Genomic DNA, 276,021 nt, shown 5'->3' on the forward strand with positions numbered 1-276,021 from the left:
CTTAACATAAAAAATACAATAAAAACAACGCTCAAATGCAAAACAAAAAAATAATGAAAACGAAAAACAATGTAATATGTGCAAGCGCCACCACTGTATCAAACATATAAAATACCAGGCCAAATAAAATATGTCCTTGAGCGCAAAATTTCGTCAAACCAGCTACAAGTGTGGAAAGAACGGTACTACATTGAGTCATCTACACAGAGAAACGTATCAGGTTTAGGGGAATAAATGTATGCACACAAATACAAGCTTATATCTAGGTACATGTGTATGTATGCGTAGGAAGTGAGCAAGCAAAGTAGGATAAAAATACGTATGTAAATGGCTTTAGGCCATTGGGAAACACGTATAAGTTCATATACTTATATAAGGTTGGCCAAAAAGTCTTGCGGTATTTCCGCAAGCTTGTCTTTGCAAGCGCGTAGTTCTAGTTGTATTCGTCGCATCGGTTCACGCTAGAGGTTTTTGGAAAGCTCTTTTCACGTGCTAACACGTATTTGATTAATTGTTGTTTGCTTTTAGTCGCTCGTGAGTTATAGCGTCGCAAACATGGAGCAAAATAAAGAGAAAATACGGCATATTTTACAGTACTACTACGATAAAGGCAAAAATGCATCTCATGCTGCCAATAAAATTTGTGCAGTTTATGGACCCGATACAGTTTCCATTTCCACCGCACAACGATGGTTTCAACCTTATCGTTCTTGTGCAGAGGTGATCGAAGATGCGCCACGGTCCGGAAGGCCTGTCGTCGAAAATTGCGATAAAATCGCTGAATTGATCGAAAGAGACCGTCATAGTAGCATCCGTAGGATCGGCCAAGAGCTGGGCATGAGTCATCAAACCGTTATAAGCCATTTGAAGAAGCTTGGATTCAAAAAGAAGCTCGATGTATGGGTGCCACACGACTTGACGCAAAAAACATTTTTGCCCGTATGGATGCATGCGAATCGCTTCCGAATCGCAACAAAATCGACCCGTTTTTGAAGCGGATGGTGACTGGCGATGAAAAGTGGGTCACTTACGACAACGTGAAGCGCAAACGGTCATGGTTGAAAAGCGGTGAAGCTGCCCAGACGGTGGCCAAGCCTGGATTGACGGCCAGGAAGGTTCTTCTGTGTGTTTGGTGGGATTGGCAGGAAATCATCCACTATGAGCTGCTCCCCTATGGCCAAACGCTCAATTCGGACCTGTACTGCCAACAACTGGACCGCTTGAATGCAGTACTCATGCAGAAGAGGCCATCTTTGATCAACAAAGGCCGAATTGTCTTCCATCAGGACAACGCCAGGCCACACACATCTTTGGTGACGCGCCAGAAGCTCCGGGAGCTCGGATGAGAGGTTCTTTTGCATCCACCGTATAGTCCGTATCTCGCACCAAGTGATTACCACCAATTTCTGTCCATGGCGAACGAGCTTGGTAGTCGGAAGTTGTCCACAAGAGAGTCCTGTGAAAATTGGCTCTCCGAGTTTTTAGACGATAGGGAAGCGAGCTTCTATAAGAGGGGCATTATGAAGTTGGCATCTCGTTGGGAACTCGTCATCGAACAAAACGGCGCATATTTGACTTAAATCGCATTATTATAACCAATTTAATGAACAATTGAAAATTCAATAAAAATACCGCAAGACTTTTTTGACAACCTTATATTATTATACGTAGATATTATATTCGACTACGCTGCATGAATACATACATACATACATATATATGTATTCGTATATAGCTCCTAAGTGCCTCCAGTACTTTGTGCTTTTCCTGTACTTTGTTGCTGTTAAACTTACTATTTGGCTATATTAATTTCACACAGCACCCAGACCTACATATTTCAGCAATTACTGTGACTTTTGACATGGGTGTATCTAAATTTATAAGTATGTATATTCTTAAAAAATTCTCTCCTCATATTTTCCGCACCAATATATTTATACATAGCGCATATATATTACAAGTAAATGGCTCTGTAGCTTCAATTAAAGTGAAATGCATACGTAGCCTACCCTCCCGTAGATATGAAATTGAGCTCTGACTGCCGCATACGCAGTGGTGAACCGCAGCTATTTGGTAATTTAAAGCACCAGAATTGGGGTCATACTCATTTCATTTATTTAATATTTTTCATCATTAAATTAATATTTGAGCTCTTCTTGCTAATTTGCCATGCCAAAGAAAAATTTACTACGTAATGAACAAAAAATTTAATTATATCTGCAAACTTTGCAGTTATTGGAGGAATACGGGCACATAAATGATTTCGGAGCTATATTTGTGTATTTATTTATTTTGAATAAAGTACATTCTTCTACCTAATTAAATTTACGCATGAAAATGGTGGCATGTAATGAAGGCTGCCCACTATAAAGCTGTGGCGCTCACATTGGCTAGATCTTGTGATCTGGTTGAACTCCAATCATTAAAGTAGTAAGGAGTAGAGTGGTGTAGATGAAAGAAGCCCTTTACTCTGCTGATATTTTTTCCTTTAAGCTAAAGGTTTAATTTTTTCCATTTGCTTTAACCCGATATACATTTTCAAAGAAGAAAAAAAAAATGTCATCCATCTAGTCTGCCGTCAAGAACTGAATGAATGCAATCGCGAAATAGTTCTCTGACAGGGTTGGTGGTCATGTCCCACCTGCAAAGCAACTTCATACTAATTATTATGAAGAAGGATGCAACTCAAACTAACTTTGGCGAAGGCAGTACTAGCTCAGAGGGTGAAATTTTGTTTTCACGGGGTATTAAATTTTTAAAATTTTGGCAGAAAATGCAATTCGTTTATCGAAAATATCAAGTAAAAGAGGATTTCAAATAAAATTTCGACGCAAAGATTTTTGCAGTAGAATTTAGCGACGAGTTTTTAAGGAGGATTTTATCCCTGAACATTTTTGACCTCCCTCAAAACAGCTATAAACAAAACAGCTAAAAAGAAAATTAGGTGGTTCAACTGTTCCATGAAAATTTTAAGGGGTTATATACCTTGTGTAGGACTAAAAATCGAAAGTTTTTTTGTGGTATATGCTAAAAGTACATTAACTTTAAAATATAAATTCAAAAAATCATAAAGATCGGAGCACTAGAACGAAAGTTACAGTGGAAGCGTGAGACATTTCTTGGAACGAGAAGTGCGGGTAAAAATTTAGACGCGACTATCTCGAAGTCGTGTTTTTTGAAAATTACCGTTACCGAAAATTATCATTAGTATTTATCAAAAACTATTTGACCGATGTGCATAAACTTTTTTTTAATTATTCGAAGTTACAACCTCGTGAATCTGAACGGTTCACTTTTCATAAATATTTGCATAGTTCGCTGGAATTATTATAGTTTTTATTTTTAATTTTTCAACCCCTCATAAATCATTTTTTTGGTGCACAGCGGTTTTCATATCGAGAAAAATTTTTTTTGGGTAAATAAACTGTTCAGATTCACTAAAAAATATTTTTCTATTGTACAATAATCATTTAATTTTTTTGATTTCAGTTGAGCTACTCATGCGCTACCGTGATCACCGCAAACCTCTTCTAAAAAACGGTGTTTCTGGCCAGGGGCGATATCAACAATAAATAATAACATTTTTTGAAATAGAAACACCAAAATTTATTCTTCGAGAGTTAAACTTCAGTATGATAGGAACCTCATTTGTTCTAAAACATATTTAAAGAAAATTATGACAATCGTCCATTTCTTCGGGCTCACAAGGTATATAACCCCTTAAGCAGACAATTTTACGGCGAGACCCTCAAAGTAAAATGCTCCTGCGAGTTAGAATAAGTTCATAAAAAAGGGTTGCTCAGGTTACTGTTTACATATTTGGATAGCAGATGACACATCCGCACTTGTTTAACCAAACTTAAAATAGGAAAGAAATAGGAAAATGGTGCTATATTAAATTTGGAAGTGTAAGCAATTAAGTACAAAAATTCAAGAAAATATTAAATGGTTCTGACACTGCAAAAATTGAAGTATTCAAAATGCATCGATTTTCGGAGAAAACATTATTTTCTTTAAAAGAAGACACGAAGGTTAAATAATGTCTTCGATTGGTAGTCTTTTGAATTATGAGACATATTTCTGTGCCAATGCGCATCCGACAGAGTTTTCACTATGAATTAAGTACAGTATTGACTTGCATTTTAGCTTTTACTTTATAAGCAAGATTTAATAAGTAAATAAGAATAAAGTCAAATGCACTTTAAGAGTACTAATAAAAAATGAAAGAGGGTCAGAAGATTTAGTTTGAAAGCTCTTCTTCAGTGACTAAACTTTTTGAGCAACTTTAAAGAAATCTATTTTCATATATAGAAAGTAATGCAAAGCTTTAAGCCGTAAAATATTTGAGACATTTTGTTAAAGCTTAGACGATTCGGGACTAAGCCCCTCTATTTTTCCCTTGAGACATAAACTACACTGACAGCTTCGGGATAAATATTTTTTGTTTTAATTACTTGCCAGACTTTTAGTTCTACTACAGCTCCTCCCATTTACAAAGCGTTACACATGAGGTGGCGAAAACGTTCCCAAATCGAGTTTAGCAGTTAAATTCACTCGCAATAGCACAATTTTTCGTTATTGCCTTTCATCTTTGACTTCTTCTACCTCTTTGCTTTTTCCTCTTTTTTCCGGTAGATCATCTCAAGAAAATAGCAGTCACGAGTGCATTTAGGTTGAATTAAGTGGCCCGCGGAAGTAAAAAATGTATGGTCATGTCCGTCTATTATTGCGACAAACTCAGTTAACCTCGGAGAGAACTGACTACTTCATCCCGTCGATAATTTTCAATAGGAATTTTGCCATTATCTGTCTAGGAAGGATGGAGTAAGAGATTCTCACTAAAAAAGCTTTCATACTACATACTGGAGCAGGCATATTTATACATATATTTTCATCAACTAAGAACTAAAAAATCTGTACGTCTTCCTAATGCCTGCAGTGTTAGGTGGAAGTACTGGCAATTGGAGAAGCTTTTAGGTTACTAATCGCAGATTTCTCTTTTAAAGGCAACATCGCTATTCTTTCGGATATCCAAGCTGCAATTCAGGCACTGCCTACAAGAACGTCTAAAGTAGTAGAACAAAGAGTGAAAACCTTAAAGTAACCTTTATCTGGGTACCGGGACATTGGAACATTGAAGGTAACGAAAAGGCTGATGAACTGGCAAGAGAGAGATCTGTCATGATAACGCTTCTGCAGAGTCAGCGCTCTCACCACTGGGTGCAACCAGGATTTCGATTTTCTGAAAATACCTCCGGCTCGCGAATTGTAGATGGAGAGACCGGGCGACATCCAAATTAGAAGATTTTTCTAAAGTGTGCAGTTAGTAGCCGATCTACAGGGTGCTTTGAATATCATAAACAAAAATCCATATTTCAAAGCTGAGTTGATAAATCAAAGAGGGGGTCAAATTGTTTAACATGGGTTTTCATTTCAATACGAAATGCTAGATCGACCTTTTCAATTAAGGATATCAGAATAGCATGCATTTTCTTTCAACAAAGGTAAAAAAATAATATCACTCACACGTTTACCCACTGCAGTTTCTGCTCTGATATGAAAAGCTCCAATTAAAATCTCAGTCCAACGACATTTTTTCAATAGGCTTCCACCTATGCACTTTTTCCACGATTACGGAGAGTTTGTTTGCTCTCCTCTCATTCTTCATTAAACTATAGCTTGAGTGAATGCCACAAAGAATTCAGTGACTGCCACAAAAAACTAGAAAAAAGATCCCGTGAACAAGAAACTGTGAACACAAACCACAAATTAGCTCACTTTGAACCAATTATAATTATTACCAAACGTTATTGGGTTGAGTACTGAAAAACGATACAAAATATAAACAAACTGCAAATGATTGAAAAGTACATATACACGTGTGAGTGTTGCATTTATATTGCCCTGAATTTTTATAGCCCGCGCGCATTAATACCCCAGTGTATTACAATTTAGTTCACATAATGGTTGTAGGTCCCAGCATGAATCGAGGTAGATAAGCATACATACATAGTTTATACCAAAATGCTTAGAATGATAGGAGAATCGGTTTAGCTATGTCTGTCCGTTCGTGCGCGCAATCACCCAAGCTAAAGTTAATCAAGGAATGGCGCAAATATAAAATTGTATCCTGATGATCTAGACATCATGGTTAGAGGCATATTTGACTCTACTATAACTGATCTCATGCAACTAGCTCTCGACAATACGCAAAACTGGTGCTGGGGGAAAGGACTTTCGTTTAAACTAGGAGACACCGACTTAACTCTATCTGGGGACGTGAAATATTTGGGAGTAATCCTTGATTCCACTATATCTTGTAGCCAAAGGGACGGCAATCAGTGAAGTTCTAAGGCCTCCTAATCTTTTCCATCTCAAAGAAGGCAATCCTACTGGACATGTAAGGATTCTGAGTTCAATCCTGAACTCTCCGTGCCTGACAGTCCACGACAGGATGGAAAGGAAACTAGAATTATCCAAGAAATTCAAAGTGGTTATTAGTGACCGCAAGGCACTTACTTTTGTGCCTTGTATTCCAATAAAACTGGATGCACAAGTAAATGTTTACTCAAGAAAGCTTAATATTCAAATGCATACCTGGCATAACACATGGGCTTAAAAGTCCGGGGTCTGAAAAAGAAAACGCTTTTTTTAGCTTTATTTGTCAATATAATTTTCATCAGCAGTGCCACTCTAACATTTTAATACCACATTTGTGGATTTATCTTTTGCCTCAAAATATTTGTAAGCCTCAGTTTCAGCGATAACCTCTGCATTCGAGCGAAATTTCTTACCGGCGAGCATTTGGTTTAGGTCTGTGAACAGCCAGTAGCCGCTGGTAGCCAAATTTGCTAAAAACGTGGATCTGGGAGCAATTCAAAGTTCAATTTATTTAGTTTTGCCATTGCCAAACCCTGCCCAGAATCATCAACACGCAACTGTGAGAAAATGCGACACCCACTTTGAACAGAGCTTTCTCATAGTCAAATGCTCATGCAATATAAAGCCTATGCGCTCTTCTGATATCTTAACGATGTTAGCTCACTCACGCAACTTCACTTTTCGATCATTCAAAACAATTTTGTGGATTCTTTTGATGTTTTCTTGTGGAGCGGAGTTAGGTCCTCATTTGGACGTCTAATGCGATAGGCATCATTGGTGTCTCTACGACCATGTTTTAAGTCAACCAACCATCATTTTATTGTTGTTTTTGATGGAGCAGGGTCCGTATAACCTTTTTCCTGCCATTGCTTGAATTGAAATTGAAATTTAAAAAGATCGAGACAAGGAGCACCAGGAGATTTGGTGGCTCCTTAAACGCTCAGGCCAAAAAGCACATTGCATTTAAAGCTCTGGAGATAGTCAAGGAGGGAAGGAGAAAAGTCTCAGAGAAAGAGATAGGAAAGAATAGAGACAAAGATAAAGGTAGTTAGTTAGTCGTGTGAAAATTTTCCAGATTCTTTAACAAATCTGTAAATATCCTCCAGTTTTAGAGAACGAATGTTACTCATTTTCACGACATCGGAACCCAAAACTCATAGCGGTGTACTAGCAAAGGCAGAACACTCACAAAGAAAGTGCTCAGTGCTATCCGCCTCCTCCAAGCACGACAGACACATTGGTCCTTAATGATTCCAATAGTGGTCATATTCTGACCCCATGGGTTATGTGCTATAATGATACCGACCATCAGCCGAACGTCTTTCCTTCGAAGTTGTAGTAGAAAGTTTGACAGTTTTCTGTTCGGACTTGTCACAAAACACTTTGCAATTCTGCGGCATTCTAGACCGGAACATCGCTCTTTATATAGATTGCCTACATAATCGCTGATCTAATTCATGATTCCTGCGGAACTAATTCTGGTTATTGGTTCTGGCTAATGTGGGGGAACCGCTGATCCACGCTTGGCCCAAACTAGGTCCACGTAATGGTCCACAGCTCATTTAGACCCAACATATATTAAATATTTTTGAGATCGAATAAAAATCACGCCCAATTTTAATAAGTTAAGGCTAATTTTCCGTCCGTTCATCTGATGCTAAAAGTTATAACTCTCATTGTCTATGAGTTTGTTTGATTCCGAAAATTAAAAGCCAGCCAAAATAAAATTTTAATAAAATGTGCGCAGGTGTACAAAGTTCGGTCGGGACCGAATTTAGCACTGCCTTACTGGGTTTAATTATATTCAACGCGCTATTGTTTTTGTATTTATATTTAAACTTCTGTGGAGGAAAGGTTTAATTTTTTTTGTTGAGATTTTGAAACTGAAAATTTTTTTATATTTTTTTTTACCTTGTTCTACACTTGTTTTATTATTTGTCGACCATCCAAGTGCTGCTGCTTTCTTGTCATGTTGGAATGCCGCGTTATTGAATTACCGCTTCACGAAGGATCAACAGAAATGGTGGGTGATGTGACAGGAATGCGACAGGAATGCTAAAGTGGCGTCGTTGGTGGCGAGTGTTTTATATGCGTATATTTTTTCTACTTTCGCATTCTTTCTTTGCATACACCTGCCACTGTCGGTTATATTATTGCGGATTTTTCTGTTTTGTACCTTTAAAACTTTTTATTTATATCTTTAAAGTACATAATTTTTTACGAGCTTTTGCGCACTCAACAATTTATTTGCTGATTTTAAAGCTTTATTTTTTATTGTTTACCTTTTGTTTATGTACTTTCTATTTATTTTTTATTACACGTTTTTGCGTTTACGCATGTTTGTTGTGTGTGTGTATATATGTATATGTCGCTTTATAGTTCATATGCCAATATTCAATTGCTGACCGATAATAGAATTAAAATAAACAAAGCGTACGCCTCTCAGATGCCTTAAAAACTTAATGCAAGGGGTATTATCTTGATTTTTTTTTTTGTTTTTTTTACAATATTTTTTATTTTGTGCAAATTTCTCATATGAGCTCATATTACAAATTTTTTTTCACGAAAAAAATTAAATTAATGTTACTCCAATTAACGATAACGGGATTTTGGATTCGACATAACGGACTTTTACCTCCCTCTTTATTTTAGTAAGTCTACCCTGGACGTCTTTCAGAGTTAGAAAGCCCTTAGATAGATAGATTTGATTTGAGGTTTGCACTTTGACCTCATGGTCCTTTGTGACTTCTACTTAGCCAAATACCTAACAGAAGTGTACGCGCTAATTATTTTTGTTTTCTTTTTACTCATTAAAGTACCTCATCGAAACCCAGTTCCCTTATTAAACTTAAGATAGAGTTGGGTTGAACTGAGAGATGGCCGAGATGTTTTGTCCTTCTCTGCGCAATAGCGCTGCATTCACGAAAAGGGTATATTGAAGTCTCTCTCTAAGAAGCCCTTAACTTCTGTTCGTTTTGTGATAACACAAATTTTTAGATTTCTTTATATTGCATGTACGGCCTATTCGTCAGTCGCCAAATTTCTATGGACCTGAAATAATCAAATTCCATCTTCTAGTTATCAAGCAAGAGCCGTACAATGGCTTAAATAACCAAATGGATGAAATACAATACTCATTTAGTACTTTTCTAAAAATCTTACAAACAATTTCTACAAACGACTATATGTGACCACAACTATTCTATAATCTTATCTTGCAAGTCGATTGATAATTTTTGCATAGAATAAGTATAGGGGACTCAAGCAAAGCCAGTTCTTACTTATACACTCAGCAGAAAGGGCGTTAAATTGTTAGGTTACCTAATTGAATTATCCCGCACACTGGTTAGGTCTGGGCATCGAGACTGATGAACAGCTTTGTCGTAGGGTATTTCTCCACTGAGACTGATGAACATTTTTGCAGTGGCATATTTCTCCATTAGATTTAAAAGACGTTTATCATGAACAGTTTAGCAATCTTTGGAAGGCAAGAGTGTTTTGGGTAGCTCACGTAGCTCGGGTTAGAGGTATAGAGCTTGCAAGAAAAGCTCGCAGTGGTTTGTTGTTTGTTACACAAAATTTTTTCTCTGCTTTTCTAGAACTCATGGATAGAATTTGAAAGGCAGAAAAACTTTGTTAAAATTGCCAAAATAATATTTCAAAAAAAATGTTTGAGAGAAAAAAAAATTTAAATAATATAATATAAGAATATTTCATCTCAGGTGTTTAAGAATTTCACTTGTTGTAAATATTTGACTCAAAAATATTCAAAAGGCATTTTGGACTGCTCTAAGCACTCTCTACTTTTACTCTCTTCAGTGTTTCGATATTAAAATATGATTAAGCTATCCAACAAGTATCAGAAATTAATATCCAAATAATATAAAGAAATATTTTAATATAAACTTTTCTTAGCATCCTTTTCCAACTTATTTTTGTTTTGTTATAAAACAAATTTCCATTTCTATTTCTGTTCTATTGCTGCACCTTGTATTTCTTCTTATGTTCAGCATTCTGCTGCTCTGTTTCTTGTTTGGATTACTGAGTGGTTTTTGAATCAAACTTTTTTTTTATTAACCTTTGTATTTTTTTTTCTTCCTACCATCTATTCCAGTTGCAAGACACTTCATATGGAAACTATAGCCGGTTTATTAAATCTAGCTTTATGAAGTGGAAAGAAAGTAACCAGGTCTCACTTCACGCTCTTCCTCCGCTGTATTTCGTGGTATTATCCCACACGGAGCTGCTCATAATTCTGAAGTTGCTTGCTTCAAACGTAGTGTACAATTCAGTGCTTAACTACGACATTGTGTGTTCCTATGGTATCATACACACACTTTGGGAATTCTTTAAAAAAATTTTTTTTGTTTTTTTTTGCTCTCATCTTGAAAGATCCTGTTCAGCATTGAATCAAAAGTTATGTGCTAAGCGACTCTCATGAATGACACTTCCTGTGCAGAGTACCGCTTATTTCCTCTACACGTTCTCCATGCTATTGAGATCTGGAGTAATTAATGGCCACTCAAAAAAGGAGTTGCATTGTTTAGCAAACCTATGCAAAGTGAGACGGGACGAATGAATTGCTGGAAAACATGATTTTCGCCTGAATTCACATTGAGAAACAGCAGCAGTTTATCCTAAAGTAAGCTTATGTTCTCTTCGGGATTCATGCGTGTTAATGGGATGTGGATATTGATCTTTTCAAATATACTCACAGTTCCCTACACCATCAAAGATCCACCGCCAAAATTTCTTTTTGAAAGACAGCTTGCCTATAAATGCAAATCCCTTCAATAGCTACCAAATCCATTTGGCCTATCCTAATTAAAATTCTTTTAATCAGAGAGGATAGTCTTAAAAAAATTCGCAAACTTCAGAAAACCATAACGACAAACAATTCATATTACAACGAAAAAAATAACTTAATGCTCCTCAAATGCTTTAAGACCGACTTAGCGTGGCTCGAGAAACATTGAGGTCACATTCAGCTTTCATATTACGTAAACTCTTTGTACTGCTTCGCACAACGCGAATAACTTTATGCACTTCATGAGTGTTTGAAATTTGTCTTAATTCACACTGATTATTTCTAGCTCCGTAAGTGTTTTTTTTTTTTAATTTCGCACAATGCAGTCCCATCTTCTTTTTAGACGGCCTATTTCCCGAAATGTCATCTTTTTTCGGAAGCAAATCCTAAAATGTTATCTTTTTTACTTCTGTTGTGCTCTTGGTGGCATTTCGATATAAAACGACAAAACACCTTAAAATTGTTACATTTCTTAACAATAATATTATATGCCTGTCCAGCCTGGAGTAATATCACAAAGTCACATGTTAAGAAACTGCAAATCTGCCAAAATAAGGTACTCAAAATGATGCTACGACTCCCATGGCATTTCTCCCCCAAAAAGCTTCATGATGAATCAAAAACTAAGATTTTGTCAGATCAAATACAAAATTTTACCAAAAGATTCAAAATTCGTTCCAGTTTTTCGGACAATCTACTAATAACTGAACTTTATTAATGTTCAATCAGGCCCTTAATGCGTATAGATTAACCCTAGCTTGTAAGATGTGTAGCGGAGGTTTTTCATAGTAGTTTTTTCCTTCGAAAAAAAGAAAAAATCGTTTAAAAAACCAAACCTGTGATAAATATACAAATATAATGATGTAGAATTAAGATTTATATCATATTCTGTAAATTGTGCGATAACATAAATATTGTAACGTTTTTCTACTTAATAAACTCTTATCTTCTTAACACGTTCGCGGACGTGAATACTATAGCATTCATTTTTATAGTGATGCAAAATGACGTGAATGCTACAGCATTCAAATTTTAAAGCCAAGTTTTGTTCATTTAATTTCATGTAACTTTAAGTTTTTGTAATTACTTTCATACTTCATACTTCATACTTTCATATAACAGTTAGAATACGATGTTCTCACTTCTCTTGTAATATATGTATACTTAGGTTTTGAATATTACAACTAGTTTCAAAAATAATGTCTGTCTATTTTTGCAGCTCCCTGAAATTTTTAGTGTCCGCGAACGAACATAATAACCATAATATGCTTTTATAATTTGGCAATAATTTTATTTGTCTAATCTCTTCTGCCTTATAAAAATGATTTTTTTTAGTTGCTTTTAATGGGAACTGGTTTCTCTTAACATACTTGTGCATTGTAAAAGTATAATATTTCATTCAAAATACACTAAAAATATAAGTAAGATTATAGTGCGCTTATAAATATGCAACGAGGTGTATTAACGGGATGTCCCGGATTTATATGGACTGCCATTTCCAAAGTTTTGGGGAAATGTTTTTTATTTTTTATTTTTTGTTATAACAGCAATATTTGCTGTTAACGGTTAATGCTCCTCTCCGCGCACCGCACACTTTCACTATTCATCGCTTTCATATTCCATTTGCTAAATCTTATAATGGTGGATTCTATCCTAGCTAAGGCCTTACAAAAAAAGGCATTCTATACTATTATGAAAGTTGTTAACGCTCAATAGAAAGCGCTATGAATAACTAGTTAGTATCAACATAGGAAAGGCTAACCCCTTATGGGCTGTATCAGCGGTATGGAGAACCACTCATTGACTGATGAGATTTGAAAATGATGCACTGTAAGCAAAGACAGATTCGTGATTTGTTTCGTCTCTGATGATTACAGGTATTTGGCTTAAGGCTTCAATTTAACTTTCATATAGTAATGTCAGAATTAAAAATCATATTCTGCATTAATTTCGTATTTTCAAGTCCCGTTTAGATGTTTTGATTACATAAAAGAATGAATGAAAGCTTTCACATTATTTAACTGGTATATTTATTATAGGTGTAACCCAAAGAAACCATCTCATAGCTCGCTAACGAAATTGACTATTTTATTTGTGACTATTATTAAGGGACAAGCGACAACAAATGATTTTATAGAACGTATTCTGGTTGTCAAAATATATCTGGCACTAATAAAATTTAAATTAAGGAAAACATTTGTCTAATAGCGGTCGCCCCTCGGCAGGTTATGACAAATATCCGAGTGTATTTTTTCTATGAAAAAGCTCCTTATAAAAATATTGGCCGTTCGGAGTCGGCTTGAAACTGTAGGTCCCTCCATTTGTGGAACAACATCAAAACGCACACCACAAATAGGAGGAGGAGCTCGGCCAAACACCCAAAGAGGGTGTATGCGCCCATTATACACATATGTATATATTATATATATATATATATAATAAAATACATTGGATGTTTTAGGCTCTATGCCATATAATCCTTACAAAATTTGTATACAATTTTTTTTTACAAGCATCAATTCTGCAAAAACGCGCTACCCAATACAAATAACTCTGCTTTTTTTGGGGCTTAATTTTATTGTTCTGCAGAATGCAACAAATATATACATAGATATTAATATGCTAATTTAATTAAAGGAACACTATTTTAGAGTTTCAACAAGAGATCAAGAGAGATTACGGATTTGCTAACTTTCTACCCATTCGCAATTGTCTGAACCAATTGCCCAGCAAGCGTCAACGTAATGGCACGCACACGTTATATATAATTTTGCACTTCTTTATGAGCACTTAAATGAAAATTAATTTTTATACCGTTAGTATTATTATTATTGTTTATATCTTACGTATTATTTATCACTGCTTTTTATATGGACACTCTCAAAGGGTTAATATTGGCACTTAGACACTTGAATTGGGCACAAATTAAGAAGCAATGCTTGCAAAAGTTAGCGAATAATTTGAAAGTATACATGACAAACACACTTTTGGTAGTGTTTAGAATGAGATATTGTTAGCAGCCAACAAAATTTTCACCTACACAGCTATTTCAGTTATGTTCTTCTTTTCAATGCAGCTGACTTCACCGTGGTGACACATGGCGTATGAGCAACATAGGAGTGGGTTCGGGTACATATTAGTAATAAAAAAAAAAAATAATTGGCGCGTACACTTCTGTTAGGTGTTTGGCCGAGCTCCTCCTCCTATTTGTGGTGTGCGTCTTGATGTTGTTCCACAAATGGAGGGACCTACAGTTTCAAGCCGACTCCGAACGGCAGATATTTTTATGAGGAGCTTTTTCATGGCAGAAATACACTCGGAGGTTTGCCATTGCCTGCCGAGGGGCGACCGCTATTAGAAAAATGTTTTTTTTTTATTAATTTTGCTTTCACCGAGATTCGAACCAACGACCTCTCAGTGAATTCCGAATGGTGATCACGCACCAACCCATTCGGCTACGGCGGCCGCCGTATTAGTATTAGTAATACTTAATATATATTTAACTTTGGGTTGTTAGAGACTCTGAAGCGTCAGCCTACTTTGAAAATAGTTTATCACTGACAATGTCTTCAATGAAGTTATTGTTGTTATTGTAGAAGGCAACATGACACTTCAAACGACTTGATCGCCATTGATTTCAACGAAACTGTAGATCGCCAAAAATTTTCATTGAAATCTACGCTATCAGAATTGGGTACATCAAATTATAAACTTATCGCAATTTGGCAAAATATGTAGGCTAAAAATAGTGCAACAGGAAGTTAGTATTTTTTGTACGATAAGGAGAGTTACCGGCCAATAGAAATTTCTAACCGATTTTTTAACTAAAATTTACATTTTGACTGTCTGTTACTTCCCGAATTCGCATGTTTTTGCGCCGTAAAGCTTTCACCTTATTTGAGAACTAGGTTTGCTCAGGAAATTAAAGCATTTTGGGGCAGCCTAAAAGATATTCCGTCCTCAAGTTTCTAATACTCATTCTAAGATATTATCCTAGACTGAGCTAATCGAGACTGTGTTTATTTTGAAACTATTTTGTTTTTGGCCTTAATTTCAATCCTTGGCCTTAATCATAACCCAAAACATCCTTTTTTTCTTGGTCAGCAAACATCGTGAGATGAAAAATTACCTCATAGTTGCGGGTATAAAAAAAGCATGCCCAAAGCTAATAAAATAAGATTTGTATTTTTTGTGTGTCGATGAACTTGCCAACTTACATTTTAGGTGAAAACTAAACAATGTTGTCCTGAGTAAATTCGCTTAACTCACTTTGCAAAAAACTCTAAATTTTTTATAGCTGCTAGTCTTAAAAACAGTCCACTGCAAAAATTTTAAATAAGAGTAGAAGCAAACATACTTGAGGTATTTGTACTCTCTCAAAATGGCTTATTTTTAATTTTAACTAAAAGTAAGGTTGTCGTAGCGAAAACTGAAACTAAAAGTAAAGTTAAAAAAAAAAATTACTGATGTTATGTGACAAGAAATTTTGGGCCACATTAAAAAAATATAAATTGTATTTGTAAAAAATACCAAAAAAACGTTTGTCTTACATTTTGTTTTGCATTCACGCGAGACACTCAACTTTTTCCATTAAATGCCTTTTGTAAACAAATAAGCTAATAATTTTTTTTATGCTACGGACCAAGAGCCTTAACATACCCGCATTGCACCCAACAAACCCTAAGCGAGAAAAAAAGGGCTTTGCGCGGGTAGAGTAAAAATTATCACAGGATGTTACTTAAGGGTTAAAGACTCCTGTTCACCACAAAGCAAACATTTTTGGAACACATCTACGCTCAGGTCCCAGCAGTAGCGTAAATAAACACACGCATTTGTATTTGCGAACACGTACACATACATACATGTGTATGTGATAATTTAATTTTCAATGTATTGTAAATTACAACTTTAGAAACACACGCAGCCCACTTGTGTCCATTTAATGTGCCGGACTCCGCTCGCTAATAGCCACACGCAGTCCATGCTGCCACATCTACGTCACAACCATTTGCCTGTCATATATCTACTTTAACTACACGTGGCGCTGACTACGCAGACTTTCCGAGTGGAACCTGAACACATTTAAAATAACCAATTAACCTACTTTTTTCAAAAAGGGAGTTGAATTTTAATGCGCTCCATGATGGAAATTGTTTTCAGCTTAAAGCATTTCATATTTTATATTTTATTTCGTTTCATTTAAATTTAGTGCAACGTGGAGCTTATTATTTGTTGTACTGTTTAATATTTTGAAACAAAGTGTTTGCTGCCCTCAGTGGCTTTGCTGTTTTTAGTAATCACTTTGAAACACGCACTTTTCTCCAAAACATTTTCAAATGTACACAAATCACTCTATTTGTTTTTCCACTATTTCGAAACTTCCGCCGATTGCAACCGTAGCACACGAAAGTCAGAACCAAACTGATTCTACTTTTATTTAGCCGTGCAACACTTGCCACATGCCATTTAAAAAGCGTTGTTATTTGCCGCCACTAACTGCATGCATCCATGTAGGTTGTCGTGCTATGCTGAGCCGATGCTTTATCGTAAATGCCACGCATGCGTCAGTTGGCTTAATCATTTTTTGAATGAAAAGCTTCTTGCCAATGCTTGCGATTTTTTTAGGAAATGTTTTCGGAGTCGCTCATTAGGCGGGTGGCTCTCTTAATTCTGCGTTGGCTGACTGTAATGTGGCGATGTTTACATACATATGTACACATCGATACACATACAAAAAGACGGATTACGTTGTCACTTTGACTTGTAAACAATTGCATCTGTTCGGGCACTAATAACAATAAGCAAACAATATCCGCCCTTGTTATTTTATTTTATTTTTATCCCGGCGCGCACTTATGCCCAAGCGTTTTCCAAGTCTGCTCATATAACGGTTGTATGTAACAGCCTAAGGGAATCGAGATAAATATGTACATTTACAGGGCTACCGGGAAAGTCATCCTGGGTACCTAAGAAAATTAGAGCATTAACGTAACCGTTTTCGAGATATTCGATTTTAAAAATTATTTATAGGCAAAACTGTTTTGTGTTTGTACTTCGAATTTTTTTCTAATTTTAGTCCAAATACACCAAATGCTCAGATCGAGGAAAGGAATTCACTTAATCATATCTGTATGTGACTGCGCACGATAACTCGAACAAAAAGTAATATATTTCAATAAGACTTAGAGACTTGTTAGTCTTTATCCGAAGAAGATTGGTGTTAAAATGTGTGAAATCAGGCAATAACCCCGCCCACCTGCCACATTATGACAAATTTCAAAAATTTGAAAAACGTGATATCTCTATTATGAATTGGTACAATTGATGAACCTAACAAAATAAAAACAACTCAAGAAAAACTTTGAAAACTGGGTGTATCTCGATAAAGACTTAATGAAACCCAAACTTGGTTGACGTGTTGCTCCCCATCTCATTTAGGTCCGACATGACTGTCATTGAAATCAAATAAAAATCATGCCCACTTTTATATATTAAGGCCAAACTTCCATCCGCTCATCTGATGCTACAAACTGCACATAATTCCCATTTTCCATAGGTTTGTTTGAATAACAGTCAGCCCAAATTAAATTTTATTAAAATATGCACGAGTCCGAACCGATTGTGACCGTCGTTATTTGTTTTTCTTTTTTTTGGTGTTTCGTTTTTATAGTTAAACTTAATTTTTTATTATTTTAATTTGTGTTATTTTACTTTATTTAATCTTATCCTATACGAATTTTTTTTCTATTACATTTAATTTACTTTTTTTTAATTTGTTTACTTTAACTTAATCTATTTCACTTTATTTTATTTTTTATTACTTATTATATTTATTTGAGGTTAATCCATCTCGGTTATTGCAGGAGATTACACATCCCGGATAAAATTTTCAAAGGATTGTGCCCATTTGTCACTTATATTCTATTACCTCGCCATGTATCGACCTTCGGAAATTTCTGGTTGGAATAACTAGATCCTGGATAGCGATTCCGAAATCGTCTGTTTCAGACAATAATAATTCCTCCATTTAACCATAAATCGGTTGATTGTGCGTCTATCCATTCCATTTCAAGATCATGAGGATGGACACCGTGTATTGTTTTTGCCTTCCATGCTGTGCCTATTGCTGCTGGGGATTTAACCCCCTCAGGTATTCGGAAGTTCTGCTCCATCAAACTGTGCGGGGTAAAGCCATTATCTGCCACAGCGATAGCTTTAAATAGATGAGACTCGCTGCTTAGAAAATATTTACGTAACTTCAAAGTTTGCGAAAAGTGTAGACGAGCTATATTAATGATTCCTCTCCCACCAACGTTTCGAGGAAGCGATATTCTTTCCACAGCTCTTTGAGGGTAATGCCTTTGGAACTTAGTAAAATTGGTGCGTATCAGCGTTTCAATCCGAAGGATGTCTGTCTGAGACCATTTTATTACTCCAAACGAGTAAGTCAAAAGAGGTATGGCCCCGGTATTAATTGCTTTCCATTTATTTCCACTGTTCAAACTCGTTCTTAATACAGCTTTCAAACGTGCCTGAAATTTGTTAATGAGGCTTTGCTTTACTAGCGTGTGGTTGATTCCTTTAAGTTGCAGAAATCCTAAATATTTAAAAGATTCGCTGCTATGGAAGTTGTCTGTAATAATATTTTGGTCTACTGCGTAGTTTTCTTCGGATTCATCAAGCTGACCTCTAATCAGATGTATTATTTATTTTATTTTATATTATTTCATTTTGTTATATTATTTTATGTCAGTTTATTTTATTTAATTTTAATTTAAATTAGTTTTACTTACTTTATTTTAAAGAAACTGACAGTGAGCCCAAATTAAATTTCACTAAAATGTGCACGAGTCCGAACCGATTTTGGACGCTCTTATTTGTTTTTAATTTGCTGTTTTCCTCTTTTTCCTCTGTTATTTTACTTTATTTAATCTATTATATTTATTTTATGTTATTTTATTCCTTTCATTTTTATTTTTATTTTTTATTTGTTTTACCTTAACTTAATTTATTTCGCTTTATTTTAAATAATTTATTTTATTTTTATTTATTTATTGTGTCCCAAAGCCAGAGTAATTTCCATTAACTGCCGGCAACTTAGCTGAAAGCCAGGTACAAACTATTACAATTCTTCTGCACAATTAGAAATATAAAATACTCAAAAACTAAAAAGGTTCGGACTATCTGAATTATATTACGTAAAGCTGATTTCTGCATGTCGAAAATAAGAGATTCCGGGAGTTGAAGAGTTTTAGCGTTGCCTGCTAAATTTGTATGCACGAATCTCTGCTTCCATTGGCGTTTGAAATCGTTGCCTACGTCAAAATATTTTGACATCTTTTCTGCGTATGTTTTTAGCATGCTCTTGTTAAGGGGAAACGCAGCATCAATTATTAAGGAAATCTTATTATTAGATTTGTCAATCAGTAATTCTTTAAAATTATTCAGTCGTTCACAACGGACCCATTTCGTGGTCTAAGTGACATCGTTGTCTCAATGTGCGATGCGGCTGCCAAACCTAACACAGGAGGAAGTTGTACTCTTCATCCACAAGTTGTCGAATATATCTTTAATACGGTATTTTACTCTGGTCAAAGCTGCACACTTGTCGTATTTTCACATGAATTATTTTCGAAATGTCATTGTGGCGCTTCAATATAAGTACATTGAGTTTATAAGCATAATGCATTCAGCTAGCACGTCGTCTAAAGTCTTACTCCGGCAATTGCATCTTTGACATCTATCCGCCGCGGCTTTTACCAATCGCGGCAAAGTCTGGTACTTGTTCTTCGTCGCCTAAGATCTTAGTGATGAGCACGGCAAGTGTACATGTAAGTTTCTTAAGCCAGGAAGTCTGTAAGTTGTCATCTCCCGAAATGTTCCAATTGTGAAGCCTGCAAGCACACTTCGCGACTTCTGCAGTCACTATGGCAGAAAATTCAATTGTGGGAACATTGGTGTACTTTTCCTTCAATCCCAAAATCCTGTGCGTTCTCTGCAGCTTCCGCATTAATTTTTGGCGGATTGTTTGTTTGCGTAGGGGTTTCTGAGTCGTTACTGAGGTCTCTGGTCACTTTCTGGAAAACCTCTTCTCTTCTTGCTTTTATTCAAAATAGTCCTCTCTGGCCTCGATACACTGTTTTGCGCGATCTAAAAGCTTTTCGAAAGAATGTTTCAGGTCATTGACAGGAATGTCCTTCATTATGATGGTACAAGCCTTTTGGATGACCTATACGGACGCAAAACGTTTTCCGTTCATGGCCAAATGCAATTCTCCGAACAGATTGAAGTCAGACGGAGCCATCTCAGGCGAATACGGTGAGTGATTGATGGTTAAAATGTGTTTTCTAGTCAAAAAATCAGTCACAAGAGAGGATCGATGAGATGGTGCATTATCATGCAATAGGCACCTGCTTCCTCCATCGTGGTATTCAGGGTGAATTCGACAAATGCGATGCAACAAACACTTCGAAACGCCAAGATAGAAAATTTCATTGACGCGTTGGCCCGTTGACACGAACTCCTTGTTAACAATTCCCTAGGAACCGTAAAAACAAATGAGCATCGACTTGATTTTTGACTTCTTCAAACGCCATTTTTTGGGTGGTGGCTCGTCTGGGGCATTTCATTTAGCACTTTCACGCTTAGTTTTGACCAATTTTTGATTCTCAGTTAATTTGTGCAGAATGAAACGTGCACAGACTATTCGTAAGACCAAATGATCATGCGGTAAATCGATGTTTGGGAGATATTCAACTCCGATTCTATGAATTTCAATGATGTTTTCCGTTAATTTTTGATAAATTTACGAACAATTTCGATGAAGTTTTCGATGATTACTGATTTTGGGCGATCCGTATGCTCATTGTCATTTATGTCCTCACAATCATCTCTGAAACGTATAAACCACTCATGAACGACATGGACTCTGACACGAGATAGACAATCATCGCCATAAACATTTTTCATCAATTCAAATGCTTCGGCAACGTTTTAACGATTTTGTATCGATGCCTGAAACATAGACGCAATAACTTCGCTTTGACTGAACCGAATGTTACGAAGCTTTCACTGGAAGTCAGCTAGTGATGTAACTTCCAACGCACTAACTCATTAAAAAGATGGCACCATCAAACAAATTTTTATGATGCCAGTCTTGTTTAACGCTTTCTAAAAACATAAACGCTTTCTAAAAACATAAACGCTTTCTAAAAAAAGTTTTGTGTGTTTCTAGTTTATTGATCTGTAGGTACAGGTATGTGCGCAAAAAAAATGTGTTAATTTCTAGTGTCCATTTTTTACGTTGTCAACAATCGGACTGGTGCTAAGTCGATGATTGCAAAGCAAAGAGATTTGTCTATTATCCCCATAGTTTTTTTTTATATCTGGAGTACTATTAGTTTGGAGCCTAGCCGCACTCCAGAAGTGTATGATTAGAATTCCGGTTAGAATTGTGCGAGGCATTATTTAGTTCCATTTTAAACGTGATGGCAGGTTTCATAACAACCGCTTCAAACTTGAAGTGCATACGCTGGCCAGATAGCCGCCGATTCCGTGTTTGGTTTTCCAGATTTAGTCCGCGAGCAGTATTTCATTTCTTATTTCTTTTTATTATGTATATCTACAGAGCGTTCCCTATCACTCACCTGGGAGCGCGTCCGATGGGAGACCAGAAACTCTAATCGGTGTTTATTTTATTTTATTTCATTTGAATTTATTTTTATTTTGTTTTTTAGCTTATTTTATTTGAATTATTTTTTTCCTTTATATTAATTTAATTAGTTTTATTTTGTATACATGTTTATATAAGTGGCACTTACACCTTTTTTGGGAGTTAGGCCGAGCTCCTCCTCATATTTATGGCGTACATCCTGATGTTGCTCCACAACTGGAGGGACATTCAACTTCAAACCGACTCTGAACGGCAGATATTTTTTATGAAGAGCTTTTTCATGGCCGAAATACATCCGGAGGTTTGACATTGGCTGCCGAGGGGCGACCGCTATTAGAAAAATGTTTTTCTTCATTTCGGTGCTTCACGGAGTTTCGAACCTAAGTCTATTAAATGGTAGTTACGCACCAACTCATTCTACTACGGCGGTTTTAATTCCTTTTGTTTAATTTTACTTCGTTTTATTTTCTGTAATTTTATTTTATTATACTTATTTTATTTTGGATATTTGTACATTATTTTATTTTACTTTAATTTCTTTTATTTCATCTAATTTTTTGTTATTTTAGTTTCATTTATTTTATTATTAAATATATTTTATGTTGCTTGTTTCTTTGTTATATTCGATTTTATGTTTTTGAAGGAATTAATTTCATTCAATTCAATTTAATTTGATATAATTTAAATTATGTTTGTTTTATTTTCATATCCTTTTTTATTTTATTTATTTATTTTTTGATTCATTAGTTGAATCTTTACTAAATCTAATTTGTTACATATAATTTTACCTTTTTTCCTTTATTTCTTTCTGTACTGTTCCGACCTTATTAAATAATTATCAGATCCACAACATCCCCTTCGATTTATTTATTTTTTTTGTTTTTAGCTTCTGAGTGTTTTATCAGCTTGCCTTCTTGATCCTTTAAATAATCCATTAAGCTCATTATAGAGACTTTTGTTCATTTCGTTTTACCGACACAATTCTATTGTCAGAGTATCCTTCATAGCCTCTTCACTTCACCACTCTTTCACTGTCACCTATCACGCAGCGGTTGGCAATCGTCGCGCACGGCTCTGGCTCTTCTTCGCACCCACCCTGAAGTACTGCTGTAGATAATCGTTTACTTTCATGCATTGCCCTCCTGCGTTTTAGTGCTGTTAGCACTTTAGAATATTTAACCAACAGCCTATGCAGCGTTCGCTGTGTATGTATGTCATTTTTATTTCCTGTTTTTACACATAAAAGTCCATACTACTCATGTGAAGCACAGCTAAGCTCTCAATTTCCCCTCTTCGATAGCGAACATTTTTAGTAAACTAACAATATGTTGCGCATTTTATTTGGTTCATTTTTATTTTTGTTTTCGACTCCGCAATGAAGTCTATTTAAAAAATATTGAAGTGAGCTGATGCGCGCAATAAAATCAAATTAAGTTGATTATCCATTTACTGAAGAAATTATCGAAACTACGTAGAGGTAAGCATTTAATTTTAGTGTCATAAAACCCGATTTTCTACTCAATAAGAGTAAATCGTCTTCGCATTGTAGGAAAAGTGCATGAGTATATGAATAAACACATATATATGTATGTGTGTATGTTTATACCTGGATTAGATAGAATTACGGGTATGTAGCAAAGTAAAAGTTACGAACTTTCATTATTTTTTATAACATTGAATCTACTCATATACGTATTTCCTGTTGAAGCCTACATTGCAAGCTTTCAAATAACACTAATGCATGTCCCGAAAAGTGCGAGACAATAAACCCTTTAGTTTTTCCTACAAAAATAAACTATAAACCAGAAGCGATTTGTTTCAGATGAAATTGTTTGCAACAAATCATCTCCAATAAACAGGCTCACAACATCGTCTATGTTTTTTTTTTCTATGTAGATTAAATGGTAGTCCTGGGCTACCTTCGAATAGCAAATTATTTCGGGGTGGGTCATCATCATTCCAGTCGGACTGAACATCGTGTTCCTCTTCAGAATCGCTATAAATGCAGATGAGCAGAAATGTCAACACATTCAATGTCATTCTCAGCTATCAAACAATAGTTATCGAAAAACCCCCTAAACATACATATACCACACTTTGGGATAAATGCTAGAAATTCGTTAAGAAAATTTAAGATTTAGCTGAGTTCTTCCACTATGGATCCATGCTAGCTGAAAAATCATCAAGGGCAATTTGTACACATGTTTTTTTAAATCATAATGGGTTTTAGCCACTCACAGATGCGATCTTTGAGCGCGTGTTCTTTTCCTCTTTTCGAGCGAATTTTTACAGAATATTTGCTTAGATGCAAATTTAAGCAATTCATTCATAAACGGGAATCAACAATTAGCGCGAAGTCTCTCTCGCACTACAAATCTAACATTAAATATACGCTCCTTTACATATACATGGTTTGATTGAAAAGTAATGAGCCTTATTTTTTTAAGCAGTTTTATTAAACCGTTTGGCTTATACAACTAATATTCTTTAAAATGGGACCCTTGAGCGTCAATACACCGCTGGTAGCGGTCTTTCCACTGCAGGAAACATTTTTTAAACTAATCCGCCGGAATCGCGTTCAATTCGGTTGTCACAGTTTTTTGGATCGCCTCGATGGAGTCGGAATGCCTCTCCTTCATCCCCCAATCCTAACACACTTTTAAAGCATCTTTCACGCGCGGAGCGATGTTGACTGCACCGTCAGCGAACTGGGACCGATTTCTAGTAGAAGGGGAAGGTCCAACGATCATTTCCCCCACCAGCCGATTCGGTTGATCGCTTGGCAGACGCTCCGCGTGGGAAGGCTCATTACTTTTCAATCAAACCCTGTATAATCCGTTTAACAAGCGTAGTAAGTTCCGATGGTCTTTTTTAAACATCAAATAGTACTTTTTATGCCATATTTGCATAACAAGCCGCTAGCAGCAGGACACGAAACCGCATGCATCTCCTGGTGAACATCCAACTGCTACTGATTCTAACGAGCGCTTAAGCCAACACAAAAATATTTATTCGTTCATTTCCATATCAAAAAATAATATGCCTAAAAGATGTTCTTTAGGATTTAACTCCGTCAGACATTGGGTATATATCCTGAGTTAGGCATGCACGACGTGTATATATCTTCTCATGGGGATAGTAATGAAAATTCCAATAGCCTATCTTGACGAAATTCGGACAAGTCTGGAACAGGGCGGAATAAATAAAAAACCACTATTGTTTAAGATTTTATCTTTTATAGAACACTGCATTAGACCGCAAACGTTAGGAGCCATTTAAAGGCTAGTTGTCAAGCATCGAATAATGACGTTGAACCGTAAATGCATGCAAGGATAAGAGGTAAAATTGTTGCCATTCTAAAATATGCTTTTTCCACACATTCGCCTTTATACTCGAATACCCTTACTTTCCAGCAATGAGCCACCAAATATGCACTTTGCGGTTAAATCACATCAGGGCATATCTAGTAAAGAGCAGCATCAAAGCAATGCAGCTGATAAGTGCTTTTACATACCTACATATTTAGATGTACATACGAGTAGATGTGTTTGTGCATAAAATGGTAATTATGTGAACTGAAAGCATCTTCAGTTTATTTATAATTTCATGTTCTTGTATACTAGCATATCACAAAAACTCCCTGGAATCGGGTAATGTTGCATTTGAATGTAAAAAAGAAACGAGAGGTACTTCTATTTCTATGCGAGTGTAGATAAGTCAAAGTAGCAGCAGCACTGAGAAATCAAGATACTTTGAGCTCATTACACTTGCCTTTGTGGTATGACGCAACTGGTAGTGGTTTAATTAACGAGTAATAGAAACGTTTCGTAAAGGGATGAATGGGAAAAAGGTAAGAAAATTGGAAAAGAAATTTAATATTAAAAAATGTATACATAAATATCATATATACATTTGGTTGCTGTTCGTGCAAATAGCACAAAATTAATCATCTCATTTTGTTTTTGAATAACCTATTTAATAAATAAAAAATAATAAATTTGTGGTATAGAATTATTTTTTGGACCTTTAAACTTTTTCCTTTTAAAGAGAAAATATGATATCTGCGGCCGCTAGTGTTGATATACATTTGGGCCCATTTTACCACATTTTCCATTACGTTCCGCAAGACTTAAGGTGATATCTGTTCACATTCCCGTTAAATATTCTCTTTCAGAGCTGCGATTGTCTGAAGCTTGTTAGCACAAGCCCGTAACTACAAGTAGCCCCAAGGAAAGGAGTTTGCGATGTGTGATCGGACACTCATGCTGGTCATGCCAAATCGCCAAAACCGGGGTTTACGCGACCTGGACACACTTCCCATTATATCCATTGGTTTGTCACCGATGGGACATCGGAAAATTGCAATATCGTTACTTGATATCGACTTGTAGTCTTTTTGGGTTCGTCTTGAGGTTTTACCTCACGCGTTCGTGAATACAGTCACCCACACGGGAGATCTGTTTCAAAAGGACTTCTTTGGGCGACGCATTTGGGCATCTGTTGGGCTTTCTATATCGGTCGCATTTGTTTTGCAATTTCTCAGTTTTATTAATATCCTTGCTGCAAACTGTTTTACTGCTTTCCACTTCTCTTTCGAGTTCAGCATTTGCGTTACAAGGTTATCTAGTATGGGGACGACACCGAGGACTTGTGCAAGCTCGAAGCGCTCTTCAAAAAATCTGAATTCGGTCGAATTATCTGCTAGATTAAAACGGTGAAGGTATGCAAGAAAGCCACCATGTTCGCTAAGGATTTGTGTTAGATAGTAATCCATTTCGCCGTTCTTTCTGCTTATAGGAGAATAGGGTCAGTAACCATTGAAAGAATCTTTCTTCTTGGTTGAAGCGGTTCTCCACTGTGGGATGCACTCAGGCTCATAGCCCATTGTGATGTCGGCAGATGAACCTGTGCTTATCTATCCTAAAACCAGCGTGTGCTTTTCAGAAATTTTCGAAGACCCTTGATTTCCACAGAACTAAAATCTTCCAATTCCTTAAGGAATTGTCTACCTAAAATTGTAAATCTAAGTCTGGATCGTCTCTTCCTTTTACTTTTCTGGACAACTCTGCAGCAGTTTGCACACCCATCCTCTAGGCATACTTGCCGATTAGGCAATGCCCCGTTATAACTGAAATCAGTGGTTTATTTCGGCTTAGAAGAGATTCTGTGCGGTCACAATTGTCGGACGATTCTGTATGTGGTTTCATTGCGCCATCTTTCGTTTGTTGTTCTTACGATTTCTTCAAGGATATGTATCTTAAATGTTTGTAAGGGTATGCCTATGTCATTGTCTATGTCCTCATTGGTCAATTTGATGCCGAGGCTCGCTAGTTCATTGGAAACTTGCAGGTTATCGACTGCTTTGTGAGCGATGCTATCGCCGCCTGGCTATCAGTGAAAATTTACAATAGATATCATCTCAAGGTATCGAATCATACTGTACCAGGTTCAGCCTGAATGACATTACAGCAGTCGGGCAGGCGAAAACTGTAGAAGATCCCCAGCTGTTCAGAATATACACCTTCGCCCACTCTGCCCTCCAGGTTTGAGACATTTGTGTATACATGGTTGGATTTGATGATATAATGTTTTCGATGTTGTGGTTGACATTGCAACGGTTAGAGGAACAGATGCGAGACTTTGGAAAACTTCCACAACTGAAATTATTTAAAAAGACTATGATTTAAAAGGATTCAAAATTTAAGATAAACTGATTTCACAAATGACAAATTATGTTTTTCTAGCTACCTCTATTTGTGCCTTTTGCTACTAATTATTATTCTATGACTCAAGTTCGTGTTGAGCATAAATTCATTCAGCAAGTGAAAGTTATAGTAGTAGAGGTAAAAATCTATCCTGCGTGTTGTTTCATGTAGCCAATTTGCTTCTTACTGCCATTTCTACGGCATGATATTCTTCTGCTCATTCGTTAATCTAATATATAAAATTCTCGTGTCACGGTGTTCGAACTTGAACTCCTCCGAAACGGCTCGACCGATTTTTGTGATCCTTAGCGTGATTGTCGGCCAGGGTGGAGAATCGGCCAACATCTATTTTTCATCCCCCTAAATGTTAAGGGTAGTCCACCCCTATGTGGGCCCGGGTAACCTTCGGATGTGTATGTACAATATGGGTATCAAATGGAAGCTGTTGGTGAATGCTTTAGTTCAGAGTATTTTTCATGCCGCTCCGTGACTAGGGTCCCGAGATTGAGACCAACACGTGGACCCTAGAATGTGTTTGTACAATATGGATATCAATTGAAAGCTGTTGGTGAATGCTTTAGTACAGAGTATTTCTCATGCCGCTTCGTGACTGGGGTCTCGAGATATAGGTCAAAACGTGGGCCCGGGTAACCTTCGGATGTGTATATACAATATGGGTATCAAATGGAAGCTGTTGGTGAATGCTTTAGTTCAGAGTATTTTTCATGCCGCTCCGTGACTAGGGTCTCGGGATAGAGAGCAACACGTGGACCCTAGAATGTGTTTGTACAATATGGATATCAATTGAAAGCTGTTGGTGAATGCTTTAGTACAGAGTATTTTTCATGCCGCCCCGTGACTAGGGTCTCGGGATAAAGGTCAAAACGTGGGCCCGGGTAACCTTCGGATGTGTAAGTACAATATAGGTATCAAATGAAAGCTGTGTGTGAATGCTTTAGTTCAGAGTATTTTTCGTGCCGCTCCGTAACTAGGGTCTCCAGATAGAGACCAAAACGTGGACCCTAGAATGTGTTTGTACAATATGGATATCAAATGGAAGCTGTTGGTGAATGCTTTAGTTCAGAGTATTTTTCGTGCCGCTCCGTGACTAGGGTCTCCAGATAGAGACCAAAACGTGGACCCCAGAATGTGTTTGTACAATATGGATATCAAATTGAAGCTGTTGGTGAATGCTTTAGTACAGAGTATTTTTCATGCCGCCCCGTGACTAGGGCCTCGAGATATAGGTCAAAACGTGGGCCCGGGTAACCTTCGGATGCGTATGTACAATAGGGTATCAAATGGAAGCTGTTGGTGAATGCTTTAGTTCAGAGTATTTTCAATGCCGCTCCGTGACTAAGGTCTCGAGATAGAAAGCAACACGTGGACCCTAGAATGTGTTTGTACAATATGGATATCAAATGGAAGCTGTTGGTGAATGCTTTAGTTCAGAGTATTTTTCGTGCAGCTCCGTGACTAGGGTCTCCAGATAGAGACCAAAACGTGGACCCTAGAATGTGTTTGTACAATATGGATATCAAATGGAAGCTGTTGGTGAATGCTTTAGTTCAGAGTATTTTTCGTGCCGCTCCGTGACTAGGGTCTCCAGATAGAGACCAAAACGTGGACCCCAGAATGTGTTTGTACAATATGGATAGCAAATTGAAGCTGTTGGTGAATGCTTTAGTACAGAGTATTTTTCATGCCGCCCCGTGACTAGGGTCTCGAGATATAGGTCAAAACGTGGGCCCGGGTAACCTTCGGATGTGTATGTACAATATAGGTATCAAATGGAAGCTGTTAGTGAATGCTTTAGTTCAGAGTATTTTTCGTGCCGCTCCGTGACTGGGGTCTCGAGATAGAGACAAAAACGTGGTATGAATAAAGAAATAAATAATGTGAGAATAAAGACATACATAATATGAAAACCATATCTTTTCTGTTCTAAACCATATATATTCTATTTAAGTGTGCCCAGCGAAGCGGGCCGGGTTTGCTAGTATTCTTATAACGTTGTTAGTGTTACTCCAACTCAAATAAACTTCAGTTCAAATAAAGACCAATAAATACGAGACAATTTTCAAATTTAGAGAAAACTATCACATTGAGGTTAAGTGACCAAAACGAATAGTCAGTGTAGCAGGGCATATCGTATCAACCAAAATACTGCATAAATAAAAATAAAAAAAGTATTACATTCCAAGCTGCTTGAGTTTGCTTAAAACACATATCCAACTAATAAAAATTATAAACTCCTTTCTAAAATTTACAGCAATTATGTAAGTACTCTTATGATTTAACAGACATGGCAATAGTAAACTTCAAGAGTTCAATTTAATTAGTACTCGTAGCATTGCAGAAAATACACACGCAAAGGCAAACTTTGTAACAAATTGAATTTAACAAACTTATATTACCAAAATTTTTAGTTCGGCCAGAACGACAACAATGAAATGGGATGAGTAATGTTAAGAAAGAGTGTGTAAAAGCCGGAAGTGAAGCTAATGGCCCATTTTAGGAGGATGTGCGTATATGTGAAGAGTAGTCGATAAAAATTGAAGCAAATTCATGCAAACGAAGGCCGAACGCTCGCCGTTAAGCTACCCGCATGCCAAAAAGGCAGGCAGGCAGAAGAGACGGTGACTATTTGGCAAAAACACAGGGAAACTGAAAAGAGGGCAACTAATTGGTTTGGGTTTCCAGCCTGTGAGTGATCATCCTGCAATGTAGATGATTTTAATCTTAACAAAATTGATATTTTAATTGGGTTTTCCGTTTTGAATATTTGAAATATATTTACCATGACACGCATTTGTTTATTTATGTATATGCACCCTACGAGACACGGCGGACACAAATTATCACATACTCTTTTTCCACTAATACATAAACATTGCTTCGTAAGCTTATGGCATTGAACATCCATTAGCAAGAAAGAGACAGTTTAGTATTTAGGGAAAAAACGCAACTAGTATATTCGAGGGCACTTGTCAGAGGAATTTGCAGGGTCGCTTTTCTTGCTTATTAAATGTAATTATACACAGAAAACTTTGCGCACCCCTCACAATTAATGCGTTCAGAAGATATCCTACTTGGTTTTGTTCGAAAAAACTGAAACGTAATAGCGAAGCACCCAAATATATATTAATATGCACACAAATTAAGTTAAAGAAAAGTAAAGTAAAAAATTATTTAAATGTTCTTATTATAAATGCAAATGTTTTAGTTTTAGTACCTAGTTGGACCTCACTTTGCCTCTGCTACTGTCCCTCATTAATTTCGCATACAAAAAACTAGTTTTGCTTGCTGTTTCGGATGTTAGTTGGTTCCATGCGCGCTCCAGGCCATTGTTTTGAACAAGCCGACGACAGATACAGGCGCTAGAGTCAAAGACTCGCTACAGTATCAAACAGAAGACAAGACAATAATTTATGAGTATAGGACTATTGCACCTTCTTCGTTGTTTCACTTCCTCCACAATAATTTTTAACCGCCGTTTGAGGACTGGATGCAATCGATGGCGTAAAATTGCCATACGCCCACAGGAGCAGAGCCTAGACGCAGGCAGCTGTTGTGTCAATAGACATAAACGCGGCTTCTCTCGGAAGGACAACAAACGCCAACGCAAACAAAAAAACAAAGACCATCTTTTAGTTCAACTTTGTTGCTATAAGATCTTTTTTGTATCTGGCGTTCTAATTCGTTCCATAAATGCGATATAGCTTTGAGGCCTGGTAATCGTCCGGAAATCAATCGATTTGTTGCCATACTGCAATGCGAATTCGAGCCGCTCCTTTTTGTTAATTTTGCTTATAAATGGATTTTCCTCTAAAATAGTTTACTGCTTCGGTACCAACAATATTATTGTGGTCGGTTTCCAATATATTCTCGATTTTTACGGCTGATGTATCGCTTAACTCTTTTAAAAAAAATATTAGGCGGACTATCACTTCTAAGATTGCTTGCTCACGACTTTCTCACAAAAACGGCTTTTTAGAGTGTTCGCACTGGAATTCAAAGAATTTTCCTCTTTCTTAATCTTATTATTTGTTCTTGGTTCTGAGGCAAATATTCATCATTTTCGAGCTCATTTTCACAAATAATATTATTTAGATAACCCCAATATTCGTCAATCGGAACAAAACTGCAGCTTAAACCAACCTCATATCGATTTTTTTGCATAACATTCGAAATTTGAAAAAAATACCGCAAAACTAACGAGACTATTTGTGGCGCATATTTTTCAAATAATGGGTTTTCCAACAGCAGAGATAGTTCGTAAAACTTGAACATTTTTGGGTCATTGTCGGACTGCAATACAGAAATTGGTGGAGAAATTCGAGCTCTTGGGACAAGTTAGTGATGTGAAGAATAAAACCCGTGCACTTCGCTCAACAACAGCCGAAAATATTCCTGTCGGATTTCCATCGAAAAATCATCTGGAGTAATGAGGCCCATTTCCACCTCGGTGGCTTCATCAACAAGCAAAATTGTCTGACCTGGGGCTCAGAAAATCCAAGAGTTATTGTTGAAAAGCCTCTCTATTCGTGTGATTGTTTGGTGCGGTTTATGGTCCGGCGGAGTCATTGGACCTTACTTTATCGAAAATGAAGTTGGAGCAACCGTTACGATGAATAGATTGCGCTATCGAGAGAAGATTAACGATTTTTTATGGCCGGAATGAATTGATGTTAAAATGTAACCGTTTTCGAGATACTCGTCTTTCATGACTATTATTTATTTCTTTCTTATTTTAAGTTCAATTTTTTTTTAATGTTATTTCAAGGTTATTCGTGTACGTTTTAAGTTGAAGAGTATGCTAATTAATAAACACTTTCAAGAAAAAATTATCCAATTACAATTTCTTAATAAGTGTCTCCTACTTCACATCATTAAAAATCAAAATTCTGTATGGAGCTATTCGGCAAATTAAAAACTTCTCATTCATATCCAAGCCCAAGCGAGGAGGGCTATTCCAAGAACGACCAAAGCTACAATTAACTCAGTTGTTCATCAAAATCGCAGAAAGTTTGATATTCTACAGTTTTATCAAACGCTTTAAGAGCTTTGAACTGGGTTATAAGAAGTATAAAAAAGGGTTGTCTAAAAACTAAAAGATAAGCCAGATCATGGAAACATGGCACACCAAGGAAAAATAAATAAATTAATAAATTTAAAATATGTTTTTTTTCGATACTGTGTATTTCCATAAAACAAAGTGGGGATCCGAACATGTCGTTACCGTTTTCTGGTATATTTCCAGAGACAAGTTTTTTTCGTTCTTCTTGATTAACAAGATAATCGCTTACACGATTTTGGCCAAGTTTAACAAAGCGGACCAGTCTTTTCTCTCTGACGCCAGTTAGTATGTGTGAAGTCAAATGCTTCTCTTCCTGATCGTCCCAAGAAAGGGAACATCTCTTTTCGCCTTCATCTGTTACCGCTAGCTAGTACAGCATTCAACACATTCTGAGATGGAGCATTTATATCCATGGGGATGACAGGAATAAACTTAATTGTACGGCAGCACCGGCTACCATGTCATTTCACACCAAAGATGCTTGATTATCAGGTTTGGTATTTCGCTATGATGAAAAAGAATATTGTGAGGGGAACTTTGGCTGCAGCGTCATTTGATAGATTCGGCAAACGAATTCTGTCCGATCATTTCAGATGCATTAACAAACTCATCCAATCAGCCCTTGTTCAGACGGCAACGAAGTGTCATTGGTTGATTCTTTTCGCATGTTACTAACACAATCTCTGGGTTTTTGTAAACACTCCCAAGTGACGTCAACCCATCAGCTGACTGTGTCAAATTCACTGAGGGCCGATTAACGGTCTCATATTGGCCACACCTATATAAATCTTTTCAACATGAATTTAAAATACATAGTTTATTTAATTTGAAACTTATTTATTTAAATAACACAATTAAATGAATTTTTTTTTTACTACTACGGTAATATATTTTTTATTTTAATTAATGGATATTTCCATTTTTAGTAATCAAGGAAGGGTACTTACAAAGAGGGTTCTCTAGATGTTGCATCGGTTTTGACCGCTGTTTAAATCATTCAGAACTAGTCAAATAATCACTTGATCAGTCCGCTCTGATTTAATTTAAAGCCGTGGATGGTATGAGTAAGCAGAGGAGCTATAAAATCCGTGAGCTGTAAAAATTTATGTGTTGAAAAATTACAAGTACAAGGAGGTTTCGATCAGAAAATGAATTGTGCCCTTAAGAATCTGATAAAAACTGGACACTATGAGCGAACGAAAAAAAAACAGTGGTGCCAGTCAGATGACAAGTAATATGAGCGGAAGTGTTCCAGCAGGGTGCTTAGTGTGTGTGTGGGTATGAATTTATGTGAATTTCTAATTAAACTAAAATTCATATTAATATGCCGCCAGCTTCAATAGTCAGATAGGTTATTTGCATAATATTATATTGCCATATATTAAATTACAGACTTTTTCACAAAGCAAAAATTTCATTAATTTTTCTATTTGCTGCAAATATTTTTTTATTGAGTCATTTAACCCATAAAACAAAAAAAATTAGTGCAAAATTTGCTTTTGTGTCTACCACAGATGCGTCTATTATTCGCTAGCGCTACTACTCAGTCATCTCAGAAGCGCGCAAAAGTATGTTAATTGCATGCCTAAATAGCTAATGCGATTACTCAGCTAAAATGCAATTAAAAATCACGATTATTCAAGTGTTCAATATTAAACTTCACTTTAGGGACACATTTAGAAGTGTCTGCGAATGGTTGCGCCGTGCTCGAATGACTGTCAGTTAACAATCTAAGACATTTTAATTGCGCACTTTATAGGCGATGCTGCTAACCTTGAATGAATAACTTTTGCCTACGCTTTCTAAAATAAATTTAATCTTATTACGCCACATTTATTATTTTACCCAGTCCATTGTTGAGTTTATTTATTTGCGCCATGACTAACATTTCTTCTACCAATTGGCTTCTCTTACCTGCCAACTCTAGCTCACCTTCACAACAAAGGTGTCATAATAAAAATAAATAAAATCATTCCACACTTTGTGTGGATTTGAATTACATACCTGGCAGTGTTTTACTTTCACTAACAATTCCCTAGCCACCCCAAAGTGGCTGCTTCGAAATCTACTTTTATGCCTAGTTGAGTTGTTTAGGCCACTTTGGTTGATTATATATTCCCAAATTGCACAGACATCACTACCCACTATAAGTAAAGTTATTGTGAACTGACAGCTACATAGTTATGTATGCAGATATTTCAGGGAATAAGGACACACTTTGTGTCAACCTCCACTAACTGATGATATTGCTACGATTCCTATGATATTTTGGCAATGATGTTGATGGTGATAGGTCGTTTACTGATTGCGTAAAATATCCCATCAAATTTGCTGACCCGCTCAGGCATACAAATTTAGCTTCGCTGCATAGCGCAGCGCCAACAGGTATGAAGGTAAATAAGCTCAGGCAACGCTTAGACTATTCGTATTAGCCTTCCTTGGCTCGTATCAATTCCCATTTGGCAGCATTTTGACAGCTGGTTGGATCTTTTTTCCACTACACTGAGAATCTTTATGGCCTTAACATGTTTCGGTGGTTAGTCTTGTTGGTATTATAAACAGTGGCAGACATAATAATTCGGATATCGTACAGGTAGCTGATTTTTTTTATAAAAGTACAAGTATAATTCATTCTACTTATATAATAATATTAGCTGAAGTTTCAAACTTTCTACAAGGTTTATAAGAATTCAACTAAAGTTCATCAAATTTCAAAATTTGTAACCAGAAATAAAATACAGCTGGGTACGTAGTTTTATAGCCCATTAAGTTTTAGTATAAAATGGTTTAAGTTTAAAGTTGTTTGCATATCTTGCTAATTTATTATAATTTTTTACTAAATGTAACAAATCCACGAATTTGTATTTTATGTGGAGAAAACACGCAACGCCGTAAGGAGAAAAAAGTATCAAAAACCAACAAGAATTTTGAGCTGCTCTAAACTTGCACTAAAATTTAATGGGCTACAAAACTGCCAACCCAGTTTTTTTTTTAATTCTTATTAAAATTTTACATGGAATCGCTCACTTATGTACCATTTATCTCAATATCCAATACATGAAACCATATGCTTCATTGAAAAACAAAAGTTTTTGATCTTCTTTTATATTTAGGTACCTTGACCAAAACTTGGGAATCAGTTACGTTCCATTCTACTGAAACTGTGTAGCAGGCTCTTTAAGCATTAAACTTATCTATAGTTCTAAATAGATGTCCACTCATAAGCTTAAAATTGTTAAATAGTAGCATAACTATTATTTCCTTCTCACTCATATTTGCTATCATAATGGGTTCGATTGATTCTGCGGAACGGATTGTATATACTTTTTGTAACGAATTATGATTCCAACTCTCCCATTGTAAGATGTATGAAAGTATGTAAAGTCATATTCATCAATCGCAACACACTTATACCAGCGTTTGATCCAGCTCTCGAAACATTTCTGAAACTCTATTTTCGATGCAATCATCTGAGCCGTCTTCGATTTTTCCATTTCCATTATTTAATTTCAGCTATTAAAGCGCCTTCTCCATAGTAGTTTTTTGACTCGCTCAAACAAAAAAAAATCGCAGGGTTCCATATCAGGTGAATACGATGACTTTTGGATGGTATTCGTTTTGTTCTTGGTCAAAAATTCACAGATAATAATCATCATGGTGCAAAACCCACAAGTTGTTTTCCGGTTAGTCTTTTTTATTTTAGCGAATTAGTTCATATAAACGTCTCATAACGCACATTGTCTGGTGGAACTCACTGGAGGGGATGAGAAGCTGGAGAGAGTTCAAAAGTCTGCATTCAGGCTCGGCCTCAGTTGCGGACACTCAAGTATCTGCAGAAACTTTCAGTTCATCCGCCCGACAACGGATCAGTATGTGGCGAAAGCAAAGAAGCAGCTGATTAGCTACTTCGATAGCCAAGCGGCAACTGAGGCACTGGGCTCTATTATGGTGCACTCGAAACTGGTCAGGAAATTCCAGGTTTCACTTTCGATTGCATCCGAACTCTTTGACATAAGGTTAACTTGGGTACCTGGTCATTGTGGTATTGCGGGAAACTTCGAAGCGGACGAGCTGACCAGACAAGGGACCTGTGAGGTATTGTCTCCTCGAAAGGAGAGAATTTGTATCCCCTTGAAAACCTGCGCTCTACTACTAGAAAGATGGGCTTCACATCAACTCAGCGAACGTAAAGTCGCGAAGTACTTCAGGCCACGGGTGGATCGGAAGGTTCGAGGGATATTCTCAGCTCTCAAATTTCGTGGGCGTCCTCACGGGGCACTATCCGCGGGGTATACATGCGGTGAGACTCGGAATTACTTCGAGTCCTTTTTGTGGCAACTCTATGGAGAATGAGGTAGAATCATCTCAGCGCTTGCTGCTTAGCTGCCCCGCACTTTCTGGTCTAAGATTTAGGCATCTTGGTTCTCATTTCTTTCCACTTTTCTTTTCCTTTCTTTTAAAAAATTTGACGAACTTCATTAGCAGCATGAAGCGGCTAACACAGCCGCAAATTAATCACCGTTCGTAATCCACAAATATCCCCACTCCCCCCTCTCATATCGTTCTATCAGTTTTTTCTTCACCTCTTTTCCCCCCTGTAATGCCATAACAAAGGATGAACTAATCTTCTTCGTTCAAGTGGGCCCACTTTATTGGCAACCATTAGAACCGCACCTAACCTCATAACGCCCAAATAATAGTGCTTATTAATTGTCTGACCTCCTGGTAAAAACTCGTGGTGTACAATACCGTTGTAATCCGTAATATAAAAACCGTGAGCATTACTTTCCTTTTTGGCTGAAAGCGATGTGGTTTTCCTGTTGTTTTTGTCTCGGTCCATTCGGTGCTCTCAACTCACCACATCTCGTCTTCAGTAAAGATGCGTCACTAATGCGGCCCTTTTTTTGTATGAAATTCAAAAGTTGGTCCTTTGGGTGCATCCAAAGCAATTTCGAAGTCATGTATTAGCTCTGTGGCGGTTAAATATTTCACTTTTTTGATTTTTTCAACAGTTTTCGATGTCGACGGCCTGCCACTACATTCATCATCCTCGATGGACTCACGATCTCTTCTGACGCATTCATGCCACTCGTAAACGGCTGCTTTCTTTAGAGTATCATTACCGAAACAGTTTTCCACGGTTATAAAAATCTAATCACAGATGTAGCAACCCTAACGCAAAAACAAAAAATGGAACTCAAATCAATTGACGTAGAGCGTCCCCTGACGGTTGTGCCGGGAACTAATAATCAAAGAGGTAGGATCGTAAATTATTAATTGAAATACGAATCCTTATTACCAAATAAATAAATAAAAGCCCAGAATTCGATGTTCAGGGTAAAAATCAGAGCTATGGCTTACCGAGTGGCAACATGAACTGTGAAGGTGTCAATTTCAAGAAAGTTAACCATAAGAGGGCACTGCATACTTACGTGTTGTCGAAATTAATACCCAAAACTCTGATAATCTCGATGAGCAAAAAGTTCATCAAAAAGTGTAGAGTAGTCACACAAAAAAAGGCGCTCATCTGGCTATATGGAAACGTGGAATAATAAAAAAAAACCTAAATTATTCCATGAGTCTTTTACATTTTAGACGCTGTGGCTATTTCAATGCAAACTGTCTAGATTTTTATGTTCGCTACTGTAAGTGTGCGCCTCTTTTGTCGAAGCTATTCTGCTGAAGTTATCCTGAAATTATTGATATGCACTTCTATATATATATCTATTTGGATGTGACATGTATTTCTGCGCCTAGCTGTGGATGTAATTTGCTAACAGTTTTATATATGTACATATAAATATATGCATATATTTGGTAAGCAAAATTTAGCTACGGCTATATCACAAACGAATGAAGGTTTGCACAAAATACAAAGTAAGGTGGCACACAACTTTTTTTCCTAATAAACCAGCGTATTTTACGTTTTGCAAAGATTCCATTTTGTAAAGGGCTGCTTGGGGGAGCTATTACTATGGGATATCTACTACAAAGCAATAATAGCATACACCTCAGCTCAGTTCATGTTACTTTTTTGATGAGGTGCTTCCGACTATTCCACACATCGTATGGTAAGAGAGTACTCAGAAGATATTCACATATAATGCTATGTACATATGTACTTATACTATATATTCGAGTTTTTTCGGAGGCAACTGGATGTAGTGCGTTTATATCCAACTTTCTGAAAGAAAGGCAGTCCTAAGGGCGAACGAAAAGCCCAAATTAATTTTAAAATTTAATTAAAGGCTTTTACATTAAATATAGAGTAGTTGTCAAATTCATAATCTGCGATGTCACCATTTAACCGAGCACTTTAAGAGATGTTTTTGCTAGTTTGCAATATCCATTATAATTAAGAGAAAGCGTGACCAGCGGAAACACATTTCAACTACCAGTCATTTCGTTTTACGTGTAGCGAATGGCAATGGATTTTTTAACGTGTTTATTTTACGCAAATACCCAAAGGGGAGCAAAATTATTCACCCTAACGGGAGGTTTACAATTTTTGCGTCAATCACATTTTGCACTAATGAATTAGAGAGCTTTAGTATGCAAACTGTCATGCAACGAAGCACTTAAAGGTCAGAATAAAGATTTTCATCAAACTATTTTTTTTTTATTTAGTAAAAAAGTTACTCAAAATAATATTGGAAGATTGATTTTGCGCCACCTTGTAAATATTTACTTATATTTTATTATTTTTATTAACTGCACACTGCAACCAAAAGTGATCTGTTGTGCCAAACCTGCAGAGGTTTCCTACATTTTAAGGTTTTTCAAGAATGTGTTCTGAGTTTTCAGTATCCAGTTCACCGAATCCATAGGCGATGGACGTCCAGAGGGACCAATTCTGTTTAAGTGGTATCTCAGGTTGCAGTGGCCTGTAAAGTAATCAGTTAAAAGTCTTAAATCCTCTCTGTCTCACGTTAGGAATTCTTTCGCTTGTCGCTGACCAATAGAATTTCACCAGTGTTCCAGGAATTTCTTCTCCTCCCACTTGCTGAGAAATTCGTTGATGTGGCCTTTTGTAAGTCCAGAGAAAGACTCAGAACAAATTAAAGGCATTTCCCCCTTTTTAGCTAAATTATCAGCAATTTCATTTTCCGCATATCCCTCATGTTCAGGAATCCAACCCTCTTTTTTGTGTTGTGCTAAAATTTTCTAATGTGGTAAGAAGGTTGAGGCAGTCATTTACCATTTTTGGGATAATTACAGTTGATAGGAGGGCTTTCAAGGCCCTTCAAAAGTATGCAAATCTGGGTCAATCTCATTTTCCTACAGATAGATTCCCTCACACATATTTCGAAGGCATGTATTTCTGCCTAAAATATTCTTCGATAAAATTAATTTAAGTCCACTGAGTTCCTTTGCCCTACCATGATCTATTTTTGACCCATCAGGGGTCCACCCATATTTAGTCGCCAGGTTTGAAGTTGATAGAAATTATTTCTCCAGACCGTACTTTCATTAATAAGAACTTGAAAGTTCCTGAAGAGAATTGATTTAGGTGATAAAGTATCAACCCGATAAAGAAAATGAGTATGTCCAAAGTCTTCTGAGATCTTTAAAGTCCCTTCTCCATATCACCACTTTTTAGATCAGAGATATCTTTTAATACTTATATGCCTAGTATGTATGTACATATACTGCCAGGTCATAACCTTGAATGTGGAAACCTAAATTGTTCTGTGTGTGGATAAGTTCATCTATTACTAATGTACACAAAATAGTAGATACTACTTCCTCTTGTGGCCTTGATAGAGTTTATTCCGCACTGATTGTTCTAGATTTCAGCATCAATACAATCCATCTTATAATGAGTTAAGGTACGTCCTTTTGAGATGGCGCATAATTGATTGCCTCGTTGTATGTATTATCGAAAGCTTCTGACAAGTTAATAAAAACGTATGCAGACAATGTAGTAATTTAATAGGTTTGGAATAGTTTGGAAATTAAAATGCAATCTTATTATAAACTTTTGTATTTTAAATACTTTTAAAAATAAATCATTAGAATTCTTATGAAGAAAAGCAATATTTTTTTTATCGGACAGGCGTCTCTGTGAATAAGGTCATCTTTCTATGGTTAGGGCGTTACATACGTCCAGAATTTTCAAAAAATCGATTTTTTTACAGATTATTCTTTATAAATTTAGGAGTATTTCTGTGGAAGTCAATAGAAAAAATTTCAAAGTTATGAAGAAAATGTAACTAACTGACGGGAGTTTGGTGCGCACAGGTAGATGTCCTTCATTTGAGGCAGATGAAAGTTTAAACTCATTTTCTCGAAACTACTTTTTCTGCATGATAACTCATACAGTTTTTTACACTTTTTGATGCGGCTTTTTTTTTAATATTCGAAAGTGGTTTCCCTATAGTTTGTCGAGTCGGATTTTTAATACTTTTATTAAACAAATTTTTAAACATAATTAAAGTGTGACATTCATGACGTAAAACGCATACTTTTTTTAAAATGTCGTAACTTGCAAAAAAATTTTGAAATTCGAAAATCCGGTTCAACGGACTATAGCTACAACTTAATTTTACAAGAATTATTTACTTTTTACAGATCCATCAACATTTCAAGGAGAAATGAGGCAGACCGTATAGCAACTTGTTTTCATTTTACTTTTGGTCACGGTAATTTTTGTAGAGAAAAACTAAAATAAATTTTTGTATGACGTTTAAGTACTAATAAACAATGTAGTAAGGACATCGAACAGCTCCAACATAAATATATACGTTGACAGTCAAGCGCCAATAAAGGCAATAAACAATATGAAATTTCTTCTAAAAGCTTTCTTAGGACCAGGGAAGCCATAGAGAGACTAGCCGCAGGCAGCCGGTTACATATCTATTGGGTGTCCGGACATAAGGGCATTGTAGGAAACGAAATTGTAGATGAGATTACCAAAAGCGCTATTTACAGACAATTCGAACAAGAAAATGGCCTTTAAATCGCTGCGGACATGAAAACACGGATAGACAGGAGGTGGAATAATCTAGCCACTTGCAAAATCGCGAAAATCATGTGTACACAGAATGCAGACAAATACACCAGATTCGTACTAGCCCTGTCTAGAAAGTAAAGCAGAAATATCGTAGGTATACTGACAGGCCACAATTTGTCAGCGGCACACTCATACAGGATGGGAATCGCAAACAATAAAAGTTGCAGATTTTGTAATGAACTAGAAGAAAGGGAAACTCTTGAACACCTTCTAAGTTATTTCCCTGCATTAACTAGAACTTGAATGAAATGTATAGGAGTTCTACAATATGAGAATATAGAATGTCTCTCGGGGTTAGAGCTTCAGAGCTTACTTATTACAAAAAGCCTACTACAAGGAAACGTAAGGGTCAAGCTCCATCTGGTACCACTAAGGACCAATAGGTCTCTGTGATGGCTTTCAGCCAGCCAGGTCAACCTAACCTAACCTAACCTATCTCTTCTAAAAACAGTTTTTCTTTTAGCGTTTTAGTTTTCCCCTTAAAGTAGACAATTTCTGTTCTGCAAATAATCGCTCTTCTCGCACACTTCGATCGGAACTTCCGTGAACGGCAGGCAGATTCTTGTGTAGTCAGTTAAGATATGATAAGATATTTTGTATCACAGAAATATACAGGCACTGCAACTATTTTATATCTCCAGAGATATTGAAAATAATAAATACTTGTTACTTAACCTACAGAATTTCAATTTACAGAATCTAAAAATTTCAACTGATTTGAAAATAAAAAAATGCAGTACCTTTTTGTCATATAAAGCAATTCTAACCATTTTCGGACCACCCTAACTAAACAAGTGTTTAAAATATTTCCTCTAGCACCACAAATTTTGTATTGAAAGAGTAGTTTGGCCATATCCCAGGTGTGCGGTTATTTTATGCAACCTTTGTTGCTAAGTGGCTTAGCGGTAAAGATGGAATTGCAAATCGGTAAGCAGGATGTGCATGTATGTGTGCATACATATATGTATGCTAATAAAAAAATTCACACCCTTACTTACTTCATACTTTATCGCTTATAAACGGCGCTGAGTGCTAGATTTTTTTCTTCCAAAGATGTTCAGCACCTTCGACAGTGTTTCGGTTAAGTTACGACTTACGCACAACCTTTACCTTCGAACAAATAGAAAAGTAAAATATCTTAACGATGAGCAGTTTACAGTCGACCTTTGCAAATAATCAAAGGACACAAAAATATTGTGATAAATCCGCATTAAGCAAAATCTTATCTATGAATAACAATCGTAAAGAAAATTTCAAACTGTTGCACTAAAACAATATGAAAACTAGGCAAATAGAAAATAAGCTGGAAAGTTCACCAAACATGTAAATTTGGGTTTATTTACCTTTGTAACTTCATATTAACTTTTAAGCATAAATTCGAGTTTATTGTTTCAATAGTGGAACAGTTGAAGTTTGTTTACATACCTGTACATGTACGCGTATGCGTATGTATGCGAATATTTATGCTTCGCAGCATATCACATGACCATTCTCGGATATTGTTTACAGCCAAAAGGAATGGCAAGAAAGCCACACCGTACGTGATTCCATTTCAGACATTAACGCGCTACACCACGCCACACATGCATACAAACACCCACACAAACAAAGTGTTACACAACAAATACCAGTAGTAATAATCGGTAAGTAACCTGTAGGGAAAAATACTGGTTGTGAACTGGAATACTACCAGTACACTTCTCAGCTCAACCAGTTTGTGCTGTATATTTTCTCCATGAGAGCAAGTGGCACTTTTCACACGGCGATGTCCTACGAAACCTCAATTGTCCGACAATGCATCGGCTAAATATCAGTTTATACTAGCCAAACAATTCTAGTCGATTCATTCCATTCCAAACTTTTAAAACAAAATATTAAAAGTGTAGAGATTTTGTTTTTTCTTCAAATTAAATTGAACTTTCTTCAGGTGCAGTCATTGGTTAAACTTTCAAAAATTGGTTCAAACTTACTTCCTGACTAAATCCTAGAAAAATTAAATATTAATTAATAATTTATAAAGGGCGTTTAAAAAGATGCCTAGGTGGCCAGATGTTGTTTTAAAATGAAAATGTAAACATTTTATATTCTTTGAGGTTTTACTATTTTTATTCAAAATACAGCTTTTTACAATTATTTATGAAAAATTATCATTTAGAAATTCACCATGAACTCATTTAGTCGATTTCGATTAGTGAATGACTAATCGCTGAGAATGTCTTGTAATCGCTGTTGAAGGTTGTTCCGCAATTTGTGGTCTTCCAGTCCTTTCTCTATCCTAGACAGAACCAGTTTCTTGAAATTTTTGCACCAACCTCTGAATTGTTGACTCTTTCGGACGATTATTTCTATCATAAAAATTACGCATTTTCAGATATTTAGATCTTAAAGATCGACCGTTTTTATATGACTGATCAAAATTGATAAAAAGGCTTCACGTAATAACTTTTATTTATTAAAATGTTTTTATTTCTTTAGTTACTATTTTGGGTATCTTCCTTTTAACGTTTCTTTTTTATAGTCTTGCAGTACCATCTTTTTAACACATGGGCAGTAAAGTCCCAGGCCTAAAAAGAAAACTAGTTTCTTTTTTTCAAAATTAGCTTTATTCATCAACATAGTTTCCACCAAGAAGAACACAATCATTCTAGCGCCGCTCTAACATTTGAGTGCCACTTTTGTAGATCGATTTACCTTTTGCTTCAAAATAGGCCTTAATTTCAGTGATAACCTCTACATTCTCATAACTATACGCTCATGAGGCTCATGCAATATGAAGCTCAAATGTCCTTGTGACATCTTTACGATGTCAACTAACTCATGCAACTTCACTTTTCGATCATTCAGAACGATTTTGTGGATTCTTTTGATGTTTTGATGTAAATAAAGAATATAAACTGGAAGTTATGCGACGTTTGAGAGAGAATGTGCGCAGGAAACGGCCCAGTTTGTGGAATGAAAACTCATAGATCTTGCACCATGATAACGCACTGTCTCATAAGGCTCATATTTTAAACACCTTTTTGAACAAAAACTCGACTCTTTTGACGTTTTCTGTTGTTATCATCTCATTTGATACCACTGCGTTGTGCCTTATTGGTGTCTCTACGACCACATTTGAAGTCAGCTAACCATCGCTTTATTGTTGTTTCTGATGAAGCGGAGTCCCCATAATACTCGTTCTTCTCAAGCCAATGCTTCGCTTGAACGGTAGGAAGCAAAGTAAAATTAAAACACGGAATTCTTTTTGATCCCTTGTGTTGAAAATAACAAAAGTAGCGACACTCTTAGCACAATAACTCACGAAGTAATGGATACAATATCATGAAATTTTAGCAGATATCTTTTTAAGCCTAGTACTAACTGAAAAAGAGGTTAATGCTATAAAAGAACCGTAATACATGTGCTAGACCCAGTTAGGTTAGGTTGGTATGGTTGCCTAAGGAATGACCACACTTGGACGAATATAAACGGATTCGTCCTTTGTGATACCATTATGAAGGAGGTGAGTTGAAAGAGAAAAAACCGATGGGATGCAAGGAGAGGGCGGATTTTTAATGTCAACGCCAGCTACTAAATTACCTCACATGTCCCTTGTCTAGCCAGCTCATCCGCCTCACAGTTTCCCGCAATGTCGCTGTGATCAGGAACTCAGATGAGGCTTATGTCAAAGAATTCGGGCGCAGTCGAAAGTGAGGTCAGGCATTCCGTGATGCACTGTCACTGACTCGATGGACTTTATTGCTACTTGTCTGTCGGCCCAGAAATGATCCTGCTGTTGTTGTTATAGCTGCATAAACACTTCCCGTATATGTATGGACATATGGAGTGACAGTCCGGACACAGTTCTACATCAGCTTCGTTATCAAAAATTGATAGGAAGATTGTTTGCTCTGATAATATACCGCAAGCGCTTACTGAATTTACTTAAAACCCACTTCAGAAATCCACTTGTCAAATGTTTCATAATTTTTCAGAACACTTAAAAAACGCAAATTTTGATTTGGTGCTGTCACCGCCAAACTACATAAAAGCCAGGGTTTCACATAAACTGCCAAAGTGAATAAACAAACATCTTATCGCGTTTTTTTATACTTAATGGCAAATTTTTAATGCAATCAAAAGCCTAAACACTGAATGCAGTACAAAAATTAAGGCAGACGGCGAATATATTAATGACATACCACTTATGTATGGAATTCGCCTGGGCGGTTCACTTAGCCCCGTCCTTTTCAGTGTTGTGATGGACCACATAATAAATCAGGTCAAGCAATTAGAAGGTTACCGAATGCAACACTTCAGCATCCCCATATTCTGCTATGCGAATGACGCCAACCAGAGGATGGATGACCCACAACGTCGATGACACAAATTTGTAATCATTGTAAAAATATTTAATATGGAAGCATCGCCTGAAAAAACTGAGCTTAGTGATATCAAAAATTCACTAAGGTACAAACTGGAAATAAATCGAACTGTTGCTGAACAAGTGGCGAAGTTTAAATACCTTGGGGTGGATATCTCCAGTGACCAGTCACTAAAGAAGTCCGAGAGAGATGTGCTCAAGGGCGCACGGTATCAGGATGTCTTAGGGACATAATGTAAAGGAATAAGTACTTAAACACGGAAGTTTAAAAACGAATATTCAAATCTGTGATAAGACCCATTCTGATGTAACTGAAAATGCAAAAACAAAACTACGCGCTATAGAAATGCAAGTTTTTGTGAATACTTCAAACTGTAGGTCCCTCCATTTGTGGAATAACATCAAACACAAATAGGAGGCGGAGCTCAGCCAAACACCAAAACAAAAAAGGATGTACGGCTATTATATATATACATATATATATATTATTCCAGTCAACGACAAACTAGTAGGATTTCTTCTATCGAGGGTTTTTTATTATCGTGAAAACTTAAAAAGATAATACAAAACAGAAATATTGTTGGAATGCATTTTTTTTAATCTGCTAAATAATTTAACAAATCTAAATGGGCCCAGTTAGCAAAACTGCTATGCAACAATAGTCATTTGGCTTCAATTCTTGCACGAGCTGTATTTTATAGACATCTCAGCCAAGATTCTTACGCAAAACTTTCCACGTAGTCCACAAAGGCCAACTAGAGAATGACGAGCCAACATTTCGGCGTCTTTTTCAATACTTCGCTCTATGGGTTCGGTATTCGAAGTGCAACCAATTAAAAACGCCATAAATTTAGTTTGGAAAATTACTTTTATCGATGTGACCACTTTTTGTATCGACTATGGGCTTGAAAGTTTCAAACCAGGTCCAGATGGCATTTACCCAGTGGAACTGCAAAAGACCGCCGGATATCTAGCACACTGGCTGCTAGCAATATTCAAAGGTTGCTTTCTCTACGGTCATATACCTCTTAAGTGGAGACAAGTCAAAATTGTTTTCATCCCAAAAGCGGGTAAAAACTCACATACCCATCCAAAAGACTTAAGACCGATATCTCTTTCTTCCTTTCTATTGAAAACTTTGGAGAGGTTGATAGAATTTCACTTAAGCCTAACTATAGATAGAAATCTTATCTCTACGTCACAACATGCCTACACGAAAGGGAAATCGGTAGAGACGGCTCTACATAACCTTATCTACACGGCAGAGAGTTCACTAAACAAACAGGAATTTACTTTAGCCGCTTTCCTTGATATTGAAGGGGCCTTTAACAATGTCGAAGGGGGGGCAATTACTGCAGCACTCACTGATCTTGGGGTAGAACCGGGCTTGGTAGGCTTCATTGGCAAAATGCTAAATAGCAGAATCATTGAAGCGGAACTAGGAGAATCGGTGCTCAGGAGATTGGTAAGTAGAGGTACACCGCAAGGCGGAGTCCTCTCACCGTTTCTATGGAACGCAGTTGTAAATAAACTTCTGTTAATACTGGAATCGGTGGGCTGTAAGGTGATAGCTTACGCCGATGATGTTGTCATTGCTGTCTCTGGTAAATTTGTATCTACATTAAGAGACCTAATACAAAATGCTCTAGAAATACTTTCTAGGTGGGCAGGAAAGTGTGGTCTAGGAGTCAACCCAGACAAAACACAACTTATATTGTTCACTAGGAAACACAAAATCCCTCAACTAAGTCCAATTATGCTCAAGGGGGAAGCTCTTGTGATTTCGGAAGAAACCAAGTACTTGGGACTAATCATAGATAGGAAGCTGACTTGGAAGTCAAACATCTTAGAAAGAGTCAGGAAAGCGAACCTAGCTTTTTATGCCTGTAAGAGAGCTTTAGGTAAGACCTGGGGAATTAAACCTAAGGTTGCTCATTGGCTCTACACTGCTGTCGTCAGACCCATTCTTCTATATGGAAATGTTGTCTGGTGGTGTGCTATGCAGAAAAAAACCTATTCTAATTTATTGAATAAGGTGCAGAGATCAGCGGAATTAGCAATATGTGGCGTCATGAAAACCACGCCATCCATGGCCTTGGATATCATACTACATCTGCCACCCCTAGATCTCTTCTGCAAATACTTAGCGGCCTGCTCCGCTGTAAGGCTCAAAGCGAGCTCACAATGGAAGACTGTCACACAGGGACATTCGACCATCTTAGACTCCTACACGGATATACCCAGTGACTGCGATTATCATCCTCCCATTCTCTGCTTCGAAAGGAATTTCCTAATGAAAATCCCTTCTAGACTGGAATGGTTGGAAGAAGATCCAACACCCAACACACCCGTTAAGATCTACACGGACGGGTCTAAAATGGATACCGGTGTAGGATCAGGGTTATTTTGCGAAGAGCTTTCTATTAGTGAATCCTTTAAACTACCGGATCACTGTAGTGTTTTTCAAGCGGAAATAAACGCTATTCATGAAGCCTTAAAATGGTTAAAGATAAACAGAATATCATCAACGGATATCTGCATTCTATCAGACAGCCAAGCTGCCCTACGAGCCCTGGATGCATTCCAAACAACATCAAGGAGTGTCTTACGTTGTCGCCAATCTCTAAATGAGATGGCCAAAAAATATCGTATAATCTTGTGCTGGGTTCCAGGCCACAGAGATATACCAGGGAACTGTAGGGCCGACCAACTTGCAAGAGAAGGTACCTGTTTGTCAGACATAAGTAATTTTATGGAGATACCTCTCGCAACTTGTAAGCTTCTCATTAAGGACGCACTAATCAATTCTGCAAATCAAAGATGGATTAGCGCTAACACCTGTGAAATTGCTAGGCAAACATGGCCAAGGCTAAATTTACGTCTGTCCAAGAGCATTATAAAACTGAATAGACTTCAAATCAGGACCTTAGTAGGGGCCCTCACAGGACATTGTCTCATAGGAAATCACGCAAGGAGATTAGGCGTTTACACGCATGATTTCTGTCGTAGCTGCAGAAATGAGGAGGAGTTGGAAACAATTCAACACCTTTTTTGCACATGCCCAGCTCTAGCCAGAAGCAGGAACCGATTTTTAAAATCCTACTTCTTAACGAATATAGATAATCTATACATTTTAGGTATCAACAACCTTTTACGCTTTGTCAAAAGCTCAGGATGGTTTAATATGGAGAGGGAAATGTAGCTCAGCCCCCGCGGCTTCACAACGGACCCATTTCGTGGTCTAAGTGGCATCGTTGTCTCTATGTGCGATGCGGCTGCCAAACCTAACCTAACCTAACCTATGGGCTTGAGACGGTCCAGAAACGAATAGCAAGCTGCCAGAATGTGACTTGCAGGTATCTTGGCCCACTCACGGACATTGGCTTTTTCAGTGCCTCAAGACTAGTGAATCTTTTAGTTCGGACTTTGCTTTCCAAAATGGCACAAAGAGAATAAACGATCGGATTCAAGTCTGGTGAATTTATGAGCCATTGTGTGGACGTTATCAAGTTGGGAACGTTCTTTTAGCCCTTCTCGGTTCACTCGAGCTTTGCAAGACGGTACTGAGTCCTGCTGAAACGAACTGCTTCTGGGGCAAAGCAAACTGGTGGTGAGATGGCTCAGAACTAGTAAGTTTCTCTACAGGGTATGTGCATGTGTGTGCTTGTATGTATGAAGGTAGTGCAAAGTGTACGCTGACGCACCACAGCTGTAAATAGAGAAGGATACATTCTCATCTAAATGTACACCGCTAGAAGGGAACATCCACATACATATATACATACACATGTTGATACGTTCGTGCATAGAACCGTACATAAGTCGTACAGTCTCTTACTAGGTGGCAAATTTATGTGTCAGCAAATGTGAGCATCTTCCGCAGGTATCTGGTTATGGATATGTGAGCAAACTTTTTAGTTCAACTATTTTTAGAACGTCTTCTTATCCTACACGCTACCTATTTTTCCACATCCGGTCGTTGTTGTTTTTCTTCTTCTTTTTTTACGTGTCATGCTCGTAACAGTTGCTTTGTGGATTGGGTGTTACTTTGTGATTCGTTGTTTGGGTTACATGCTCGGTTGCTTTCCTACTTACCTGCTTGCTTAATATCAGGTAAAACTGCGCTGTCATCACTAGATCCGATTATGTTGATTATGCAATAAATAAATTAAAGTATAAACATACGCACGGGTACACGCATTTTGTGGCTATAAAGTATATACCTACATAGAGGCATATTTATAAGTATATATTTACACATGTAAGGGAAAGCGATGTAGCTCGAAACATGGAAGCAGTAAAACCACGCGTATTGGTAAGAGCAAACCAGCATCGCAAAGCTTTGCTACGCACAATCAATACTTTACAAGATGCGTACATATATAATGATGTAGGTGCACATTTCACTTAATAAGTGTGCGAGAATGGAACGGATACGAAACCTACGCTTCAAAATGAAGGAAATAAGTAATTAGTAATTAGTATATAACATTGATTTTATTAAATCTATTTTCCACAGGAGTATACAAATGAAAAAGAAATTGGCTTTCCACAGAATACACTCAAGCTAATATATCTCTTACCGCCAAATACTTAGAGAAGAATTTTTCTCTTTCTTGCAGCATGCAAAAGGGAAAACGCCTGGCTCTGATAGGATCGCCTATACAATGTTTTCCAATTTGCCAGAAATAGCCAAACAAAGACTGTTAAAACTTTACAATAGTATTTACAATGTATCTGTATTCCCACACGTATGGAGGTCTGCCATTAACGTTCCAATAGCTAAACCCAAAAAATCACCTCACTTTACAACACCTCACTACTAAGTCACTGCTTGAGTAAAATACTCGAAAAAATGGTGGCTGTAAGATTAATGTGGCTCATAACAAAAAATGGCTTTAACAGCCATAATCAGTTAGCTTTTAAACGCAATCATAGTACAATGGATTATTTGATACAAATTCAACACTTGGTTTCTGATTCATTAAGTACTAAACGTCATGTTACCGTTTTAGCAACCGATTTTTAAAAGGCATTTGATCGTGTGGGAATACATGCTGTACTGAGGCAGCTTCCTACGTGGAAGATTTGTCAAAAAACCTTCACATTTGCAAAGGCTTTTATGACACATCACCGATTCCGAGTTCGTGTGCACAATAATTTATTTGAATTCTATGATATTATATGTCGTGAGACATTGTCACGTCATTGATCCAACCAATATTTCACATTCCTTCCCTAGTAGTCACAGAATAGAGTTGGTTGTTGTCATGTTGCAAGTTCGTACCATTATTTTAAGACTTCCCATACAGACTGTGCTTCCAAAGTTAATTCCTTGACTAGTTCTGTCTTCGAAACTTAGAATGACGGTGCCTGCCTTAGCAAGCTCGTCAACCACTCTCATTTCCCTCTAGTGCCCTAGTGCTCAGTAAACCTGTAACCTGTCTATTCTCGCAGGGCTCGTTCATTTTGGATCTTCAGTGTTGCATGCATTCCGAGCTAGCATTATAGCCAATATTGCTTTAAGAGCAGTTTGTGCTAGTGTCGAGGGGAGTAATTTCCAACGTTGCTGTGGTTACAGCATAGCTTTCAGCTTAAAATATGCTACAGTGAATAGGAAGCCTAAAAGGTTTTTGGAGATCAAACTACGGGCAGTAGACAGCACCTCTACTCCTTCCGTCATTTTGGATCCATCGGTAAAGAAATTGCATCTGCCACCAGCCATTCTGTTCTATTACAAAACCAGGTTTGTTACCAAAGCTTACTTTTAGAGTAACGTAGTCTGACCCCCGTTTATATCCTGTGACTATAAAGACTTTGAGAGAATTGACCATCTTTTGTTTTGGTGCAGATCTTTTGGCTGAGTTTCTTACTACCAATTTGATGGGATGCCAGTCGAGAAGTCTCATATACATGTGTATGTGTGTGTGCATAAATACTGTTTGAAAACATAATTTCTTCTAAATTAGAAGTGTCTTTATAACGTTTAGGATAATGGTATTATTTTTATGAATTTTACGTCGATATTTCAATGTACGATATAGAAGAAGTACGTGCTCATGCCCTTTGCCCGGTTTCAAAGTTTTTTTTCCTATTACAAGAATCTGTCGATCGATATCCGAATCGATATTCCGAATTTTACGGTGATTTTCTATTTTCAATTTCATATTTTCTTTTACCTTTGTCCACTTTTTACTATTTTTTTCTTCTTTTTAAAATTTTTTTCCTATTTCAAGGATCTGTGCGAAATTGTTTTATGATTAAATAATTTTCGCGAACAACATCAACATCCATTTTTGGAGCAACATCAAGACGCACACCACAAATAGAAGGAGGAGCTCGGCCAAACACCCAGAAAGAGTGTACGCGCCAATTATAATTATATATAAATATATATATAATTTTCGCGACTTTCATGGGTATTTTTCTTGTCATAACATAAAGGTGCTGGCGTATCCCGCAAATCCCCAAATTTCCATTCCCTACGACAACGTTTTCTATTTTTGGCCACTCCTTATATGAAACCGCACCTAGTGTTAGACTATTCAAGAGCATCACGTTTTCTAAGCAAACCAAAAATACAAAAACGTACAAAATCCAAGCAAAGTAGGCAAAAACTATGAAAGTAAACAAGCTTGAAAAGCCACAACAGACCAATGAAATGAATAATATCAGCAGAATTTTAATCCAATTTTTTATTATGAGTGTAGGAGTTTTCATTCGAATTTCAAAATGAAATTAAACAAATAGTTGGTGGCCTTTAAGTGGATACGCAGCCGAAGGGGGGACATTCCTAAATGAACGCCTTTAAAGCGACAATCGTCTCACGACTCCTTTTTTTGTTTTTTTTGCATAGACCACCCGGTTCATTCACTGCTTTGAATTTACGGTGCTTTGGATCGCTTGGGTTGCGAAGCCAAACAAAAATTGCCTTAAATCATGACGTTTTAGCAGCACCCATTTTTTTAGTTTTTCGGACTACAATAAATTGAGCAAAACGCAAATTACTTTGTTACATATCTGCCAAAAATAGCAGCTCAAGTATTAACCCGCTCTCGGTGTTTGTGTTTACGCTCTTGAATGACAAACTGTACTAAGAACTTTTGTTTTTATTGTACCAAAATAGAAACAAACAAAAACTGGAAGGCCTTATTTCAACGTAAGCTGGTAAAAGAGTCAAGTGAAAAATTTAAGTCGATGCAAGAAGATCCAGGCACAACAAGGAAGGGGTTGGCCGAAATAAATCTGAAGAAATTGTGTGTGGGGTGTTAGCGCAACTATTTCTGTTTCATGTTATTTTGTATAGAATGTGAAATCGCTCAAATGCCTGACTCTGCTTTAACAAATGCTAAGGATCGAAGACGTCCAATTGCAATGACTCTCCTGCATGTGCAGTTAAATAATAACCCACGTCATTGTTGATAGTTGCTGAGGTTATAAGACACTTCGTTTATTTAGGAACCAGTATTAACACCGATAATCATGTTAGCCTTGAAATCCGTAGAATCTCTTTTGCCAACAAGTGCTACTTTGGACTAAGTCGGCAATTGAGTAGTAAAGTCTTCTCTCGTCGAACAAACCTAACACTCTACAAGACTCTCATCATGCCCGTCCTAACGTATGGTGCAGAAGCGTGGACGATGACAACATCCAATGAGGAATTACTTGGAGTGTTTGAGAGAAAGATTCTGCGGAAGAATTTTGGGCCCTTCCAGTTGGCGACGGCGAGTATCGTTGGCGATGGAGGAATGAGCTGTAAGAGCTTTACGACAACGTAGGCATAAAGATCCTACGGCGGATAAAGATCCAACGGCATGGGTTATGTCAGCCGAATGAAAAAAAAACGCTCCGGCAGGAAGGCCTCCTCTACATTGGAGAGATTCAGTGCAGAAGCACTTGGCTTCACTTGGTGTATCCTACAGGCGACGGTTAGCATGAGAAAGAAATAACTGGCGCGCCAAAATCGCGTAAACAGTTACCGCGCCAATCAAGACGAAGAAAAAGATTAAATAATAAACCACAGATCTAACAGACGCTGCCACAACAACATGGCTGCCACAAGCTTTCAACATCAATACGTCGTTATTAGAAAACCCTTGACAAAATATTAGGTGGCACAAAATTAATCACCCTTTTGGAAGATTTATAATTTAAAACAATGGCGTCGTACGTCAATCACATTTGACACTGCTGAACTTTTTATGGTATACGAGGGTGGTTCAACAGTACCCGTGTTTGAAGACAGAGGGCGTTCCTGAGAGAAGTTGATATTAGCATTGGGTGCTGCTATCTATCAAACGACGGAAAAACAAGTTTCAGACTTAATGATAGGTTAGTTTGGATTTCACAGCTATTCGAGTGAGAAGTGTTTCGTGATTTTCGCTAAGATAGAAAAAGAGCAGTATCGTTCGGTATTTCGCTTTTTGTTTTTGGTATTTTTGGATGGAAAAAAATGCGAGCAGATAAAAACAAAGTTGGATGCTGGCTATGGGGACGCTGCGCAATCTATGGCCACAATTAGATTATGGTTCAACGTATTTTAACGTGGGCAAACATCCGTTTTTGATAAGGAGCGACCAGGAGGCCCGGCAGACGTGGTTACTGAGGAAATCATTCAAAAAGTCCACGACATGATTCTCGCACTGATCGACGAACAAAAGTGCGTGAAGTAACAGAGGCCATAGGTGTGTCCACTGGAACGGCAATTAATATTTTACATGAAAATTTGGCGATGAAAAAATTGTTAGCCCGATGGTTGCCACGATAGCTCACAAGCAACAACAAGCGGATGCTACTGTTAACTTCGAAGCAGTGTTTGGAGCAATTTAAGCGAGATTCGAAGGAATATTTGCGTCGAGTTGCCACCGTTAATGAAACCCGAATTCATTATTACACACCAAAAACAATCCAAACCATGGATTTTTCCCGGTGAATCGGCTCCAGAAAAAGGTGAAGACAGTTCCATCGACGGTAAAGGTCATGGCGACGATTTTTTGGACGTCATCTTCATGGATTTTTTTGAAAAAGGAAAAACGATCACTGAACAATATTACTGTGTGTTATTGGACTGCTTTCACAAAAAATTGAAGTAGACACGGCCGCATTTGGCGAAAAAGGAGGTGTTGTTTCACAACGATAACGCGCGAGCAACTTCATCTGGAGTTATCGCCGCCAAACTGCATTAATTGCGTTATGAATTGCTGTCGCACTCCACGTATTTACTCGATCTGACTAACTGCGACGTATTTTGCAGAGTTCGATAAATCCTAATTTTTGGGGGAGTTAAAAAAATGACAGGAGCGTTGGGAGAGGTGTATATTTCTAAAAAGTGACTATGTTGAAAAACAAATCAAAAAAATTTTGAAAAAGTGGTGTCTTCATTTCTAACATGGCTACTTATTGAACCCCCCACGTACAAACCGCGGCAGTATACACTAGGCAAGGTGAAAATAAAAATTTGCATCATTCAAAGTAAGTTTCAGTCTTATTTAGTAAAAAACTTTTAAAATAAAATTTGATTAATTTTGCGCCACCAAATATCACGTATGCAAAGGGATGTTTACTCACGCCACCCAGTACGTATAATCAACAGTAAGACAAGCGTGCGCATGATATTTGTATTGTATTACTAAAAACCCAGCATAAAAAGAAGTTTAGTTCGGGTCAGCTAAAATATGTTCGCTGCCAAGTCAAATAATGTGCAACACATGCAAAAAAGAAGCGGTTAACCTTAAAAGTTTTCCTTTTTTTTGAATCCAAAAAGGTCAATGCCTGCAAAAGTTTGAGTGTGTGTGTGTGTGTGTGTGTGTAAAAGGGCAAAACTAAATGGTTTTTGACAGCCACACGGCTGATAAATATTTGTATACATTAGTGCATTGTCATTTTTTGTTTCGCTCCTCTTTAATGGCCCATAGAGTGCTCAAATGATTCAAATGACGGACAACAGTTGAGCTTCATCCCCGCAGAGTTTAACTTATTTGCCACAATATACCACATTGCATAAATTTTTTCCCCTTCGGCAACTTTTGACTACCCTTTGGATATTTTCCCTTTAGTAAATTTATTTTTTATACCAGCGCGCAGTTGTACACAAAGGAATTTAAATGTTCAATTTTCACATGACGGTTGTGCGTAATGGCATAAAGAAATCGAGATAGATAGAGGCAAATATAAAGTGCACCAAAATGCCATGATGGGAGCAGTCGATTACGCCGTGTATGACCGTCCACTCGTTTGTCGGTTTGTACGGAAGATGGCTGGGGGAAAAATGAAAAGATATTTAATATTTCAATGAAACTTGGTTCTCATTTGACTATTTGTCTAAGTTAGGTTGATATTAAAAATGGGCAAAATCGGTCAGTAAGCACACCCATCTGCCATATAGCGGTAATTTTCCAAAATAAGCAAAATACATGATAAATGATATAAAATTACTTATAGATCGGCGATATCACACCCACTTTTAGTTAAATGCATGTATCTCGATAACGACTTAATAAAACTTATCCGCCATCGTCGACGCATTGCTCTCCACCTCATGAGTATTATTGAAATCGGATAAAAGCAATGCTCACTTTTTTACGTTAAGAATTTCCGTGCGTCCATCTTGTGTTAACCGCAACAACTCCCATTGTCTAAGAGTTCCTTTGATTCCAAAAGTTAACAACCAGCCCAAATTAAATTTTACCAATACGAAAATGTGCGCGGGTATATAAAGTTCGGTCCGCGTCGAATTTTCCTCTTCTTTACTTGTTTTTCCTTATTCTATTTTTTTTTCTTTTTTTTTTGTGATAAGCCAAAGGTCGTCCTTGGTTGTCCTGGCTCGCACCTCTTGTATATGCATTAATGTTTGGAATTTGTGTAAGGTTAATGGCTGTCAGAAACTTTTTGACAACACACTTGTATGTGCATGTATGTTTGTATGTATGCTGGTACATAAATCAATCGCAAACAAGTTGAAAATGACAAGTTGACTGTTAGCATCCAGCACATGATTGGCTGTGTGGTCCATTTAGCAGTCGGGCATTGTGTCTGCTAACTGTCGGCTTTAATTTTTTATTAGCAACTTTGCCATCAACGATCGTTAAAAGTGGTTACTTTAGCCTTTCTGCCAACACTCATTTGACAGCTAACCAAATAAGCGGCTCCAGAGTGATTGCTAAGCACAGTAGTTTGAAAAACACAATAGCACTCATGCATTATTGATTGACCCCTCTTTTAGTTCATAAATTCTGTGAAGGCCGAAGTGTTTTCGTAAGAATTTATTGATTCTACTTTTTTGTAAATATTCCACGCAAATTGGATACATGTAAATGTATAAGTAGTTCGATGTCTATTCGTTTACTTATTTATTCTGCAAACCAATAAATCACTGTTCTTACTGCCTACTTACTGCAACAGAGGGTCCGTCACTCGAAGTGTAACCAATTAGAAAGTCCATAAATTTAGTTTGGAAAATTACTTTCGTTCAATTCAAAGTAAAAAATTTGTGAAAACAATACAAAATTAAGAATCAATTTAGTTTTGCTCGATATTACCACCCTCTGCCTTGACTATGGCCTCAGATGGTCCAGTAACGAATCGCAAGCTGCTTGAATATGACTTGCAGCTACTTTGGCTCACACGCGGACAATGGCTTTTTTCAGCGCCTCGAGACTGGTGAATCTTTCAGTTCGGACCTTTCTCTCCAAAATGGCCCAAAGATTATAATCTCTCGCATTCGCGTCTGGTGAATTTTAGTGCCATTGTGCGGACGTTGTAAGTTTCGGAACGTTGTTTTTTAGCCATTCTTGGTTCACTTGAGCTTTGTAAGACGGTGTCAAGTACTGTCGAAACATCCATAGCCTCCCACTGAAATACTTGTATGCCCACGGCTTCAAAGCAACCTTTAGAGTACTCTCGTAATAACATTTCGCATTTACCTTGACACCAGGCTCGATGTAAACAATTGGAGAGCGTCCATCTGCGATTACAGCGGCTCAAACCATTCCCTGTGGCGGGTGCTGTCTCCTGGTGGCCAAACGATGACTTAAATTTTCTTATGAAGGGTCGGTCAAATACATCTTATCGTTTTGGGAGTTAACGAATTGATCAATTCGAATTTGCTCAGAAAACACAATGTTCGGAAATTGACCACTTTAAGCCGGCTAAGCAAAGCAACTTCGTCGTTCTCTCAAGTATAACTTGTTGCTGCTTTGATGTGAGATCATGCGCCTTTTGGGTCTTGTAAGGTTTGACTTCCAGATCATTTTTCAGTATGCAGCAGATGCTACGGTCAGATATTTTCAGTTCTTTCGCCATTTCATTGGCACTTCTTCGGTGATTTCGCCTAAGTCGCTTCTTCAACTATTTCACGTGACGTTGTAGCTTTTTGATGACCACCTCCGTGATCTTTGCGATGCTACCAGTACCATTGTAACGAGTAATGGTGCGATAAACAAAAACTTTATTTACTTTAATATGCTCGAGCTCAGGAACAATCGCCGGTTGTGATTTTCCAGGCAAATATTATGCAATCACACTATTACGTTTGAAATTCATTACTGATTTTCTCTTTTCGCGTTTACTCTCGGCAAAATGCTGCCGCATACTTGTAACAAATACTCTGGACTGTCACATAGCCAACTAGCAGACAGCTGATGCCCGTCCATTAGCTGAGCGCGCGGTCTAAAGTTGGTACACTTCGAGCGGCGGACAAAATTAAGTTAAATTACAATGTTCTTACTGACTAGAAAAAATATCGTTATTAAAAAATTGAATTTCCATGCACAGTTTAATTTAGTATGTGAGTACGGAGTACGTTTTAGATGGAATAAAGTCTGTATGATTACGAAATGTAAAACGTGCATCAAAAACAAAGCCAACATTTTATTTATTTATTCGTTCTACAGATTGAAGTAGATCATCATCGATGTAGGTATTGATGCTAGGTATTTTTGAATACGTGAGTTTAAAAGTTGCTTCAAGATTAAGCGATAATCGAGGATACTACACCGATTAATTAATTTGTTAGCATCAGCTTGAAGTTGTGTAAATCCGCCGAGTTGGAAAAAATAGAATATACTTTCAAATGATTCGGATAAAGAAGGAAGTTGGTAAAAGAAAAACAACATCATTGTTAAATAAAATAAGAAGCAAAAGATCCAATACACTTCCTTGATGCTTCACTCCTCTAAACAAAATAAAAGGAATTACTAAACAACGACTGAACATCGATTTTAAGACCGATTTTAAAACCGTCATTTTAAAGGGTCCAAGTAATAAACATTCATGACTAAATTAAAAATTAAGTATTTTCATTAATAAAAATTAGGAAACGTACTTCTCAATCGTATTAATATTTCAATTATTAAAAATTATTAAAAAAATATTAAATTTTAGAAAAAAAATTATTTTATATATGTAGTAGTAATCCCGATGCAATGAAATTAACCAAAATATCAAAAAACCCGCAAAAAAGTCTAAAAGGCATTTCTTATTAACAATTCAAATAATTTGAGACTGAATCCTATAGAAATAATTAATAATAATGTGTACAATGCTGAAAAATCAAAAACAAATGCCAAGCCCAGCATTCCACCACTAAAAGACAAAAATGGCAATCATTTGACATCCGAATCTGCGCAGTTGGATCATTGAAAGGAATATTTAATAGAATCGGACGTTCCGTCGCTGGAAGTCCGGCTTTATGGCGCAACCGAACAGATGCATTTCAATAGAACCAGCAAGTCTCATCGACTTTTGTAAATATAATTGGCGTGTACACCCTTTTTGGCCGAGCTTCTCCTCCTTTTTGTGGCGTGCGTCTTGATGTTGCTCCACAATTGGAGGGACCTACATTTGCACGTCGACTTCGAGCCGCAGATATTTTTTATGAGGACCTTTTTCATGGCAGAAATACACTCGGAGGTTTGCCATTGCCTGCCGAGGGGCGAGCGTTATTAGAAAAAACGTTTTCTTCCTCTTGGTGTTTGACCGAGATTCGAACCTGCGTCCTCTCTGAATTCCGAATGGTAGTCACGCATCAACCCATCGACTTACTTGGCTCAAACATATTAGTAATCCTCGAATCTTTATTTCAAATATACTGCCTACTCAAGGTGGATCACGTTTTACAGTGCGCAATTTTGGGGTGCCGACGAATAAGACTCAGTTGAGGGACGTCTACATTTCTTTATTAAAAAACAATTTTTTTTTGCCGCCAAATACTCCGAAGTATATGATTGACAGCGAAATAGATTTGCCCCTGCAATATCTACATACACTCTGAGGACATACGTACTTTGTCTTGCGCCGTTTTATTATGCCAAGTCACAGGCTTCGGCGCATCCTAGCTGAGGACACTGTACGCCTCGGTGCTCAATGAGTTAAAAGAGTGGAAGGGCATCTCGCTAATGTTACATATAAAACCACTTATGTTTTTACTCTGAGTCTTTGTCTGCGTTGCTACCCTCGTTTTTAAATATTCTTAAGAATGAAAAACTCTACTGTTAAATCAAAATCACACGATTTGTATGCGAACTTAGCACTCTCTCTCTCTTTTAAATATTCCAGTGATGATTTTTCGGCTACGCTCTTAGCTTAATTTTTCGTGCAAGAGGAAGCCTCCTTAACCTAAATACCTTAACCTTTTAAGAATGTAATTTCTACCGCCTGCACAGTTTGGTAACAGTAACTTGGGTCGGTCCGAAAACATCCAACACGTCATAGGCATCTGTCCAATTTATAAAAATTTTCGCTTAGATCATTTTGGTGAAAAGACGTTAGATCTATCGATTATTATAAATATCTTAAATGGCTGTGATTATAGAGCTTTGCATAAATATTCATCCTGCTCTTTCAAGTATAGGCAAATGATTTTAAATTAATTTTCATAATCATACTTTCGAGCTTAAATAATGTAATAATATTTTGTGCTTACCGAAGTTTTAGTTCTTTTTTGCATTTTAACCCATTAAATCCCAGCTTATATAAAACAATTTTTTTTTAAATGCGTTTATAAAACGTTCATTGAAATAGTGAAATTAAGCTCCTTAAAAAAAAAAAACACGAAAAAAAATCAAGGAAATGCATTTTTTGGGCTGTACCCAATCGAGTACAATGGGATAATATGTATATACATTGCCTGTATATGAAAATATGGAGTATTAAATAAAAAGACACTTTCAAAGACTTCCTTGGTTATTAGTTCGGTTAACAGTATGGAAGTTTTTGAAACATTCTCTCTCTACGCAAAGGGCTACATTGCATAACTCGCAAATCCATCGAATTCTTTGGTGACACTCCCTGCACCTCAGCTGATTCGATATTCTTTTGGGAAAATGGTTATATGAGGAACCAGCTATTGATGCCGTTGTCGATCGTTTTGAAGATATGTCCCGGATATTATAATTGCGTAAATAAAATCGCACAATTTCACGTTGGTATTGCAACAAGTCGCATTGACTCTTACTTGCCATTTTATAAAGCTTCCATGCGTTTACTACGCACGAGCTTATCATTGTAGTGAAAAGAGGCCACCACCATTTCTTTCCTCGAAACTTTATATTGTAAGTATTCAAAGCTTGGTCGTGGAGGTCAACTCCTCCCATTCCTGAGTTGTATTCCGCTATCAACTTCGGCTGATGGGCATTCACCTTGCGCCTCTCTTGTCTTGACCATCGTTTGACGGTATGTAAAGGTTCAATTCTATCAAAGTTTGTTCCCACTGTCACAACGCTATTGTCATTCCACGTTACAAAAAGTATTCCTGAGTCAGAAAACCTACAAAATTTGATACAAAACAACTATTCAAATAAATCATTATGATAAACTTACATAAAATCAAACTCTCCCCGTTGCTTCTTTTGTAGTTCTTTGTTCGTTTTCAGAAGACATTTTTTGGTCCGCCGTTCACGAACAGTCCCAGTAGCCTTAAATCCTTGTTCTTTCAAAATTCTAAGAAGGTCATATGACGTAAAGAAGAATCGAAAAATACGATTCCAAGGTTGGAATATCATCACGCAATATATTATCCTCTTCAATGTCCTCCTCATCTGTGTCACAGTGGGTATTTGGCGGTATAATAGCGAAGTCGAAGTGACTACGGTCGCTTGATTCAATATAGTCGGTGACCGCAGAAAGGTTATGAAACCTCTTTCCGTAAAATTTTGTTACATCCATTACCAAATCTACATGAAATATGCACACAAAATATATAGTATATGAATGTTCCCACTGTACCCATGCGAGTACACTAGAATTTAAACCTACCGAAATGCACTTTTCCACAACTTTTTTCATTTTTTTGGTATAAAGTATACAAATTATATGTATTATGAATATTACAACACTGAACTTTTTCCGTGATAACTTAGATTTTGTCAAACAGAGAGCTTATTGTAAACTAAACCATGAAAAGAAGAAAAATAGCAAAGGTGCACGCAAAGACAAGTGAATAACGGATAACGGGACTCAAAAGAAAGAAGGAGAAACATGTGTATTCCTTTTCGACATTTCTCTGTATTATAAAGTGGCGAGTACATTTAAAAATTTGTAAGCGTTGGCTTTTGGCGTCGTTTCGAAAAAGATGCTTTATCTGTACTCAAGCGAGTACAATGGGATCGAATGGGTTCAAATAAGACTTTAGAATCTGAATCTTTTGAATAGAAAATGAAGAAAAATGTGCCATTGTATATCAATGTTATAGTCGTACGTTCTACTTGTTATAAGTATCCATTATATATATATATATGATTATCTTTTTAAAATAAAGAACATAATATACATACATACGTACAAACTAAAAATTTTTACAATTTTTTTATGGACAAAATTTAAAGAAATGCTGGACATGACCGAAGCCCATTTAATATTAGCTTTGATGTAAATACAAAAATGTAAGTTCTGCTAAAAGGTATTTAAATGTACTTATATTATAATTTATTAAATGAATTTATATGAACTGTTAAATAAATACATATACATACTTCCAATACCCTCCAAAACAAATTTGTCTCAGGGTTTCCTCCGCACTTAATCAAATATGCAGTGTGGATATAAAAAATAAATAAATAATTGGCGCGTACACTTCTGTTAGGTGTTTGGCCGAGCTCCTCCTCCTATTTGTGGTGTGCGTCTTGGTGTTGTTCCACAAATGGAGGGACCTACAGTTTCAAGCCGACTCCGAACGACAGATATTTTTATGAGGAGCTTTTTCATGGCAGAAATACACTCGGAGGTTTGCCATTGCCTGCCGAGGGGCGACCGCTATTAGAAAAATGTTTTTATTAATTTTGCTTTCACCGAGATTCGAACCAACGACCTCTCAGTGAATTCCGAATGGTGATCACGCACCAACCCATTCGGCTAAGGCGGCCGGATATAGGTAGGTACAAATATACCATTGCAAACATACCTATAAGTTACTTATTTTTGGGAAAATTGTAAAAACAGCGAATGAAAGGTAGCGTAACGAACCCACCTGCCCAATGATTTGGTTCAGCCACAAATTTTCCGGAAGGTTATAAAGTGCCATCTATTTTCAAAGTATGAAAGGCGCCATTCAATATTTTCCGCTGCATTTGAAGTATTCTTAAATTTTGCAGCCTTTGTTTATTGAAAAATTGGGTGGGGGGTCATTTTTCCCAAAATAAATTTCCCAAAAAAATTTGTTCCCAAAATTTTTTTTCCCAAAAAAAAAATTTCCCAATATTTTTTTTCCCAAAAATATTTTTTCCCGCTTTATTGTTTTTTCCCGAATGCATGTTTTCCCAAAATAACTTTTTTCCAATAGATAGCTTTCCCGAACAAATACTACTGAAATTAATTTTTATTATTCTACTATTTGACATTTTTCGACGATTCCGACAATATGAGTGTATATAATAATCAAAAATCTTATACTTAAGTAATCGAAAAAGATTCGAAAAAGTTTTTCAATATACATTTTTCAATTCGGATCAAAAGACAAGGTAACGAATGTATCCAACTTCACTCATATAAACAAGTTTTTTCACGTCATTCTTTTCGTGTCAAAATTTCATGAGCCAAAATTTGCTGCCTAAAGTCAAAATTTCTAATTATGGCGGAATTAATTGAATGCAAAAAATCATTTCTTTTGCACCTTAACGGATATTTGTACTACAAACACTCAGGTAGAATAGGAGAAACTGCGTATTGGATTTGCCGAAGAAAACCTGAGTGTAATGCTAGAGTGACAACATACGGAGGACCACACAATATCAGAGTTCTGAAGGGACTTGATGAATCGAAACACATCCTTCATGCACCAAACCCCGAAGAAGTCGAAGCGTTAAGAGTCATGAATAGGATCAAACGTAAAGCTACAGAAAATCCTGAAGCTCCTCCAGCTCAAATATTACGAACTGAATTGCGAAACGTTTCACCAGGTAAAAACAAAAAAACGAAATTGCATTCGATTCATAATTACAAAATATGATAACTCTCTCTTTTAGCGGTATTAGCGGAAATGCCAAACAGAATTAATTCCCGAAAAAGTCTTAGTCGTGAAAGATTAAAAGATTTTCCCTCGAACCCGCGAACGCTGAGAGAATTGCAGGATATTCCAGGCTTTTATCAAAATTCATTGAATGGAGATAAATTTCTAATTTACGACTCCTATGAAAATGACGAAGACTCAGAATTTGGGAGAATACTCGTGTTCGCGACGCCTGAAAATTTAAGGCAATTATTCAGGAGCATATTGTGGTTTGCCGACGGAACATTTAAAACTGCGCCAAGTATATTTTTCCAAGTTTTCGCAATTCTCGGAGCAGTTACACAACCGGATTCAAGAGGAAAACCACAAACTATTGGTTTACCTTTTGTCTACGCATTATTAGAAAACAAAGAGCAGAAAGTATACGAAAAAGTATTCTCGGTTGTTTTGCAAGAGGCAGAACGTCTAGGTATCGATATTTCTCTTCCGATTAAAGTGATGACAGATTTTGAGTTGGCTATCATCAATGCTGTAAAAATCGTAATGGGCGAAGACAAGGCACGCTGCTGTTTTTTCCACCTCTGTCAAAACATGTACCGCCATATCCAAAGTGAAGGACTTCAGAAAATGTATTGCGATCCTGAAGATCGATCGGTCAAAGTAGCCACTCATATGATATGTGCCCTTGCTTTCGTCCCACATCAAAACATCGCCCGAGAATTCGAAACCTTAAAAAATGAAATACCGGAGGAAATGCGACCAATTTCAAAATACTTTGACGCTACGTACGTCCGAGGAAAACCTGCAAAAGGTCGACGTAAACAGGTGCATCCTCGCTATGCTCCAGATTTGTGGTGTCAATATGATGCAGTCATTCAACAAACTGCGAGAACGAATAATATATCCGAAGGATGGCACAACAGGCTTCAAGTTGTTATAGGGAAAGATCACCCCAGCTTCTACATTTTTCTTTCCGAGTTGCAGAAAGAGCAATCGGACACAGAAATAATGATGCGACAATTGCAATCAGGACAGCAAGTTAAGAAAAATAAAGATTCCAAGAGGTTGAAACATGAACAGAGAATATTTAACATTGTTTCGAAATATCACGAATATGTTGATAACAATGATATTGTCACATACTTGAAAACTCTAGGATACTATATTCGCATGTAATTGTATACATACAAATTCAGAAATAAACTGAAATCTTGTTTCAAATAATAAAAAATGTACTCGCCCATTCATTGCAAATGTATATGCGATATTTTACAGACGAACGATATTTTGGGAAAAATATTTTATGGGAAAATTTATTGGGAAATTTTTAGTTTGGGAAAAATGGCATTGGGAAAATTATTTTTTGGGAAAAAAAAATTTGGGAAAAAATATTTTATGGGAAAATTTATTGGGAAATTTTTAGTTTGGGAAAAATGGCATTGGGAAAATTATTTTTTGGGAAAAAAAAATTTGGGAAAAAATTTTTTTGGGAAAGTGATTTTGGGAAAATTGTACCCCAATCGAAAAATTGTATTACCACACATGCAATGGAAATGATTTTGTTTGCTCGAAAAGGAAAATAATTGCAACACAACGCCTAAGAAATAATTTTTTAAGTTAAAATTCGTTTGTTTACTGCTGTGCTGGCTGATGCGGAAACACCAAAATTTGGCATTTAAGTTTGGCAACACTTTTTTCGAGTTCACATGGATTCAGCGCAAGGCGCGTTGATTAAAGGTGGTGGCACTAGACCAAAAACAAGGTTTTTGAATTAGAATTGTCACGGCAAAAGAAAGTAGGACAGAAAAAGAAAGAGACGAACTATCTGGCACAGCCGACATGAAGTGGGAGCTTGAAACATACGACGATAATGCAAATGGATCGGCTTTTCGTCATTTCATTTTATGCTGCCACCCGCGTGGACGCGGCGAAAAAAAAAAAAAACAAATGTGCTGGTCTACAGACATCTCCTTTAATAGTTTCGCCTTGATTCAGTGATGTCAAAATTGTTACGATGGGCTCCGTGATGAAGCTGAATAATTAATAAAATATTCTTAATGCTACTTAAAATAATTATTTTCCAAAACACTTCATGGTCTGACGCATTTTCATAAAAATCTATTGCTTATTTGAAAACAATGATCCGCAAAATGTTATCACAAAGGTCATTCCATTGGCTAGATAAATATTGTACAATTCGGTTTCCAATTATCTTTCTTTCATGCTTTCTTATGTGCAAACTCATTCGCCTATTCCAAACGCTATTTGTTAATTTTTTCAGCCAAAAAAGACTTTTCGGCAAGTCTTCGAGTAAATTAACCAACCCAAGGGCTGCGCTTGTGTGTGCCTTATTTTGATCCACCTAATATGATCAACTTGGAAGCGATCGTGTTAATACATATTTTTAAGCAACCCAGATTTTTTGTGCTCTGTCCGCCCTCTTTCTGCATTCTTAAGATTTAAGTTAAATGATTGCCCAGAGAAAGAGGGCATTCTTAGAGAAGGGAATTAATAGGACAGAAGGAAGAGAGGAGTTGTGGATGGTAACCGAACTTTGACTGAGTTACGGTTCTGTCGTCAGCTTCATGCTGCAGACGAAGTTCAACACATGGTTAATATCAAGTGCTGGTGGTATAGGCGTAGCAAGGAAATGAGAACCAAGATGGCTTAATCTTAGCACTGCGAGAGGAGGACATTTATGAAAAAGATTCTGAAGGGACTTCGTCCCTCAAAGCTGACGCAAAAAGGACTGGAGATAATACCGAGTCTCACAGAATGCATACCTCGTGGAGAGTGCCCACGAAATTCGAGAGCCGAGATTTTATTCGCCTTAAAAGCTCACACGTGGGCCATACAAGTTTGTGTACTAACCCAGAGCTCGCTGAGCTGACGCAAGGCCCACCCTGCGTAGAGCAGACCGCAGGTAATCAAGGGGTGCCCAATTTTTTCATTTCGCGGAGAAACTACCTCAACTGTCCTTCATAAAGCCAACACATCCGCCTCGCAGCTTCTTGCAGTGTAGCTGTGACGAGGTACCTAGACGAGCCATATGACCGAAAGTGAAGTCAGTCATTCCCTGACCAATTTCGAGTGCACTATCATGCAGCTTAGGGTCTGATTGCCGCTTAACTCTTAATGAGCAATCAATTAACAATTCCTTTGGCTTCGGCTACCTCTGCTGGGAACACACTATGGCGGTCCGATGACCTGAACTTGATTATTTTCTTATAATAAGGAAAAATTGTAGCTAAGGAAAAACCAGCGTAATATTTTTATGGTGTTTTAATCGTATTAGACTCTACCCGTTAATATTCTCACGACCGTCAGTGTTCATTTGCTGTATACATTGCTGTTTCTATTGTTGTATTTACATACAACTGACGTTTTAATTGTTAACTTTTATTTGCATTTATCCTTAAAAGCATTCTATTTGTTTTATTTTTCCAACAAACTGCATTTTTCACTATATTTATATGTTGCCGCTCCAGCAGCGCCATCCACCCTCGCACACAATGACACTGTACATACAAACGTACTACTATACATCACTTAGAGCTCATAAATAATGAGGCTGCGCTTGGCCAGTTGGAGGAGTGTTTATCATGGGAAGTGTTAACATACGCGACAATGAATGCGAGGTGGCAAAATGTCATGCAATTTGATCCAGATGTCAGCGGTGAACCGCAGTAGTGTCAATAGTGTATCGGTGGCAATAAACAAAAACTGGATGTGTTAGTCAGCTAGCAAATAAATAACAACAATGTGAGTGTGAACAAAAGGGCGTAGGGAACATAAGCACGAAATAAACAAACATATTTTTTTATTGCACTTTTTCTATCCTCAAGCGTCCGATTCTATCAAATTGGAAAATGAACAAAAAATTACGAATGTGATTATTATTTTTAACTCGCACATAAAGGTTTGACCACATGAGTGATGTTAAATTAGTTTTAAAAGGTCTGGCATTTTAATTTATTGACCCTTAACATTGTAATTTAGTGTAATTAAGGGTAATTTTTAACTGACGTGCACATAAGCCCAAAATATATTTATGCCCGCACATTTTTAACACTAGATTTAGCAGTACTTTGAATAAACATTTTTCTATTAAAATCGATCAAAATTACGGATATTAATTTCTAGTCATCAACAAAGATACCAGAGGAAACCGATTTATTAAATACAGGAAGGTAGAGGCAGCTCTTAAGCAAGATAGCTGAGAGGCCTTCCAAGCCAGTTTTCGATGTAAACTGGAGCTTCATAACACCCTTGACGATATCAGTACCAGAAGACAGACGTAGGCTTGAGCTCTATAACACCCGTGGTGACATCAATATATACTCAATGCGCGATGTTGCAAGCGTGATAAAGAGCCAAATACTATTTCGTGCACTCAATTTCCCATGCGTCATACTAGCGCAGTGTAATAGCAATTTATTGACTCATTTAAAATATAAAAAAAATATATACATTTTTTTCCAAAAGTCGAATTGAACTTAAGAAAAAGGCTTACGACGCAAATAAAACGTTGAAAAATGAGCGGTCTTTGGTTGGATAAATGTGGGTAACTCGACGCAATGAAACATGGTACGCAATTTTCTTCTCACCTTATTTATGTCAATTATGCATTTCGTCAGGTCTCTCCATTTGCAATCCGCGATTATCTTAATTAAAAAGAAAAAATTAAACGCAGAAAAAATTATTCAAAATATTTATTTATTTTTCTTTTTTTTTCAAATTGCCGATCCACATTTATTGGCGCAGTTTTAGTAGACCTTGGTGTGTTTGATTAGTTAACATCAGAGCTGGGCGATGCAATTAATGAAGTTTAGGACAGCCGAATGGGTTTGTGTCTGGGTACCATCCATTCAGTGGGACCACTCTAAATAATGAATAAGACTATTTGATATATATATATCTTAAATTACAATTACAGTAAACAAAATCTTGGAAAAATTTACACCATAATTAGATATGTTGATTGTAATTTTAAAGTCTTCGATGAATGATTATAATAATTTGAGTACTGGGACTTTCGCTTCAGATGTCCTTTGTGAGACTTCGCCAGAATTTGGACAAAGATCATCTATATCAATTGGATTAGCTAAATATATAAATTTTTTCTACTTTTCTTCAAACTTTCTCCAACTTTAGAAAGCTCCCTAAGATCCCTTAAGATACCTTATAAGATCTTTTTGAATTTTTTGTTTCAGACTTCCCAATCTCAATTTATAAAATATATAAAATACTAGCGAAAACCCGCCCGTTCCGCTGGTCGTCTTAAAAAAAATCTAGATTAATTAATTAAATTAAGCCAAAAAATACTGTTTGTATTTTATAAAAATTCTCGCGCATGAATAGTAATGAAAGAAGTTTTAAATAGTAGTAGCAATTAAAAAACGTTTAATGTGATTTACTTCATTACTTTTTTTATTGTAATGCTCTTTGGTATACAATATTCTTCGTTTTTCCATGCGTTGTTGAATAAATGAACAATACCGATGGCTTACCAACTCTTGAGCATGAAACATAAAGTTGGCCATGAGTGACTTATTAATAGTAATCGCGAATGCAAGGCGAACAGGAAATTCAAGACGTTTGAATTCAAACGGCATATCCGATGGTATCATTGGTATTCGCGGTATTAAAACGTCTTCACCAGAGTATTTTCCATTCAAAACTGTTGCTTCAATGACGTTATTCATCAATCTCTTAACTGTTAATCGAGTGTCATTACATAGTCGTGGTTGATTTATGTTTCTCAACATAATAATCGGTGCTCCTATTTTCAAGTTTAGCATGTGTGGCGGTAATCCAGGTAAATCAAGGCAATTCAAAAATTCAGTGGGATAATTTACAATATCATCTTGATTTGCAACAGTGTCAAGGGATCGATATGTTTGTTCTGGACTTGGTATGTTAGCCAAAATAGCCGCATTCATTTCATTCACATCTTTATTTTTGCCAGCCATGATGGCTCGTTTACTAAGCCAATCATGATTTTTGTAATTTTGAGGCAAATTTGGGAAAATACTTTGAATTAACTGTTCTTTCGTTTGACTTATTTGACAAAAGTTTGGTTGTGAAGTTATTAAGCCAGTTAAATTATCGACAGGAACTTTGCCATTTCCAATATCCAATAATTGCTGTGAAAATTTAGCAGCTGATGGATCATTTTGCATAAGAACACGTACATTTGTAGTTAGTTTGAGTGTTTGAACATGTCTCCACAGAATTTGATGATTTCAAACATGCAGCCAATTCATCTGCTACTGTTGCTCGAGGAATAACATGCAGTGTTTGTCTAAAATCACCTGCCAGCAGCACTAAGGCACGACCAAACATTTCATTTTTACTCACTCATCCCATACAATTACGTGTGTGAAAAAGCGGAGAAGGAGAAGAGAACTTTTCTATTCCCCCCGCTTTAACCCAGCTATGTTTTCAGATGCAAATGACTTTTTTGCGTGAAGTCTGATATAAAATAAGTTCTATTTACTTTTCTTAAATTTATATAACCTTTTCCAGGCGAAGTAAAAAAACTGACATATATTTGCTTCAACCGTATATTTGTGAGTACACAGGTAATACGTAAATATATGAATGATATAGGTAATATCTCATATTAGCATAACCTTTCTGCAAAAAATTAAGGAAACGATCACCAATCACGCCGGCAATGATACAATGAATTTTTCACTATAACTGACTTCAGATTAACGTTTATATAATATAATAAGCGGATATGTAACATTTTAAAAGTTTTTTAGAATTTTTTTTTTAATTTTTAATAATAAGTGGTCTTCCTCTTCCTCTTACTGTAGCTATTCCTTCTCCTCTTCCATCTCCAGCTCCATCTCCAGCTCCATCTCCTTTCTTTATCCCGGAAACGGGCAGTAAAAATTACTTCACTTAAAAGCTTTCGTCAACAGCTTCCATCTGATACCCATATTATACAAACACATCCAAGGGTACCTTGGTCCACCTTTTCGGCTATATCTCGAGACCCTGGTCACTCAGAGATCTAAAATGTACTCTGTATTAAAGCACTCATCAGTAGCTTTGATTTGATACCCACAATGTAAAAACACATCCTAGGATTACCCGGGTCCTCGTTTTGGCCTTCGGCAGCGCCACCTAGTGGCGAGTGGAATCAATAAGCATATTATACTAACCTTCTCCGTGGAAAAATATATATATATACCAAATTTCATAATAATCGGCAAAGACACACACGACCAAAATGTATACAATTCTAATGAATGCTATGTGCGGTACAAAAAATACGTGCGGCAAATAACAAAAACACACTCACTTAACCGACGTACCGCACACACACGCGTTATCGGATTTCAACCAAACTGCACAGAAACCTTTGCCAAAGCAGCACCAACAATATGTGAAACTTTCATTGTTTTCCTTACACGCGTTGCTGAGATTACCCTGGACAAATGCACACTTTTTTTACGCTTAATTTTTATATATATAGATTAAAAAACAAATATTATAAACTTATTAAAAAAAATCTTGAAAATTTGTGTTTTGGATCTCTATAGAGCAGCTAGTTCATATATGGATACATTCTTTAATTTAAATGCTTTTACATAAATTTACATAAACAGGGTTTGATTGAAAAGTAATGAGCCTTCCCGCACGGATCGTCTGCCAAGCGATCAACCGAATCGGCTGGTGGTGGAAAATGATCGTTGGACCTTCCCCTTCCACTAGAAACCGGTCCCAGTTCGCTGATAACAGCGGTGCAGTCAACATCGCTCCGCACGTGAAAGCTGTTTTAAAAGTGTGTTAGGATTTTGCAGTGGCGAAAATGCAGCGATCGTTGGAGCAACGTTACTCGATCAAATTTTGTACCTCCAGGAAGCACTGTAAATGCGGCATTTTACAAAGAAATGCTCCTTCGGCTGAAAAACCGCGTCGCCCGGGTTCGGCCCGACCTCGTCAACAATTGGACCCTTAATCACGAGAATGCGCCGGCGCACACCGCCTTCCTCTGTACCTCTGCATTGGCCAAGATGGGGGTTCCATCCCTTCCCCACCCTCCCTACTGCCCAGACCTGTCCCCTCCGGACTGCTTCCTGTTCCCGCGCCTGAAAAGAAAGCTGAAGGGGAGGCGTTTCAACTCCATCGAGGCGATCCAAAAAACTGTGACAGCCATTGAACGCGATTCCGGCGAATGAGTTTAAAAATTTTTTCCTGCAGTGGAAGGACCGCTACCAGCGGTGTACTGACACTCAAGGGTCCCATTTTAAAGAATATTAGTTGTATAAGCCAAAAGGTTTAATAAAACTGCTTAAAAAAATAATGATCATTACTTTTCAATCAAACCCTGTAGAAATATCCGTCAGATGGGAAAATTTTCTCTTATTTCTATACATTTATTTTTGTACAAAAAATACTATAAGTATTATGAGTTATAAAGCTTGAACTTAAGTACATGCATAGGAATTTCTGATTGAACCAGATTAATGACTTAAACGCTTTGTTTGTGTTTGTAATTTTTTTTTTTAATTTACAGTTCAAATACTGATTTCAAATCATCATGGCGGCACATGCAAACGACAAATCTTTATTATGAACGATTTAAGTGAGTGGCTACATCTCACGGAAAGACAGAATAGGCTCGCGATTCGTGCGATTTGACCCCACCAGACTTCTCCTTGCAGCAGCTTTTTAAGCAATATCTACATGCATATTTACATGTAAGCAATTCTACCACTTTTATCCAAAAGTTCCCGGAAAGTATTCAGTAAATTCAAAATACAAATTTATTCCTCAAAAGTAATTAGTAATTAATTCCTCCTTCAAAGTACTCTACATCAACTGCAACGATTCGATTTCGATTTTTTTCATTTCCATTACTTCCTTTCGGCTGTTAAAACGCATTCTTCGTTGTGATTGACTCGATCGAACAGAAAAAAATTGCAAGGAGCCATATCAGGTGGGTTCTATGACTTTTGGATGATATTCGTTGTGTTTGATGGTATGATCAAAAATTCACGGATAACGACGGCACTGTGCGACGGAGCGTAATTATGATGCACTTCGCGTGAGTTGTTTACCCAACTTTGCAGCAACTCGACGCAAAGCCAAATTATTAATTATAATGTCCTGAACGGATCCATAAGCAATGTTCAAGTCCATTTCTCTTTCACTTTGGCTGTTTTCTTTAGGATATCATTACCGAAATAGTTTTCACATATTTGTAAGGCTTTCACCCAATTGAATCTACAGCGTGTTTTTAACGCACAATTTAATACAGACTCGTTCTTGTAAACTCAGATCCACTATTAAAATTGTAAAAAATCTAAAACAGGTGCAGATTACCCAAGACGGCGTAACTTTTATAAATGTCAAGCAATGGCGTTATAATTTGGTAGGAATGACAACCTTACAAACAAAACGAACTCAAATCAGTTGAAGTACAAAGTGGTCCATACAAGGCAAGTATGAGCCTGAATTTTTCATTAGCAATAGAGGCAGCAGATAGAGGAAACTAAAATACATTTCCATCAACGTCTTTTGGGCACTTTTTGAAGAACTAATAACTTCAATATATATAAGTATTTGTAAAGAATGGACGCATTCCAACTGAATAATATTTTTTTTTTCGTTGTTTTTTTTTTTTTTTGTCTAATCTTTCATCATTTACACATATCATGACTAATTTTATTTATGTTAGAAAGGACAGCAGAGGTCACCAATTTTATCGTCCGGGATACAAATGCCATTAGCCGTGCATAGTAAGATGGTACGTGCACTGAGCAGCCCATATATGTCATCTTCAGCGACCTCCAAACGATCACGCAACCAAAAGAGCAAATCATTCGCGAATTCAGGGTATGTCGGAATATTCTGTGAAAATAGAGGAAATCAGGTTAAATGATTAGAATTTTATGTTTTTTATAATATAATATTTAAATATTTGTGAAGTTCTGTCAAAGTTTTATGTGCAATGGCGAATATCTCCCCATAGTGGACTGAGTAAAAAAGTTAAGCTTTCTAATGCATATGAAACAAATAATGCGGTGAGAAGAACTCCTTGAAGTTCAGTGCAGCAATTTTCATAATAAAGAAAGCCAGATATGCATAAAAGTTTTCGTGGATAAGAATTGGATATTCAGAGGAAATATATTTTGCTTCTTTAAAAAGGAGTAAATTGTATAAATATGAAATCAGATGAAGATTATGGGGTGTCCGGACGTAAAAATTATTCAATATTTTTGTTATTTTTTATTATCACTTTTGTTATTCTATTTATTATTTATTTAAAGTACATTTGGCATTTAAAAAATGCGCAACTGATTTCTTTAAAATAGCTCGGTAAAAGATTTTATAAACAAAATTCTAAAAGTGAAGTCAAGAATAGTAAGCCTTTTTGGAAAGAAAACACTGGCCACTGTCAGACATACCACCAGTTGTCGGAGCGGTGCGCACTGTTCTCGATGCCAGTGGACAATCGGGTGCCTTTCGTTAGCTGCGGTAGGAAGTAAGATGTTTTGATCCCAGATAGAGATCAAGACATAAGTCCAGGGAACCTATTAACGGGATATCAGCACACTTTCTTCGACAGCCTGAGGCAGTGTGCCAACCAAAATCCGGTCAATCTTCTCCATTACATCAACAGCTCTGGCTGACTGTAGATATCTTCCTGTTAAAGGTCTAATAATGGTATTAAAACGGTGCTTTATTGCTACTTGGAGAGTGCCAGAGTGGTACTTCAACCATTTCACCTACACACATTTCTTAGGTAGACCTAGAATATAAATATTTGAGATATGTATCAAAAACGAACCTAAATTGGTGCTTTTAGCACTTTTTTAACGAAGTACCACCTTTTAAGAAAATGTTTGTATGATAGTGTAATTGAATGTAAAGTTAATTACGTCACAGTAAAATACAAGAAACATTGTTTTATTAAAACTAATCCAACTAGATTTTTATTTTAATGTCTGTATTTAGCATAGACAAGTTATACCTACATACATAGACTCATTTAAAATTTAGCTTTGAAATATTTGGCAACTAAAATTTCCTCAGGCATTTTTAAAATGTATGTAAAGGGTTACGGATGTAAAAACGAAACGAAGGATACTGAGACTTTCTAAATCTTTAAGAAAACTCTAGAAAGTACTAAGTTAAAATTTAGAAAGTGAATTTCAATGGCCGATTTTGAATGTAAACCACACCTAAGCGTCAAGTTTTTTTCTGCATTTCATTTGACATTTTTTAATTTCAAACTAACTCAATTTGAACCATGGAAAGATACACAATCGAGCAACGCGTTAATGTTATTCAGGCTTATTATGAAATCGAAATCGGCGTTCAAATCAAAATCGCGCACTTTGTCCCAATGTGCGTGCAATCGGAAAAATTGTGCAAAAGTTTGAGGAAACCGGGTCAATAGGAGATGTGAAAACACCAGTGCATGCTGCTGTTCGCGATAGTGTGGTTGCAGAGCCGTCCACCTCAACTGGGCGTCGTGCCCAACATTATGCATAAAGACTTGCATTCACACGCTTACAAGGTGCAGTTGACTCAAGAACTACAGTCTCTTGACCACTTCAAACGTCGTCAATGGTCAGAATGGAAATGGTCAGGCAGGAAATGGCAACAGTGAATGACCAATTTTCGAATGAAATTAATCTTCAGTGATGAGGCACATTTTCACCTCAGTGGATTCGTCAATAAGCAGAATTGCCACATTTGGGCGAATGATAATCCAAGAGTGATTGCCGAAAAACCAATGCACCCACAAAGAGTGACTGTTTGATGCAGTTTATGGGCCGGCGGCATCATTGGGCCGTATTTTTTCCAAAATTTGGCCGGTCAGGCAGTTACTGTGAATAGTATTCGCTATCGTGAGATGATAACGAACTTTTTATGGCCCGAATTGGAAGATATGGATGTGAACGATATGTAGTTTCAACAGGACGGGGCCACTTGTCACACAGCTAACGAAACAATGGCTCTTTTGCGCGAAAAATTTGATGGCCGAATAATCTCACGTCGCGGCGATGTCAATTGGCCGCCAAGATTATGTGATTTGACACCGTTGGATTCCTTTCTTTGGGGTTATTTGAAAGAAAAGGTTTACATCGATTAACCAGCAACAATTCAAGAATTAAAGGGTGAGATAATTCAGCACATTAACGGTATAGAACCTCAATTATGCCTCAGCGTAATCGAAAATTTGGACGATCGGATGGAGGTTTGAAGCAGAGACCGCGGCGGCCATTTGCCCGGTATTTTGTTCCATACGTAATTGAACTATACCAATATTATCATAATGAAGAGAAATGACAATAATTAAACAAAAAATTATATTTATTCAAAATCAACACCGGCCTTTAAAACTTAACCACCCTTTAGATAAGGAATTATTTGCATTTGGTGGTGTTTGAAGGTGTGCCGCCGAGGCTGCTGCGGCCATTTGGCCAATATTTTGTTCCACACGTGATTGAGCTATACCAATATTATCATACTAATGAGAAATGATAATAATTTCTTAAAAAAATGTATTTTATTCAAAATCAACACCGGCCCTTGAAACTTAACCACCCGTTACAATATTTGAAAAAACTGGATTAACTCCAAAAATTCTCAAGTTGCGAAAAATTAATTAGTAAAACTGATGGAAATGATGGACAAATAAAATAAAAAACTGTTGCTAATGATGGTCAAATAAAAGAACTTAACTTAGGCCAGAAGAAGATGGATTGAAAGCCTACTCAGGCTGGGAGTATGAGAGGGGAACCGTATATTATTATATTTGTATGCATTTATGTATAATTATTCCTTCCGCTCCACCGTGAGGCATAGGGCACGTATGTACGTACGTCGGTACAAATGTGTGAATAAAAAAACTATTATTTAAGAGCGCATGAAAAAAAATTGCATAGTCCAATGACTGGACGTTGACTTTGCTAGCGTCAATACCAGTATATGGTTAATAGTAAACAAAGAGAGAAAAAATAGGCATTGATTGACTCACAGATAGCATATGTATTTCAGCAAGCTAATATCTTCATAGATGCAATAAGTTTAGGAAACTTGATTGTCTTTATAGAGATATTTATAAACAACGCTATCATCTAAATAAATATTCATAGACATAGCAAACATAAATCTTCAATGTCAAAAAACACAACACTAAACGAAAGTAGAGATATTTGTATTTTCAATAAAAACTATTTCAGTGATTTTTTGATTATGGCGTGTATACGTCTGTGCGCTCTACAGCCGCTTAATACTCGCTATCTATGTAATACTCATTATAAGCATTGCGCGCATTTAATGCTCTTTCAGCCGCTCTCTGCTATCAGCCACGTGAGCGCCATAGCTGCTGATGACTACTTTAGTGACCAAGCAACACTACTAAGAGTCAGTTGCTCAGCAAGTGCTGAATTAGTGAAACGTTTTCGAAGGTTGTTACGCTACCACTCGCTCTTTCAACGAACAGCAAGCAATAACAAAAATAGTTTGAATACAGTGCCAACACATGAAGTGTTAAAAGTGTTAATTTCACATAATTGTGTTGAAGAAATTGACAACCACAACATCACACATAGCAACGGCTTTAAGCACAAGAATATTTGTGAGCGACCAAGCGAAGTGACAACTAAAGAGAACGTCATGAAATCGGCAAGAATTGTTGTTATCGGTGCTGGTGCAGCGGGTATAGCTGCAGCGACACGACTCTTACAATCTGGCTTTGGAAATGTATTACTACTTGAAGCCGAAAACCGTATTGGTGGGCGCATACACACCATACCCTTTGCGGATAATGTGGTCGATTTGGGTGCGCAATGGTGTCACGGTGAAAAGGGTAATGTAATCTTTCAGTTGGTGAAAGATTCAGATATGCTACAGCGGACTGGCCCAATCTATGATGACTACAAATGCGTGCGTTCCAATAAGGAAGTGCTCTCCGAAACAGTCGCTGATACGCTCAAATCGGTGGCTTTTAATTTAATACCAGCACGCCAAGAAGGTTTGAAAGACTTCGAAGGTTCTTTGGGCACATATCTCACAGAAGCATTTTGGCACGATCTGCAGCAATCACCGGAGATCGATAGGACTGTGGCGCGTGAATTTTTAGAGAATTACAAGAAATTCGAAAGTTCAATAGAGGCATCCGATCATCTATTCGAAGTTTCTGGTCGGGGTCACCTTGAGTATTGGATATGTGAAGGTGAATTGCTACTCAATTGGAAAGATAAAGGTTTCCGCTCCTTTTTGCAATTCCTAATGAGAGCTAAAAATGCGGAAGGTTTTGGACTACTCGAGAAGCGTATTCAGTATAATTCCCGCGTCCAAAACATTGAATGGAAAAATTCGAAAGCGGGTGTGCAAATACGCCTTTGGAATGGTGAACTGATCGAAGCAGACCATGTTATATGTACTGTATCGCTGGGCGTGCTTAAGGAAAGGCATCAGCAAATGTTCACACCTGCGTTGCCACCTGCCAAGTGTCGTGCTATTGACGGTCTCAAATTGGGAACAGTTGATAAGTTTTTCATAGAATTTAAGGAACCTTTTCGGCCAACTGATTGGTCGGGCTTTTGTTTTCTATGGCGTGAAGAGGATTTGGCAGAACTACGAAACTCTGACTACTTTTGGTTGGAAAGTGTTTTCGGCTTTTATCGCGTCTCTTACCAGCCACGCATACTACAAGGCTGGATAATTGGCCCACATGCGCGTCACATGGAAACACTACCCGAAGCAGAGGTGCTCAAAGCTTTACTATGGCTTTTCGAGAAGTTTTTCACATTTGAAGTGCCTGAGCCGGTGAAATTTTTACGAACGCATTGGCACATTAATCCCAATTTCCGCGGCAGTTACTCATTCCATTCGATGTATACAGAAGAGCTTCGCGCAAGCAATGGAGATTTAGCTGCGCCGCTCATTGATGAGAAAGACGGAAAGCCACTGCTACAATTTGCCGGTGAAGCAACGCATTCACACTTCTATTCGACGGTGCACGGTGCGGTGGAGAGTGGATGGCGTGAAGCGGAGCGCTTAACTGCCTACTATCTGGGCTATACGGCGCAACTGTAAAAAGGGTGTTTTAGAGTTACTACGAAGGCGGTTTTATAATGATATTATAGATGTTGAGGGCTTTAAGTTTATTGCATGAAAAAAGTTTATGAGCTTACATTTTTATTATGTGTTGCATTTGATGTTTGCTTTGAGCCAGAGAAGCTAAAAAAATGCTACACTTGGTTAGCTAATTGAATAGTAATAATAAATATGTAAAATTTAATTTGATAAACATTTTAAAGTTGGTTAATTTTTTCCACAGATTAATAGTACAAACATTCATAATCTTCTGTTGTTTTCATGAAACTAATGACTCGAAATGACGGATTTGAACTAAGAAAGGGTATCTCAAAAGTAACGCCTAGATGTCAACAATGAATAATTCCTAGACTGTAACTTTTCTATGTCTTCTTTGTTATTCAAGTAGAGAGATGTACAATTTTACGCGATAGAGCAACTCGTTAAAATTATTGAAACTTATTATGAAAAGGGTCGATCTTTAAGAGCAACATATCGCAAAATTCGAGATTTTTTTTTTGTGGAAATAATCGACCGAATGAGTCGATAATTCAAAGGCTGCTGAAAAAAATCAAGAAACTGGTTTTTCCGAGGATAGAAAAATAACTGGCAGACCAAAACCTGGACGCTCTGTTCAGAATATCGCTGCTGTATCGGAAAGTGCTGCTGAAGAACGTTCAACCTCGACATCGCGACGCGCTCAACAATTAGGTATTCATGGATCGAGTGTTTGGCGAACTTTACCAGTAGAGGTGCTTATGGTGGGCATTTAAATGACATCACTTTTCACATATAATTTTTAAGATCCGTATTTGAAATAAATATAGTGAAAACTGAAAGAACACACATTTGTACATGTCTTTTTTTTAATAGCCCGAAACAAAAAGGATGGTCGAAAATTTCTCATCTGAAAGAACTGTGGTGCTTAGCACTCATATTCGGGGGCAAATATTACTGGTAGCGTACAGCATCTCTACAATATCGAAAGCTCAGGCATAAGAGTGGTAAAGAAAGTTTAAAGCGAACTGTACTCTAGACAAAAATCCTAAACATCGCCATTGTTGAAAAAGTGGTATTCGTATTAGCAGCAGAGAAACAGCCGTGCGAAGCAATAAGTTTCGATCAGTGAGTAAGGAAGATTTGTTCGATTCGATAAAAATTAGCGCTCTTTTTAGATAATTTTTTTATATGATAATAAATTCAAACTCACTGTTGTAGACGCATCTATCCGTTCTAAAGCTTTAAAGCTCTGTTGAATATCGTAAGCTTTTCTTTTGCTTGGTTCTTTCGTTGCATTCTTCAAATGAAACTTCTTCCTTACAATAGAGTTATTCATAACTACAGGATTTATTGGAACGAATTTTTAACAAAGAGATGAAAATGAATTTTGAAGAATATTTCATCCCGTCATTAAATTTTTTCGAATTTTCATACGACGTTCTGATGTCATCTTTCATTTGTTCACGTAGGTTACGGTGGTTGCCACTCTCCATAGGGGTAAAGGCCCATTGGACTCAAGTTCTTTGTTTAATTTGCAACGTGGATGGTTGCAGATTTCTGTCAGACTTCCAAAGAAGTAAGAGTTAAACCAGCGATATCGCGTTCTGGTAAGAGCCGGACCTTAGCAGAGGAAGTGTTCAACACAATACGGCTCGTTCCTGCAGCTGCGACAAAAGTCATTTGAGAGAAACCACATTCGTTCACTTAAAAATTTAAATTTAGCTTTGAATTGATCACAACCAGATTTTTTCATCAGTCCATAACCTAAATAACATTTTAGCTCATTCCTATGAAGAAAAGAATAATCATTTTAGGCCTTTAAAGTTATAGTCATTGTCCGTGTACCCCTTTACCCTATATCGTCTAGTTAAAAACCACCGTCACCATCGTAACTTCTAATACCCACATGTGACATTTATGCATCGAAAAGCAACACTATAAACAAAACCAAACATCACAATTAGCACTAAAATATTCAATCTCAATCTTCATGGGTTCACACATACCCTATAAAATATTATTACAGAATTGGTAAATCCCAATTGAATTTATAAGTCTGTGCAAATATGTAAACAATTTATATAACTCTTTTATGTATGTATGCACCATGCACTGGATGTAGAGATGTTAAGAATATCAAACTATTAACCGGCTTTCAGCGAAGTTGAAGGAATCAGCTGATTTGCTGACGTAAGCGGTGATTTGACAACGGTTTGTTTAGAACAAACTTAGATTGTATTGGTGATAACCGAAAAAAATTTACGCAGCCGACATTAATGATATTTCGTTGCTTTCTGAACAACGATTGAAAGGACGAGTATATGTGTGAAAGGAGCGGACAGAATTCTGCAGCCGAGACCCCGGTAATCTAGCAGTCGAAGTTACTCTCACAAATTTGCTTCGGATGGCCCAACTTCGTAATCTAACAGCCTTGTATGTAAGTACTAAAACTTTCGTATAGGAAGCAGAACAGTACTCAGTCTACTCTTAATGAAATATATACGTGTACACCTACCTAATTGATATGCCGTATGTAGAGTACAAAATGAACAATCAGTAATTGAGCAAACAATAAAGACAATAACAATATAATTTTCTTGTTTGTTGTGTACTTAGTTTGCACCTGTTATATTTGTTTTTGTTCTGCGTCGAGAATTTCAACTATAATTCACCAACAAGGTTATAGTTATTACACGTATATGAATCCATATACTAAAGCAATGTGTAGAGATGCCGCGATTTTTTTTTGTTTAAGAATGCAACTATTATGTCTATGGCGTATGAAAATTTAAAGGATTTTGCCTAACTTCAAGCAGTGATGGTAAATGTAGGGAAAATTCCCTGCATGTAGGGATTTTTGTCGACAAATGTGGGTGTACGGAAAAGAAGCACAGATTTTTTTAAATTCTGTAAATGCAGGGAATTTTTAAGAAGGACAGAACAAATTAAAAAATAGCGGGAAAATTCGCAGTAAGATTTCATGCAAGACTTTTTTTCCTTATGGTAGGATACTTATTAAAGCGTTAATATGGCAACATTGCCTCTTTTTTCTTCGTTAACGCTAACGCGATTTTTTCTTCGCGCGAAAAGTGTTAGTGACAATTGTTAGTTGTGCTTTTCTTTTTTCAAGTAAGTTTGGAATTATTTTAGTTGTAGCTTTTTCATATTTAAAATACATACCTATATTTTACAGAAATGAGCTCCTCTTCTTCGGCTGACTCTTCGGAGGAACATCAGGAAAAACAATGCAAGTATGGGAAACAAAAGTTCAATAACAAGTGGCTTGACGACGACAATTTTAGTGGCTGGTTGGAAGCTGTGACTAACGATCCATTTAAATGTAAATGCCCTGCGCGCGACATAGTTTTGGACTGCAACAAGTCTGATTTGCAGAAGCACGTCGGAAAAAAATCACCAAAAAAATGTGAAGGCAATAAAAAAGACACCTAAAATAAACAGTTTTTTTAAGGAAAATCGGAGTAAACCAAATCGATCCAGAAATTTCGGAATAAAACTTAGCATGTTCTTCGCTGAGCATGATGTCGCGCTGCAAATGGTGGACCATTTAATCCCACTCTTAAAAGAAATCGTGCCGGATTCTGAAATAATACAAGACTCTGAGCTCGGAAGAAAGAAGTGCACCAGCATAATAGAAAATGTATTGGCAAAAGAGGACAAAGACAATTTAGTACAAAAATTAAAAGTGAACAAATTTTTCATAATGATCGATGAGACCACAGACATCGAACTCAATAAGCATATGTGTCTCCTGGTGAGATTTTTCTACGAGGAAAGCGAGCGGGTTGTGGTGAAGCTGCTGGATATACTTCCAATAAGAACTGATTTCACTGCAGAAGCTCTGTACGGAATGTTTCAAGAATCCATTTTATCTCTAGGAATTCCATTCAATAACATAATTGGTAATTAAAGTATAATACATTTTTTCAGAGTATGCAAACATTTCAAATGAAATAGTTTATTATATTTAAGGTATTTGCAGCGATGGTGCCAGTGTAATGATCGGGCAGCATAATTCCTTTGCATCTAGATTAATTAGGGACATACCAAATGCTATAGTTGTAAAGTGCATATGTCAAGATTTGAGTTCCAAAAGATGCGCGCAATTAGAAGCTCTGCAGGAAATGCAGGTTTGTCTTGTTTTAAACAGAACTGAATGTAATGAAAGAGTCAAATTTTTAGTATTTTTGCTGAACTTTTCTTTAAATATGTGTACTTTTATATATTTGAAATAAAATTTGTTTTTATTTTAAAGAGTCAAAATAGCACCAAGTCCAAAACTTAAGCAAATAATTCAATTTTGACGTTGCCAGTGCCTCATTATAGTGTTAACACAGGAGAAAAAAATGTAGGGAATTTTCTAGGGAACATTTTTTGTAAGCGTAGGGAAAAGTAGGGAATTTTTTTGGGCTGTGGAGGGATTTTTCGAAAAATCATTTACCATCACTGACTTCAAGTACTTTGCGACTATATAAGACTATTCCGTAATATTCATTAGATGAGAAATATTTTTTCTTTCGCTAAAATGGGTTATGTTATTTTCCTATTTATTATTATTTTTCTGTTGCCAAGTAACAGTTATGGCGCGACGCTGCCTAACTACTAACATGCAGAGGTATTCAGTATTAAACACTATCAGTAATATCAAGTGCTAGCTTTACTTAACCCCATGTTGCAATACCACATATAGTTTGTCAAGAAAATGTTTGGACATACAAAAAAATTCTAGTTATTTGCACTTTCGTTGAACCAACCTGTGGCTTTCATATATATCTACCAAGGCTTAGTATTTCTATATTTTTTATTTTATATATCTACCAAGGCTTGGTATTTTTATATTCTGCCAAGTTATTCAGGGAACTTTTTTTTTAAATACTGAACCGTTTTCTGTCCAGAGCCATGCACCCGCATAGAAAGGGTTCTATAGTCCCTTCTTCTTTAATGTCGTTACAGCTTCTGCAATAGGGGGGCTCCCAATCTACTGGCATGCCTGCCAATCAGACAATGCCCTGTTAGGACCGCAAGAAGATTTCTCATGTGCTTCCTGTTCGGTTTCAACAGCCGGTTTGTGCGACTCATGTTCCATTCTGACCACGTCATTCTACTTGTGGCACAGGTCAGGAACTGAGACCATAGCCTGTTGGCAACACTGATAGTATGTTTGTTTGTAAGCATCTTACAGCTTGCTAAAGTTATAGGTACGTTCGCTTTGTCTGATTTAATCGGTAATGTGGTACCCAATCTCGCTAGTTCATCAACTTTCCAGTTGCCTACTTTACCTCTGTGACCCGGCACAAAGATCGGGCATATTACAAAGTACTGTGAGAGTTCTGTCAGAACGTCGATACATTCTTTTATTGCCTTCGAGTTAATATTAGGCGATTGTAAAGCTTTCAGGGCCGATTGGCTATCTGAATATATATTTATATCTCTTGTGGTGAGAACACTTTTATTTAGGGCTAACAGGCTAACCTGAATCAAATTTATGGCATTTCCATATTCATATTACAATTAGTTAGAAACTAGCGATTATAATGAAGAGATAAAAAAAAATGTTATCAGCCAATTGCAAATGTTAGCAACAATTTAATAAAACCTTTATCTCTTTGATAACACATTGCTTACTCTTTTTACTTGAAGATAATACAATTCAATATTTACGCATAATTTTAGAGAGAACTGTTTAGGATATTACTGGGAATATGAGTATGCGTCGATAATTTAGCACTTTCTAAGATATTAATACTACATAAGAAGGAGTGGACGGTCATAACGGAATGCAAAGTCATGTTATCGTACCTCTGGGAATGCAACTATAGTTAACAGTAGAGCGTACAGTACATGGGAAAGTATTCAAATAAGATAAGGAGATAGTATTCAATAACTTTGGACCGCCACTCAAAGAGTTCTTGGCATCTTTCATATGAAAGCCTGACTTTAACCAGGTATACTACATACGAGTACATACGTTTCTTTTTTTCTGGTATGATGCCCGTGAAGAAAGAACTCTCTTGAGTACGGCTACACCAGCATAGCAGTGCGCCCGACTTGTAGCCTCACAGCTACACCTAAACTACACCTACTAAACAACACTCCACTATCCACTACTGTCTCCGCGGAACTGCCAAAAAGGTATTACTTCACGGGGCTGGTTAGCTCAAAGGCTTCTATTTATTGTTGACGCCTACGAAGTTCCGCGCATCTTATGTTGTTATTAGTCTCTGTTACATGCACGCAGATTCTTTCCCAGTTATTAGCTGATTTCAGCATAAAATCAACAATATTTTCTTTGCATAAAATTTTAAAGATTTTGGAAGCACAGCGTGGATATTGGAACAAGACGTGATCGACATCTTCTTTTCTCTGCAGACTCGGCAATTTGTGGAACTGTTAGGGCCAAATCTATGGTTTACCCACCATGGTTCCTTTCTACCTACGTCGTAAGGATAGATATTAGCTCATACGTCCATCTACCCTTAGGTGACCTATTCCCACCAGCCAGTGAGTGATCGAATGACGCATTTTCCTCTGCTGCAATTTCTTTGCGCTTTACTCTACCGTCTTGTTCGGATAGTCTTATCCATACTGACTTCATTTATTTTCCAGAATATCTATCGGGATTAGTCCTGCTATGACGAAGGATGCGTTATCGGAAATTTTCCGGAAGCCGCAAATAGTGGGCTATCAGTTTTTTTGCGTTGCTATTTATATACAATGCATCAGCCCAGATCAGGGCCGCGCACAAATGAACCGACTATATAGAAAGTGTATGTCTGAAAGTGCCCTGATTTTTCACTCCAGACGCAAAAAAAACGTAAAAAGTAATTATTTTCCTTTAAGACTGTTCATATTAAACCTATCAAGTGTTATAGTAAAGCACGTGAAATGCTCACATTTTCATACTGGGCCGAATGCCCTGAGAAAAACAATGCCTGGTATCGCGCCACCCAGCATAGGCCTCAGGATAGCAAAGCTAGACCGTCATTTTACTATGGGACTTTTATCACAGACATCTGTAATACCAACATATGAGGAACTAGAGTATAGTGTAGGATATTAAGAATTGGCTTGAGTTTCTGCAAGTTGGTATACCAGGTTGCCAATATTCGACGGACCCATCTGACAACCCTGTATCTTTTGGCAAAGACGTCAGATCGCTTAGTGACATACCGCGTTGAAAGCGTCAGTCCAAGCAGATTTTTACCATAGAACTGTACATGCCACGCGAGCGCTCCCAAATTGTTGCAATTTACATTCAACAAAAGAAGTCAAGTAAAAAATTAAAGATTGTGAAAAGTGCGCCTTCTAAGAATACCATTAAACGTTTGTACGAAAGGTTTTTGACTGGTGATGCTCTTTCTAATCCAAAGAGGCCAAATCAAAACCGACCAAGGCGTCGCCAAGGACATCCCAAATCGCCGTTCTCAGCAGTTAGGCATTGCTTCGACCACTTTACAACGAATTATCCGCATTGATTTGCATTTATTCCCGTATAAGATTCAATTGATGCAAAGATTGTTGCCTGCGGACAAGCCTCGTCGATTGGAATGGGCCCAAAGAGTCATAGAAATCCGTCGGGTCCGTCGAATATGAGCAACCCTGTAGTTTAGATCACTGAAACCGAAGAAGTCGTCATCAATTCGATTGCAAAATCTACAATTGGCAAATGGTTGAAAGCAATGAAGACACGATTGAGCTATTAAGAGGAAGATCGCCAAACGTATCTGTTAGTCTGGATCCGTTCTAGGATGGCATGGAGGAGACCGTCATGGTCGGGTGGGCTTGTGTTTTAGTACCCTTTCGTCCACCTGGGTTTGAAAATCACTGCGGGCTTAAGGTATTCAATCACAGAAAAAGTTTTCCTTAAAATAGGTAGCGCATTAAACAGCAATGGTAGAACTCCTCGACCAAGACGTACAGCGCAAGTGAGAGGAGAAAGTCAGGCAAGCCTGTAATAAATAAACTGCAACGACATCCACAACAAGCTTATTGTTTTATTGTCTTCAAATTTTACATTATTAAAAATTAATAGATAAATACTTGGCGCGTATACTTCTCTGTTAGATGTCTGGCCGAACTTCTCTTTCTATGTGTGGCGTGGAGCCAAGTGGAATAACCTACAATTTTAAGCCAACTCCGAACTGCAAATGGTTTTCTATGAGGGGCTTTTTCACTTGGGTGTTTGCCATTGCCTACCGCGGAGTGATCTTTACTAGAAAATACTTTTTCTATCAATTATGATTTGCTATTTTACGCACGGCGATTCGAGTCTGCGCACATCCGAATGGTATTGGAAAAATAAATCCATTATTTTTGCGTAAAATTTTTGCGCAAATGGCTTAAAACTGTTTATGGTCGATCTTTAACTCCTGGGCGTTGCTATGACTACTAACACGCCGGTCAACTTCGATTTTTCCTATGATTTGATCGACATTATCGACATTTTCTTTAACATCAAAAACACCTGAACCGAATCGACGAAACCAAAATTGCACATACTTAGCTGTTACAGTATCGACACCAGAACACAATTTCAGCGGCCCGGCTTGAATCTTCAACTTTATTAAAGAAAAACTGTAAAATGTACCGAGTTTTCTCATTGTTGACTTCCATTGTTAACACCCTTTAATTCACAACTGAAAGGAACACACAAGAAACAGCAAAAACATATTTTTGGTAGGAAATGTCACTTTGACAACGAGCATAAAGTTCAAATTTTTTGATCGATACTTTAGGAAATATCGATCACTACAGCCATCTACCAAAAAAATAATGGATTTATTTTTCCCAAACTTAATATGCACTTTGCAAAGAAAACAAGAGATGATGCTCGTATTGAAATCGACGGACGGTATATAGAGAGTGTTGACCAGTTAGGTACTTCATTAGTAAGTATCAGTAGGAATGCGGACTTATCTGTAGCAATAAATGAGCAAGTAAACGCGATAAATAACACTTTCTTCGTTCACTTCAAACTATTCAAATCTCGGTTATTATCAAGAGCTCAAAAGATGAAAATGGATAAAGCGCGTAAAATCTTTACTATCGCACAACAGCGAGAAATGGATACTTAAGGCGCGCCGACAGAATACTGAGATTTAAAAAAAGGCACTTCGCTTTTGGTTCCTTGCGACTGGATGACGGAATATATCGAATCAGATATAATGACGACGAGATCGGTGCATTGATGCATCAAGAAGAAGCGATGGTTTCATCAAAAGTCGAAGCGTAAGCTAGTGTAAAGTTCAGAATGCCCAAAAACAGCGTAGTTCAAGTATAGCGTTCCATGGACTACCGGTTGGACGCAGAGGACGAGGGAGGCCAAGTAAATGCTGAATTGAAGAGGTCTGGTTAGACGTAGTAGAGGATCCGCTGACCAGGATCACTGTAATGCTAACGATGATGAATATAACATACAAAAAATATTAAATATGTATTAATTTGAAAAAAGTGAAAAAAATCAGCTCATTCGCATTTGTCAAAAGCCGCATTTAATAAAATCGTCCGATAGCTGATAGAAAACAATACTCGCAGTCAAAGTTTATTTAATTAAGCAAACGTGATAAATTACAAACACAGCAGGCCAGGCAATTTGTCGGCTCGAATAAATTAAGAAATAAGCAAGTGATTAATTCAGGCACGCAATATAGACATTCTAAAGTTCTGGTAAGCATTTATATCCAAAGCCTGTAAGTACTTGTGTGTGCTAAGACATAATGGCATTGACATATACCTATATTTTAGTGGGTATGAATTATTAAATCCATCTTGCTAAAATGCGCAACCAAGCCATATCACAAGCATCTAATTTATAGCACACATATTTGTACACCAATGCGCAAAGGCATGGTTATGAATATTTATGAGGGCATATATGTATATTGTTGAGGACGACAAGCACAACAAATCAACTATGAGCGGCAGCGTTTACCTTTTAGGTGCGGAAGTAGCGCAAATCACGTTAGTTAAAAGCAATAAATCCCGTACGCACAATCTAGTCAAATGCATGGCATCATTACGTATACGCCATGACAAACCGTTAATGACACATCTACCAATTCACGATACATCGGTAGACATGGCATGCGTGTGTTTGCACACATACAATTTCATTGGAGTGTCTGTGATTTTGTATTTCGCATCAATTGTTGAGGCTTTATGCACTTTTAACCAGGATAACCAGGCGAAATTAATAAATTATTTGTTTGGGCGTTCATCTGTTTGCACGCTGTCATGATATCTATATAGAAATGATAATATATTTTTCAGTTATTGTCGCATATTTTGTTATAAAAACGCTATAGAAGATGGGCCAATATTAATCAACCTATCGGAAGATTTATAGTTTTTGCAAACGACGCCGTACGTCAACAAAAATGATAGAATAGCAGATTTCGCCTTCCGAATTCGATGTATCGTCAGACTACGAGAATTGACAAACAAAAACCAGGAGAATAACTTGTTTGTGAAGAGGAAGAGTGGCAAAAGCAATAGAAACTACCAAGCACAGGTAGTTCACACACACACATTCTTGCCAAGGCGTTATCCGCACAAAAACGTAGAAAACTGAATTAGCTGTAATAGCTGCACATCTTTAAGTCATATATATATTGGGTTGGGGAAAAAGAAATATCGTATTTGTGATCGAAATTTGACGCTTTATTTAACGTACTTAGAATTATCCGATTCAAGTCAAATATGCCCCGTTTTGGTCGCACACCTGTTGCCATTTAGAAGGCAACTTCATTATCCCCCCTTTATAAACCCCCCCCCCCCCCCCCTCCTTATTTGCAAAAAACTCAGACAACCAGTTTTCGCAAGCCTCTTTTGAGGCCAACTTGGTATCACCAAGGGCGTTTTGCATGGACCGGAAGAGATGATAGTCACTTAGTGCCAGGTCCGGACTATATGGCGGGTGCGATAGGACATCCCATCCGAGCTCCCGTAGCTTCTGGCGGGTCATCAAAGATGTGTGAGGACGAGCGTTGTCCTGGTGGAACACAACACCATTCCCATTGACCAATTCTGGCAGCTTCTGGTCAATCGCCTGCTTTAAACGGTCAAGTTGCTCACAGTAGAGGACCGAATTAAGGGTCTGGCCATAGTTGAGCAGCTCATAGTGGATAATTCCCTTCCAATGCCACCAAACACACAGCAAAACCTTCCTGGTGGTCAATCCGGGCTTGGCGATGGTTTGGGCCGGCTCGCCGCTTCTCGAACACAAACTTTTTCGCTTGGCGTTGTCGTACGTGATCCACTTTTCATCGCCAGTCACCATCCGCTTCGTTCCGTTTTAGAAGAGAATCGCAAGCGTTGATTCGATTCAAGAGATTTTTTTGCGTCAGCACTTGTGGCACCCAAACATCGAGCTTTTTTTGGAATGCAATCTTCTGCAAATGGTTCCAAACGGTTTTGTGGTCTTCACCTATTTCCTGACTAATCGAGCGAATGCTCACATGCCGATCTCTTTGGATAATTTCAACGATTTTATCAGTCTCTACGACGATTGGCCTACCAGTACGGGGTGCATCCCAATGGTAGTCACGCACCAACCTATTCGTCTAAGGCGGCCGCCTGTCATACTTTGTGTTAATTTCTATGCACGTTGTGGAAGTGATCGGCTCCAAATCAGCCGAATTTGCCTTGGTAACTGGTTGGCCTCCGTAGCCGAATGGGTTGGTGCGTGATTACCATTCGGAATTCACAGAGAGATCGTTGGTTCGAATCTCGGTGAAAGCAAAATTAATAAAAATATTTTTCTAATAGCGGTCGCCCCTCGGCAGGTAATGGTAAACCTCCGAGTGCATTTCTGCTATGAAAAAGCTCCTCATAAACATATCTGCCGTTCGGAGTCGGCTTGAAACTGTAGGTCCCTCCATTTGTGGACAACATCAACACGCACACCACAAATAGGAGAGGAGGAGCTCGGCCAAACACCTCAAAAAGGGTGTACGTGCCAATTATTTATTTTAACCGGTTGGTCGTCCATATTTGTGTTATTTTGAGTTTTTGCTTGACACTTGCCTAAACATTTTCAATAAGTTTTGGCATCAGGCAATTTTCACTCTATAAACCCTCGGCTTCGATACTTGGAATCGTTGTCCTTTTATTAAATCCAAGGTTGGCTAGTTCTTCCAAACATTTTCGCAGCTGAATTTTTTTCACCAAAACTGCATTCAAATTGGCGGTAAACACAAATAAACGGCCAAATTCTTTTTCGGAGAAGCAGTCCCAAAAATGAACCTTAGCTAGGTGCTTTATAATTCGAGCAGAAAGAAAGCAAAATAGGATGATATCAATTTGGAAGATGGCGTGGATACTACATATTTTAGATGTAACAAAAGGTTTCTTAAGTTTATCAGAAGAAAAATTTTACAACCGATTTTCTCAAAACAAATTTGTTCAGCCGGCCGGAAACACAACTCGTATAAATGTTTTATGATTTACATGAAAATAAAACTGTGTCTTCTAAATAGCATTAACTAGCGAGAGTCGTATATATTTAATGATGTTTTTTTTATAAAATAAGTCAAAATTATTTGTTTATTCTTTCAGAAAGGAAGTCTGTTTCAAATGCATACAATTTTTGTTGAAAATTTATAAAGAAAAAATTTGCATGCGCCTTTTTTTATCCTTTCATATATTCTTTTTATTTTATATATGAAATAAATATTTTTTATTTTTCGGTTTTATGTTGAGGTACCCCAACTGAATATTACAGTCAACTACCAATACGAGGGTTGTGCCTTTGTTATGTTTTGCGCCTTTAAAACACTGCATATGGTGGATGTAATTCGATATTTCTATCGATAATTTTCGTATTTTTAGTATAAGCTTATATTTATAAAGTAAAGAGAGAACCATCTTTGGGCATTAATGGAACCAGCAGCATACTTTTAATATTTCATGAGCATTTGGTCGTCAAGAAGATTTCTTCTCATTGCATGCCGCATATTTTGTCATTGCCCAAAAAGGACTCCTAAAGAAATGCTGAAAAAATTAAGCGGCTGTACTTCAAAGCACGTCTATAACAGCGTAACAGGTGACGAATCTTGGATCTATGCACATGAGCCGGAAACAAAACAGCAATCGATAGTTCCAAGTTGTTCCAAGACGAACTTAATCCTAATTTGTTCGCTGAAGAAGCATCTCGAAGCAAATGGTCGGCTGTTTCTTCGGAAAATCTGGTCATGTGGCAAACGAATCACCAGAGACACTTAAAACAGTCAGCTCAAAAGAGAGTTAATGAAAACCATCGCCAGAAGGCGCATCGTCCTTCACCACGACAATGCAGACTCTCATGTATAGGCACACACAAGAGAATTTTTGCACATTCAGAAGATTTAATAAATGAATCATCCACCTTACAGCTCTGATTTGGCACTGTGATTTAATTTGGTTATTGAACATCAAAAAACCTTCAAACCAAATAGCTTCGTCGCGAGTGGTTGCAGAATCTGATTGGTGTCAGAATCATAATTCAAATCGAGAAAAAATTATTGTTGGTTTATGCCGCCTTCGAATGCCAAATGGTTTTTATGTGGAGCTTTTCATAGCAGAAATACTCTAGGAGTTTCGCCAACCTGCCGAGGAGTGACCGACATTAGGGGTCTCTAAGCCGTGCACTTTCAATCGTAGTTCCATACCAACCCATTCGGCTACGGCAGCCGCCTTCAATTTCAAACACAAACAGAAACAAAGATATACAATACAAAAGAAAGTACTTTTGGAATTTACGGAACACAATCCGGATACAGCAAAACGATTTACAAAAATGGTGGAATTATTGTGGGAGCAGCTGGCGAATTTTTTTGCACCTGCACTAGTCCGTCGTAAAAAGATCCCAATGCTTGAAGGAGAGTAAGTTTGAATATCAATATTCAAATAAAATGCATCAATTTTATATATCCTCTTTATTCCTTATTAAGCCAATATTGGATAACGACGCTTGGAATCGACGCCCTTTCAAGAGATTAGCAAAAGATAAATAGCAAAAATCCAAATTAGGAATGATTCTGGCAGGTTGAAAGGATTGTTGTAGTCTTTTAAAATTTTTCCTTTCATCTTCTCAAAAACTTACTCCTCTATTAGGAAAAAAGTTATTATTCGGCAATTGGCATTGGGTTTTTTTATTTTGTATTAAAATAATATTAATATGAAGGCAAGATTGATGAAATGTAATCATTTTTTTATTTGCGAGCAGAACCGCTGTTTCAAGCTCATACGCGGCTAGCATCCGGAAATGCCTAGGTTCTAAGCCCCGGGCATGAAACACCAACCAATAGAACAAATTTTTTCTGTATAGCGGTCGCCCCTCGGCAGGCAAGGGCAAACCTCCGAGAGTATACCTCTTATGAAAAAGCTCCTTATAAAAAATAATTTGCTTGTCGGAGGCGGCATAAATTTTTAATCCCTCTATTTGTAGCAGGATGCGCACCACAAATAGGAAGAGGAGCTCGGCCAAACACCCCATAAAGGTTGTAAAGGCCAATTATGTATAATAAGTACAAGAATAAAGTGAAACGTTTTTTTCCCCCCTATCTGTCAGAGAGAGTCTCATGCAAAACGATTTAGCTCGAGCAACCAGACAGACAAAAATAAAATTATATTTCTGGCACAAAAATTTAGATTAGAAATAACATTTTTCTTAGTAACGTCCATCTAATTTGTCCTGAAAAATAGCTCTTTAATAAGGGTTCAACCATTTTGGAAATTTGTTAACTAAATTGCTTTTGAAATCACAGTGCAACACTTAAATTTCATTAAGTTCTAAGCCTGCTTTTCGCGTATTGTGTTTTGTTCGATTTTAGTGAATAATTTCCTTCCTTTTCTTCGCGAAGCCACGGATCACCACTACTTCCCAGTGTAACAACCATCTAAGTCGTTATTGTATGCGTGGCTGTTGGCACGAATACAAAAGAAAAACAAATTACAAATCCTGCTCATTTAGCACTCAAAGGCGCAGAAATAAACAAGACAAGTAAGTGGCTGCTGAGTGGTAGTTGAAGATGGCAGAAAATTAAATTCAATTAACGGCAACTATGAGATTGAGCACCGCCACACAATAGCAGTGATGAGGAAAATGAAGAGGATGTATACGAGACTGACGCTTCCGTGCCACATACAGAGCACACTGAATAATTTCTCAATTTAATGGCAACTTCCAATGTGACGCTTGACGACAACATGCAGTAAAATGTTGAAACATTGAAGCAGCACAGCAATGAAGTCTGCTGTCGAAGATGGCGATACAGGGGTGGTGATGAGATTGCATTTATACGTCCACGTGTTTGGTGAAGAGTCGGCAACTGTAGCTGGCGTATTATTAACTATGACAGCGCACAATGATAATAACAACAACTATAGCATGCCACACAGTATACCTAGATAGTTAGCGGAAACGGAATTTCTCAATGTCTACGTAATTTGATACATTTCCGGTGATATAAAGAAGAAACTGTTGATGGCGTCGAGATGACAATAATGACGATGAGCAAAATGGAAAGACATCAAGAATAAAACGGGATTTAAGGGATGATAGTGAATATGCTGAAACAAGAAGGTAGATGTGGCAAGGTGAAAGTACAGCAAGTGGAGTAGCTACATAACGAGAAGTGCCTGCTGATGTCGCGAAAAGCGAGACAAATGAGAACGAAGATATCCCTAAGATGAAGCCACAGGAATGCAGAAAATCACAAACGAAACTGCTGACACATTGCGCGAAAGCATCGAAGTGATAATAAATATGGTACATATGTATGAATTTACCTGCAGTTGTTGATGGATATAGGTATGATTACTTGAGCAGAAAGCGATTGCTGGCGAGCAGAGCAACAGGGCAGAACTCCCACTCAAGTATCGGTTTAGATCATTACAGCCACTCAAGAAGTGAAGTTGATTATAAGTGAACAGGTTGAAAATATATTACTATAATGTATTTTTTCTTTTTTTTCTGGAGGTAGCAAAAAGCATTAAAAGCCGATAAGTGTGTACAATGTCTTTCGACTCACCCACTAAAAAATCTAATCCAGCCCCGTTAAATCGCACAAACGAAGGGTCAGTGAGGAGGACTACTTTGGGGGAGAAAGTGGTCACCATTTTGATTTTGCAATACATCGATTGTTAAGCGCGCTGTATGGCAAGTTGCACCTATTGTTGGAACCAAATGTTGTCGATGTTTAGCTGATAAATTTTCGAGAACACAAATCCAGTCAACATGGCTCCATAGCGCTCGTCATTCTCCGTAACGGCAGCTCCTTCCTCATTTCGCGAGAAAAAAGGAGCGATGATGCGGCCGGTAATCAATGAACTTCGCAGATGTTCATTTTTTTAAGTAAATTTCCACAATTTGGAAGCAATGTTCTGACATTAAATGATTCAGTTTACCATTCTCAGCTGCTATGAAAGAGCTCCTCATAAAAACACATTTGCCGTTCGGAGTCGGCTTATAACTGAGGGTTCATCCATTTTTGGAACAACATCAAGACGCATGCCATAACTATAAGGAGGAGCTCGGCCAAACACCTAACGGATATGTAAGCGCCACTTATTTATTTATTTTTTCCTTTATTTATAAAAAACGTAATGTTTTAGCAAAAACAAACATTTTATCCCTACAGGCATGCATATGTGTATGTATAAGTATGCACGGCTTGGATATCGCACTGGAAAATATAGAGAGCTGCCATGGCAAAAACTGCCTCTGAGCGAGATGACATTTAATTTCGATGCTTTCACAAAACGCAAAAAGTGCTGAAGTGAAGAAAATTATGAAAACAAAAAGTTTAACTCACACAACTTCATTGTAATATAAGCTCACACATACCAATACCTACGAATTTGACAAGTCAAGATGTTGGAGCGTAACGAATTGGAAGAAAAGTACATGTGTAACAGGACTTGTGTGGAATAGCTCACGACTGTCCAATCTCAATCATTGTATGAAAAGCACAAACAATAACACTAGTCAACACCGGCTTTAGTGCCAAGTGCTCTTAGCTTAAGGCCTTATGTTGGTAATGTTGGCTAATGTAATAGAAAAAAATGCACTTCCTAAGAATAATTTTTAGCTCCTGATTTTAATATACAAAACTATTTATACAAAAGAAGACTAGAATTAGTCCGGTCCAAACTTTATATTGTCGCGCACATTTTGGTAAAAATAGAAATGACCCGGCTGTTAATTATTGGAATCAAAAAATACGGGTATAAAAACGGCATTTATTACCAGATACCGAAATAAGCATTAATTTAAAATTCCCAATAAAACAACAAAACATTAAAAGCTTCCAATGTTTTTACGAATATTGTACGAATTAAGAAATCTTTTTACGAAGTCTATAAAAAATAATGGGTTTTCCTATAAGAGGTGTTATTTTGATACAAGATCAATGGTTTCGTTGCTTGTGTGGCACGTAGCGCCGTCTTGTTGAAAATAAACGTTGTCCAGATCAATACCATCCAATTCCGGACATAAAAAGTCGTTAATCATCTCTCGATAGCGCAATCCATTCACCGTAACTGTTGCTCCAACTTCATTTTCGAAAAAGTAAGGTAAAATGACTCCGACAGACCATAAACCGGGCCAAACAGTCACACGAATAGAGAGGCTTTTCAACAATAACTCTTGGATTTTCTGAGCCCCAGACCCGAAAATTTTGCTTGTTATCCAAGTCACCGAGGTGGAAATGGGCCTCATCACTCAAGATGATTTTTCGATGGGATTCCGGATCATTTTCATGCATTTCAACGACCCAATCAGCAAAGACACGACGTTGTTGATGATCGGCTGGCTTGAGTTCTGATATAACCTGGACCTTACAAGCCTTAAGACCCAAATCTTTATGCAAAATACGGCCTACTGACGTTTGTGGAATGCCTAATTCCAAAGAACGATGAGGAATGGGCAAACCTGGGTTTTCTTCAACGCTTTCAGCTACAACAGCAATATATTCGGCTATTATTGAGTGACGTGTACGGGCTTTATTCTTTACATCACTAAATTGTCCCAACAGCTCGAATTTTTTCACCAATTTCTGTATTGCGGTCCGATAAATTGCTTCACGGTGACCCAAAAATGTTCGAGTTTTACGAACCGTCCCTGGAAAATTTTCACCATTTTTATAGTGAATTTTAATAATTTCAATGCGTTGTTTAAACGTGTATCGTTCCATTTTTATTAATGGCGTAGTTTCTACTTGTCAAATATCAAAAACTGACAGCTTCAAAGGTGACATCTACCGAAATAATGGGCTAGTCAAAATAACACCTGTTATTGGAAAACCCTTTATTATTAAGAGTCAAATGTTTTGATCAAAAACAAAACTCATTTCTTGAATGCTACATCCATTTCCTGTCAGAAATAAAATTTAATAATCTTTTTACTTTGAATTGAATAAAAGTGATTTTCTAAACTAATCTTATGGCCTCTTTAATTGGTTACCCTTCGAGTGCCGAATCCTGCACATTCTGTCAAAAAAATATCGGGAATTTTTCCTTTAAAAAGCGCGCGTTACACATATGTCTAATTGTTTTTTTGCTGGAGTGTTGGTATAACTGCCCTCTATAGGGTCGCAGAATTTGAACGCGATTTGTGTAGTAGCTGGTTTTTGGAATTTAATTATCTCAGTCAACCGCAGGTTTGCTCTGCGATTTTATGGATAAAAATATCGAACAAAGAATTTGTCTTAAATTTTGTGTTTTAAACGGGATTTCGTGTGCCAAATCATTGAGAATGTTGCAGAAAGCCTATGGCGAGTGTGCTTTATCAAAAATACGGGCCCACGAGTGGTATAAGGATTTTGCAGAAGGCCGAGAAGTCATGGAAGATTTGCCCTGATCCGGTCGCCCATCAACGGCTTCAACGGATGAGAATGTCGACAAAGTCACAGAAATGGTGCTAAAACACCATCATTTAAGTTTGAGGGAGTTAGCTCGTGACCTTAGCGTGTCTCATGAATCAATTCGCAACATTTTACACCATCGATTGGGCATGAGACGCCTTGTTGCTCAACTCGTTCCAAGAGCGTTGAATTTCTTTCAAAAAATTCATCAGAAGAAGGCGGCTAAAGACATGCTTTATCCAGCGCATCATAATAGATGATGAGACTTGGGTATATGAGTTTGACATGCAAACCAGTCAACAGGTGGCTGAATCGCGCTATCCACATGAGCCGAAACCCAAAAAACCACGTCAAAGTCGGTCAAAAGTGAAAGGCATGCTACTCTTTTTCTTTGATTACCACGGTATTGTGGGAATATTATTTGGAAGCTATGCGTCGTTTGAGAGAGAATTTGCGTAGGAAACGACCCAATTTATGGAAAGAAAACTCATGGATTTTGCACCATGATAACGCACCGTCTCACAAGGCTCACAGTGTGAGTACTTTTTTGACCAAAAAGTCGACAAATATCATCGAACAACCACCGTATTCACCGGATTTAGCCCCCTGTGACTTTTTTCTTTCCCCAAAACTTAAACTCCTCGGACTCCGCTTTGAGTCGGTAGAGGCCATTAAGGCGAATTCGCTGAAGGAGCTGAAGAAGATCTGTTGAAACGCGTTTAAAAGGTGCTTTGATGACTGGCTTTGATCATTGGCATAAGTGTATCGCTTCGAATGGAGCCTATTTTAAAGGCGGAAATTTTGATGATTAAACAATTATTTTGCGTTTTATTGAACAATTTCCGGTACTTTTTTGACAAAATGTAAGGAGTGAATTCGCAAATGTAGTGCGAACTTTTGACACTCGTTTCACTATGATCTACCGTATTAGAGTCGGTGTACCGTTAGAATCTGTGGGCATGACTGCGACTATAGTAAACAACGAATATGATGAATTTGTATTTGTAGTGAGCTCACCGTTAGAATTTCATTTAAAACATTTTTTCTTTGAATCGGAGGGGCATAGAATTATTACACACAGTGCATGTGGGAAAATGCGCGGAATGATGATAGGAACCACTTTAGCCATGTTTGTCTGTCCGTCAGAGCGTCACACCATGCGTACGACAACTCGAAAAAAGTTTATAATAAATATTGTATTTCAATGAAAAGAGCTAAAAGAACCAATAACCACACTCCCCTCCTACATACCGGTAGTTTTCAGAGAAGCAAAAATTGTGAAAAAGTTTTTTGTTGACCTGTGTAAATGTTTATTCAATGTAACATATAAGTATTTGCAGGTGCGCACACCATACTCAATGGAGTCCTTTCGATTACAGGGCGGAAATTATACGCTACAGTTAATCGGGGCACGTAGCCACTCAAACAATCGCACTTCGAATGCGGAAATTAGCCAGCGACATGTCAGAGTGCTATAAGTACATATGTGTGTGCACGAGTAAAATATATTACCACTTGTGATGAACGCAATACATATGTAATATGATATTTTTTTAGTAGATCCATAGGAGTTGTTTCTTTTGCTCTTATCTCATGGGTAAAATTAAATTGATTTTTGCAATAAAATTTCATTAACATGTGCAATAATCCATGAAGCCTGAAGGAAGATAAAATAGGCAGGTGCCATTGAACAAACAATAAAGTAAAGCGAAGAATAATAATAATAACGATGACAGCGAGAGTCATAGGGATCATTTTTATAGAAGAATGACGACTGAATAATGGCTGAATTATGGTTCGTTAAATGGTTAAATAAATCATAAAATTAATCAGTTGGCTAGTATCTAGACCTGCTATATTCGCGGGCATAGTAAAGAAGTGAGTGCCAAAATTCCTAAATCTTAGCAAAACCAGGATAGTTACCGGGAAGATGGTGAGATGATTCTACCTCATCCACCAGATAGCTGCCGCAAAAAGAACTCGAAGTAATGCCGACTCTCACGGCATGCATATGTTGTGAACAGTGTCCTGTTCGAAATACGAGAGGTGATACTTTTCTAACTTTAGAAGCTACTTCAGGTGCTTTCGATCCACACCTGGTGCGACCTTGCAAGCTTGTGCACTTCCCCATCACTCGAGAAAAAACCAGCTCGTAGGTGCCCTGTTTATTTAGTTCAAACGCTTAGCAGTTTCCTGAAATTTTCTTGTCACTAAGTACCAGGTAATATCAAAGAATTCGGATGTGAACGAAAGTGAAGGGAGGCATTCGCCAGTTTCATTGACATTGAGTCGAGTGCCCTAATTGCCGCTTGGCTGTGAGAGTAGATGCTTATGGTACATATTTCTCTGAGACAGAATAGCAGCCATTCAGTTGCTTCTTCGATTGCAGCTACCTCAGCTTGGAACAAACTGCAGTGGTTCGGTAGACTGAACTTGAGTTGAATGCGGAGCTCCTAGCGCAATACTCCTCCGCTTTTCTTTCTATTTTAAGCTATGCGTGTCACGTAAATTTTGCATACTCACAGTTTAGCAGGGCAAAAAGAGGAAATTCTGTTTTTTCATTAAGTGTTAACCATAGAACAGGACAAGGCGATTCATTAACGCTTTTGTGCTAATTGTATTGTCTTGTCAAAGATGCTCTCACTTAAGCCATGAACACTACTATAACAACAGAAGTAAAGCTTTCCCTTCTTATAACCAGGAAGGAATTGAGGGCATCAAAATGTGACAGGATGTATTTTTAAGCTGAATACATAAGGCCAATTAGTTATGTATTCTATGGATTGAAAGGCACATAGAAATTACTGGGAGCGAAATCGTAGATAAATTTGCCACGAAGAGAGCGACCAACCCATTTATAGGTCCAGAGTCATTTTGTGACATGGGAAAGAAAAGCTTATCCACTCTTATTCAGAAATTAGAGGAAACGCAAAGAAGATAATTTTGTGATAATTTGCCGGACTTATCGCAATGAAAATGAATGGTAGGTAGCTTTAGACTTAACTGATTTGAAGATTATATGGAATTAAACAGGAATAATTTTAGAATCATCACAGAGATTTTAATAGAGTGGATGGCAATAATAATATTAATATTAATAATATAAGATTTCAAACAGGTGTCTGCATAAACTTATATAGCATATTGGGTTGGGGAATAAGTTCAGAGCATCTTTATATTTTCTTTCATTTTACAACGATTGGTTTGCTATTTCGCAAAGGGTAAGCATTCATTCGATAGAACTCTTTCTGCTCTGCAAAACTATGTAAAATGTAATTTTGAGTCATTTAGTTTTTTATTAGTTTTGAGGTTCAGTAATGGATTACCCAGGAGGCAAAAATCAACATTTTCGTCACCTGCTCTTCTTTGCTTTTCATCGAGGTCAAAAAGCTGCCGATGCAGTCAGTGGATTTGTGACGTTAATGGGGAAGACGAGTCGCTCCCGTATAACAACACTCTACACATGGGCCGAATATTTGTAGTTTAGTGCGCCTGGAGATTTGCGATCTCCCCCATACTGTATGCATTCGCCCGAATGCCGCCTTTACTTTGGTTAGACTGCAGTTTACATCTTCATCTGCTCACCCATCTGCCATGATGATGCAGCGAAGGTAGCAGAAGCTTTCGACAAACTCAACCGGGCATCCGTCAACTAATACCTGCCTTGCGTTATTACGGTGCGTACCAGCGCGACTAGTCTGTCCATTTTCGCTTGCATATCAGAGAGTTTGTGAGAGAGGAGGCAGATGTCATCGCAGAAGTCCAGGTCCTCAAGGTGTCTGGTGAAACTCCATGCGATGCCTTTTTGGTGCAGGGTCAGTTGGGTCATTAGTTCACCAAGGACGATGGCGAAGAGAAGGGACGACAGATTGTCCTTACGCCTGCGTTGGTAGTGAATGGATCGCTGATATCGCCTTTGAGAAGCACTGTCACTTCGGAGTTCTTGTAAAGGGCTTTGATGAGGCGGATTATCTGGGCGAAAACTCCCTTTCTGCTCCCTTTCTGCTCGTCTCGTTTGATAGTGTCGAACGCCTTCTTAAAGGCTATGAACAGCATGAAGCCACTCAACTAATTGTTTTACTATAATGCGAAGTATGTCGGCTTGGCCAACACAGCTTCGGTGAGGGCGAAAACCAGCTTTCCCGTCTCTTAAGGAGCGTTCGATATCTTTGAGCCTGCTTTGTATGATTATGGCTACAATTTTGTAGATGATGTTAAGTAGGATTATTCCTCGCCAGTTGCCGCAGTCACGCAGGTCGCCTTTCTTGCGCAGCTTTACTATGATGCTTTTGTCCAGCATGGAGGCAGCTTTTTATTGCTACAGACGGCGGTGATCTGGGGATGAAGAATTTTCGCAGGAAGAATCACCCGCCGCTTTGTTGAGTTCCAGCTTCTTAACTGCATCCTTAATCTCCGCTAGGCTGGGGCAGGATGTTGTTATTGTATTACTGGCTGTAGTTATGCTGCCCACTTCAAAGCTAGGTATACTGTTAAGAGCAATGTTGGTAGTTGCTTCAAAGTTTTCTTTCCATCTGTGGATCTGGTCATCATTGGAAGTCAGCAAAGCACCATTCAGATCTCTGATCGGCTGGTTGCTGTTATTCTACTGGTTGGTTAGGAGGCCAACTATGCGGTACAGCTGTCTCATGTTGTTTATTCCTGCTGCCGCTTCAGCATCGCTAGCAAGGTCTTCAACGACCTGCTATCATTTCTGGCCGATTTTTGTACATGTTTCGCCACCTCTGTGTAGGCTGGCCGAAGGGAGCCATCGCTGATAAGTAGCCTTTAAAGTTTGTTTCTGCCCTGAATGATGCCTCAAGTGATGTCAGAGATCCATGGTTTGCTGTTGGTGGTCTTTATTGTGCCATGTTTTTCTTGAGCGATCTGCCTGAGCGTGGCGTTTGTAACGTCCCAATCAGTGTTGTTGTGGTTGGTCAGCAGCTTCTCGCGAAAGGCGGTATTTGTTTATTTCTTAGTCACGGGATCGCGCTGGTCGTTGAGTCGCGAGTCTACTGCACGAAAATGGCAAAGTTCAAAAACGGCGACTTCGACGTCGGTGATACATCCCGCAGCGGAAGGCCTTATGAATTCGATGAAGAACTTTTTAAGTCACTTTTCAAGGAAAACAGTTGCTAAACCAGTCGTGAATTGGCGGAAAAAATAAACTGCGATCATAAAACGATTCTCAATCACCTTCACTCAATGGCATTTACCAAAAAACTGAGAGCCTGGATGCCTCACGAGCTCAACGAAAAAAACAAAGCAGATCGCCTTGCTTCTCAGTACCTCGTCCGCTATTAAGCAACACGTGGTCATAAACAACGTTTCACGACAACGCCATGTTGCACAACACAACGCCATGTTGCACAAGTCGTCAAAGCTCCAAGAGTTCGAATGGGTAGCATCCGCGTATTCTGCGGACCATGCACCAACCGATTACCATCTTTTCGACTCCCTTTCAAACCAAAGGGAGGTCCTTAAAAACTGGCTCAATAACTTCTTTGTTAAAAGACCAAGCGATATTTGGCAGAACGGCATCAACAAATTGATCGAGAAGTGGACAGAGGCCGTAAACAGCAACGGCGAATATATAATTGATTAGCTTATTGGTATAGCTATTCTTCTTTGTTTAAATAAAAGTGTTCGGCAAAAATGCTACGAACTTATTCCCCAAACTAATACTTAAGATATGGAGGCTTAGAATAATAAAAGTGAGGATCTCTGGAGAATTACACGCCAAAAAAGCATCGGCAACGAAATCAAGAAGAGCAAATATAAATCGATAGAGCACATTCAACGGAAGTCTTACTATGAAATACCGCGTATCGCCTTGAATTGGAACCCGCAAGTAATGAGAACAAAGAGCAGACCACTGATAACAAAGGACTATTCGCAATGAAATCGGAAAATCGTTTAATGAACTGAGACTTATGGCTAAAAATTGAAATGTTAGAATCTGACACCAGCTCAAAAACTTAAATCTTCTTCTCGCAATGTTTATTTATTATTATTATTTTTTTTTTTTGCTGTTCTATTCGGCTAAAGCCATTCTTTTCGAACAAAAGTTTGACATGATGCACTTACATTATCTTTCAGTACTATTTTTGCTTACCTACTTATGTACATATCTATGCATTTAAGTATTCTTATTTTTGTTTCTGTACAGTTCAAACGGCTGTTAGAATTTTCGACATCATCACCAAAACTACCGTCTGGCACTCTAATAAATTTTGCTTGGTACTTTTAGCTAAAATTTTTTCTTAAAATTTTCATGAGTATTTACATCTGCATTTTGTAATTAAAATATTAACGATGTGTATCTTTCCTATACATACCTACAAATTAAAAACGTTTTTGAGCACTATTGCTTGCAACCTGCAATTGCTACTTGCATTTGCTGCTTGCTTTTCCATTCAGTTGGTCATTTGCCAGTAAAACTATAGCTGAAGAAGAAGAAAAGGGACGACTGAAGTCTGGCTGCATGCCGTTGTGCCTAATGACCTTTGTGCCAGAGCACAGTTTACCAACTAATTATGAAAATGACTCAACTTAATTGAAACTTTTCAGCAAAAACAAAAACAAAAAAAAGCGAGCAAAAAATGTCGCATGTCTACACAGAAATAAAATTCCAGTTACGTCAATACCTACCGACTATTTGAAAGTTAGCAAATGGCATAAAATTGCAAATAGAGAAATTACGTGAATGACAAGCGGAAATGAGTAGTTGTGGAAATTTCATGACCCTAACAACGCAGCAGTCAGGTAAAGGAAAATAGGGAAACGCATTCAGGAACGTCGCATTATGTGAAAAAGAAGTTTGCAATTATTTTTTGCTTTATTGGCCGTGTTGATCTGCCAGGTAGATAATTTTAATTTTATAAATGAAGTGAATTGTTAAATAGTTTATTTATACAAGTATAAATGCCTTTTTTTTTTTGTTTTTCGATATGGGACGTTTTTCGGATATATTTTTTGTGGGGTACAAAAGTGCCCATCTCGTCATGTTTTTGACAAAATTGGAGGAAAAAGCCCATCAAAACGTGTTTTCTTTCTATATGCAAGCTCAACAAAAAAAGAATAGAATTCTGTTAACCCTTTCAGGTGCAGAGATTACGACCAAATGACACATTATTATTAGCTAAGCTCTTAAAAACGACTGTTCGGAGGTATTTGGGGTCACTGATTACAAATCCGACGCCAATTTTTCAAAGTTAAAAAAAGAAGCATAAAAAGAAAATTTTCTAGACCTGAGTATCCCCCGGGGCAGCCTGTAATCCCTAGAGGGCGCGTCCCCAGGTGGTGGATAGGGGAATACCTTCGTTAAAAAAACTCCCTCAACCCAAGGTATGATGCGACCCATGCCTATTGGGTCGGCAGCCGGGAGACTACATAAATAAGGCTGTCTTCGAACGGAGCTCTCTTGGTATCAGACCACCTCAGGCTGTAACGGTGGTCTTGCCATGGTATGGGGCGCTGCCATGGTCGACCGGATATTTCCCCTTTATCCTCTTTGGTCACCGCGCATGACGGCATGCGCAGCTCCCTTGGCGGGGCAGGTTACCGTACGAACCAGTTGTAATGTTTAAATCAAAAAATTAAAATTGGGATGACGGAAAAAAACCACGAAACAAACGGACAAAATGACGGGAAAACATATGAACGCATTGACAGCACGGACTGATATACAAACGAACACGCGAACAAAACCGCAGGACAAGCAAACAAATATACAGGAAAAAGGGACAGACGCACTTAACAAACAGTCGGACAAATGGACAAGACGTACGAGCAAGGACGAACTGAGGATGAGTGGATCACCGTCAGAGGATGAGCTCTTGACCTCCAGATAAGAAACAGTTGAGGGCAAAGCTGTGGGCCACAGTACGCCAACAATTATAAATCAACCAACAACATCCGCTAAAGTCATAGGGCAAAAGCATGTTAGGTTAGGTTAGGTTAGGTTGAAGCGATTGTCCATTCTAGGACACACTCAGGCTCCCCGCGTGGGGAACTAGCCCATATCCCTCCTGAAATCAATGTGTGCTATTCAAAAATTTCGAAAGATCTTTAATTTCGACAGAGCCGAGGTCTTCTAACTCGTTGAAGAAATGTCCGCCCAAAATGGCGAGTCTACGTCTGGATAGAGCAGGACAGTGACACAGAAAGTGCGGGATCGTCTCTTCCTCTTCCTCGTCTAGACAACTTCTGCAGAAGTCATGTGTTTGCACACCCATTCTCTGGGCGTGCCTACCCATTAGGCAGTGTCGCGTAATAACTGAAATCAGTGTGTTAAGACTATGTTTTTATTGTTGTTTCTGATGGAGCAGAGTTCCATAAAACTTTTCAAGCCATTGCTTTGCTCGAACAGTAACTGCTACTTACCTAGTAAAATTAAAACTCGAAATTCTTTTTGATCAATCCTCTTGAAAATAACAAAAGTAGCATCTAAGAGTGACAATAATTCACGAACTAATGAATAGTCTATCGAGTATTTTTAAGGCTAATACTAGCTGAAGAAAATAAAAGAGCTTAATGCAATAAAACTAGTGTCATCTGTGTGCTAGTCCCGTGACTTTTCATTCCATGTGTTATATTCGAAGTGGCAGCAACCTTAATGAAAACTCCTATAAATCTAGCAGAATTGTCACAAATGCTACTTCATTAAAATTTGCTAAACTCAGTTAAGAATAATTATGCTACCTGTCACCCAAAAGAATTATGATTTCATTATTTGTCGCTTACACAAAAATACAAAATTGCCATTTTTAATTAAACATTAACAAGAAGGAAACGATAGCAGTAACGCTAACTAACACTTCATAAATTTAACGCATCCGAGAAAGCGTAAATTGAACGTTATCGCCAGGAAGGGCTGTAAGCACATATGAGACTTGCCTGAGTATGTGTGGACATACATACGTACAAATTAATACATATAGCTCACATTTTGCGCACTAAATTCAAACAGCTCATAAATGAAGTTAATTAAAATGCCATAAAATGTTTATCGTTGCCAATTAAGGCGAGAAAAAGTCAAGAAAAGTTTCAATTCAACTATATTTATAAGAAAATATCGCATGCGATATTTATGTATAAAAGTGAATACTTAGAGGCGATGCTATTGTAGAACCCATCCCAATATATAACGACCGTTGGGGGCAAATGAATTTAAAATTTTTATTTGTTTAGGGTATGATTCCTGGTTTCACGAATATTAACTGCTTTGAACTGCTTAAGCAGATTGGTTTCAACGTACCAAATAAAGTATGGCGCTCCTCATATCCATTCTATCTCAAAGTTGTCAGGGCTAATTATTTTGCAATAGCTCCAGCCTTTAGAACACTTTCAGTATTTGATAAAGTAATAAAAACATTTAATATTAATTTTATTACTAATGTTTATCTGGATTTAAATCCACAATTGAATTTGTGTAGTCACTTAAACCAAAAATATGTGAAAATGTATCTAATAGCTTCATATACAGGGTGATATGAAGTGTTACAAACTTCACACTGCTTGTATCTGTAAAACAGCTCATGACATCAACGTCGAAATTGTTCTAATGACAGTTCAATATATTGTTTATAAGCCATCAAAAGCATTTGCTCTCAGTTTTGTTGAATTATTTTTTCGGTGATGAAATTCAAACTTAATAGTGTGATTGCGTTATATTTGGCTGGAAAATCACAAACAGTCATTGTTAATGAGCTCAGTCACCTCAAAGTGAATAAAATTTTTGTGTATCGCACTATAAAACGTTACAATGACACTTTTAGCATTGCAAAACGCTATGGAGGTGGACCAAAAAAACCGCACCAACGCCAGAAATGGTTCGGAAAGTGAAGGCTCGACTTGAACGAAATCCACGGCGAAGTGGAAGAAAAATGGCAAAAGAACTGAAAATATCGCAAGACAGTGAGGACTAAAAAATAGGCCAGTATGGATGCGCTAAAAAAAGGGATTATACGAGAATTGGCCAAAATACCTCAAGATCACATTCGTGCAGCATGCAACTCAGTTTTTGACCGTTTGAAGGCTATAGTCAAGGCAAAAGGTGGTCATATCGAGCTAAAGTGAATATATCTTCTGCTCAAATATGAACGAGACGTTATCAATAAAACGGTCCGCGGATGACATATGGCAAAAATAGATTTTTTATTGGATGGTAGGACTGTTATAAGCTTACATGACAAATTTCAGCGTGATATGTCACATAGTTTGTTTTCTATGCTACTGTAAACAAGTCAAGCTCGAGTGTGTTCTTCGAATTCTCTTTTATGACTTCAATTGTCTCAAAATGTTTTCCACGGAGCGGCAACTTGAGCTTGGGAAACAGGAAAAAGTCGCATGGAGCCATATCAGGCGAATGCGGTGCTTGCGGAACGATATTAACATTATTTTTGTTCAAATAATCGCGAACAAGACGTGATGTATGAGCTGGTGCATTATCATGATGCAAGAACCATGACTTGTTGTCCCACAATTCCTTCCTTTTAAGACGAATGTTCTCGCGCAAACGCTGTAAAACGTCTAAATAATATTCAGCGTTAACCGATTTTGCGATTTGTGCGATTTTCAAGCACAATTTCCTTTACTTTTCCGATGTTTTCGTCGTTTACTGATGTTGCTGGACGACGTTCATGAGGCAAGTTTTCAACCGATGTACGGCCCTCTTTGAACGATTTGTACCACTGGAAAACACGTGCACGCGATAGAGCTGAGTCCCCATAGGTTGTCTGCAACATTTTTAAGGCGTCCGAAGCCGAAATTTTGTTGGAATAACAAAATTTCAAACAAATTCTTTGTTCAACTTGAATTTCCATCGTTAAATTCGAAGAACACACTCGAGCTTGACTTCTTTACAGTAGCACAGAAAACAAACTATGTGACATATTACGCTGAAATTTGCCATGTAAGCTTATAACAGTCCTACCAAAAAACAAAAAATTTATTTTTGCCATATGTCATCCGCGGACCGTTTTATTGGTAACGTCTCGTTCATATTTGAGCAGAAGTTATGTTAAAATTATAATCATTATTGAACAATTTTGCCTTTGAAACCAATAAAAACTAATTTCACACAAAAAAGCTATGGGTTTTTGAATAGGTAACACTTCATATCGTTCATCCTGTATATATTTTCTCCGGTTCGAGCGTAGGGTCAAAAGAGCTTCATAATGTCCAAAAAATGTCCTATTTAATAGATACTTTTTTGAGTTTTACGCTGGTTCAGAAGGTAAATACTCAAATAGTTTTCTCGAATTCTAGATGTTATTTTCCTCAATGATAATATAAATTTTTCTAAACTTGAATGCCTAAACTCTCCGCCTACCCGTGGTCTATACCATGTACCACTTATCCTTCGTACCCATAGAATTCCATGAGTTTAATGACTTTTAACCTTTAAATGGGACTACTAGTTTTTCTTTTAGAAATTCTTATTTTGATATAAAAATTTAGCAGTTGTCATTCTAGATTGGGATTCCTTATTTACTGGGGTTGAAGTTGCTAGTTGTTAAGATATTTTAGAGCCTTATATAAATGATATCTATAAATAAAAAATATCTACATTTTCAGCTAACTTCTGATCTTCTTTATGAAATGAATGAGTTCTGTACCGAGCCAGGACTCAAAATTTTCAATTAACGTCTTATGTCCCGATCGTTGGATTATAACGATCGAAAATATCCGAAATTTTTATAAATAAAAAATATCCACCATTTTGTAGTGAATTTGAATAATTTCTGTATGGTTATAAAACAAAATCGGAAAAAAATTGAAAAAATGTTAATGAGAAAAACGCATCTATAGTTTTACGAGCACTTACTAACTTACTAAGGAATTTTTGCTCCTAGTTGAACAAGAATTTCGCTTTTTGCTTTGGCCTTTTATTTTTGAATTAATATGACAAGCAACATATAACACACCCCTAATTTTAAATAAAAGCAGAAATTTTATTTTCGTGCCAATAGCCAAAAATACACTTAAAACAAGTCCTCTTCAACAAATGCAAGCGATTATACATCCATCAACCTGGCATATTAATTACCCAAAGTGTCACGAAAAATTCGCTTTGCTAAAATAAACGATTAAAATTATCACAGAGTTTTTCATTTTAGATACGTACAAGAAAACAAACCAACATAGAAAAGCAATACCTAAGTACCACAGACAAAAGTCCTGCGCGCGCTGCTGCCATTTTAAAATATTTTGAAATTTATTTATAAGCACGTGCTGCTAGTGGGCTGACAACAATTACACGAACAGGAGTAACACCGCACTAGCACACGAATTAATCATAAAGCAAAAATGACATCAAAGCTTTTGAAGATGTCGTCAGCACAAGGAAGTTATAAAAATTGCTGCAGCTTCCCATTAGCAGCATCGTCAGCTCCCAACTTACAAATGCTTCTAGTTTGTCTGCATCTTGGCTGTGTGTGTGTGTGTGCTGTTGTTGTTGTTAGCAACTGTTAGGCAATGATAAATTCCTGCTTTATAAGACACAAATACTTGATAATAGCACAATGGCAATAGTAGCAAAAACAACAATGGCAATGGTATAACATCCACAGCTGTAAATAATGACTGCAGCAATAATGAAGAGTTGCCGCGAAAGCAAAATTTCTGTACTTAGAAAAGCAAGCACTGAGTACATCCCTATAAGAAAGCAACGCGGCATGAATATGTTTGTATGTGCTTTATTTTCCTGAAATATAGCCATTTTCTCTCACTTTGTCACATGTTTCGTTTGCTGTATATAAATGCGAAAGAGAATAATATAGACTTTGCAAAATTTAATGAAGTGTCCGAACGGCGGAAAGCCAATTAAGCATTTGTTTAAAATGTGGCCCACCCGGAAAAATTTTAAAAGCATTTTTAAGCATTTAAAGATTCAAGAATTCAATTTAAGTTTTTCTTAGGGTAATTAGTGCAGCTATGCAGCTAAAGAGGAAACATTCTGGACTTGAAGTAGCAAAGTCGGATTTCGAAATTGGAAAATTATTTTCGAAAACTAACATTTGTGAGCTAAAAGACTAAACACATGTGAGCTAAACAGCTGCAGTATCCAAAGAAAGGCGTAAAGGTTAAAATAAAGATTTCAATATCTCAAAATCATAATATTTTTATTTAGTAAAAATAATTTTTAGTTTTTGTATTTAATAATTTTTTTATTTATAATAGTATTTTTATATTTAGTAAAAAAAATTATTGGAAAACGAAATTAGGTAATTAATTTCGCACCACCTTGTTGAGACGGGGATATGCTACCTCGGACGAAGGCGACATTTATATCGCGGGGGAAAGTTTAATTTCAGATAAAAAACCTTTAAAGTCAAGCTTGAGAAAGTCAAATGCAAATTGGATTGAGTTTGGCAAAGTAGTTTTAGAAATATGCATATTTGCAAAAAAGAAGTCAGTGACACGCCCTTCTGCGCCCTTTTTTTACTGTAATCGTGTACTAACTTTCAAGATCATTGAAAATGTTAAGTCACTTCGCCCAGTTCAAGTGGCAATTTTGAACGCACTAACCGCGAGCCCAAAATGTTGCCTATGCTATTATTTTTGATATGCCATTATAAAAAGAACCCAGTGATTTCCAAATCAAGACTATAGAGAGGATGATCCAATAATTCAACGTTTTGAATGATAACAAATTCACTTGTTTTCTCGTGAGAGCTGCCATATTTCCGAAAAATTCTGGTTAACAAGTTGACCATTCTACGTTGAACCATTACTCACATCACTACATTACTCACATCGGCTACATTTCCAATTATTCCGAAAAAACAGGACAACTTTTTCGTCACTTTCAATTAAGCTAAGCGCTTCGCTGCTATAGGACTTGAACCATAGTTGGCACCATACGATCCAACAAACGCTGCATTCCACCAGAAATGAAAAAGGAGAAATCTCGCCCGGTGCTTTCGTCATTGTTTGGTTTTAATGAAAACCTTGTTCAATCAGCAGCTGTGTACCAAAATAAAATAGAGTAGATAATTTACTCTCCACCATTCATTATACCAAAAATTGTGAAGATGAAGCAAAAAAACCATCGACCATTGTTTATTATAATGCACACAAAGCTGGTGTCAATTGTATGGTCACACATTTCGCATCAAAACAGCGAACAAGTTGTTGGACCTTTGCTTTCTTTTGCAACATGCTGGATGTCATGGCATTAGCAACGTTTTGTATTTTCACGAAAGTTGATGAGCTCAGGAAAAATGATGCTAGACGAAATTTTTTAATAACTTTATCGAACATTGGTTCTTGCAAGCATCGAAAATCGTATGAATAGTCCACCTATTATTTCTTAATCCCCTACTCGTTTGGCAATGGAATCCTTTTTCAAGAAACCAATTACTATCCCTAGCAATATTGTAGTCAACCAACCAACCCGCGCCACTCACAGCGAAGATAGATTGTCGTCTTTGTCTACAAGAATCCAGTATGTCAACAGCACTCAAAAATCTCGTATACGAGATGTGTTCAAAAAGCATCGCGAATTTTGAATTCTCAAAGGTTACCTATATTCATATTACGATTTTTTTGTGGCGATATGTTGATACTTATGTCTCTCACTCATGCCGACGAGTTCGGCCATTTTCAATGTTCAGTTATATTAATTGTTGATAGCTGCTTTGCTTGCACGTGTTTCGACACGTCTTCGATTTTCTTCATCTTATTAATTGGTGCGATAACCGCTGACGCGATTTTGGCCGAGTTTAACAAAGCGCGCCAGTAGTTTCTTTCTCGTACTAACCGGCGCCAGTTGGACACACCAAGTGAAGCTAAGTTCTTCTCCACCTGATCTTTTCAACGCAAAGGAAGCCTTCCTCATCCTCTGCTACCACCAGCTGGTACCGCATCAAATACCTTCAGAGCTGGAGCGTTTGTATCCATTCGGACGATATGACCCAGCCAGCGTAGCCGCTGGATCTTTATTCGCTGCGCTCTGTCTATGTCGTCGTAAAGTTCATACAGCTTATCGCTCCATCGCTGTTGCCAACGTGCAAAGGTCCAAAAATCTTACGCAGAATCTTTTTCTCAGACACTCCAAGCGTCGCTTCATCGGATGTTGTCATCGTCCACGCTTCTGCGCCATACGTTAGAACGGGCATGATGAGAGTCTTGTAGAGTGTTAGTTTTGTTCATCGAGAGAGGACTTTACTACTCATTTGCCTACTTAGTCCCAAGTAGCACTTGTTGGCAAGAGAGACTCTACGTTGGATTTCCAGGCAGACATTATTATAGGTGTTACGTTCGATTTTTACTGGTTCAAAACGATTGATCAAAGAACCTGTATCAAATTTTGCGTGAAAAGCGAAATTAAGTGCGCGAATGCATTCCGAATATTGACTGTGTTATACGGAGAAGCTACTTTCGACCAAAGCAACGTTTATCAATGGTACAAAATGTTCTCAAAATGCTGAGAAGATGTGAACGACGAAAAGCGTGCCGAACGACGGACGCCCGAGCAACTTAACAACAGACGAAAAAATTGATGAAGTGAAGAAAATGGTATTGACCAATCGTCGAATCACCGTAGAGAAGTTGCTGAGGACCAAGACATATCGATTGGCTCGTGCCATTCGATCTTTTTCAATGATTTGGATATAAGGCGGGTCGCCGAAAAATTCGCACCAAAACTGCTCAATTTCGACTAGTAGCATCGCATGAACATTGCTAATGAGATGTTGGACTCTGCCCGCGACGAACCAAATTTGCTTCAGAGGGTCATAACTGGAGACGAATCGTGGGTTTATGGTTATATCGTGGAAACCAAAGCTCAATCATCTCAATGGAAGCTGCCGCACGAACCAAGACCGGAAAAAGCGCGTCAAGTTCGGTCGAATGTAAAAGTTTTGCTTACTGTTTTCTTCGATTGCAGGGGCGTTGTGCATCATGAGTTCTTGCCACAAGATAAAACGGTCATTAAGGAATATTATCTGCAAGTCATGCGCAATTTGCGCGAAGAAATCCGCCGGAAGCGCCCGGATTTGTGAAAGAACAAAAATTGGCTCTCGCATCACCATAACGCCTCTGCTCACACATCGTTGCTTGTGCGCGACTTTTTGTCCAAAAACAACGCACTAATGATGCCACAGCCACCGTATTGCCCAGATCGGACCCCTGTGACTGAAGAGGCCTATAAAAGGACGACGCTACGCTCCGATTGACGATATAAAGACGACATGGAAGGAGGAGCTGAACAGGATAAAAAATGATATTTTGAAGTGTAGCACACCGAAGCAAGCCAATCAAACACCTACCGGAAGGATTTATGCGCAGTTATATGCATTTTCTTTCATGCATTTTCTTTACTTTAGCTTTATAGATAAAGCTTGATAATTCACTTATTTCAAATGGAAAGTCGCTTAATGTGAAGAATGGCATAGCCACCACAGTTATGTTGAGATATTTTAATTTTACTTCTGTTAAGGCCTGATTGTTGGATGGACAACAAGGGCCAAATTGATTTTTCTCGCCTCTGTTATTTCGAGATATATGGTATGAATGTACTACAGTATTTAAAATTTTGAAGCATTCTACTCTAAAGCGGTTTACTGGCGAGATTACCTAACTAGTATAACTATATTCACCCATTTGTGGATATGTGTGTCTGTATTATATTTTTCTACGAGCAGCATAAACAAGATTCCCTCACTCCCCCATTGCCTTGTTCGGCATTTATGCGACATTTATAAGCCTACAAATACTAGGCGTCAACAATTTATTTACAGCTTCACACTTTCTCACAGCCACGGGCGCCACTGCATACTTACATACATATAAATAAATATTTGCTTGAAAGAAATCTTACAGGATGTTGGCACTATACCATCCTGAAGGAAATTATTGGACAGTTGAGCAAGCAAACTAGTTCTAAATAGCATATTTACAAACTGATTACAAAGAGGTGCAAAAAAGATATGAAAAAAGGGATTGTAACATAATACAATACGACAGACCGCGGGATTTTGGATAATTGGGATTGCCAACGCAGTTAATTCTGATTAAAATTCTAGGGTGACAGACGATTTTTACGCGTATTAGTGAACAGCTGATTTGCTGATTGGATAGACTTGTTAGTAAAATATGGACCACAGGGAACAAAAACGGGTATAGAGACGCGAGCATAAGACGCGTGGTTTCCGGATTCGTTCCAAGGCAGTTAAATTTCTTCCAAAAACTTCTTCGGAGGAAGGTGACTGAAGATATGCTTTATCCAGCGCATCATAACAGGTGAGGAGACGTGGGTATATGAGTTTAACATGCAAACCAGTCAACAGGCGGCTGAATGGCGCTATCCACATGAGCCGAAAACCATGTTATGGGTAGAGAAAATGTGCGTAGAAAACGGTCCAATTTGTGGAAAAAAACTCATGCATCTTGCGCCAGGGTAACTCACCGTCTCACAACGCTCATATGGTGAACACTTTTTTGACCAAAATCTCGGCAAATATCATCGAACAACCACCATATTCACCGGATGTAGCCCCCTGTGACTCTTTTCTTTTCCCAAAACTTAAATTGCCACTCCACGGATGCCGCTTTAAGTCGATGGAGGTCATTAAGTAGAATTCGCTGAGGGAGCTGAATAAGATCTCTTCAAAAGCGTTAAAAAGGTGCTTTGATGACTGGACTAATCGTTGGCACATGTGTATTGCTTCGAATGGAGCCCATTTTGAAGATGACAAAATAAATTTTGATGATTAAACAAATATTTTGCGTTTTATTGAACAACTCCCGGCACTTTTTTGACAGAATGTATATTAGTGCTGCAAGGGTCTCGATTTGTTTCCATACAAATGTATATAATATGGGATATGCACCTAGGTGTGCTATTGGCGGAACCCATACTACTTTTGACGGTTGAAAGCATTTACTGAGCAATAAGCGCAGTCTAGTCTCATCCTCGTATGGTCTAGAGCTGTACTGGTCCGCAAATATATAGTTGTGCATACTAGCTGTGTTGCTGGCATAACGCGTTTGACAGTTGAGTGTATTAAACTGAATGATAAGCTCGGTCTAGTGCTGTCTCAAAATGAACTAGTGCTGCGCTTTCTAGATACAATTTCATATCTACTGCTTGTTGTGTTCCTAGATATGCTGTTGACTTAACACACATTGCTTTTAATCTGGTTACATATATAAATCTGTGCGTTTATTTTATTTAATTACTTATTTATTTTTCAAGAAGTTAGGAAAACATATATTAATTTCAGACTCACTACTAAAGCTAATTCACTGACAAACTTATATTTAACTAAAATATACAAGCTTACCTCTAACTAACCAAAAAAATTGAGTTCAATAGTACAGAAAATTCTTTCTTAGGAACTGAGAAACACAGAAAGTTAGAAAGTTGGAGATCTCATTAAAATCACTAAGAGCACGTTCAATAGGACCGTGGCGAGCATAATTTGTATTGAACTTATTTAAATAGAAAGGTGGAGCGTTACGAAGAATTCTGCGAGGTGTAAGAAAATTACTGCATTGAAGTTGAAATGGGCAATCAATGTCGCCTTTGATAACATTGAAAACAAACGAGCGAGTAAGAATCGAACTTTTCCTTTCTAAAAATCAATAGTAAGCGTGATGTGTCAGATTAGACAAAAAATACATTTGGTCATACCTCCAAATAAAGGTGGCGTATTCTAACCTGAAGCGAACGAATACAGTAAACAAATATTTCCCGGTATAAGGGTCCGTAAAATTTGAGCTATTCCGTCGTTGAATATGATTTTGATAAGATGAAAGTAATGTGGCTATTAATTGAAAAAAAACGACTGTCAAAATTTACGCCCAAATCTTTAGATTCTTAATAGATTGATTTCACCTACCTACCCACCTCCTACCAAGGCTATATATAAAGCTCAATTTACTACGACCCTGAATTGGTATGTTGCTGTGCTTAGTATTCTGTTTACATAGCACAGACTAATTTTGGCAGCTTAAAATATTTACTGAACAATCAGCTCGGTCTAGTCTGATCCTAGAATGACGTAGTACTACATTCGTTTTGTCATAATAAAATAATTTCACATACAATGCTAAATGTTACCACAACAAAATTGCGTGTCACTTTCCTATCCTCTCCAGTTGATTTTCTGCAGGTCTAGAGGTAATTTTATTGATGAAAGGAAATTAGCTTCTATTACTCTGACCAAAAACGACCTATTTTGAACTATAGACCTATTTCGACTATAGACCTATTTCGAAGTTTTCGACAACCTGTAAATACTGGAATGCATAGTGAAAGATAACGTGGTTCTTTTGGCCAAAAACTCAATTTGATTTATTCTTGAAGAATCTACTATTTCAAGCTTGTCTGTTTCGAGGTCATTTTATATATACAGATTTTTCTTTGAGAAAGTTTCGCATTCAATCCTTTGTTAGGAACTTAGCGTTCCATTCCAAATTGCATCATCGATTGCAGTCTCTTGAATCGTAGGTGTATGGCTGTCGATGGCAAGCAACAGTCATATTATTTATTGTGTCATCTGGGGTACTCCAAAGTAGTACTTTGTCCTGTTTATCAATCATGTCCCAAGTTTTTACTTTATGCTGCCAAATTTAAAATCGATTATATCGAACGCTTCAAAAAAAACTATTTTCTCTTTATCTTTCGTGTTTGATATTATTCAAGGAGTTGAGGATTGCCCCTCCCTTCTGTGGCAAATCTATCTTAACAACTTATCTAGAGCGCTTCGTAATTTAGATTTCTCCATGTGGGCTTTATAAGAACTCTTTATGCAAGAAATGCACCCATCATGAGAGCTCTGATTGAATTCAAAACTATCTGCAAATCTATCGGAAGATTTTTAATTTTTGTAATTGGCGTTGTACGTGAATCATATTTGAATCTTGTGAACTAGGCAGCTACAGTACACGAACAAGTAAGTAATGAAACACGTAAAGGTCAGAATAAAAATTAATATTACTCAAATCATTTTTTTTAATTTATTACAAAGTTATTGAAAAACAAAATTTTATAATTAGTTTAGCGCCATCTTATATACGTATGTAATTAGGGAGGGACCTACTCTTTCAAGTCAATTCCGACCGGGTTATTTGTTTATTTATTATTTCATTGCCTTTTCCTTATTAATTTCACTAATAACAAGTAATTTTTTCGTCTTAATATTAAATAAAGCAAAATAAGAAGGATCGTTTCGAAAAATGCATTTGAAAAGTACGACCCTAGCCAGAGAGATGACACTACTAGCGCTTATCGAGATTATGTTTAGTTGGTAGCATTTCTTGACAGAACACACACCAAGTTTTAGTCAGATCGATCCATTTCTTTGTGTTTGGCATTCCTTTGAAACGAGGAAGTCGAGTGATTTCCCTTTTCCAACACGACAACGCATCAGCTCACGCCTCGGTAGTTATGATCGCAAAATTAATAGAAATAGGTTCCAACTCGTTTCACTCAGAATTGCCCTACTCCACACAATTCGAAAAAAATGGCTGGCGAGAGAAAGATTTTATTCAAACGAGGAGGTGTTTGTAGAAACGAATAGCTATTTTTCAGACTTGGACAACTCTTTTTGTTCGAAAGTGATCAAGTGAAAGAAGTATAGTAGAAGTAGAAGTGGAAGTAGAAGTAGAAGTAGAAGTAGAAGTAGAAGTAGAAGTAGAAGTAGAAGTAGAAGTAGAAGTAGAAGTAGAAGTAGAAGTAGAAGTAGAAGTAGAAGTAGAAGTAGAAGAAGAAGTAGAAGTAGAAGTAGAAGTAGAAGTAGAAGTAGAAGTAGAAGTAGAAGTAGAAGTAGAAGTAGAAGTAGAAGTAGAAGTAGAAGTAGAAGTAGAAGTAGAAGTAGAAGTAGAAGTAGAAGTAGAAGTAGAAGTAGAAGTAGAAGTAGAAGTAGAAGTAGAAGTAGAAGTAGAAGTAGAAGTAGAAGTAGAAGTAGAAGTAGAAGTAGAAGTAGAAGTAGAAGTAGAAGTAGAAGTAGAAGTAGAAGTAGAAGTAGAAGTAGAAGTAGAAGTAGAAGTAGAAGTAGAAGTAGAAGTAGAAGTAGAAGTAGAAGTAGAAGTAGAAGTAGAAGTAGAAGTAGAAGTAGAAGTAGAAGTAGAAGTAGAAGTAGAAGTAGAAGTAGAAGTAGAAGTAGAAGTAGAAGTAGAAGTAGAAGTAGAAGTAGAAATAGAAGTAGAAGTAGAAGTAGAAGTAGAAGTAGAAGTAGAAGTAGAAGTAGAAGTAGAAGTAGAAGTAGAAGTAGAAGTAGAAGTAGAAGTAGAAGTAGAAGTAGAAGTAGAAGTAGAAGTAGAAGTAGAAGTAGAAGTAGAAGTAGAAGTAGAAGTAGAAGTAGAAGTAGAAGTAGAAGTAGAAGTAGAAGTAGAAGTAGAAGTAGAAGTAGAAGTAGAAGTAGAAGTAGAATGGAAGTAGACGGATGTCTAAAAGGAGACTATGTCGAAAAATAAATAACGTCTATCCGAAACAATTAAGTAGTTTCTAATTTTGCAAGGACTATTCAAATGACCTCTGTATATGTAAATTAAGAATCAACCAAATATGACTAACTATGAAACAATTTTTAAAATTTTTGTATAAGTATTTTAACTTAAAAAATGGAATAAAAATATAGGACAATACTGATGATTAATTTGAGTTAAGATAACTTCAAAGCCTTTTGTCCCTCAAAGACCTTTCCTAAATAGTTATAATAAAATATGGAATAATAAAAATGCAATTTTATAATATTTTTTTTATACCTGCATAAGGTACCTGAAAAACGGCACATATATTCATTACGCATTTGAACTAGGTATTATTTGAAGAATGGTAACACTTAGCTGTCATCTGATTTGACAGAAAATTAGTTTTATTCTTCCGCTGAACGAAAATGGTTGTGTATACGCTCAAGGAACGCTGGGAAATATTGTGACATTACTTTGAAAATCATGGTAATGTTGCAGAATGTGTACGAAAATTACGTACAGCAATGGGAAGAAGAAAATCTTTTGCGCACTGTCTTCGAAGATGGCATTATCAGCCGAAATTCTGATATCGTTTGGCCGCCTCGGAGCTGCGATTTGACGCCGTTGGATTATTATCTTTGGGGTGCCGTCAAAGACCAGTGTTATGCCAACAAACCAGCAACAATTGATGCACTGAAGACCAACATACGCGATGTCATAGCTGAAATACAGCCGCATACAATCGAAAATGTGTTGAAAAATTGGACCGATCGTATGGGATGGTGCATGGCTAGCCGAGACAGCCATATGAATGAAGTTGTGTTCCATCATTAACCGGAAGGGTTTTACTTCAAAATAAAAAAAACTGTTTGGAAAAATTTTGAGTAGTTTCTTTTTTATAGCATTTTTAATTCCGGAAAGTTATATGGCGGACCTATACATAAGTTCATACATACCCTATGATCAGAAAGTACCGGGAATGTTTAATTTAAATGAACCGCACACGTGAGAACCGATCCAAATTTTTTTCTTATGTTGATAGGACTGTAAAACACACATCTGTCTCTATTTATCCGTTTTGAAGCGTTTGAGAGATGCTGTGCGTCGCTAACAGCTGGAAATGTGGGCGAAAAATTCTTCGACTAAGTAAATACCATCGTGCAAGCACCGACTTCACCTGATACTTCTTTTTCTTTTCCCAATTTGAAGTTACCACTTCGTGGAAGAAGATTCCAGTCGATACAGGAGATCAAAGAGAATGCGACAAAGGAGCTGAAGGCCATCCCTTCGTCGACCTACCAGGGGTGCATGGAGGACTGGGTTAAACGTTGGCACATGTGTGTTGCTTCAGACGGGTCATATTTTGAAGAAGATAAAAAAATTTGCCTAAAATTTAACTCTGTTTTTTTTGTTTAACATTCCCAGTACTTTCAGATCATAGGGTATTTACATCTAATAATACGAACACGCTTTATTTTCCTTGCCATTTTTTCTTCTTCATTGCTTAATTCAAATTATAAGCATGCACAATATTCACGCCTGAAACTCAACTTAACACGAAAGTTTGGGGAGAATATAAATTTATTTCGTGAAAGTTAACCCTTTGCAGTGCAGAAGTATTATATCAACAACAAAACAATAACAAAAGATTATTAAGTAATTTAATCCATTGGAAGCTGCTTACAAGCCAAGCCGCTTGAGCAAAATGGTTTATTTAAAGTTTTTTGGTTTTTGTTTTAATTTTGTGGGCCGATTTTCTTGCCATAATGTAAGTGAGTGCAAATTTGTGCCGGTTTAGCAAATGTTGCATATTTCAAATTCCAAGCATATTTTCAATTTAATAGGTTCATTTGCTCAACCAAAGCTACGAGCTTCTCCGCTCGCTTTGCAGTTGATGTTTGCTCAATTTAGCTGAGATGTTGCAAATACCAACTGCGTAACAAAAATTTCAAGCTTTGTATATTTTTGTACATATCAGCTTCCAATTTGCTTAGCTGAATATATTGTTGTTTTTGTTTATTTTTCCTTTTTTTGTGCTGTCTAACAACGTCACTAGCTGGCGTTCCATGTGCACTCTTCCAGTCAAGCACTTATGAATTTTTTGCTTCTTTCGGGGTAACAGCAAACAGCAGAGTGTGTGAATTTTTTTTAAGTACCTACGCATATATGTCTGTTTATATGTATGTAGTATTTTTGCCACAAATTTGTATTTGTCTATACTGCAGCCGCATTCGGCTTTGCTTTAACTGTTGCAGATATTAAAAACGAGCAACCTAAATACCAGTCTTACCGAACTCAGTAAATTTTCTGTGAAAACCGTCTGCTGGAATCCTTATCAACACGTCAAAACTCATGACTATAACATCTACGCAGTATGAGTAGAAAGAGGACGTGGTGCAGAAAAATACATTCATCGGTACATACATGTATGGCTAGAAAAAGCCTGTTGATGGGATTAGAAGTGGAAATTATTCGAGTAAGGTGAAACTAATTTGGAAACTAAATTGGAATTGCACACAGCCTATGGGATACGCTGCATGCAAATTATGATACTTCTATTTTACAAACAAACCGCTGAGCTCTAACCGAAACCTGCCTATAGTGCTGCTCTTCGTACAGGGTAGGCCATTTAAAGCGGGCCCATTTGTTTCTGAAAAAAAACATTGAAAAAAACATTTTTTTTTGTGTTGATATGAAAAATCATTTATTTTGATTCAAGGAGATTTGTTCCAGCTAGTTTTTGAAAATGATATCCTTCAAATGTTTGCCTCTGGCCTTGATGGCCAAATGTGTCCTTTTTTCGGCGTTTTCCATCGTTTTGGCCAATATTTCGGCCGGTATGGCGGCGATTTCGCGTCGGATATTGTTTTTAAGTTGAGTTAGAGTCCTTGGCTTGTTGATGTATACCTTGGATTTCAGATAACCCCACAAATAAAAGTCCGGTGGCGTCAAATCTGGTGATCTCGGTGGCCACGGAAAATCACCATTTTTCGAAATCAACCTTCCAGGGCATAATCAAGCCGTTTCGGGTAATCAGCCGGGTTTAATTTTTGTGCCATTTGAATTTTGTACGGAAACATTTTCAAATCGATGCGAATTATGCGCCTGAGTGTTGTCCTGGCGATGCCTAATTCCTGAGAACGACGATAACTCGATGTTCGCGGAGCCTCCTCAACACTGGCTCGTACAGCCTCGATATTTTCAGCAGAACGTCGTGTACGTTGTCTGGATGCGTGGCTGGTATTGCTGAGACTACCGTGGTTAATAAATTTTGCGTATAAACGCTGTAAAGTGCTTTTGGATGGCGCACTTTTAACTTTATTTTTTTTTTTAAACGCACGTTGAGTTTTCACAATTGAGAAGTTATTTTGGATGTAAAGCTGAATTATTTCAGCGCGTTCTTTTGGAGTGTACTGCTCCATGGTAAAAATTGTCTTGGACTGACGCTTCCAACGCGCTATGTCATTAGTCGATCTGACGTTCCTGTCAAAAGTTATAGGGTTGCCAGATGGGCCCGCTTTAAATGGCCTACCCGTTAGTATGTACGCAGTGTGTTTTTTTTAGTTTTGGGTATTATTTCATAAATTGGTTGAGACGTGATGACATGTGGCTAGTCGAATGAGAAAATAAGAAAACAAGAGCAGCTTGGGTTTGAGAATAGCATACTTAGGTTAGGTTAGGTTAGGCTAGGTTAGGTGAGTGGCCATCATCCGACACACTGAGGCCTGAATAGTATCATTGTGATACCACTGGGGCTCGTCTTTACACTCCTGAGCCTTCTCTGAAGCAACCAATGGTTTTAATGAATTTTGCTTATCCTGGCAACCCTTCGAGAGACCTCTTCAACGCTGTAAAGAAAGCCGAATCTGAGCATGCGAAGACTTTTTCTATATAGAACACATACAGGTTCTACGGTTTCTTCTTTTTCAATGTCTTGACAGCTTCGATAAAAGTCATTATATGGCACAGCTAAGACATTGCGTTGTATCGTATTTCCCATATCCTGTCTATATCTCTATCTCAGGTTTACCTGCTTATTTGGCAAAAAGATGATTGCCTCCAACTGGTACTCGCATCATTGTTGTAGTGTCTATCTATTAATAATTTGCACATAGGGAATCGGTAGTAGTGCATTATCTGGGTGAATATTTCGCGCTGTACCTTCCCTTGCAACCTCATCTGCTTTGCCATTACCTTCTATATTTCAGTAGCCTGGTACCCAGATCAGATATATTTTAGAACACTGCGATACTTCGCATGATACTTTGTGGCATTCATCTACCGTTTTTGACGAATGTTTTACTGACTCGAACGAGTCTTTAAGAGCAATAAGTCCTCTCTTATGGTAGTAATGTCTGCCTGAAGGACGCTACAGTGATTAGGCAAGCGAGAGGATGCACTGATGCCCAGCCTTTCAGAGTAAACTCCTCCACCTACCGGTTTATCAAACTTACATCCGTCAGTAAATATACTAACTCTATTTTCATCCTCCTATACCTACATGCGAATGAAGTAATAAGCGCATGAAAACATAGCGATGCCTTTCGGCAGAGAATTTCCATGAAAAATCTTCTCGTAAAACTCATCTTTCATTCGAAAACTACATACAACAGTAGGTTCTTCTATAAAGACACACAAACAAATGGAGTAGAAGTTCGAGTAAATTATTTGGAGACCTTATCACCAATTTTCCATCACAATAATAGTACAAAAGACGTGTCTTATATTTGCACTAAGATCTTTTACATTTTTCTGTGCTTTTTGACTAAAATTAAATAAACAAAATAAAAGCTTCTCGGAGTCGGTTTGAAATTGTAGGTCCTCCCATTTGTGGAACAACATCAAGACGCACACCACAAAAAGGAGGAGGAGCTCGGGCATATACCCAAAATGACTGTAAGCACCAATTATTTTTGTACATACCAATTGACTTTACTTTAGCAAAAAAAACATGAATTTGTATTTGATTTTAGTTATAATAATAATTTAAGATCAAATAAAGGAACTCCATCCTACTGTTCAAATCTTTAGCAGGCTCTCAAGTCCGCAATCAATGTGGCGCAAGAAAAAATTCGTCTCGTTAAGACGCAATTTTTCACTTCCATGCGTAAAAACTCGTAAATGAATAATAGCAGCACGTACCGACGGGCGACGAAAAAAGGACAAAAACCTAACTTTTCAGCCTTAGCAAGTAAAAACTCAAGCAAAAACGGAGCAAACAAATACAGGCACCCAACAACGAACAGAAGGATCCCGCTGCGAAATTAAATTATTTCATAAAATATATGCACGTGCATATATGTATTATACATACAAGCATACCTACATACATACTTCTTATACATATTCATATGTAATATAGATGGCATGCCGCAGCAACGAAAAATCAAATCCCAAATATCCTGAATGAAAAGCACCGAAATGAGTTGCTTGGGAAAATTTATAAAGATTAAAAATGCAGAAGAGCAGCAAATACATGTCAGCAATAAGAGGAACCAGCGAAAAGGATGAATACCGCAGCGACTGAACATTAAATGGGGTAGACGCTATTAAGTATTCCTACACACATTTCGTAAAAAAATCTGCTAGAAGCCGGAATACCCGAAGGTGTAAATGCACGCGAGCGCACCATACTCGTACACTTGTTCATGTATGTGTGTGTAGCTGTGTAGAGGTTGGGATCGTTGATGTGCCAGTGCTTTTTAGCGAAATTGAAAAGCTATTGCCAGACAACATTGAAGTGTGTGCCAATGTGAAAAAGATGGATGGAGTACTTAAAGCAGTGGAAATCAGTTAAGCAACATTGATTTTCGCCAACATTTGCCGCTTCGCTACACCAGCTTCACTGAGCTGTGGGAGTGGCCATTTGCCGGTAGGTAAATTGGAAGGCGCTTACATATATACTATTCGGAAAAACTAAGAACTTCCAACCCAGTGCTCCTTTAGAACTTGCCTCTGAATTTGGGGTTTAAGCTAAAATTTCAAGAAATAAACCAAATAACAGAATTTTTTTTTTCAATGTAGTCGCCACTCGACAGACAAAGGCAACTCTTCGAATGCATTTCTGTCATCAAAAAGTTTCTCAACATAAACCATCAGCTGTTCGGAAGCGGCATAAAACTGCAGATCCCTCGGTTCGTGGAACAACCTCAAGACGCACACCACAAATTGATGGAGGAGCTCGAACGAACTTCTAACAAAACTATTTAGTTCCCGGAACAACCACTATGTGATGCTCTATGTCTAATTATTTGGGTCATGTTTTTTTAGTTGGATTGTCAAATCTGTGATTAACATTCCTATTAAAATTGTAACACCATTGCTTGATATTTGTAAAAGTTACGGCGTCTTGAGTAAATCTATTATATTTTTGCGCGTGTTTTCGAATTTTTATAGTTTTAAAACAGGATTTGATTTTGCAAAAACGATTTTGTATTAAATTTTCCGCTAAAAATGATTTCGATGTTGGCAAACTGTTTCGGTGATGATATTCTAATGAAAGCAGCTACTTACGCGGGGCATGAACGCTTCAGAAGAGAGAAGAGAGTCCATCGAGAAAGATTAACATAGTGGCAGAAAACTGATGAAAATATCAATAAAATTAAAGAAAAGTTAATTAATAACCACAGATCAATTAATAACCAGGAGGTGGCAAAGGACTTGAACGTTGCTTATGGACTTGTGTTGATGAAAAGTTGGTCGTGAAGGTCCTGAATTTCAAGCAAGAAAGGGACCGCGCTGATGTCGCCAAAAATAGGATTTCCAAGACTGCATCCAACTCAAAATATATCAAACGTATCATTACAAGGGATGAGAAGTGGATTTATGAGTATGACATGCAATCCAGGAATCAGGCGATTAAGTGGAAAACTCCGCATAAACCAAGATCAAAAAAATGACGGCGTTTTTAGTCAAAAAAGAAAACGATGATCACAGTGTTTTTGGATTAAAAAGGTATTATACACAACGCATTTTTGCGAGAAGACCTTTGCCAAAAAAGGAAGGATTTTTTTGAGAAAACCACTCGTAAATTTTGCACCATGATAACGAACCGTCGCACAGTGCCATCATTATCCGTGAATTTTTGTTCAAGAACGAAACGAATACCATCCAACAGCCATCAAACTCACCTGATATAACTCCCTGCTATTGCATTTTTATCTGTTTGATCGAGTAAAAAATCACTACGAAAAACGCGCTCTAACAGCCGAAAGAAAAATTAAAGATGAATGATGGCTATACCAAAAATGTTTCGAGAGCGGGATCAAACGTTGGCATAAGTGCATTGTCGCTGATAGAGAAGGCGATATTATTACTTTTCAGGGATAAATTTGTATTTTAAATTAACTGGATATAAAGGGCGGTTAAATTTTAAGGGCCGATGTTGAATGTGAACCGCACCTAAACGTTAAGTTTTTTTCTGCATTTCATGCAGCATTTTTCATTTTCAGACTAATTCAATTTGAATTATGGAAAGATACACAATCGAACAATGCGTTAAAATTATTTAAGCTTATTATGAAAACGGGCGTTCAAATCAAAATGCATATCGCGCACTTCGTGAGGCATATTTTCACCTCAGTGGATTCGTCAAAAAGCAGAATTGCCGCATTTGAGCGAATGATAATCCAAAAGTGATTGCCGAAAAACCAATGCACCCACAAAGAGTGGCTGTTTGGTGCGGTTTATGGGCCGGCGGCATCGTTGGGCCGTATTTTTTCCAAAATGAGGCCGGTCAGGCAGTTACTGTGAATAGTGTTCGCTATCGTGAGATGATAACGAACTTTTTATGGCCCGAATTGGAAGATATGGATGTGAACGATATGTGGTTTCAACAGGACGGGGCCACTTGTCACACAGCTAACGAAACAATGGCTCTTTTGCGTGAAAATTTTGGTGGCCGAATAATCTCACGTCGCGGCGCTTTCAATTGCCGCCAAGATCATGTGATTTGACATCGTTGGACTTCTTTCTTTGGGGTTATTTGAAAGAAAAGGTGTACATCGATAAACCAGCAACAATTCAAGAGCTAAAGAATGAGATAATTCGGCACATCAACGGCATAGAACCTCAATTACGCCTCAGCGTCATCGAAAATTTGGACCATCGGATGGAGGTGTGCCGCCGAGATCGCGGCAGCTATTTGGCCGATATTTTGTTCTATACGTAATTGAGCCATACTAATATTATCACAATAAAGATAAATGGTAATAATTCCCTAAAAATATTCTATTTTATTCAAAACTAACACCAGTCCTTAAAACTTAACCACCCTTTATTTCGTTAACTTTTTAATCAATGTGCATACATATGTTCTAAAATGCTCTAAAAATCAAGACGCATAACGGACAAAGGTAAGGCTTTTAATTTGGAAATATCAACTATTTAATAGAAGTTTAGAAGTTCTAAGCGAAGCGTGTCTGATATCAATTCAGTAGCAGATTTGCTGTAGTACATTGCCAGTATATAAGTACCTCCATCTAGCTCTAAGTGCAGTTTATCCCTTAAGTGCAGTTAATCATCGCATTAATCACAATCAAATCTCGCATTGTATAGCTGGAGCTCATAAACTCTCATTCAGAACGGCGACGTTTACAGTGATAGGTGTATTCAACAATTATTATAAGGCACTTCCAGAGATATCATCCATTGGTAGAGTCGAACTTTTGTACGGAAAGTATATTAACTTCTTCCTTTTCTTAGCATAAATAATTATTTTCTCTAATAAATGAAATAAATACTCTCAAAAAAGTAGACAAACAAGACAAAAACTAACAGGTGACCCTCTTAACATACAGACCCCGGCAAAAGATAGCACACCAATATTTTGACTAGTTTTAACTATTTTTCTTCCATATTTTGAATATTCATTATTTTTGTATACATTATTTTTGTCTAACAAAAACTATATTAAAAAATTTACAATTTATAAAAATTTCACCAATTCCACAGTTTTTTAATTAAAATTTCTGGAAAAATTTTTCGTATCCTGTTTTGTCACACTTTAAGCTGTATTACAATATTTAGTAGTATAAAATCGAAGTTACTGAAGAATCTCGTGTGTGACTACCATTCAGAGAACGTCATGTTGAAACGTCCATGGTCTGCCACCGAAATGTTTGTCTGCCCACGGCTTCAAAGCGACTCCTAGCATACTTTCCCGATAGTCGGTCAAATAAACCCTATCGTTTTGGAAGTTAACGAATTACTCAATTTGAAAAATTTCCTCATCAGAAAATACAATGTTCGTAAATTGACCGCTTCTCCGCAACTCCTTCGCTCTCTAAAGTGTGACTTGTAGCTGCTTTGGTGTGAGATCATGCGCCTTTTGGATCTTATAATGCTTAACTTTGAACATATACATTTAAGTATGAAATTCGATTTCTTTTACATGACCACCGCGTGCACGTTTTACGAAGTCCAATCGTTGAACCCAATTTTCGACCACTCTTTTGCATAAATCGGCCGAAATTCCAGCAATTTCGCTTTCAATATTGGCTCTGAGCTCACAAATCGTCGCCGGCTTGTTACTGTAGACCAATGACTTCACATAACCCCAAAACGGGACGGCTTGTTAAATGGACCGTAAAATGGCCGTAATGCTCTTAAAGTAGCAGCAACAGAACGATTATTTTCATAAAAAATTTGCACGATTTGCAATCGTTGCTCAAGTGTGTAGCGTTCCATAATGAAATGTATACTAATGAAGTTTACAAATGACAAGCGAAAAATAAAAAATATTGCGTCGTTCGCCCTCCCTATCAGAAAAAAGTTGAAGCGCACCTATTAAAAACCCCTATATTAATGCTTCCCTTCGATGCTAATATTCTATCTCTTTTTTGTATACTTTTGCGAAAGTCTCTCTGTAAGGTCTCCTCGGCCTACAATTTGACTTATATTTCAAGACCTCGTTGGTACATCAAACCGTCTACAAATTGTGTCGAAAATACAAGTTGGCCGATCGACTAATTGCCAAGTTTTTTGGACAAAAAAATATTCTGAATTGTTTGCTGAAATTAATCTCTACACGCACCGAGCGGATTTTAAAGAAACTTCACTGGTAGAACTTGTAATACCGCTTGGTGTATTATATAGTCTATAATAATTTAATAATGGGACTTAGAGCCCGGAAAGCCAAGCGGTTATCAAACGAAAGATATTTAAAAATAGGCTCGTTATTTTTTTCTAAAACTCGTAGTTGTATTTCGGCTCATACCCAAAACATATATGAATTTCGTGAACATAATAATATTGCAACGGGGTAAAATTATATATTAAAAGATATACCTATGTACCTAAATAATTTAGAAAATATTCGACTGAGATTTCCAGGCAGAAATATATTATATCATCCACAAATGTCGAACATTCGATAAATGGAGGAAAAATGCATAAGACCGCTGCAAAAAACAGTTTCAGAAATCAACTCAATGCATACTTGAAATTTGTCTAAAAATACTGTCTAAAAAATTGTATAACACTTATACGGCTTTTGTAGGAGAATGAACAATGTTTTTATGGAAAAAAAAATCTTAGAAGTATTAGGTGCGCAACTAAGTTCCCGCTGTTTGTCAATAGATGTCACCAGCAGTGTGTGCTAGTCGATTCTAACATAAGCTAAACGACAAAAACCAAGCTTAGACATATGGTAAACAAACTGCTTGGATACATTTATGATTTTGTTTTGGTATCATATATAGTACTTTTGGTTTTGTGAAAATGTCTGATTTTGCCGAATAATCGTCATAATCGAGATTGGTTCCGTCGCTTTAAAGACGATGATTTTAATGTTGAAGACCGTCCGCGTGAAGAAAGGCCAAAAACCTTCGAAGACGCAGAAACAGGGGACTTGGGTTCCTTATGAGTTAAAACCAAGGGATGTTGAACGTCGTGTTTTCGCCTGTGAACAACTGATCCAGCGGCAAAAAAGGAAAGGTTTTCTTCATCGCATTGTGCCGGGTGATGAAAAATGGATTCATTACAGCAATCCAAAGAAAAGAAAGTCATGGGGACTGCCCGGTCATGCTTCCACGTCGTCGCCTCGATCGAATATTCACGCGGCGAAGGCTATGCTATGTATTTGGTGGGATGAAGTTGGTATTATTTATTATGAACTGTTAAAACCAAGTGAAACCATCACTGGGGATCAGTATCGACTTCAATTCATGCGATTGAGCCGAGCACTGCGCGAGAAGCGGGCGCAATACGCGGAGAGCCATGAAAAAGTGACAAGGCTCGGCCTCACGTTGCCAAACCCATTAAAACCTACCTGGAAACACTGAAATGGAAAATTCTACCTCACCCGCCATATTTTCCAAATATTGCGCCGTCTAGCTGACCAGCAGTTCCATTCATATGAATACATCAAAAAATGGCTTGATCCGTGGATAGTCTCAAAAGATGAACAGTTTTACCGCGACGGTATACGAGATCGACCAGAATGATGCGAAAAAGTAGTAGCCAGCGATGGGTAATACTTTCAATGATTCACTTGTAAGCATTTTTTCAGAATACAGTTGTATTTTCATAAAAAAAGACAGCGAGAACTTAGCTGCGCACCTAAGAATTTTCAAAACTTGTCAATAGGACCCCATGCTGTAGTCATTAAACACACTGCATTTGCCTACGTTTATCTCGATTATTTTGTGATGTTACAAACGCAAATATTAAACACAAACAAAATTATATTATCATACTTTTGTGCACAATTGCGCGATTATGAAATAAGAGAAACAGAGAGCTAATTTTCGTCATTACCTATACTTCTCTGGCTTTAGAATTCCACTTTGAGTACAGAAAGTAATTAGTTTGAATACAGAAAGTAATTTTTTTGGAAATTTCACTCTGAGCACAAAAAGTAACTAGTGCCAAGTACACCTCATTTCCTACAGGCTACTTTTCCAATACACTTGATGGTTATTGTAACGCTTGAACGCATCGATTGTCTAGGGCCTATAAGGCAGCCTTTACTTACAATAACGCGCAAGAATAACACTTCGATTTTACCAATTTTTTTTGTTCCCCGCTTATTTTTCTGTTCGCTGCCTTGCGCAATTCATTTGGGATTTTTACCGAGGAAGACCAACGCTGGCAGTAGCAAACACAAACGAGCATATCCTTGACGCAAATTCTTATGTTGAAACATAAGTACTCATACTTTATACATACATTTCCATCTAAATACGTGGAAGTGGTAAAGAATAGTAAGTTAGTTAGTTACTGGCGCAGTATGCGATTCTTACGCAAGAGTAGGCAGAACGAAACAGTGAAGGTTATCTGCACCATCAATGAGCAGAAGAAAAGCTTTACCTATTCACACAGCAGTTTAATGCTAAAAGCCAGCACACAATTATAGACAACACTTCCACTGCATCACTGTCTAACACCGTGTTGATACTAAGAATTGACGCCTTAAAGTATGCTTCCTGCCGCCATCTATGTTCCGCTCTTGAGATTTTTCTCGTTGTTTTTTTTTTGTTTTTTGCTCCCCAGCTGCTTTGTCTTTTTCTTTTTATTTTTTAACTGATAGCACTTTCAGTGAATGAGTCCTCTCACTCACTTCACTTCTATTGTTAATGAAGCATAACATCTCTGAAGCGAAGTTGTGTTAGAATAGCGAAGAAGCCAAAGGATAAGTTGATGAAAAAACAAACTGGAATGGTTAAGCAAATGCAACTGGTAATCAGCATAATGCAGGCATCACGTCTTATACATACATACTCCAGCTCCGCATAACTAAAGACCTGCGTTAAAACAGAGAGCACATCAGCTATTTGAGGTTATTTATGCTTGTAGTTATGACGCAGTGATCAAAAAGAAAAAATATATGGGTTTAGGACTTAAAAACTATTAGAATATTCCACATTTTGTTCAAATTAAAATTCATTCTGTTAAAAATCCGTGCAACATTTCACAAATATTATCATCTATTGGATAATGCACTCCATTATGGATTTATGTGTAACTTCCATTTAGTTGATCAGCGAGCTTGAAGCCCACTATGGGGCAGTAAATAAAAAGTATTTTTAGTAGAACTTGCGCCTCGGTCAAATACATATACCTTCTGCTCAAGTATGAACGAGACGTTATCAATAAAACGGTTCGCGGATGACATATGGCAAAAATAAATTTTTTGTTTTTTGGTAGGACTGTTACATGGCAAATTTCAGCGTGATATGTCACATAGTTTGTTTTCTGTGCTACTGTAAACAAGTCAAGCTCGAGTGTGTTCTTCGAATTTTTATGACTTCAATTGTCTCAAAATGTTTTCCACGGAGCGGCAACTTGAGCTTGGGAAACAGGAAAAAGTCACATGGAGCCATATCAGGCGAATACGGTGCTTGCGGAACGATATTAACATTATTTTTGTTCAAATAATCGCGAACAAGACGTGATGTGTGAGCTGATGCATTATCGTGATGCAAGAACCATGACTTGTTGTCCCACAATTCCTTCCTTTTAAGACGAATGTTCTCGCGCAAACGCTGTAAAATGTCTACATAATATTCAGCGTTAACCGATCGGCCTTGCGGAAGGAACTCCGAGTGCACCACACCTTCGTAATCGAAAAAAACAGTCAGCATAACTTTAATTTTTGAGCGACTTTGGCGTGGTTTTTTTGGTTGATGTACGGCCCTCTTTGAACGATTTGGAAAACACTGGAAAACACGTGCACGCGATAGAGCAGAGTCCCATAGGTTGTCTGCTACATTTTTAAGGCGTCTGAAGCCGAAATTTTGTTGGAATAACAAAATTTCAAACAAATTCTTTGTTCAACTTGAATTTCCATCGTTAAATTCGAAAAACACTCTCGAGCTTGACTTGTTTACAGTAGCACAGAAAACAAACTATGTAACATATCACGCTGAAATTTGCCATGTAAGTTTATTACAGTCCTACCAAAAAACAAAAAAATTATTTTTGCCATATGTCATCCGCGAACGGTTTTATTGATAACGTCTCGTTCATATTTGAGTAGAAGTTATGTCCATGAAAAGACCTTGCATGAATTAAAATTGTCAGGCAATCGGAGGCGACATAAAACTGTAGGTCAACATCTAGGCGGCCAGCACAAATTGGCAGAGGTCAAAAAGTTCGCGATATGGAGGTATCCTTCACTATTCGGTGAAATCAGTTTCCAGGAACTAGTCAGGGAAAACAATAATGTACTATATGCACAAGGGGCAGAGTCTATTGGCGCAAAGCCTCAGTTATTATTGAATAAGACTACACCAACTTGCCAACTTGCTATCTCCAATGTCAACGCCAGATGGGTAACAAGAACGTCCACTCAGAAGCAACAGCACGTCGGGTGCCTCACAAGCTTTTGAATCTGTATATCGAGAACAGAGCTGAATTTACGAACTACAGTGCTACTGATTACCAAACTTGGGCTCATCACTATGAACCTCAGTTGAGGGAGAAGTCGATGGCTAGAACGGTTGATCGATTATAAGGAAGCAAGACAGACTATTACAGGAAAATAAATTTTACCTCTTTAAATTATTATTTTTACCGGAATTAATGTAGGACTTGGAGGAAAACACTTACTGAAGGTGTTGAAGTGAAGTGGGTCAGGTTTGGTTGGGTCATGGTGGTTACCACTCTCCAGTAAAATATAGAGGGTTACACTGAAGCCTGGAGGTTTCTTGTAATACCACTTGTTTCGGACTGAAACAATTTGTGCTGTCAGAATGACAAAATCCCCAATGAAATCTCATTTTTTAAAAAGCCCCAATATTCCCGTGGTCTTTGCTGAAGTTAGAAACTGTTCTTTGGTACACCCTGCGCTTTGTAAGACTCCACAAATGTGCGTAGAATCAACATATTTTTCGTCGTTGAAGGATATTGCTGGCAAAAGGCTGAACGGCTTGTTAAAACTCGCAAAGACGTCCATTAGGAATTACACAAAAAGATATCTTAGACTCCAAATACTTAGCAATGGCCACACAATAGACCTCAACGGTCTAAGTGAGATCTCTTTACATATAAGCCAGCACTATATAAGCTAACCTTGCCAAAGTTTGAGTTGGTAAAATTTTCTCATTGTACGTAGCTTTTTTTTATTTTTTGACAGACATTGTATATACATATATGCTACCCCATGCAGTAAATGTGTGAGTGCCTTTACAGCTTCCTTTGCCAATTTAAAACTGAACCAAATTCTTGTGCTTGTTAATTTTTCCATTGTTTAGAGGTGTTTGTTTGTATCCCAAAGGTGTTTTAAATTAAATTCATTTCTACTTTTATGTTTGCATCTAACTTTACTATCAACTTTTTATTTTAATCATTTGTTTTTGTGCGCTTGCATACAAAGGCCATTTGATTTACGAATATTTGATGAAAAATTTCCCATAAACTGATGCGTATCTCTCTCTGAATTATTCGCATTCTGCTTGCTGATTCTTTCCTCTGCACTTTATTATCTCTCATTCTCCTTGCTGGTAGAATAAAAAGGATACTGTTAGCTACAATATCTGAAAGAATGGGCGCAGGGACTGCGGTTGCTGTTACCGCTAAGATTCATTGAAGGTTGGTACAGATGCTCCCTCGAGGCCTTCGCGTTCCTTCGAGATTTAAGCTTTTCTTTTTCAAATGCATGTTTTAGTTGGAAACAAAATAAAATTACACTTCATATTAACTTCATAAAAAGGTAAAATTAAGTCGTACAAAATGCTCTCATTTTGCACAAGTGCACGCTTGGAAGTCATTCCCTTCGTGTTTTTGCAATTACCTTTTGCCATTTAAGTTTTCATGTAGATGATGCCTTTGGGAGCTTTGTAAGGCATATCTAAAATATTCAAATTTCTTTTCAAGTGTGAAAGTTGTGGAAACAGTAGAAAATAGAAGAACACTCAACCCAAACAAGTTGGCAAACTTACGCACAGTTCTTATGGCATTTTAGTTGCCTTTTTGACGACTCCACTTGACCACGTATGCCGCCCAATATTTTATGTGTCTAGCTTTTATCACCCCACCCAAAACCACGTGGTATGGCACGCGTTGTCCAACGATTGTAATGCTCTTGTTCACTTGTATGTTTTTACTTATTGTTAGAGTCCACTCTTGTCCCGCTACTTCTCTCAGCGCTCAGTATTGTATTAGCCAATCCCTGTCGTCTACACCTTTGGGCGATCCTTTGGAGACATTGTCGCATCAATTGTATAACTTTGTGCGTCAATTGTGCTTTGCAGCGTGCGCACTTTTCGAACTGCACGTGTCTTCAAACGAATTGCAAGTCACTCAAAGAAATTGTATCCTTACGCTAACCGTCTTGCTGCTGGCGACATGTTTCAGGCGCTGTGCGTCCAGCCTAGTTTATTTAGTATTCCGTATGTTGTGTTGCGCAACGCCCACAAGAATGTTTGGCATACAAAATATATACCCAGCCATGTTATACATGTGTACGTATGTAAGTGTGTATGTGGGTACACGCAATGCCAATATGTCAATACACCCACGGAGCGTGGGCAAGGATAAGTTTTGTCAAAAACATTGTATTTTAGAAAGCTCGTAAATAAAATCAACACTTAAGGAAACAGAAATTGCCTGTGGGCATGTGCGTGTGCGTGTTTGTGGGTGTATATGAAGAAGTCGAAAAGGTGTTGCATAAATTAATTTTTTTTTGCCATTCTCGGCAATCCATTTAGGCGCATAATGGTCAATTTCGTAAATTGACAAGCAAATTGGTTTCATTTTATCGTCAGTACTACATACAGGGTACATACGGTATTTGAAAGCATGCTTATATGGATGTGGCTATAACTTCACGAAACTTTTATTTTTCTTTTTGCTCTTTTTGAGATAAGACATGAACGACTATCGGACAGTTATCGTTGCTATTTGTACAAATCACGCCGATCTATAAATCTATAATTTTCTTAAGTGCGGCCATTCATTCGTTCATAAAATTTGCCGTGAATTGGAAGCAGCAGACGGCGGCGACAGACTCCCTGTTTCAAGAATCAAAAACAAAACAAACGAGGAAAGTTCTGACACTTTCGGATCTGTACAATTTATCCAATAAGCGCAAGCGATCATTGACGAAGACATTTCAAAATTAATGAGGACCCTTTGGAGGGAGTTTAATATTTCTTAGGATCTTATCCGTCGAGTTGTCCATGAAGATCTCCGGAACAAATCCTACATTATGCGCAAGAGACAGTTTATGTCGAAGCAAACACGACAATGGCACATTATCCGATCAAAACGACTTCTAAACAAAATTAAACACCCTAAAGTGGCTCAGAAGTTATGATTTTCTTCTGACTAAAAAATAGACGAAACACCAACCGCAGAAATGACCAGAATGATAGATGGCTTTGTACCAATCCTACAGAGATTCCTGTTGTCATGCACATGAAGTTTCCAGCCGCTATTATGGTTTTAGGTGCTGTGAACCACAAAAGAATAGTATTACCACGAGATTAATATCTTGTTAATATCAATATCTTCTTAACACCATTTATTCTCACCACATTTTCTTCTGAAGACTGCTATTAATACCGCTTTCGTCAATAAGAATAAGGAGCAACACATGGTTGTTCAGCTGAATTCTGTATGAAATACCACGAAAAATTTAGTTTTGATTACAACAAATACCTTAAATTTTTTAAATAAAAAAAATCGTTGCAGTCAATGAACTAAAAAAATAAATTCAAAAGTTTTTCTGCAAAATAAAAATAAAAAAATGTCCTCGTATTCCAAACGCACGTAATCCACGGAAACAGCTTTACACGAGGTCGTAAGGACTGTGGAAAAATCTCTAGAAGGTAAACAATTCATTTTGGCGGCCTTCAAAAATATAGTCACTTGTCACTGCGTTCTATAGATTAGAGGTGGAAAGACCTATTTGTCTCTGGATCTCGCGCCTGCTTGGCTGCAGGGAAGTTTATGCGGTCGCAAGGGGGGCGAAAGTCACACTAAAGATCACAGGGGGACACCGCAGGGTGGTGTCGTTTCACCTCTACTTTGGCTAGCTGCTATTAATGAAGTTCTGATAATGCTAAATAATGGTGGGGTTAAGGTAGGGTTAAAGTAAGTAAAAAGTTTACAATATTTCTCAAAAACATGTGCTAAATTTGGTCCGGTCGAAACTGTATATACCTGAACACATTTAAATAAAATTTCATTTTGGCTGGCCGTCCATTTTTCTATTTAAACAGATTCACAGACAATGCGAGTAGGCGATAATCCAACCTTAACATATATAGAGTGGGCGTGGTTTGTTATACAAACTCAATAATATTTATGCCATGTCGAGTCTAAATGAGATGGAGGCAATACGTGTATAAAGTTTGAGCGAGTTTTAATAAGCCATTAAGGAAATAAATGCGGTTACACAAAAATAGGCGTGGCATTGATCATTGTTTTTAATTTTACTCCCGTCTCATTTTTTTAGTTCAAAATGAAGAATATAAGAGAAGAGGTATTCCTGACAAATTATTTCACTTATAAGGGAGAGCTACAGTGACGCAAGTTGCTACGTCCTTCATAAAGGAAAACTGCCGGAACCTTTGCGCACACTAAGTGATGTACAACAAGGCTTCCTTCTGTCACCAATTATCTTTCTTCTTGTCATCGAAGACGGAGCTGGTACAATTCATAACCATACTTAACAGTCAATAGACAGCATAGGGTGCACAATAGATCAATATGGTCGCAGTGCTAGAGGCCCATACCTTAACCCTTTACTACCATTAAGCATTATGATATCATAAAATGAATGCCAGTTAACACTTGCATGTTGGTCATTTAAATTTGCTATGAAATGTGTAATTGGCGTGTAGCTCTATTTGGCCGAGCTCTTCCTGGCGAGCGTTTTGATATTGACTCACAAATGTAGGAACCTACAGCTTTATGCTGCCTCGGAACGGCAGATTGTTTTTTATGACGAGTTTTTTCATGGCAAAAATATAAACCCATTAAACAACTAATTGCCATTTCGATGTCATAGCAGAAGATTGTGTGAGTTTTGGAACTTTCCTGCCAATAGAGTGGTATCCACTTTCTTTTTAATGCTGGTACTCCATACAGACTCTGCCCATCTAACTTCTGTTGAGTGACTTCTCTATAAACTCTCTATTATTCTGTACGTGTGAAGCCTTGCAACGTCAGTTCGGTGCTTCACTAACAGTTTCGACTCTATCTTTGGTAATCATCCAATCTAAAGCAGGATGCTATATATGTATATGAAGGTTTATCTGAAGGGTTATCTTCTCTCTATTATCATATTGCGGTTGGAATAGATTCGTGTATTAAGATCATTAATTAGTAACATTTTGCTAAACTTTCAGAAACCTCATTTTCTGGTATAAAATAAAGTCTACCGAGAACTATTTATAAATGTTATCTAAACTGACCCTGTATTATTGAAGGGGCTAGATTGAACTGTGTAAGATGCCAGAGTCAAAATGGTAGACCAACTATCTGAAAAAAATTCGAGGCAATCGGAAATACTTCTACCTATAAAATACTCATTCAAAATCAAGCAGATGCAAGGTTCCACTTTCAAGGATTAAGAGAACCTCCTGCTCCAACTACATGTTGCTTCTTGGGCCAACATTCCGTTGTAATTCAAGGCAGACATATCAAATTCTCTATCCAAATCAGCTATTGTTGGAAAAAGAGCGGTAACTCTGCTAAACGCGCCTGATAGTGGCGACCAAATAATTTAATTATTCCGCTTCATTATTTTCCTCTCTAAGCCCGACAATGGAAAGAAAAGTGCTATACGTTGAGGGCAACTGATCACCCTAATATACATACATTAAATTTCATACTCTTCCCCTAAAATGTGCTTTTTCCAACATTTTTTAAATAAATTTAATCTGGTATTACTAGTCCCCAGCACAATGTAAGGCACTTGCATCAGTCTCAGCGTATTGACATATCCCCATAAATTACGTAATCTTCCAATGCTCAATTCTCCTAATGCTCAGCTGCTTTGAGTGGCAGAGAGTAACGCAAGCATTTTACGCAATCGAGAGCGTTTGTCAATGCATTTCACTTTTGAAAATGCTGATGAAGATGTAGCTGCACTAAGTGAATTCGATTTGAGAATTACATGCAGATTTACTTACATATGCAATTCACATCTTACAGCAATTCCCATTCCACAACTTTGCGCAAAATGCCACACAAACATTTTTTTTACAAATTGACACAAAAAATTCCAGCTTACCTCGAATATCACCAATTGGGTGGGACTCAGTAAAATGTTGGGATCCAGAAAGAAGCGTGGATTGATTGCGCGGCCAGTGCTATTGTTAGCTGTAAAATTAGAACGTTGCATAGCCTTAGACAGTTCATAGCGAATAAAAGCGGTGCGATCTGCAAAGATGTGAAATTATATTTGAAATAAAATAGGGAATAAAATTATTGTGAGTATTGTTATGCTCATATATGTGTGCTCTCATACACTAGTGTATATATATATATAGACCATATTATGTAAATTTTTTTATAAAGCTTTGATATTTGTATAACAAAAAAATTATTTTTGTTCTCAAAATATTATTTAAAGTTTAACAAATATTCTGTATCTTGCAGAGATCATTAATATTTGAAATGAGCTGATACCCGGCCCGTAGATAAGCGAAATAAAAGCCGACCGATTCCCAAAGGTTAAGCTACAAAACCAACCTCTCAAAAGATTGCTTGTGGGGAAGGGATTAATTCAGCACTGATTTTAATGATTTTATCTTAGCGCAAAAGAAGCCAAATTAGATTTCCCCTCCTTTATTAGGTGTTTGGCCGAGTTTCTCCTTTGGTGGCCTGCGTTTTGATGCTGTTCCCCAAATGGAGGGGCTTACAGTTTTAAGCCGACTCCGAACGGCAGATGGTTTTTTATGGCAGAAATACATTGGGCGGTTTACCACTGCCTGCCGAGGGGCGACCGCTGTTTGAAAAAACACGGAGATTCGAACCTGCGCACTTTCGAACGGCAGTCACACATCAACCCATTAGGCCACGGCGGACTAACTATTATATATATATATAACTGGCGCGTACACCCTTTCTGGTTGTTTGGCAGAGCTCCTCCTCCTATTTGTGGCGTGCGTCTTGATGTTGTTTCACAAATGGAGGGACATTCAGTTTTAAGCCAACTCCGAACGGCAGATATTTTTATGAGGAGCTTTTTCATGATAGAAATACACTCGGAGGTTTGTCATTGCCTGCCGAGGGGCGACCGCTATTAGAAAAAACTTTTCCTGCATTTTGGTCTTTCACTGAGACTCGAACCAACGTTCTTTCTCTGAAATCCGAATGGTAGTCACGCACCAACCCATTCGGCTACGGCGGCCGCCGTCAAATACGTACTAATAATAATAATTGGCGCTTACACTCTTCGTTTGGTGCTTGCGACCTATAGCTTTATGGCACCTCCGAACGGCAAATAGTTTTTTATGAGGGGCTTTTTCAAGGCAAAAATACGTTCCATTGCATGTGAAGGGGCGACCGCTATTAAAAAAACATGTTTTGATATTTCGTGTTTCTTGTACGAAACTTCTAACCAAGGCACAATGGAATGGCATTTAGGTATTAACCCATTCGGTTACGGCTAAAGTACTGTACTACCAGTAACCGGTACAACGCTTGATCTCCAACCGGATAAGACGCTGATGCCCATGCCTATAGCCACTTGTAAATTACTTATAGACAGGGAAACCATCAAAAAGGTAAATACGAGCTGGAAAAACCTCACAACTTGCGAACTAAGCAGACAGACATGGCCGAATTGGAACAGTGGTCAATCGAAAATCTTGTTAAGATTTAACAGAGAAGCTATAAGAAAAATGATAGGGGTATTAACTGGTCATTGTTTAATAGGCAGCTAGGCTAGAAGGTTAGGACTCTCGTACTTCGATTTTTGTAGAAGCTGTCTTAATACAGAAGAAGAGGAAACAGTCAGACATCTTTTACGTGAGTATGAAAGCTTAGCTATGAGGAGGCTGCGCACTCTTGATACCGATGTAGCGCGTATAGCGCATCTAAAACTAACGAAGCTCTGCTCTTTTATGAAAGCTAGCGTATGATATGAAAAAGAACACGTAGGGTAAAGATAAGCTCCAATGGTATCACAATTGACCTGCGAAAGGTCTAAGTGTGTCGCTACGACAACCGCCTAACCTACCTACTTACCTACCTACTGCTGAACAAAACTCTTTTCATTCCAAAGTATTATCTTTAAATTATTTTTGGTTTCATCAAATTCAGTGATAAGAAGAATTATATCTGAGTTCATGCTGGACATGTAGGATAATTTAATTTTATATACATATATATATAATTGGCACGTACACGCTTTTTGGGTGTTTGGTCGAGCTCTTCCTCGTATTTGTGGTGTGCGCCTTGATGTTGTTCCACAAATGGAGTGACCTACAGTTTCAAACCGACTCCGAACGGCAGATATTTTTATGAGGAGCTTTTTCATGACAGAAATACACTCGGAGGTTTGCCATTGCCTGCCGAGGGGCGACCGCTATTAGAAAAATGTTTTTCTTAATTTTGGTGTTTTCACCGAGATTCGAACCGACGTTCCTCTGTGAATACCAAATGGTAGTCGCACACCAACGCATTCGGCTACGGCAGCCGCCCGGATAATTTTAGGATATATTAATTTTATATAATTTATTGTTAGATGTACCATATAATTTTGCATCCGCCGTTGCTTGGTTGATAGCTGCAGTGGTAAGCGCTAGTCGACTGGACATTTTTAATTTGTGAATATAAACCCAATAGCACACGAGTGAATTTCTGTTTCTTCATAAATTGATTCTCAGACACCTTTTCGCCAAATTTTCTTCATTTGCGAGAATTTTTTATTTTCTGCTTCTACAATATTCAACCCTATACTATCACATTCAAAGAGAACTGCGGCTGAGATTTGTCGAATGTTTTTACCTACGGTGAGACCGAGTGAAATCATCACAAAAACCAATAGGTTAGATAAGGTTATGGTGGTAGTCGGTTTGTATGCTCAACTCACTTACACTTTACAGGTCCGTTGTGGTACCATTGCGCTGCACGGGAAACTCATTTACTCCTTCGTGGAACCATTTTGTGGCTCTTATGAAGCGTATAATTGATCCTATCCCCACGCCAGACAGCTCTGTAAGAGAATCGGAAAAGTATTTACCTAGACAACCTGCTCTGATTTTAGCTAGGGCAGGACAATTGCAAAGGAAATGCTCAACTGTTTCTTTCTCTTCCTCATCTCTACTACTTCTGCAATATTCATGGAAAAAACTTCTAGTCTCAAGGAATGCCTGCCAAATAGCGAATGACCGGTTATACAAGCCACGGCCTTCGAGATATCATCTCTTGAGAGGCTAAACAATACCTTTGTCGTTTTCTTGTTTATTTGCGGCCATAATAGCCTACCAAAAACCAGTAACGAATTTAGTTTGAAGTGTTTGACTCCAGCCCTGAAGGAAAAACGGTCGCAGTACTAAGAAAGATGCGACAAAGTTATCCACCACAATACGAATAAAACGCTCATTCCCATCCGATCCTTATTCTTTCTAATCATGATTTATAATAAAACCAAAATCATAAAATAATTTAACGAAGCTGGCAACTTTATACTAGGAGCCTCAGGTGGAGTCCCTAATAAGATAAGTTTAGAAATGAAAATATTATAGTGTACCTATATAAATAATATAAAATTTTGTCAAAATATTTATACCTGTTTCGGGGAAAATAACAGGTATTCACTGCGCATCTATGCTCAAAATGATGAATGAAAAGCATCCTACGAAAATACGCAACTTGGTCGTATAAGCGATAAGAATCCTTTCAATCATTTCAGTCTGGAAGGTGGTCCGGAGGTGTAAGACAACAAAAAACATTCAGAAGAATTTGCTTTGAAAAAATATCTGCAAAGAGCATTGCCGCCACAAAATCAAAAAATAATTCACTCAGATTACATTCAAGATGCACAATGCATTAGTGCACAAACAACATCTGGAAATCTCCTTCACGACAAGTAAATAACAGTAAAATGAACATTGAAAGTGTTTTGCCATTTTCTCAATGCTTTGGGTATAAAATACTGATTGTGTGATATTCACTAAAGTACCCTTCAAAGCTCCACATTTCACAGTTACTACAAATGGTTTGTATTTTTGTATTTACTAGCGCTTCAATGTCACTGTTTACTCCAATAAATGACAAACATCTATTGCACCATTTAAACATACACACACATAAAGAAACTCAAATTGAAATGCTGTTTAAGTGCATAGACTTTTATGGATTCTGTGCCTTATTTTGCCATCAAGTGTTTATGAGTTAGAAATTGATTGGCATTAGATACCTGCTAGCAAAGGATTTTATGTTGCATGTTATTAAGCAACCAGGTGCATAATTATGATGCTTACAATAATTGATTGATGGCTTTAGATTATCTGTTGCAGGCATAAAAGCTATCTAAAGGATATGGTGAATAAGCACAGCCAGACTACCGTAAAACTTCAATAATAAATATTTAGGAAATAAAGGATAGGAAGTTTGCTCGAGAGCGAAAGTTTGAACACCAGTATTTGATCCCATTTTGAACAGAGTACGAAAAAGAAGATTATTAAAATGCAACTGATTTATATATATACTAGCCAACCCGGCCCGCTTCGCTGGGCAAAGACACGGCGGGTCCACGTTTTGGCATATATTTCGAGACCCTAGTCATCAATAGGTATGAAAATTACCCCGTATTAAAGCACTTATCAACAGCTTTCATTTGATACCCATATTGTACATATACAACCAAAGGTTACCCGAGTCCACGTTTTGACCTATATCTCGAGACCCCAGTCACGGAGCGGCATGAAAAATACTCTGTACTAAAGCATTCACCAACAGCTTCAATTTGATATTCATATTGTACAAACACATTCTATGGTCCACGTTTTGGTCTCTATCTCGAGACCCTAGTCACGGAGCGGCATGAAAAATACTCTGAACTACAGCATTCACCAACAGCTTCCATTTGATACCCATATTGTATATACACATCCGAAGGTTACCCGGGTCCACGTTTTGACCTATAGCTCGAGACCCTTTTTTTTAATAAGAAGTATCCTATTTTACTTCTAACACCTCCAAAAACATGTGTACAAAGTTTCATAATAATCGGTTAAGTAGTTTTGGCGTGAAAGCGTAACAAACAAACTTACATTCACATTTATAATATTAGTAGGGATTAGGGTGGTCCAAAAAAAATTTGTATGCTGCCGCCCCCCAAAATAGTAAAGAATGAAAAATAAAAAGACCCGTTTTTTTTTTTTTTAATCAGACCATATTTAATGGTGCCGCCGGGGCTTTGAAATATCCCATGTATTTTGCATGGGAAAAAAATACTTTTTCGTAGATTTCATGTAAAAACCTGGAAAATGAATATATTTTAACCGGATAACTCAGTTTCTCTTCATAATTGGTCAGGGAATAACAACCAATTATGAAATAATTAATTTTAATTTTTTTCATAAAAGTAATATAAAATATTGTTTTTCGATTTTTTCTTAGATTTTCGTTTTATGGGGGCTTTTTGGGGTTCTATAAAAAATAGTTAATACAAAAAAATTAATTATTTCATAATTGGTTGTTATTCCCTGACCAATTATGAAGAGAAACTGAGGTATCCGGTTAAAATATATTCATTTTCCAGGTTTTTACATGAAATCTACGAAAAAGTATTTTTTTCCCATGCAAAATACATGGGATATTTCAAAGCCTCAGCGGCACCATTAAATATGGTCTGATTAAAAAAAAAAAAAATACGGGTATTTTTATTTTTCATTCTTTACCATTATGGGGGGCAGCAGCATAAAAATTTTAATATAAATTATTTCCCATGCATTTTTGGACCACCCTAATATATATATATATATAATTGGCGCGTACACCCTTTTTGGGTGTTTGGCCGAGCTTCTCCTCCTATTTTTTGTGTGCGTCTTGATGTTGTTCCACAAATGGAGGGGCCTACAGTTTCAAGCCGACTCCGAACGGCAGATATTTTTATGAGGAGCTTTTTCATGAGGAGCTTTTTTTTCGGAGCTTTTTTTCCGAAATACACTCGGAGGTTTGCCATTGCCTGCCGAGGGGCGACCGCTATTAGATAAATGTTTTTCTTAATTTTGGTGAATTCCGAATGGTAGTAATGCACCAACCCATCCGGCTACTGCGGCCACTGATTTAAGTTACATAAATGTGAACGACCTAACTAACCAACACCGGCTCGGATCAGAATTCCATTGTCCACGATTGAGCCAAAATACCTGCAAGTCACATTCGGTCAGCTTGCGATTCGTTTCTGGACCGTCTCGAGGCCATGGTCAAGATAAATGGTGGCCATATCGAGAAAAAGTAAAGTGTTTCTTAGTTTTGTGTTATTTTCACACATTTTTTACTTTGAACTGAATAAAAATAATGTTCCAAACTAAATGTAGGGCCTTTTTAATTGATTATACTTCGAATGCCGGACCCTGGACTTCTAAGCACCTCTTTATTTATTATGTACAGATAATGAAAACAAACAAGTAAAGCAAAAGCAAACATAATTCACATCTTTTGGCCATCCTTCTTCTATGATATTTCCAAACAGTCGTGGCGTTTTCGTCTAAAAGATATTCGAACTTGTTGTTGTTGTAATATCAGCTCGAGCTCTTTCTAGCTGGCTCTGATTTATTAGTATTTTTGGTGAAATCACAACTGCAGCTCTACACGACTACATAGTTTTTTTTATGCAAATACAACTTTATTCTGAAAAAGTAGTTACAAGTGAATCATTGAAAGTATTGCCCATCGCTGGCAACTACTTTTTCCCATCTTTCTGGTAGATCTCCTATACCGTCGCGGTAAAACTATTCATCTTTTGAGGCTATCCACGGATCAAGCCATTTTTTGATGTCTTCATATGAATGGAACTGCTGGTCAGCTAGACCATGTGTCATCGATCGGAACAGGTGATAATCGAACGACGCAATGTCTGGAGAATATGGCGGGTGCGGTAGGATTTCCCATTTCAGTGTTTCCAGGTAGGTTTTAACGGGCTTGGAAACGTGAGGCCGAGCGTGCAATCGCTTGGAAATGGATTGCCGGGTAACTTCTAATACTGAAGCAAGCTTCTCTTCCTCCTTCCGCGTCTTGAAAGGTTTTTGGCCTTCCTTCATGTGGACGATCGACAACATTAAAATCACCGACTTTGAAGCGATAGAACCAATCTCTGCACTTTGTTTCACTTAAAGCAGCATCTCCATAAAGTTTTTCTAGCTCTCGATGCGCTTCAGCTGCCGTTTTTTTCGAATGAAAGAGGAAAATCAACACCTCCCGCAAATGACGATTATTCGACACTAATGTGTCGAAGCAGTTTGTTTACCATATCGCACCCTAAATACAAAAGGGTCACGACTCAAAATGTCCCTTCTGCTCAAATATGAACGAGACGTTATCAGTAAAAGCGTCCGCGGATGACATATGGCAAAAATAAATTTTTTATTAGATGGTAGGACTGTTATAAGCTTACATGGCAAATTTCAGCGTGATATGTCACATAGTTTGTTTTCTGTGCTACTGTAAACAAGTCAAGCTCGAGTGTGGAAAATTTTGAGTTGTGACCCTTTTGTATTTAGGGTGCGATATGTCTAAGCTTGGTTTATGACGTTTAGGTTATGTTAGAATCGACTAGCACACACTGCTGGTGACGTGTATTGACGAACAGCGGGAACTTAGTTGCGCACTTAATATATTAAACAAGGAAAATAATTACTCTAGAGGATTTGAATCAAGCGATCTTGCAATTCACAACACAGATGCGTTCCGTTCTAACCATCTGCGTGGAAAAGTTCGGTGTAAATTCCTACTACCGGCAGTTGAAAAATAAACCGGGCACCGCTAAGCTGGCACCAGATTTGTTGCCTTTGGTCCAAAAGAATGTCATTGAAAAGATCAGCCATTGTGCCCTACAGACATCGCCTGTTACTCTGGTTCAACGGCTAGCTTGTGAACTCGTAGTTACTAAGAGTTGTTTGCTGCTTTTGGTCCACACGATTATCTCTTTAAATATTTTATATTATTTTTAAAAGCCTGTATAAAACTATTTTAATGACTGCAAAAACGTGCTGATATATATAGCAATTTGCTAGTGTAATGATGCCAAGAGTAAACTTGACTAAAAATATAAATTTTTGAGGACGAAGCGAAGAAACAAACAAAAACTTTCCACTTCTTTAGTTTGCTGTAGCTGTTGTTGTTGTTGACAAAACAAGTGAAAACAGCAATAAACATGCGTGGCAAAAATAATAGTTGCACTTTGCCACACTTGGCTCACATGATAACAACAACGTGACGAAGGCAACGACAACGACACAAGTGACAGGCGACAAATGACAAATGACACTGTAACTGTAACAACTAAACTACACAAAAGTTGTTTTCTGGCTGTTCGCATGTTTGTGGGTGTTGGTACATAACCAAGCGAATATTTGCACAACCACATACGCAAATGTACTTATACTTGCGCATACATACGTACATATCTGCTTATGGAAGTAAGTCAATGTGTGGGGCGTGTCACTTTGCTGACGGCAGTGACATAAAATTTGAAGATATGCTGCCGCTGCTGCAGCAAAGTATTGCACTTGAACATTACAACGACAACAAACATATGTATGTATGTATGTTCGAGTGCAAGTGAATTGAGATGGGAAGAGTTTTATCGAAAGGAGCACGCGCTTTCTTCAGTAGCAAAAGTTAACGAGTACGGCAAGGAAAATGACTGCGTTAGCATGCGTATGTGTGGTGAGTCATCAAGACAAGAACGAAAGTGTTGGCAAGCGCAAAATGTATTTTTGTCGCTGAAGTGATTGAGTCAAAATGTGCTCAAGCGCTTAGTTTATGGCGTGAGAAGAACACATCGTTGGTGCGCTATTGATGCCGCCATTGACGCAGCAGCGACACGCAGTGTCATCTGAAGTGTGCCAGCTATAACGGTTTGATGTAACAATTTTGTTTCTACTAATGACTTTAACATAAATGTGAAAATTATTCAGAAAATCGACATGCATAATTTCAGGCGCACAAGACGTTCTGATGCGTCGACAAATTTTCAAAAGAAAAAAACAAAGAGGAAACTTAAATGATTTAAAACCGTGCAAGAAGAAGCGAAATGGTTTCACTACTTAGGTAAACTACAAAGTTTTAGCAATGCATTTGCAACATAAACGAAATTGAATTAATTAAGTATGTATATGTAATTCAGAAAAATAATGACTACGATTGTTAAGGTATTCGTAATGAATAAGTAACTAAATTTTAGCCGTAGTCGAATGGGTTGGTGAGTAACTACCACGTACGTGGGTAGGTAGGTACGAATTTCGGTGAAAGAAAAAGTTTTTTCTAATAACGGTCGCCCCTCGGCAGGCAATGGCAAACCTTCGAGTGTATTTCTGCCATGAAAAAGCTCCTCATAAAAATATCTACCGCTCGGAGCCGGCTTGAAACTGTAGGTCCCTCCATTTGTAGAACAACATCAAGACGCACACCACAAATACGAGGAGGAACTCGGCCGAACACCCAAAAAAGGGTGTACGCGCCAATTAAATATATATTGGGTTGGCAACTAAGTAATTGCGGATTTTCTTTAGAAAATCAAAGACAATTTTTTCATGGAACTAAAAAACTGTATTCTGTAATGTATTGCCCATTTTCATCAATGACCTTTTGCCATCTTTAGGCAGCATCATAATTCCACGTTCATAAAACTTCTGGTATTTATTAGCAAAAAACTGAATCACGTACGATTTGAAATCATTATCATTATTGAAATATTGAAAATGCAAGGCCAGGACTATATGGTGGATTTGGCAAAACATCCCAACCAAGCTCCAATAATTTTTGCCGAGTGGCTAAAATATGTGTAGCCCGCCTTGCATTGTCATGATGGACTACAATACCTTTCAGATTTGCACTGCGTTACAAAAACGAACTTTTTTTCTGTCCTATGAACCAAATATACTTTTTCGGAAAGGCGAAACGTGTATCGGCGATTTTCATGTACACGTCAGATTTTTTTTTATGCATAAAATATAGAGCTCGTAGTCCGCCTGTGTGAAAAACTTTGGATCAATTTTTAACCCTTTTTCCGTAATCCAATCGCGCTGAATTTCTGTCGTGGAAATGTTTTCATTATGTAAAATAAAAAAAAAAATTTTTATCAATTCTCAGATTTTCTTGAATTTTTTTTTTCTAAAAAAAAAATGTTTTCTAAATTTTCGGCATAACTTGAAGGGACTCCAAATTTTTAAACAACTTATTAACCTTTAATTTATTGTTTCATACAACACACTCTGTGCCGTTTGTGTGTTTGTTACAGTTCCGGAAGTTCCGATCATCTGACAGTTGCGCTACTAGGAGACTTATACTTTGACAATTGTTTTAAGTTCTGTTGCGCGAAAACGTCTATCTGTATATTTCATCTTACGAAAAATGCAGTGCCCGACTCGAAATAACTTTTGTTACGTTTGTGGCTTATTCGCACCAAGTAAAAATTAAAAAAATATTACGAAAACAGTGGTTAATTCGTTTCAGAAAATATTCAAGACTGCTTATGTTCCTTACTTGTGGTATACTCCGGAAGTCGTGTGCGACTATTGCTATAGAAATTTATGCAAGTTTACTGATGGAAGGTCAACAATAATGTACTCTGTACCAACAATTTGGCTACCACGTACAGAGCACTGCAGTAACTGTGCTACTTTTGCGTAACTTTTACTCAAACTAAAGGGTCCCAATACTTTCGCCGCAACAAAATTCGCTACGCTAATGTAAAATCGGTTATTCCAGCTGTTCTGTACTCACCAGAAGAACGTATAGCGGCTTCAATGGAGATTTTTGATGATGTTCCCGAATTAAGGGATGGAGAACCAACAGTAGCACCAACAATGCTATCAACATTTCGTGCATCGAATGCGAGATGCGGAAAACCAGAAGTATCGGAATTTGTACCAACACCCAGTGAACTTGGGACTGCAGTGCCGCATTTAGTAACGCAAGCCGACTTCAATGACCTTGTACGAGAAGGAAATTTGTCAAAGAGAACAGTCGAACACTTTGCATCACGCTTTAAGCAGTGGAATATAGTGGCGGCTGATTTTAAAATAACAGCCGCTCGTGATCGACGTAGCAGTATTCCATAAAATAAAAGGCCTAAGTTTCTTTAAAAGCATTAAAAATTTTTAATGTAACAATTTTTAATTTTAATATTATACAATAAAATTAATAAAAAAATTCGGGGTTTTATATCTCTATTGTAATGCGGAGTGAAATACCTTTCTTTTGATACCCACATCGGCATATCTCATGCAATTTTTTCTTTTTAATTTCGAACAGGTGGCAACCATGTGAAACATTGTCAGGGGCAACACCTAGGTGAAAAGTCTAGAAATGTGATACACTATCTGTGTGCCGAATTTTATTCAAATCCGTTAAGCTAATCGTGAGATCGTGTGGCTATACAGATATGCATACAAGAATTGCTCGTTTAAAGTTATAAAATACAAAAAAAAAGGATTGCGACGTGTACATGAAAATCGCCGATACATGTGTATTTTTATTTTTTATCCCCTTTCCGAAAAAGTATATTTGGTTCATAGGCCAGAATGTGTGTAACGCGGTGTTATTGCTTTGATTAAGGCGTCATCAACTTCAACTGGACGACCAGAGCATTTTTCATCTTTGAGTGAAAAATCACCAGAACGAAATTTGGCAAACCAATTTTAACACTGCGGTTCTTTTTAGGTTTCGTCACCGTAAACAGCACATAACTTTTTATGACCTTGCGATGCCAAAAGAAAACTACGCAACCGATCAAAAAAAATCAAAATCAAAAACTTTTTTTACTGATTGACAGCTGAATTGCCAACTATCAAATAACAAAATGTGTTTTACATTTGTACTGCGTCTGCAAACCTAATAATACAACTGAAGCCATATGTGAGTTAAATCCGCAATTACTTAGTTGCCAAACCAAAATAACTAAATTTTAGTGGAATTCCCTTCTACATGGAATTATTTTCTAGAATTCTTTTCTATCTCGTCAAGTGCTTTGTCTCGTTGTTCTTTACTTCCTTACGACTATCTAAACATATATACATATATCGGGTGTCTATTTAGCTGTATGAGAACCATCGATATCGATTGACAGCTGATAATGGCAAACTGTATTGAAAAAGACGCCGAAATGTCCATTCGTCGCTGTTCTCAACATGTTGATCTTTGTCCTTCGACTACGTAGAAATTTTTGCGTAAGAATCTTGGCTGGCGTACCTATAAAGCACAGCTCATGCAAGAATTGAAGATTATTAGAAACAGCAGTCGAAAATGCAGTGGGCTTATCAATTGGACCATGACGCGGCGGGCGTATACCGGATATGCTATTTAAAAAATAAATGCCATGAAATTATTTACCAAATTATAGTAACATAATTCATTACAACAATATTTCTATTCTGTCTTATGATTTTAAATTTAAAGCTCTTAAAAAGCACCCGATATATATACAAATTTTTGAACATCATTTGGTTATTATTAGCGCCTTCCAGTCGCCACTTCTCTGTACGTTTGACGAAAAATTTAAATGTAAAAGCAGCAACAAAGTTATCAGGGAAATTTCGCTGCTAGCGAGAATTGTTATACATCATAACTACAGCTATGCATCATAGGTATAGGATTATTCAATAGGTGCCCTTCAACTTTTTTCCGATAGGGAGGGCGAACGACGCAATATTTTTTATTTTTCGCTTGTCATTTGTGAACTTCATTAGTATACATTTCATCATGGAACGCTACACACTTGAGCAACGATTGCAAATCGTGTAAATTTTGTATGAAAATAATCGTTCTGTTGCTGCTACTTTAAGAGCATTACGGCCATTTTACGGTCCATTTAACAAGCCGTCCCGTTTTGGGGTTATGTGAAATCATTGGTCTACAGTAACAAACCGGCGACGATTTGTGAGCTCAGAGCCAATATTGAAAGCGAAATTGCTGGAATTTCGGTCGATTTATGCAAAAGAGTGGTCGAAAATTAGGTTCAACGATTGGACTTCGTAAAACGTGCACGCGGTGGTCATGCAAAAGAAATCGAATTTCATACTTAAATGTATATGTTCAAACTCGATAATAAAAAAAAAATTAGTTAAAAAAGTCAAACCGTTTGTGTTTTATTCAAAAAAGTTCAAAAGTTGAAGCGCTCTTACTGAAAAACCCTATACAACTAACTTTTCAATGCCGCCAAATCTCTTTTCTGATATTACGAAATAGTCGAAGAGTAAGAATAATAATAGAAAAGAGACGCAGAGATTTGTAATCAACTTTTAAGAAACCAATATTTCTATTTATTCTTCATCTGTAGTACTAATTTTAAGATATAGTCAGCCTTCTGGGGTTGGATCTACGCATTTCGCCCCGAGTAAGTTTACTTTATGCAGAAGTAAGGCGTAAAGTGATTTTCTAACTCTCCACTCTCTACAGTATTAAAATTACTTCCACCTACAGGCACTGGAGTTATGCGTTTTTTTTCCTTTGAGCAAGCGTGCACTTATTTGACTGCACATAATCGAAATTAAATTTAATTTAATTAAATGTATTGTATTTAGTTTCTCCAACATGAAAAAAATTATGCAAAAAACAGAAGCACTAGCGAGGGAGAAATTAATAGCACCTGCCTGATTGCCCGCCCTGCGATGAGGAAATGCCATAAGGCAGTAATTAAATGTTTTAATTATCTTTATTTGAATGCGCGTCAATAATATAAATTAGCTTTCTTTATATGTAAATATACAATCCGGTTCACTTGGTTAGAGGCAATAATTTGTATGGAATGAAATGGTTATTAAAGCAGTGGATCTGGGAATACAAGGGATTCCAATAATGCAAGTGAAGACTTTTCTTTGGTCCAAAATAAGAATGCATAAAAATAGTATTCTATCCAACGGTATTTCGCAGCATTAAAACTTTTCCAGTTGCAATATTGCGCTTCATTTATTGGTCTATTCATTTATTGGTCTATCTATTGGTCGCTTCATTGTGTTTGGTCTAACACTTCCTAATTCTAATGAAATAAGAGGGCAAAAAGGTTTAACACGTCGCGAAAGCCAAATCGATATTTTAGTCCTCAGAGGGACTTTAAAATCGCCAAATTATCAAAAAGATTGCTAGATGTCCAAACACTATGAATCTTTACGTGAAACAAGGTATCTCCTATGGTAACAACTACACAGGCAGAACTGCAATGACTTTGATACCGAAGGAAACCCGCACAATCCTCAACATTGCATCGAAGTCCGTCCTTTGAGCAGTAAAAATTAAAAAAGAAATGGCAAATATGGCAGCCATCAAGTCCAGTGTTCGAAGGACTATTCTAAAAGCGCCACATCTGAAGCATAAATAATTCAAGAAACAAAACACTTACGAATAATTTTCGCAAAGAACTCCGCCTCGATTTTGCAAGGGACCATATGGATTGAAGTTCCGTTACAAATAACGGCCCCAATTACTATTTCCATGACTTAAGAAAGAAGCAAAGGTGCTTGAGTCGGCATAAATGTGGTGTTATGGTATAGAGAGCAACATCGTACTATGGAGCGTTCCAATTGAAAATTGTAGACTACAAAATGACGAAAAACAACTGTAAAGCTCTGTTGGAATCATCTTTTCTCGCGATCCATGAAATATTTCGCCCTATTAACTGGATATTTCAGCTGAATAATTCACCTTCAAATGTGGTCAAAACTTTGATTGCAATCCGAAGCGTTGGAACTTGGGCACCGTATACCTCAGATCTGAATATTATTGAAAATCTATGGAGATAGCTTGCTCCTAAGGTTTATTAAGTTCGATTAGGTTAGCCAGGTTGGAATTGGGCCATGTATAGACCTTTTGGTCCCTAGCGATACCAGATGGATATTGACTTCTATGAATACTGAAAGAAGACATTACGTAGGATGTCAACGCTTTTGGCGAATCTAAGCAGAGCTGGGAGGTCCACTTTTGGGATGCCCTCTAGACCCTCAAACAGTGGGGCTCCCAGCCATTTTAAACGTGTTTTTAATAATGCCAGACAAATGCACAAAATGTGTTTTAAAGTTTCTTCAACATCCTCTCTACATTTCCCGCATTTGTCCGTGTTAGCAATCCCTCTCTTGTACGCATATGCAGCCAATAGATTATGACCTGTCAGCATACCTATGAGCGTTCTGCAGTCAGTTTTTTGTCGTTACATGTACACATAAATTTTGCTGTTTTGCATGCGGTCAGATTAGTCCACTTAGCTTCCACTAGTTTTTTCATGTAGTCATCCATTTCGTTGTATATTGTATTTAGCGGTTTTCGTATGTCATTCTCTTATTCACATGGTAGTCTAAAAACACTTTTTGCTATTTTTCCAAGGAATTCAAAAAATTTATAAAAATCTATAAACTTGTTATTTCATTATTATTAACATTTTCAATAGCGCAAACATTCCCTTTATACATATAAGGAATACGATTTCTTTCATGTAAATATCTTGGCTGGCATCGCAGTAGCAAAACCTGTTAACCCAGTATTCCAATACCTTTGTGACGGTTTTTGGCTATAAATCAAATATGGCTTGCTCGATATTTCCCACATGCTTATACTTATTATTCTAACTCAATTTTTTCATAAAAATGGCAACTTCAGAATTAGCTTAACAGAACCACTAAAAACTTAATATAATTGCTGAAACTTAATCTAATTTAAAAAAAAAACAATATGTTTATGAAGAAATAATAGCAGAATTTTAAGATAATAGTACAGATGTCAGGACTTAGTTTGAAATGACAAAATCCAATGCCAATTTGTAGCACCTTGGATTAGATTCCAATTTTATTAGGCAATGAATTCCACAACTGTAGACTTAAAATAAGGTACAATAAATTGCATGCACGAAATGATTACGTAAACACTAAATTAGGGAAAACATAATTCGGGCACCAGGTGTACGTTAATTTAAGCATAAATACAACTAAACGCGGCCAAAGAAATTAGATAAACTGCAGTCCATAATTTGAGTCGAAAGCTGAGACGTTTAAAGTCCCGGCGTGGAACTTCCCAAAGCTAGGCAACACGGTACTACTTTTCAAAGATCATGCAAGGTACCTCGGAGTAATACTGGACAACAAATTGCTGTGCAAGTACAATGTTGAGCAAAGGGTGAAAAAGACCAGTAATGCGCTGTACGCATGTAAAAGAATGCTGGGCGTTGTTTAGGGTATATCGCCCTCACTGATGCATTGGTGCTACACGGCAGTAGTTAGACCGATATTGCTATATGGGGCCTTAATATGGTGGACTGCAGGACAAAGCTGCACTTTGCTCTTGAAATGTATGCATCTGTGTTTCAAGCCGAGGTGTATGCAGTTCAAGAAGCAATGAACTTTGTTGTGGAAAACCGATGGAGAGGCAGATCTATATGTGCCTGGAGCAACAGCCAAGCTGCGCTCATGGGGGTACACCACATCAGGGGTAGTCGAGTCCTCAAAATCCGGGCTGAACTGTCTGAAAGCTGCACTTGCTAGTTGTCCCGAAAACAAAAAACTAAAATATGATGGACTGCGACAAGAAAACTGACATACTTAATGCCACTGGAAAGGATTCAGCGACTCGATGCTCTGTGCATACAGGAGCGATGAAAACCACTCCAACGGCGGCACTGCAAATGATACTCAGCATGCCACCTATTCACCTTTTAGCGGAAAATCTTGCAGTGACATCTGCGGGGGGTTAGTGGCTGCTGGAATATTCACTTGTAGCACTTCGGACATAGCTTAATAGGAAAGAGGAGTTCAGGTTGCACAGACTACATGACTCCGTACTTCAATTGGGAGAGAAGGTTTCATACTACACCTGAAGAGAAGGGACTTTTTACATCTACAAAGATGGATCTAAAACTTTGGACAGAGTGGGAGAGGGCGTTTATTGCTCAAAACGCGATATTAGGCAGCCTATCAAGCTGCCAAACCAGAGCAGTATTTTCCAAGCGGAAGTTTTTGTTGTGAGGAAAGCCGCGGAGCTAGCCTACACAAGGACAAGAAAGAACTCAATAATTAATATATACGTGGACAGTCAAGCAGCAATAAAAGCAATAACCTCATATTGTATTAAGTCCAAAAATGTTCAACGCAGCAGGGAGGCTACAGAAGGCAGCATAGCTATTGGGTACCTGGTCACAAAGGCATTATGGGAAACGAAATAGTAGTAAATGAGATTGCAAAAAGTGGTGTTAGATTATCATTTGAACAAGAGAACGACATACCAAAACCCCTTAATACTATATACAACGAAATGGATGACTACATGAAACAACTAGTGGAAGCTAGGTGGACTAATCTGACCACATGCAAAACAGCAAAAGTTATGTGTAGATGTAACGACAAAAAACTGACTGCAGAACGATCATAGGTATGCTGACAGGTTATAATCTATTGGCTGCATATGCGTACAAGATAGGAATTGCTAACACGGACAAGTGCAGGAAATGTAGAGAGGATGTTGAAGAAACTTTAGAACACATTCTGTGCATTTGTCTGGCATTATTAAAACCGCGTTTAAAATACCTCGGAGCCCCAGTGTTTGAAGGTCTGGAAGACGTCCCAAAAGCGAATCTCCCAGCTCTACTTAGATTCCCCAAAAGCGCTGACATCCTACGTCATGTCTACTTTCAGCATTCATAGAGGTCGGTCTCCATCTGGTATCGCTATGGACCAAAAGGTCTATGCTTGGCTTAATGCCAACCAGGCTAACCTAACTTGAGACGTTTAAGGTATAGGTACATAGAAGACAACGCTGTTGATTAATAGTTGGTATTTGTCTGGCGATTCTTTGCCCAGTAAACTCTTTTTCGGCTCTTAGTACGAAATAGTAGGCACTAATAGTATTTTAAAGAGCTTAAGTTTAATGACTTAGGGATGCTAATAAACAGTTTTCGAAAGCTGTCTCAATACAAAATGTACTTATAACTTACTTACTAATCCGTTAACATGGTCCTTACCGACAAGGGTTTTAACAACTTTCTCAAATCTTGAAGAAGCATCAACTAGTTTGTAGGCAAAATGTCATGTGCCTATATTTTGGATCCACTAAGGTCAAGCTTATGATCGCATTAATGGATTGCTTGCACAACATTGGCGGTTCATGGCAACCCACAAACAATTCCGGATGGCAACGCCGAAACGGCTAATAACACGATTACCGAACTTGGCGCGCAAATGATCCATTATACCAGAAGCTCTATGGCATCGTACCCCTCTTGCTGAAATCAAGAATATTTCATGTTCATGTCGACGTTTATAATGCATCTGTAGTCCTCAGCGTTGACCGAAATTGCATTCCCAACAGCATTTGCAAAGAAAACTGGGCTAATGAAGGCACCAAACTGGCACTCTCTGAGGACGCATTAGCCACTCGACGATCACATACGGATTTCCCAATCCTCAGATTGGGCAGTTTTGCCTATTAATATAGCTTCCGAGAGAAAAATGTGCATCGTAAGAAAATATAATTTCGACTTTTTTCAATAAACGCACTCTTTGGTATGCAGGCCTTGACTTTGGAGATAAGTTTGCAGAACTGACCAACGATATTCAACAGTAAATCAATTAATTTCGTTTTGCGGGGATACGTCACTGACTCTCTATTAAATTTTCCTTTGTGAAAGAAATGTCACTGCCAAAATAGCATATAATTGAACAAAAAATACTACATGAACTACCCTGTATATGCATGATTTTCAGTTGCCAATAAAACGTTCATTACACACACCACCTACTGCTACTAATATCCAACCTCCCAACCATCCCTCCTATGCTCTACAATTCTACATAAAATTCCATAAATATTTAATTGCAATAAATCATTTCTAAATCACTTAATTGGATTACCCCAGCGTCACCAAATCAACGATGTAAGCTTACCTGCCATGGGTACCATATCAATTACTGCTTGTCCTCGCAGCAAAACATCACCCCGCACACTGCGTTGGTCTGCCGGTAAATTGTTTTTCGGATTCACGGCATTAGCTAAGTCCTCTGTCAATGGTATGTTTGCCGCTTTCATTGGCGACGCAGTAAATAAGAGCACAGCGATTGCAAATAAATGCCACAAGGACAATGCAGATGGAGTGAGGGCCTTGTTGAACATTTTGGTTGTATGTACTAAGTAGTACAAGCTGTAAAAGTAATGTGAAATTTTTTCAAGGGGATCAATACAAAATAAGCTGAATTTTTATGTCCAAGCAAATAATAACAATGAAATGTAATTTTTTGTGATATAAAAAAGAAGTATTGTACAATGAGCGATTGATTGATTTGTTAATTTTTGAAATTTACTGACCGATATTAAGCGCTCAATAAATTTAAAATGTTTTTTGTTATTTATTTATTTTTTTTTATTCACTTTATTTTAATGAGATTGTAACGGGTGATTTTTTAGCTATTATCTTTTTAAACAGTTGGTTTGAACAGCTGACGCACGTTTCGTGTTTTGTTTCACAGTCAAACATCTTCAGTTTGGTCTATAATTTAACCATGAATCGTCTTACAAACGAACAACGCTTGCAAATCATGGATTTTTATTATAAAAATGCGTGTTCTGTTAAGAAAGTTTATCGCGCGCTTCTTCCATTTTATGGTCAGTTTAATCGACCCACTGAAGTGGCTATTCGAGCTATTGTGACTAAATTTAGAACCAAATTTACATTATTGGACATCAAACCACCAACACGCTTACGTAGAGTGCGAACTGAAGAAAATATCGCAGCTGTATCGGCCAGTGTTCATGATGACCATCAATTATCGATTCGTAGCCGTTCGCAGCAATTGGGCCTCTCATAATGGTATCAAAACGGCCCTTTAGTGCTACCTACGCTGCCAGCTCACTTAGTTACAACTACGAGAAATACACAGGGTTACTCAATTTTAAATTCCGCAAATAATTAAAAAAATCGTAATATTTGAATACTGCTGAAATTTGTAAAGCAAATTAATTTTTCGACTAAGCCAATAAAAGTGAAGTTCAATAAAATTCGAATGACCTCTTAGCGTTTTTTTGTAGAGACTCCAATTCTAAAGAGCTAATTTTCGATAACTTTTCAGCCCATTCGAATGCCTTTTCAAACATTTCAGTTTGTTGAAATAAAAAAAATTTAGACGAATTTAAATCACACGATCAAGTTATGCATCCTTCAAATTATTTTTTGGATTTCGTCACATTAAGTGGCCCGACCCCGTGCTACTGAAGCATTAATATCTTCAATTCCACGACAAAGGTAGTACAGAAACACTTTCAGCTTCAAAATAATGACTATGAAAACCTCGCTGAGTGGCCGGAGTCACTGTCTTTTGTATATAATTGTTGTTAAAAAACGAAACAAAAACACATCTACAACAACGTAAAATCACGCCATTCCCTAGCACTTCTGAGATGTACATACATATGTATGTGTAATTACCTTCACGTTTGCCTTATCCTTGACGCTTGCATCAGTTTCTGTAGCAGCTTTCAAATAAAGCTAATACAAAACGTCATTGTTGTGCTGTCGGCAATCACTGGCTGACAACTGCAACTTCCTTTACTTTCGAGTTGCAAGCAAAAGGAGCTGTCGGAAGCTAAACGTAAACTTCGTGAATTTTCATACTAAATGCTTGTTTGTGTGTGTGAAATAAAGGCAAAAGCTTCTTAAGCAAGCAGCGGCAAGGAGACGCCAAGTCAATTGAATTTCTTTTGTTATGGCAATTGAAAGGAGCTAACTCCTGTTTGTTGCCTGTGTTGTAGATATACAAGGTGAAGTCCAAAATAAACAAGACTGAGCTAAAATAGAAACGACAGAAGTTTTGTTGTGATAACTACGAGTTTATTGATTCAAAATAGTCCCCTCTGTCCTTGATACACTGTTTTGCGCGATCTAAAAGCTTTTCGAAAGAATGTTTCAGGTCATTGACAGGAATGTCCTTCAGTATGTCGGTACAAGCCCTTTGGATGACCTCTACAGACGCCAAATGTTTTCCTTTCATAGCCAAATGCAGTTTTCCGAATAAGTAGAAGTCACAGGGAGCCATATAAGGCAAATACGGTGAGTGATTGATGGTTAAAATGCCATTTCTGGTCAAAAAATTAGTCACAAGAGTGGATCGATGAGATGGTGCATTATCATGCAATAAGCGCCAGCTTCCTCCTACGCGGTATTTAGGGCGAATACCACAAATACAATGCAACAAACGCTGCAAAATGCCAATATAGAAAATTGCATTGACGGTTTGGCCCGTTGGCAAGAACTCCTCGTGGGCAATTCTCTTAGAATCGTAAAATCAAATGATCATCGACGTGTTTTTTTTGGGTGGTGGCTCGTCTGGGGTCTTCCATTCGGCACTTTCACGCTTATTTTCAGGTTCATGTTGAAAACACCACGTTTCATCTCTAGTTACAAAGTTGTAAATTAAGTTCGCGTCTATTCTCGTCTCTTTAATGAGGCCTTTTGAATGTTGAATTCTGAGGAATTTTTGGTCCTTAGTTAACTTGTGCGAAATGAAACGAGACAGACCTTTCGTAAGCCCAAATGATCAGTTAAAATGCGATAAATCGATGTTTTGGAGATATTTGACTGTGATTCCATTAATTTCAACTATGATTTCGGTTCATTTTTCATAAATTTACGAACAATTTCGATGGAATTCTCGCAACCATCTTTGAAACGTGTAAACTACTCAGGAACTCTGGCGCGAAATAGACAATCATGGCCATAAACTTTTTTCACCAATTGAAATATTTCGGTAAACGTTTTATCGACTTTAAAACAAAATTTGTTCGAAACTCATTTTTGTACCGATGCCAGAAACATACTGACACTTTAGACGCAATAGCTTCGCTTTCACTAAACCTAATGTCACCAAGCTTTCTCTGGAAGTCAGCTAGCAATGTAACTCCAACCCACAAACTCCAGTCTCCAAACTTGTTTATTCTGGACTTCACCTTGTATATTGCCATTGTACTAACAATCTAAATAGTTTCCAATTTAATTTCGTAACTTAAAGCTTTTATTTACTACTTTCTTGATTTTGAAAAATTTTTTTAAATTTAAGAACTGGAAGAGAGACTTGAATAGGGTCCTATTTCCTGCAAAGCCAGCAGCAGTTGATCGGTCTCACCTGTTAGTGATGGTAAACTTTCTTGTTCAATTAAAAAACTACTTCAGTGCCAGTGTAGGCAAATGAGCTGCTCTGGAGGACCTTTAAGTGTTTACCACCACCAGCTCGAATGTTTACCACCATCAGACCAATAACTGGAATGAGCCAATTATATAAAACAAGCGCGTGAATTGAAAAACCTTTGGCGAAGAACTTAAAGAAGAAAAAAGGGTTCTAACTGAAGACATTCTGGCTCCATAATGCGTTGGTACATCCACCGGCAGCTGGTTTTCTCTATTTTGTCATGTTATATCATAGCAGAAATTTATAAATATATATATAAGATGTGTGGTCGCTGCTTGTCGAGCTAATAACACTACAAGTATTTAATAAAATGCTCTCCTATACGAGTATTTTCATACGTGAGACTAAAAGTCGGTATGTCAGTGATGCGATCCAAAAACGCGGTCGATAGCAAATCTCACACATGAGAAACCCGACGTGCGTCCCATACTAGAGCGCAGTTGAGGTAAGTCTGCAGTTTAAGTTTTTCATGAGCTCCTTTTCAGGACCTCTTAGTTTTTTTAGGATATAGGATTTAATAAATTATTACCAACATTTAAAAGTATATTAAATATTAACACTTGGATATAAAATTTAACAAGAAAATTGAAGAAAACTTTCGTTATATTTTTTAGAAATAAAGAACAGATGTTATTTGTCATTCATAGACACAATTGTTCCATTAAAATCTCTACTGTTACTGACAATCCCAACCGCAAATGCAGTACAGATTGTTTTAAAATTGAGACAGTGAATTTAGGTGCTTTGGGTAATATTTTGATTGACTGCAATTTGAGCTCGTCCCAGCCTATTCTGTCCTTAAAGCCTCTACATCAGAGGTTGGCTTAATCGTGCGCGCAGTCGTTGTTCTGACACCAACGAAGCAACATAAGCAGCGGCTTAGCTGATAATTTTCTTATGCTACAGTAGATATACTTGGATTAAGTACACCATAAATAATATGGAGAAATTCAATTACTTAATTTTTTATTGAAGTTTGTTAGAGTATCGTCGTTTTTTATTTTATTATACAAATATATAAATTATAATACGATACACATAAATTATATATCACAATGGAGAAAACCCGTATTAGTTTTTCATTGTAGGCACATTTGGTTATTCAAACTTTACTGAATTTTTCTGGGCTCATCATTCCATCGGAATTTTTATTTATTTTCGTCGGGCAGACTAGCAAGTACAGCACTCAGACACAATTAAGTTCATTGTACTGCACTCGGATTCCCATTTTCTTCTGCGCTTCTTAACACATCAGTGCCAAAGACCTCAAGCCAGACGCACAGAAAGTGGCCCGCCGCCTCATGCTCCTCGCCACATGCTGGGCGCTGTCTGAGATGCCTACCTCTCCCATGTACTTTGGCCATAGAAAGTGGTTCGTCATCAGTCCAACCAGCCTCCTACAGTCCCCTCTGCTTATTGACAGGAGGAACTGCGACAGTCGGCGGGAAATTACAGGTAACATCAGTTTTGTCCATCTGCAGCCTTTCTCAGTCTGCCAAGCACGCTTATGGGGTAGAGTAATCCGTTTACTAACCGTAGCTTTGATGGCTGCAGAAGGAAGTGGCCGAATAAGATCCGGGCCAAGGAGTCAGATATCTCGTTACCCACCTGTCTCGGGACCCATGTTAGCATCAGGTTATTATATCTACCAATATATTTCAGCCCTGATTTACAGGAATCGACTACGCTTGAAGTGGTTGGGGGGCTATCTAAGGGGCCATCTGTTTTCCACAACAAAGCTCAGCATACACCTCCGCTTGAAACACACCGCATGTATGCATTCCAAGAACAAAGTGCAGCTTTGTCCCGCTGGATTCCACGTAGCCCCAGAGCCGGAGCTGTGCTCGGTTCTGGAGCCATCCGTGAAAATGCGAGAACAATGTTTGCCGGGCTCATTTTCTGAGTTTGCCCACAGTTGACCCTCTGGCAGCACCACACTGTTTCCCTTGTCAAGCACGACTATGGATGGCATGGAGTCAAGGGGCATGGCAAGGATAGTTGGATCGAAGTTCATGCCTACTCTGTTTCCCCAGCCGGACAGGAGTCGTGCCAATTCCCATTGTGTTTCAGCCTACAGATGGCCTTCAAGGCCTCTCCTTGGATGAAAACATCAAGTAATGGTATATTAATCAGAGCATCTAATGCCGGGCCGGAAGTAGTCTGAAAAGCTCCGCCACAACATAGTGCGTTGTAGTCTCGATAAAGTCCTCCTGATTCCCACGAGAGGGAGTCCACTCATCCAGACCACTGATGCTCAGGTAATAATAGGTCTGCTGGTGAAGAGGACAATGCCAGTCTTGGCATTGTCCGCATATGCTTGTGTGTAGACTCCAACACCATTTAAGGGGGTGAGTAGAGGGTCAATCACCATGCACCAGAGCTATTGAGATAGCACACCGCCTTGGGGGCAATCTATATTAACCTCGGATGACACCAGCAGATCTTCCTCTGCTCGCACCGAGACGATTCTTTGAGCCAGCATGGAATGAATCCAATTCACTAGCATCCGGTCTAAGCCATGCCTACTAGCAGAGCTGCAATTACTGTATGTCTAAAAAGATGCCCACAGCGTAGTCCCTCCTGTAACGAACCAAAATTAAGAAACACATATTTCTAATAGCGATCGCCCCTCGGCAGGCAATGGCAAACCTCAGAGTGTATTTCTGCCATGAAAAAGCTCCTCAAAAAATATATCTGCCGTTCAGAATCGGCTTAAAACTTTAGGTCCCTCCATTTATGGAATAACATCAAGACGCACACCACATATTTTTTTCATGAGTTGGCAGCACTGTTAATTACATCTGGACCAACTTTCATGTGAATGTTATTATTAGTAATATATTTACGCTTGTGTTTACCAAACGACCGAGAGTGCATTTTTCGATTTCTACAATGTCTGATTTGATTGAGCAGAGAAGTGCCACCAAATTTTGTTTGCGGAATGAAATTTCGGCTGCGGAAACGTTTAGCATGTTGCAGAAGGCAATTGGTGATTCGAACATGTAGCAGAAAATTTTTTATAAGTGGTACAAAGACTTCAAAGAGGGTCGAGAACGTGTTGATGACTTGGAGCGCTCCGGACGACCATCGACGTCAAAAGATGACCAACACGTCAATAAAGTGAAGGAGTTAGTGCTCGAAAATAGTCGGTTGACTGTTAAAGACCTTACTGATATGATCGGAATATTAGAAGGATCTGTGAAAACCATTTTGAAAGACCATTTGAGCCTAGGAAAAGTCAAATCTCGTTTGGCACCGAAAACTCTCAATTTCTTGGAAAAAGTCATCGCGTTGATGTGTGTGAAACAATGCTTTCAGACTATCAGGACAAGCTCAAATGCATCATTACGGGAGATGAGACTTGGATTTATGCTTACGACCCTGAAACAACCGACCAATCAAGCGAATATCGTGCTAAAGGCGAGGCCAGACCGAAAAGAGCACGTCAAAATCGTTCAAAAATAAAGGTCATGATGACAGTTTTTTTCGATTTTCGTGGTGTGGTGCACTATGAATTCCTTCCACCTGGTCAAACTGTTAATAAGGAATATTATTTGAGCGTTATGCGTCGTTTATGTGAAGCAATTCGTCTAAAAAGACCAGAATTATGGGCCAACAACTCTTGGTTTTTGCATCACGATAATGCACCGTCTCACACTGCACTCGTTCTTCGTGACCATTTCGCCAAAAATTCCACGCATATCGTTCCGCAACCACCGTATTCGCCTGATTTGGCTCCGTGTGACTTCTGGCTATTCCCAAAACTCAATAGACCACTCCGGGGAACGCGTTTCGAGTCGATTAAGAAGATAAAAGCTGAATCGAAGAAGGTGCTGATGGCTATACCGGAAATGGACTATTTGGCATGTTTCGGGGATTGGAAAAATCGATGGCATAAGTGTATTTCATCGAGAGGGGACTATTTTGAAGGGGATGAAATTGATTTACAAGAATAAATAAAGATTTTTTTATTTTACAACCAAATTCACCTTACTTTTTGCCCACCGTACGTATATGTACTTAATAATTGAATAATTTTGCTACAACCAGTCATTTGATAAATTATTAGTCGATTTTTATTTGCTCCGTTGGCTACTTAAAATCGGCGATTAAACCTTTTTGGTCATGTTCGAATGGAATATTCTCCTTGGGGGTCAATCGATTTCTGCTTTCGCTTGAACCAATTTCCAAATCACTTTCGCCACTCGAAAACAGATAACGAATTGTTTAAAGCTGAAGCCAGCAACTTCTGCAGGCGTTTTGGATTCTTCAGGATTGTTCCGAGCCCAACAACAGGATCGACAGCCACGTCGGAACTCATTATACCTAAATTTCACGTGGGATAAGTGCGATACTTCAACGCCAAAAGTCGGAATAAGTTAATCAGTTCACTCCTAGTTCAATAATTTACGTCGAAAATCATAACAAATCATAGCACGAAAATTTTCACGAGTAAACTCCATCTTTTAGGCGAGTTGAATTTGTCAACTTATGAATAAAATTATTAATATGTGTAAACGAAAAACATATTTTGACACAATCTGGGATATAATAGGCATTTATACCGGAAGGTAATAAAGCTGATTGCGTAACATTTTGGTCGATTTTAGCTAAAATGATCTTCACTAGAATTTTTTTTTTTTTAATCCAGTGATAATCTGCAGATTAGAGATTTTACCTTGAAGAATTAAAAGTTCAAAGGACATTATCCACATGTTCTAAAAATGATAAATGTAAACAAATTCAAATATGTAATACTATTCGAAATTCGATTTCCAGTTTAAAATTTTATGCTGAAAAATTCAGATTTACTAGAACGAACTCTGGTATAAAAGCCTATCCTATTAGGAAGATGTGCTAAAAATGAACAAATTGTGTTTTGCCACTTATCCTGCCACTTATCCTGGTGAACAAATTTTATTAGACCCTTAAGCTGACTGGGCACCTCAAAATGGTAGTATCTTCCGTTTCAACTGTCACCCAAGCCTATACATATAAGCATGGGATGACTGCGCCATTGACTCACAACTCACACAAATATTTGTTTCATGCCTACTATAAGTTGCACAGACTTCTTTCAACACACGGATATGAACGTGCATGGCAATATATAGATATGTACGTACATATATAACATCGTCATAACGTCATGCGCATCCTTTTGAACTACATATTTTTATTTTCTTGAAACTTGTGCCAAAGCAACTCTTAGGAATTCTATGAATGTATGAGCGAACTGCGTTTATATTCGTAATTTAATGAATAAAGTAGTTATCGTATGCATGGCGAAACAAATTTCATGAATGTCAAGTTGCTATGCACTTCAGTGAAAGGCAGTAAAAAACGTACTTTATATATAATGGGCGCTTGCACCTTTTATTTCGTATTTAGCACGAGCTCTTCCTACCATTTGGGTTGTGCGTCTTGATGTTGTTCTATAAAAATGGGAGACCTACAGATTTACGCCAACTCCGAATGGCGTATTGTTTCGAATGAGGAGTTTTTTCATGCAGGTTTGCCATTGCCTGCCGAGGGGCAACAGAAAATGGAAAAATTTAACTGCAAGCAATTGAAACTGTAGCCAATGGAACAATTGAGCAATATGTCTAGGGGAAGTTGCAAAGTCATAAATATATACAGATAACACCGGGCGACAGTAAAAGTTGATCAGCAAAAATTTCATATGCACGTGAAACTACATGTTGCATTTAGTACTACTGCATACTCGGCTTTTCATTTTCTCATCAATTTAATTTTAATTTAATTTCAAAGTTTGAAAAGACTAAATATTCAATAAATAATTTAAAGCACTTATTCTCACTCTGCGATATTTAAATGCTTATCAAAGGAAAGTGCATATATCCAGCTAATAAACACTTTTTTTTTACTTTTTAACTTCGTTCCTGCTGTTGCTGCTTTATAAAAATGTAACGTAAAACGTAATAGTTGAGCTTTCGTCCTATGAAATAAGGTATTCACAATGGATGCTATAAAATATAAATTTGTCCTGGTTAAAAATAAATAATAATATCATCCAATAATTTTACAAAAATTTTACTCAACATGAACAAGCTCTAATAATTACAAAAAAGTCGTATCCAGAATTAACTTCGCCGAAGATAGTACCAGTCCAGAAAGTCTGAGTTTTTTACAGAGGGTTAGACTTGGGAAATTTTGAATAAATATAACTTCAAATATAATTTCTGTTCTCTTCTTCTTCTTAATTGGCGCGATAACCACTTACGCAATTTTGGCCGAGTTTAACAAAGCGCCGCCAGTCGTTTATTTCTCGTGCTAATCGGCGCCAATTGGACACACCAAGCAAAGCCAAGTCCTTCTCCACCTGATCCACATCTAAAACATTACAAGCATGTCTTCCATCTATCACAACACGATCGATTTGGTTTCGTGTTTTTCGATCAGAAGACAGCCACGTTGCTTGGTGAATTTTCTTATGCTGGAATCTGGTGCTGCAGACTACCATGTTTCGGGCCCCTGCGAAGTCGATCAGCCTCTGTCCGTTACCGGATGTTTCGTTGTGCAGGCTGAATTTTCCGACTGTGGGACCAAAAATTCCCTCCTTGCCTACCCTGGAGTTGAAATCGCCAAGCTCGAATTTTATGTCGTGACGGGGGCAGCGCTCATAGGAATGTTTCAGGTACTCATAGAAGGAAAATGTGGTCGCATCGTCCTCCTCTTCCAACAAATCCTTTCACCGAATTTGCGCTCCTTTACATGGCAGCTGTAGTAGACGTCGCAAGTTCCTATAGTTTTCTTGCCTTGCCCCGTGCCCCTTGAATGGCAGTGATGGATTTTTAAGTGGCGGGTCCCAAAACCAGAGCACAACCCGCTATCCTGGAATGCGTCGCCTTCTCACGTTAGCCCACTCTCGAAGGGGTATTCGGAAGCTACCCAGAGGATACTTGAGCTAATCCCGGGAGTTGTGAGCTGCTTGAACCATATGCAGAAGAATCGCCCTGGCCACTTCTAAGTGAATGGCGATCAGTAACTTTCCGCACTTGCGTGGACTTCTACATATGGAACCATCCTCCAATTCTGTTCTCAGACATCGATAACTGAATTTAAAGAGGAGAAGACACAAGAATACATATTTCTCAATGTTTTTTTACTAGGTAAAATCAATCTGATGATGTCATCTGACTAAAATATGGACCGAACAGACGATATGGATTTTTCGATCCAACACAAATCTTAGATGTTTCGTCTCTGATGGCAAACAACGCGCAATCACTAACTCGTCGAAAGCAACAAACTTCATGAATCCCTGTTATTTTTGAGGTACAGAAAATTGCTGTGAAGGAATGCGCAAGCAGCGAAAGAAGAATTGGATTGCGAAACTAATTTTCAGGCAAACTACTGTCGTTTGGGTATTTGTTTAGTGGCCAACGCCAACATACCTTGCTCTGATTTAACTTTCTGGAATAAAGTTTGCAGCGAAAGGACAACGTAAGGTTACAGTAAAGTTGAAGTAAAGCACATGCCTCTTATACCCAATGTACCAACAATGAAGGTAGCTGGACGACTACACATAGGTAGTACTCCGCTGGTCGCCATCTACAACGAGTGACTACTCTCTGAATGAAGTTCTCATGGTAAGTCCAAGTCCAACGATTCAATTAAAACTTGCAGAAACTTTCATTCGTTTTAGAGCATTAGCAGGGGGAATATGCAAACCACATTGCTTACGCATCAACCCACCAGATATCTACCTTCAGTGCAAACTTTGAAGAGAAAATCCGCTGGAAGATGTTAAAACCTACAAATTAGAAGCTTTCCCGTATGGCACCAGCCAGCGTCATGCCTAGCTTTAAAGCTATGTACCAGCTAGCCAAAGATGAAGCCGGTCGTACCCTTTTGCTGCTCAGATCGTTTTGCGAGATTTTTACGTCGATGTCACAAGATCAGCAATAGAAATAATGCGCCAAACTTCGCAGCTACTTGCCAAAGGTAGCTTTAAAATACGCAACGCTCTTAGTTTGAAATGGAACCCAGATCCAAATTTATTTTTCCTTGCATTTACTTCATTTCAGAAACCAATAAAAATAACGAAACGCTCTGCGTAATTTGTTATTCGACTTTTGTATGACCTTCTCGGCCTAATCGGATCATTCTCATTCTTCAGTGTTTGTAGATGGAATATCTTGACTGGGCTGAAAGTTCATCGATGTTCGATGAAACAAGTTGGAGGAATCTCTACAGGCATTTCGATACTATCAGTCATTCAGCATTTCCCCGTTTCATTGCTAATCGGAATGCATAATTGATACTGAAAGCTTTGGGCGGTCTCACTTTATCTGGTTGTGTTTACATATCAGAGCATATGTATGTACCTCACATGCTTTCATATCACACTCAGATTGGTTGAGCAAATCATGAGCAATTTACCAAGGCTAACTTGATTGCAACGTTGATAAAAACCAGAAACCTTAAGGAACTTTGAAAAGCAAGTTCAAGTCCAAAGAACTATGGTTCCTATTATAGTAAAAAAGTTTAAAATTTGATATTGTTCTTAAGATTAAATAACTGACTGTCGATAAACGTCAAAATAGATGTACGTTGACACTTACGTTTTCTGAATAATCAACGTAACAAGACATTTGTTTTTTGTTAATTTTTTTAACTTGACTTTCTCGTTTTAAGTGTCTGATAAAAGAAATAAAAATTTTAAATGTTGCCGAGCAGATAATTTTATTGGCGTTCGAGTGAATCTATTTTCGTATAAATAAAATAAGTCGATAGCAAGACTCCTGTATAGTCCGTTGCAAAATTATGGAAGCACCACATATTGACAAGTTGTGATGATTACTAATTTTTTAATTTCGCTTATTTTTTGTAAGTTTTGTAAAACTTCGACAAGCTTTCATCAAAATTTCAAAATTTTTAATCAAAAATAAATAATATTTATTTTAACACAGTTTCATAGGTCATTAAATACGAGGGTCGTTTGAAAAATCGTGGAAATATAAAGACTATTTCATTTTTTTGGCGTTGTAGCACAACGTGCAGTGCGTGCAGTGAAATGGCTGAAAATTTTCGTTGATTTTTGAAAATTTATTCCGATCATGAATGCGTTTTTTTTTCGTAATTGTAAATACGCACAAGTAAAGCGCGTCTTAACAATCTATATTACATATTTGTTTTTGCATTATTTTAATATTCGAACAAAAATGCAATAGAAGCTGGCAAAATAAATTAGTAGAAGTTTTTACTCACAGCAGAGTAATTTTTAGAATTGGATTTTAGGAATTTTGTCCAGTAATAAAGCGACTCCAGGTCAAGTGATTCTAGCGTTTTGGATATTGTTGTAAATATTTCTGAAAACTGGTTTAACCTCAAACCTATAAGTTGAGTATAGAAGTAATAAGAAGTAAACTGGAAAAATTAAAGCAAAAAATTACAATTTCAAGATTTATCCAGTGGGACAGAATTTTTTAAAGTGCACTTCTTCTGCTCTTTTCAAAATTTAAATTTTTTTTTAATTTTTTAGAATAAAACATATTTTTTTAACAATTTTTTAGAAAAAAATGAAGGAAAAATAATGAATTTTTTTCCTTAAAATTTTTTTGGGCAAAATTTTTTTTGTTATATTATTTTTTTAAAACAACATTTTTTTTTTATGAATAGATGAGAGTATGCTTAGTTATCCGGATAGTTTACTCGTATACTACGTCCGTTTGCAAATCGATCGATGTGACGCTACTTACTTTAGAAAGCCGATATACTCAATATTGAAATTTGTTTTCTCAATTAAAATGGAAAGTTAATCGCTGCAAGTATCAGTGGACGAGTAAACTGTCAGAAGGCAAAGCAAAGGGGGCAAAGTATTTCAAGCCACGTTCAAGCCTACTAATATGGCACGCATAAGGCGGGTAGGTAGGTAGAAGCGGCAGCTGATACTAAACTAACTCACTTAGACCATTACTGGTCCATTTTGATACCACAGGAGCAATTTATCTGCTACTCTTAGTTAAACCCTTTTGATTTAAGTGCAAACCCATTGACCTGACTGACACTTATATCCCTAAAATCATCAGAATCATTTAAGAACCATAATAAAAAAAATTATATATTAAATAAAAATGAAAATAAATAGTAAACTGTATTACAGTTACATATTACTTATCCCTTCAAACATTCAAATTAATCAATATTTAAATTTATAAAAGAAAAGAAAATATTATTGGGTATGGGAATAAGTTTCCGCCCTCGTAAAAAAGGTGTCGCTGCTGACTATTTTTGTGTTCGCTCTAGTAATATAGTATACTCATATAACAACAGTGCAAGAGCCCTGGGTCTTTAGAGGCCGCATCTCGAGTAGACCTAGGACCGGTCTTATAATAACATCCCATCTCACTGTGACGAGTCTTGAGCAATTCTGTTGTCAGGACCTGGTAGCTGCTGAGGTGTGTTATAAGGGTAGAAGCGGATGGCTGAAGTTTGTGATTGTATCTGCTTATTTTCCTTACGATGCCCTGAACGTGCAATGAGCGGCGCTCTCGGCTATTCGAGTTTATCGCTTCCTCTTGCCTAAACATACACAACAAGGGCAGACAGCCCACGTTTGTTATTGCTATAAGGCAGGAGGTGATTGATCTCACCTTATCAAATTCAAAATTTGAGTGGTCAATCAGGAACTGGAGAGTCCTTGCCGAAGATTCGTGCTAGGACCACAGGTATATTGAGTTTCAGTGTGGCGAGGAGACACAAATGCCATTGCCCTCCAGAAACCCCAGGAAAACAGACTGGCAGAAGTTTAGGGAGGCGTTGCGGGGCTTTGACGTGACGCCACCAAAACTTCCGAAAGAACAGGGGTGGCAGTTGAGAAACTCAGCGCTACCTTAGTTGAATGTTTTCAGTCAGCCTATCCTATTCGACCTCTCCCTGATCGGACTCCCGTTGATGTTACCCGTCATGTCCGATCGACTGTCGCAAATCTTCCTGTCATTAAGCAGGAGGGAGTGTAGACAGCTGGTTGGAGAGATGACGGGCCATTTTCTGTGGGCGAAGCAAATATAAAGGCTGGGCAACTCAGACAGTGTACTCTGCCCAACTTGTGAAGAGGAGGATGAGACGGCGGACCACTTCCTGTGCGTCGGCCCCGCCTTCGCTCGAATCAGGTTTGAGGTCTTTGGCACTGATGTGCTGAGAAGGGATCTCCTTGGTTCCTTGGCACCACAGGATCTACTCAGATTTCTTCAGAGATCGCGTAGATTTAAAGAAAATTAAAAGGGAATCCAAGTGTAGTACAACGGACTTAATAAATGTCTGAGTGCTGCTCTTGCTAGTTGCCCCGACAAAAAATATATATGTGCACATAAAATAAAAACGAAAATAAAAAGTAAACCGTTTTACGGTTCAAATATTGAAATTAATCAATTTTTAAATTTATAAAAGAAAAGAAAATACCTTATTGGGTAAGGGAATAAGTTTCCGCCCTCGTAAAAAAGGTGTCTCTGTTGATCCTATTTCTGTGTACACTCTAGTAATATACTGATGATTTGAAGGTGCATATGAGAGGTCTCGATCGCATTAGTTGACATTCGTTTAAAGCATAAGGATCCTTTTTTATCTGAAGTCAAAAATGTCTACGTTCGTCCCGAAAAAAATGGCATTTGTGGGAAGTCATGCTTCACTATTACCTTTTAAAGAAAAGTGCAGCTGAAACGTGTCATATATTGATCAATATTTACGGTAATATCGCTCCATCAAATACAACTTGTGAAGAATGGTTTCGACGCTTCCAAAGGTTCAATTTAGACGAGAGTGATAAATATCGCAAAGGGGAACTGAAAATTTTCAAAGATACTCAACTACAACAATTATTGGATGAAAACGCATGTCGAAGTCTCGATGATATGCCTAAATAGCTGGATATTGATAGATCAACCGTCGGTGAACGTTTGCACGCGATGGGAGTGGTACAGAAAGCAGGTAACTGGGTGCCGCATCAATTCAAGGAGAGGGATAACGAAAGACGTTTGGCGACATGTGAGATGCTTCTTGAACGGCAGAAAAGAAAAGGTGGTCTGCATTTCATCGTCGCTGACGATGAAAAAAGGATGTACAATGACAGCACTAAGCATCGAAAAAAATGTTCATGCTCTAAAGGTTAAGTTGTTCATCTGGTGGGATTAGAAACGTGTTATCTGTTATGAACTCAAAACTCAAAAATAAAAAAGTTACAGATTCTTGGTCTGTAAGTTCCTTACATTTTTCGTAATGTGGTGTGGCGCATTTTATAAAGACAAAAAAAATCTCTTGTATTCTGCAAAAATTTTGAATGAAATTTTCAATGGAATTGGGCGAGTGTTTAAAAATTTTGCGCAAAGTTAGAAACTTGGATTTATGTGGGTTCTGTTACGCAATTAAATATATTATTGCAAAAAAAATTAGAAAAGATTTATAGACAAAACTTATCATATATAGACAAAACTTATCAATGTGTGGTGGTCTTATAATTATGTCGCTTACTATGTGGTATCTACCTATAATATAAAAATGAATCGGAAAATGTGCTGGTAGGCGCATAACTCAACAACGCATTGACCAATCTTAACAATTATTTTTTTTAAATGTTCCTTGAAGTCCAAGGATGATTTTTACGGCGAGAAAAATTCAAATAATTTCCGGGAAAACCCTAAAACAGCGCTTTTCTTTTTCTCATACAAATATTTTCTAACTAAATGTAGAGTCGTGTGTGTGCATGTTCGCGTTGGAGGATCTAATGCGTTCACACAAAAGTGATAATATCGTGAACCCGACCAAATTGAAAAGCCAAAAAATGTAAGAGCTATAGATTTGATTGGCCTCGGAATATTCTTTTCTTTAATTTAGTTTCAGAACGCGACATAAATTACATCAGTTTTCCCGTCGTTGCACCTGTCAAAAAAACCGCGTTAAAAAGCGTTTATTATCTTTAATAATTAATTTTGATTGTTTTATGGTAGTTGCTCGGTGTGACGGGTTCAAAAAATTAATTTTTTTTTACATTTTTCGGAAGAAAAACATCTTAAAAATATACTATAAAAATTTCAGACAGAAATTTTAATTATTTTTAAAGTTATAGCTAAAATAAGAGAGCGCGCCGTAGTGGGTATGTAGTCTGTTGTCGAAACTTTAAACGCGTTTTTCTCAAAACCATATTTTCGAAATTTCGGGGAATCACTGACTCAAAGCTATTCAACCGATTTGGCTAAAAATTTAACCCGTTATTCTAGACACACATATCTAGAACTCCGACCTTTAAAACATTTAATTTTTTTAAAATAAACTATTTAATTTAAACGATTTATGAAGAAAAAAAAATGAGATTTTGAGAACTTTTTTCACAAGTCCGCCATTTTGTTTTCGTTTTTTTATTTTTATGTATATTTTAGGTTCGGAACCTAAAATAAAGTCCACAGAATAATAATCTCTTTTAATTTTTTATTTCAGATGACTTTCTGTGTGTTTCTCCGAACCAACTCATCTGTTTTTTAAGAACTCCACTTTGGCGTCAAAAATTTTAAACAATTAATATGAAATTAACTTTACAAAACTTTTTTTATATATTGTACTTCAAAACACCAATCAAAACATGTAAAAACTTTAAAACAATCGCATTTTATTTTCTTTTTAAAAAAGATTCATGAAAAAACGTCGAAATTTCGATCGTTACACCGGACTACTACCTTATATCGTGTTTTGTGCAAAGTGTTTTAATACCTGTGATTAATAATTATTGCATGCGACATAATTTAGGAAAGTACATTCGATATGCCTCCTATAAACCGAAGTAATGTAGGTAGAAGAACCCGAAATGCTACAAACCAAACTAATTACTGATATAATCATGCTGCGCAAGAACGTGACGACCGAAATGAACGTGAAAGAATTCATATATCATGAACGCGGGAAGCGAGATCGAGAGATTCCACTAATAATCGCGCAACTTTGAATCGTAGCTACCAATGTGTAACTATTGGATCTATGAACTTGGTTTGCTCTCATTGTAATGCATTGAAATGAAATGCAGCCAATGGCAACGTGAAATTGATACCATTGGGTCTACCACCAGAGCCATTGTACTCATTGCTTTCAGGAATAGGACCAGATTCCATACACTTTTTGTGAAAAATTTAACAATATAACAATTGCTTTCAAATGACGTCATTTGGGGCAACAAACATAGATCGGAGAAATTTCATGCCAACTTTTAAGGTATGTATTATAGCAGTTAATCATTATTATTTTAGTGAACAAAATTTCCTGCTAACTAAGTAAAGATAATGATACATCTTCACAACCTTCAGTTCCCTAATCCCCAAGAAATATATTACTTAGTCATAATATTATTTGGTGATTCAGTATTAGCAACACTTTTATTATTTTGAAACACAATATAATTATTTGATGATGGATATTAGTTACAACTAATTCTTACATATTGGCATACCTAAGCATTTCAATTATTATTTGGTGATTCAAATTAGGAGACAGATATACTTTTTAGTATATCCATCTGATAATCACAAAATTGTAATCAGAGCTGATAAAACACCTGTTGGCCAACATGCAAGACGTTTTAATGCACCAACTATTGATGAAGTTGTCATCGTTGTAGTTGGAGAAAACTTGCAATCCCGTGATATTGTTTTACATCGTCGGAATGATCAACCGGTTACTAACCCTATGTTAATATAATAATATAATATAATATAAATATAATATAATAATATATAAAAATATAATATAATAATAATAATAATAATAAAAAATAAATAATTAATTATTTCCATGTTTTGTCATTGAAGTGAGTGCCTTTATAAATATTTGTCACCTTAGGTTCGCACTATTCCTTTAGATTATCTTTCAATCAGGTTTGAACCTTAAGTTCCCCTCTTAGTTTGAAGCCCTCTGGCAGACATCGCAGTCGTCGTTTTTAGTGGGTCCCAAAAGGGTGGCCAAAGTTCATGGAAGCGAAGATACTTAGGTCACCTGAGCTGACTGAGCTTTTCTTTAATTCTCCCGAACAGAACCGTCATCATGATGATAGGGCGGTGTGTGAGGGTCAGCAGAGTAAAAACGTCTTAAGGTCAAAATATAAATTGCCACATTCAAAATCTATTTGACAGAACGAAGTCTGTCGGGTCCGCTAGTATGTATATAATGTCTACTTAAATGATATAAAGTTTGCCGCACTAAACGTAAAATTTCAGTGAAACCTGAACGAAAATGAGGTGCAAATAGTAGGTACAATTACTAATCTGAAAAGGTAACTGACCCAAAATTAATCATCCAATTTTGTATTTGAGTAACTTTTTTTCCAAAAAAATATGCTCAGTGATGCCTTATTTTGGCTTTTATGTGCTTCATCGCTTGTCTATTTGTATACTGCAGCTGTCTACTGCACAGGTATCAAATATGATTGATGTGCGCGGCCGTTTACAAAAACTATAAGCCTTCAGATAGGATGATTAATTTTGCGCCACCTTGTATAACTAGAACAACTTTTGTTACATCAATTCTCTTCAACCAATTACTATATCTATACATAAACATAGTAAAAAATATTAATTTTCTTAATTAACTATCCTTACCTGAGAGCAAAAATGTTGCCGTTTTTTAGTCAAATTCAAGAATTCCCCCAAAAATCCGATTGAAGTGCTGAAGTAAGAACTTTTAAGCCTTATAAGTATTTTTAGCCTCTAAAGTAGTTCTAAGAAAATGACAACAACTCAACTCACCTCTACAGAAATTTACAGACTGAATGGCCATTTCGCTTGCAGATCTAGCAAATACAATAGCAACAATACCAAAAACTGTATCATTGCGGCAAACTGTGGTTCTGCCGTTTCGCATAATTGGAGCAATCAGCACGTTGATAATAATGAAGCGGGTTGATAAGATGATATTGATGAGTACACAAAAACAAAATACATATACTATATGTATACACAGACGTATGTATGTATGTATGTGCCTGCCTGTACTTTTGTACAAATTAAAAAAAAGCAAACAGTTAGTGCGTAGAAAATGTCAATTAGTCGAAGAGTGTACTTTGGTAAGCTACGAGTTGACATGCATGTATGTATGTATACATTTGCATAAAAATCGATAATAATAACATTAAACACATTTTGTGTGGAAAGAATGCAACTCCAACAACTTTAGGTCTTGTTTCTTCTACAATTTTCTCCCGATGGTAATTTCTGCAGTTTGATTTGCTTCTAATCATTAGTTTGTTTATGCGAGATATATATATATATATATGTATATAATTAGTGCGTACACCCTTTTTGGGTGCTTGGCCGAGCTCCTCCTCCTATTTGTGCCGTGCGTCTTGATGTTGTTCCACAAATTGAGGGTGCTACAATGTAAACCGACTCCGAACGGCAGATATTTTTATGAGGAGCTTTTTCATGGAAGAATTTGCCATTGCCTGCCGAGGGGCGACCGCTATTAGAAAAATGTTGTTCTTAATTTTGGTGTTTCACCGACATTCGAACCTACGTTCTCTCTGTGAACTCCGAATGGTAGTCACGCACCAACCCATTCGGCTACGGCGGCCGCGAGATGCGAGATGCTTTATATGTATTTCGGCAGTACATTCCATTCTGATTTCATCATATGCCCTTGGCAGCAATTTCGATTTCTGACTTCATAGGAAGATAATATGAGTACTTGATTGGGCATGCAAACGTTTTCTTGCTAATTATTATTTTGTTAGGTTTTTACACTATTGCACATTTGTTCACACATCAGTTGTGTGTATCAAGAATGTACTCATTTAAACAAAAAATGCTCAGAGTGAGGAGAGAAGTCGAGTAAGCCATATATGTACGTTCTTCTCTCCGTCCATGCGTGATATGAAATGTTAAATATATTTGGAATAAAAGTAAAAACTTAAGGAAATTTAAGTTTTGAAAAAAAAATTATTTGAAAGATGCAGAGGAGGCCTTCCTCTTTTTCTGTTACCACCAGCTGGTACCGCTTCGAATACTTTCAGAGCCGGAGCGTATGTATCCATACGGACGGCATGACCCAGCCAACGTAACCGCTGGATCTTTATTCGCTGCGCTATGTCTATGACGTCGAAAAGCTCATACAGCTCGTTGTTACATCGCCAAAAATCTTCCGCATAATCTATCTCTCAAGCACTCCAAGCGGCGTTCCATCGAATGTTGTCATCGTTCACGCTTCTACGCCTTTCATTAGAACGGACATGATGAGAGTCTTGTAGAGTGTTAATTTTGTTCGTCGGCAGAGGACTTCTTCCTACTTAGTCCCAAGTAGCACTTTTTGGCAAGAAAGGGGACTGACATTGTTGTCGGTGTTAATACGGATTCCTGGATAAACAAGGTCTCTTATAACATCGAATTTTGATGCAGATTTTAGCAATTCAGCGTTCAGGGCGTATTAGTAATATTTAAACCATTTATACATAAGTACAATGTATACATACATACATACATACCCTATAAATAGAAGAATTAGAGATGCTGAAAAACTGAACGTTAGACTTTCGATTTATTTAAGGATAATTTTGTAAACATGGCGTATACGCAACATTTACCTACTCAGTTAATTCATTCTAAATTATTACGTATACTCCCTGTGGCACATATTTACTGTACTGAGCATACATACATTTTATAAACATAAGACCCCTTCAGTTATAATAATACGAAGTTTATTAAAAAAATAGCAGCCTCAAACTTTTCGATATGCTCGTACGTAATTTCTCTTCTCAATTTATTATTTTTTTGTTATGTTCGTACACATCTGCCCAACATATATTGATAGTGTCAGCCATTTACCACTTTTAGTACTTTTAGTTTGGTTTAACCAATTCAAAGGTGTTAGACGTTGTTGCTTCTGGCGTTTTCCTATTGTATTACTTAGATATGGAACCAATATAAAGCGCTAGCTCTCATGTCATTGCTAGTTCGTGGTTTTTGGGCACACAGACTGGCACTTTCTCCGTTCCCAAAACTGAAAAGGCTCACGAAAGCGCAGAGATTAGCTATCATTGGAAAGTTCATGGCCGCGCCAAGAGTATTATTTCTGTACAATTAATTTGAAGGGGTCAAAATAAAAATTTATTTTAATAATATATATATAAATATTTTTCGATGGGTAAACCGAAACCTCGTATAAGTTGAAGCAAATTCAAAATATTTGGAATTCATAATTGGGTTACATCTTTAACTAAAGTGTTCTATACCTAGAGATCGCAATGTTTGTGCCATACTGAAAATTATTATTTTCGTTCGTATTACCATTTGTAAGCGGATAATTCTTTAAAACGAGCAGCTTAAAATTGGATCCTTCCCTCAGTAGGATTTGCTCTAATACTAGCTGTCTTCTTCTCTCTGTTTATTCAAATTGCAAATCATATTTCTGGTGTTAGCATCAGCTGAAAGCGCCACATAGGGCTACCATATGTGATGAATGAGCGGCCTGCGGCATGCCAAAAGCAATCCATCTATTCCGATGATGTCGTAGAAAAAAGGCATAACAAATAGGCTATGAAGCGATGATGAAAAATCTTTATGCCCACTAGAGGGCGTAATTTTAAATACAGAGTTTTAACGAAGAAGAAAGATATGAATGTGGTTTTCTCCATTTTTTTTTTTTTTTTAAGTCAATCATATGGTTGCGGTACTCTCTATTCGTAAATGTATTCAGAGGGTATATGTTTATACTCTTAAAACGCTTTTAGTGCTAGAAGACACAGTGTAAATATCGAAGAATGGCAGAGCTAGGTAACTCAGTCTTGTATATATAAGTATATACCATTCAGTCTGCTATAAAAGCAAGACGGGGAAAAAGAAACGAATATACCTTCGTATTATCAGGCGTCTACTCTATTGATTCCATTTAAAAAAGGAAGGAGAAAATAAGATACACCCTGTGCTTGATAAAGAAAAATTTCCTTTGTGGCCTAGTAATACTAGTTCACAAATAGTTGGTTAGACTAGGCAACAAAATCAAGCAAAACAATCAACAAAAATTTTAATTCCTTATCGAACTGTCACAATTTTTGCTTATGTAGTTCGCTCTCCAAAGTAAGAAAATTTAAACAAAAAAATGTTTGCATATTTCTTGTTTTCTAAATTTTTTCCCATAATTTAAGCAGTTTAAGCCCCGCTAAACCAATTCCCATGCTTAGTTTATACAAAGTAAATACAAAGGATGGCATCAAAGAAAGAGATACGATTTTACAAAAAATAATGCCCGAGCACCGATAATTTTTTTGGTATCTAACATTCATACTACATATATGAACCAAATTATATATACATTAATTAACGAGATATATACGGTTATGGGAATAAGTTTTCGCCCTTTCTTAGCCAAAGTTACAAATTATTTAAGCAATTAGATAATTCGTGATATTATGTGAAGTATGTGCCATTGGAAGCTAAAACTTTACTCCATCTTTCAGACAGCATACGGATTCCTCTGACGAAAAATGCAAGTTCTTTTTGGTTTGATCCATTCATTGAGCCAATTTGCGATGCTCTCGTGAGAAGTGAATCGCTCTCCAATAATAGCTGACTGCATTGATAGGAACTGATGGTAATCCAAAGGTGCAATGTCTAGGGAATACGGCGGGTAGGGCAAGACTTTCTAATTCAGTCCCTCTAAATATTTCTGGTCTGGCGTTGTCATGCAGTAAAATCAGTTTATCATGCCTACCATCGCATTTCGGCCGCTTTTCTTTGAGAGATCAATTCAAACGCATTAGCTGCAGTCGGTAACGATCGCCAGTGATGTTTTCAGATGATTTAAAGAGTTCATAATAGATGACACCCTTCTGATCCCACCAGATGCGCAACATAACTTTTGAAGCATGAATATGTTTTTTCGCAGTCGATGGACCTGATTTACCTGGCAGGCTCCAACATTTTCGATGCCTATCATAATAGACCAGTTTTTCATCGCCAGTGATGATGCGATGCAGAAAAGCTTCTCTTTTGTGTCGTTCAAGAAGCATCTCACACCAAACGTATCTCGATATCCTTCTCCTTCTATTGAAGTGGCAACCAGTTACCTGCTTTCTGGACCAATCCCATCGCGCGCAAACCTTCACCGACGGTTGATCTATCAATATCCAACTATTTAGGCATATCCTCGAGACTTCGACATGCGTCTTTATCCAATAATTGTTATGCTTGAGTATCTTCGAATTTTTTCGGTGCCCCTTCGCTATTTTTGTTACTCACGTCGAAACTGCCACTTTGGAGCGTCGAAACCATTATTTACAAGTTGTATTTGATGGAGAGTGATTACCGTAAATATTGATCAATATACGACATGTTACAGCTGCACTTTTCTTTGAAACGTAATAGTGAAACATGACTTCCCGCAAATGCTCTTTTTTCGGTTCGCTTTCGGTTATGTAATTACCCACGTATGTACAGTTTGTCAAGGAATTCTTTCGACATCTACAAATCCAGCGAAATTCAGACATATTGCTAAAGAAAATATGTATTTTTAATGAATTTCTTTCACTCTTTGGTTTTATTTAACTAATACAAAAAACTAACAAGCGAACCGGGTGTAAGCGAAAATTATATATATATACAGATACATACGCATCTCTTTGATAAATACAAAGTTAATTGAAGATTCGTGCTGTTATTTTGATAAAAGATCAAAGGCTTTGTTGATTATGTGACACGTAGCGCCGTCTTGTTGAAAATAAACGTTGTCCATCCAATTCCGGCCATACAAAATTGTTAATCATCTCTCGATAGCGCAATCCATTCACCGTAACTGTTGCTCCAGCTTAATTTTCGAAAAGGTAAGGTCCAATGACTCCGCCGGACCATAAACCGCACCAAACAGTCACACGTTGAGGCTTTACAACAATAACTCTTGGATTTTCTGAGCCTCAGATCCGACAATTTTGCTTGTTGTCGAAGCCACCGAGGTGGAAATGGGCGTTCATCGTTCAAGATGATTTTTCGATGGAATTGCGGATCATTTTCATGCATTTCAACGACCCCATCAGCAAAGACACGACGTTATTGATGATCGTCCGGCTTGAGTTCTTGTGTTAACTGGACTTTATAAGCCTTAAGACCCAAATCTTTATGCAAAATACGATGTAATGATGTTTGTGGAATGCCTAATTCCAATCCTGGGTTTTCTTCAACACTTTCGGCTACAACAGCAATATTTTCCGCTGTTCTTGAGCGACGTGCACGGGCTTTATTCTTCACATCACTAACTTGTCCCAACAGCTCGAATTTTTCACCAATTTCTGTATTGCGGTCCGACAAGGTGCTTCACGATAACCCAAAAATGTTTGAGTTTTACGAACCGTCTCTGCCAAATTTTCACTATTTTTATAGAGAATTTTAATAATTTCAATGCCTTGTTTAAACGTGTATCGCACACCTGTTATTGGAAACCCCTTTATTATGATGGTTGTTTTTTCATACAAACTCGTACTTCGGGATTTCTGTACACAAAAATTTATTTTTGATTACTACTTTTTATTTAAAAGATCAGAAATTGGCGCTAAAAAACAACTTGTTTGTAATTCTTTAATATTTTAATTACATACAGTAATATTTCTATATGTAAGTCTCCACAGTCATATTTATAGACATTTATACATTTGTGTGGTGCATTAGTTCAGCAGAAATATCATTGGGAATACATAAAAAGGAAGTACACTTTTATATACAATTTTTTATTTTTTTTTTCCTTGTTCACTACTCTCTGAAACATAGAGCCGCGACAAGACTTGTTGTCTTGGGTTGGTTGCGTTAATCTATTTGATTTCTGACAGGGTGGGTGATTAGCCTGCCGCTATATGCAATATTAACATTAAATGTCAGTCGCTCAGCCTGATGATACAAACAACAACTCTCATTGCTGCAAATTTGTTTGCTTCTAAAAATTAATAGTCAGCCCAAACTAAATTAAGCTAAAATGTGCGCAGGTATATAAAGTTGGAGCTGTACCGAATTCATCCCTTCCTTTTTTACTTAATTAATCAACCTCACTTAAATTTTTAGTGTTAATAGTGTCAGTTTTAAATATTTTCGAAATCGGTTTACAAGATTTCTTAAAAAATATTATAGTAAACCGGTCTTATTCAAATTCTTCAACATATGGTTGACTAGTGCTGGAACGTAGAATAATAAAAAAAAAATTTTTTAATAGAGGTCGCCCATCAACAGGCAGTTGTAAACCTTGTCTTATAAAAAACATCTGCATTCCGAAAATTTGCGGATCCCTCCTTTTACAGTATTGTAATATTAAAACTCAAACCACAAATAGAGGAGAAGCTCTTGCAAGCATTTAACAGATAAGTACGCAGAATTATTTCACGTATTTACACATCCCCATTAATGTAAATGCACTTGGCACCGAACATATAAACCACAGCATTGCAATTAACCTGACAATACCTCCAAAGCTAAGACAACAACCATTTCCAAGCACAGCCAGCTTCACGGCCCACACACTTGAATAGGTAAACGGAAGCACATAACGGATTCACCACTGACAGCGCCGTTGTGGTTGGAGCACAAAACGTAGCGCCAATGATAAAGCAAATAATGTCGACTGTGTAGTATCATGTCGGCAATAGCGTTAACACTGAGCTGTCACTTTGACGCAGTGCTAGTTTAGTACCCCATCGAAAAACGAAGTGTTCTGTGAATTCCAAAGCATAAGCACACAAAAATACATAAGAAATAAAGAAAATACGACATAAGTAGCCAGATAAAAGCAAAAATGAAACGATGGAAAATAACGCAACAGCAGTTAGTTAAGAAATTCTAAAGAATTTCGACGTTCAACTAAGTGAATATGTAAATTTGAGAATCCAAAAAAAATATATAGTTCTGGCCAGGGAGCATTTAGAAGTGCCTACATAGGTAATTCGGTGAAAACGAAGTCGACCAAATAAGCAGTAGGAGAAAGACGAAGAAGAAAAAGAGACGAAGTGAAGTGAAGTAATGTCAGAAAAAAATGAAACTGCCAGTGAAAAGATTTCTTAAATTTCCTACTAATATTACCTGTTATACGCAACGACCAGAAAGCAGTTCTTGAGTGAAGAAAAATGCCACTCACGGTTAGTAGATATTTGTTTTGGGGGCTCGCAACAAAACAGCAACAACAAAAGCGAATAGCTACAGTGGTCGGTGAGGTAGAGAGAGGAGCGGATAAGTGAATAAGCTATAGCAGAAGCACATACGCAGTGCCAGAAGCAAAAAACGTAGGCAACCGTTTGCGCCGAGAAAAAGTGCCGTCAGCGACGCGCATACCTACATATAGAGAGGTGCATTTTTATATATACATAATATATGTACGTGTTTATGTGTGAGGAATGCAATAACAATTACATACACAGTCAACTATAATAATGCATAATTTAGCCAGCAAGTAGTTGCCACCAAATCAAGCATAAATTGTTGGCACAGGCCATAACCATCAGCAGCAGCAATAACCGCAAGCCAAAAACTCGACGGGGCGAAATCAGTCAACAACACCTAAGGCATGGTGTAGGTATGCGGTTGTATGTGTCATTATTCTCATGCGGACAGAAAAAACGGGGTCGGCCATTCCGTTTATCGCTTAGATGTGATATTGCTCAAATGCTCACCCAAAAGCTCGGTGGTTTGGTAGGTGTGTCGGTCGGTGTCTCGATGGCCTGTGTCAGTGGTGCCTGTGCCGCAGCGCTCTGTTATTTTTATAAATAACGAAAAAGCAATGCAACAACTATAAACGGAGTGTAATTTTTTGTTTGTTTGTTCTTTTTTTTTCGTTATTACGCCTCTATAGGCGCTTTAGCCGCCACTGTTGCTGCCAATAAGTTGCTGTATTTTTGTTGTAAATATTTAAGTGCAGAATTATAGCGCAACGCAATAAGCAGCGACCCACCATTGGCAAGTGAACAAACGAACGCACGAACGAACGAACGATGTTAATATAACCGGCGACGACTTCATCTGCATTTGCGACTGCGTCGGCATCGTCGTCGACGACGGCATACAAATTGTGTGCGATATGTAAAACAACGATTTTGTGAACAAAAAAAAACAAATCAAAACAAAAACAAATAATGCAGTGTCTTCTTCGGAGTGCTAGTCGAACGATGCAGTACGAACGAAGAAACGCATAGTTGTAGTTAGGTGCGTATTGAGCCGACGGCTGCGTCGTCATCAGCACTGTTGCAGAAGGAGGTCACAGGAGTCTTTAAACGCGAAAGTGCGAAATGAGATACTTTAAAATCATAATGAAATTAGAAATAAATTTAAAGTGAGGATAGAAATGCTATAACTGCAATGAATGATAATGCTGCGAACAAGTTCAAAGTAACGAAGAAAACCTGAGTACAACTACATACAATTGTAGCTTTTACAGGCAATCTGGTAAACAAAACAGTGAATGAGTAGTGAAACAAAAGAAGTAGAGAAGTACAGTGTGTGTGCACAGTGTGCAAAAACAAAGGCGAAACAATTGAAAAGTGAAAAAAAGTGTCAGATATAGATTCTAAGCTGTGAAAATACAGAGTTGTTCAAGGCAAATTTTTTGTTAGCAGTGTTTTGTTTTAACAACAGTCACAGTTCGAAGGCATCGCTTTTGACATATGTTTAATAAGAAATAAAATCTTGGTAATCAGCATATGAATATGTACGTACACGCGAGAATGTATAGAAATAATTAAAATCCACCAAGAAAATAATGAATCTGTGAAAACTACAAACGTAAAGTTTTAAATATATAGGTGAAGAGAAAAAACATGACAATTTTTTATTTCTAGGCTTTGTTGAATGGATGTATAAATACCGAAAAAATCGACGTGCAAAATAATTAATGGAAGAGTTTGAGATATTTGAAAAATTTGAAAAATTTGCAGTGCACTATCTTTTGATTGAAAATGCCGCAGCTATCAGTGAAAGTAATGAAGCAAAAATTCGCTTACCGTTAACAGATTGCGATATCGAGATATACATTTGTTGTTGATGGTATGTATTGGCGATAGGTAGTTGTTAGAAGAAGGTGCGACAGGCCACACAGTCAAGAAGAAATTTATTTGCTGCAAAACAAATTCCCGAAAAAATAATGCATGGTACTCTGCAGCACTTTAAACGTCTCGTTCGTCTAGCTCAACTTTCTGGACTAGTTTCTGTGAAACTATATATTTGCCCTCTCAAAGATTGGGTTTAATATGAATAAACCTTAAACAATTGAAGCTTTGAAAGATACCGGTCGCCTAGAAATCGCCGAAATAGGGTTTTAATTATCATTACCTTTCACTTTACGTTTGACTACAAATAAACAAATAATAAATTTCTACTCAAAATGTATATACTTAATTTGAATTAAAAAAAGATACTCGAACTTGAAATACTCTGTATGCACGAATATGTATGTAGGTAAATAAAAAGCTATGAAGGCCTTTTTGGAAAATTTCAAAAATTAGTTGAAAGTAGTTAGAAAACAATAAAAGGAAATATTTCAGGTGATTGCACAAAACGGGTAGCTACAGACGCAGTAAAGCATGGAAGAATTTGGCATAGTTGGAATAAAGTAATTTATTAAAGGTTAAGTGAGAAGGCGCTTTTGAAGGCCCCATTTATGCGCCATTAAATAACAATATTTGGAAACAAACCTTCGGTGTACAAAAAAAATTTCTTTTACAAATACATGCATAAATTAAATACACAAATGTATTTACAGTAATATCTCGGTAATTCGGACAGCCAGAATCGCGCAGCCGTGCGGATAACTGGAGTGTCTGGATTATAGATGATGAATGATAGTATGAACATTAACAACATAGTTTTCAGAACTTGGTTTTACTAAGAAAATCTAGCTTTCATAAGGTTAAAAAAAATTAAAAGTTAATTAATTCATTTAAAGATTTAATTCTTATTTTATTTTGGGGCTGTAACAGTTTTGAACGTTTCAAGAACATTTTATCTGCATCGCATCTTATTAATCTCCCTTTTTCGAGGCGATCTAGTATTTCATATTTTTTGTTTTTTTTAATTTTTAGTATTTTCTGAGCGCGTTTTGCTACTTTATTGGTCAGATTTTGTTGTATAATTATACGCCAACTCAAATTTCACGTCCACCAGTTATGACAAAAACTAATTGCATATGAAAAATTACTAACAAATTACCGTTATTTAGCAGGAACATACAAAACAGAAGAAAAATATGCGTTATTCAATTTAGTGCCGAATTATACAGGAAAAAATGTGAAATTGTTCGATTGGCGCGTCCGGCATACGAAGATAGCACTGTATTATACATATATACACATACCTACATATTTACATATTAGTGTTGAAGGGCTCTTTAATAAAAGACTGCTCGAAAGTAAGTTTAAAGCAAAATCACAATTAATTTGTTGTATTTAAATGTTAAAAGCAGGTTTGACTACAAAAACGCAAACATCATCATCGCAACCAAATGCGCTCAATGTGAATTCGAACGAAGTGTTTGTGGTTGGTGAATGAAACGGCTATAGCAAAAATATTAACGTAATCAAAAGTTCTCTGGAAACTAATGAACTCATGTTTAAAAGTGCTACAAAATACAACAGTTGTTCTTTGGCAACAAGTAAACAAATTCGTATGAAATCTTATTAGCTAAAACTAATTACATTCAACAAGCGAGCTAACAGGTTAATATGAAGTGCAAGAAATTTGTGAATAACCACAGCGGTGTAGAAGCAGCATAAATAGCAAAAACTAAAATAGTTAATACAAAAATAAATAGACAAGTGATCGAATAAGCAGTTTGAGTGTAAGAAAAAAATACATTGGTTTTATCAGTCACTGCTCTCCTTACCCCGCAACACCACTTGCGCCCTCATACGAGTAACGCGCGAAAACGCCACATACCGCATAAAAATATATTAACACATACAAATATCTGTACATATGTACATACCTATTCGTATACAAAGCAGCGCAAATCAAGTCACTACCACCCCTACAGCACAAACGCTTAACAACACTCACTCCAGCGCGTTCCATTCGGCGTCGCATCGTCTCACCCTCTTGTCAACAAGCTGCGGCGTCGTGTCGTGTTGTCGCTTAACATTTGATTCTTATATTTATAATAAATACATTTGTGCTTGTGCTTTGGTATGCTTTATTATTTCTCTTGAAGTTTAAAACGTATTTTTGTACATTGCCTTTCAACGTTATTCGAGGTTAGTATAGCAAAGCGTTCGAAAATAAACGCGCGCGCGCCAATTTGTGAAAATATATTAAAAAAATATAACGACGGAAAAGAAACAGAAGAGGAAACGGAATTTAGATAGTTAGATTTGTTGTTAACACAATATCAAAAGGTATCAACAGTTGAAGCAGAAATAGCAACACATTTAATAATAACAAAAGTGAGCAAGAGCTTATGAAGTTAAAAAATTCAATGTGAGTATTTAATGTGCCTATATAAGAATAGATATATAAGTATATATTTTTATTTACCTGCATACGCATACCAACAACACATCTCACTCATCCCAGTCCACTCATTATCAAACCCACTTCATTCCGCATCATCGTGTCTTAATTGCACGCTTCAGCATCAATCCTTTTCAAAAACTTTGCACTATTCTTAATTTTCTCATCAATTGCTTGCGCTACAGCACCTGTTAGTCACAAAAACGTTAGTTTGACAATTTCAAATATACCCGTACGTTTTTACCTTGAAAACGATTCTGGTAAACAAACAAAGGTCAGTGAAACAAAGTTTATCATTCGGAGGTAACTTAAAGTGTGTGGTGGGTTGGCTTCCCTTATGACAAAAAGCTTTTGCTTAGAATATTTAAGTGTCTGGAACTAATTTAAAAATTGTTATACACCAATGCACTATAGTCAAATGACTACTTTTTCTGTGTAAAATTATTAATTACAGCTAGAAAATCATCATATTCAAACCAAAACTAGTCAGTAATTCAATAATAAGAATATATCTAAAAAAAAAATCGAATTTAACCCGTTAACGACTACAAATTAAAATGAACCGTTTTGCAACAATTAATGTAAACGTGACAAGTCATTTTAAATTAAAGAAAACAATGTTATCAATTACTTAAATCTAATTCATTTCGTAGATTTAATTTAAATATAAAATCTTCACTCTTATTAATTTCCTCGTCTTGGTTGTTAAGATTAAATTCTTAGCAACATACTATAGGTAATATTTCAATTACTTCTGAAGGAAGTGTGGAAGGTTTGCTCTTTTGTAAGCGTCTATTTAAGAATAGTGTGGAAATTAATGGATTTGAAGTATCGACAACCCTATTAAATACGTCTAACAGACTCCGTGCCCTCTTTTTCCATTACTGCTTGAAAAACTTCTTTTTGCATCTCAACAATTCTTTCAGCCGCATGCTCTAAAATAGACTGCAACGAAACTTTTACAAGGGTATCATTTGCTTCTATACCCTGACGTCGGCATTTGAATTTTGCGGCTGTAATTCTAGAATAGTGTGGATAAATGTCGCAGTTTCTAAACTTATTTTCGTAACGTATTGCGTTGTACAGCTCCTTTGAGAAATTATTTTCAAGAAGGAAAGCTGAAGCCTTATCGGCAGAAAGTTGAATTGGCGATTTGGTAGCTTGAGTACACATCTTGGGGGGCCTTGTTGGGCTTTCTTACTTTCTTTCAGGATTGCAGCCAAATCGGTATCTCCTTGCTTACGAGCCGATGTTGCTGCTGCACGAACAAGAAGATTAGTATCAGTTGACTTTGACGCGTGCCTGTGTAACGGTGTTTTTTATTAAGTGAAAATAATATCCACGCACCTTTGTTTTAAAGTATTTCTATTTAGAAAACAACAACAACAAAACTAAAATGGCACTTTCATTCTTATCACTTTTGCACAGCAAAAACGGTCATTTGACCTAATGTGCACTGGTACAAATTTTATCGAAAGCCCTGAATATATCCCGAAAGGCAGTGGAGCACACTTTCTTCCTCTCGATGGCATTTTCTATAACAAATCGAAATGTAGTTTGTAAACGTCGTTTTCTAAACGATAACCCTGTCGTATATGTGTAATCAACAGAATCGCATAACGTCAGTTATGTAATAATTTTTTTTTTAGGTTTTTACCATTAAGTGATGTAATCTTTGAGGGTGGTTCCATATGTAGAAGTCCACGCAAGTGGGGAATGTTACTGATCGCCATTCACTTGAGAGTGGCCAGCGCGATGTTTCTGCATATGGTTCAAGCTGCTCACAACGTCCGGGATAAGGTCACGTATCCTCTGGATAGCTTTCGAACACCCGTTCGGGAGTGAACTAACGCGTGTGCGCTGGGTTTGGGACCCGCCACTTCGGTGTTGGGTTTTTTGTGGGAGAGAGACTTCGAAGCCAAGTACTGTCGTTCACTCCGGTGGACGAGCGTCTCGCAACAATCCACATCACAGCCCGTTTCTTCAACATATCGCTAATTTGCGCCCACGCCCCGACGGAAGAGAAGGACGATGCGACCAAAGATTCCTTCTATGAGCGCCTGGAACGTTCCTATGAGCGCTGCCCCCGCCACGACATAAAAATCGTGCTTGGCGACTTCAACGCCAGGGTGGGCAAGGAGGGAATTTTTGGTCCCACAGTCGGAAAATTCAGCCTGCACAACGAAACATCCGGTAACGGACAGAGGCTGATCGACTTCGCCGGGGCCCGAAACATGGTAGTCTGCAGCACCAGATTCCAGCATAAGAAGATTCACCAAGCAACATGGCTGTCTCCTGATCGAAAAACGCGAAACCAGATCGATCATGTTGTGATAGATGGAAGACCCGCTTCTAGAGTTTTAGATGTACATACGTACGATCCGAGGACCCAACATCGACTCGGATCATTACCTAGTTGAAGCCAAACTAGGCACACTCCTCTGTGCAGCAAAAAACGTACATCTACCTACGCAAAGAATGTTCGACATCGAAAAGTTGCAATCACAACAGACAGCCAGAAGATTCACCACTCGACTCTCACTCTTGCTCTCAAAGAGTACTGCCCAACTAACCGGCATGCACGAACAATGAAGCAACATTCTCTACGTACCGCCGCCGAAGAAGAAATCGGATTCCGGCGAGCCCGAAAAAACAGTTGGTATGACGGGGAATGTCATGCCGCCGCAGAAAGAAAGGATGCCGTCTATAGATCCATGCAATGCAAGCCACGTGGGATCGCTACAGAGAGCTAAGAAAGGAAGAGAGACGTATTACCCGAGAGAAGAAACGAGAAGCGGAAATACGTGAGTGGCCGAACAACGCCCGAAAATTCTACCAGAAAGCTCGGTGGCTTACAGAAGGTTTTAAGACCGGGGCGTTTTCCTGTAAGAACAAAGACGGCGACCTAGTGACTGACATCCAGAGCAATCTTATATAACGGAGGGAACACTTCTCGAACCTGTTAAACGGTGACAGCTGCGCATGTCACAGAGAATGTGGAGATCCCGGTACCCCAATCATTTACGACGGAATTGTCGTTCCGCTACCCAACCATGACGAGGTGAGAATAGCGATAAGGCGGCTAAAGAAGAACAAAGCCCCGGGCGCCGACGGACAGCCGGCTGAGCTATTCAAACATGGCGGCGAGGAGCTGGTAAGGTGCATGCATCAGCTTCTATGAAAAATATGGTCGGATAAAAGCATGCCTGCCGATTGAAATTTAAGTGTGCTCTGCCCAATCCATAAGAAGGACGATCCTTCAATCTGTGCCAATTACCGTTTAGTCTTCTAAATATCCCCTATAAGATACTAGCAAGCGTATTGTGTGAAAGGTTGAAGCCCACCGTCAACCAACTGATTGGACCTTATCAGTGTGGCTTTAGACCGGGAAAGTCTACCATTGACCAAATATTCACAATACGCCAAATCTTGAAAAAGACCCATGGAAGTAGCATCTTTTTGTCGATTTCAAAGCTGCATTCGACAGTATGGAAAGGAGTTACATGTATGCCGCGATGTCTGAATTTAGTATCCCGCAAAACTAATACGGCTATGCAAGATGACGTTGCTCAACATCAGCAGCGCCGTCAGAATTGGGAAGCACCTCTCCGAGCCGTTTGATACCTAACGAGGTTTCAGACAGAACTTAATCGCTCAGGCACAATATTTTATAAGAGCGTACAATTGTTGGCGTATGCCGATGATATTGACATCATCGGCATTAACAACCGCACTGTTAGTTCTGCCATCTCCAAACTAGATAAAGAGGCAAAGCGAATGGGTCTGGTGGTGAACGAGGACAAAACGAAGTACCTCCTGTCTTGAAACAAACAGTCGGCGCACTCTCGTATCGGCACCCACGTCACTGTTGACAGTTATAATTTCGAGGTTGTAAAAGACTTCGTGTATTTAGGAACCAGCCAATAACAATGTCAGCCAGGAAATCCAACGTAGAATCTCTCTTGCCAACAAGTGCTACTTTGGACTAATTAGTCAACTGAGCAGTAAAGTCCTCTCTAGACGAACAAAACTAACACTCTACGCGCAGAAGCTTGGACGATGACAACATCCGATGAAGCGAAGCTTGGACTGTTTGAGAGAAAGATTCTGCGCAAGATTTTTGGACCTTTGCAACGGCGAATATCGCAGGCGATGGAACGATGAACTGTATGAGCTTTACGACGACATAGACAGGCTACGTTGGCTGGGTCATGTCATCCGAATGGATACAAACGCTCCGGCTCTGAAATTATTTGATGCGGTACCAGCTGGTGGTAGCAGAGGAAGGCCTCCTCTGCGTTGGAAAGATCAGGTGGTGAAGGACTTGGCTTCACTTGGTCTGTCCAACTGGCGCCGGTTAGCACGAGAAAGAAACAACTGGCGCGCTTTGTTAAACTCGGTCAAAATCGCGTAAGCGGTTATAGCGCCAATTAAGAAGAAGAAAAGATGTAATCTTTAAATTATCTACCTTACATACGCTGAAGCTATCTCAAGAGATCTGAAAAATTTAGTGTGATTGACGGTTGTTACATGGATTAGTGAATAGCAGAACAAATACGGGTACTAGCTACTCTGATACTCAAACATAATTATTTATTTTAAAAAAATCTTAAATTGCAATTTCTCAAACTGCTTCGAAATATCAACACAATTAATTTTATTTCGAACGTTTTAGTGCAAACTAGCATAGCATGTTTTTTTTTTAATTTGATTATTTTTCATTCACAATAGATATTAACTGGAGTTTTTCGGCAATATTGCCATCGAAAACTTACCTAATCAGCTGAAATTATGAGAACTAAGACCTGTAGTTAAGGGTTATATACAGTTAAAAGGCCGGAAAAAAGCGTGTTTTCCAGAATTTTTTCTGAGAAAACTTTTCGATTTATTGACCAAAAATTTTTACACATATCTTCTTATCATTTAACTGTATTTTGAGACTTAGTATCGGTAAAACAATTTATTTGGAAAGGAGCCACAGCTGATCTCCGGGAGCTCCTCTCACAAAAAACGTTTTGCTGTGACCACTTTATCTCTGAACTGGATCCTTTGAAATTAAAAAACCACACAGATTTCGTTAAAGTAATGTATAATAAGCAAAATAATTTTTTTTTGACCAAATGGCGGTTTAAAAAATAAATCAATTTTTAACCAAAATTTCGGCCTCAAATTGTTTATAAAAAAAATATTTATCGGTGGGAAAAAATCTTCGATTAGTTACTAAAAAATATATTTAAGAAGCTCGTGTTAAAATTTGAGACTAATCAGTTTAGCCGTTTTCAAGTAATGTTGGTGACTGACGTTGAAAACACCATTTTGAGAAAAACGCGTTTAAAGTTTGAGAAATTTTTACATTACTCTGAAACGCCTTTTCAAATTTGCCTGTAACTTTGAAAATATTCATCGGAGCGATATTAAATTTTATGTGTGTATTCTTAAATCTATGTAGATTAAGAAAAATAAATAAAAAAATTGTAACTGTCTATAATCCCTTAATCTTCATTAGTTGCCCTTAAAAGCTAAGATATTTCCGAATTAAGCCATTAATCGCTATTAACGCCTCCGTCTGTCTAGGCTATTAAGCTCCTAAAGGAGTATGTAGTAAAAAGTAATTGGATCAAATAAACGAAAAAGTTCCGCCTTCTTCGCGAAACTTTACATCCCTTTCAATAAGTCATTGAATCATTTCTGTGGAAAACAGTGTCCGGTTTTTCAGGAATTTTGGGTGATTTCCCCTTTACTTTACTTTTACAGTGCAATTTTCCCAGTATTATCAAGAAATATTGTTGCTCATTCGCCAAGCCATTCACTATGCAAGCGAACATGGGCGCGTCTTGTATTATTCATCGCTACAAGAATATTGAATAAAATAATCTACACGATTTTGTGCGAAAATTTTCCAAAACTGAGTTTTTTGCATAAATTAATTTAGAGTACACATTTCTAACTACTGCAAATATTTCATTCACATAACTATCTTCTTTAACTGGAAAAATACAGTTATGTCTATTTTTATGTCAAGTGTGTTGCTTTTACACGATCAACTAAAGAGAATTATTTTTAGTTGCGTTAATGGACTCATGAGCAGCTGATTACTTTTATTACACATAAAGAGTTTTGTTTTGAGTTCTGCCTCTATAACTGTAAAAAGTGATAAATTTCGTGGTATATTATTTTGCATTGTGCCTCTTTAGTTGTGAAAAGTGAGTTCAATTAACAGTATTATTTATTTATGTTTTGATTAAATAATCGTGAGCGTCGTAAGTTGTATAATTTTTTTTATTTTAAAGTAGAAAAAAGAATTAAATGTTAATGATATTGGTTTTGGTATTTTGTTTGTTTACTTATTTTGCATGCCTTTTGTAAAATCTTAAATAATTTGCAATACAAAATTGAATTTTTAGTTGTGATCCCTTTGATGAAAATGTCTTGCCCAAATCTTGAACATTACTCTAGCACAATGGAAACTGATTTTAGTGTGCCTTGTCACAATGACGATAGTAGTACTAATGCATTTAGTGACTCAGGGAGTGAATTTTGTGCGTCCGGAAAAAGCAGCACCTCGAAAGAATACTCAGAAGAAGAAGAAGAAGATGTAAAAAGATTAAGTAGGAAGAGAACACGTTCTAAATATACATATCAAAACAAGAAACAACAGAAACAAAAATCTTTAAGAAACTCTGGAGCCTCTTATACATCACTTTCCAAGTCGAAAAAAGAAGTAAATGCCAGATGTATAAGGCCACCCTGCGGAGCAAAGTGCCAACTTCAATGCAATGAACTAATTTCTGAATCGATGCGCCTTGAAATATTTAAAAAATATTGGGGTTGCAGTGACTTGCAGAGACAGAGAGAGTTTATAGCCAGGCATATGAAAGAAATTAAACCAAAATACAGATACACCTGTACCGATGGGCTTCGCAAACTTAATAATGCTTTTTTCTTTGAGCTCAACTCAAAGCCTATTAGAGTGTGTAAGACTTTTTTTAAAGCAACCCTTGACGTAAATGACAAAGTTATACGAACAGTTATAAAAAAGAAGGACGAACGTAGTTTCATTGAGCTGGATCTTCGTGGAAAGCATGATAATCATATTACAGTAGCCCCAGAAATCAAAAACAGTATGAGAGAATTTATTCAAAATATTCCAAACGTCGAGTCGCATTATTTACGTGCTAAAACTTCTCGCAAGTTCATTGAAAGCAGTAAAAGTATAGCAGATTTATACCACGACTACAAAGAATCTCGTGAAGCTGAAAATTTGGAGTTTGGGAGTAAAATTATGTTTTATCGAATATTCAACACAGAATTCAACATTGCTTTTTTCAAACCAAAGAAAGATCAATGCGATCTCTGCGACTCTTTCCTAAACGCTAATGAAAATGGAAAAAGAGATTTGGTGCAAGCTTACAACATACACCTCGAAGAAAAGGAGCTATGCAGAACCGAAAAAGATATAGATAAGAAAAAAAGCAATGTAGCTGTGTATGACTTAGAGGCTGTTTTACCATTGCCAAAAGGCTTTACCTCCTGTTTTTACTACAAAAGCAAAATTAACTGTTACAATTTTACTGTAAGTGACCTCAGTGCCAAATATGTAGAATGTTTTTTTTGGACTGAAGTACAAGGAAAACGTGGGAGTAATGAGATCGGCACCTGTGTGCTTTTATATATCGAAAATCTGGTACAAAAGACAAAAAATTCTCAAGACTTAGATCTAATTTTTTATTCTGATAACTGCTGTGGACAGCACAAAAATAAATACATTCTTTCAATGTATGCATATGCTGTACATAACTACAATCTGAAAAGTATTACGCATAAATACCTTATTAAAGGTCACTCTCAAAATGAAGGAGACAATGTGCACAGCGTTATTGAGAAGCAAGTAAAAAGGCATTTAAGTAGTAATCCCATTTATACGCCAGACCAATACACAAGTCTAACAGCAACTGCAAAAAAGACTGGCCCCCCATATAAAGTTCGAGAATTGTCATATGAAGCGTTTTATGATTTAAAGGCTCTTCAAGAAGAGTGGGGTCACAATTTTTCTACAAATAAAGACAATCAGAAAGTGATATGGCGTGATATTAAAGTTCTCCAAGTCAATAAAGAAAACCCACATTCATTTTTTTATAAAACATCTTATAAAGATATCGACTTTCAGGAAGTGTGTTTAAGAAACAACTTAAAGCCTTGGAGTTGCATCAAGTAAGAATTGAGAAGCATAATACAAATTGCTTTACTTTATTTTGCTGTTTTTAAAAACATTAAAAATTTTTTTACCAATAATATTTTTAGCTTATATGCCATTTATTCGGAAAGGCTATCGCTTCCACAAATAAAGCAAAAGGACATAAAGGAACTGGTGGATAAAAATCATATTCCAAAAAACTTTTATGAGTCATATTACAAATATTTATTTATTACATAGTTTCAATGGCATTTAAAAACGTAAAATTTTGAAGATTTTCTTTTTTAATATAGTGAACTATTTTGATTTCTACTTTGTGCTACTTTGATACATATTATGTGTTAATGAAATGAATAAAGCTTTATTTCAAAATAGAAATATTTAAATAAAAACATACATTTCATCACTCCTTTGAATTTTCTTATTATTCTTATTCTTCTATTCAGTCGGCATTTAGGAAACTTATAAAATTAAAATATTTTATCAGTTAAAAAGGCACAACTTAAGATAATATCACTAGTTAATCGAAAAAATTTCAGTTAAAGAGTCATAAACCAAATTTTGTTTTATTTTCGCAAACATTATATAAAATTGAAAAAAATATAGTAGAGCCTTCTTCAATGTTGTATATTTTCATGATGGAACAATATTTTCTTTAAATATTACAATAATTTTTACATAAAACGTTTTTCGTCTCTCCTGAAAATCTTAGTATTTTGAGTTGTGACCCTTTTCTATTTAGGGTGCGATAAGTAAGAAATATTTCTACTTCGGTCAACTTGTTGTTGTTGTTGTTGTTGTTTAATCAACAACACAAAACAATTCTTAGCACAGAACGACATGCCCTTTCCACAGCATAAAGGAATTGAGATAACTATTATAAACATATTATATAAAGTTTTAAAGGCTTTTTTTCGATTTCAAAAATTTATTGTTAAAAATTGGTACAACCTATTTTATCCAAAATACTGTCCATCACTAGCTATAACTTTTTCCCACTTCTCTGGTAATGCATGGATTCCGTCCCAATAAAACTGCTCGCTTTTGGAGGCGAAGAACTCATCAAGCCAATTTTGGATACCTTCAACCGAAGTGAAACGCACTCCCGTAAGGGCATTCTGCATCGACCGGAACAAATGGTAATCTGATGGTGCAAGATCTGGGCTATAAGGCGGGTGGGGTAGAACTTCCCATCCGCTACCATCGAGATAGGTTTTGACCACTTGCGCGACATGCGGCCGAGCATTGTCATGATGAAAGATCAATGTCTCATGTCTGGTTTCCCATTCCGGACGTTTTTCCGCAATTGCTCGCTTCAATCGCATAAGTTGTTGTCTGTAGAGTGCTCCGTTTATCGTCTGACCACTTTTCAGTAGTTCGTGGTAAACGATTCCCTTCTGGTCCCACCAAACGCAGAGCATTACCTTGCTGCCATGGATATTTGGCTTTGGCGTCGATGGTCCGGGTTCGCCACGCTTAACATACGCTGCCTTGCGCTTCGGATTGTCGTAGTGAATCCATTTCTCATCGCCAGTAATAATGCGATGCAAAAACGACTTCGCTTTGTATCGTTGAAGCAGCATTTCGGAAGCAGTGACACGGCGTTCGATATCCCTTGGTTTGAGTTCGTAAGGCACCCAGTTTCCGACTTTCTGGACCATTCCAATGGCTTTCAGCCGCTTTGAAATGGCTTGATGAGTCACGCCTAACGTTGTCGCAAGTTCTTCTTGGGTTTGACACGGGTCTTCGTCCAAAATTGTCTCCAATTCGGCGTCTTCAAAAGTTGGTGGCCTTCCTTCGCGCTCCTTGTCGGCTGTGTCAAAGTCACCACTTTTGAATCGTCGGAACCAGTACTCGCAGGTTGAAATTGATGGAGCATTCTCACCGTAAGCCTCACACAGCATCCGATAACTTTCCGCTGCAATTTTCTTCAGATGGAAGCAAAATAGCAATGCTTCCCGCGAATAAAGTTTTGTAGGCACAAAAGCTTACATAGTCTTTGTATAAAAAAATTTTTTGTTTACACTTCGACGAAATGACACAAACTAAGAAACGACACTTAATGATGACGCTTTCACATGAAACTCGTTACACAAATACTCAGTACAATTTGACACTAGTATTACTATATGTTTTAAATCCTTTAAAACTTAGTTGCACACCCAATAAATGTATGTATATGTATAAGTATACCGTCAATAAAACTTGGCTAACTTCTTGCTTTTTACCCTAGGTAATTTGAGTATTTGTATTGCAAGAATTCGGTCGATAACCACCTCCACCTCCTATATAACAGTAATTAAAAAAAAATACCGTGAAATATAAAATGTTGGGTAATTGCGTGTATCTCAATAAGGACTTCTTAAATTTTATTAAAATGTAAGCGGGTATATAAAGGTCGGTACGGACCGAAATTTTCACTTCCTTACTTTTTTTGCAAAATTTTAAGTTCTTTTCGCGCATCTTTTAATTTTTATTCAAGTAAAATAACTTTATTGCTGTCATTGTTATAAAGGGTGTTTTTTTAGAGGTTAGGTTTGCAAGATGAAATAAAACGTATATAATTTAATGTTATGGCCAAGAATTTAGCTTTATTATAAAGATAAGGGTTTGCCATTATGTTTTAAAAATGATTTCGGGCAAGTGGCCGCCGGTGCTGGCTCGAATAAATTCCAGCCGAGAGGCCCGATTTTCGACCCCTTTTTGCAGCAATTGGGGCCGTATGTCAGCAATAACGCGCCGAATATTCTCTTCCAAGACGTCAATCGCCTTGGGCTTATCTGCGTAGACAAGCGACTTCACATAGCCACACAAGAAATAGTCCAGCGGTGTTATATCGCACAATCTTGGAGGCCACGCCACAGGTCCACGGCGCGAGATAATGCGCTCACCAAAAGTTTCCTTCAATAAATCGATTGTTGCGTTGGCTGTATGGCATGTAGCGCCGTCTTGTTGGAACCAAAGGTCGTTCACATCAACATCGTCCACTTCAGGCACGAAAAAGTCATTAATCATGGCTCTATAGCGCTCTCCATTGACTGTAACATTATGGCCGGCTTCATTTTTAAAGAAATATGGACCAATAATTCCCTCTGCCCATAGAGCACACCAAACAGTGACTTTTTGAGGATGTAACGGCGTCTCAGCAATGGCTTGTAGATTAAGTTCACTCCAAATGCGACAATTTTGCTTATTGACATACCCATTCAACCAAAAGTGAGCTTCATCGCTGAACAAAATTTTCTTCGATGCGTCGCGCGAACCGAACCATTATTTTCGTAATAAATTTGCACGATTTGCAAACGTTGTTCAGGTGTAAGCCTATTCATTATGAAATGGCAAACCAAACTGAGCATAAATCAAGTGACAGCTGTCAAAAAGACCATCTACGAAAAAAGTAGTGCCAACTTGAAAACCTAACCTCTAAAAAAACACCCTTTAGTTTTTGTTGTTTGATATTTGATATTTGACTGCACTCTCTTACACAACAAAATAGCAAAAAATACATTTAATGAATTCACAAATGGAAACACGATCTAAATAAAAATTCAAAATTACAAACGACAAACACCAAACTACAAAGGCAAAAAGAAATATGCGAATAGAAAACTGGCTAAAGTGTATTTGGCATATTTTATTAAGGCTGCTTAGAATGATGGAAGCTTATAAGTTTATGTGAATCCAAATTTAACAGCCAACCCACATTAAATTTTGCCAAAGTTAATCTTAATGTGGTAGTTCTAACAACTGTTCATTAAGATCGCCAATATTGCCCACGCTGTCTAATTGTTTCATTTGGTGATTAAATGGAAGTCGACATGGAATTATTTTACCAATCATTTCGAAACGAACCAAATCTGTGGAAATTAAGTGCCTTCCTACCACTCACTGTGAGCTGTGCATTATTCGTAGTGATGGCTCTGCCTGCAGTAGGAATACCAATTTACATTATTATTCGCCAAAAGCAATGAATTTGTTTCCGTTCATTACTTACTATATATAAGTATACTCAAATTCCAATACCTTTTTGACGAAAAAAATTAATTAAAGCAATGAAGTTACGCAATCTGTTTCAGCTTTATGATACTTCTGTGATCTCTTAAATAAGACAAAATTCTACTTTGACTGACCCTCCGATGTAATCCTTACGATGCACGTGGTACTTTTTTCTAAACGTTTGCATAAACACTAGCCGAACGGGTGGCTACCATTCGGTCAGGTGCTGGTGCGAAAGCCAGTATGTGTATGAAGCGCAAAATGATAGAAAAGCTTCTTCTAAAAACGGCCACCTCTAGGGAGGCTATGGCAGACCTCCGAGTGTATTCCTGATATGAAAAAGTTTCTCATAAAAAAGCATCTCCGTTCGAAGGCGACATAAAAGTGAGGTCCCTTCATCTGTGGAAATTACACATCCTACTAATAAATATTATATTATAAAGTAAAAGTGTCGGAGTTTGAATGTTTATGACTCAATCACGCGAAAACGACTCAGCGTATTTGCATGAAATTTTGTACGAAAATAGCTTATAGATATCCTGGATTAAGAAATGGTATATTTTTGAAGAAGGTGGCCACCTGTTAAAAAAGTTAAATTAAATTAATTAGTCAAATATATGAAAATATTTTTGAAGAGAGTTGTCACCTGTTAGAAAAGAGTTGCCACCTGTTAAAAAATTTAAATGAAACTAAATCTATTAGTTGAATCAAATGAAAAAGTGCTTAATTTTGAAAATATTTTTGAAGAAAGTTGCCATCTGGTAAAAAAGTTAAATTAAATTAATAAGTTAAATGAAATGAAAAAGTGCGTAGTTTTGAAAATATTTTTGAAGAGAGTTGCCACCTGTTAGAAAAGAGTTGCCTCATGTTAAAAAATGAAATGAAACTAAAGTAATAAATTCAATCAAATAAGTGCTTTATTTTGAAAATACTTTTTAAGAGAGTTGCCACGTATTAGAAAAATTAAGTTAAACTAGTATTAATAAAATAAATCATAAATAACAATATGGGTGTCAAAAGCACTTGGCTTGAAAAATTTTAAACTTGAATATATTACATAATAGGATTGCCAATTGTTTGATAATTAAATTCAATAAATTAAATAATTAGTAACAAATAATTTAATTAATTCATTATGGGAGTCAAATGAAGGAAAATTAATGACAGCGTTTTATATTTTGGTTTTAATGCGGAACCATATGAGCCGTTTTCTTTGAAAGTGGTGTAAGTCCATTTTGACAAAAAATTAGTTAATGATAAAAACAATGATAATTTTAACAGATTTTTTTGGAAAAAGTTTATAAATAATATATTAATAAGAAATTGTATTAAATTCAATAAATTAAGCAATTAGTAATAAATAATTTAAATAATTCATTATCGGAGTCAAATAAAGAAAAATTAAAAGGAGCTCATTTTGGAAAATATAATTCAAGCAAGTGTAAGTCCATTTTGACAAAATATTAGTTAATGATAAAAATTAATACAATTCACTATCAACTTTTTATTTATAAACTTTTTCCATCTGTTCAATCAAACTTTTTAAATCAGTTAAAATTTTCATTGTTTTTATCATTAACTAATTTTTTGTCAAAATGGACTTACACCACTTTCAAAGAAAACGGCTCACTTTTTTATTTTTGCTGACTTTGAAAGTGATGTAAGTCCTTCTGAAGTCATTAAAAGTATACATTTTTGTTAATCACACTTAAAAAATCATTACATTATAAATTTAAATCAATTTAATATTTAAAAAACATGAAATCAGTGCTTTAACATATTCCAATATTTTTCAAACCATTCAAATGCAAACCCTTAAATATCTCCATATAACATAAAATGGACTTACACCACTTTCAAAGAAAACGGCTGATATATAAAAACTAAATGTAAAGTAAAGAAAAAAGTTGAAAAGCGGAAAAATTATTATCCATCGAGAAAAAATGAGCATATCTACTCCATGAAAATATTTTCTTTTGTCAAAAAGTACTTACGTTTTACCCTGTTTTCATTTTTTGAAAATAAATCACTCGCACCCCAATTCTGCTGCTTCGAAATGTCATAAAATTAAAGACAATGCGTTTTATTATTGTCAAGTATATATTTAATGGATTGAAATAGCTTGAATTAATTTAATACTTAATTTGGAAATAAACTGAAACTAAATGGGCTTATATGCGTTAAAGGGTCAATAAATAAGTTAACTGAAATACTACAATATAATTTAAGTGGCAAGCAAAATAGATATACAACTTATTTTGTATATATTTTTGAATAGGGTTGCCACTTAATAAACAAAATTTCGGTAATGAAAACGTACTAACGCATACTTTTTGGAGGACCTCAAAATTACTCAAAGCGTTCCATGTATTGTATATCACAAAAGACATTTTAATAATGTACATAGAGCAATTATTAAGTTGTCGTATTTCCTAATGGTCATTTCAATAGTAGTACCCTACAAAATATGTATACTAATATGTGTGTGAAATTAAACTTCCTTCTACGTTTCGCTTAAATGTTTTCTGATATTCTACTAATTTCGGACTGTGCAACCATTAAGACCTCATTTACAAGAGATGTCAATTTAAAAAAGAATTTTGGACATTTGTTCGTTTTGGTATATACCAGGTAAACCAAAATCTAATCACTAAATTAATTCTTCACACGGTCAAAATAGTGTAACTTGCCGTAATTTCAAGGATTTCATAGACAAAACAAACGGCAGCGGAAAATCACAGAATTATCTTATCTAAGCATAGCCTTCAAAAGAGTTTAGATTGAACTTAAAAACTATTTATTTTGGGGAAGCCCAACAACGTTGTTTATCCGCTAAGTTGAGATACAAAATTAACAAAAATAATTTTGTTTAATGCTTTTTTTATTGGTTTATTTTACTTTTTTATTGAAGTGTGGCAATGTATGCCAGATTGTAGGTAGTATACCTAAATGTACTTATATTATATATACAATGCATAAACCGGAAAAAAATATGTCAAGAATCCGGAAGTCAATATTTTAAAATTAAAATATGGCAATGGTCGCAAAAGTCTGAAGTCCGCTACCAACGTCATCCTACTACCAACTATTGAAATGTATCCAAAGTGATGATAAAGATGAAGAATGGTAATTATTGAAATAAAACATCATTGCTGGGGTTAAATGCATTCTCATACAAAACGCAAATCTGAATTTTATAGCTTTTCCTTTTGGGATCGCCACACTTCCGTTTTCTTAAGCTACCCCATTATAATAATATCCGTCGCTGTTTGGAAGCGAGCGATGGATTTTCCTCCTCTTTCGAACCTGATAAGCATTTGGAGATCTACTAAACCCAACTTTGCTATTGACATTCCTTATACTCACATTTTTGTATCTTAGTGTAAGGATTTCCCTTTCACCGCTCTTTGGCCATTTTTTACTACTTTTGCCATTTTTTGGTTTAACACAATTGTACACTTAAAAGAGCTCTCCAACATTTATTTTAATGAAATCGTAAAGCCTCTACTTCTATTCAAAAAAAATAATCAATTTTATTGACCCATCGTAATTTTCAAAAAAGAGTAAAATCAAGATTCCCTTATCTCTGTTATAAATAAAGCAGAAATACTCACATTTTTTACCACTGATGAGACAAAAAAGGTTGGCGCAAGTTGGAAAAGATTCGTCCAAAATTGCTTCGCATCTCATTTACATGTGACATAAATATATACATAATACTGAAACGGACACAAAAAACACGCCCACTCTTTAAATGTTAAGACTAAATATCCGTCCGTCTGGCTGATATTACAGGCTATAACCCTAAATAAAGCTTATTGGATTCCAAAAATTAACAGTCAACCCAAAATAAATTTTGCTAAAATGTTCGCTGCTATAAAAAGTTCTGTCCGGACCGAATTTAACCTTTCTTACTTGTTATAAACCGTACATTTGCTTTTTTCACGACTTGAATATTAATGTTGTAATTAAATGTTGCAAGTAATTATAAATGAAATGAAATACCAGAAAAAACACATATATATGTACGTACATGTATTCATAATATATTTATACCAGCGTCCTGCACTTTGACGTTTTCTTTATACAAATCAGCACACAAATAGTCGGATAATAGTTCTATTTGAGTCATCTGCCTTATCTGCGTAATGGCTTATGGCAGCAGTTGCCCATATAACAAGGAAGGGGGATACATATACGTATATACATATACGTATTTGGGAAAAAACGCTATTTGCGAGCTAAGCTTTTGCAGCAGTTGATCAAATTATAGCTTTTAGAAATTTAATCCGTGAAATTTCCAGCAACTTTTTTATTAACAAAAAAGAATATGTACATATTTACATAAATACATAGCTTTGAGGAAAATTTCTCTGCGCATTTAATAATTTTTCACCTTATATCAATAAATTTCCGGTTAGGATTACACCCCAGGATTGGGTAATCTCTCCCTTTTGGGGAAGTTAACTCAGAGTAATCTTCCACGGGAACTCGAATAAATGGGAGGACAGACTTTTGCAATCACCAATGATATTGTTATAGTAATCCCGGATAAACACTTTTCCACATTGTGTGACTAGAAGTAAATCCGGTAAAACCGGACCTGATACTATTTAGCAGGAAACATTAAACAGCTGGTCTTAAATAAAGACCATATAGGGAACACACCTTAGAACAACAGAAAGAGCCTTGTCCTGGATAGGAAGATAAACTGGGGGATCACAGTTACAGACAGAGTAGGCAAAGCAATGACAGCTTTGTACTTCTCCGAAAGGCTAATTGAAGAAAAAATGGGTGTTTATAGCCAAAATAATCCACTGCCTCTACACAGCGGTAGTCAGACCGATTCTCTACTATGGCAGTGGATATGCAGCCAACATATATTGCTCGCAGTGCGGCAATGAGCTTGACAACTTTAAGTAAATGGTCAAACATGGACTATGGTCGCGGTAAAATACATTTCGGAGCTTACTAGACTGGATAACTATGCATGCCCGCTTACAACGTTCATGACCCTCATACCCTCAAGGGAAGTGTATAAATGGGACTATGTAAGACAGGGGGAGGCCATCTCTTTATACGCAGATGGCTCGAGGGTAGGATGGGTAGAGGTGTATATTTTGAACATCTTAGAACCTCTTTCAGTTTACGGTTTCCCGACTACTTCACTGTCTTTCAGGTTGAACGGGTCTCAATAATAAAAGCCGTGACATTGGTACAATGCAATGCGGTACCGGCAAATGATATCTACATTTTCATTGACACCCAGGGGGCGATAAAATACCTCACTAGGCAGTTCATCATCAAAGTTAGCCGCGAAGTACCGCATTTCACCTAAAGGTAACACGGTTTTTTTTTTGGTGCGTGTGGTAGGGTTCAAAAGGCCTTCGCACTTACAGCGACCGTCGTCTACTGCATCGTCTGGCGCGGCCACTAAAACAATCCCTCCTCTACTTCTGGAGAGACACCCTTCCTGGAACTGCTTTCTATATTACTTCGGGAGAGCCCAGAACGACATCCATAAAGGACCAATTCTATTCACCCACGTCTGGGTCCACAAAATTTGCAGCCAGCTTTCATGCTATAGGCTCGTCTTCTTTTGTCTCTATCTGCGCGGCTCCGCTTTGTTGCACTCTGTCGAGGTCAATCTTTTTTTTTTCGCAGTACGTTCTCTATATATTTCTTTATCGCGTTCCAGCTGTCCTAGACTTCAAGCATTTTGCTGTTTATGTTGATCGGCGCATTGCCATCTGTCGCAACTAAGGAGCCATCTAGTGAGACTCGGCACCAAATTGACTGATGACTACACAGATAATAACATAGGCATACCCTTACAAGCATGCAAGCTACTTATTTTTGAGGAAATTGTAAGAGCAGAATCGCCCGACAATTGTGGCCGACTCTTAATGCTAAATGCACAGAATCTCTGCAAAACCAAAATAAGCATAGTCTTAGCAGACTGATTTCCAGAGGAGGGGCTTGCAAACACAGACTTCTGCAGAAGCTGTTTAGATGAGGAAGAGGAACAATCGATCTTGCACCTCCTAAGCCATTGTCCTCCTCTATCCAGATGTACATTTACCATTTTAGGTAAATTTTCTAATGAATTGGAAGATCCCAGTACTGTGGAAATCAGGCATCTTTTCAAATTTTTGAAAAGTACTCATTGGTTTTAGGAGAGATAAGAACAAAACCCCCAATGACAGCACAATGGGCTATAAACTTTAGCATGTCCCATAGTGGACAACAGCTCCAACCTAACCTTTCTGGAGCAAAAAACAAATGAACAAAAAATATGAGATCGATCCTTTCGAGACACTTTACAACTATGTCGACTTGGTGAATTTAGTGATTGATTAAAGGTTTTGATAAAAAGGTGAAATATTTTCAAAATATTAAATATATATTTATATAATTGGCGCGTACACCCTTTTTGGGTATTTGGCCGAGCTCCTCCTCTTATTTGTGGCGTGCGTCTTGATGTTGTTCCATAATTGAAAGGGCCTACAGTTTCAAGCCGCCTCCGAACAGCAGATATTTTTTATGAAGAGCTTTTTCATGACAGAAATAAATACACTTGTATGTTTGCCATTGCCTTTCGAGCGCCGACCGCTATTAGAAAATACTCTGATGTTTCTCTGTTTCTCAACTCGGCAGCTATGTTGAAGTCGAAACAATAGTGATTGCAATTTTATACCTTCTTTGTTAAATGGAGTTACAGTTTTATATTGGAAATTAGCAATTCTCAGCACTCAGCAATGATGCATTTAGTATTGAAATAATACGTAGTATACTTAAATAGAAAAGTATTTAATATATAAACAGGGTGACTCATATAGGGTTCTTTTATTGTTATTTTGATAGTGACATCACTTTACCGGCGGAAATTTTGACAGAAAGTCATTATCCGCAAAAGTACAAACTTTTACAAAATCAATGTTGTGTAGCCTAAATAGTGCGCCTATAGAAAAGTAGTCAAAGAGAAATCATTTCTTCTTCGACGACTACGTTCGGTGCGGATTTAGCCCATTTCATTAGCCCATTTTTCTTTGAATATGCTGCAGTAAACGCCACTTTGACCTACAGTGGGGCATGATAAACGATTTCTAGTGACCAAAAATTGAAGACATGCGATGTCAAATGGTCACCTCTGAATTGCAATTTGACGTCGTTCGTCTATTTTTTGTGGGATGCTCTGAAGCATCGATCTGGTGCAAATAATTCACTAAAATAGTGTTTTTACTGATAGCAGTCCTACTGTATGTATTTTTATTATTTTAATTAAATACACTTTAAAGTTTCATTTGAAATTAAAGAAATTTTCGATTTTGGTGTGTTTTTTACACACTCTCTTCTTCAGTAACACACTGTTTCTGAGCCTCTGAACCGCCATACCATCGTTTAAAGAAGCATAGCTCTCGTTCTCGCTGTTTTCTCGACTGTTTTCTCGACTGTTTCGTCGTCTTTATCACATTATTCTTCATTTAAAGCTGTGGGTTTCGAACGAGATTCAACAATCCATTGCCGCGATTTCAGATTGGGAGACTTGCTGCTAGAACCATTGCACATTCGCGAAGCAATCATTATCAGTCATCTGTAATCGTAACTCGGCAAAATGAATGATATCATTACAGTCCCAGTCAGATGTTTCTTCAAACAGGTGTTGAAATGCTGGCGGCACTCGCTAAAAAGCATATTGCATTTCTCAGATCGATATTTCGCAATGGCTCATCGATAGTTTCCTCACGAGAAACAATGTGACTTAAGACCGATTTTTTGTAGTGCAATTTAGTAAGCTTTATAATATTTTAATCAATGGGCTATATTAGAGCCATTCATTTTGTCGGAAAGCACATTACCGATATTTGCCCATCGTAGCTCTTTAACTCGCCGTCTTTCGGTAGTTGGAGGAAACCCACAATTCATTCACTCATTTGCGAGCCTCACTTTTCACAAGGCAACTATTGGAGGAAGCGCTCCTTTTCAAGTGCATGGATGCATTTCCGCATTAAATATCTGGATAAGTGCTTGTAAAATAAAAGGTAAAATTCATTAACCTCTATTATCTTCTTCAAAATTTACGGTATATTATAAGTAGGCGTAACGATTCGGTGAGTCCTTGCTAATTTGTCTTGAACTCGAATACCACTTCATGTGAGTATAACGAATGCACAATTTTTTTCGATATGAATAAAATGCATAATAACATCAGGGAAAAAAATACCAAACGCCAACGAGAATTTTGAGCCACTTTAAAATTTCACTTTATTATATGTACTAAAATTGACTGACCTATAAAACTGCATACATACATACAAATCTGGTTCAAAGTTTGAAACGTGAATTAAGCCGGTAGTTTTTTATTGGACTGTACTTGAAATGGCTGGAAATTTCGTATTTTTATATTCCTTACTCTGCTTTTCGTCAACAATCGTTGCAACTGTCTCATTTTGATGTTTAGAATAAAATGAAATTAGGGGCTTAACGTGATTGGGCAGTGAAGAGGAACATTTAATTCAATTACAAAAACTTTTGTTGAAATTTGTTGCAAGTATGCCACTCGCATTTTAAAATAATTTATATAAAAATTATAACAGCTACAAATCTATACAATCCTTGTCCTTCGTGCGGTATACTAAGCGCTAGTTAAGGTCGTAGTTTTTACCCGATTGCGCCTAACTTCGGCAAATGAGATTATCTTATCAAAGGTAATCTCTCGTTTAAGGGATTTCGGGTCAGAAGATAAGCGGTACCACACCGAGGTTTGAAAAAACCTCATTGAAGTGAACTTTTACTTTTAAAAATCTATTTAAATATCAAAACAGACTATTCACGCTTTAATAGCCACGAAAATAACGCAGTTTAAAAAATACTTCCCCCCCACTCGGCGAAATATGTCGATCTGGAAGCTTTCAGAAAATGAGCTCTACACTCGAGTAATGGATAAGATTACGACAACACGAAAACTATTAGCAATTTCAAAAACCTCACGATTTTTCTTGGTTGCCTAACATAATTCAATTAGTACTTAAGTCAACTTACACCGTTATTACTTGCGATCACAGATGAGTACATATGTAGATATATTCATTTGTACCATTGTGCCCACATACTTATACGTTAATGTATGTATATACGAGTACATATGTCTTAAACAAATACAATTTCTATTGCTTCACATCTTCCTGCTACCGCATTGTAAACATTTTTAATTACTCGTTTAACCCTCCTCTTATCAATATTGTCATTGATAAAAGCCGTAAAAAGAGCAAATCTTATAATACTACGATATGCACACATACATAGACACACGTACGTATACGTGCCCACATACATATATGTGCATAGCATACATATAAATATGTATGTATGTACAATAGGGCACCGACTCCTAGCAGATTCGGATACAAATCTCAGAAAAAAATACGTTAAAGCATAGCTCTAAAGTCAATTTCGAGCCCCCAAAATTCAAGAGAAGCTATATTTAATTAATACGAAGTTAATGTGAAAGTTAATACAGGGTGCGTACGGTATTTGAGGACCATCTGAGAGTAAAATTAATTAGCGTTTATTTTAAACAAATTTAATGAAACTTCACGAATTTTTTACACAACATTAACTTATTACTCGTATATATTTATAAAATAATTCAATAAAATTTCCATTAGCTGCAAAAACCTCCTAGGTCCGGGACGGGAAACAACTGCACGCCCGCATCAAATACGCCTTATTCATATTGACCATACTGGTTTTTATTTACAGTCTTCAGAGAAAAAATGGTGTTATAAGTATGCTTACTAATTTCTCGCTCAACTACGCCCCATACTAAATAACACTGGCCGATAAAATTTAACCAACATTCAGACCCAGAAACCAGACTATATATTTCCGAAGGTTTATGATGCGCTGGTTCCAAATCTGGCCTCAGAATTGCTCTATCAGCTCTGGTTTTCGAGATATCCTAACCTAAAAGTGCAAAAAACACCGTTTTTGCCCATATTTGAGGTTATGTAGCCTTGCAGATGTTTTCTTTCACCAAAATTAAAAGATGGCATCTTTAAATACAAGCCTTTTTTTCAAATGGCTTTGAGTTTGCTCAAATATCATCTTTTTTCGCTGAGATATCGCATTTTGAAATTTTCATGTTTCTAAATTTTCCTACACCTGAAAATCGATTGAGATAACATAGACATGATATAGTCGATTACTAATTTTCCTGAGACATCAAGAAATATAAGATTTTTTTCAAGAAAGATATGTGACTAAACTCACTGTCTCCAGGGTTAAGTGGGTTAGCCTGCTTGCGGTATGGTAGGGGTGGTTTCTAGGGGTTAGGGCTGTGTGTGACTCGGTACCCGTGGGTTAGATAGTGTAGGGGTTTGGTGAGTTAGCACACTCATGGTTTGAGACAAAATTTTAAGAAAAATAAGACTCAATTCAAGAAAATTAGTAATTGACTATATCATGTCTATGTTATCTCAATCGATTTTCAGGTGTAGGAAAATTTAGAAACATAAAAATTTTAAAATGCGATATCTCAGCGAAAGAACCTCTTTAGGATTTAAATAGTCATCTCTGCGGCTGGTCTTTTGTTCTTGGTCAATTTTTTTTTTTTTTTGTTAGAAAAAAAGACCGTGACATCTCTTAAAGTGTTATGATTGTTATCTTTGTTTAATACAAACTAGCACTTGGGAATTTTTGGTACGAAGAACTTATTTATACCTCTTTTGTATTTATTTTCATTAGTATTTATTTTTTATTTAATTATTTTATAGCTAATGATTGCGATTTTTTAATATTGTTACTATATCTATTTTTTTATATGTAAATCCAACTAAATCTTGCAAAAAAAAAAATTTTAATCAATCATTAATCAAAAATAAAAAAAAAGTGTTTTGGCGTATCTTTTCTACTTTCTATCTGCATAGCCATAACTGTCTCTCTATTTGCTTATTCATTAAAAATAGGTTCTTTCAAAATTTGGGGGCTTTGTTTGGACTGTTTTTCATAAAATTTCGTGTGGTATCCGAAAATGCTAGAATACGAAACTGCTCGTCTTGAAAAATCGTTCCCTACGTGTACAGTTAACAAACCAACTGTTCTCCAATCCCAGCCAACTTGTCTGCCATAGAGCAAATGAAGCAGGCGAAGAAAGTGAAATCCGGCGAAATTCCTTAGCAGATCTAAAAAAGCGAATAGCAACAAAAATCTAAAGGCAACACTTGTGGTGCATGAAATTCCCAGCAAAGAAAAATATTTGTGGAATTTATGCGCATCACTGCCTGTCGGTTAAATAGCTTGAAGGCGGCAACGCGGAAAATACCAACACCTATTCAACGCGGCCGCAGTCGCAGTCGCAGCCGCAGCGTCAGCTATAGCAAAACAACTGCCCACGTGTGCGTAAATTGAATGCATTAGCGTTAGCGGAGTTGGACCACTCACAGAAAATGTGTGCCAAATCTGTGCAGCAGGAATTCCATTCACAGCTACATATATATTTTTTTATTTATCTTTTGCAATCTTTGTACTACATACAGGGTGGCTGATGAAAGCCGCTACCAAAAAAAAATTGAATAACTTTTTTTCTTTTTAAGTTATCTGTTCCATTTTTGTTTTAATTTGCAGATTGATCTTTAAAATTTATTAAAATGGATAACTGGGACACGCAAACAAGAATTTGGATAGTCCGCCGCTATCACGCACTGGAGTCCGTAGTTTTGGTACAGAGAGAGTACAGGCGGATGTTTGGCGGCGATCCCCCGAGCAGATGGACCATAATGAGACTGGTGAATAATTTTGCTGAGCAAGGAACAGTCGCAAGAAGGCCTTATCATCGAAACCCACCAGTTCGGACGGAGGGAACGATCGCTGCTGTAGCTGCAGCTATACAAAGCAATCCAAGAGTTTCAACAAGAAGCTTATCTGCTCAACTTGGTGTCAGCCCACAGTCTTTGCAAACAATAATGCACAAAGATTTAGACTTATTTCCCTACAAAATTCAAATGGTTAACAAACTGAATGCAGCAGACTTGCCGATTCGCTTGGAATTTTGCCAGAAGTTCCTGAAAATGGTGGAAGAAGACCAAAACATGTTAAACTGCCTTTTCATGTCTGATGAGGCCCATTTCGATTTAAACTGCAATGTGAACAAACAAAATTGTCGAATATGGAGTATTTCTAACCCACAGATACTCCACGAGACGGAATTGCATCCTCTTCGCGTGACAGTGTGGTGTGCGGTTTCTTCACGCTGTATTGTCGGGCCTTATTTTTTTGAAGAAAGTGGTCAAACCGTTACGGTTACTGGAGACCGTTATTTGAAAATGCTGAAAGAATTATTCTATCCAGAACTACGCCAAAAGAGAATTCCTTTCAACTCTGTGTGGTTTCAACAAGATGGGGCAACGTTTCACATAGCCCAGACTGTTACGACAGAGTTGCGACGAAAATTTCCTAATAAACTGATTTCAAGAAACTCCGAATTTCGTTGGCCCCCCAGGCCGCCTGACCTTACTGCACCTGACTTTTTCTTGTGGGGTTTATGTAAACAAGAAGTTTATAAAACAAAGCCAACAAATTTGGATGAACTAAAACAATCCATTCGGGCAACAATTGCGGCTATTCCTGTCGCAACTCTCAAAGCAGCAATGAACAACTTTTTACTAAGATGCCGCACTTGTGTCAACGAGCATGGGGGGCATTTAAATTCAATTATTTTTAAAACTAGTTAAGCTACATTTAATAAAATTTAATGACCTTCAACTTTAAAAAAAAATAAATGAATTCCATACACTAAAAAAAAAGTGATTTGAATTTCTTAATGTAGCAAAATTCATCAGCCACCCTGTATATACATGCTTAGAATTTTTAAAATATGCACAAAGCTAAATATAGATTCACAGGGTTGATCAACCTTTTCTGTATATGCAGTTTCTTCATGTTACGTGTTTTGTATTTATGCTATTTCTAATTTGTATTTTTTTTTTTATTAATATCCTTTTGCTTTCATATGTTCCAAGGTATGTTTTTAAAAGTTTACAGATTAGCGCTATTCGGCAATCATATTGTGAAAGGGCATGACTTAGTCATATTTGAACTATGACCCAATTGAGTAATTCCAAGTCATGCGATCCAAGTATTTTGGGCATTTTTTTCCTTGTTCACTCCTCTCTCGACTAGAATTGTTGTGCGTTGATTCATTAACCTGCCGCTACCAGTCCTAAATAGTGAGAATGCCCACCTATCGTTTGCTTAGGATTTTGGACGTTATCGGTAGTTATTCCAAAAATGAATACTTGTAATACTTGTTTTTAAAGTTTTACTGCTTGAATGTATCGTTAGCTCAAAAAATATTGCCTTATTTAACTTAAGGCCTCTTCGATTCGCCAAGAGTTATCAAATGGATGAATAGGTGAAACAACTGGTATAAATAAACATATAGGTATACATACATTGTTAGCACTGAAAAAGAGCTGCCAAAAATTATATTTGTTTGGAAGCACTTAACGAGTATTGGCAAGACCGCGTTCATACCGGGAAACATTTCTTGCTTCAACTCATTACTTGTGAAGCTCGTACTCTGCCTTTGTGTTCTTGTTCTTCTCAATATTGTTATGGACTTTAGACTAAACACTAACAATTGCATGGTGTGGGAACACAACGGACAACATCAAAAGAGAATTCATAATTTTAAAGAAACAAAAGTCTCCAAGCATGAATGCGGTCTAATGAACTTCTTAAAAGAGAGTTGGCAACATTGAAAATAATGGGTTAAACCAGTTTTATGAGGTATAACCATACGCGCTAGCAGCGAATCTTGCTCCTTAACTTTGTAGTAGCTTTCACATTAAACTTTTTCGTGAAGTGAGCAGAGCCCAAAGATATAGAGCGGAGAAGTGCAGAATCGATGGCGCCTATAGTTTTGTTTCATAACTTGTTGATATTTTGAAGGCAATTCCATTATATCTCTTACATGGGAACTATCGTGCCTATTGGCAAACTAGAACAGTCGCAATTCAAAAGATTCCCTTAAGCTGTATCATTCGCCATACCTGTAGATAGGAACAGATTGTAATTACTTGCGTCCAGGTTTGGACCAATGGTGATTGCAAAAAAGCCTTTCAGTAAAACTCATGACAAGTCACTAATGCTTTGTGAACTAGCATAGCTCTGATGGGACACAATTAATCTACTTTCGGCCAAAGTTGATCACTTCTGGGCGACTCCTACCTTCGTGCATTACAATAGACCACGTAGGGCAATAGTAGATGATTCCCTGTAAATCTTATTTTGGTTTTCGTTTGACGTTATCATAATTGACCCATCTTTCATTGCCAATTACCGTCTACATCAGGCAATGAGTCAATTTTATTGCATTTTTTCAGCGATTCGCAGATGGAAATTCTGTCCATGATTTCTTTCATACATCCAACTTGGTTTTAGGTATATCTAACCTAATTCAAATAATTCCCAACGAAATTTTTTGAAATTTTCTGCAATGTGCCTTCCTTAACGTAGTGCAGCAAACATAAGATCAAAATAGAACCGCATCGACGAAATCAAAACTGCGCACGATTAGCTGTTAATGTACTTACACCATAAACAAGTTTTTATCTTTATCCAAGAACAAAAAAAATTTTTAAATGATGTGGCACATTTTCTCAAGCAGTCATAAAACTGACTCAGAAGTATTTTTTAGTATGAAATTTTAATTTTCTAATGCCATCTAGCGTTACCCGACCGCTTTTATACAATGCAAGCTACAGATTACTAATTAAAAAAACCTTTGGGAAATATAATACGTAGATTTATTTTTACGACACATGGTATCATGGGGGACTATTATTTCCAAGGCTATACTCAAATAGAAATACGATCTCAGCTTGAGGCTACTATTACACCTACATGGCACATGAGGCATTAAGGAGTTCAACCACGTACTCTCTTGCCGAAAACTGTTGATGATAAAGGAAATTTTATATCTCATTCAATCAAGAAGAATCGCACAGCTGTGCAATTAAAATGCTGCCTTGATGAATAAAATTTACCAAAAAACATAATTATTATCAGCTGCGAAGATCTTTGAAAGAAGTAGTCAACCTTGGATTTCATAAGAAGATAACAATCCCAAACATCAAAGCCGAAGGTATGTGGAGCGGAAACAGCAAAATGGGATTGAAATGTTGAATTGGGCTTCATGGTCACCTCATGCCAACCCTATTGAAAATATTTGGGCAAGAGTTAAGGGGTTAGGTAGTCATAGGCCTTAAAAAATAATGATTTTCATTATTTTTTTTTTTTTTGCTAGTCAATTGCTTTATTTTACAAACACAAAAACATAGCACTAATACATCATGTTTCGACTTGACTTTAGCAAAACAAAACAAAAATTATAATTGTAAAAGTTATGGCTGTTTGTGTGGAGCCCGTTTCTCCAGAAATCCCTTGCGGTGATTATCACAAGTCATTGGAGATTCATCTAAAATCGACCGGATAAGAGAAATTAGTTTTATTAATAGATAATCTTGTGCCTGATCGACGCTTTTTTTTAAAATAACAATATGGCGACCTGAAGATTTTTCAGATTTTCGAGAAAAAAACCGAGAATTAATTGTTTAAAAAATCGAAATTTTGAAAAAAATCCTTCGACCAGGCACGAATTTTTATCTTCTTCAAAAGCGGTATAAATTTTATTGAAATCTATCAAGCGGTTTTTAAGTTACAGAGATCACCAGTTCAATAAACATAGTTTTGAGAAAAACTCATTTCAAGTTTTTGGTTTTGTTAGTTTTTGTCCGAGCGCTTTTTGTTAATTGTTAAATAACTCGAAAAGTATTTTTCGGATTCACTTCAAATTTTCACACAATATTTTTAAGATATATACTTTAAGAAAATACAAAGCAAAAATCCAATTTTTTGAAAATTCTGACTACCCCTAACCTTTTAAACAAAAAATATATATATGTATAATTGGCGCCGACACTTTTTGGGTGTTTGGCCGAGCTCCTCCTCCTATTTGTGGTGTGCGTCTTGATGTTGTTCCACAAATGGAGGGACTTACAGTTTCAAGTCCATTCCGAACGGCAGATATTTTTATGAGGAGCTTTTTCATGGCAGAAATAAACTCGGAGGTTTGACATTGCCTGCCGAGGGGCAACCGCTATTAGAAAAATGTTTTTTCCTAATTTTGGTGTTTCACCGAGATTCGAACCTACGTTCTTTCTGTAAATTCCGAATGGTAGTCACGCACCAACCCATTCGGCTACGGCGGCCTTAAGGGGTTAGGGGTAGTCAGAGGCCCGAAAAAATGATGATTTTCACGAATTTTTTTTTGCTACTTAATTAATTTATTCAACAAAAATAAAAACATAGCATAAAAACATCATGTTTTAACTTGACTTCACCAAAATTTCAAAAAAAAAATTAATAATTGCAAAAGTTATCGCTGTTTGTGTGAAGCCCGTTTCTCCAGAAGTCCCTTGCGGTGAACATCACAAGTCCTTGCAGATTCATCTAAAACCAATCGGACAGGAAAAATTAGTTTGATTAATATATAATCTTGTGCCTGATCGAAGTTTTTTTTTTTTCAAAATGAACAAAATGGCGGCCTCAGAAAATTTTTTCCAGATTTTAGAAAAAAAAACCAACAGTTAATTGTTAAAAAAAAATCGAAATTTTTCGATCAGGCACAAGTTTTTTATGTTTTTCAAAAGCTGTATAAATTTTATTGAAATCTACGTAGCGGTTTTTAAGTTACAGTGTTCACCAGTTTGAAAAACATAGTTTTGAGAAAAACGCATTTAAAGTTTTGCTATCGGCTCCGGAGCGGCCGAGCGCCCTTTGTTAATTGTTGAATAACTTGAAAAGTATTTGTCGGATTCACTTCAAATTTTTACACAATATTTTTAAAACATTATACTTTAAGAAAATGCAAAAAAAATTGGTTTTTTGAAAATTCTGACTACCCCTAACCCCGTAAGCAAAAACTCAAAGAAAAACAAGTTTGGACGGTCAAACAGTTAGCAACTCAAATTCGGCTAATTTGGAGACAATTTCCTCCACAACTTGCGCAAAATATACACCAAGTTTGACCGGACATATGAAGATATTAAAGTTAATGATGCTGACTATATATTTTTCCCCCCTTGTTCACTCCTCTCGGGAGCATAGGGCTTCGACAAGACTCAGTCTTGCGTTGGTTTCGTTAATCTGTTTTTGATTTCTGACAGGGTAGGTGATTAGCCTAAATAGTCCTAAGTAGTGGGAATGGCCACCTGCCGTTGCTTAGGAACAACGCCTTCTTACTGCTTGAAGCGTTGAATGAAAACAAATATACTATTTTACCTCTTCTTAGTATTTTCATATTAATGTGGTAAAAATTTTTTATATGAGTAGTTCACAAATTTAATTAAAAGAAAAGTAAGTAATTTAAATACAAATTTCTTACTTGCCTTTTTGTCGCAAAAGCACACAAAATAATATAATTACACACAAAGCATTTCGCGTACATACATGCGAACGCGTACACACGCAAACAATTTTCGCTATAATGGTATTTCATGTGAGTAACCAAAGGACCAGGGCCATTTGCAGGAGCCCCCACCCATCATTAATCGCCCATAAATTAATTATAAGTATTTTAACCTATTAAAATTTTTAAATTCTTTGCACGGCCGCATCCATATTCGCTTTAATTGTCGTTGTGCATCTACCTAGTTTGCATTTACACTGCATTCTTCCTCTTTCACTGTTAATATACACAAAAATGTGCCTTCTTTGTCTAATAAATGAATGTTCTGCTTTTCTTTTCATCTCTTTTGCCACTCTTCACAATGACAACGGCGAATATAAAAAACGACAACGACATCTATAAAAATAATAATCACTTTCATGGATATATGGCGAAAAAATTGTGCCGCCGCATACATTTACCGACGCGCGCCTTCGCTTGGTACAATCGCCGACACAACAACTATATTCGTGGATTCCCTACTTTTGTGCGCTTCGCTTCGCTACGTGTACCCATTTCGTCTTTTGTGTTATCAATGCGTCGGTTGTTGTCGTTCAATACGGTTGTGCTTTAAAAAAAAATCAATATCGACCACCATAAACGCCGGCTACCGCACGCCAGATACTGACGCTTTCGCAAGCAGCACAACAACACAGACGAACAAACATAATCCGTTAGAGGGAAGCGGCATAAGGCCGACTCACGCGTTTATCCCACAGCGGCAATAACAACAAATATCGACGACCTAGCGCAACCGCTGGCAAGTGCCACTGAGAGAAGATGGCCAATCCGCGTAAATTTAGTGAGAAAATTGCGCTACAGAAGCAGCGCCAACAAGAGGGCACTGCTGAATTCGAACGAATTATGAAAGAGGTTTACGCAACTAAAATGGATGATACTCAAGCGAATCAGAAGATACTTGAATGTTGTTTAGTAAATACTGACATTGACAGCAATCACGCCACAAATGCCAGTTTAGTAAGTGGTTCAGGTGTAGGTGGCGGAGGAGGAGGCGGGAATGGTGGCGCTGGTGATGGTAGCACCAATGGTCCAGCTGTAAATACTGCAGGTAGTGGCAGTGGTGGTGCCTCACCAGATAGCACCAGTATTGGCAGTGGTGGGGGCACAAGTAGTAGTAATGTACGCGAGTCTAGAGGGCGCAGTGTAGGCGTCGGTCCCATGCGACGCCCCTCGGAGCGTAAACAGGACCGTTCGCCATATGGCAGCAACGCTGGCGTCGCAGTCGGCATGGGCGCGGTCTTGAACAACAACGCCTATCTCAGCCCGCCAATGGACAGTAGTTGGCGTCGCTCAAATTCAGATTCGGCACTTCATCAAACACTCAGTATGGCGGTGGCGGCGGAAGGTGGTTTTGGTCCGGGTGGCATAGCTGGCGTTGGCGGACTGCCCGGTGATATGAATGTGCTGCATGCAAACTACCAGCATCACAACCAACGATCTCATTCGCCAAATATTGGCCGCAGTTTTAGTCCACAAGCACAAAGACGAAAAGGTCAAATGATGCATCATCATCAGCAACAACAACAACACTCTCAGCAACACCTACATCATAGTCAGCAACACTTGCAATTGCAGCAGCAACATCAACAGCTGCAGCAACACTTTCAGCAGCAGCAGCAACAACAGCAACAGCACCAGCAGCATATGCATCAACAAGCACAACAGCAGCATGTCCAACAACACCATCCGCAGCAACATGCACAACAGCCAGCGAGTAGTGTTAGCCAACAGCAGCAACATCCACAACATTTCAATGCCAAATACACAAACTGCAACATGCCAATAAATAATATATTCAAGTCCCTACAAGAGCAATCGCTGGCGCTCGCCAATACGGGTTCATTGCCGGATCTGACTTCATTACATTACTCGCCTGCACAACAGCAATTGATCCACCAGCAACAGCAGCCGCAGCCGCAGCACCAACAGCAAACGCTTTCGCCAATATTGTCACCTCACAACAACGGCCGCGATCGAGATCAGTCTTCGAGTCCCTTTAGCCCTGCTGCTGGCAATGGCAATGGAGGTGGTGGGGGTGGCGGTCCGCCATCGCCATATCAACAGCAGCAGCACTCACCCACATCAGCCGCCAACACACCGACAGCTGCGCAAACATCACCACATTTGTCTTTCACAAATCTCGCCGTGCAATCACCTACAGGCAACGGCCCCGCCACACAAAACACCGCACAAAGCGGCAATTTCACCAACCTGCCTACACTGGGTGCCGCCAGCTCGACGGGCAATCTTACAGACTACCGTCAACCACTGAATCCACCCAGTCCAGGCTCCTCTCCGGGATTGCTGACGTCCGTATCGGGAAACGATGTGGTACATATCAGCGCGCCTGCCAGTCCAATACGGCATCCGCAAGCCGGCGTCATCGGCCAAGGCATACAGGGCTATAATGAAAAGAGTATTCAGACATTCGATCGTTACTCTCCTGCTATTCCTGTGGGTGCGCTAGAAACGACTGGGTACAATAGTCTGAATCCCTCGTTTCACAACCATTTTGAGCAATTTACGCTAGGTGACAGCAATTCCTCGCCCGAGCAACAACAACAGTTGCAACAACATTTTCAGCGTCAACAACAGCAGCAGAATAGCTTCACTACGTTAGATTTTGATGACTTCGTTAGCGGTGGGAATGGTTCGCCATATTCCCAGAGCCTAACCCAGAACAAACAATTAGACTTTGGTGATCTGACAGGCGTGTCAACGTCAACGGCGACGACAGTAACGCATAGCAGTAGAAGTGACGATAGCAATTGCAACTCCAACAGCGGTAACAGCACAACCAATAACAATAACACTCAGCAACAACAACTGCAAGCGACACGTATTATGACGAATCAACTGTTAAATAATAATGGCACCGGTGGAGGCAACAATGTTAACAGCAACACAAATACAAACGGTCCATGTCGCATTAGCAACAATAATGTAAATCTGACGCAAGCGAACGAAGTGAACTCGTCACCCATACCTTCACCCTTGGGTTGTTTGCCGTCACCCTCGTCTCCACTACCGATTCCTATAAATACACAATCGCCGCATCATCAACAACACCAACATATGACGCTGTCACTGCACTCACACTCTGCACAACCATCACCTCATCATTCACCACTGCATTCGCCGCACCACGCCTCCCCACTGTCATCATCGTCGCCGGGCATAACAACATTAACTGGCGGAGTATCCCCAGCGTCACATGGCGGCGGTAATGGCGCAAACAATGCGTCGGCGCACCACCATCAACACCAGCCGACGACGCAACACCAACAACACCATCATCATCAACAAAATCACGCTAATACACCGACCAACACCAACATACCGGCGATCATATTCTCTGACTATTCGTCGCGTGAAATTTTCGACTCACTCGATCTGGATTTGGGTCAAATGGACGAGACTGCACTAGATTTACTAGCAGATCAGAACTCGATAATGATTGCCGATGCTACAATCGAAGACAGTTTTCGAAAAGATCTTAACTGATACTATGAGGAAGCTGTTGCAGCTATTGAGAGTGGCGTACTACTCGACGACACCTTCGATCCGCTAGGGCCCATAGTAGACGTCACTGAGGTACTGGGCAATCCGCTGGCGGATACAATGAAGTACAAACAAGACGAAACAATAGACACGGCCACGCCCACCAAATCTGCCAACAACACAAATACAGACTTCATACCACCCATCAAACTTAATATTAGCGGGCAAGATAATATCGAAGATGAGCTTAGTAATGTCGACGATAACATAAGCATTGGATTAGGTATAGGTATTGAAATCGGTATTGGCAGCGATACTACTGAGAACAACGGTGATGTGGAAGACTTTTTCTTCTAAATGTGGTCGCAACGATGGTCAATAAGCGGACTGTTATGAAGGTAAACGCTGGAGAAGAGAAGCACAACTATCTATGGTATGTCGATTGATGGGACGGCGACAGAGGTAGTTGGAACGACGCACATAGCTAAACACAATATACATTCAAGGATGCGTATATACGATGATATACATACACACACACGCACACACACCCAAACGTACGTATGAGTTGAAGTGCACGCGCAAGCAACAGTGGTAGCAACAGCTTTTAAAACTCTAAGCAGTAGTTAGGACTCTTTAAATAAAATATACAAACGTAATTACCTAAAACATATACAAATGTGTTTATTTACATACATACATATGTAAAACAAAAAACAAATTAATGGCAGTGGAGCATTTGTAAAAGACCAGGAAACGTATGAATTGAGTTGTAAGACTGAATTGGGTTTTTTGTAAAAGAGTTTTCGAGTATACCGAATGGTAATTTTTCTTTGAAAATTTGAAGTTTTAAAATTTTATTTTATTATTACAAGACTTTTCTCGCTTAAAACTAAATGACTTACACAGTACTGTCGTAGAAGTAATAACTTAGGAAAAAATTTTTAATCTGTGGATTTCCCTAAAAACATATGTAAGTCCAGTTTAAAATATAAAAAGTCTATTTTCACCTCCCTTTAAAAAAAAATTAAATTTTCTAATTTTTCCTGATTCATTATTTGAGATACTTTATTCTCTATATATTCGCAATTGCTACAATACAGTGGATTTACGCATGCCCATCATTCGTTGCTTGCAGGTTCAGTGTCTACTGTGGGCATGAAACTTCAAATTATAGAAAAAGTTGTTAACTACTTAAAGTCACCGGTAAGGTAATGGCAACTCTTCAAGTGACTTTCTGCTATGAAAAAACTTTTCATAAAATCCATTTGCTTTTCGCAGGCGATATTAAATTGTAGAGCCCTTTATTTAAAAGACAACAAGAGGTGCGCCCTAAAAATTGGAGTAGAAACTCGCCCAAACATCTCCAATTATACACCGATTATTCAGGCATAATACCATAAAAATTTGAGCAGTGCTCTTGTTCTACTCTCAAGTACTCATATCTGGTGGGTTGGTTGGAATAGTAGGACTGAATTGGCTCACAAAGTGCCACTTAGATGCGCTTGCTGCTGAAAAATCTCTTAGAGTCCGTCGGTGCAATTCACTACTATCTAAAAAACACTAGAAAGTGCCAATGAACCTACTTTTGTTTGTTTAGGAGGGCTCGGAGATCTCAATTTGCTTTAAGAAACTGCAGAACAGAGAGTTATAAACGTCCCTGTTAGTATAGAAATATTCATAGAAAGCCTTGTCTATTTGATTTGTTGTAATCGAAATTTGATTTATTCTTAATTCGTAAGAATTGCATGTGTAGCTCTCTCTTAACTTAGCTTGACATCGACTTACAGTCTCTGACTATTCTGGAATTTATAGTTGGTATTACCAGCAGTAGAAGTGTTGCTGGGCTACCTGAAAAGATATATTAAAAAAGATATATATATTATATATGTATAGGATTCTGTAACTCCTAGTTGCAGCATAGGGCATCGACGATTCGTTAGCATGTTGTGTTTTAGGTAAGTAGGTTGCTAGCCATCCTACTCTAGCTTGGTGATAATTGAACTATCCATACCTCCAAGCAGGTGTTTATTAGTTTTGGTTTGCGAATGGTAATTTATTTTCCCTTATCCTGCATGATAGCGAGTCTTTCCCGATCTGTCGCCTGGGGACGCGTCCGATGGTGATACCTATACTTTTATTACTCCATGGTACTTCTTTGCCAGGTTCAATAAAAAAATTGGCATGTATATTAATTTTCGAGTTCTTTCAGTAGCAAAGAGATAATCCGTCATCCACATATTCTTAAAAATCTCTACCGTAGTTCACAGAAGAGGCTTGGGTCTTTCTAGACATCCACTATACTAAGTTATAGAAGCTTTTAGTTAGAGATATGGCGACTATACTCTTCAAGACTGAACAGAAAAGCATAATAGTTCTTACAGGTTATATAATTGGCACTGTACTAAGGAGTTATCAAAATGGAGAAAATGTGCAATGTGAAGTTTCCCTGTGCGCTACTTTCCCATTTCATATAACGCCTTCCTAGTATAACTAGACCCTTATGCCTACTTCCAAGTTGACTGCATGTCAGTATACCGCATTTTCAGCTACAGCATACATACACAGTTTTTGCATACATATATATGTACATACATATGTATATCACGAATTTAGTAGATAAGTTGAATCTGGTTAGGTAGTAGCCGGTAGTGTTGACTCTCTTTTCTTTTCCTTTCTATTTTCATTAGATAAACTACTTTGGTAAGCTTATTACTGCTCTTGCTTTCATCTAGCAAGTAGGCGTGTCATGTTTTAATATTTTTTGAACGCTTCCGGCAAATCAAAGTCACATCCTGCGTTGCAAGTTCGTTGCACAATGCCTACCACCTTGCATTGTAACTGCTGCGCAAGTGCTTGCTTACATATGATTTTCTTCGGACGCACTTCAATAAGGAAACACATAATTGAATAAAAAACTCTTTGCTGCAAATGTAATCTAACAAAGTTAAAAAATCAAAATGTAGTAATGGGAAAACCAAAGCAAGTAAGCGTAAGAATAAAGTGATAAAGTGTCTTTAACGCATGCGGCCAATTTACGCCACACAGGCAAGTATAATTTGCCATATCCGATGTTAGTGCCAGGCGTAGGAGAATTGTGCAGCGCACACGCATCCTTGAATGCCTACAAAGCGCTGTTAACAGCACCCTCATGCGTACTTAGCTACAAAAATACACCAACATACATATATATGTATGTATATGTCAGCATACTGTATCTGCTGCTTGCATAAGTAGCAATGCTGAATGTGTAGCAGGATGCCATGGGTAAATGTGTGGGTGTACAACAATTGGCTGTAATTCGTCGGTTATGACAGCAGACAAAAAAGGAGACAGTAGCCTGCAGGTAGTGGGTGATAAGTAATATGCAGCCGGCAGTAGAAAGTAGGAAGTGTACGAACATGAAAGAGACCGAAAACTCAATTAGTCATTCAACTCAATTCGAACGTTTACAGCTCGGCCGGATGCTCCCGGCAAGCTTCCTTAAGTGTAGTTTATGTAATAAATATTTTTTTTTCTTCTACTCCGATCTAACGTTTCCATTTCGCTTTTACGACTATAGACGACAAAAATTAATAAATATGCAAATAAATGCGGCGTTCAAAGCGTATGAATGTATGCCAACAACAAAATTACCATGTACATTTACTATAATATTATATTTGACATTTCTGCTTACATTTATTTTAAGTGTTATATTTTTTGTGCGTTTCCAGTTTATCGTTTTTGTGTGAAAGCAATTAGTAGTTTTTAAGCTAAGAGAAATGTGAAGAAAACAGTTTTTACTAGAATTTAACTTAAAGTGTCAAATTCAAATTATTTTCGAATCCATCAAAATAGCTGAAAGGAAGTGCATACCTTGCAAAGCTGGCAAGCGAAATTTTTGATTACAAAACAAAAAGCAAAAACAACAATTAGTAACTACCATAATAATTGTAAGATGGAATGATTAAAAGTAAAATACCAAAACACAAACAAATATAAAATGGGCAAAAAATTAAAAAATGTGAATTAAAACAACAAATTAAAACAAAAACTTGATAAGCAACCAAAACTCATATGCAACATACCCAAGTATTTAAAAAAATTGCAGAACTTACAGTACATAAAACAAGTACATATTAAAATCAATTCAAAACTCTCGCCGTTTAGCAACTAATATCAAAACATGCACTTACAATAACAATAATAAATTATAAAAACAAACATACGTACATATTTCAAATCAATGCACACTTTTTATCAAATAATTGTATTACAAATTATTTAATTTATACATGTTTACTGTGCTTATCTACTAAGCGCCCCTCTGCACTTAGCGCTCACCGCCAGCAAAACGTTCGAGAAAAACAAAAAACATATAGCAAATACTTAATGGAGATCCGGATTTCGCTTCTTTTTTGCAATTACACATTTTGCGAGTAGCTACAACTATCCAAATTATAATGAAACAAAAGGACCTTGAACTTCGCACTCCATGCGCGCAATTATATGTACTGCATACATGCGAGTATACGAGTATGTATGTACGGATATATTTATTTGGTCGCATGTAAAAAAAGTCCCTTGTAAAATATGTAGCGCCGTCTCTTGGCTACTGTAAAATAATTGCCTTTGCAAAATGTTTAATAATGTCATACAGTGCACTTAAAAATTGTGTATACCTTCATAGGTGCACGTCTGAAAACTTGTAAAGTCACCGTAAGTTCATATGTATGTATGTTACATTGTATGGAGATTCATTTAAACGGTAAAGATTGTCCCGTTTACATTCATGATTTCGAAAGATTTATGTTGCGCGATTTTTTAGATTTTTTGTAACTAGTTATTATATTAACCAAAGTGTGAAATTGTAAATGAAGTAATAGTTTTAACAAATTAATTCTAGAAAATGTTATTTTTAAGAAATTTTGACAGCTTTATGAAGGGTTCAATTACGTTTGACAGCGTGAAAGTATTTTTTTTTTTTGTCATCAAACTGTACTTGTCCAACATTACTTGTCTGCCTGTTATTACGGCAGCTTGTACTAACTGTACTCGCCTTGCAGCTCCTTCTTAAGCTTACAAATCTTCAAAACGCTGGTTCGCAATACGCGACTGTTGCTTCGCGACTGGCGTAAAAGAATTAATCTGTAATAACATCAGCTAAGTAAAATTGTAATTATTATAGTTTTGTTTTTGTTTGAATTCTAATCACGGCAGTATAATATTTTCACGTTATATTTTTATTTTAATATTAAAAAACATATTCACCAGCCAATGCGAATTAATTAAAGTTGATGGCACCAGACCAACAACAATGTTTTGTAGGTTTGATTGTCAAAGCTAAGTATCGGCAAAGTAGAAAACAAATAATTAAATCGCCTTGTTTCACGGCACGGCGAAAGGAAAAAAACACAAATCAGCTGATTTACCGGTACCACCCATAGAATGATAGAAAACACGATTGCGCCTTCCGAATTCGCCGTCTCGTAAGAGCAAATGAATGAACAAGCAAAAGGAAGGGAAATTACTTGTTTGTGAAGAAGAGTAGGCGCAAGCTGTGGAAATAACCAAACGGAAGAAATTATACGCACACACACATACGCCACGGCGTCTTCCGCATAAAAACGCAAAAGTGAATTTGGAGGCTTTATATTAATTTGAGCTTTCCCAATTTAACACGCGGCACTTCGTTTTCATTAGTTTTCTCTCAAATTAAAATATTACCAAGCCATTCACTGAATTTTCACAAACATGAAATTTCTCTTACTTTTGTTAGTTTTGTTCGTTTGTTTCGTATTGCGAAGGGAGCTGACGTCAGACTTGTCAAAATCGCGAAAAATAAAGTAACTGTTTTTTAATGGCGCCACCTTAGATACCCAATTCGCCTTGGGTACCACCTTTAATAAATTCACCTTATTCACCAGCCCTAAGATACAAGCCCAAAGCAAGCTTGCCGTGTTTGTTTTTCTCCGACAACTGTCAAAAAAGAAAACAAATATACTGAAATGTGAAATTTGACCAGATGGCAGATTTGCTTCACTCACTTGAAGGTTTTTAAAATTTCAAATAGCACAAAGTTCTATTTGACAGCGCTTGTCTTTGACATTTCATTTTTACTCGTATCGGCTTTTTTGAATTTTGAAATAAATTAGTTGAATTTACTTAGCGAATTAGGCCAAGAGTGCTGCTTCTTTAGTAGAGACGTTCTCTGGTAGTTCAACACTAACTTCTTCCATATTTTTTTACTTTTCTCATACATGGGCTGACAGGTAACACCAAAAACTCAGCTGTTTCCGGTACTACTTAGCTTTTGCATTAGCATTTAAAATTTAGGTTTCACCTGCAAAATGGCATACGCAATAACAACAATTAACATGGTGAAGCGAATTCAGAAGGCGTAACCAAGGTCTAACTGTGCGACTAGGTCTGAGCAAATTTGCAAGAATCAGCTGATTGTTTGACGTCACCTCGATCATGGCAGCGGTTTGTTTACGAAAAAACTGAGATTGACTGAACTCGACTGATTGGGCGAGTGTGTGAACACGTGTAAAAGGATCGTGCTGAATTCGGCTGGCGAATCTCCTATAACGTGGCTACTGAAGTTGTTTGCACCATTTTGTTTTTCACCGTAGCAGATTGGCCAAATCTGTTAATCTATCATCCTTATTTCTTTAACGGAATAGAGATTTGTATTAGAAGAACAAGAGAGCTGCTCTCCTCCAGAAAATCTTGACACACATGAAACTAGCTGCAACAATTTAGAATTAATTCAACACAATTTGGTTTCTAATATGGTGAAATTTCCCAACCCTGATTATGATTAAAAGAGTGATTGGTTAAGTCTCTCGATGAAGAAAGTACAGAAGTTGGCGCCATCCGAAAAGCTTTACCTTAGCTTTTGGCAAATTTGACAACTGAGTGTCGTTGGTGTGAAAATATACAAACCTTTGTGTGCCAATGTGCGCACGATTAATTCTATATTCCTGGCTTTCCACTCACTTTCGCTAATTCTTCCTTTCTTTAGTTTGTTTATTTTCCGTACTGACGTACACGGTACTTGGGAAAGCCAAATCTTATACCGCATAATTCTTGGATAAGTCATTTATTCTTCAACTTTTCTGCATTGGAGTAAAATTCCAAGAACCGCATTGTGTATGTACTTATAAGTTTGAACCCTCTGCAGAAAACCCCCATTCAGCAAACAGGCTTGTAGACCATTTAATATTTATGAATTGCATATGCAAGCCCAACAAATGATATAAGCAAGAATTGTTTGATCTGAACAACCATTGGCACAGTATAACACTCAGACGGTATCTAAACTGAACTGTGCCCTAGACTTCAAATAGAAAATCAAATCTTAGATTGCGTTCGCTTCAAATTTGGATATGGTCAAATTACCGTCCCAGATAATCACGGGCTGTTCTTGTAACAGCATAAACTATTCCCTTTTATGTAGGGGGAATGCTGCTGGAGTGACAGTCGGTGACGTAGAACCGACTGTCGTGGTAAAGGCATAAAAAATATAATGAATCTTCTATATTCCAGGCCTCTATAGAACTGCTGAGATTTTAGGAGAGTAGAATAAATGGATGCTTTTAATAGTCCTCAGTAGGTTAAAGGGGGATTTGATATGCAAAGTTTATCTTTATAGCTATGCTAATCAAAAAACACTCATGTTCTGGACTTTCTGTCTTAGAATTATATATAGAACCTGAATCTGCCAAAAACAAAGTCGAGAAAAATCCTTACATACGAATTGGCCCACCCTAATGCGTATATATCGAAAGAGCTACACCCTAGTGTTATTAGTAAATAAATCTTTCTTGCGCTCGAAAAATGTGGCTGTCAATTTCTTTTTTATTCTCCATTATAAAATGAATTTATTAGTGTCCGATGACAGCATAACCCATTTATTTATTACAAATTAAATGTAAATAAATTTTCAAATGATTTTCATTGGGGAAACTGACTGCGTTTCAAACTATATTAAAATTAAGTTTTTCTCTAGTTTTTTAGGAAGCTTATAAATATATATATTTTTTTTATAAAAGAATATTGCGGTGTCGCATGTTGCTTCCTGCGCATCTCGCTCTTGTTATAAATAAATCTGTTGCGGCGCTAAAAAAATTTGCCAGTGAGTTTCTTGTTTTCTCATCCTCCATTACCAAAATTAATTTATTACAGTAAACAAAATAGCCCTAGATGGCGGAGATAAACATACAAAACAACAGGTAAATTGCATATAACAATTTCACACAAAAATCAGCTAATGTAAAGATTTCGTGTACTTATAGTGGGTTTTTGATATTTCTTTTTTCTAAAATATGCGCAATGATAAAAGTAACCCGACGTACGCTAACCATAGAGAACGAGAGAACTTCGGGCTCGGCCATTTTCGGATACAAAATTTCTATTCGGTTTCGGCCAAAAAATAACCGAAATCGGCAGAACTTTTCTTACAACTTTTTTGTTTAAAAAATATCTGAGCAAGTTATAGTTTTTGCCACATTTTTGAGTGATGTTTTCAAAGCGTACACTTTTTTAAGTTGTTTCGAAATATCAGCTTCTTCTACATCGCTTGTGGCTAGTGAGCAATTATTCAGTGCTCCAAGTCAGTTCTATACCGATAGACGGTGCTGCCAGCCAAGTGAAAATTCTGATAAGGATAAAAATATTCAACTACGAATATTAAATAATTAGTGCATGTTTTTTTCCTTGAAAAATAATTTCTGTTTTTTGTGATTTTAATAACATAAGCACATATGTTTGTATATGTTATGAACAGAAGTTAATGTGATTGATATTTAAGTACCCTTTTGGATTTTTAAAAAGTTGTTGCCTGCATATTACTTGTAACCTTTAAAAAGTTCAGCTCCGACTGAGATTGGCGGTAGTTCGGTTCGGTTTCGGCCTTAAAAATCGGTGTTCCATCGTACTTTAGCTAACCAGGTCTTGATGAAAACGAAATTCTTGTTCCAAGCCATCTAACTTCGGATTAAAGTCAATATTAACTAGACAATGCGAAAATTTTTCTTAGCGTTATCCATAAGTCACAATATGGTTGCAGCACACAGGTACCAAGCCCGACAGTTTGTGCCAACAAGAACCTAAATACTTTTAACGAATATCCAAAAGTTACTTTTTCATTTATTAAAACTTATAGGAATGGTTTAGGTTCAGCTGTTTATTGATTGATATGTAGATGTAGCAAAATTATATAGGTCAGTACAAGAGCCAGCCCACACTGCTCTAGAGGCATAGTTTTCTTAAACTATTTGAATAGATCCATCCGACATGCCAACAACATCAACAAGGTAATGGACGATTGTTGAGGACCAAATCTTTGATTCGTTGACACGTTGGACATCATTTAGAGTTTTTGGCCAATATCACACTTTTATTTATATTTTTTGTTTAATATTCATTAGACTTAAATAGTGAGCTGCATAAAAAATCTTACCCAGTACCTTTTATTTATTTATTAATTAATTTTTTTTAGAAATTTATTTTTTCGAAACAAGCAATAAAATGCAACTTTTCTTCGACATCCTTCACGTCTCAACTGTCGGCATTGTTCTTTTTTTGCAGAAGGCTTAAAAATGCCTAAAACCATAAAACGAAACATGCTGATGTATATGTTAAGTATCCATCGTTTCATAGCTTTTCAGAATGGTTTTTACATCATCTCAAGTGAGCAATTTGAATTTAGTTTACAGTTTGCCCAACTTAACGGGTCCAATAGGAAGTATTTTCTCTGCTGTCAAATATAGTTGAAGCTTTGCTTGCACTCGATTTCTATAGAAATATAGATATAAGTAATTCCTAAGCAAACTAAAGGAAAAAACTTTAAATATAAAACAAAATAAATCGTTCAAATTCAATAAAAAAGCCTGAATTTATTTTATCACTAATTAATATACATACATATAAATATTATTATAATTGCATAAAAAATTAATAAGCGATTTTTAAATTTTTTTATTAATTATACACTAATGTCAAAGTATGAAAACGGGAATATATTAAATCAATTGATGTACCTAGAATTAGATTTTAAATCTTGAAAAAAAATTTAAATAATCATTATTCTTAATAAACATAAAATTATGTACGTTTAGTGTTAAAATGTGGAGTATGTGGACCATTAGGATACCTACAAGAACGAAAATGAAAATAAAACTGCTTGGGTATGTGTATATAAAGTAAGAGTTGCTAAAATTTTTGTGAGAGTAAATGTCAAAAGGAAGCTGATCTGTAAAAATGAATAGAAAATCCAACGCTGAAAATATTTACATATGTCAATGGGATATATACAAAACAAAGGTATGAGTATGTAAATAATATATAAGTATATATATACATACATATATATATACATTCATATATATGAAAATTTATAACATAAAAATTGAAGAAAGCCAAAAAAATAAAAAAAAAAAAAACAAAAATTAAAAAAATAAAAATGCATCATTAAAAGAACTCTTTAAGAAGTAAAAAACTAAATTTATGAAATAAACCCTTAAATGTAAATGTAATAACACACAGTTATTTGTTTCAAATAAATCTTTAATTATATTTAAACAAAACAGTCTAAATGTAAAGAAGTGGTAATTATTTCATGGTATAAAACGAATGAGGTAAGTCCGCAGATGGGAAAATTTGAATGAAAAGTTAGGACGCCAAGGCACTGCTTCAACTACATTTTTCTACCACCCATTACATAGTCGATCCTCTTTTTTGAGACGTAGTTGAATGAGTTTGTGAGTGACAAACATTCGATTGACCCGGGTTGGAAACCCAAGGTGACAATAATTGTGGAGATGTGGCCAATGTGACAACGTTAACCGGCTCTCATCGAATTTGAAGTAATCGTCTGATTTGCTAACGTAACAGGGGATAAGGCGGTGGTTTGTTTGCGACAAAACTTAGATTGTGTTGTTGATACAAGAAAAAGCAAGACAGCCAACACTCATGTCAGTTCACGGCTGTCTAAACAACGAGTGATTGGACAAATAGACGATAACGTGTGAAATTAGCGGGCACATTCGGTTCTTCTACCGAATCCCTGACGGTGCTGAAGCCCCAGTTACTTTCACATTATTGATGTGGATGGTCAAACCTTGTAATCTATCATCTTTGAGTACAATACCTACAATACCCTTGTGGTTATTTAGACGCGGAGAGATTTTCTCATACGATATCTTTTGCTGTCAGTCTCTCGTATATCAACCCTCCACGGAGCATGGAAGATATAGGTAATTCAATATCATTCAATTTCATTTTGTCTGGATCATCCCAACTATATCGCCATTGATTCACATTTGTAAAAGTTGCGTCGTCTGGAGTAAATCCACCTCTGCAAGTGGTTTCGATTTTTTACAGTTCTAAAAATGGATTTGAATTTGCAACAACGAGTTTATATTAAATTTTACTTTAAAAATGGATTCAATGGTGCGAAAATCTCAGAAATGTTGTGAAACTGTTTCTGCAATGAAACTCTATAGAAAAAGGCCGCTTACGAGTGGCACGACGCTTCAGAATCAATCCATCCAGGATGACGAATGTAGTGCACATCGTCGACATCGAAGGCTGATGAGAGCAGCAATAATGTGTAAGAAAAGTTGATCAATAATCACAAACTAACAATCAGAGAGCTGGCAGAGGATGGATCATTTCATGATATTGTAAAGAGTTTTTCAATTGGCACGGGTCGATTTTGGCGCCCTGTGGCAGCAATTTTGTTTTGGTGACATCTGTAAAATCTTTTGTTTATTATTCAGTTGTTTATGCTAAATCATCATGGCAAGTTACACGATTGAACAGCACGTTCAAATGATAAAACTTTATTATCAAAATGAGTGTTCATTAACACAAACGTTGCGCGCGTTGCGCCCATTTTTCGGTAGACGTGGTGGCCCTTCAAATTTCTTATGGCCCATATTGAACCATATGGACCTAGAGGACATGTGGTTCCAGCAGGACGGCGCTACGTGCCACACAGCAAACGCCATTTTATTCCATTTCAACATCTACCCGCCCTTATTGAAAACCCCTATATAAGCATATATTGATTTGGGTTTGCGCTGTGGTGTTGCAAAGATGGTTCTGAAGGACCTGAATTTCACGCAAAAAAGGGATCATGTTAATATCACCAAAGACATAATCTCCAATATTCATCGTATCCATCATTACTTGAGACGAGACGTAGGCTTATGAGTACTACACGCAATGCAGGCATCAGGCGAGTACGTGAAGAGTTCAGGATGGACCAAGACTAAAAAAACACGTCGTTTTGAATTAAAAATGGAACGATGCTCCCGCTTTTTATAGATTTACGGATTACAACGGTATTATACACTTCGAATTTAAAGTCAGTTAATAAGCGCATTGGCATTATGCTACGTTTACATGAAGCAATTCGCCAGAAAAGAAAAATTGGTTTTGCACCATGAGAACGCAGTCGAAAGGACATAATGGAAATACCGAAAATAAAGTTCCAAAAATGTATTGAGAGCTGGATCAAACACTGGCATAAGTGCGTTGACTATAGCCTTCAAACGGTCAAAAACTGAGTTGCATGCTGCACGAATGTGATCTTGAAGTATTTTGGCCCATTCTCGTTTAATCGCTTTTTTCAGCGCATCCATACTGGTATATTTTTTAGTCCTCACCTTGTTCTCCAAAATGGACCAAATGGAATAGTCCATCGGATTTGCGTCTGGCGAATTCGAAAGCCATTGTGTGGTTGAAATGAAGTGTGGAACATGATTTTTTAACCATTCTTGGTTCACACGAGCTTGAGAAGGTGCGAGTACCGTTGGAACGTCCATGGTCTACGATCGACATTTTTGCGTGTCCACGGCTCTAAAGCAGTTTCTAAAACATTGCCCCGATAATAAGTCGCATTCACTTTGACACCAGGCTCGATAAAAACGATTGGAGAGCGTCCATCAGCGGTCACTGCTGCCCAAACCATTACTTGCGATGGGAAATTGCTTCGAGTGGCCATACGTAGGCTCAAATTCTCGTATGAGCGTTCGGTCAAGTAAACACGATCGTTTTGGGTGTTTATGAACTGCTCAATTGCGAAATTTTTTTCATCAGAAAACACAATGTTAGGAAATTCGCCACGTTCGTGTAAGAGCAACAACTCCTTTGCACTTTCGCACCGAACTTTTTTTTGCTGAGGTGAAAGATCGTGTGCTGTTTGGAACTTGCAAGCCTTGACCTTGAGCTCAGTTTTCAATATGCTTCGAATGCTGTCTTGCGATATTTTCAGTTCTTTGGCCATTTTTCTTCCACTTCGACGTGGATTTCGTTCAAGTCGAGCCTTCACTTTTCGAACCATTTCTGGCGTTGTTGCGGTTTTTTTGGTCCACCTCCATAGCGTTTTGCAATGCTACCAGTATCTTTGTAACGTTTTATAGTGCAATACACAAACATTTTATTCACTTTGAGGTGACTGAGCTCACGAACAATGCTTGGTTGTGATTTTCCAGCCAAATATAACGCAATCACGCTATTACGTTTGAATTCCATCACAGAAAAAAAAATTCAACAAAACTGAGACGCAAATGCTTTTGATGGCTTATAAACAATATATTGAACTGTCATTAGAGCAATTTCGACTTTGATGTCATGAGCTGTTTTGCAGATACAAGCAGTGTGAAGTTGGTAACACTTCATATCGTTCACCAGGTATATAGATAGAATATGATAACCCATTATAAAGGGTGATCAGATTGGCGGTACTTTTTCCAATAAGGTTTTTTAGACAGATCACGCGGGACTACTGTCAAACTAAATATATAATTTGTTCAATGTTCACTGACTTTTCATCATGGCAAGACTTACTCCATGCTTACAAATCGTACTATTGAATGACGAAAATCGGCGCTATGTGAAAAGTGTTCATCGCGCAATCAGGCCAACTTAGGATGTACATAACCGTTCAGCGGCGATGCCCATTTTTGGCTTTATGGCTATGTGAATAAGCAAAATTGACATATCTGGGCTTAAGAGAAACTACTTATAGAAGCCATTCAAGAATCGCCATTAAAACCATTGGAAACATCCGTTTGGTGCGGTCTATGGGCTGGAGAAATTATCGGCCCATATTTCTTCAAAGATGAGGCTGACGCCAATGTAACAATGAATGACGAAAGCTATCCCGCCGTGATAAACGATTTTTTAATGCCTGAAATTGAAGCCCGTGCACTCCACAGCCTTTGGCTCCAACAAGACGGCCTTACTTGCCATACAGCCCGTGAAACAACGAAGCAATGGATTTATTGCGCCGTCGTTTTAGTGAGCAATATAACTCTCGTCTCAGACTTTGAACTTTTATTTGGAGAGGTATGTAATGTCTAAATGCAACTTTGATTGAGGCATTGGAAGCCATCATAACTAATGTTATTCACGAGACACCGACGGTGTGACCAAAGCCCTCCAGCGAGTCATTCGAAGTTGATGTTTACGGATGGCCGAATTACGGCCCAGTTGCGGCCAACATTTGAAAGCGATTATACATACATAATACAAAATAAATGTGGAAAATGATTCTTCACAAAAATAATAAATTTAATTTAAATCCGATACCTCTAAATTTATCACCCTTTGAAATTTAAATTGAAATTTGAATTGGACGAGCCAAGAAGCACCAAGAGATTTGGTGACTCTTAAAACGCTCAGGCTAAAAACCCAGCTCATTGTATTTAGAGCTCTAGAAAGAGGGTAGATAGTCAAGGAGGGAAGAAGAAAAGTATCAGAGAAAGAGATAGGAAAGAATAGAGACAGAGATAAAGGTAGTTAGTTCTGTGAGAATTTTCCAAATTCTTTGACAAATCTATAAATATCCTCCAGTTTTAGAGAACGAATATTACTCATTCTCACGACATCGAAACCCAAATTCCATGTACTCAATTATTCTTATGTTCGTGTAGTGTTTATAACTAGGAACAATTTTAGTATATGTAGACCCACAGCTTGGCGGCCGCCGTAGCCAAATGATTTAGTGTGAGACTACCATTCGGAATTCGGACCAAAATGAAGAAAACGTTTTTTGTAATAGTGGTCGGCCCTCGGCAGGCAATGGCAAACCTCCGAGTGTATTTCTGCCATGAAAAAGCTCCTCATAAAAAATATCCGCCGTTCGGAATCGGCTTAAAACTGAATGTCCCTCTATTTGTGAAACAACATCAGGACGCACGCCACAAATAGGAGGAAGGTGTAAGGTACAATTGGGTAAATATATAAAAAAAAATTTCAGCACACTACCAACTTGAAAAGAAATCTATAAAAAGCATGCCCTGAAAGTTTTTTATCTTTCTGTTTGAAAGCACTTTGTAAACTACTGAGGCGTATCAACTAAAACTTCAAAACTTTTGTCCCCACCACTGCACCAACTTTTCTTAACATTTAAACATATTTGGCTGATAGATGACTAGAGCATTGCGCAACTCACAATAAAACTTGGGGATCGATTGGGGAAGCTTTTTTACGTGGCTATTTGACGTACATAAATGTACACAAAGTGCATCATATGCTCGTACTCTGCGAGTGCTTTTGGTGGCATGTCCTTGTGCTAGTCATACAAATATTATATATTAATTATATGTACTTGTAATCTATGATCAAACAGTACCGGGAAGGTGATGTTGACTGTTTTCTTCGATTGTTAAGGCGTAGTCCACCATGAGTACCTTCCATCGGGCCAGACAGTCAATAAAGAATATTATTATATTTATCCGTTTTAAGTTTTTGAGTGATGGGCAAACAATTTTTTGATTTTGCATAATCAAAACGAGCCTTCGCACCGAGCCCAAATTGTGCTGGATTATTTGACCAAACACCAAGTAAATACCATCGTGCAAGCACCGTATTCACCTGATAGGGCCCCGTGCGACCTCTTTTTGTTTCCCAAGTTGAAGTTACTACTTCGTGGAAGGAGATTTCAGTCGATAGGGGAGATCAAAAAGAATGCGACGAAGGAGCTGAAGGCCTTCCCTTCGTCGGCCTACCAGGAGTGAATGGAGGACTGGGTTAAACGTTGGCACATGTGTGTTGCTTCAGACGTGTCATATTTTGAAGGAGATTAAATAAATTTGCCTGAAATTTACTTCTGTTTCGTTTTTTTTAAACATTCCCGGTACTTTCTGATCATAGGGTATGTATAACTTTAAGCTCATTTTGATTTGTGTGGCATGCAAATGCATTGCACTCTTGGTCGGATGAGATGCAAGCCGTGTATGTAGTTTGGCTAATTATTAGTATATATAGGGTGGGGCCTATAAAATTTGCTTTTTGAATCGGCTATAAAAAAACTAATCAATATTTTTTCAAACTTTTTTTTTTATTTTGAAGATTGAACATTGTCATTTATGAATGAAAAATAATATCGTTCAAATGACTGCCACGACTGGCTTTACAGTAGGCCATTCGTTCAACCCAATTTTTAAGCACATTTTCGATTGTTTGGGCTCCAATTTCATGAATGGCAAACTCGATTTCGTGTTTTAAAGCATCAATCGTCTCTGGATGACTCGCATAGCATTTGTCCTTAACGGCTCCCCACAGAAAATAGTCCAACGGGCTTAACTCACAGCTCCGAGGCGGCCAATTGATATCGGAATTCAAAAACGGTAGCCAAAAGTTCGTGTGTAACTTTGGCAGTGTGACAAGTTGCACCGTCCTGTTGAAACCAAATGTCGTCCATGTCATCCTCTTCAATTTTTGGAAACAAAAACTCGTTGAGCATGTCACTGTAACGCTCGCCATTTACTGTACCCGCCGCTCCTCGCTCATTTTCGAAAAAAAATGGCCCGATGTTGCCGCCAGACCAAAAACCGCACCAAACAGTGACTCGTTGGGGATGCATTTGCTTCTCTACAGTAACGTGTGGATTTTCTGAGCCCCAAATCCGACAATTTTGCTTATTGGCGTAGCCACCGATGTGAAAATCAGAAAAGAAGAAAAAGACTCACCACTTTGGAAATAGGTTTTCAATATTTTCCAATAGCGTCCCATTACGTAAATGTCAAACCTTTAAGTAAACTATGAACACATTTAACATGTTATTTGTGTTACCATTCTCAAAAAAATAGGTGGTTCAAAGAGCAAACGCTATATGGCCCACCCTGTATATGGACAGTCTACCAACAAATTTATATAAATCGGTTTTGCTTCTGTTAGATTATCAATCAGTCATATTCTTGTTCAATGTGAAAATACCATAGCAGACATTATAAGGGCATTATTTATTATCCCACAGAAATAAAATTTCTTGTATAATCAATGAATCTTAACATCAGTGAGTGCAAATGATGAAGTAAACTTCAAAGCTGTAGTACTGAGAGTAGAATATTCTTGGTGTATAAATCCTCAGAAATTTTAAAACTTTTTTTATCATAATTTTAAGCTCAAATCAAAATATTTCAAACGGCTGCCCCTACTCAGTTATTTAAAGTGCAAATGCGGTCCATTCTCACTGTGTCTCTAATCCATTGTATCGCTATTCCTCCAATTGCGTCTTTAACTCAGTCATATTAATCACAATCACATTTACTATTTTTTTTTACCATTTAGTTTTGATCAACATGACTGTGTTAATATCTGAATAATATCTATTTATTAAATAGAGTGAAATCTATTCAAAACCCGGTAGTCTAGAGCTTGAAAATTGAGGGTGTTTTCAGGATTTTTTTCTTTACAGTAAAAAAAATTAAAAAAAACATTTAAATTTTTTAGGCTTTTTATTTAACTTCTTTTATGGTACATACAAATGTGGAAAAACAATTTTTTGTCTAATATTAATAATTTTAAAAATGGCGCTGAAGTTGACCCTCCCAAAAATTGGACATGGACGGTGTTGTCCATTTTGGCTCTTCTAGTTATCTGAAAGACAAAAATAAAATTATTAATCAGGATGACTGTAGCTATGTCCCGTACTAGAATAGAAAACAAAGACAAAATGGCGTAATTTTAAATTTGATATTCTAAAAACTGGGTTTTTTCAGTTTTTTAATAAAAAAAAACGAATGATTGCAATAATAATATGTTTCAAGTACGGGCAACAGCCATTGATGTTGTGAATAACATATTAAAAGTTCAGACGATTCGGTTAAATAGTTTTTTTTTTTTTTAAACAGCAGGCCGAAAAAAGTCGTTTCACGATAAATGAGTTTAAAGATTGAGGTACAGGAGCACGCGGACCGCTCTCTACCTAGTTAATGGGCTGTAGAAGCTATAATATTGGGGATTTCCGCATGAAAATTTCGCAGTATATTCTTAAGATACTATACTTTCGAAATATCGAAATACCGATTTTTTGAAATTTCCAGACCACCGGGTCTCATTAAGAGATTTTTAAGTGATTCGTTAGAGTTGTAACTCCGCCCAACAAGAGTCGTCTAAAAATCATCAATCTTAACAGTCTTGCTAGTCGTAGAAAAAGGTTAAAAATAATACATAGTTATGGCAAAACTGCTCGCGGGTCAGCACATTTATTTTCTCTTCTAAAAACCATGTTAAATGTATTATAATGTTAAAAGACCACTTCAATACTTATGGCATGGCTTTCACCAGTAAGGAAAAGGCACACATCCTCTCTCCTATAATTGGAGCTTACATCCTTTGTTGGTTATTTGGCCGAGCTCCTCTCCCAATTTTTGGGGTGTGTCTTGACGTTATTCCACAAATGGAGGATTACAAGTTTTGTGCGGCCTCCGAAAGGCAGATAGTTTTTTATGAGGATTGTTTTTTTTATTTTTTGGCAGCATATATACCATCGGAGGTTTGTCATTGCTTATCGACCATTGCAAGCAGTATTGGAAGAAACTTTTTCTGTAATTTTAGTATTTGGTGCGGTGTTTCACAGTGAGTTTCGAAGCTGGACATTACCGAATGGTAGCCTAGCAGAAACCCATTGGAAATGCTGTTAATTCACCTGCTGAATTCTTTCTGTAACTAAAGAGTTTTAGAACTTGATGTTTAACAAAATCTTTCTTTTCATGGTTTGATCTCAAAACAAAAATGATGCGTACGTCATGAAGACCGCGCCTCTCGTATTTTTTAACGAAACCAACGCAAGACAAGAGTCTCCCGAGAGTAGTGAACAAGTAAACTAAAATTGATTGTAGTATCTAAACCTTTTTTTATTTTTCGGCATAGCCTCCTTTTAGGCTTATAAACTTCGGCCAAAGTTCGAGAGTCTCGAACAACTATCTAGCTTAGACGTCAACAACCTAATGGGTTCTTCAGCGGAGTAGGGCGACCTTCGGGTTACAAAAATTGTGCAACAACATTTTGCAATTTTGCCATGGGTATTTGTTATGTAAATTTTTAATCTGTAAAATTTTTATTAATGCTAACTTATACTTGCTTTCACGACCTAGCTTCATTGCGGATATTAATGCGCCCAGTTATGGAACCACTGGCATACTTTTTGGGATTTTTCATAAATGGAGTGAGCTGCAATTTTAAGCCGACTCCGAACGGCATATGGTTTCTTATGAGGAGTTTTTTTCTTCTCAGAATTACAATCGGAGGCTTCCATTGTCTGTCACGGGACGACCGCTATTAGAAAAACTTTTTTCATCAGTTGGTGTTTCATGCACGGAGAAACGAGCCCGGGTGCTTCCCAATACTCGTCGCGCATCAACAAATTCGGCTACAATGGTCACTAATTTACTACTTTAAAATAAAAGAAATAAATAAAAAAATATACACCCGCAATATTGAATGATTTTTTTTTTTTAATTTATTTATTTTATTATTCAAGTAATTAAACTATTAGCTAAATGAGTTGCGTCTTATTTAATTTCCTCGAATATATGCATACATGTATCAAAACTAAATCAATATTGTCAAAAGTATACTATAAATAATTAACTCAATCATGCATGTGGACTAAATGCGTTGGACTTGGGTTTCAAGAGGAGATAGCGTTTGTAAGTATGTAAGCATCAAAATTATGCTTATTAAATATCGGAGTATGATTGGAAAAGCATTTCTATTAGGCAACCTTTAAAACAGCTGATAAGCAAATATCTAAAAATAATAATAAAGCAAATAAAACATATTCAAATATACTCGTACATATGTAACAGTTGCCAAGTGGAAAAATAGACCATTCAGAAACAGCTAGACATATCTCACTAATATAACCTGGAATAAAACAAAATCGTTTTACGCTAGGCAGGTGGCTTGTCTTTATTTGATTAGCAAAATTCCGCAGTGAATTGACAAATTTGTGGCATTTAGACAACTCACAACTTAGAGGCATTACAATGACAGCGCATGTGGCGAAATAAAGCAAGCTTCCGTAACCTGTCTGTTTAAGAAGAATTATATAAAGATCGTGCTTGCTAAATATGTAAATATGAACCAGAAGACAATCAATATTATACAAATATGCTATATATTCACGTATCGGCATGCACACAAACATACTTACAACCATAAATGGCAACCACACACATAGGTAAGTATGTGAAGAAGAAAAATATGCGAAGAGCTCCTACTGCGAACATCGCAAGACAAATTAGCGAAATACATTCATATGTAGAAATGTACATACATATACATAAGATGCTATTTATGTATCTCATATAAAAGGCGCTTTACTAAAGAAGAAAAAACCAAGTTAAAACTGGATGAATCAAAACGTCTATAATTAAACCAAAATTGAAATATTTTAATTCGAAATCAAAGCAAACACGTTAGCATACTCATATATGCTTGTATGTATGTACATACAGCCTAGAGAGCGCAAAAAGTCAAAAGCTATCGGCTAACTACACTTAAACCAGTTGCCAGCATGCCAGCAGCGGAACATGTTTTTGGTAGGGACGTGGATCATTCAATGCTTTGTTGCAGGTATTAACAAAATTTAGATTGACTTATTTTACTGGTCATTGGCGCCAATTTTTCAGAAAGATTTCCAGCCTAAATTTAGAGAGCGGCATTAAGGATAGCAATAAGGGTATCTCGTATGGCAATACAGGCATATATTCACAAATACTTTTAGCTGATTTGGCGTTGAATTTTTGGTACTAATACAAGAAGATTCCAGTCGTTGAAAGTGCGAGACAAAGTTGCACTTAACCCGATAAAACTTTTTTGTTCGATCTCAAGTTGAGAAGCATTTAATAATTAATTATTTCCTCGAACCCCAAAACTTATTGAACAACTTAGCATTATTTAAAAAAAGTTTTAACAGACTTTAATCTTAAATATTGTACTTAAATTCACTTTCGTATATTAAATATCAATTAATGTTATAATAAATTTTACAGAAGTTTGTATTGTACGCCTGAAAATCGATAGCCTTGATTGCTCGTGCGTCATAACATTTATTGTGAATGAATTTATAATAAATAAAGAATAATACTTATAATAAAAACGGGGTGTGATAATATTTCAGCTAAATTTTTCAAAAGCGTTGAAGGTATGGGTGCTTTTTCAAAAGCATTGAAGGTATAGTTAAGGTTCTGTATATAAGTACTTCATATTTATAAACTTAACCATACCTACTCATGTATCGGGTGATTTTTTAGCTTCATGAGAATTATCGATATAGATAACTAAGGTTTGACAGCTGAGAACGACAAACTGTGTTGACGTTTCTGTTCAGTATGGTTTGGCAAGTCAACATGAATCGTTTAACACCACAACAACGCTTCCAAATTGTGCAAATTTACTTAGAAAAAAACAAAAAAAAATCTGATCGCGACGTTCATAGAGCACTTCGTCCATTTTATATGCGGTTTGAACGCCGACAGCATCATCGCTCTTTATTTGTTTTGAAATGCGACATATCCGTTTTGGTGGATGATGAGCGCTGACTGAATTTTTCCAAAAAGTAATCAGCTAAAATCGACGCCATTTGGTTCCAACAAGACTGCGCAATTTGCAATATTCAAGCCACCATTGACGCCATATGGCCAAATTTATTGGAAAAAGTTGTCAAAAATTGGACTGTCCGTGGCGGTCATATGCCATTCGACATATCACTTTCAAAAAAAAAATGCCATGATAATAATAACAAAAAATTCATTCCAACAATATTTCTGTACTGTATTATCACTTTAAGTTCTCAGCTTTTAAAAAACCACCCGATATAATATGTACAATACTTCAAAGTAGTTCAATCGAAATATTTACTCATTTCTGCTGCTACAATTAAATTACAACGTTAGCATTCGTAATGAGTAAAAAGTAAAAAGTAAATAGTAAATGCTGATTATTTGTGTATGCTAATCAGTAATGATTCGTTTACTGCGATAATTAAGAGTCATACGATTATAAACAATAATTCTAAACGTTTAAGACCTAACAAGCAAACAACAATGGGTAAATATTGTTATTTTTACGTTTTTTAAATCAGTGATTAACCACAATGACAGCAACAAAAATAATTATTACTGGACACAGCGTTTAGATGATAATATAAATATATAATTAGAGCTTACACCTTTTATTTGAGATTTGGCCAAGCTTCTCTTCCCATTTATGGCGTGCGTTTTGATGTTTTTCCCCAAATGCAAGGAGCTTTTTCATGGCAAAAATACACTCGGAAGTTTGCTATTCTCTGCCGAGGGGCGACCGCTACTAGAAAAAACTTTTTCTTCATTTTGCTGTTTCACCGATATTTGAACCTACGTTCTCACTGAGTTCCGAATGGTAGTCACACACCAACCAGCAAGATACTAAAGAACACAAATATTTATTCCGATAATAAAATTTAAAATTAAACGGCCATATTTTCCCTGACTTTCCTTGAAATTATTTAAAATGAAGAAGTCAATATATTTTTATCAAAATTGGCATACAGTTTATTTATACATTAAAACATACATTTTTTTTCTTATTTTAATCATTTGAAATGGCGGATGTACACTCAATTCTTCCAGGAAGGTCGCAGCGGGGCTTCTCAATCGGCGGGCATTGTAGCACCGGCGTCAGTGACCTGAATACAAAACACCAAACATTCTTTTGTTTACTAATGTCATAATTTCTATATGGCTCAAAAACAAATGGAAAAAAAATCGCGGGATAAAAAGATTAAAAAAAATGAATTTTGGGGCGGATTTTCCTACTATTTTTGCTTCGAAAAAATTATTTGCTCGAAAAATTTTCGAAAAATTGTAAATTAACATAGAAAGTAATACCATAAAAAAGATGAGTGCAAAATTTCAGGGAGATCGATCAATAACTTTTCGAGTTATTGTGTACGCCAATTCGAAAAATATATTTTTGAGAAAAACGCGTCTAAAGTCGACAACGTAATATTCTTAAAGCATTATATTATCATTTTTTTCGAAATTTTACAGGTATCTGTCCCCTTAAGAATTTTCAAACGTAGTTTTTGCATACTCTGTAAAAAAAACTATTTAAATCTAATTATAATAAATTCATATGGTTTAGTTATAGTATCTAGTTGGGACCCCCTTTGCCTCTGCTACTGTCCTTAACCTATTTTCCGTTTTAGCATTAAAAGGCTTATTTCATTCTACTTCATTTGTATATAAGCCCCTGATTGGGAATCTTATAGCCGCATAAATTATTTTCAATATTTGATATTTTTCGCCGTTTTGTTTTGCTTTTATCAAATGTCATTAAATTTTTTCCACATGGCATGTGCTGATCGTAATCACCAAAAACGCCTATATATAAGTATCGGTTGTTTTTTGAGACTTTGCGACGCTAAATTAATAGTACAAAACCAAAATATTCAAGTTGGTATCATTAAAAGAACTGATTAATTCGCCTTGGGCGATTGGCACTTCTGTCAAAAATTTGTGCCAAGGCGAGTTCGCTTTGTTGATATATTTTTTTGTGTCTATATGTTTATACAAAATATAATACAAAATAAAGATTATAATATCATCTTATTGTGTTGTTATTTTCAATGAAAATATGGTGTATTGTGCGCAAAAACGATGGTAAGCAAAATTGGTTATTTTTTCCTTTCCTTTCTTTTTGTCTTATGTGTTTCAATTTATGTTTCAGATCTTGAAATACTGAAGTCAACCAGCAGTAGATTGGACCTCTTTTCCATGCAGTGAAGCAAGGAAACTCCACTATACCAATACCGGTTATGGATTTCATTAGTCCCGTAACGTTTGAATAAAACGCAAACCCTTTGATGTGCGGTGGCTTCAATTCTGGGTTACATTACAAATGGATCACTTTGCCAAAAGGCACTTTGAAGGAAGATGAAAATTTTAAACGCCAATCCAACAATGGCTAGTTGCTTATTTGCCTTAAATCGACAGTGTTTCAAATAGATTGGTGCTTACGATGACGGAATGGATATCTAGGATGGGAAACATATTGAAATAGCCTTTCGTGTCTGGCAATGTTATGGCACTAAAGTATATATCCGTGTTTGCATGTAGGACACATTTTCTGCAAAAGACGACCCCATTCAGCGCTCGATGGTAAAGATACCATGAAGCGCAAACCATTACATCCAAAATCTAAATAGTTATTAGTTTAAAATAAACTTCTTTAATGTCACGTATCTATGATATATTTCTGGTACATCTGTATATATGCAGTTATATCATTATGCCGCTAGCTTTGTGTAGTACAGAAGAAATGTAATTCATATAGTTATCCGACAATTTCATAGTCATAGTCAACATCAAGCCTATAAGCTAAGTAAAGAAATTAAAATAAAAAATACAAAAGTAGTTTGTTTTTATTCACTAGCTTTTCGGCAGCTTTTCAATTTGGGAATTATGAAATCCTCATAGCAGGTGCTGCATATACATAGGTGGAAATACTATCAATGGAAGCAGAGGTAAGTATTCCCTTACTCACTTGCATTTACATGCACATCCCCACAACGCAGACCCACAAATGATGATGATGTATGGTATAATTTGTGTCTGCAAGATATTAATAAAATTCAAAATGTATTCTTATACCTACATATGTCTCCGCAAATTCCATTTTACCTGCTCTCCATTTTCATTTAATTACAAAATTAAACACTTTGTTATCATGAATGCTGTAACTTTTTGCTCAGGAGTAAATAATTATCCAAGTTGTTAATAATTTTTGCTATTAATAACACAAATGTACTCCGAATAATTTAACGCGACACTCCAAAAACTATGTTTGCGTTTATTTACTATTCACAATCCAATTCGCCTTGGAAGTAATTATTTTGACACTTGTGCCAAAAAAGCAAGAGCGAAATACATGTAACTTTTTGTTTTTGTACAACTGCCTTGTATAGATACGCCTTGAAAATATTGTTGGAATGAATTTTGTTTTTATTATAATCTCGTAGATAACACATCCGGCATATGTATATTCGCCGCAGCTACGAGTTACATGGTTTTTAACTATTTCTTCGAATAAATCTGACCGTATGGCGTCAATGGTGGCTTAAATACTGCAATAAATGGATTACTAAGCGCGCTTTATGGCAAGTTACGCCCTATTGTTGGAACCAAATATTGCGATGCTTAGCTGCTTATTTTTTTTTTGGAAACGAAAATTCAGCCAACATAACGCTCAACACTCGATAGTGCTCGCCCTTCACCGTAACGGCATTTACTTTCTCATTTCGAAAACAATAAGGACCGATGATGCCGCCAATGCTCTATGTACTTCGCGAACAGATTGATTTTTTTCAAAGTAAATTTGCACAATTTGGAAGCGTTGTTGTGGTGTTAAATGATTCATGACGACTTGTCAAACCTTACTGAACAGAAACGTCAACATAGTTTGCCGTTCTCAGCAGTCCAAACATAGTTCGATTTCGATATTTCTCATGCAGCTAAAAAATACACCCAATATTTGTATGTAATTATAAATTGAAAACAATAGCAAGACACTGGATCTGATATATTTTCGAATAACAACAACAATTGATGCTTGCATAAATAAACTTTAATATTTAAATATACTTTTCACATACATGTGTATGTATGTGCATTAGCATTAGGGCGGGAAAATTTGTTCTCCAAATGTATTACTTTGTTCTTTTCGGCGACTGAAGCAGTCAACTGGCAATACTAAGTAAAAAGTCCGTGGAACCAAAGTAATAAAATGGATATCAAACTTCTTTATATTTCTTCTTCTTCTTTATCTTTTATTATAGGCATTGCCTGTTTCTCTTTACTCAATAATTAGGATACATACATATGTATACATTAAAGTTTTCATATATACATTGATACATAAATACATTTTAATATTTAGGGATATTACACATAAATTGTTGTACATTCTTGTACAATATAATGCATACATTTCATATCACTGATATTGATTTTCTGTTCTGATAGATATCCAACTTCCTGTCCATCGTGGTCTTCCTGGTCGTCTTCTTCCTTCTGGTATCCCATCTTGAGCTATTTTTATCAACCGATTGCTAGGGGCTCGTGTCACATGTTCGTTCCGTGCTCGTCTTCTGGCTCTTATGAGTTTTACAATGTCGGTCACTCCTGTCTGTGTTCTTATTTCCTCGTTTCTTATATAGTCTAGCCTAGTTTTTTCAGCTATGATCCTAAGGGCATGCACTTCAGTAGTCCAGAGCAGTTTTTTCGTTTTCATGTTTTCAGCACGAGCTTTTGCTCCATGAGTCAATATCGGTCTTACAATTGTTTTATAGATTCGTGTTTTATTTTCCATGTTCATGTACTTGTTTTTCCACACGATTTCTAGCAGGCACCCTGATATCCGTGCACCGTTTGCGCATCTCTCTCGCGCCTCTGTTATTATGTATATTTCAATTGCTAGGCACATCTACATCCAAATATTTAAATTGTATTACTTGTTATCATATCGTCCCCTTAGTATTAAAATAGCCCATCAATTTTTTAATGTTTTGAGAAAATGAATTTCAAACTTTTTGTGGAAAGTAGCTCTCACTCAAATCTCGTTATGACTATAAATATTTATTATTTTTTGACTGACATTTTGACCCACTTTGTGTAACTAGAATTTGACAAAATTTTGACCACATATAAAATCGACGATGGAGAATCCAAAAATTCAATAAAAAAATAATAGCCTATGAGCACATAGGCTATTGTTATACTAAGGGGACGAATTAGCGGTCAATATCCAACTTGCATTTTTTAGGTTCTTTTGATATTACTAAAGATAAGTTTTTTCAGTTGAAACTTCCTTATTGTATTTTTTACAAGTTATAACAAAGCGATGCAAAAGCCTTTGAAGATTATCTTCGCAATCAGCTATCAAAACATCGTCGTCTGCATAACATATTATTGATATGTTTTCATTGTTCATTTTGTGTCCAGATAATTGCCTTAGCTCGGAAATAATTTTATACATAATAAGATTGAAAAGTTGTGGACTTAAGCAGTAACCTTGCCGTATTTCGGTAGTGCAATTTATACTTTTGGTATATTTTCCATTTACCATTATTTTTGTTGAGTACGTGGTATTGAGATCGCTGATGGCTAGTAGGATTTGTCGAGGCGCCTTTCTTTCTTTTAATATTTGCAGTACATCCTCAAGTTTGACGCGATCACCGTTTTTTTAAGATCAACAAAACACATACGAGTAAAAGCAGAATTTTCGAACTCAATTGACTTTTCCATAATTTGTTGTAAAATAAATACACAATCCGTTGTGGACCTCGTTTGACGAAAGCCTTGCTGCTCCTCTTGTTCTTGTAGGAAAGGACGGAGTTGGCAACAAAAAAGGTTCATTTATTAGAGGGTTCAAATATTTATTTTGACGGACGCCGTAGCCGAATAAGTTGCTGCGGGACTACCATTCGGAATTCAGAGAGAATGTAGGTTCAAATCTCGCTGAAACCCCAAAATGAAGAAAAACATTTTTCTAATAGCGGTCGCCCTTGGCAGGCAATGGCAAATCTCCGAGTGTACTTCTGCTATGAAAAAACTCCTCATAAAAAATATCTGCCGTTCGGAGTCGGCTTAGAACTGTAGGTCCCCCCCATTTGTGGAACAACATAAAGACGCACGCCACAAATAGGAGGAGACGCTCAGCCAAACACCTAAAAAGGGTGTACGCGCCAATTATATATTGTATAATATATATAAAATATTTAACGAAAATGTTTCTTATTTTTTTTACATGCTAATGTATCCAAACTAAAATGTGGTGCAAAACTAATCATCCAATTTCGTTTTTGAATAACTTTTTCATTAAATGAAATTAAAATAAATCATTTTGAGTGATGGAAATCTTTAAACGCCCTATTACTTGTCTGGTTCACGAGAATCAAATATGATTGATTGACAACGCAATTTGCAAAAATTATATATCTTTCGATAGGCTGTTTAATTTTGCGCCACCTTCTATAAGGCTGCCATAGTTTCCATATTTGGTGTTGTACAGTGGAATTAGACGATTCGAAATACAGTCAAATATACTACTATTTGGTTGTTGCACCTTCTACATTCTAATGACCGACTATTTCGTCATCTATATGAAACATTACAGCCAAGTGGCCCACAGACCTCGACTGTTAGGTTAGCACCACAATTGGATTAATGTGAAAAACTGCAGGTTGAAACTGATGCCATGCCCTTTAGTGGAGGGTTTTGAGTAAAATAGATATTAAAAACTTATTTCTCGTTATTCAAAAACTACATGCATACATACATTTTCTTCCAAAAAATGTAATAAAACCAAAAACTCAAAATTGTTTGGGGATAAATAACTAAAGTTAAAAATAAAGAGGCTCGGAATCAATTTTAGATTTATGCTCACAGACTCTTTTGTTCAGAATTGTCAGGAGAAGACGTCTGTTGCCAAAATAAAGTAGAGACAAAATGTATCCGTGCTATGGACTGAAAGCCTCGCAACCAATGTGGTTTACATAATTTGTACTGTAATTTGCTAATGTATAAATTGATATAAAAAATAAAAATAAATAAATAAATAGTCCGTCCTAATGTTCATCGTATGTATTTGAGCCTTATTATTTGTCAAATGCTAATTTTTTTAATCCTACAGGCTTTGTCAAACTTAGTCATGCAGCGATACTCAGCTGAACAATGCTTAAATGGTCGTTTGCAAGAAGTGCATTTCGCCTATTGGGCATTGAACTTTGAAGCACATTAGCGTCGATTAATATTATTTATTAAACTTATAATAAATTGAAGCTTAATAAGATTATTAGAGCAGTACTGCAAAGGTCATCAACTCAATATGGTATTAATATTACTTGAGTTAAATTATTTGATAAAGTTTTTAAACTACTTAAATTGGTTTAAATTAAATTAAAATTAGAATTCGATTTTATACAGTGATTTTTAAAATAGTAAAAATGCGTACAATTGGTTAATGTGGTTTTCAGATATAGTTTTCAGTATTTCCAGAATAGTTTGTATGCCGAAATGTTTTCAATTATTGCTGCTGGAATAGTGGTTGACTTTCTCTAGCAAAAATAAGTTGACCCAAGTCTAAATCTTATGAATGTTTTATTTGGATTATCTGGCGGACAAAAATTGTATACACGTATTTGTGTAGAAGCTAATTGCATTCAACACTCCCAAACACCTTTACGAGAAATTAAGATGGATGAGATTTGATAATTGTTCCCAAATGTTCGTACTTATCTTCATCAAGGCTGCTCCTCATTAATATTGTGTCTTCATTAATATTCTGTCATTATTTATTAATATTCTGTCTAGGTTGTGATCAGTAGGAGTAACTACAAAGGGGTATTACACGATGCTTTAATTCTATTTCATGAATGTGGTTGTGATTAAACTGTCGCCATTTCTCTGTCACTCTAATTTCTACAACACTATTAATCCTCATTTGCATGTTTCTATTTATGTGGCTCACTAGTTCTATATTTATCTCTAAGTATATTTTGATTTTATTTATACACAGTTTTAAGTTTGTTTTGTATAAAAATATTTAATTTTTTATCGTAAAAGACTAAAAAATTGCTGAAACCGTAAAAAAATTTAAAGTTTTTTCTTGCTTATAGTAAGGGGATAAAAAGGTGGATTATACAGGGTTCGACACTCGAAGTGTAACCAATTAAGAAGGTCATCAATTTAGTTTGGAAAATTACTTTTATTCAATTCAAAGTAAAAAATGTGTGAAAATAATACAAAATCAAAAATCACTTTACTTCTGCTCGATATAACCACCTTCTGCCTTGACTATGGCCGTGAGACGGTCCAGAAACGAGCCGCAAGCTACCCGAATGTGACTGGCAGGTATTTTGGCCCACTCGCGGACAATGGCTTTTTTCAGCGCCTCGAGATTGGTGAATCTTTTAGTTCGGACCTTGCTCTCCAAAATGACCCAAAGAGAACAATCCATCGGATTCGTGTCTGGTGAATTTGAGCTCGATTGTGTGGACGTTATGAAGTTCGGAATGTTGTTTTTTAGCCATTCTTGGTTCACTCGAGCTTTTTGAGACGGTGCCGAGTCCTGATGAAACGTCCATCGCCTGCCACCGAAATGCTTGTCTGTTCACGGCATCAAAACAAACTCCAGAGTACTTTCCCGATAATATTACGCATTTACCTTGACGCTAGGGGTAGAGTAGGTACATATAGTGGTTGTCGGTTGACACACCTAGGCCTGCTGTAGGCCCATTGTGATACCACCAGGGCTGTCCCCTTTCCTCACTCTACATTGTCTTCATTGAAACAACCAGGGACTTTAATATATCCAACAAGACTTATTATTTTTATATTGGCTACTTCTGCCAAGTTCTTCAGGGAACTTTTTTCTAAAATATTGAACCTTCTTCTATCCAGAGCCAAGCACCCGCATAGCATAGCATAGTGTTCTATAGTCTCTTTTTCTTCGATTTCGTTACAGCTTCTGCAATAGTCGTTATCTTGGAACCATCAGTATAGATGCTGATTCCACTTCTATTATCCATTACCCCATTTTCCCAATCTTCTCTCGTTGGGAAAGTTGTGGTAAAGGATGTATTTAAATGCAAATCTACTGAGCTACAAAAGTCGTTTGATGTAGGAAGAGATATTCGACTAGCATTCTTGCGTGACCTCTTTTGTTAGTGGCTAAGTTAGAAGATTCTCTTAACCTAAGTGCCGATTTCGCCGCCAGCTGTTTGCTGTAGGCCTCAATCGGTAATAAGTGCAGCATGACATTCATCGCTGCCGTGGGCGTAATCTTTAGTGCCCGCTTATGCAGAGACTAGCACCCCTTTGAATACTTTCTAGACATTTTACTGTTGTTCTTTTCTCGAGTGTTGGCCACCAGACAAAGACACCGTATGTTATGATAGGCCGTACCATTGCTGTATATAGCCAGTGTATTATTCTCAATTTGAAAAATTTTCTCGTCAGAAAACACAATGTTCAGAAATTGACCGCTTTCGGCCAAGCGAAGAAACTCCTTCGCTCTCTCAAGTCTGACTTGTTGCTGCTTTGGTGTGAGATAAAGGAATCTTGTAAGACTTGACTTTGAGATCATTTTTCAGTTTGCGGCGGATGGTACGGTCATATATTTACAGATCTTTCGCCATTTGATTTCGTTCAAGTCGCTTCTTTACTTTTTGAACCATTTCACGTGGCGTTAGAGCCTTTTGATGACCACCTCCTTGACGTTTGATGACGTTTAGCGATGCTACCAGTATCATTGTAACGAGTAATGGTGCGATAAACAAAAACTTTATTTACTTTAAGGTGCTCGAGCTCACGAACAATCGCTGGTTGTGATTTTCCATCCAAATATAATGCAATCCCACTATTACGTTTGAAATCCATTACTGATTTTCTTTTTTCGCGTTTACTCTAGGTAAAATGCTTCCGCGCGCTTGTAAACAATACTCTGGACTGTCATTTAGCCTGCTAACAGACAGCTGATGCCCGCGCATTCACTGCGCGAAGTTACACTTCAAGTGCCGGACCCTGTAAATACTCGTATTGTCTTTGTAGTGGTGATGTTGATAATAGTTCCAGTTGCTAGAAATATTGCATTTATTTGAAGATGTGATGAATTTTTGAGGTCAATCTTTTCTGAGGTTGCGTCCAAAACAATTGGCGTTTTACTAACTTATTTCGCTATATAATCTACGTATTCCTTTCCTGTAAGAGATAGGAGTTTAAGCTTGCATTTATGGGTTATTAACAAATATTTTATTCCATTGACTATTTTCCAGGCCGAAATGGAATGATTTAACACAGCTCTCATTACAAAGAGTGTATCCGGACAAATCAGGATCTTTTTTGTTTTTTATCTTATAGCAATTAATCCCGCTTTATATAATATATAGCTGAATCTGCCACAATGTTAAAATTGTGCAACATTAGACATTGTTCGTTAACAATTATTTTCGTTAAGAGTATTGTTGTTTTTTTTTATCCATCTGTGTATACCAGCCCCAATTATTTGTTTTAGATCCTTACTTTTTTAGAGAAATAAATTTGAATACTCCTACCTAAATGGGAATTTTTTACCCTGTCGAGATCTTGCGATGACTTCAGAGTTGAAAAACGAAATTATACGTAATAATGATTTACAGCTAACTATGCCAAAAAGTCATCGAAAAATTTGTAGATGCGCATCCTGTGTTACCAGAGGAGTTGTGGTGAGCGTTTAATGGGTATTATGTTTCGCACTTAAATGCTACGAACTAAAAAACCTGGTGAGATAAAACAAAAATAATTTAAACAATGTTTTTTGTCTTTTATTTATAAAAGAGAATCTGTGGACTTGCCTAATCATCCCATTCGTATAATTACACGGTCTTACAACCTTGAATACGAGCATGAGAAATAAGAAAAATATAGGCGAGTAAAAAGAAACGAGCGGCAGATAAACTTGGGTATGAATAACTAAGATGGTCACCTCATTATGAGCTTGTGACATCCGAATCACGCTAAATAAAAAAACAGACAAGGGCTATATTGGAGTGTAATTACGTTCCCCCAAAAATATTGTCTAAGTATATTTATGTATTAAATATGTACATCGATATAACCTTATTTTAAATACAAAACAGATCTTTTTAAAGTGTTCCAAAAATTAAACTGTTCCAATTTTCCATCTTGCCATTTTAAAGCGTTTGTTGCACCGCATTCGATGAATTCGGCTTGAATACCACGAAGAAGGAAGCTGACGCTTATTGCATGATAATGCACCATCTCAACGATCCACTCTTGTGACTAATTTTTTGACTAGAAATCGCATTTTAACCATCAATCACTCACCGCGTTCGCCTGATATGGCTCCTTCTGACTTCCACCTGTTCGGAGAATTGCATTTGGGCATGAAAAAACGTTTTGCGTCCGTAGAGGCCATCCAAAAGGCTTGTACCGTCATCCTGGAGGACATTCCGGATTCCGGTCAATGACCTGAAACACTCTTTCGAAAAACTTTTAAATCACGCAAAACAGTGCATCGAGGCCAGAGTAGTCCCCTCCCCCTGAATAAATAAACTCGAAGTTATCAGAACAAAGCTCCTGTCGTTTCTATTTCAGCTCAGTTTTGTTTATTTTGAACTTCACCTTATATAGGGTGGGCCATGTAAAGTTTGCTTTTTGAATCGGCTATAAAAAAAACTAATCAATATTTTTTCAAACTTTTTTTTATTTTGAAGATTGGACATTGTCATTTATGAATGAAAAATAATATCGTTCAAATGACTGCCACAACTGGCTTTACAGTAGGCCATTCGATCAACCCAATTTTTAAGCACATTTTCGATTGTTTGGGCTCCAATTTCATGAATGGCAACTTCGATTTCGTATTTTAAAGCATCAATCGTCTCTGGATGGTTCGCATAGCATTTGTCCTTAACGGCTCCCCACAAAAAAGTTCGAGTGTAACTGTGGCAGTGTGACAAGTTGCACCATCCTGTTGAAACCAAATGTCGTCCATGTCATGCACTTCAATTTTTGGAAACAACTCGTTGAGCATGTCACGGTAATGTTCGCGATTTACTGTAACCGCGGCTCCTCGCTCATTTTCGAAAAAAAAAATGGCCCGATGATGCCGCCAGACCAAAAACCGCACCAAACAATGACTCGTTGTGGATGCGTTTGCTTCTCTACAGTAACGTGTGGATTTTCTGAGCCCCAAATCCGACAATTTTGCTTATTGACGTAGCCACCGATGTGAAAATCAGAAAAGAAGAAAAAGACTCACCACTTTGGAAATAGGTTTTCAATATTTTCCAATTTTGTTCAAGCGTATAGCGTCCCATTTCGTAAATGTCAAACCTTTAAGTAAATTATGAACACATTTGACATGTCATTTGTGTTACCATTCTCAAAAAAATAGGTGGTTCAAAAAGCAAACGCTATATGGCCCATCCTGTATATGTTATGCCAAACATTGTGCACGCGTTGTGCATTTTTTTCCAAGATGTGAGATTACTCCGGTTTATACCAGATGGTGGATAATTAGATCCTTCAATCTGAACACTATATCGTTTCTGACAAAATCGTAGCAAAATTTGTGGTGCTCTGTTAAGTGAAAACACTGATAAGTAAAATTATGTGATAAGCAAATTCGAAATAAATGTTTTATGAAATTCGGCTAAGAGAACGCATTGGTAATTAAAATTACTTTTTTTGTGCGTAGCACATCTTTTTGAAATACACGTGGCTGTAAGTGAAAAGACAAAAGCAGTAACATATCGCAAAAATAGCAATTTGATTCTGGCTTGGAACGATATACAGGTTGTGAGCATGATGTCGACTTGGCGCAATGGTGAAATGACTACCTTACAAAGGTTTGAACGAGGTGGTGTTGAAAGTTCTGTTAATAAACCAAACGTTATTCTAAAATATACTGAATTTATGGGCTGCTTTGATGGTGGACTTATTAGAGAATAAGCCAAAAGTAGATTAGCGACAAGACTTGGAACTGGCCGTGAGTCTACATTTGCAACTACCGATAACTATATCCGCAAAAAAGTTTGTAGAGTGTTCCGACCGAACGAAAAAGAAAAACGGAAGACGTGAAACGGTGTATTACTGTGACACATGTCCCGAAAACCCTAGGATACACATTGAAGAGTGCCTCCTCAAATATTACACTAAGGAAAATTAAAAAGCTTATTGTTCCGATATAATGCGTGAAGCTTGTAAATAAAAACGAAACATGCAAATAAACTATTTTTGTTTAAAGTTCTTATGTTTGATGTATTACAATTTTTGATTAAAATTACTGTCGGGTAGTAATTGGTTACGGTCACCTCTAGCAAACGTATTTTATCTTAGAAATCAGCCATATCATGTAATTCCTCGTAGACTGTTTTTTGTAGAAACCAAGAAATTGTACTCATATAATTCGAATAGCCCCAAACGTACATTCGAAATTCGTAGAGTAGCAATCACCGAGTACACTCGTAACGTCAAATCTTAGAGTTTTGTACAATTTTTCAACGACGACGTTAGACTAGCGGACAAAAATTAGAACGAGTAATAAAAAGAGGATTTAAAAAGAAAAAAAAAACAGTAAAATCCTATTATTAACTGAAGTCCTGAATCCTATTATTAAAAGTCCTATATTAACTGACGGTCGCCTCTCGGCAGGCAATGGCAAACCTCCGAGTGTATTTCTGCCATGAAAAAGCTCCTCATAAAAATATCTGCCGTTCGGAGTCGGCTTGAAACTGTATGTCCCTCCATTTGTGGAACAACATCAAGACGCACACCACAAATAGGAGGAGGAGCTCGGCTAAACACCTAACAGAAGTGTACGCGCCAATTATTTATTTATTTTTTTTTTTTTATATTAACTGAACTATAAATAAAAATAAATTTTTGAAGTTCATGTGCTTTTATGTGACTTCCACAGGTGTAAAGTTGTAACAATACGGCAGCAGTATGCCACTTTGTTGGAGCTAATAAAGGAGAAATCAACCATGGCATTGATACCTTAGTAGCCCTTCCGGTTGTACTAGAGGACGTTTTCTTTAGTGGGCGAAATAATTTTTATGTGCGTCCCAACCGGAATTATGGACGACGTCCTCGCTGAGCTTGCGCTGTCTTCAATAAAACTCAAAACGTATGTAAATGTAAATTTATTTAACCGGTAATTTTTGATAAATCTGTTTTAAACCGTGTTTAAGTAAACTTTTTCTTTAACAAAAATGCGAGTACTTACATTGATTCGTGCATATCGAGAGGGTTGCTTGCATCTCTCAATATTTTTCGCTCAACTCTGAGACTGTTTGCTTCTCTCAATTTCCTTCTCATTTTAATTAGAAAGCTAACTTGACAAAACACTTAAAGATTATTTGCTAAATTGTCTTGTTTACATTGAAATGAGCTGTTGTCGAAATATCAAAATTTGACATTTCAGTTTGGCAGCACTGGTTTTGTGTTCACATGGAACCCACGATTACATTTTTTTCGTATTCGTAATAGACATTCGTATTCGAAGGTTTTCTACGATGGAGTCTAAGATAAGGCTGAATGTTATTTTAGATCTGGCAACCCCTTCGAAGCATCCATACCAGATTTACGATAAGTAAATACTAATTTTCCTATGATTTCGTTAAATAGATGCTTGAGAGTACACATAATTAAGTTATATATAGGGTTTTCCAATAAGAGGTGTTATTTTGATATAAAAAAAAATGCTATTTTTTAATATAAATGATCGGATGTTTATTTCATTATTAAGAGGAAGGTATGCCGTTAGTAATGGAAAATAACGACCACGACCACGCTTACAGGACAATATCCTTTTCATGAAATTTTCCATAACGGAGTTGCAAAGTGGCTGCCCTATGTCCTCGATAGCCTCACGAATTCCATTTTTGAGGTCTTGAATCGACCCTGGGCTGCTGGCGTAGACCTTCTCTTTGACGTGGCCCCAAAGAAAAAAGTCACAAGGTGTTAAGTCACAAGATCTCGGTGGCCAATTGTGATCACCTCTTCGAGAAATAACATGGTCCGGAAACTTTTCCCATAAAAGATCAATGGTTTCGTTGCTTGTGTTGCACGTGGCGCCGGCTTGTTGAAAATAAACGTTGTCCAGATCAATACCAACCAATTCCGGCCATAAAAAATCGTTAATCATCTCTCGATAGCGCAATCCATTCCAAAATAACACCTGTTATTGGAAAACCCTTTAGGTTTTACAAGGTGGCGGAAAATGTATAATCCTATCGGAGAATATATATGATTTTTGCAAATAACGTCGTACGATAGACAGCTGCAGTATACAAACATACAAATTCTTCAAAAACCAGATCGGACGATTAACTTTGCACCACCTTGTAGTAAGTAGCCACTAATGGAGCAAACTTTCAAAGAATTTCGCGATTGCCAACTAGGCAGTCTATTTGACAGACGGTTAATGATGTTCATATTTCTGTCGACGAAAAAAGTCCGACCTTGCCTAAACTGGAGAGATCATATAATATAATCAAATCTCATGCTTAGTTATTTTATTTACATAAATTGCGATAACTTGAATACAAACTTATTTTTATAATACTTTGCACACTACAAACGCATGAAATGATTTATATTAAGATATTTATGTGTCATTTGTATTTTGTTCGCTTGAATGCTACTCATTACGTTATAATTGAGCTTAAAAATAAAATTCGTATGTATGTGCATGCAAAGTAAACATGTAGTATAATGAAAATGCGAGTGTCTGTTACATATATTGTAAATACATAAATTGTTTTTGCTAAAATTTTGCTTTGACTCTGACCATACGTCTACTTGATAATACGCTCATTTCCATGGGTGTGTCAACGCAGATTTTCTAATTATAGAAGCCAAATGCATATGTTCATCAACAAAACATTAAAATGAAAAAGCAGCAACATTTGCATAATCAACAGCAAAAACATCCGACTACAGTGATACTTGTCGAGGAAATCAACAATCAATGGCGTTGGTGAGTAAATATTAATATGTAAGCATATGCACATAAGTATATAAGTACATAGGTAATGTATCTATATACGAGTTTGAATAAAATTGAAGTTTCTGTTGGTGATTATCAATTTGGCGTGACTTTTTGAGTTTTTTGTGACGACAACATTAGGGATTTTTATGAAATCTATATTTCTGAGTAGCTACATAGATACATACATACATATGCATAAATATACATATATGTATACAAATGAATGCTTGTTCATGGTAAGCTCTGAACACGCTGCATGATCGTGGTAACTGACTTAGCGCAAGAGATATGCAAACCACATTCTATTAAGAAGCAGAAAATATTGATTAATTAAGTCACAGAGCAAATTGCTGATCCGCTGAACCCGAATAGGCGCTTTCCGAAAAGCACAAAAAAATATTTCAAACACATAAATTGTACGGGTATCAGAAGGAAATAAATATATATTAAGACGTTTTATAACTTTTTAATTTCGCAATTTTTTCTAACAGGGTTGCCAGCAATTTAATATTAAATTATATATAACATTATGCCCAAGGTCCGGCACTCAAAGTGTAACCAATTAAAAAGGCCATCAATTTAGTTTGGAAAATTACTTTTATTCAATTCAAAGTAAAATATAATATATATGAAAGTAATAGAAAATTAAGAATCGATTTTCTTTCTCTTTACTTTCTCGATATGACCGCCTTTTGTCTTGACTATGGCCGTGAGACGGTCCAGAAATGAGTCGCAAACTACCCGAATGTGACTTGCAGGTATTTTGGCCCACTGGCGGACAATGGCTTTTTTCAGCGCCTCGAGATTGGTGAATCTTTTAGTTCGGACCTTGCTCTCCAAAATGGACCAAAGAGAACAATCCATAGGATTCGCGTCTGGACGTTATGAAGTTCGGAACGTTTTTTTTTAGCCATTCTTGGTTCATTCTTAGTTTTGCCATAAAATCTGTGACAAATTTTACAATGCTTACGGCGAAAACAAACTCGCAGAAAATAGTTCCGTTATTTTTGCTTTTATACGTATTCATTGTCTACTCATAAGTTATACTCAGTTTTGTGGCAAATTACGTTTGTTAGCAATGGAGTGGTGAGCTAAGAAAAACCGTGGTAAAAGTGCAAGTGAGATTTACAAATTGCTGAAAAAACGCGAATGTTTTTACCCAAACGTCTGAAGTGACAGACAGAAAAAGAAATGGTCACCTTCGCCTGGTTCTAACCAGTGCAGCCAAAAAAGCCGTTCGAGAAATAGTTCTCAGAAATACCCTTGGTAAGCAGAAAGTCCTGCCCAGGGAAATTAATATATCGATCAGACCCATGTCATTTAGAGATGATCTTTACATGAAAGCCTTCCGTCACCCAACTAATCATCCTTTTATAATGCACTGAAAAAAATTATAGTTTACACAACAAATAGCTTCTTGGATGGCACGCGGTCAATGGCCAAGAAAATATTATTTTCACGGATGAAACAATTTTCACTGTTGATGCAGTTTTTAATCTATGCTAAGATTTCTAAAGACCCAAAAAATGTTGTTCCAAGAGCTCAGCGTGAACAGCATCCAGCTTCCCGAATTCTTTGGTGGGAAGTATCATGTAAAGGCGATACATCTCTTCATTTCTGCAAACAAGGGATTAAGACCGGGGCAAAACTGTACCACGAGGATGCCTTAGAAGGCGTGGTGAAGCAGTGGAGGAGTACTCTCTTTGATGGAGAGCGTTGTATCTTCCAGCAAGATTCCACAACAGCCCATTAGACAAAAACCACTGAGTAATGGCTAAAAAACCATACCCCTGGGTTCATAGTTGCAGAAGATGGATTAACTGGAAGTGCGGATCTGAATCCATAGGATTACAGTTTGTGATCAGAATTGGAGAATATATGGCCTATTGAAGACCTCAGAGAAATTTGGAGAGTCTCACACGAGCTCTGGTTCGAGCAGCGACGTAAACTTCCATGGAACCGTGCGTGCTGCAATAGATGGATGGCGTAATCGAAAGCAAATGGTGACCATTTCGTAGTAAAATTGAATTTTTTCTTTAATATTTACAGGATGATTCTTAATTGGCGCGATAACCGCTTACGCCATTTTGGCCGAGTTTAACAAAGCGTTTCTTTCTCGTGCCAAGTCCTTCTCCACCTGATCTTTCCAACGCAGAGGAGGCCGCCCTCTTCCTCTGCTACCACCAGCTAGTGCCGCATCAAATACTTTCAGAGCCGGAGCGTTTGCATCCATTCGAACGACATGACCCAGCCAACGTAGCCGCTGGATCTTTATTGACTGCGCTATGTCTATGTCGTCGTAAAGCTCATACAGCACAGCATCGTTCCATCGTCTGCGATATTCGCCGTTGCCAACGTGCAAAGGTACAAAAATCTTACGCAGAATCTTTTTCTCAAACACTCCAAGCGTCGCTTCATCGGATGTTGTCATCGTCCAAGCTTCTGCGCCATACGTTAGGACGAGCATGATGAGAGCCTTGTAGAGTGTTAGTTTTGTTCGTCGAGAGAAGACTTTACTGCTCATTTGCCTACTTAGTCCAATGTAGCACTTGTTGGCAAGAGAGATTCTCCGCTAGATTTCAAAACTGACATTGTTGTCGGTGTTAATGCGGGTTCCTAAATAAACGAAGACTTTTACAACCTCGAAATTATAACTGTCAACAGTGCCGTGTGTGCCAATACGCGAGTGCACCGACTGTTTGTTTGAAAACAGGGGGTACTTCGTTTTGTCCTCGTTTATCCAATTTGGAGAAGGCAGAAATAACAGCGCGGATGTTAAGGCCGATGATTTTGGAAGGACTATAATTACCTGGAATACTACTTTGTGCAGCTCCAGAATGGTTTATATCCAAACTAATCTTTCAAAAAAAGGACTTCAATAACCTTTCGACTCCATATAACAAATACCAGTAAACCACTGCTATCTCCGACGGGTATCGAAAAAAAAATAAATTTTCTTGCGGAGTACATGAGCTAATCAAATTGCTTTGGGACTCGACCGAAACTATTGGGCAATTTTGAAGTCGAAACTGTGAAAGTATCTCGAACTATGTCGAACACTTGAAGGATCGAAGGTTTTAATAAAAAATACATTCAGGCGAATTCAATTGAGTAGAGCTGTGCAAAAAATTATGAGATTTTCAACCGAAATATTTGATTCTAACTACACTAAAGATTTAAAAATTAAATTTGTGTTTTCCCATTTTTTTTAAATATAGCAGATATTTATTTCCCTAATAGTTATTCTATCCAAGGCAAGGTAGAGATCCGGTAATCGGAGCTTCATGGGGATCTCTCACAGAGAACCGAATTTTCTTTTTGTTGGCTTCCATTATTAACACCCTATAACACATAAATGAATGGAACAAACAAAAAAAGCAAAACAATTTTTATAGTGTGGAATGTCACCTTGACAACGAGCGTAAGCTTTAAATTGTTTGATCGATACTTTATGAGATATCGATCACTACAGCTATCTACCGAGAAAATACAGCCCGTGCCAGAAGAAAAGAACCGGTTATTTTCTTGTAAATTCAAGATATATTTCGTTGTGCTTTCTGCTGCGTAATAGTCCCACTCAAGGGCTACGACGCCAGTGCTAACTCAGGTTAGTGTCGTACGAAACTTTACCCTAAACGCAACCAAAAATTTATGAGCAGTACGCAAAGCGTTTCGAGGCGGTATTTTTATGCACGCATTCGAAAGGGCCGAAATTATCTTACGCCACGGCTGCAAAGGTTATTAAAAATTCAGAAAAGTTTGTTGGGATGTGGAATCAGCGGTATAAAGTGTACAAAAATGTTGATGACTTTTCCGAGCGCGGTTTGAAGCGAGTGACGACAAAAAAGTAGGATAAAGTGATCGTCCAACTTTTTAAGCGGGACCCTTCTTTGTGATTAAGTCAAGCACGATCAGTTGTTGATAAAAAGGAAATAGATGTGACTATCAACAGTATCGGACATCGACTGAATGAGGCGACTATATCCTACCGTCCCACATCATCAAAACCACTGCTTTTACAAAAACGCATTGAGAATGGGCTGGCCTTCCCAGTCGCCAGATGCCAACCCCATTGAAAATGTGCGGGGAATTATGAAAACGCATCTTGCCGAAAACCCAGTCCACGATTTAAAGCAACTCGTGCATCAAGTTCGCAAAATCTGGCCCTCTTTGTCGACGAGCTACGCAAAAGCTGGTTCAAAGCTTGAAGAAGATGCCAGGCTATACTCGACAACGATGAAGACTACACGGCTTATTGAGTAATTGTGACTCGCAGTTTGGTACATACTTTCATCTAAAAAAAATTTAAATATATAACTTTTATACTTCGTGAATAATCGCGGTTCTGACACAGACTGTAGTGCATTTCTTTTTCCCCAAACCTTCATTTCAACCACCCACAATCTCTTATCCCTTACTTTTATATTAGTAAAGGGTTTTCCAATAACAGGTGTTAGATGTTAAACAGGAAAGATGATTAACGATTCTTTATGGCCGGAATTGGATGGTATTGATCTGAACAACGTTTATTTTCAACAAAGCGGCGATACGTGCCACACAAGCAACGAAACCATTGATCTTTTATGGAAAAAGTTTCCGGGCCGTGTTATCTCTCGAAGAGGGGATCACAATTGGCCATCGCGATCTTGTGATTTAAAACCTTGTGACTTTTTTCTTTGGGGCCACGTGGAAGAGAAGGTCTACGCTAACAGCCCATGGCCGCTTCAGGACCTCAAAGATGGAATTCGTGAGGCTATCGCGGACATAGGGCAGCCACTTTGCAATTCGGTTATGGAAAATTTCATGAAAAGGATTTGTCCTGTAAGCGTGGTCGTGGTGGTTGTTTTCCATTATTAACGGCATACCTTCCTCTTAATAATGAAATAAACATCCGATCATTTATATTAAAAAATAGGATTTTTTTTTATATCAAAATAGCACCTCTTATTAAAAAACCCTTTCTAATTTTTGTGTATTGAAATTACTTTTTACTCATTACCAAATAAAGAACTAGACTGCTATTAATTATTTATCAAGTCGCCTGTGTTTAACTACCAATTAATATAAATATTATTTTACTTAAAAAAGGTTATATTATTATTAAAATGTTTTATGTACTCAGTATGCTGACGAGCGCGATGGGTAGAAATACTACATAATTTGCGACAGTATAGTAATGTATGTACGAGCACCAATAATTATAATTGATATGCAAAACGGTGAACAAGCACGCGCTTTGTCATACGATTGAACGCGCAGACGCAAACAGGAGAAATAATCCATACAAAAATACGCAAACGCCCTAGTCAAACAGAAAAACAGCTGTGTTGATTTAATCATTGGCAAAACCGACTATCTATCTATCGGTGAGCGCAAGATTAAGTTCCTGGAATAAATATGAAAATGTAGGTAAGCATGTATGTAAATAAAAACATAATATCGTCGTTGTGAAAAGGTATAAATTACGTTATTACCTAATTCTGAGTAAAGCTTATACGACCGCATTTTTACACCCCTTTCATATGGCAAATGAATACATACATGCAGTAAAAGTTTAATACCACTACCCATACTAATGAATAATTAGTTCACATGGAAATAATTTTATTTTATTTAAAGATGCTCAAGAAACATTCCCAATGAATTTCCTAGCGTCTCATCTGCATTGAAGAAGGACTTGGCTGCGCTTGGTGTGTCTAATTGGCGCCGGTTAGCACGAGAAAGAAACGACTGGCGCGCTTTGTTAAACTAAGAAGAAGAAGAAAGATAGAAAAACAAAAATAAATAGTGACGCCAGACTTCTTTAACGTCCATTTATTTAATTTTACATATTACTCCTGCCGCAGCCAAATACGTTTGTGCGTAACCACCATTCGGTAAAGCCTGAGTTCGAAAATCACTGTGGGTGTCAAACACCAAAATGATATGAAATCTGTTTTCCAACAGTAATTGCCCCTCGACAGGCCGGTTTGTCATTTATGCCATGAAAAAGCTCCTCATAAAAAATCAGCTGCCGTTCTGTGTCACCATAAAACTGTAGGTCCCTCCATTTATGAAACAATGTCAAGACGCACACCACAAATTAGAGGAGGATCTCCGCCAAACACCCAACAAAGGATGTACGCACCAAATATACGTATACGAGGAGTACCACACGTACTTGGCACACATGAGAAATTTTAATAACTTTGTTAGTTGTGGCACGACTTGCTTCTTTTAGAAACGTGAAAAATCGCGCAATTTTAGTTCGAAAATAACTCTACGAATATCTTAAGGCGGAAGTCTACTGTGACAAGGGAAAAAACAGGCTTATTTTCCGGATTTTATTTCTAACAAAATATTGCTCGTACATAAAATCTATTTAAACTCTTATCTTTATTATATATTTAAGTTTTTGAAAAAAAAATTTTAAGTCAAAATATTCAAAATGGCCGCTGTGGCACTTCTGCAAGCGCAGGTCCGCTTTTCTATACGGTGTACACGATATCTCGAGTTCTGATAAATGAATCAGCTTAAAAATTTAATTATATATTCTCTGTAATAGTGTCTCTCGTCTGACATAGGATTTTTTTGATATCGTTATTTGTTAAATTGTTATAAACAATAGTAACATCAATTTTAGGCAAAAAAAAAGAAAAAAATTTCAAGAATTTTTTTTTCAACGCCAAAATTTTTTATCGACATAATTCTACGTCAGACGAGAGTCAATACTATGTATATGATAACAATATTTTGTTTTTTTGTTTTAGATCACCGAAACGTAAGATTTCATGTACACCGTTTAGGCACCTAAGAAAAGCGGACCTGCGCTTGCAGAAGTGCCACACCGGCCATTTTGAATATTTTGACTTAAATTTTTTTTTCAAAAACTTAAATATATAATAAAGATAAGAGTTTAAATAGATTTTATGTACGAGCAATATTTTGTTAGAAAAAAAATCCGGAAAATAAGCCTGTTTTTCCCTTGTCCAGTAGACTTCCCCCTTAACATAGCGTGCGTATGTACCGGCGAGGCACATTTACTTTTCACCAGAAGGGTAAATAAACAAAATTATCGGGCGCTAAAAGCCGTCTCCATCAAAGCCATTGTCAAAAATTTTCGGCAGTGAAAATTTACGAATTTGCATTGCAAAAATGTAAAATTATCTCACCACAGAACTTTTCTACTAATTGACTCAGACTCTGAATATTAAGGGGGCAGATACCTGGAAACGTCCATATTTTCCCTGATTTTCATTAAAATTATTTAAAATGAAGAAGTCAATAAATTTTTATCAAAATTGGCATACAGTTTATTTATACATTAAAATAATATAATTTTTTTTTTTTATTTTAATCATTTAAAATGGCGGATGTACACTCAATTCTTCCAGGAAGGTCGCAGTGGGGCTTCTCAATTGGCGGGCATTGTAGCATCGGCGTCAGTGACTTGAATACAAGAAACCAAACATTTTTTTGTTTATTAATGTCATAATTTCTATATAAATTAAAAAAAGGGAAAAATAAATTCACAGAATAAAATGCTTTAAAAAAAATTTTTTTTGGGCCGAATTTTCCTACTATTTTTGCTTGTAAATTCACATAGAAAGTAATATCATAAAAAAGATGTGTGCAAAATTTCAGCGAGATCGGTCAATAACGTTTCGAGTTATCGTGTACCCCAATTCGAAAAATATAGTTTTGAGAAAAACGCGTCTAAGGTTTGAATACATGAAAATTCCTCTCCCAGCACTCCGCCGCAAAGAATAGAGTCGTCACGGTTGACGATCTACATTGCTCGTACATAAAATCTACAATATAAAAAATACTTCAATTTACGTTCTAAAAATGTTTTGACATATTCTTAAAGGATTATATTAACGTTTTATAAAAACAAAAATTTTCCTAAATTTTACAGGTATCTGTCCCATTAACTTACTTACTTTTCTTTAGTGAACATCTCGAATTTCTATAATAGAGATGAGAAACAGATTGTCAACACCTTTTTCATAGAACTCGCGATGTTGCCAATGTCGCCGGAATTTTTTATTAGAACGTGATGCTGCATACTCTTCTCACTAAAAGTGGCATTGCCAGAATTATTCATGCTGGAATATACCCAATGTTTCAGCCATACAATACCGTGAATATCTGAGATTGTCATATTGAAGACTTAAAATGACGGAATCTGCTTGGGTTTCAGTGCCTTAGTTTATACATAACACTTCTTGTATTGAAAAGAGAGCCAAGCAAGCCACCCACATACCTGGATTGCGCAACATTTAGCAACCATCCGATTTTTACTGCTGGGTTTTGTATTAGACGTGTTTGTGGTAATAAGCGGAAATTCTTTCTATACCACAATTAGCAAATATTTCAACATCAAACAATTTCCTCGTTCCACCGTATTGTATAGTAGAAAGGCAAGTAAGGCATAGAAGAAAAGCGCTACTCGAATAGATAACCGACCACTTTTGGAGGGAGAAGCGATTAAATAGTTCAGATGTGTGTACATTCACACTTAGTCATATTTTTGGCGCCTATCTGCATAAGTACATAGATCCATACATACGTTCCTACATACAAACATACCGACATGTCAATAAGCATGAGAAGTATGTAGAGAAGCAGAATGAAAATCAGCAGATAATTATTAACGCAAATCAAATGAGCCAAATGCATTTGCGTCGCCATGTGGGGTGCAATGCCACAAAGCAAGGCCTGCCTCCTTTCAAAAGCCTATCTGCCTGAATGCCTGATAAGGACTGATTGATTTACTGCGTATAGATGTACGTATGCAAATAAATGAAAATATGAAGTATGTGCGGGCATATTAATGTGCACAGGTATACACATTAGGGTGCTTCATTACTTTTTCAGGTTATGTCGTTCTTTTTTTAATATTGAATTAAAATTGTTCTAAGGCAGTGATTCTCAAAGTAAGTGGCAACCAACAAATGGGCTAAAACAGATCTCGAGAAGGCCAACACATTTGCTCGTCACTTGACTCGGGTGCTCTGCCCCAGCGAAATCGAACCCTCTCCAAGCACTGAATGAAAAAACTTAAAAAAAAGAAAGCCCCTGGATATAACCTCATAACAGAGGAGGTACTGAAACAACTCCCAGAAGAAGCGCTCACTTTCCTTACGTACATATATAATTCTATTACATTATCTGGTTCTGTTCCACATCAATGGAAAGTAGCTCAAGTAAATATGATCCTCAAACCAGGAAAAAGCGCTGAACAAGTCGAAGTCCTCAAAAGAATGATGCCCCTAATTGAAGACCGAAATATGATCCAAAATCACAAATTCGGTTTCAGGAAAAACACAGTACCGTCGAACAGTTCCATAGACTCGTAAACAGCATACACGAAGCATTTGAACAAAAACAATATTGCACAGCGGCTTTTCTCGATAAATCGCAAACCTTTGACCGCGTTTGGCATGATGGCTTAGTCTATAAAATAAACGACACTCTACCAATAAATGATTACACATATATTTATTAAGCTTTAAAATCGATATTTCTTTGTCAAACAAGGCGAAGAACAGTCTGAACTATAGTACTTTAAAGTTCAGCTGGTGTAACCCAAGGTAGTATTATGGGCGCCATCCTATACTTGCTATACACCCACGATCTATCAGCTTCTGAAGAAAAAATAGTCGGAACGTTTACGGAAGACACTGCCGTACTCACAATTGGCTCCCACCCCCATGTGGCCTCCCAAAAACTCCAGAAAAGACTTGATAAAATAACTCCTTGGTTGAAAAAGTGGCGCATTAAGCCAAACGAGACAAAATCTTCCCAAGTCACTTTTACAATAAATTATCCCTCATACTAACGTCACAAAATATGTTCATATGGCATTCATCTTGATAGTAAAATCACATGGAAAGCTCATATATTCAACAAACGGAAAACTCTAGGAATTAAGCTCAGAAGCCTAAATTGGTTACTACATCGATATTCTTATGTTTCTCTCACTTTACTCAGCTATCTTGAAACCGATATGGATATATGGCATTCAACTTTGGGGCACTGCAGCTAACTCCAACATCGAAATACTTCAAAGATTCCAGTCGAAAGCCCTCAGTAGATCTCAAACGCCCCTTATTATATCAGAAATGCACAAATTCATCGTGATCTCAAAGTACCCACAAAATTGAAGAAATAAGAAAATATGCCACACCACACAACTCTCGACTTCAATCGCACTCAAACACCTTGTCATAGGAATTATTGCAAATCGCATCACCTTCACCAGACTCAAGAGGAAATCTACCAAAGACCTCTTATATTAATAAATTAGTCTGAATTATTATTGTACTTTATATAATTAGTATTTCTGGGTGTATTCCATAAATGTTTTTTTCCCTTAAATGAATTAAACAGCTTGAAGTAAAAATATTGCTTAATGTTTAAATAAAACAGATCGAAATAAGGAGAGGGATTAAAAGAAATCTTAAAATCAATATTAATGGATCAATATTTCTTAAATTAATGATTTTAAATAATAATATTAATACTACCCCAACAAAATATTCAATATCATAGAATAAAATTAATCTAAAAAATGTTAATATTAAATACAAAGTCTTCTCGGCTTTTAATAAAATTATATAATGAATTTGCATAAAACAGTTTATATTTAGTCCAACCATTCATCCCATCCTTCAATTAAAAGACTAGTGCTTATGCTATCTTTGCACAGTCAAAAAACTGCGGCCAATTAAAATAAGATATTCAGTGGGCAGGTTAGACTTTTAATATAATTGAAAGAGACATGTTTTATTTAAACTTCTTCTCTTCTTAATTGGCGCAATAACCGCTTACGCGATTTTAGCCGAGCTTAACAAAGCGCGCCCGTCGTTTCTTTCTCGTGCTAACCGGCGCCAATTAGACACACCAAGTGAAGCCAAGTCCTTCTCCGCCTGATCTTTCCAACGCAGAGGAAGCCTTTCTCTTCCTCTGCTACCACCAGCTGGTACCGCACCGAATGCTTTCAGAGCCGGAGCGTTTGCATCCATTCGAACAACATGACCCAGCCAACTTAGCCGCTGGATCTTTATTCGCTGCGCCATGTCTATGTCGTCGTAAAGCTCATACAGCTCATCGTTCCATCGCCTGCGATATTCGCCGTTGCCAACGTCCAAAGGTCCAAAAATCTTGCGCAAAATCTTTCTCTCAAACACTCCAAGCGTCGCCTCATCGGATGTTGTCATCATGCACACTTCTGCGCCATACGTTCGGACGAGCATGATGAGAGTCTTGTAGAGTGTTAGTTTTGTTCGTCGAGAGATGACTTTTCTACTCAATGGCCTACTTAGTCCAAAGTAGCACTTGTTGGCAAGTGAGTTATCGCTGTTAATGCTGGTTCCTAAGTATACGAAGTTTTTTACAACCTCGAAATCATAGCTGTCAACAGTGACGTGGGTGCCGATACGCGAGTGGACCGACTGTTTGTTTGATGACAGGAGGTACTTCGTTTTGTCCTCGTTCACCACTAGACCCATTCGCTTTGCCTCTTTATCCAGTTTGGAGAAGACAGAACTAACTCCGCGGTTGTTAAGGCCGATAGTGTCGATATCATCGGCATACGCCAACATCGTTTGGTATCAACCGTCTCGGAGAGGTTCTTCCCAATTCTGACGGCGCTGGTGGTGTTCAGCAACGTCATCTTGCATAGCCGTATTAGTTTTGCGGGGATACCATATTCAGACATCGCGGCATACAGGAAACTCCTTTTCGTACTGTCGAATGCAGCTTTGAAGTCGACGAAAAGATGGTGTGTGTCGATTCTCCTTTCAGGGGTCTTTTCCGAGATTAAATAAAAACATATTTTGGACAAAACAAAAAATATTTTTGATAAACTAAATATATATATGTATTTAAAAAAAATTATTGCAAGAATCTTTGGTTCATATTTAAAAATAAAATCTTTTCCATTCTCTTTGGCTGAATAGAGCTGCGCTTCTCGCTTAATATGTGGCCCGATTTCGAAAAAGTCCTTTCAGATGGTACAGAAGAAGCCATAACTGATAAATATTTATCAGCCAAGCTCGAGAGCTCCGGGTACAGAAATGCCCGTGCTTGCCACCATTTCAAAGGACACTCATTTCGAGATATAATTCTTTCCTCAAAATATTGCCTCAATTGTAATAATACTGCTGCTAACTACAGAGTTTGAAGCTGACACTGACGTCGCCACAGTGTCAAAATCTTTCCAAATTGAATTGTTATCAGCGTCAGTGTTGCTAGTAGTTATATAGGGTGGGCCATGTGAAATTTGCGTTTTGAATCGGCTATAAAAAAAAAAACTAATGAATATTTTTTCAAACTGTTTTTTTTTATTTTGAAGATTGAACATTGTCATTTATGAATGAAAAATAATATCGTTCAAATGACCGCCACGACTGGCTTTACAGTAGGCCATTTGATCAACCCAATTTTTAAGCACATTTTCGATTGTTTGGGCTCCAATTTCATGAATGGCAACTTGAATTTCGTGTTTTAAAGCATCAATCAACTCTGGATGGTTCGCATAGCATTTGCCCTTAACGGCTCCCCACAGAAAATAGTCCAACGGGCTTAACTCACAGCTCCGAGGCGGCCAATTGATATCGGAATTCAAAAACGGTAGCCAAAAGTTCGTGTGTAACTTTGGCAGTGTGACAAGTTGCACCGTCCTGTTGAAACCAAATGTCGTCCATGTCATCCTCTTCAATTTTTGGAAACAAAAACTCGTTGAGCATGTCACGGTAACGCTCGTCATTTACTGTAACCGCGGAATAATAAGAAGACTCACCACTTTGGAAATAGGTTTTCAATATTTCCCAATTTTGTTCAAGCGTATAGCGTCCCATTTCGTAAATGTCAAACCTTTAAGTAAATTATGAACACATTTGACATGTCATTTGTGTTACCATTCTCCAAAAAATAGGTGGTTCAAAAAGCAAACGCTATATGGCCCACCCTGTAGCTAACGTTGATTCAGTAGGTTCTATAGATTGCTGATGAAAGTTGAACTTGTTTTGCAGCTCAGTTTTCAATGCATCTTTCGCAGACTCATAACTTGATAAATCGAACCTAAATGCCAGCTTCTTAAAACGCGGGTGTAATAGTGCTGCTTTAGATAACACAGGGTGCCTGTAACAATTCTTAAACCTACTTTTATATTCCGTTAGTATTTTATTTGCCAGTTTAAACTGACCAAAATTCTGGTCATACTTTCCGTCGAAGCAAGGACCATTGAAACAGTCACCTTTTTTTCTGAAGACATATTTAGCATTCTCCAATTCTACTTTTAATTTTTTTTTTTTGGACTTCGGAGTAGTGAGAATCCAACAAAGTATTGCTTAATATATATCTTGAAGGTTACTTTACAACTTCGTTCTAAGTAATTAATAAGATTTTTAAAACCCGCATCTTCAACTACAGAAAAAGGCTAAATGTCTTTAACTATCATTTTAAAAATTAAATCATTAAAATTTTTTTTCTTACTACACCTATTGGACGTTTATTAAAGGCATTTAAATTAGTCTGCTTCGAATTGGTTTTATTTGCTTTAATTACAAGATTAGTTTCAGGATTAGACTCTGCGCTTGTTGAAGTTGGTGGTATAGGACCTTCCAGGGCTAGCGCATTTGACTCGGAGCACAGAGTGATGGTTTCATATGTTGGTATGTGTTTCTTCATGATGCTTTTTCAAATTTGTAGTAGAGCCACCTTTCACGGAATTCAACGAATTGCAAAGATCACATTTTTCCTTATCGTCTTTAGCCTCCGTGAAAAACCCCATAGTTTACTCCTTTTATCCATTGTACCAATAAAATTATGCTCTAAAATAATAACAATAATAAGTGTAAACAATATTTTCTTACCTTATTCCAATTTCAAACTTTGTCTACGTACACAAAACTTGAAGCACCAAAAGCACTGAAAAACTTTTACAAACGATTAGCTTCCAAATTTTAATATAGGTACTATAATAACAAACAAACACCAGTCTTTGTAACGAATGTTTTTAAATTCACCGAATGAGCGCGCATACGCAAACACGTACATCAGCAAACGTTTTTATACACGTATAAACTTATTACCTACGTGAACTGAACTCATACTACAAAAAATGCGAGTAACGGAATATATTCGTGTGTAACGTTTCGTTACTCGGTAGTAGAGAGCGCACCCGTTACTCACTACCCAATACATACAGTTTGCTTCAGCTTTACTGATATCAGCACAAAACGTTGATAAAAGATTGCGATTTGCCACCAAGCACATATCCCTTCCCACAGAGTACTGCGATGACGTTATTTTCTCAGATGAGACGAAAATCTACTCTCTCTACTACCAGGATGGACCCCAGAGAGTTTGGCGTAAGGCTCTCACAGCACTACAAAACAAAAGTATTATCCCTACCGTAAAGTTTGGAAAACTGTCAGTAATGGTTTGGGGTTGTATATCAACAATGGGAGTGGGTGAAATCAAAATTTTGGACGAAATAATGACCAAGGAAGTATATCTTGATATTTAAAAAAACGGAAGTCAATCCAGTATTAGAAAATTCGGCTTTGTTGACCCGGAAAATTTGAACAAATTTAAATACAAATACTATCAAGATAATGATCCCAAACATAAATCTTATTTATACAGGTCCTGGTTACTCTACAACTGCACCTAAGTTATTGATACTTCCGCCGAAAGTCCCGACATTAACCCAATCGAAAATTTGTGGGTTCATTTAAAAAAAAAAAGTAAAAAAAAGATCGCCAACTAATAAAAGTGAATTAATAAGATTCATCAGAGAAGAGTGGGAAAAAATACCATTGGAATATGATATTCCAAAACTAATTAAATCGATGCGAAGTCGTCTTCAAGCGGTAATTGATGCCCAAGAAGGACATACAAAATATTAACCCCAAAAGACTGCATTTTTTGCTGTTTTCATCAGTTATGCAAAGATTTTTTTGACACTTTTTAAATCGAGTAAACATCTTTTTTTGTTGTTGTTCTTGTAATGGGTGTGTTTATTTAATAACTGTTAGCGCCTAATAGTCGCAGACAAGTACAGTAATGGAATGTGTGTATAAATTGTTTGTTTGCTTTTTTATTTGTTGTTGAAATTCTCGATCAAAGCTAAAATTTTAAATTTTTCTTCACTAAGCACAGATACTCTTGACAAACTGTATATATGTACATATGTATAAAACATACATAAATATTCTATTTAATTTTTGAATGCCCATGATCGCCTACATTGAGGAAAACTTCATCATATTCTGATTGGTTCGTAATTAGTCAAGCTTTAGAATCCTTTTTACAGCTCCCTGGTGAAAAGATTTCAAAGGTGAGCTATTTAACAGACCGTTATTTGGCTGAGCTAATTTTACAGAATCAGCTGATGGGGTGACGTCATTTGAAGTGTTTACAAAATAACT

The 276,021-nt window shown here is 37.1% G+C and overlaps 4 protein-coding genes across 4 annotated transcripts; 3 read left to right on the forward strand and 1 right to left on the reverse strand.

Annotated features, from left to right (window-relative positions):
• Positions 1–64,203: 64,203 nt before the first annotated feature.
• LOC129242074 (uncharacterized) lies at positions 64,204–65,636 on the forward strand. Its single transcript, XM_054878633.1, has 2 exons — positions 64,204–64,410; positions 64,477–65,636. Exons 1-2 carry the CDS (start codon positions 64,323–64,325, stop codon positions 65,634–65,636), a joined length of 1,248 nt encoding a protein of 415 aa, XP_054734608.1. The 5' UTR covers positions 64,204–64,322.
• An 8,517-nt stretch (positions 65,637–74,153) lies between these two features.
• LOC129242997 (uncharacterized) lies at positions 74,154–227,738 on the reverse strand. The gene is made up of 4 exons (XM_054880001.1): positions 227,714–227,738; positions 158,809–159,062; positions 140,001–140,149; positions 74,154–74,330 (listed from the first exon to the last, which is right to left on the reverse strand). The coding sequence occupies exons 2-4, from the start codon at positions 159,032–159,034 to the stop codon at positions 74,154–74,156; spliced, it is 552 nt and encodes a 183-aa protein (XP_054735976.1). The 5' UTR covers positions 159,035–159,062; positions 227,714–227,738.
• On the forward strand, positions 77,794–79,749 carry LOC129242996 (spermine oxidase). The gene has a single exon (XM_054880000.1). The coding sequence runs from the start codon at positions 78,111–78,113 to the stop codon at positions 79,533–79,535; it is 1,425 nt and encodes a 474-aa protein (XP_054735975.1). The 5' UTR covers positions 77,794–78,110; the 3' UTR covers positions 79,536–79,749.
• On the forward strand, positions 184,777–233,248 carry LOC129242995 (transcription factor mef2A). The gene is made up of 3 exons (XM_054879999.1): positions 184,777–185,407; positions 188,509–189,521; positions 219,875–233,248. The coding sequence occupies exon 3, from the start codon at positions 220,034–220,036 to the stop codon at positions 222,776–222,778; it is 2,745 nt and encodes a 914-aa protein (XP_054735974.1). The 5' UTR covers positions 184,777–185,407; positions 188,509–189,521; positions 219,875–220,033; the 3' UTR covers positions 222,779–233,248.
• Positions 233,249–276,021: the final 42,773 nt, after the last annotated feature.

This window comes from Anastrepha obliqua, chromosome 3, assembly GCF_027943255.1.
Source record: "Anastrepha obliqua isolate idAnaObli1 chromosome 3, idAnaObli1_1.0, whole genome shotgun sequence".
NCBI classification, from domain to species: domain Eukaryota; kingdom Metazoa; phylum Arthropoda; class Insecta; order Diptera; family Tephritidae; genus Anastrepha; species Anastrepha obliqua.

Coding starts and splice junctions, on each gene's coding strand:
- LOC129242074 (XM_054878633.1), top strand. CDS start 64,323: ATGAATAGGATCAAACGTAAAGCTACAGAAAATCCTGAAGCTCCTCCA. Junction 64,411..64,476: donor ATTGCGAAACGTTTCACCAG/GTAAAAACAAAA, acceptor TCTCTCTTTTAG/CGGTATTAGCGGAAATGCCA.
- LOC129242996 (XM_054880000.1), top strand. CDS start 78,111: ATGAAATCGGCAAGAATTGTTGTTATCGGTGCTGGTGCAGCGGGTATA.
- LOC129242997 (XM_054880001.1), bottom strand. CDS start 159,034: ATGTTCAACAAGGCCCTCACTCCATCTGCATTGTCCTTGTGGCATTTA. Junction 140,150..158,808: donor TGATATGGTACCCATGGCAG/GTAAGCTTACAT, acceptor ACATCTTTGCAG/ATCGCACCGCTTTTATTCGC. Junction 74,331..140,000: donor CCCAATTGGTGATATTCGAG/GTAAGCTGGAAT, acceptor CTATTTTCACAG/AATATTCCGACATACCCTGA.
- LOC129242995 (XM_054879999.1), top strand. CDS start 220,034: ATGGCCAATCCGCGTAAATTTAGTGAGAAAATTGCGCTACAGAAGCAG.